Genomic DNA, 256,763 nt, shown 5'->3' with positions numbered 1-256,763 from the left:
TCTGTTTGTACCCCGCCTATCTGGTCAATACGACAATTCATCAGACAATGACGACACTGGGTGTTCCGTTTTGAAAAAGGATGAGAATTTTGCTGTATATTCAGCAGAGACCCCTTTCTATATTCATGTATGTCTGATATTAACGGGTGGGTGTAACTGTTACCGCTATGGCCCTGCCAGCTATGGGTCCCACATGCCCCCATTGGCTACCTTTATGTGATGTCACGGAATGTTAATCTGCCTTCTAATTGCTTAGGATGACAAAGCAACCATAAATTTGATAAGCCAGGCAAATTACTAGGTCTCCTATGAGAGAAGTGCAGCTCATTAATTTATTGATTTCTTTATTACTGGCCGGGGGGGCACACACAGAAGGGGCAGTGAATGGAGTGTGAAGAAGACACTTGCTTTTTGCTGCTAATTTTCAGTGGCAGTGATTTTTAATTGGCTTCTTGGCAGGAGGAAGAGACAGATAAAGTCTTTAAGCCACACATGGATTTCGGGCCTTGCTCATTCCTTCGCTAAGAGATGCAAAGGAACTTTTAAAGTCTGTGTGAAATAATTGGAGTGCGCAGAGAAAGTGCAAACTTTGCCTCTCCTTCATTTTATGTGATTTTCCTGAGATATTACATGTGATCCAGGAATATTCTTCAATAATTGTTCTCCTGAGAGGATTTTCTTGACAGAAATTTGAGTACTCCCTGGCTGTTCAGTTTGAATGAACAAACTCTGTGGCCCTTAAGAAACTTTCCTGATCTCAAGTTGAAGAAGGGGCACTGATGGAAACTTGCAACCATCATCTGCTTAGCCCAGAACAACCTCAGGGGTGGCCAAGATGGAGCCTGTCAGATGCATGTGGCCTTTGGGGCATTTTATGGGACTTGGGGGGACCCTCCAGCTGCCCATTCCTCAGTCAGCCATACCATTCCACATTTTTAATTTGGTCATCAGAAGGGCGGAGGGGGCCTTTTTAACTAAACCATTTTTAAAAACATAGGCTTGTCTCTTTTTTCCCTGAGAGAAAAAGACAGTGTAGCAACCTTTTAAAAAAACGAAAATAAATTAAAAAATGGACCTCTTTAGCCATGCCGATGTGGTTCACATTAAAAAAAATTAAGGTAAATCAAATTTGAAAGTACACAGAAGATGAGGACCTAGGAGTGCCCCCCCATCTGTTTGATCATCATCATCTTTGAACTGCAGAGCTGGACAGGACTGTATGTGAAAACCACAATCCCTGGAAGACTCTGGGGCAGAAAAACGGGTTTTGTCACAGAAAATCCCCAACTTTTCTACTCTTACGCTACTCCCTGGGGTTTTGAGAGGATGCAAAAAGCCAGAGAGGGCAGCAAGGAAGACGCTCACCCCTTCCTCCAAATAAACCATTTTCTGGGCAGCTTTATAATAAAACCAGAAAGCACAGTCAAAACCTATATTCCTTCTCCGGTAAGGAATTAAGCATGTGACCAGCTGAACCAAAGTCCAATTTTATTGATAAACAATACAGTCAGCTGGGGCTTCTCTTAAAAGCAGATAAGACCCCAAAAATACAGTGTACAGATATTTGATGACAGAACAAAGAGCTATAAAGTTCTACAGTTCTATTGGTTAACTTCACCGAAAATCAAAATCTTGTCCCTTGACCACCTTTTGCACAGACTGTCCATATCGAATTCTGCATTATAAGGGCCACCATTACGACAGACTCCCCATGTCAGCTCCTGCATCATAAGGGCCACCATTAGGACAGACTGCCTATGTCAGCTCCTGCATCATAAGGGCCACCATTAGGACAGACTATCAGCTCCTGCATCATAAGGGCCACCATTAGGACAGACTGACTATGTCAGCTCCTGCATCATAAGGGCCACCATTAGGACAGACTATCAGCTCCTGCATCATAAGGGCCACCATTAGGACAGACTGTCCATATCAACTCCTGCATCATAAGGGCCACCTTTAGTACAGACTGTCCATATCAACTCCTGCATCATAAGGGCCACCATTAGGACAGACTCCCCATGTCAGCTCCTGCATCATAAGGGCCACCTTTAGTACAGACTCCCCATGTCAGCTCCTGCATCATAAGGGCCACCATTAGGACAGACTGTCCATATCAACTCCTGCATCATAAGGGCCACCATTAGGACAGACTGTCCATATCAACTCCTGCATCATAAGGGCCACCATTAGGACAGACTCCCCATGTCAGCTCCTGCATCATAAGGGCCACCTTTAGTACAGACTGTCCATATCACCTCCTGCATCATAAGGGCCACCATTAGGACAGACTCCGCATGTCAGCTCCTGCATCATAAGGGCCACCTTTAGTACAGACTGTCCATATCAACTCCTGCATCATAAGGGCCACCATTAGGACAGACTGTCCATATCAGCTCCTGCATCATAAGGGCCACCATTAGGACAGACTCCCCATGTCAGCTCCTGCATCATAAGGGCCACCTTTAGGACAGACTCCCCATGTCAGCTCCTGCATCATAAGGGCCACCTTTAGTACAGACTGTCCATATCAACTCCTGCATCATAAGGGCCACCATTAGGACAGACTCCCCATGTCAGCTCCTGCATCATAAGGGCCACCTTTAGTACAGACTGTCCATATCAACTCCTGCATCATAAGGGCCACCATTAGGACAGACTGTCCATATCAGCTCCTGCATCATAAGGGCCACCATTAGGACAGACTCCCCATGTCAGCTCCTGCATCATAAGGGCCACCATTAGGACAGACTCCCCATGTCAGCTCCTGCATCATAAGGGCCACCATTAGGACAGACTCCCCATGTCAGCTCCTGCATCGTAAGGGCCACCTTTAGGACAGACTCCCCATGTCAGCTCCTGCATCGTAAGGGCCACCTTTAGGACAGACTCCCCATGTCAGCTCCTGCATCATAAGGGCCACCTTTAGGACAGACTCCGCATGTCAGCTCCTGCATCATAAGGGCCACCATTAGGACAGACTCCCCATGTCAGCTCCTGCATCGTAAGGGCCACCTTTAGGACAGACTCCCCATGTCAGCTCCTGCATCCTAAGGGCCACCATTAGGACAGACTCCGCATGTCAGCTCCTGCATCATAAGGGCCACCTTTAGGACAGACTCCGCATGTCAGCTCCTGCATCGTAAGGGCCACCTTTAGGACAGACTCCACATGTCAGCTCCTGCATCATAAGGGCCACCATTAGGACAGACTGTCCATATCAACTCCTGCATCATAAGGGCCACCATTAGGACAGACTGTCCATATCAATTCCTGCATCATAAGGGCCACCATTAGGACAGACTCCCCATGTCAGCTCCTGCATCGTAAGGGCCACCATTAGGACAGACTCCCCATGTCAGCTCCTGCATCATAAGGGCCACCATTAGGACAGACTGTCCATATCAACTCCTGCATCATAAGGGCCACCATTAGGACAGACTGTCCATATCAACTCCTGCATCATAAGGGCCACCATTAGGACAGACTCCCCATGTCAGCTCCTGCATCATAAGGGCCACCATTAGGACAGACTCCACATGTCAGCTCCTGCATCATAAGGGCCACCTTTAGGACAGACTGCCCATGTCAGCTCCTGCATCATAAGGGCCACCATTAGGACAGACTGTCCATATCAACTCCTGCATCATAAGGGCCGCCCTTAGGACAGACTCCCGATGTCAGCTCCTGCATCATAAGGGCCACCTTTAGTACAGACTGCCCATGTCAGCTCCTGCATCATAAGGGCCACCATTAGGACAGACTGCCCATGTGAGCTCCTGCATCATAAGGGCCGCCCTTAGGGCAGACTCCCCATGTCAGCTCCTGCATCATAAGGGCCGCCCTTAGGACAGACTGCCCATGTCAGCTCCTGCATCATAAGGGCCGCCCTTAGGGCAGACTCCCCATGTCAGCTCCTGCATCATAAGGGCCACCATTAGGACAGAATATCAGCTCCTGCATCATAAGGGCTGCCCTTAGGACAGACTGCCCATGTCAGCTCCTGCATCATAAGGGCCACCATTAGGACAGACTGTCGATATCAGCTCCTGCATCATAAGGGCCACCATTAGGACAGACTCCGCATGTCAGCTCCTGCATCATAAGGGCCACCATTAGGACAGACTGTCCATATCAACTCCTGAATCATAAGGGCCACCATTAGGACAGACTCCCCATGTCAGCTCCTGCATCATAAGGGCCACCTTTAGGACAGACTGCCCATGTGAGCTCCTGCATCATAAGGGCCACCTTTAGGACAGACTGCCCATGTCAGCTCCTGCATCATAAGGGCCACCTTTAGGACAGACTCCCCATGTCAGCTCCTGCATCATAAGGGCCACCATTAGGACAGACTCCCCATGTCAGCTCCTGCATCATAAGGCCACCATTAGGAGAGAATGCTATGTCAGCTCCTGCATCATAAGGGCCACCATTAGGACAGACTATCAGCTCCTGCATCATAGGGGCCACCTTTAGGACAGATTGTCCATATCAACTCCTGCATCATAAGGGCCACCATTAGGACAGACTCCCCATGTCAGCTCCTGCATCATAAGGGCCACCATTAGGACAGACTGCCCATATCAACTCCTGCATCATAAGGGCCACCATTAGGACAGACTGCTCATGTGTTGACGAAAGAAATACAAATACAGAAAGGTAGTAGGCAGGGATGTCCACTCTCACCATTACCATTACTAGTTATCTTGACCCTAGAAATATTAACCGAACAAATTTGAGATAAAAAGGAACTAAAAGGACTGAAAGTAAGAGGTCACAGTTATAAACTCCAAGCGTTCGCAGACGATTTGGTCATTATAATGGAAGATCCGCTGGACTCAATAGAAGACCTGATGGAGATATTGAAAAACTTCGGTGTAGTGGCAGGAATGAGAATCAACCAAAAGAAAACAAAAATAATTGTCAAAAAAATGAGAGAACAAGAACAACAGAAGTTAATAGAAAAGACTAACTTTTAAGAGGAAAAAAGAATTACTGTATTTTTCGCTCCATAAGACGCACCAAATTTTTAGGAGAAGAAAACAGGAAAATATAACCTGTTTTCTTCGCTCCATAAGACGCACAGACTTTCCACCCCCCCTGTTTTGTGGGAAAAATTGCGTCTTATGGTGCGAAAAATACGGTAGATATTTAGGGATTCAAATTACAAAGAGGATGAGCACATTATTCAAAGACAGCTATATGAAATAGATTAAAGAGATACAGAGCAACTTGGAGAGATGTGACAAATTACAGCTATTGTTGATTGGAAGAATTGCAAGTATTAAAATGACTGTCTTGCCAAAATTTTTATTTTTATTTCAGACAATCCCTATAATACTAAAACAGTCATTTTTTTCAAGAACTCGAGAAGGTAATTATGAGATTTGTATGGCAAGGTAAAAAACCAAGAATTAAAATTAAAGCAATGCAAGATGCCAAACCGGGGGGGGGGGGGCTTGGTCTTCCAGAATGGGTTCTGTATTATAGATCCTGCGTACTAGACTGGATAAAAGAATGGATAACTTTGGAAAATGATAGATTACTCAACTTGGAAGCACATGATTTGCAGTTCGGTTGGCATGCTTTTCTTTGGTATAAAAAAAGGCAAGAAACAAAAACATTTTAATTCACATATGCTAAGAAGAGCCTTATTAGGAACCTGGACAAAGATTATTCAACAAATCTATCAAAAAATACCAGTATGGGTATCACCTATAGAGGCCTTTACTCAACCTAATCTTATGACAAAAGCGAAGCTCCTAAGATATGAAGATTTATTGAAAAAAGGACTGAGTTAAGACTAAAGAAGAGCTAGAAACACAGAATATATACATAGACTGGTGGTCCAGAGCACAGCTAGAATCCAGATATAGCAAAGACAAAATAGAGGGTTTCTATTTAGAACAACAACATTTGATAAAGCCTTATTAGGCTCAAAAGGTAAAATAATTAAGAAAATGTATAATCATTTGTTAGAAATTAAAATGCAAGATGATATGGTTAAAGAATGTATGATTAACTGGGCACAAAATATAGAACATAACATTGATATTGATCAATGGTTGTAAATATGGCAAAATAATATAAACCTTACAAAATTGGTTAATTTTAAAGAGAACATATATAAGATGTTTTACAAATGGCATATGACTCCAGAAAAATGGTCAAAGATGTATACAGATGTATTAAATGTCTGTTGGAAATGTATATATAGTCACCGCAGCTAGAATTCTTTATGCTAAAAATTGGAAAAGTCAGATGGTACCGAAACAAGAAGAGCTCATGGAGATGATAAAGGAAACGACAGAAATGGACATTTTATCAGAAGTGATGAAGGACTGTCCATTACAAAAGGCAACTAAAATATGGGGACTTATTTTACAAATGGTTAGAGCCATCAGATAGTGCTCGAATAACATAGATCAAAATGTGAATTAAAATACGTAACACAGAAAATAATAGAAAAGCGAATTTTGAATCTGGATATTGCAATATGAATGGATGTTAGTATATTTTTGTTTCTCTCTCCCCCAACCCCAATCTTTTTTCCGTTTTACCTTCTGTATCCCACACCCCATCCCATGTTATCCAAATTAATAACAATAACAATAACAATAACAATAACAATAACAATAACAATAACAATAACAAAACAACAACAACAACAACAACAACAACATTATTATTAATAATAATAATAATAATAATAATATTAATAATAATAATAATATTAATAATAATAATAATAATAATAATAATAATAATAATAATAATAATAATAATAATAATAATAATAATAATAATAATAATAATAATAATAATAATAATAATAATAATAATAGATCTTGTCCCTTATTGGATAATGATGCTGAAAGTTATAAAGTCATTGGTCCCCTATAGATATGAATACGAGATACCCCAACTCCCTTCAAAATCTGAAGGAAAGGGTATTCCATCTTCCTTTATTTTTTGGTATGTTTATGTAGCCTTCCTGAGCCCTAATGTATGGCCTTCAGCTTCCCGCTCGCCTGCTGGTTCTAGGTTTCGAGACTATAATGTCCCTGTTCCTACCATAGGCCTAAGTTTGGTCCATCTGCTAGATCAAAGGTGAGTGGGCAGAGGATGATGTTACAAAAGAAACTCTATACTACCCGTAAATGTCTTCTCTTTGGCTAAATATGTGAGGCCTAGGTACAGTGGGGTCTTGACTTACAAACGGCCCGAGTTACGAACATTTTGACTTACGAACCACTCTCATAGGAAAATATTGACTTGACTTACGTACTTAGATTTGAGTTACGAACTGAAAAAAAAACCACGTGGGAGGCAGGGAAAGTGCAAAATTTGAACTTTCAGTTAACTGTTGGCCAGTGAAAAGGGTGCCTGTCTGCTTCCTCACTCCTCCCAGCGTTTAGAGAGTGGATTGGGAGACAGTCTTCAGACTGCCTGGTACTGCCTGGACTGTATTTTCCCTGCCTTCCCTGAACCTTTCTTGACCTAAGAAAAAAAGAAACAAAATATCCCCCCTCTAGTGGTCAAAGGCGGAATAGCAGCTTCCCATTAGTTTCTATGGACAGAAAAGAGCAGATACGGATCAAATGGTTTTCAATGCATTCCTATGGGAAATGCAGATTTGACCTGCAAACTTTTTGACTTGAGAACCGCCTTCCAATACGGATTAAGTTCTCAAGTCAAGACCCCACTGTAAAGGTAAAGGTTCCCCTTGACAATTTTTGTCCAGTCGTGTTCGACTCTAGGTGCTCATCCCCGTTTCCAAGCCATAGAGCCAGCGTTTGTCCGAAGACAATCTTCCATGGTCACATGGCCAGTGCGACTTAGACACGGAATGCTGTTACCTTCCCACCGAGGTGGTCCCTATTAATCTACTCGCATTTGCATGCTTTCGAACCGCTAGGTTGGCAGGAGCTGGGACAAGCGACGGGAGCTCACTCCGTCGCGTGGATTCGATCTTACGACTGCTTGGTCTTCTGACCCTGCAGCACAAGCTTCTGCAGTTTAGGCCACTGCGCCACCACGTCCCTAGTTCACAGAGCAGAGTAGCTTCACATTCACCAGAGTAGACCCACCCTTTTTCTCATTAACTGGCACTTACTGGCCGCCTAGAGTGGTCAGCCGCCTAGAGTAATCTTAATTGATTAGATAGGCGGGATATTAAATAAATAAATAAATAAATAAATAAATAAATAAATAAATAATGCAAAATCAATAATGGGATAAAATGCACCAATATAACAGAACCCATTGTTGCAGGCGATGCTCCTACAATGGAACTGCTGGATAGCTCAGTGGTTTAGCTCTCTGTCTTTGGAGACAGAGTTGGCAAGTTCGATTCCCCACCTGTACCTCCTGGACATGGGTTGGACTTAATGATCCCCTTGCAGATGATAATAACAATTTTAACTAGAAACTGCTGCAGGAACAGGAAGCAACAGTTAGAACTGGACATGGAACAACTGATTGGTTCTAAATTTGGAAAGGAGTACAACAAGGCTGTATATTCTCTCCCTGTTTATTTAATTTATATGCAGAGTACATACTGTAATGTGAAAGACAGGACTGGATGAATCCCAACATGGAATTAAGATTGCTGGAAATAATAACAACCTGAGATATGCAGACGATACCACTCTGATGGCAGAAAGGGAGGAGGAATTAAAGAACCTTGTGATGAGGGTGAAAGAGAAGAGTGCAAAAAATGTTCTGATGCTAAACATAAAAAACAACTATGATCATAGCCACTGGTCCGATCACCTCCTGGCAAATAGAAGGGGAAGATATGGAAGCAGTGAGAGATTTTACTTTCTTGGGCTCCAGGATCACTGCAGATGGAGACAGCAGCCCTGAAATTAAAAGACTCCTGCTTCTGGGGAGGAAAGCGATGACAAACCTTGACAGCATCTTAAAAAGCAGAGACATCACCTTGCCGACAAAAGTCCGCATAGTCAAAGCTATGGTTTTTCCTGTCATGATGTACGGAAGTGAGAGCTGGACCATAAAGAAAGCTGACCACCAAAGAATTGATGCCTTTGAATTGTGGTGCTGGAGGAGACTCTTGAGAGTCCCCTGGACTGCAAGGAGAACAAACCTATCAATTCTAAAGGAAATCAACCCTGAGTGCTCACTGGAGGGACAGATCCTGAAACTGAGGCTCCAATGCTTTGACCATCTCATGAGAAGACTCCCTGGAAAAGACCCTGATGTTGGGAAGGCAGGAGGAGAAGGGGACGACAGTGGATGAGGTGGCTGGAGAGTGTCTTCATCGAAGCTACCAACGTGACTTTGACCCAACTCCGGAGGGCAGTGGAAGACAGGACGGCCTGGCATGCTCTGGTCCATGGGGCGTCACGAAGAGTCGGACACGACTTGACTAAACGACAACAAAAGAAACTGCTGCAAAGGCACGTGAACTCCTGAGCTTATGCCTATAGTCAGGAGGAAAAACAAGAGGTGGGGTAGAAACTTCCTTCCACTCCTGGTGTTGCCTCGATTAGGCAGGGGTTCCCTGATTGGGCTGGGCTGCGGGAATAGTTACACCCACAGAGTTGCGATTCCTAGAGAGGCCCGGCTTGGAAGGGGTTCCCCTAGGGGGAGGGGAGAAAGAGTAACGGTTCCGCTTCCGGTCGGGGATTCTTCGCCAGCCTTGCTTTCCAGTTGGGAATTCCCCGGAGCGGGTGAGAGGCGAGGGTTGCCCTGCCTGCCCTTTAAGGAGGGCTTCTTGCAGGGAAGGGCGAGGTGGGGGGGGGGGGAGAGGAAAAGCAATCGGGGGGGGGGCGAGCGATGGGCTTGGGGGGTCCCGAGTTCTCCCCCTTCCCCAAAGGGCTGCTTCTGTTCCTTCTTCCAAGCCCTCGTTTTGGCTCCTCGGGGGACCCGATCCACCTTTTCAAGAGCAAACCTACCTGTGCCATCCGTGGACTTGCACGGGCGATGGCGGGTGCAGCAGAAACAGCCCCCTGTGCAGGCTGGGCGGGTTTTTCTTTCCTGGTTGCCAACTGACCGGGGTGGGACAAGTGCCTCTGTCTGTCCCGGTGGCTTGACCAGCCTTTGGCTCCGTTGCCAGCCTGGAAAGGAGCCGGAGAGAAGACGCCTCAGCCGCTAAAGGGTGCAAAGGAAAGGCTTGCCTTGAAAGGCAGAAAGAGCCGAAGTAAACCCTATTATCTTAGATAATCATCATCATCATCATCATCATCCTAGAACTGCAGAGCGGAGGGAGGGACCCTATGGAGTCCAACCCCTTTCAAGGAGGCACACGGTGGGGAATTGAACATGCAACCTCTCCACAGCCAAAGACCTAAACCCACTGAGCTATCCAGCTCTTCATGGAGGCTTATAAAGCTGTATAGTGTTATAGCCTCAACGTGACCTCTTTACCCCTTTCTTCCTCAGTATGCCTTAATCCTTGAACTGCCCCACCATCTATTTTATCAAGGCGAGTGCAATCTCCTATTCTTCAAGTGGGCTGCGTTTAGGACTGTGGTAGTGATGATTCTTCATTCTCAGGCCATCTCACGCCTCTTCAGGAACCAGCTAATTTGTCTACAAGTTAGGGGTGGCGTCCAAGATCAGCCAAATAAGTTATTTTGAAGGCCCATGCTACCTGGTTTTTATTCTTCTGTGACCTTTGAATTTAACATTTCGTTTACATCAGGTTAAAGTGACAGATATTAACAAATAAAATACGTACCTCTATCTTGGTTTTTATTTCAATCCAAATATTTAATCCATCTGTGCCATCATACACTTAGTAAAGACATAGTAACAGGTAGGAGAAATGGTATACAGTATAGGCAACTCAGTTCTGAGATGTGCATCCATGAGGAGCCATAATGGTCTAAATCTGTTTGCTACTACTGTAGTACCAGTTATGAGAAATTATAAAATGTACAGATTGTTACATCCTGATCCTCCACGGCAAAACAAATAGGAAAAGGATAAATATGTATTGATTGAAGAATCTAGGAGGCTGGTTTGTCAACCTTATTCATAAAATATCAATACTGTAATTTATTGTATTTTTATTGTTTTGTACTTGTTTTTTAAATTATTTTTAAATCGCATTGAGTCCCCCTGCTGGAAAAATGTGGGGAATAAAATATAATAATACAGTACTTAATTATTTTATTCTAATTATTTTATTCCCCACCTTAAATGGTGTCCCTTAAACATTTGTGTGTCTTTCCATGGGTAATTGCAACTAATTGATGAGGTGACAGGAAGCATGGGATTTGCATGCCTGGAATTTAGATTTGCCTCGGCATCCTCTCAATTAGCTACAGCAAGCTAAGCAAACCTGACTTGCATACCAAGAGGATTATAGACAATATTTCTGTAACAATTTAAAGTTTTCAAGAATGGTCATGTGTACTTATATTGTGATTGTTCCCCAACCCACTGCAGAGGGAGTGAACAGAGGCTGGGAGCGAGGGGCTTGCTAACACTACTTAGCAAAATCACCAGAGAGGTGAGATTCGAAACCAGAGCTTCTTGATTTATACAGTGGTGCCTCACATAGCGATCACTCTGCATAGCGAATAAATCGCTTTGCGACAATGTTTTTGCGATCGCAAAAGCGATCACTTTGCGATGGTCCCTATGGTGAAATTTCGCTTTGCGATGATCACAGGGAAGCGAACATTGCAAAGCCCCCATTTTCGCACAGCTGATCGGCAGTTTCAAAATGGCCGCCAGGTAAACAAAATGGCCGCCCGCTGAGTTTCCTCGCTTTAGAGGCACCGAAAATGGCCACCCCTATGGAGGATCTTTGCTTAAAGGCTAGTTTTCAGCCCATAAGAACGCGTTAATCGCATTTTAATGCGTTTCTATGGGCTTTTTATTTTCGCTTAGTGATGTTATTGCTTAGCAGCGATTTTTTTCTGCACGGATTAACATCGCTAAGCGAGGCACCACTGTAGTTACTTTCTGTAGCTGTTATGACATGGCAATTCTCACTAGAACATCTGTTGCCTTTGTGCTGGATCTTCTGTTAATTTAAAGCAATTTAGAAGGTAAATTGAGTACCCAGTGTGTGTGTGCAAGGTGTAGCCTGCACCATTAAATTGTAAACCACCCAGAGAGCGTTTTAAGTGCAATGGGGTGGAATATAAGCAACACACTTGATTGTGTTTGATGCTCCCTGCTTTGTTTCATCCCACTTCTCATTTTTTCTATTGCTCTCTTCCCCCCATCCATCTGTTCTTCTAGAGATCTTAGTGAACTGGAACACTGCTGCAAGACATCCGACAGTGGGTCCTTGGTAGAAAATCAAAAGCAGGACTTTTCCCTGGCCTTGAAAGGTGGACTTTGACCCATGGGAAAAAATGGCTACTGAACAGGAAATGCAGCCAGTGTTGGGTTTCAAGTTTCAGACTGCATTCGAACAAAATAGGATAAAAATGGATGAGCGATATCAACCTGGAACTATGTATGGCGAGGAACCTGGAGAAGAACATGTCCCTCATGGCAGCTATGCTGGAAATATCAGGGAATGCCTCTCCAGATGGCCGGAGCAGCAGGTCAAGTCGGAGCCGGGGGAGAGGCTGCTCCGGCAGTGGGAAGACCAGTGGCAGGGCTTCCTGAAGACTGTGGAGTCTCCCTCTTCGTCCGAGTGGGAGAGGCCAGGGCTGCCGGACGCGTCGGCCCCGTGGGGCGATGCCCAGGCCTTCCTGGCCTCCTTCGAGCAAGTGGCCGAGGCCTGCTTGTGGCCCAAGGAGGAGTGGGCGGCCCGACTCCGGCCAGCCCTCCGAGGAGAAGCGGGCCAGGCCTTCGTCCAGCTGGAGGCCAGGGACCGAGAGGACTACGGCAAGGTGAAGGCGGCCCTCCTGCGCAGAGAGGCTCTGCGGAGAGAGAAGACCCGGCAGCACTTCCGGAGCTTCGGCTACCGGGAGGCCGAAGGGCCGCGAGCGGTTCACGGCCGGCTGCGGGAGCTTTGCCGCGGGTGGTTGAAGGTGGAGAAGCACACGAAGGAGCAGATCCTGGAAGAGCTGGTCCTGGAGCAGTTCCTGGCTGTCCTTCCGCCGGAGGTCCAGACCTGGGTCAGGGGACACGGGCCCGAGACTGGCGCCCAGGCGGTGGCCCTGGCCGAGGACTTCCTGGGGAGGCCTTGCAAGTCGGAGAGACTGGAGCAGCACGTAAGGGAATAAATACTCTCAGAACGTAATTCACTTGTCCATAACTCTCATATAATAATAATAATAATAATAATATAATTTATTGTCATTGTAAGTATATACACAGTATATCATACAACGAAATTCACAGACACCCAGAGACCAGACACATGCACACACATAACATTCCCCAAACACTCCCCACCCACTAGAAATCCCCCACTAAAAATACAAACATCTACACCTCAGGCCAAGTAACACAGTCCAACTAATTATTCACTACTGGTGGTCTTTAAGCTCATTATTAATTGCAATTATAGCTCTAGGATAAAAACTATTTAGAAAACGTGTGGTCCGAGTCTTAATTGTTCTATATCTTCTGCTGGACGGTAACAGTTCAAAAAAGTTATAAGCAGGATGGGAAGAGTCTCTCAGGATGCTGTGTGACTTCCTCAGACAGCGGGATGTGAAGATGTCATCCAGGGTTGGTGGCTGGAGCCCGATGATATTCTGGGCAATTTTAATGGTTCTCTGTAGAGCTTTTTTGTCCGCTACAGAGCTACTCCCAAACCATATCACCTCTAAGTCTTCTCTTCTGCTACTTAAACAAACCCAGCCTCCTCAACTACTCTAACAGTAACAGTAACAACAACAACAACAATAATAATTGGGTGTCATCAATGACAATCTTTTCCAGGATTTTCTAGATAGAGAATACTGAGCAGTGGTTTCCCATTCTCTTCAACTGGGGGAATTTCTGGGACTGTGCAGCTGGCCCAAGGCTACACAGGCTGGCTCTTCTCCCAGGAGGCCCAGTGGGGAATTGAACTTCCAACCTCTGGCTCCACAGGCAGTTCCCTAAACCACGGAGCTATCCAGGCAGCTAGAAACAGTTCTATATTCATTATATATATTCATATGAAGAATGTATGGTTTCTTTAGTGCTTTTAATTTTCTGTCTCTCCCTGTGTCGCATAAAGTCTTGGTTTCCATTTCAGGTCCCAGTGGAAGGGTTACATTTCTCTGAGGCAGAACAGGCTTCCTTAGACTGTGAGCAGGATCGGGTTGACTATGAGGCTGGCGAGGGAGTTTCCACCTCTGTGGGTAAGGATTGTCAATATTCCAAATACTTTGATGCTCTGTACAGTGGTGCCTCGACTTACGAACGTCCCATCATATGACCATTTCGAGTTAACGACCAGCTCCAGCTATAAAATTTTGCTCCAGCCATAAAATTTTGAACACAAAAAAAAAGGGTGGGGGGAAGGCGGGAAATTCATATTGCTAACTGTTGGCAGCGAAGAGGTCTGCTTCTTTGTTGCTCTTTCGCCCCAGCAGTGTAATTGGAGGAGGCTTGGAACTGCCTGGTAAGGTAAGGTGCTGATTTCTGCTGTTTAAAAACTGTTGTGGGTGTTTTTGCAGTGTGGTTTTGGGCTGGGGGGATTATGTTTCTGTGTTGTAATGTGTCTTGCGGGGTTTTTTTGAGGGTTTCCCCCCATTTCCGATGGGTCTGTTTGTTTGTTTGCTCCCCCCATTTCTAATGGGACTTGTATGCTTCCCTTGCTTTTTGCTTTTTTTTCTCTTTGCCTTTCTGATGTGCTTGGTTTGTTTTCTTTGCATTTCCGATGTGCCCCCTTTCCTTTCTTTGCATTTCCAATGTGTTCCCTTTGCTTTCTTTGCACTTTCGATGTGCTCCCTTTGCTTTTTCCTTTGTTTTCTTTGTATTTCGAATGGGTATTGCACGCTTGATTGCTTTTCTTTTCTTTTTCCCCCTTCGGCTTGTAGGGATTAATTGTGTTTTCAATGGGTCTTCAAGTGTTGTGGTTTTTTTAAAAACTTTTTTCTTTGGCCAGAACGGATTAATTACATTTCAGCGCATTCCAATGGGAAATGGTGCTTCAACTTACAACCATTTTGAGTTACGACCATCTTCGGGAACCAATTAAGTTCGTAAGTCAAGGCACCACTGCATATTTGTGTGTTTTCGCTCTGAAGTGAGATCTGTTGGTCTGAACTTCCTGCAGGACTCCAGGTACTTTATCTGTCTCTGCTAGGTGTGTGTGTGTGGGGAAGGTAGAGCATACCACTAAAGGACCGGAGGGGACCTTTTCAATGAAATGCTTTTTAAAGACCCATATGTTGGAGATAGGCAGGGTGCAGGAGATTCTAGAAGCCATCAACCCCTGGTTATAGTACAAAATTATATCTTTAGAAATAAGAATTTATTTTATTTTAAATATTTTCCCCCTTTAGAAAAGGACCCAAGGCAGCTTACATCATTAAAAACACATTAAAAGCAAAACGCCAGTAAATTATTCAAATATTTGAAATAAATATTAAAAATATTATTAAATTTACAAATGTTATGAAAAAGCAAGGATTAGAACAAGATTTAAAAGCCACAAAATAGAAACCATCCCGTTTTAAAACCTCTGTAAGTCAGTCAGTCAATCACGAAAGTGAACCCTGTCTGAACAGAAAGGTCTTTGCCTGCTTGCAGAAGGACTGCCAAGATGGGGGCAGCCTGGCTTCCAGTGGGAGGGAGTTCCAAAGTCAGGAGTCCCTCTACGAAATGCACCTATGAAGGTGGCAGAACTCAGAGAAATGCGTCCTCCTCTCATCTTAATATCCAGGCAGGCTCTTATTATTCACACTTCCATCAAGTTAAGAAACTCGCTGGGTGAACGTAAGCCAGTTCCAGGCACTTGAAGGGTCACCTTCATTCCCTTCTTGTCCTTCTCTTTCCACAGGTGAAGACTTGCTGAGTGCAAATGCGAGGGACCAGCCAGAAAGTGCTGATGAAGAAGGAGCAAAGTGGGTAAGGGTGGAGAGCCCAGAAGAGGAGGTCTCCCAATACGGTGACCCAGAAGAACCTTCTCAATATCGGAAGTGTTCTGGTCGACCTCAGAGAAGGTCTCCAGTGGAGAAAGGAGGAAACGCCATTCATGGTGAAGGCAGCGAGCCTCGAACCTCAAGCCCACAGAGAAACCACACGATGAACCGAGAGGTTCTTGAGATGGTGGGTAATGGTAACTTCCCGGACCACTCAGAGATCATTCAGCTTCAGGTGACTCACAATGCAAGCTTGCCGTATAAATGCTTGGACTGTGGAAAGAGCTTCAATTACAGCACCAGTCTCATCCGACACCAGAGGATTCACACAGGAGAGAAACCGTACAAATGTTTGGACTGCGGGAGATGTTTCCGCCAAAGTTCGGGACTCACGATTCATCAGAGGATCCACACAGGGGAGAAAGCCTACCCATGTCTAGACTGTGGAAAAAGCTTCCGGGTGAAATCTCACCTTCTTAGGCACTCCATAGTACACCAGGGAGAGATGGGAACCATGCCCTATACATGTTTGGAGTGTGGGAAGGGCTTCCGCTGGAACGCCAACCTCATTACGCATCGGAAGATCCACATGGGGGCAAAACTCTTTGAGTGCACAGAGTGCGGGAAGAGCTATTATTCCAACATGAGACTAGTTCAGCACCAAAGAGTCCACACTGCCAATAACCCATACACTTGTTCTAGCTGTGGGAAAAGTTTCTGCGACAGCAGCGGGCTGACCAGGCACCAGAAGATCCACACGGGGGAGAAGCCGTACAGCTGTACGGATTGTGGGAAAAGCTTTAACCGGAACTCCAGCCTCATTTCGCATCAGAGAATCCACACGGGAGTGAAGCCATTTCTGTGCATTGACTGTGGGAAAAACTTTAGATCCAGATCGGAACTTCAGAGACATTACATGATCCATGTGGAGGATAAAAGTGATACTGTAAAAGCCTGAGCGGTGGTGATCCCGAGGTTGCTGCCCAAGAGAAAATGGATGGGGAACATCTGTTAGGAAAGAGTAGAGAAAGAGAGAGAAGGGGAAAGCGAGATCAACTCCAGGAATATCATAAAGGCAGGCCTTGTATTGAATTATCTTGGTCTCCCAACTTCGCAGTTGGCAACTGGTGGTCCACTGAGAGGAATTATGGGAATTGTAGTCCTGAAGGATGTGGAAGGCATTCATTGACCACCCTGGTTGACTCAACAATCCTTTGCAAAGGAACAAGAGTACAAAACAAATCAAAACGATGTTGGGGTCTTCTCTTGTCCTCCAGGTGAATTCATGGAGAGTCTTAAGCAGAATTGTAACAATGCTTTTGTTACGTTTGAGACAATCTGCTGTGTGCGTTTCTAAACCTTGCAGGATTTGAAATTTGAACTGAATGTTGTCTCTGTTTTTTTGTTTTTAAGACAGAAATGCTTTTTTTGGCGGTGGACATTTTCTCTTTTAGGCTATTTAATGCCATCCTGCCATCCCCTTCTTGGTTCTGGGCTGTGCCACATCTGAGTGGCGCTTTGCCCGGGATGCTCTTAGTATTTACAAAGTTGTGAAGAATTCGTGGCTGTTCAGATCCTTTTATACTCCAAATTCCTCTAATTTTGCCTGATTGTTTTTCACACTAGCTGAGGCTGAGGGAAACTGGAATGCTCTGTTTAAATCCTGTTGCTTTCTTTTTGAAGTCCTCACTAAGTCAGGAAGCCTTTAGGCCTGAGAGGCTGAAATTTAGTAATCTTATTTAATATCAAAATTTTCCTCCCTCTTTGTTCTGAGAGGGCACACTTTTCTAACAATCTCATCTACCTTTCTTTCAAGATAACCCTTGTCTGCATCCAAAAGATTGTTCATTTTATATTATGCTTTGCATGATGTTCCATAGGTGGAAACTCCCCCCCCCCCCAATACTTTACATATTCTGAATCCATTATTCAATAAAGTTGGTTGAAAATGCACTCTGGTCCATGCGCTTGTAATCTCGAGGTTAGACCACTGTAATGCGCTTTATGTGGGGCTATCTTTTAGACTGATGCGTAAGCTTCAAGTGGTGCAGAATGCAGCAGCCAGGCTCCTTAGTGGGGTGAGGAAATATCAGCATATCTCTCCCATTCTGGCTGCCTTGCCCATTCGTTTCCACATTGATTTCAAAGTTTTAAGGATGACATACAAAGCCCTAAACATTTTAGGACCTCGATACCTAGCGGAACGCCTTCTCCCACCTAGATCTACTCAAGTCACTTGTTATAGCCAGGAAAGACGGCTGAGGAGCCTAACACCGAGAGAGGCCTGGAAAGAAAGAACAAGAAATCAGGACTTCTCGGGGGTGTCCCCTCAACTTTGGAACAGCTTGCCCTCAGAGATCTGCGTTGGCACCCTCACTGGCTATCTTTAAGAGCCAATTAAAGACTTGGCGCTTTAGGCAGACCTTCCTTCCTACCAATACTTGACTTTTACTTTCTGCTTGGCCTCTTGCTTACTTTTCCATCTTGATTAACATTAATATTGTCAATTTAAATTATTGTTTTAACTGTATTTATGGATGGTTTTGGATGTGAGCCGCCAGGAGTAGACGCAGTCTAGAAGGGCGGGATAAAAATCTAATTAAAAAAATGAAATAAATGAATGCCCAGTTACGTGGGCCATTGGCTGGACCAGTGACGGAAATGAGAGATTTGCCTCTGGTCCAGCAGGGCCTGTGCGATGGTCTCAGTTTCCCCGCACAGCGAACCTGCACGGCGTGTGCCAGGAGCATTTTGGCCAGAAAAAGGCTTATGGAAGTTGGAGAAAGAAGCCAGATGAGGATAGCCCAGAGGTGTCTAAAGTACTTTTTATAACTAAAACCTCCCCCAAAGCAGGCCTGGGAGGGCGGAAGCCCCATAACAAGGCCAGCCAAAGCCAGAGAACAGCAATTCTTAGGAAACCACAAGGAAGGCTGGTGCACACCACACCATTTCTGTAGTTCAGCCAGAAGAATCGGGAGACAGCGGGAACCGTGCTCCTCTTTGCCGCCTTCTAGGGCGGAGCGGCCATGTTTGGCCTGCTTTGGGGGGGCTCCCTCTGCACTGCACTATTCAGGAAAACATTCCTAGGGAAGGTTTTGTAATAAAACTGGAACCTCAAGAAGAAAAGTGGTCTGGACCAGATGGGCGGGATACAAATCAAATAAATAAATAAAACAAAAAGTACTAAATTTCCCAGGTCCTGAGGAGCCGAGGTAATATAACCCCATGCGACGCAGACAACTTTCAGAGACACAGAAGGACCAAACATTCTGGAACAAAAAAATCTATTTGAAAAACCATCTCGGAAGCCAGGGAATGACTTGCTCTGGATGGACAAAGAGTTAAACCCACAGAGTTAGGATTCCTAGAGAGGCCCGGCTTGGAAGGGGTTCCTCTAGGGAGGGAGGAGGGAGCAAGAGTAACGGTTCCGCTTCCGGTGGGGACTCCCTCGCCAGCCTTCCTTTCCAGCGGGAATTCCCTTGGAGCGGGTGAGAAACGTGGGTTGCCCTGCCTGCCCTTTAAGGAGGGCTTCTTGCAGGGAGGGAGAGGTGGGAGGGGGGGAAGAGGGAAAGCAATCAAGGGGGCGAGCGATCGGCTTGGAGGGTCCCGAGTTCTCCCCCTTCCCCAAAGGTCTCCTTCTGTTCCTTCTTCCAAGCCCTCGTTTTGGCTGCTCGGGGGGCCCGATCCACCTTTTCAAGAGCAAACCTACCTGTGCCATCCGTGGACTTTTTTGCACGGGCGATGGCGGGGGCAGAAGCAGCAGCCCCCTGTGCAGGCTGGGCGGGCTTTTTTTTCCCTGGTTGCCAACTGACCGGGGTGGGACAAGTGCCTCGGTCTGTCCCGGTGCCTTGACCAGCCTTTGGCTCCGTTGCCAGCCTGGAAAGGAGCCGGAGAGGAGACGCCTCAGCCGCTAAAGGGTGCGAAGGAAAGCCTGCCTTGAAAGGCAGAAAGAGCCGAAGTAAACCCTGTTCAATGGGCTTTATTGCTACAGGATAGCAGTCTCAACTTACTTATTTACATTTTTATTTGAAATATTTTGACGTGGCATTTCTCCCTAAGAAAGACCCAAAGCGTAACGGTTACAAAACAATTTTGAAATCCAAAAAGAGTAAGTATGCAAATACTAAAAGGGATCAAACAGATACCCCACTGAAAGACGATAAACAAAAGCAGTATCAAAAACGCATTCAAAGCAGTGAGGCATAGTCATCCGTTATAAAAATGGCTTAAATAAATTATTTGTAATGGCTATAGTCCTGTTGGAGTTTGCATAAGGTTTGTGATGAAAGTGCAGGGGACCATCTCAGTCCCACGCCTGGTCATCCATGCCTTTATGCAACTAAATTGTGGGCCTAATCAATTACTAGTAATTAGCCACAGCAAGTTAAACAGTTTTACATTTCTCTGAAGAGGATTCCAGCTGACACTATTTTAAAGCAGCCATTCTCAACCTTTTTTGGCCACTGCCATAGATACAACGTGAAAGAACTACAGTTGTGCCTCGACTTAAGGACCTCAATCCATTCCTGAATGATGGTGGCAACTTGAAATGGGCTTAAGTCGAAGCACCATTTCCCATAGGAATGCATTGGAATGTGAATAATCTGTTGCGGCTGAAAAATAAACAAACAGAACACTGCAAACTCCATTGGAACGCATTGGGGCCGAAAAGAAAATCACACACACACAAAACAATGCAAATCCCATCGGAACACGTTGGGGCCGGAAAAACACACACCAAATGACCAAAAAAACATGCAAGCCCCATTGGAAGGCACTGAGGCAAAAAAGAACCTCCACACCAAAAAAAAAAAACAAACAAAACTTCACAGCACAGAAACATAACCCCCCAGCCCAAACCCACCATGCAAAACCCTGTAAATGTACTTACTCAGAAGCACAAAGCCACACCAGCCAGTCCGAAGCCTCCTGTGACACATACTCTCTGTTGGGGTGAAAGAGCTACAAAGAAGCAGCCTCTTCACCAGACAACAGTACATTTGAATTCCCCGCCTTTCTCCCCACCTTTTTTCCTGTCGTAACTCAAAGCTCCGGTAGCAAGTCAAAGCAAAATTTACGGCTGGAGTTTGTCGAAACTCGAAACGGTCATAAGTCGGGACATTCATAAGTCGAGGCACCACTATATAGGCAGAATCAGGACTAAGTCACCTCACAAACCTTATAAGATGATGCGTGTGTGACACCTGTTCCCCGGGTCGTGAGGTGATGTTGGGAGTGCCGTCTCGCCCTAGAGCCTCCGTGGGCACCCAGACAGCACCCAAGCCATTTCCACCCCGGATGCTACACCAGGCAGTGGATACCGTTGATTTAGAACGGGGCATGAAGGGGTTAAGTATAGCTACCCAGACTCCTTTGGTTTGGGCGGGCAAGGGGGCGAGAGATCCTGAGGAGGGGGCAGTTGGGGAGGTCAGTCAACGACGGGCAGGGGAAGAAGGTGGATGGGAATGGGTATCCATCCAGGACCCCTGGTCAGGCAAGTGGGAGCAGGTGTGCTTGACTAAACAAGAAGCGGAAGAGAGAAGGAGGAATGAGGCACGGGTCCGTCCCTCTTATTGGGGAGAAAGAGAGACCCGAGAGTGGTGCAGAAAGTTAGTAGAGGAGAAGAAACGGGTAGAGAGAGAAAGAGAGGAGAAGACCCGATGGCATCTGGAGGAGCTGAGGAGGCTGGGGTATCGTCCGGACCCTGGGAGCACCTCGGGTCAGCAACAGCCTTACCCTGGGGATATACAGGGCTCGAAGAGACGACCCCATTACTAACGATGGAGAAAGAAGACTTCGATCCTGAAGAACCCTCCCAGGTTCAGGCCGGTCCATGGGCGTCGAAGTCCAGTAACCCCTTTGACGAAGATTGGGTGCCCCTGTATGAACCGTTACTTCAACAGGAGAAGTTCATCCCCAACCTGATTGACGTTTCTATTCCGTTACCACAGTTAAATAAAGAAGACAAATGGTTTTGTTCAAATGCGTCTACGGCTTTATTTGGGACGAGGGAGGCGAAGAATAGCGGACCCTCACAGCGTGAAGACTTGTTTCCAGTCTGTGGCCCCCTTCCAATGTTCCATGGACCCCACGTCCTCGGGGTCCTATAGCTGCTGTTGAGAATGGATGCTTTAAAGCAGTGGTTCTTAACCTTGGATTAATCAAGTATTTTTGGACTGCAACTCACAGAAGCCTTCACCACCAGCTGTGGTGGCTAGGATTTCTGGGAGTTGCAGTTCACAAACACCTGAGTAACGCAAGGTTAAGAACCACTGCTTTAAAAGATTTCCGATGCTCTCTGGGGGATTCTCTGCTCAGCAGTGCTTGCCACCCGTCGGGCATGTCACCATTTCTTCTTTATCCCTTTTTCTAGAGATCCCAACGAACAAACTGGAGCGAAGCTGTGAGACACCCAGCAATTGGCGTGGCGTGGCTTCTTTCGGAGCCCTGGAATAGAGGCATTTTCCTGAAAAAAAGGGAGAAGGTCGAGAGGAGGGTTTGGTGAGGTGGACTTTGACCCCAGACAAAATGGCGGCTGAACAGGGGATGCAGCCCCTTGTGGGTTTTCAGTTCCAGGCTGCAGCTGACCCAAACGTGAAGCATGAGATAAAGACAGAGGAGGAAGAGCAGTTTGGTGCTGTGGCTGCCGAGAGCCCTGAAGACGAAGGAAATATCAGGGAATGCCTCTCCAGATGGCCGGAGCAGCAGGTCAAGTCAGAGCCAGGGGAGAGGCTGCTCCGGCAGTGGGAAGACCAGTGGCAGGGCTTCCTGAAGACCGTGGAGTCTCCCTCTTCGTCCGAGTGGGAGAGGCCAGGGCTGCCGGACACGTCGGCCCCGTGGGGCGATGCCCAGGCCTTCCTGGCCTCCTTCGAGCAAGTGGCCGAGGCCTGCTTGTGGCCCAAGGAGGAGTGGGCGGCCCGACTCCGGCCAGCCCTCCGAGGAGAAGCGGGCCAGGCCTTTGTCCGGCTGGAGGCCAGGGACCGAGAGGACTACGGCAAGGTGAAGGCGGCCCTCCTGCGCAGAGAGGCTCTGCGGAGAGAGAAGACCCGGCAGCACTTCCGGAGCTTTGGCTACCGGGAGGCCGAAGGGCCGCGAGCGGTTCACGGCCGGCTGCGGGAGCTTTGCCGCGGGTGGTTGAAGGTGGAGAAGCACACGAAGGAGCAGATCCTGGAAGAGCTGGTCCTGGAGCAGTTCCTGGCCGTCCTTCCGCCGGAGGTCCAGACCTGGGTCAGGGGACACGGGCCCGAGACCGGCGCCCAGGCGGTGGCCCTGGCCGAGGACTTCCTGGGGAGGCCTTGCAAGTCGGAGAGGCTGGAGCAACACGTAAGGGAATAAATACTCTCAGAACGTAATTCACTCTGTGAATCCTTGGAAAGTCCGTCTGTATTCTCAGTAGTTTATTCCCACTAGTGTTACAAAATCCTCTTTCTCTGATGTGTTTTGCTTCTTTCTCAAACCCTAACAAGAGAATGTATGATATATTTGTTATTTCCATTTGTATGCTGTTCTTCTCTACCTAGAGACCCAGAATAGCACACAACACGAAAAAATACATGCTCATTTGTTTACAATATTTATACCCTGCCTTTCTCCTAAAGAGGACCTGAGGCGTCCCACAATATTACTTTACTTTTAATTTTATTGGATTTTTACCCCACCCCCAGACAGAGTCTACTGGAGGCAGGTTACATACATAATAAAAACACAGCAGAAATAACATCCTAAAAACTTCAAGTGTGAAATGCAGCACTATCAGCAACTTCAAGTGTGAAATGCAGCACTATCAGGAAACAAAACAATCTCTTTGTTTTGGGTCCATGTTTCAATGTATAAATATTTGCCATGGAGTCCCACTTTTATGTCTTAATCCATAAAAACTTGAAGGAGATCAAAGATTTTTGTCTTTTTTATCTTTTCTTTTTGCTTGATCTAGAAGACGTACAGTATTTGCTCCATCCCCTGGGTGTCACAGTCCTTTACATATCCCAAAAAGCTCTCATATCACCTCTAAGTCTTCTCTTCTGCTAATTAAACAATCCCAGCCTCCTCAAGTGCTCTTTCTAGGAACAGTAACAACAAGAAGAAGAACAATAATTGCGTGCGATCAATTCAACTCTGACTTATGACAGTCTTTTCCAGGATTTTCTAGATAGAGAATACTGAGCAGTGGTTTCCCATTCTCTTCAACTGGGGGAATTTCTGGGACTGTGCAGCTGGCCCAAGGCTACACAGGCTGGCTCTTCTCCCAGTGGGCCCAGTGGGGAATTGAACTTCTAACCTCTGGCTCCACAGGCAGTTCCCTAAACCACGGAGCTATCCAGGCAGCTAGGAGCAGTTCTATATTCATTATATATATTCGTAGGCAGAACATATGGTTTCTGTAGTGCTCTTAATTTTCTCTCCCTCCCTGTGTCGCATAAAGGCTTGGTTTCCATTTCAGGTCCCGGTGGAAGGGTTAAGTCTCTCTGAGGCAGAACAGGCTTCCTTAGACTGTGAGCAGGATCGTGTTGACTATGAGGCTGGCGAGGGAGTTTCCACCTCTGTGGGTAAGGATTGCCCAATATTCCAAATACTTTTATGCTTTGTATGTTTGTGTGTTTTCCCTCTGAAGTGAGATCTTTTGGTCTGAAAGTCCTGCAGGACTGCAGTTACCATTATCTATCTCTGCTGGGTGTGTGTGTGGAGGGGAGACAGGTTGATCATACCACTAAAGGACCGGAGGGGACTTTGTCAATGAAATCCCTTTTAAAGACCCCTGTTTTGGAGATAGGCAGGGCACAGGAGATTCTAGAAGCCAGAATTACTGTGTTCGATACAAGAATTTATTTCATTTTCCCCCTTTAAAAAAGAACCCAAGGCAGCTTAAATTATAAAAACATAACCTTAAAAGCAAAACACCCGTAAATTTCTCAAATATTTTAAATAAATATTGAAAGTATTATTAAATTTATATATGTTAGATAAAAGCAAGATTTGGAACAGATTTAAAAGCCACAAAATAGAAACCATCCCGTTTTAAAACCTCTCTCAGTCAGTCAGTCAATCACGAAAGTGAACCCTGTCTGAACAGAAAGGTCTTTGCCTGCTTGCGGAAGGACTGCCAAGATGGGGGCAGCCTGGTTTCCAGTGGGAGGGAGTTCCAAAGTCTGGAGTCAGCAACAAAGATGGCCCTCTCCTTTACCCTCTACCAAATGCACGTATGAAGGTGTCAGAACTCAGAGAAATGCCTCCTCCTCTCATCTTAATGTCAGGTTCATATTATTCACACTTCCATCAAGTTAAGAAACTCACTGGGTGAACGTAAGCCACTTCCAGGCACTTGAAAGGGTCACCTTCATTCTCTTCTTGTCCTTCTCTTTCCACAGATGAAGATTTGCTGAGTGCAAATGCGAGGGACCAGCCAGAAAGTGCTGATGAAGGAGCAATGGAGAGCCCAGAAGAGGAGGTCTCCCAATACGGTGACCCAGAAGAACCTTCTCAATATCGGCAGGGATCTGGTCGACCTCAGAGAAGGTCTCCAGTGGAGAAAGGAGGAAACGCCATTCATGGTGAAGGCAGCGAGTCTCTTGGTAGAACCTCAAGCCTACAGGGAATCCACACGATGAACCGAGAGGTTGATGAGAAGGTGGGCAATGATAACTTCCCGAACCACTCGGAGATCATTCAGCTTCAGGCGACTCACAATGCAAGCTTGCCGTATAAATGCCTGGACTGTGGAAAAAGCTTCAATTATAACGCCAGCCTCTTCAAACATCGGATGATCCACACAGGAGAGAAACCGTACAAGTGCTTGGACTGTGGGAAATGTTTCCGTCAAAGTTCAGACCTCATGAGTCATCAGAGGGTCCACACAGGAGAGAAACCATACGAGTGCTTGGAGTGCGGGAGATGTTTCCGCCAAAGTTCGGGCCTCATAAATCATCACAGGATCCACACAGGGGAGAAACCCTACCAGTGTCTGGAGTGTGGAAAAAACTTCCGGGAGAAATCACAACTACGTAGGCACTCCATAGTCCACCAGCTGGAGATAGGAACCAGGCCCTACACGTGTTCGGAGTGTGGGAAGGGCTTCCGCTGGAACTCCAACCTCATTATGCATCAGAAGACCCACATGGGGGCGAAAACTTTTGAGTGCGCAGAGTGTGGGAAGCGCTACTATTCCAACATGAGACTAGTTCAGCACCAAAGAGTCCACACCGCCAGTAACCCGTACACTTGTTCTAGCTGTGGGAAAAGTTTCTGCGACAGCAGCGGGCTGACCAGACACCAGAAGATCCACACGGGGGAGAAGCCGTACAGCTGTACGGATTGTGGGAAAAGTTTTAAGCAGAAATCCAACCTCCGTTCGCATCAGAAAACCCACACGGGAGTGAAGACATTTCTGTGCGTTGACTGTGGGAAAAACTTCAGATCCAGATCGGAACTTCAGAGGCATTATGTGATCCATGTGGAGGATAAAAGTGATAAAAGCCTGGGCGGTGGTGATCCCGAGGTTCCTGCCCAAGAGAAAATGGATGGGGAACAGCCTGTTAGGAAAGAGTAGAGAGAGAGAGAGAAAGGGGAAAGCGAGATCAACTCCAGGAATATCATAAAGGCAGGCCTTGTATTGTTATTCTCCTGGTCCACCAATTTCGTGGTTGGCAACTGGTGGTCCACTTTGGGGGATTATGGGAATTGTAGTCCTGAAGCATGTGGTGGGCATTCATTGCCCACCCTGGTTGACTCAATAATCCTTTGCAAAGGAACAAGAGTACAAAACAAATCAAAACGATGTTGGGGTCTTCTCTTGTCCTCCGGGTGAATTCGTGGAGAATTCGTGGAGAGCCTTAAGCAAAAGTGGTAACAATGCTTTTGTTACGTTTGAGACAATCAGCTGTGTGCGTTTCTAAACCTTGCACGATTTGAAATTCAAATTTAGGATTGTCTCTGTGTGTCAAAAGGTTCATTAAAATCATAGGGGGGTTGGCTGGTAACAGAGGGAAACGGAGTCTTCAAGGGTTCTGGCAACAACAAAGGTTTATTAACATTTAACAGAGGCGTGTCTACAACCACTTCAGTAGGGACTAAGGGGTCCCACTGCGGCTCTATCCTTTCAACAAGTCCTTTTTCATCAACATAATAACTCTGCTTTAGAATGGGGGAGCCGACCCAAAGCGCTCCCGGTCGGTGGGTTTTCTCAATGGGGCGCTCCTCACCGCGCAGATGGTCCCGCAGCAAGGGTGGCGGGCCCAATCCCCTTCGAGAGGTGGTGTGGTGAACGTCGAATCCGGGCGAACCACCCTCGTCCAGTGACCATGTCCTCTGGGGTAAACTACTATGGTCCATTCCAGTGTTTCACGGACCACTACGCCTTCAGGGTGAGGAGGTGGGTCAGGTAGAAGCCCTCCGACCTTCAGGTTTGGAACGTCCTCTAGCGAGGATTTTACCGCATTATTCTCTTCTTTACTGGCTTTCCTTTCCTTTCCTGTCACCAATCTGAATTCCCGCACAAATGTACCCTTCTCTTTATCTTGCTCCCAAACCTCCACCCATTGCTCCGCTCCTTCCTTGTCATCCCACTCTGCAAGGAGAACGTCAGTTTTAACCCCTTTGGGTTCTTCCTTCAGCTCTCTCTCATCCCTTTCCACGACGCGTGTATTCCTGTCAAACGGAGGAGACAGCACACTAGCAGCAGTACCTTCCTCGCACTGTGTTTTTGTTTCAAAGACACGAATGCCTTTTTTTGGCGGGGGACTTTTTTAGGCTTTTCAATGCCATCCCTTTCTTGGTTCTGGGTTCTGGCCTCATCTGAGTGGCGCTTTGCCCAGGATGCTCTTAGTATTTACAAAGCTGTGAAGAATTTATGGTAGTTCAGATCCTTTTATACTCCAGATTCTTCTAATCCCATATTACCTGATCGTTTTTCACACTAGCTGAGGCTGAGGGGAATGCTAGGGCAGAGAGAAATGACCAGTGACACACTTTTAATGCAATATCTCAATCTCATTTTCAAGGGCCTTTAATACACTCAAACCGTTTGAGGGTTGATTCCCAGATAAATATTTTAACTATATAGGAATAATATATGGGTTATACTCTGTTTCTTTCCTTTTGAAGTCCTCACTAAGTCAGGAACCGTTTTGAAGGCCTAAGAAGCTGAAATGTCGTAATCTTGTTTAACATCAAGATTTTCTTCCCTCTTTGTTCTGAGAGGGCACACTTTTCTAACAGTCTTATCTACCTTTCTTTCAAGATAACCCTTGTCTGCATCCAAAAGACTGTTCATTTAATATTATGCTTTGCGTGATGTTCCATAGGTGGAAACTTCTTCCCCCCAATACTTAACATGTTCTGAACCCATTATTCAATAAAGTTGGTTGAAAACCTGTTCTCTGGTGTGGTTCTTCTTACCGTCATCACTTTTGTCCCATTTTTATTGGCACCACTAATATAGGATGACTGATAACATTACATATTTGGAGGATAGTGGAAATTTTGCTCTACATTCAGCAAACCACCCATTCTCTATTGCTGTGTATCTGATGTTAAGGGGTGGGCAAAACTGCTACAGTGATAGGGTTGTCAGCTGTGGGTCCCGCATGCCCCCATTGGCTGCCTTTACGTGATGTCACGGAATGTTTGTGTCCATTCTAACTCCTTAGAGTGACAAGTCAGCCATCAATGTGATAAACCAGACAAATTATTTTCTGCCTTGCAGGGAGGGCGAGGCACAGAACGGTCCGTAAATGGAGTGGTCCTTGTATATCATATGGGAAAAGATAAAAATGAAAATGTAGACAAAAATACCAGGATGGGTCTCACCTATGGAAGCATTTGTTCATCCCAATCTTCTGAACTCTGAATTTTTTTTTATTTATACTGATATCTTAGATATAGAATATGGGACGTGGTGGCGCTGTAGGCTAAACCTCAGAAGCCTGTGCTGCAGGGTCAGAAGACCAGCAGTCGTAAGATCAAATCCACGTGATGGAGTGAGCGCCCATCACTTGTCCCAGCTCCCGCCAACCTAGCGGTTCGAAAGCATGCAAATGCGAGTAGATCAATAGGGACCACCTCGGTGGGAAGGTAACGGCGTTCTGTGTCTACGTCGCACTGGCCATGTGACCATGGAAATATTGTTTTCGGACAAAACGCTGGCTCTATGGCTTGGAAACGGGGATGAGCACCGCCCCCTAGAGTCGAACACGACTGGACAAAAATTGTCAAGGGGAACCTTTACCTTTACCTTAGATATAGACAGGAGATTAAAACCGAAACAAGACCTTATAGACCAGGGATTAGGTGCATCGTGGTTGCCCATAATGAAACACAATCTAGATATGAAAGGGATTTTAAAATGTGTGAATTTTAGAAAGAACAATGCTTGACCAAATAATGTTAACAGCAGATGATAATTAGGAAAAAATATAAATTTCTTTTAAATTGGAAAATGGAGGACGAACAGGTCAAAGAAATGATGGTTCAATGGGCAAATTTTTTTGGATATAATATCGGCATTGAAAAATGGCAAAAGCTGTGGTCCAGAAACTATAAAATGACAATGGCAACGTCTTATAAAGAGAACTTATACAAAATGTTTTATAGATGGCATTTACCATCCGATAGATTAGCCAAAATGTACCCTAATAGATCAAACAAATGCTGGAAATATAAAAAAACTGGAACTTATTATCATCTTTGGTGGACCTGTGATAAAGCAAAAAAGAAATTGGAAAAAATACATATATGGCTTGTTAAAATAATCAAAAAACATGTAGATTTTAAGCCAGAACTCTTTTCACTAGGTATAATGCCAGAAAGTGTTGATAAACAAAATGTATATTTAATACTGCATATTTTAACAGCTGCAAGAATTATATTCGCACAACACTGGAAAAATGAAGAAACACCTATAGATCAAGAAATAATTTAAAAGATATTGGACTGCGCCAAATTGGATACACTGACATTGAACATCAAAGGAAAGGAAGGTTCACAATATTATCAAACACGGAACTTGTTTTGTCAATGGTTAGAAACACGTTGTATAAATTAGGAGCTTGATATGTATTGTAGTTTTATTGGCAAATGATTGTGGGCTGCTGAACCCAGGTGACACGATGCTAAATAAGCATAGATGGAATTTATATATTATAATAATAAAAAGAAAAAAAATTAAAAAATAAATGGACTGGTGAGAAAAACCCCATTTAGGATGTGCTTTTTTGCTTCTGAGCCTCCATGGCAGTTATTTTTAATGTGGCATTTTTTGATCTCTTTTAGTATTTGTATATTTCCCTTTTTTAGTTTTAATGATTGTCTTTTCACAATGCAAGTCCCTTTGGGTCCTTTTTATGGATGGAGGGAGGGCGGGAAGGATAACTTTGACTTCCGAATGTGCCCTGCTGAGAAGGAGCCAGGGGCGAGGGCTTTGGACTCTCATGCCCAGTTATGTGGCATCTTGAAGACCTTGGGCTGGACCAGTGACAGAAATGAGAGATTTGCCTCTGGTCCAGCAGGGCCTGTGCGATGGTCTCAGTTTCCCTGCACAGCGAACGTGCACGGTGTGTGCCAGGAGCATTTTGGCCAGACAAAGGCTTCTGGAAGTTGGAAAAGAAGGGGACAAGATGGGGACAGCCTAGAGGTGTCTAAAGTAGTTGTGGGTTTTTCGAGCTTGGGTGTCTACTTTTTAAAAACAGAACTAAGCAAAACCTCCTCCAAAGGGTTGCCTTCTGTCATAAATGACTCGACAGCACACACTCCTTATTGTTACTATTGGAAAAAAATACCAGGCACAGACAATCAAACATAAAAACATTGACTGGCATCATCATACCAAAAAAATCACCACCTTTTCTAGTTTCATGGTACTCCATTGAATCTTGGAGGGTGCATACATTTCCTATAGGGCAGTGGTCCTCAACCTTGGTTCTCCAGATGTTCTTGGACTTCAATTCCCAGAAATCCTGGCCAGCAGAAGTGGTGGTGAAGGATTCTGGGAGTTGTAGTTCAATAACATCTGGAGGCCCAAGGTTGAGGACCACTGCTATAGGGGGCTCAGGAGAAGAAGCAAGAATCTGGGTTAAGGAGGAAAAGGGGGGGGGAATCCCACTCTTCAGGAAAACATCACTAGGGCTGGCTTTGTAACACAGTAAAACTGGAACCACAACAAGAATTAACACAAAAAGTACTACATTTCCTGGGTCCTGAGGAGCCGAGGTAATATAACCCCATACATCCCATAAAGAGTTCAGATACACACAAACACCCAATTTCTGCAGAAGGACCATAAATTCTGAAACAAAAAATACTGTATATGTGTTTCAAAAACCATCTCGAAAGCCAGGGAATGACTCGCTCTGGATCGACCAAGAGTTAAACGGAGTAAGGTTTCCTAGAGAGGCCCGGCTTGGAAGGGGTTCCCCTGGGGCGAGAAGTGGGAGAAAAAGTAAAGGTTCCGCTTCCGGTCGGGACTCCCTCGCCAGCCTTGCTTTCCAGCGGGAATTCCCCGGAGCGGGTGAGAGGCGAGGGTTGCCCTGCCTGCCCTTTAAGGGGGCTTCTTGCAGGGAAGGCGAGGTTGGGGGGGGGAGAGGGAAAGCAATCAAGGGGGCGAAAGGGGGGCGAGCGATGGGCTTGGAGGGTCCCGGGATCTCCCTCTTTCCCCAAAGGGCTCCTTTTGTTCCTTCTTCCAAGCCCTCATTTTGGCTGCTCGGGGGTCCCGATCCACCTTTTCAAGAGCAAACCTACCTGTGCCATCCGTGGACTTGCACGGGCGATGGCGGGGGCAGAAGCAGCAGCCCCCTGTGCAGGCTGGGCGGGTTTTTCTTTCCTGGTTGCCAACTGACCGGGGTGGGACAAGTGCCTCGGTCTGTCCCGGTGCCTTGACCAGCCTTTGCCTCCGTTGCCAGCCTGGAAAGGAGCCGGAGAGGAGACGCCTCAGCCGCTAAAGGGTGCGAAGGAAAGCCTGCCTTGAAAGGCAGAAAGAGCCCAAGTAAACCCTGTTCAATGGGGCTTCATTGCTAGATAAGCGAGTACAGGATAGCAGTCTCAACTTACTTATTTACATTTTTATTTGAAAAAAATTTTACCTGGCATTTCTCCCTAAGAAGGACCTAAGGTGGCTATGACGGTTAAAAAAAACAATATAATCAAATCCAAAAACAGTAAGTATACAAATACTAAAAAGGATCAAACAGATACCCAACAGAAAGATGGTAAACAAAAGCAGTATCAAAAAACACATTCAAAGACATCTATTATAAAAATGGCTTAAATCAATTAAATGTAATGACTATACTCCTGTTGGGAGTTTAGATAAGCTTTGTGATGAAAGTGCAGGGGACCATTTCAGTCTCATTCCTGGTCATCCATGGCTTTATGCAACTAACTTGTGAACCTCATAAATTACCAGTAAATAGCCACAGCAAGGTAAGCAAAGTTTTACATGCCTCTGAAGAGGATTCCAGCTGATACTATTTTAAAGCAGCCATTCTCAAACTTTTTTGGCCACAGCCATAAACATAATGTGAAAGAACTACAGTGGTGCCTCGACTTGTGACCTTAATCCGTTCTGGAATGATGCTCGTAACTCGAAGTGGTTGTAAATTGAAGCGCAATTTCCCATAAGAATGCATTGAAGTGTGATTAATCCGTTCCACGTGGAAAAAAAATTAAAAACAAAACTTAACACAATACTGCAAGCCTAATATGAATGTGTTGGGGCCGAGGGAAAAAATCACCAATAACACACAAACAAAAAAACCAATGCAAGCCCCATTGGAACGCGTTGTGGCAAAAAACACAAACCTTATAAGATGATGTGTGAAGACTTGTTTCCAGTCTGTGGCCCCCTTCAAATGTGCCATGGACCCCACCTCCTCGGGGCCCTATAGCCACTGATGAGAATGGCTGCTTTCAAGGATTTGCAATGCTCTCTGGGGGATTCTCTGCTCAGCAGTGCTTGCCACCCATCGGGCACGTCACCATTTCTTCTTTATCTCTTTTTCTAGAGATCCCAACAAACTGAAGCAAAGCTGTGAGACACCCAGAAATTGGTGTGGTGTGGCCTCTTTTGGAGCCCTGGAACAGAGGCCTTTTCCTGCAAAAAAGGGACAAGGTCGAGAGGAGGGTTTGGTGAGGTGGACTTTGACCCAAGACAAAATGGCGGCTGAACAGGAGATGCAGCCCCTTGTGAGTTCCCAGTTACCGGCTGCAACTGAACAAAATGTGAAGCATGCGATCAAGACGGAGGAGGAACAGCAGTTTGGTGCTGTGGCTGCCGAGAGCCCTGAAGATGAAGGAAATATCAGGGAATGCCTCTCCAGATGGCCGGGGCAGCCGGTCCAGCCGGAGCCGGGGGAGAGGCTGCTCCGGCAGTGGGAAGACCAGTGGCAGGGCTTCCTGAAGACCGTGGAGTCTCCCTCTTCGTCCGAGTGGGAGAGGCCAGGGCTGCCGGACGCGTCGGCCCCGTGGGGCGATGCCCAGGCCTTCCTGGCCTCCTTCGAGCAAGTGGCCGAGGCCTGCTTGTGGCCCAAGGAGGAGTGGGCGGCCCGACTCCGGCCAGCCCTCCGAGGAGAAGCGGGCCAGGCCTTCGTCCGGCTGGAGGCCAGGGACCGAGAGGACTACGGCAAGGTGAAGGCGGCCCTCCTGCGCAGAGAGGCTCTGCGGAGAGAGAAGACCCGGCAGCACTTCCGGAGCTTCGGCTACCGGGAGGCCGAAGGGCCGCGAGCGGTTCACGGCCGGCTGCGGGAGCTTTGCCGCGGGTGGTTGAAGGTGGAGAAGCACACGAAGGAGCAGATCCTGGAAGAGCTGGTCCTGGAGCAGTTCCTGGCCGTCCTTCCGCCGGAGGTCCAGACCTGGGTCAGGGGACACGGGCCCGAGACCGGCGCCCAGGCGGTGGCCCTGGCCGAGGGCTTCCTGGGGAGGCCTTGCAAGTCGGAGGGGCTGGAGCAGCACGTAAGGGAATAAATACTCTCAGAACGTAATTTTATTTGTTTACAGTATTTATACCCTACCTTTCGCCTAAAAAGGACCCGAGGCGGCCCACAATATTTAAAAAAAATCTGGAGGTCACTGGGTTGGGCAAGGCTGGTCACAGGAACCAGTTGCATTCCCCAGAAGAAATAGTGCCAAGGAAGATGGAATAACAGCTTTCCTTACAGGTGTCTTCTCTTTCCCCACCCTTATTTTTAGTAGTGACTGAGCAACCCTCTGAACCTCCTCAGTGTCAAACACAGAGAGAACCTGTTTATTCAAGATTAAAGAGTTACTCTGAGGGATGTGGTGGCACTGTGGGCTAAACTGCAGAAGCCTGTGCTGCAGGGTCAGAAGAACAGCAGTCGTAAGATCGAATCGACACGACAGAGTGAGCTGCCATCGCTTTGTCCCAGCTCCTCTACAAGCTAGCAGTTCAAAAGCATATAAATGCGAGTAGATAAATAGGTACCATCTCGGTGGGAAGGTACAAAATGGCGCTCCCTAGTCATGTTGGCCACGTGACAGCGGAAACTGTCTTCGGACAAGCTCTGGCTCTACGGCTTGAAGAGCAGGATGAGCACCGCCCCCCTATGGTCGGACACGACTAGACTAAAAAATGTCAAGGGGAACCTTTACCTTTACCAAAGCTTACCGGGTCCATCTCCAAGTCAATCCACAGCTGTAACATTTCTGACATATATGTTTAAAACCAATCTCAATGGACTCAATATTAGCCAACATTTCTTAGGCCATTATCAAATGCAAAACACTGCAGTAACTGTGTTGTACCTGCTGTATTTTTCATCTGTATTTCCTTCCTAGCTAAGTAGAGCCACCTCAAAGGCCCAATTAGAGATCCTCAATACCATGTTGTAATCTTGTTTTCTATAGCTCAAGATTACTTTATTGTTCCATGTATAAGACGTCCCATCTATAAGACACCCCCCCACTTTTCTAATCCAAAATTAAGAAATCTAAGTGGGGCTTAGCAAATGTAGGGCAAAAGAGATCAATGTGCTTCAGGATCGCTTTGATCCCTGCTTTCCCCTGCACTTGTTTTCTCTCCTCACCTTACTTCCATGTATAAGACGACGCACAATTTTGAGTCTAAAGATTTTAGACAAAAGTATAGTCTCATTCTAGGGGATTGGAATGCTAAAGTGGGGATTCAAGAGATAAAAGGAACAACAGGGAAGTTTGGCCTTGGAGTTCAAAACGAAGCGTGGCAAAGGCTAATAGAGTTTTGTCAAGAGAACAAGCTGGTCGTCACAAACACTCTTTTCCAACAACACAAGAGGCGACTCTATACATGGAAATCACCAGATGGGCAATACTGAAATCAGATTGATTATGTTCTCTGCAGCCAAAGATGGAGAAGCTCTATAGGGTCAGCAAAAACAAGACCTGGAGCTGATTGTGGCTCTGATCATCAGCTTCTCATAGCAAAATTCAAGCTTAAACTGTAGAGAGTAGGAAAAACCACTGGGCTCATCAGGTATAATCTAAACCAAGGGTTTTAAACTCAATTTACCTGTGGGCCGCTAGAGGCAGAGTCTGGGTGAGGCTGGGCCGCATTAGATTTTCCACCAAGCGGAGCAAGAGCCTGAGGAAGCTGCCCAGGAGTTTCCTTAGCCGACAGACAGGTGGGCTGGCTGGCAGGCTGCAGTTCCGGATGGAGGGTGCAAGAGGTGCTGTCTTGGGAGAGAGCCGGCGAGCGAGGCAAGGCTTTTTTTTTACTCTTGAGAGCAGAGGATGTGTGGGCGCTTTGTGGCGGGCATGCAAGGTGAGGGCCACAAACTATCATCTGGGGGGCCGCATGTTTGAGACCCCTGATCTAAACCTAATCCCTTATGAATACACAGTGGAAGTGAAGAACAGATTTAAGGAACTGGATTTGGTGGACAGAGTGCCTGAAGAACTTTGGATAGAGGCTCGCAACATTGTACAGACGGCAGCAACAAAAACTTTTCCAAAGAAAAGGAAATGCAAGAAAGCAATGTGGCTGTTCAACAACGCCTTACAAATAGCAGAGAAGAGAAGGGAAACCAAATGCACGGGAGATAGGGAAAGTTACAGAAAATTGAATGCAGACTTCCAAAGAATAGCAAGGAGAGACAAGAGGGCCTTCTTAAATGAACAATGCAAAGAAATAGAGGAAAAGAATAAAAAAGGGAAAACCAGAAATCTGTTCAAGACAATTGGAGATATTAAAGGAACATTTTGTGCAAAGATGAACATGATAGACAAAAATGGGAGAGGCCTCACAGAAGCAGAAGACGTCAAGAAGAGGTGGCAAGAATACACAGAGGACTTATACCAGAAAGATTTGGATATCCAGGACAACCCAGATAGTGTGGTTGCTGACCTTGAGCCAGACATCCTGGAGAGTGAAGTCAAGTGGGCCTTAGAAAGCTTGTCTAACAACAAGGCCAGTGGAGGTGGTGGCATTCCAGTTGAACTATTTAAAATCTTGAAAGATGATGCTGTTAAGTTGCTATATTCAATATGCCAGCAAGTTTGGAAAACTCAGCAGTGGCCAGAGAATTGGAAAAGATCAGTCTGCATCTCAATCCAAAAGAAGGACAGTGCCAAAGAATGCTCCAACTGCCGTACAATTGCTCTCATTTCCCACGCTAGCAAGGTTATGCTCAAAATCCTCCAAGTTAGGCTTCAGCAGTATGTGGACCAAGAACTCCCAGAAGTACAAGCTGGATTTCGAAGGGGCAGAGGAACTAGAGATCAAATTGCTAACATGCGCTGGATTATAGAGAAAGCCAGAGAGTTCCAGAAAAACATCTACTTCTGCTTCATTGAGTATGCAAAAGCCTTTGACTGTGTGGACCACAGCAAACTATGGCAAGTCCTTAAAGAAATGGGAGTGCCTGACCACCTTGTCTATCTCCTGAGAAACCTATACGTGGGCCGGGAAGCAACAGTTAGAACTGGATATGGAAACACTGATCAGTTCAAAATTGGGTAAGGAATACAACAAGGCTGTATATTGTCCCTCTGCTTATTTAACTTATATGCAGAATACATCATGCGAAAGGCCAGACTGGAGGAATCCCAAAGCGGAATTAAGATTGCCGGAAGAAATATCAACAACCTCTGATATGAAGATGATACCACTCTGATGGCAGAAAGTGAGCAGGAATTAAGGAACCCTGTAATGAGGGTGAAAGAGGAGAGTGCAAAAAATGGCCTGAAGCTCAACATCAAAAAAACTAAGATCATGGCCACTGGTCCCATCACCTCCTGGCAAATAGAAGGGGAAGATATGGAGGTAGTGACAGATTTTACTTTCTTGGGCTCCATGATCACTGCAGATGGTGACAGCAGCCACGAAATTAAAAGAAGCCTGCTTCTTGGGAGGAAAGCAATGACAAACATCGACAGCATCTTAAAAAGCAGAGACATCACCTTGCCAACAAAAGTCCGAATAGTCAAAGCTATGTTTTTTCCAATAGCAATGTATGCAAGTGAGAGCTGGACCATAAAGAAAGCTGACCGCCGAAGAACTGATGCTTTTGAATTGTGATGATGGAGGAGGCTCTTGAGAGTCCCCTGGACTGCAAGGAGAAGAAACCTATCCATTCTAAAGGAAATCAAGCCTGAGTGCTCACTGGAAGGACAGATCCTGAAGCTGAGGCTCCACTATTATGTGTTAATCCATAAAAGCTTGAAGTTGTCCCAACATTTTTGTCGTTTTTATCTTTTATTTTTCCTTTCTTTTTGCCTGATAACAGAAGACGTATTTGCTCCATCCCCTGGGTGTCAGAGTCCTTAACATATCCAAAAAGATCTCTCATATCACCTCTAAGTCTTCTCTTCTGCGAATTAAACCCAGCCTCCTCAACTACTTTTTGTAGGAACAGTAAAAAGAACAACAACAACAAGAATTATTTTTTTTCAGGATTTTCTAGATAGAGAATACTGAGAAGTGGATTCCCATTCTCTTCTCCTGGGGGAATTTCTGGGACTGTGCAGCTGGCCCAAGGCTACACAGGCTGGCTCTTCTCCCAGGAGGCCCAGTGGGGAATTGAACTTCTAACCTCTGGCTCCACAGGCAGTTCCCTAAACCACGGAGCTATCCAGGCAGCTAGGAGCAGTTCTATATCCATTACTGTATATATATTCATAGGAAGAACATATGGTATCTTTACTGCTTTTAATTTTCTGTCTCTCCCTGTGTCACATAAAGGCTTGGTTTCCATTTCAGGTCCTGGTGGAAGGGTTACATCTCTCTGAGGCAGAACAGGCTTCCTTAGACTGTGAGCAGGATCGGGTTGACTATGAGGCTGGCGAGGGAGTTTCCACCTCTGTGGGTAAGGATTGACAATATTCCAAATACTTTGATGCTTTGTATGTTTGTGTGTTTTTCCTCTGAAGTGAGATCTGTTGGTCTGAACGTCCTGCAGGACTGCAATTACCTTTATTTATCTTTGCTAGGTGTTGGGAGTGGGAAAGGGAGATCATACCACTAAAGGGCCGGAGGGGACCTTTTCAGTGAAATCCTTTTAAAAGACCCCTATCTTGGAGATAGGCAGCGCGCAGGTGATTCTAGAAGCCACCAACCCCTGGTTATAGTACAGAATTATATCTTTAGAAACAAGAATTTTTTATTTGAAAATTTTCCCCCTTTAAAAAAGGACCTAAGGCAGCTTACATCATTAAAAAATACATTAAAAGCAAAACACCAGTAAATTACTCAAATATTTTAAATAAATATTAAAAATATTATTAAACTTGCGGAAGGACTGCAAAGATGGGGCCAGACTAGCCTCCAGTGGGAGGGAGTTCTAAAGTCTGGAATCGGCAAAAAAGAAGGCCCTCTCCTGTACCCTCTACCAAATGCACCTGTGAAGGTGGCAGAACTCAGAGAAAGGCCTCCTCTGATGATCTTAATATCCAGGCAAGCTCTTATTATTCACACTTCCATCCAGTTAAGAAACTAACTGGGTGAATATAAGCCAGTTCCAGGCACTTGAAAGGGTCACGTTCATTCCCTTCTTCTCCTTCTCTTTCCACAGGTGAAGACTTGCTGAGTGTAAATGCGAGGGACCAGCCAGAAAGTGCTGATGAAGGAGCAGTGGAGAGCCCAGAAGAGGAGGTCTCCCAAAATGGTGACCCAGAAGAACCTTCTCAATATTGGCAGGAATCTGGTCAACCTCAAAGAAGGTCTCCAGTGGAGAAAGGAGGAAACGCCATTCATTGTGAAGGCAGCGAGTCTCTTGGTAGAACCTCAAGCCTACAGGGAATCCACACGATGAACCAAGAGGTTCATGAGAAGGTGGGCAATGATAACTTCCCGAACCACTCGGAGATCATTCAGCTTCAGGCGACTCACAATGCAAGCTTGCCGTATAAATGCTTGGACTGTGGAAAGAGCCTCAGTTGTAGCACCAACCTCACCCGACATCGGAGGATCCACACAGGAGAAAAACCATACAAATGCATAGAGTGTGGGAGATGTTTCCGCCAAAGTTGGGACCTCACAAATCATCAGAGGATCCACACAGGAGACAAACCGTACAAATGCTTTGACTGTGGGAAATGTTTCCGCCAAAGTTGGGGCCTCAGAAATCATCAGAGGATCCACACAGGAGAGAAACCGTACAAATGCTTTGACTGTGGGAAATGTTTCCGCCAAAGTTCAGGCCTCATGAATCATCAGAGGATCCACACAGGAGAGAAACCGTATAAATGCTTGGACTGTGGGAAATGTTTCCATCAAAGTTCGGGCCTCACATATCATCAGAGGATCCACAGAGGAGAGAAACTGTACAAATGCTTGGAGTGTGGGAAATATTTCCACCATAGATTGAGCCTCACAAATCATCAGAGGATCCACACAGAGGAGAAACCCTATCAGTGTCTAGTCTGTGGAAAAAGCTTCCTGGAGAAATCTGAAATACGTAGGCACTCCATAGTCCACCAGCGGGAGATGGGAACCAGGCCCTACACATGTTCAGAGTGTGGGAAGGGCTTCCGCTGGAACTCCAAACTCATTACACATCAGAAGACCCACATGAGGGCAAAACCCTTTGGGTGCGCAGTGTGCGGGAAGAGCTACAATTCCCACATGAGACTAGTTCAGCACCAAAGAGTCCACACCGCCAGTAACCCGTACACATGTTCTAGCTGTGGGAAAAGTTTTTGCGACAGCAGGGGTCTGACCAGACACCAGAAGATCCACACGGGGGGAAAGCCGTACAGCTGTACGGATTGTGGGAAAAGCTTTAAGCAGAAATCCAACCTCCGTTCGCATCAGAAAACCCACACGGGAGTGAAGACATTTCTGTGCGTTGACTGTGGGAAAAACTTCAGATCCAGATCAGAACTTCAGAGGCATTATGTGATCCATGTGGAGGATAAAAGTGATAAAAGCCTGGGCGGTGGTGATCCCGAGGTTCCTGCCCAAGAGAAAATGGATGGGGAACAGCCTGTTAGGAAAGAGTAGAGAAAGAGAGAGAAGGGGAAAGCGAGATCAACTGCAGGAATATCATAAAGGCAGGCCTTGTGTTGTTATTCTCCTGGTCCACCAATTTCGTGGTTGGCAACTGGTGGTCCACTGTGGGGGATTATGGGAATTGTAGTCTTGAAGCATGTGGAGGGCATTCATTGCCCACCCTGATTGACTCAATAATCCTTTGCAAAGGAACAAGAGTACAAAACAAATCAAAACGATGTTGGGGTCTTCTCTTGTCCTCCAGGTGAATTCGTGGAGAGTCTTAAGCAAAAATGGGAACAATGCTTTTGTTATGTTTGAGACAATCAGCTGTGTCCGTTTCTAAACTTTGCACAACTTGAAATTTGAACTGAATGTTGTCTCTGTGTTTTTGTTTTAAGACACGAATGCTTTTTTTGGCGGGGGACATTTTCTCTTTTAGGCTTTTCAATGCCAACCCTTTCTTGGTTCTGGGTTCTGGCCTCATCTGAGTGGCGCTTTGCCCAGGATGCTCTTAGTATTTACAAAGCTGTGAAGAATTTGTGATAGGTCAGATCCTTTTATACTCCGAATTCCTCTAATCCCACTGTGGCGATCCCCTTGGTTGCCCCTTTATTTTTTGGGGCTCCCCAAAGGTAAACACGCCTTTTTCCTTTTTTTCGCTGCCACCAGGTATTTCTCCTAATACCACTACAATTCCCACACATAGGAGCTGCTCATATAACTTAGGAATCAAGAGTTTGATCAAATATTCTTTTATTAATGAATAAAATCATAAGGAGAATTAAATATATAACTGTGTCAGGTATGCATATATTAGATCATGTATTCAATCACTGGTATGTTATGCTTATGTGTTCATTCCTGCTTGTTCAAGATATTTTACTCTTTCAATTTCCTTTCTTAACCCCTTTTTAGCCATTCCTAAACTCAAGCACTCTCTCCCTATCTTCTTGTCCCTAATTCTCCCTATCCCTATCTGATTCCAACTGTCTCTCTGTCTCTTCCAACCCCCCAACTGTCATTCTGACTCCGCCCCTCCTGCTCTGTCCTGTGATTGACATGCAGGAATGACGTCAACTTTTGGGGTCTGCTGCATACCTCCCCCCTTAGCAAGTTTGTTCCATGGAGTAAACCTGTATAGTGGTTTTCTCCATGAACAACATAGAAGCAGTTTAATATTTCCACCAATTTATAATAACATTACACATTTTAAATTCACATTAATTCTTACTCCACATTTTTAACTTCAGTCAATTAACATTTGCAATCAGCACTTTCAATTCCTTTGTTATTACACTTTCCATTGCTTACCAATTTTTCATTTCCTGTACTTTTACACTTGCAGTTACTTATTTATAATTTTACATAACTAAAACAGTTTATTACATTCTACATTTCTTACCATTCTTTCATTTTAAAAGACAATTACTTTTGCAATTACTTATATTAATGTATACATAACTGGAAGTTTATTACATTCTACATTTATTTTCAGTAGTCTGTTTATTCTTTATTAGGTCTTCTTGCCCAAGCTTCAGCAGCTATCTTTTGAGTCTTTCTTTTCTTACGGTATTTAAAGTCCAAACCTTGCAAGTTTCTCTTCCAGTTTGCAAGCTTGTTATTTTTAATGTGGAATTCGTTTGATCTTTTTTAGTATTTGTATACGTTCCCCCCCCCCCCCTTTTAAAAAAAATTAATTGTCTTTTCACGATGCAAGTCCCTTTGGGTGCCTTTTAAGGACGGAGGAAGGGAAGGAAGAAGAACTTTGAGTTCCGAATGTGCCCTGCTAAGAAGGAGCCAGGGGTGAGGGCTTTCGACTCTCATGCCCAGTTACGTGGCATCTTGAAGGCCTTCGGCTGGACCAGTGACGGAAATGAGAGATTTGCCTCTCGGCCTGCAGGACCTGTGCGATGATCTCAGTTTCCCCTCACAGCGAACCTGCATGGCGTGTGCCAGGAGCATTTTGGCCAGACAAAGGCTTCTGGAAGTTGGAAAAAGAAGCCAGACGGGGACAGCCCAGAGGTGTCTAAAATACTTTTTATAACTAAAACCTCCCCAAAGCAGGCCTTGGAGGGCGGGAGCCCCTCAACAAGGCCAGACAAAGCCAGAGAACAGCAATTCTTAGGAAACCACAAGGAAGACTGGTGGACAGCACACCATTTCTGTAGTTCAGCAAGAAGAGTCAGGAGACAGTGGGAACCGTGCCCCTCTATGCCGCCTTCTAGGGCGGAGCGGCCATGTTTGGCTGGCCTTGGGGACTCCATCTGCAATGCACGCAAAGTGGGACGTGTCTCCACAATGAAAAACACAGGGAAATCAAATTAGGACGTACAGTGCTGTCTCAAATTCTGAATGGTTTTTTTCCCCATGTCCAATGGGTCTTGAGGGTTTGGTTGCTTTTTAGGTCCCCCCCCCATTTCCGACGGGTCTTGCTTGCTTCCCTTGCTTTTAATTATGCTTTCTTTGCATTTCCGATGGGTCTTGCATTCTTTGCTTGCTTTTCTTTTTTTTTCTCCTTCTTCACCCGGAAGGCATTAATCATGTTTCCAATGGATCTTGGTTGTGGTGGTGGTGGGTGTGGTGGTGGTGGTGGTGGTGGTGGTTGTTGTTTCCTTCGGTCGGAATGGATTAATTGCATTTCAATGCATTCCTATGGGAAATGGTGCTTCAATTTACGACCATTCCAAGTTATGACCGGAGTTCAAGAACAAATTAGGTTTATAAGTCGAGGCACCAGTGTATATGGGGCGTAGGATGTGGGTGAGAGATTCACCACCACCACCTTTTCAATCTCAAGACAGCTGCTCCTAGACGTAAAACAACAGGGTTTTTAATCATAGATATAGCTGGCTGGATAGCTCAGTGGATTAGGTATCTGCCCAAGGTAGGGCGTTGGATTCCCCCACTGGGCCGCCTGGGAGAAGAGCCAGCCTGGATAGCCTTGGGCAAGCTGCACAGGCCCAGAAATACCCCCAAGAAGGAAGGGAATGGGAAATCACTTCTGAGTACTTTCTATACCTGTTTTTAGCTAAACTTAAATTTATTATGTTTAATCCCATTGTAAATCACCCAGAGTAATGCATTGCACTGAAGGGGAGGTATTGAAATCCAATAAATAAATAAATAAATAAATACGTGGAAAACCAGGCAAGGGTTGCCTTATGTTGGAAATGACTTCACAGCACACACTCATTATTGTTATTATTCAAAACATAGCAGGCACAGTCCATCAAACTTTCAGCGGGAGAAACAAGAATCTGGGTCAAGAAGGAAAAAGGGGGGACCCCATTGTCTTGATGTTTCAGGAAAACATTACTAGGGCTGGCTTTGTAATAAAACTGGAACCTTAACAAGAATTAAATCAAAAAGTACTACATTTCCCAGGTCCAAAGGAGTTAAACCCACAGTGTAGCGTTTCCTAGAGAGGCCCGGCTTGGAAGGGGTTCCTCTGGGGAGGGAAGGGGGGAGCAAGAGTAAGGTTTCCGCTTCCGGTCGGGACTCCCTCGCCAGCCTTGCTGTCCAGTTGGGAATTCCCCGGAGCGGGTGAGAGGCGAGGGTTGCCCTGCCTGCCCTTTAAGGAGGGCTTCTTGCAGGGAAGGGCGAGAGGGGAGGGGGGAGGGGGGGGAAGAGGCCAAGCAATCGGGGGGGGGGGGGGCGAGAAAGGGAGCGAGCGATCGGCTTGGAGCGTCCCGGGATCTCCCTCTTTCCCCAAAGGTCTCCTTTTGTTCCTTCTTCCAAGCCCTCGTTTTGGCTGCTCGGGGGGCCCGATCCACCTTTTCAAGAGCAAACCTACCTGTGCCATCCGTGGATTTGCACGGGCGATGGCGGGGGCAGAAGCAGCAGCCCCCTGTGCAGGCCGGGCGGGTTTTTCTTTCCTGGTTGCCAACTGCCCTGGGTGGGACAAGTGCCTCGGTCTGTCCCGGTGCCTTGACCAGCCTTTGGCTCCGTTGCCAGCCTGGAAAGGAGCCGGAGAGAAGACGCCTCAGCCGCTAAAGGGTGCGAAGGAAAGGCTTGCCTTGAAAGGCAGAAAGAGCCGAAGTAAATCCTGTTCAATGGGGTTTATTGTTAGATAAGCAAGTACAGGATAGCAGTCTCAACTTACTTATTTACATTTTTATTTGAAATATTTCAACCTGGCTTTTCTCCCTAAGAAGGACCTAAGGTGGCTATGACAGTTAAAAAACAATTTTGAAATCCAAAAACAGTAAGTATACAAATACAAAAAAGGATCAAACAGATACCCCACAGAAAGATGGTAAACAAAACAGTATAAAAAAACACATTCAAAGCAGTCAGGCACAGCCATCTATTATAAAAATGTATGAAATAAATTAAATGTAATGGCTATAGTCCTGTTGGAGTTTGCATAAGGTTTGTGATGAAAGTGCAGGGAACCATCTCAGTCCCACACCTGGCCATCCATGGCTTTATGCAGCTAAATTGTGCACCTCCTCAATTACAGTACCAGTAATTAGCCCCAGCAAGTTAAGTAAAGTTTTACATGCCTCTGAAGAGGATTCCAGCTGATACTATTTTAAAGCAGCCATTCTCAATCTTTTTTGGCCATGGCCATAAACAATGTGAAAGAACTACAGAGGTGCCTCGACTTGTGACCTTTATCCGTTCTGGAACGATGCTCATAACTCGAAGTGGTCATAAGTCGAAGCACCATTTCCCATAGGAATGCATTGGAATAAGATTAATCTGTTCTGGCTGGAAAAAAACGGAAACAAAACAACACTGCAAGGTCCTTCAGAACGTGTTGGGGACGAAAATAAAAATCACCAAACACCCAAAAAATCCCCACACTGCTAGCCCCATCGAAACATGTCAGGGCCGGGGGGGAAAATTGCCAAAAACAGAATGCAACCCCCATCGGAACACATCAGGGCTGGGGGAAAAATTACCAAAAGGCACAAATAAATAAATAAATAAATAAATAAATAAATAAATAAATAAATAAATAAATAAATAAATAAATAAATAAATAAATAAATAAATAAAAAATTTGCAAACCCTATTGGAACGTGCTGGGGTCAAATTTTAACTTCTAACCGTTCGGGCAAAAGAGGTACAAAGAAGCAGCTTCTTTGCCGACCAACGGTTAGTACATTTGTATTCCCCCCTTTTCCCCCACCTTTCTTCCTGTCGATCCCGAAGCGCTGGTCAGAAGTTGAAGCAAAATTTTGCGGCTGGAGCTCGTTGTAATTCAAATTGGTCATAAGTTGGGACGGTCGTAAGTCGCACCGCTGTATAAGCAGAATCAGGACTGTATAAGTCAACTCACAAACCTTATAAGATGATGTGTGAAGACTTGTTTCCAGCCTGTGGCCCCCGTCAAAGGTGCCATGGACCCCACCTCCTTAGGGGGTCTATAGCCGCTGTTGAGAATGGCTGCTTTCAAGAATTTACGATGCTCTCTGGGAGATTCTGTGCTCAGCAGTGCTTGCCACACATCAGGCATCTCACCATTTCTTCTTTATCTCTTTTTCTAGAGATCCCACCAAATGAAGCAAAGCTGTGAGACACCCAGCAATTGGTGTGCCGTGGCTTCTTTCAGAGCCCTGGAATAGAGGCCTTTTCCTGCAAAAAAAGGACAAGTTCGAGAGGAGGGTTTGGTGAGGTGGACTTTGACCCAAAACAAAATGGCGGCTGAACAGGGGATGCAGGCCCTTGTGGTTTTCCAGTGCCCAGCTGCAACTGAACGAAACGTGAAGCATGAGGTCAAAATGGAGGAGGAAGAGCAGTTTGGTGCTGTGGATGCCGAGAGCCCTGAAGACGAAGGAAATATCAGGGAATGCCTCTCCAGATGGCCGGGGCAGCAGGTCCAGCCGGAGCCAGGGGAGAGGCTGCTCCGGCAGTGGGAAGACCAGTGGCAGGGCTTCCTGGAGACCGTGGAGTCTCCCTCTTCTTCCCAGGGGGAGAGGCCAGGGCTGCCGGACGCGTCGGCCCCGTGGGGCGATGCCCAGGCCTTCCTGACCTCCTTCGAGCAAGTGGCCGAGGCCTGCTTGTGGCCCAAGGAGGAGTGGGCGGCCCGACTCCGGCCAGCCCTCCGAGGAGAAGCGGGCCAGGCCTTCGTCCGGCTGGAGGCCAGGGACCGAGAGGACTACGGCAAGGTGAAGGCGGCCCTCCTGCGCAGAGAGGCTCTGCGGAGAGAGAAGACCCGGCAGCACTTCCGGAGCTTCGGCTACCGGGAGGCCGAAGGGCCGCGAGCGGTTCACGGCCGGCTGCGGGAGCTTTGCCGCGGGTGGTTGAAGGTGGAGAAGCACACGAAGGAGCAGATCCTGGAAGAGCTGGTCCTGGAGCAGTTCCTGGCCGTCCTTCCGCCGGAGGTCCAGACCTGGGTCAGGGGACACGGGCCCGAGACCGGCGCCCAGGCGGTGGCCCTGGCCGAGGACTTCCTGGGGAGGCCTTGCAAGTCGGAGAGGCTGGAGCAGCACGTAAGGGAATAAATACTCTCAGAACGTAATTTTCTTTGTTTACAGTATTTATATCCTACCTTTCTCCTAAAAAGGACCCGAGGTGGCTCACAATATTAAAAAGAATCTGGAGGCCACTAGGTTGGGCAAGGCTGGTCATGGGAACCAGTTGCATTCACCGGCCGCAGAATTCCACTTCGACTTCCTGCCGGAGAATCGACCTACGGTCCAGAAGGGGGAGGCGGGAAAAGCGCCCAATTCAAATTTGGCGCTTTCCCCACCTCCTCCTTCCAGTCCGTAGGCCATAAGTCATGCCTCCGGATGCTTTGCGGGCTTCTTCACCGCCATGGGAGGCTTCTTGGAGGTGTCCCCCCCCCCCACTGCCGATAGTGCTTTGGAGCCAGTATCGGCGGTGGGGGGGATCTCCGAGATGCCTCCCATGGCGGCAGAGAAGCCCTGCAAGGCATCTGGAGGTCCCCTGCCGCCGCCACTAGGAGCCGAGCTGCGCCGGGCAATCCCAGCCACGCTCGGACCCCTGGACTTCTTTGCCCGGAAGGCATCCGGAGACCCCCACCCCCACCCTGCTGCCGCCGCCACTTTGAGCCTTTGGAGCTCTCAAAGGGCTTCCTCCAATGTCGGGGGGAAAGCCCTTTGAGAGCTCAGAAGGCAAACAGGCAGGGAGAAAAGGCTGGAAATTTGAATTTCCCGCCTTTTCTCCCTGCCTTCTTGCCTTCAGAACTTTCCGCCCGACATCGGAGGAAGGCATTTGAGAGCTCGAAAGGCAAGAAGGCAGAGAGAAAAGGCTGGAAATTCAAATTTCCAGCCTTTTCTCCCTGCCTGTTTGCCTTCCGAGCTCTCAAAGGGCTTTCCCCCCGACATTGGAGGAAGCCCTTTGAGAGCTCCAAAGGCTCCCAGCGGCGGTGGCGGCAGGGTGGGGGAGTCTCTGGATGCCTTCCAGGTAAAGAAGCAATGGAAGGCATCCGGAGACCCCCCCCCCACCTTGCTGCCGCCGCCACTGGGGGCCACGATGCGCCCGGCAACCCTAGCCATGCTCGGACTCCTGGGAGTCCGAGCATGGCCGGGATATCCAGGCGCGGTGCGGCTCCCAGCGGTGGCGGTGGTGCCGCAGGAACTTCCGAAGTCGTTCACCGCCACCATGGGAAGCCTTTTGGATTTCCCCCCTCCCCACGCCGCCGATAGTGCCCCCAAAGCGGCGCTGAAGCCCTCAGATGGCTGCGGTGGGGGAACTCTGAGAGGCCTCCAGCGGCCGCGCCGAAGCCCTCCAACAGCAGCAATGGTGGCGGCGGGGGACTTCTTGAAGACATCGAAAAGGTAAGGTTTTTTTTTGTTTCATGTGTGTGTGAGGGGTGTTTCTTGGGCGGCTAACGGATTAATTGGTTTTCAATTCATTCCTATGGGGAATCCATTTTCGACCTACGGACTCCGTTCCAATACGGATTAATTCCGTAGGTCGAGACCACTATAAATAGGTACCATCTCGGTGGGAAGGTAAAATGGGATTCCTTAGTCACTCTGGCCACATGACAACAGAAACTGTCTTCAGACAGGCGCTGGCTCTGTGGCTTGGAAACGGGGATGAGCACCACCCCCTATGGTCGGACACGATTGGACTAAAAATTGTCAAGGGGAACCTTTACCTTTACCAAAGCTTACCGGGTCCATCTCCAAGTCAATCCACAGCTGTAACATTTCTGACATACATATATGTTTGTGACACCCGTGAACCGGGTAGAGAGGTGATGCTAGGAGTGCCGTCTCGCCCCAAAGCCTCCGTGGGCACGCAGACAGCTCCCAAACCCTTCCCACCCCGGATGTTACACCAGTCCGTGGACACAGGAGATTTAGAGAAGGGAGTGAAGGGGTTAAGTATATCTACCCAGACTCCTCGGGTCTGGGCAGGGAGGGGGACGAAGGACCCTGAGGAGGGAGCAGCAGGGGAAGTCAGTTACCGACCGTTAGGGGAAGAGAGTGGATGGGAGTGGGTATCCATCCAAGACCCCTGGTCAGGTAAATGGGAACAAGTCTGCCTGACGAAACAGGAGGCAGAAGAGAGGAGGAGGAATGAGGCTAGGGTCCGGCCCTCTTATTGGGGAGAAAGAGAGACCCGAGAGTGGCGTAGGAAATTAGTAGAGGAGAAGAAAAGGGTAGAGAGAGAGAAAGAGGAGAAGACCAGATGGCATCTGGAGGAGTTGAAGAGACTGGGTTATCGCCAGGACCTTGGGATCAACCCGGGGCAGAGACCTCCATACCCTGGGGATACGCAGGGTTCGAGGAGACGACCCCTCTACTAACAACCGATAGAGAAGACTTCGATCCCGAAGAACCCTCCCGGGTTCAGGCTGGCCCATGGGCGTCGAAGTCAAGTAACCCGTTCGACGAAGATTGGGTGCCCCTGTATGAACCGTTACTTCAGCAGGAGAAGTTTGTCCCCAAGTTGATTGACGTTTCCATCCCGTTACCCCAGTTAAATAAAGAAGACAAATGGTTCAGTTCAAATGTGTCTACAGCTTTATTTGGGACGGGGGAGGTGAAGAATAACGAACCCTCACATATTGGCGCCCAGCACGCGGGGCCTCCCCCGCAACCTACAGACGCGGAAAAATGGATGCAACGGATAACGGAAGGGCAAGAGGTCCTATTAAAACAGCTAGCCGATCAGCAACGGATGATAATTGAACAGCTGAGACCCCCTCAGTTAAATCAGACCCCAGAGAGCCCGGGACAGAAACAACCCATCGCTACACGACCCCCTATTAAGTTACAGAAAATGGGCCCTCAAGATGATCCTGCAGCGTTCTTACACACATTTGAGAGGATTGCCACCTCAGCGCAGTGGCCGAAGGATCAATGGGCACTCATATTAACCCCGTATCTCACAGGGTTACCTCAAGAAATCGTCGATACCCTGGACCCAGAAGAAGCGGGGGATTACGACATAGTGAGGACGGCCATTTTGAACACTCTCAACTTAAATGAGGAAGCCTACCGGAGAAAGTTTAGAGGGCTAAAGCTGAAACCCGGGTTACACCCCAGAACGCTAGCACAGAAATTAAGGGTCAATGCCACGAGGTGGATTCAACCTAAGGGGAAGACAGCAGAACAGGTCTTAGAAATAGTTGTCATGGAGCAGCTAATCTCCACGCTAAACAGTGGGGCCCGTAACTGGGTCATTAAGAATAAACCTTCTAGCCTAGAGGGCGCTGTAACGCTGTTAGAAGACTACCTAGAGGCGGAGGACACGTGGCAAATGCGAACTGCGTCACAAGGAGACGGAGCTAAACCGCGAGAGAAAATGGCGGAGCCAAGCGGGCAAGCGGACACAAGAGGAGCCGGACAGACGGGAGCCAAAAAGAACAGACCGGACAGGATCGAGTACGCGAATCCAGTGGGAACCCGGGTACCTAGACCAACCGTCACAAGCGACCCAGCAGCCTCAAAACAGGCGGCGACCTGGAACCTGGGTAAAGACAAAATGACCGCTTGTTTTTCCTGTGGCCAGTTCGGCCATATCCGGAAGTACTGCCCAGTGACTGAGTGCGCTTGGGCAGAAGCGTACACCGGCGCCTCCAAGGTGGGTGAAGAGCACCACCCGGGGTGGGTAGTGGAAGCGAAGGTCAATGGCCACGTTAAACAGGCCTTGGTGGATACGGGTTGCAGTAAGACCTTAGTGAAAGAGCTAGAGGGCGAACTGTTACCAGAGATTACCGTCATTCGATGTATTCATGGGGATACCAAAGAATACGCTACCACAAAGGCTGAGGTGGAGGTGGACGGTTTGAAAAGAAACATGGAAGTGGGGATAGTCCCCGGGATGACCCGTGAAATGCTGTTAGGGAGAGACTGGCCGGGACTGAGTACTTTGACTTCAAAGCCTGGGGAAGTTGGCTGGGCACAAGAAGAAAATGAGGCCAGAGAGTTAGAAGTCATGAATTTGTCTAGAGAACAGATAAGAAACCTTCAACAAGACGATGCAGGACTTTCCAGCTGCATGCAACGAGCCCTGGAGGAGGGGACTACCCCAGAGGGGGAAAAAGGATTTGAAATGAGGGGAGGCTTGCTATATCACATTGACAAGGCGTCCAGCGATGATGAGGCTCAACTGGTAATCCCAGAGGGCTTAAGATTCTGGGTGATGCATTGGGCGCACGATTTACCAGTGGCAGGGCATTTGGCTACCCAGAAGACATTGGACAGAGTGAAACAACGCTTCTTTTGGCCGGGGATGGCTCACGATGTGGAGGAGTTTTGCCGGTCCTGTAACAATTGCCAGATGACGCAACCCAAGGCAGGACCGGGGGCAGAATTAGTCCCTATGCCCCTGGTGGACCGGCCCTTTGACAGAATAGCCTTAGATATCGTGGGCCCACTCCATAAGTCGACGGGGGGACACCAATATATATTGGTAGTAATTGATTATGCGACCCGATACCCCGAGGCGGTGGCCCTGAGGTCTACTACGGCTAAAGTGTTGGCAAAAGAGTTGTTAGAGCTATTCTCCAGAGTCGGCTTCCCCAAGGAGGTGCTAACCGATCAAGGCTCCAACTTTATGAGCCTAACCTTTAAACAGATGTGGCAATTATTAGGAGTCAAGCCTTTAAAAACATCTGTCTATCACCCTCAGGCTAATGGCCTGGTAGAAAGGTTTAACCGGACCCTTAAAGGGATGCTCAGGAAATTATCCTTGGAGAAACCCAAATTGTGGCACACTTTTTTAGCTCCCTTGATGTTTGCTATTCGGGAAGCCCCTCAGGCTTCTACGGGGTTTTCCCCGTTTGAGCTGTTATACGGACGGAGACCCCGGGGCATTCTTGATCTAATTAGGGAAAGATGGGAAGAAGGAGAGGATCATTCAAAAGGGGTGCTGCAGCAGATAGCAGAGATGAGGAACCAGCTGCAGGTGGCCTGGGAGATGGCCAAAGAGAATTTGGGCCAAGCACAGGCCAGGCAAAAGGCCTCTTACCACAAAAGAGTAAGGCCTCGAAGTTTTGAACCACAACAAAAGGTGTTGGTGTTATTGCCCACAGACACCTCCAAATTTTTAGCTAAATGGCACGGCCCTTACACAGTGTTAAGAAAGATAAATGAGGTAGACTATGAAGTAGAAACCCCAGACCGAAGGAAGAAGACCCAAGTGTTCCATGTAAACCTATTGAAAGAATGGGTTGACCGTGAGGCATTGTTCGGGTCTGAGGTGGACGACGAATTAGGGCCGGATAGAGAAGAGCTCACCTCAGGAGGTGATGTGGTTATAGGAGACCTGTTGTCAGGGGAACAAAAACATCAGGCTTTACACCTAAAGGAAGATTTTCCCCGGGTCTTCTCCACCACGCCGGGTTGTACACATTTGGTAGAGCATAATATTGAGACCCTCCCAGGGGAGGTAGTAAGGATCAGCGGGAGATCATGGCCCAGACATGTAACAGGAGTCATTAATGACGAAGTAGAAGAAATGCTAAAGTTGGGGGTGATTGAGCCCTCCAATGGGCCTTGGAGGAGCTTCCCCGTAATGGTACCCAAACCTGACGGGTCCTTGAGGTTTTGTATCGATTTTCGTAAAGTTAATGCCATATCTAGGTTCGATGCTTACCCCATGCCTAAGGTGGGAGACCTTTTGGATAGGTTAGGGGGGGCCAAATACCTGAGCTCAATCGACCTAACGAAAGGTTACTGGCAAATTCCGTTACGCCCCCAAGATAAGGAGAAAACGGCGTTCTGTACCCCTAAAGGGTTATTCCAATTTAAAAAGATGCCGTTTGGGCTCCATGGCGCAGCGGCCACCTTTCAACGCTTAATGGACCGGGTTTTAGAACCCCTACAAGATTGTGCCGCTGCCTATATCGACGACATTATTATTTTCAGTAACTCGTGGGAAGAGCATCTAACCCATTTAAGAAGAGTGTTGGAGAGGTTACAGGAAGCAGGGTTGACCGTCAACCCCAAAAAGTGTAAGATTGGGTTACCCAAGGTAGAGTACCTGGGTTACAAAGTAGGACAAGGAGAAATACAACCCCAGGAAGAGAAGGTAACAAAAATTTCTAGGTGGTATAGACCCAGGACAAAGAAAGAGGTCCAGCAGTTTTTAGGCCTAGTAGGATATTACAGGCAGTTCGTGCCTAACTTTGCCTCGATAGCTGCCCCGCTAACTGATTTGACAAGAAAAAGAGCCCCGGTAAAAGTAGTATGGGGTCCTTCCCAAGAAAAAGCATTCCTTACCCTGAAAGAGATCATATGCGAGTTACCAGTTAGGTTTGCACCTAATTTTGATATACCCTTCACCCTCTTCACAGATGCTTCTGACCGAGGTATAGGAGCTGTTCTATCTCAGGTTAAAGAAGGGGTAGAATACCCGGTGTTGTATTTAAGCCGGAAGTTGTCACCCCGGGAACAAAAATACGCTGTCATTGAGAGAGAAGCTCTAGCCATTAAGTGGGCTACTCATAGCCTTAAATACTATTTATTAGGAGCGCCTTTTGACCTGGTCACAGACCATGCCCCGCTACAGTGGTTAGAGAGAATGAAAGAAACCAACCCGCGTCTAACCAGATGGTACCTAGCATTGCAGCCGTTCTCTTTCCGAGTGAAGTACAGAAAAGGCAAAGAGCATACTAATGTCGATTATTTTTCTCGGCAGGGTCCGTGGGCGCGAAGCGCGGAAGAGCGAGCGGCACTCTCGGAGGGGGGGATGTGTGACACCCGTGAACCGGGTAGAGAGGTGATGCTAGGAGTGCCGTCTCGCCCCAAAGCCTCCGTGGGCACGCAGACAGCTCCCAAACCCTTCCCACCCCGGATGTTACACCAGTCCGTGGACACAGGAGATTTAGAGAAGGGAGTGAAGGGGTTAAGTATATCTACCCAGACTCCTCGGGTCTGGGCAGGGAGGGGGACGAAGGACCCTGAGGAGGGAGCAGCAGGGGAAGTCAGTTACCGACCGTTAGGGGAAGAGAGTGGATGGGAGTGGGTATCCATCCAAGACCCCTGGTCAGGTAAATGGGAACAAGTCTGCCTGACGAAACAGGAGGCAGAAGAGAGGAGGAGGAATGAGGCTAGGGTCCGGCCCTCTTATTGGGGAGAAAGAGAGACCCGAGAGTGGCGTAGGAAATTAGTAGAGGAGAAGAAAAGGGTAGAGAGAGAGAAAGAGGAGAAGACCAGATGGCATCTGGAGGAGTTGAAGAGAGTGGGTTATCGCCAGGACCTTGGGATCAACCCGGGGCAGAGACCTCCATACCCTGGGGATACGCAGGGTTCGAGGAGACGACCCCTCTACTAACAACCGATAGAGAAGACTTCGATCCCGAAGAACCCTCCCGGGTTCAGGCTGGCCCATGGGCGTCGAAGTCAAGTAACCCGTTCGACGAAGATTGGGTGCCCCTGTATGAACCGTTACTTCAGCAGGAGAAGTTTGTCCCCAAGTTGATTGACGTTTCCATCCCGTTACCCCAGTTAAATAAAGAAGACAAATGGTTCAGTTCAAATGTGTCTACAGCTTTATTTGGGACGGGGGAGGTGAAGAATAACGAACCCTCACAATGTTTAAAACCAATCTCAGTGGACTCAATATTAGCCAACATTTCTTAGGCTATTATCAAGTGCAAAACACTGCAGTAACTGTGTTGTACCTGCTGTATTTTTCATCTGTATTTCCTTCCTAGCTAAGTAGAGGCACCTCAAAGGCCCAATTAGAGATCCTCAATACCATGTTGTCCTGCTTGTTTTCTGTAGCTCAAGATTACTGTATTGTTCCATGTATAAGATGCCACCATGTATAAGACACACACCCTGACATGGTTGCTGACCTGGAGCCAGACATCCTGGAGAGTGAAGTCAAGTGGGTCTTAGAAAGCTTGTCTAACAACAAGGCCAATGGAGGTGGTGGCATTCCAGCTGAACTATTTAAAATCTCAAAGGATGACACTGTTAAGTTGCTATATTCAATATGCCAGCAAGTTTGGAAAACTTAGCAGTGGCCAGAGGATTGGAAAAGATCAGTCTGCACCTCAATCCCAAAGAAGGGCAGTGCCAAAGAATGCTCCAACTGCCATACAATTGCACTCATTTCCCACGCTAGCAAGGTTATGCTCAAAATCCTCCAGGTTAGGCTTCAGCAGTATGTGGACCAAGAACTCCCAGAAGTACAAGCTGGATTTCGAAGGGGCAGAGGAACCCAAGACAAAATTGCTAACATGGGCTGGATTATTGAGAAAGCCAGAAAGTTCCAGAAAAGCATCTACTTCTGCTTCATTGACTACGCAAAAGCCTTTGACTGTGTGGACCACAGCAAACTATGGCAAATCCTTAAAGAAATGGAAGTGCCTGAGCACCTTATCTATCTCCTGAGAAACCTATATGTGGGACAGGAAGCAACAGTTAGAACTGGATATGGAACAACGGATTGGTTCAAAATTGGGAAAGGGGTACGACAAGGCTGTATATTGTCCCTCTGCTTATTGAACTTATATGCGGAATACATCATGCGGAAGGCCGGACTGGAGGAAACCCAAGCCAGAATTAAGATTGCCGGAAGAAATATCAACAACCTCTGATAGGAAGATGATACCACTCTGATGGCAGAAAGTGAGGAGGAATTAAGGAACCCTGTAATGAGGGTGAAAGAGGAGAGTGCTAAAAACAGTCTGAAGGCAACATAAAACTAAGATCATGGCCACTGGTCCCATAACCTCCTGGCAAATAGAAGGGGAAGATATGGAGGTAGTGACAGATTTTACTTTCTTGGGCTGAGGCTCCAATACTTTGGCCATCTCATGAGAAGAAAGACTCCTTGGAAAAGACTCTGATGTTGGGAAAGTGTGACGGCAAGAGAAGAAGGGGAGGACAGAGGACGAGATGGCTGGACAGTGTCATCGAAGCGAGCAACATGAATTTGACCCAACTCCGGGAGGCAGTGGAAGATAAGAGGGCCTGGCGTGCTCTGGTCCATGGGGTCACGAAGAGTCGGACACGACTAAACAACTAAACAGCAACTATAGTCTTATATACGGAAAAATACAGTAGTTACTAGTTATTGTCATTGTTTATGGAACAGTGCTTCTGGGGAACAGACCTGAATATCAACTGAGATCTTGAAAGATCATTGCCTAGTGTGAAATGCAGCACTATCGGCAGCTTATGCCCAGTAAACAAAACAATCTCTTTGTTTTCGGTCCATGTTTCAATGTCTAAATATTTGCCATGGAGTCCCACTCTTATGTCTTAATCCATAAAAGCATGAAGGTGTCCCAACGTTTTTGTCTTCTTTTATCTTTTATTTTTCTTTTCTTTTTGCCTGATAACAGAAGACGTATTTCCTCCATCCCCTGGTGTCAGAGTCCTTTACATATCCAAAGAGAGCTCTCATATCACCTCTAAGTCTTCTCTTCTGGTAATTAAACAAACCCAGCCTCCTCAACTACTTTTTGTAGGAACCGTAGCAACAACAAGAATTATTCTTTTTCAGGATTTTCTAGACAGAGAATACTGAGCAGTGGATTCCCATTCTCTTCTCCTGGGGGAATTTCTGGGACTGTGCAGCTGGCCCAAGGCTACACAGGCTACACAGGCTGGCTCTTCTCCCAGGAGGCCCAGTGGGGAATTGAACTTCTAACCTCTGGCTCCACAGCCAGTTCCCTAAACCACGGAGCTATCCAGGCAGCTAGAAGCAGTTCTATATTCATTATATATATTGGTAGGAAAAAAGTATGGTTTCTTTAGTGCTTTTCATTTTCCGTCTCTCCCTGTGTCGCATAAAGGCTTGGTTTCCATTTCAGGTCCTGGTGGAAGGGTTACATCTCTCTGAGGCAAAAGAGGCTTCCTTAGACTGTGAGCAGGATCGGGTTGACTATGAGGCTGGCGAGGGAGTTTCCACCTCTGTGGGTAAGGATTGCCAATATTCCAAATACTTTGATGCTTTGTATATTTGTGTGTTTTCCCTCTGAAGTGAGATCTGTTGGTCTGAACGTCCCGCAGGACTGCAGTTATCTTTATTGATCTTTGCTAGGTGTTGGGGGTGAGAAAGGTAGATCATACCACTAAAGTGCTGGAGGGGACTTTTTCAGTGAAATCCTTTTTAAAGACCCCTATCTTGGAGATAGGCGGCGCGCAGGTGATTCTAGAAGCCACCAACCCCTGCTTATAGTACAGAATTATATCTTTCGAAACAAGAATTTAATTTATTTGAAATATTTCCTCCTTTTAAAAAGGACCTAAGGCAGCTTACATCATTAATAAAACATTAAAAGCAAAACACCAGTAAGTTAGTCAAATATTTTAAATAAATATTAAAAATATTATTAAACTTGCGGAAGGAATGCAAAGATGGGGCCACCTTGGCCTCCAGGGGGAGGGAGTTCCAAAGTCTGGAATCAGCAACAAAGAAGGCCTTCTCCTGTACCCTCTACCAAATGCACCTGTGAAGGTGGCAGAACTGAGAGGAAGGCCTCCTCCTCTGATCTTAATATCTGAGCAGGATCATATTATTCACACTTCCATCCAGTTAAGAAACTCACTGGGTGAACATAAGCCACTTCCAGGCACTTGGAAGGGTCACCTTCATTCTCTTCTTGTCCTTCTCTTTCCACAGATGAAGATTTGCTGAGTGCAAATGCGAGGGACCAGCCAGAAAGTGCTGATGAAGGAGCAATGGAGAGCCCAGAAGAGGAGGTCTCCCAAAATGGTGACCCAGAAAAACCTTCTCAATATCGGCAGGGATCTGGTCAACCTCAGAGAAGGTCTCCAGTGGAGAAAGGAGGAAACGACATTCATGGTGAAGGCAGCGAGTCTCTTGGTAAAACCTCAAGCCCACAGGGAATCCACACGATGAACCGAGAGGTTCATGAGAAGGTGGGCAATGATAACTTCCCGAACCACTCGGAGATCATTCAGCCTCAGGCGACTCACAATGCAAGCTTGCCGTATAAATGCTTGGACTGTGGAAAGAGCTTCAATTATAGCACCAGCCTCATCCGACACCAGAGGATCCACACAGGACAGAAACCATACAAATGCTTGGAGTGTGGGAGATGTTTCCGCCAAAGTTGGGGACTCACAAATCATCAGAGGATCCACACAGGAGACAAACCATATAAATGCTTGGACTGTGGGAAATGTTTCCGCCAAAGTTGGAGCCTCACAAATCATCAGAGGATCCATACAGGAGAGAAACCGTACAAATGCTTGGACTGTGGCAAATGTTTCCGTCAAAGTTCGGGCCTCACGAATCATCAGAGAATCCACACAAGGGAGAAACCCTACCAGTGTCTAGACTGTGGAAAAAGCTTCCGGGAGAAATCTCACCTACTTAGGCACTCCATAGTACACCAGCTGGAGATAGGAACCAGGCCCTACACGTGTTCGGAGTGTGGGAAGGGCTTCCGCTGGAACTCCAACCTCATTATGCATCGGAAAACCCACATGGGGGCAAAACCCTGAGTGCGCAGAGTGCGGGAAGCGCTACTATTCCAACATGAGACTAGTTCAGCACGAAAGAGTCCACACTGCCAGTAACCCGTACACTTGTTCTAGCTGTGGGAAAAGTTTCTGCGACAGCAGGGGGCTGACCAGGCACCAGAAGATCCACACGAGGGAGAAGCCGTACAGCTGTACGAATTGTTGGAAAAGCTTTAACCGGAACTCCAGCCTCATTTCGCATCAGAGAATCCACACGGGAGTGAAGCCATTTCTGTGCGTTGACGGTGGGAATAACTTCAGATCCAGATTTGAATTTCAGAGGCATTACATGATCCGTGTGGAGGATAGAAGTGATAAAAGCCTGAGCGGTGGTGATCCCGAGGTTCCTGCCCATGAGAAAATGGATGGGGAGCAGCCTGTTAGGAAAGAGTAGAGAGAGAGAGAGAGAAGGGGAAAGTGAGATCAACTCCAGGAATATCATAAAGGTAGGTCTTATATTGCTATTCTCCTGGTCCACCAACTTCATGGTTGGCTACTGGTGGCCTACATGGCCCTAGGCAGTGTGGCCCACTGTGGGGATTGTAAGCGAATCCGTTTTCCGAAAAGAATTAGATTGCTCGGAATAGAGAGGTTCCAGAGTTAGTGTGCTCCTAAGTGAGATTAAATGAGTCCCTGTTCCATCTCAGGCCGCCCCACTACACTCTTTCGCCAAGTCTATCCCTATTTAAAAATCATTGAGAACCAAAATATAATCCTGAGTCTCAGAGACATTAAGATCTCCCCGTACTCAAGAAAATATTATTATTATTATTATTATTATTATTATTGTTGTTGTTGTTGTTGTTGTTGTTGTTGTCGTCGTCGTCGTCGTCATCATCGTCGTCGTCGTATTTATTGATTGATTGATTGATTGATTGATTGATTGATTGTATTTATACCCTGCCTATCTAGTCATTTCGAGCACTCTGGGCAGCTTACAACATAAATCATAACAAGTTCAAGAAAAATTTATAACAAATTAATTAATTAAATGATTCTGCAAGATGGGAAAAATACAAAATAAATCAAATAAAGAGAAAAAAAAGGAAAGAGGACAGGAATTAATTGGAAGGGAAGGCCTGCGTATACATCCACGTTTTTAGTTGGTTCTTAAAAGTACCCAGCGAAGGTGCAGCGCAAATCTCCGGAGGTAGGTTATTCCAGAGGCGAGGAGCCACCGCCGAGAAGGCCCGGTTTCTAGTTCTTTCTTTCCGGGCCTCCCTCGGCGTCAGGCTCCTCAGTCTCACCTCCTGGTTCACGCGGGTGACACGGGTAGAACTAGTTGGGAGTAAGCGTTCCGCCAAATATCGAGGTCCTAAACCATTTAGGGCTTTATATGTAAGCATTAACACTTTGAAGTCAATGCGGAAACGGATGGGCATCCAGTGCAGCATGGCCAGAGTAGGAGAGATATGTTGGTATTTTCTCACTCCAGCAAGGAGTCTGGCCACCGCATTCTGCATATTGGACTCAAGGTAGCTTAGTTCCGTGGCCTAATAGAACCAAATTAAGTAATGGTAGCAGGTTGTGTCTGTTCAAGACATCAAACACCGGATCTTTGGTATATTTGTTTTATTAGAAAAATAAAGATTTAAAAGAATTCAGTTTATACAAAAGCAAAGCAATCAGGAACATTTCCATAACTAACCAGTTAGAAATTTTAAAAACTCCAGCTAGAAAAATAAAACAACAAAATTACTATCTAAGAGAAAATTAGGAAAGACATAGCTTCCCCTCTAGCTACTTTAAAAACTACATTCTAACGAATTTCGGGAACTCCAAAGTCCATCTAAGAATTCATAGTCCATAAAAACTATACCAGTCCTCTTCGAAATCCAAAAGGCAAAAGTCCATGATGTTAAAGTTTCCAGTAGGAATCCATGATGATAAAAGTCCTTAGTAGAAATCCATGCTGCTAAAGTTCTTTCTCTAAGTCAGCCATTCTCCATTTCTCTCCGTGCTAGAAAACCTTCCTTCTGCTTCTCCCCCGTCGACAGCCAATCAGGAAGAAGAAAAAGTAGTCTCTCTCCCCTCCTCTTTCTCATGGAACCCAGGTGCTATTTACATATTTGTGTTGGAATGTTTAGTCTCTATGCTAGGCCTCCGTCTCCTGGTTACCAGATAAAGATGCTAGCGTTTGTGAAGAAAACTGCATCCGGAAACTTCCAGTATAAGTACAGTGGTGCCTCGCATAGCGAGGTTAATCCGTTCCGGATTAACCTTCGCTATGCTGAAGCATCGCTGAACGGGGCAGCGATTTCCATTGGAACGCATTAAACATCGTTTAATACGTTCCAAATAGGCCAAATACTCACCGTTCAACGAAGCTTCAGGATGGCCGGCAGCCATTTTCGCGCCCTCGCCTCGCTTAACGAGGGTGCGAAAACGCTGCGCGCGGCCATTTTAGGCCATTTCCCGGCTTCCGGCGGCCATTTTGGCCGCCGAACAGCTGATCGGCGGGGGTCGTTTTGCGAAGATCGGTAAGCGAAATGCTTACCGGTCTTCGCAAAGCGAATTGTGCCCCATAAGAAAAACGTTGTGCGATCGCATTAGCGATCCGAAAAAACGGATCGCTATGCGATTTCATCGTTATACGGTGCGCTCGTTAAGCGAGACACCACTGTACACAGACTCAAGATGGATTCTTTCTAGCTAATTCCATGACTACAAATCCCATTTAGAAATTACCTTCTGCCTTATATAACCCATGTTATCACAGGGATTATGGGAATTGTAATCCTGAAGCATGTGGAGGGCATTCATTGCCCACCCTGGTTGACTCAACAATCCTTTGCAAAGGAACAAGAGTACAAAACAAATCAAAACGATGTTGGGGTCTTCTCTTGTCCTCCAGGTGAATTCATGGAGAGTCTTAAGCAAAAGTGGTAACAATGCTTTTTGAGACAATCTGCTGTGTGCGTTTCTAAACCTTGCAGGATTTGAAATTTATTTATTTATTTATTTATTTATTTTATTTCTATCCCGCCTATCTGGTCATACTAGACCAGTAGTAGACTGGAGGGACGGGGAGGGGGAGTAGCCATCCCCTATAAGTCCACCTTGGAGGTAGTTAGGTGCTCCTCGGTGGTAAAGCCGGGTCTTGAGGCTCTCCACGTGTGGATTGGGGCGAGGGACGGTATTGGGATCTTGCTGGGTTACCGTGCTCCCCGCGACCCAGCCATTTCCCTACCGGAGCTGGTGGACTTTGTCTCCGCGGCACTGCTGGGTTCCCCGAGGCTACTAGTCCTGGGGGACTTCAACGTGCATGCGGGGGCAGAAACGTCCGGACCAGCTCTTGAGTTCTTGGAGACCATGGCCTTCTTGAACATGTCCCAGCATGTCAACGGCCCTACAGACGTGGGCGGCCGCACATTAGACCTGGTCTTTTCCACCAATGGGAGTGAGAGTGGTCCGATGGTGACTGACCTCAAGTCGGTCCCCTTGTCATGGTCAGATCACCACCTAATAAAGTGTACCATCAAGATGGCTCTCCCCCCTCGCAGGGAGCAGGGACCTATTGTTATGGTCCGCCCTCGAAGGCTACTGGATCCGATTGGATTCCAGGATGCCATGAGAGGGGTTACGGCTGACCTGGCTGGCGCTCCTGTCGAGGCTCTGCTCGACGCCTGGTTCACAGCCGCGGCTAGTGCCGTAGACACGATCGCGCCTAAACGCCCTCTCAGCCGCAGAGATCGCCCGGCGCCCTAGTTTAACCAGGATCTCCGGACGTCGAAGCGGGTCAGGAGACAGCTAGAGCGCAAATGGAGAAAGGACCCGACGGTTTTTAATCGCATAGCTGTTAAGGTCGCTACTAACCTTTACCAGGCCAAGGTAAAGGCTGCCAGTCGAACATACTTTGCTAACCGGATAAGCGAGGCGTCTAATCAGCAGGCGGAATTATTCCGTATAGTACATGAGCTATCCGGAATTGGCCCGGGTGATAGGCCTCCCCCTAGTTTTACACCGGACCAATTTGCAGCATTTTTAAAATCTAAAGTGGAGGCCATCCGCCGGGACCTCTCCCCTTTTTTGAATACAGTGAGTCGAGCTGAGATGTCCAGCGCTCCGTCTTGTCCAGTGATTTTTGACTCCTTTCAGCCTGTTTCGCCTGACACTGTGGCCAGGACGCTTGATCGCTGCCATGCCTCCACCTCCTCTTTGGACCCTTGCCCGGCCTGGCTAATCAAGGCAGCCAGGCCTTCAACAACGGAATGGGCTACTGTAATAATTAATGGGTCTTTCCTTGAGGGCAGATTTCCCTCTGCCCTCAAGGATACACTCATTAGGCCCATAAGAAAGAAACCTAGTTTGGCGGCGGATGAAATTGGCAATTATAGGCCCGTCGCCAATGTTTCTTTCTTAAGCAAGGTAGTCGAGAGGGTGGTGGCCGATCAGCTTCAGGCATTCCTGGATGACACAGATGCCCTGGATCCATTCCAATCGGGCTTCAGGCCGCGCCATGGAACAGAGACGGCATTGGTCGCCCTGTGTGATGACCTGTTGAGGGAGGCTGACAGAGGCATTTGAACTGAATGTTGTCTCTGTGTTTTTGTTTTTAAGACACAAATGCTTTTTTTGCTATATCTATATGCTTTATTTTTAAATTTTAATTTGAACATATAAATCTACCAACTACAAACAAAATACAATATAAGATTTAAAAAACAGAAAAAGAGATGAGAAAAAGAGAGAGAAAAATCCCCCTCCCCCTTTTGAGGACAGAGATTCAGACCTCATTAAGTCCGAAATTTCCCAAGTTTCCAGAGCGCACTGAAGGAAAAAAACACATAAATCATTTTGCCCCAAACTTTGATCTGTTCCTGGGCCCAAACATATATTAAATTCCAACTTTGTTTTGCATAGTCCCTTGGTTGTTCTCGGAGCGCTTCTGAGAGTGTTTCTAGTTCTATAATATCCAACAGCTTCTTCAGGAACTCCTCCATCGTAGGTATGTCTTCAGTTTTCCATTTTTGGGCCCAGAGTAACCTAGCTACTATAAATATATACAGTGGTGCCCCGCATAGCGACATTAATCCGTTCCGGATTAATCATCGCTATCCAAAAACATATTTAAACGGAATGGAAAACCCCATAGGAATGCATTAAACTTAGTTTAATGCGTTCCTATGGGGCCCTAAACTCACCGTTCAGCGATGTTCCTCCATAGCGCCTCCATTTTCGCGCCCTCGGTAAGCGAGGGTAGGGCGCGAAAATGGTTGCGGCAGGTATTTTGGGCGTCCGGCAGCCTAGCAATGTGAAGATCGGTAAGCGAAACGCTTACCAATCATCGCAATACGATATTTGCCCTATCTAAACATCGCAATTCGATCGCTTTTGCGATCGCAATTGCGACATCGCTATGCGGATTCGCCGTTAAACGGTGCACTCGTTAAGCGAGGCACCACTGTACATCAAACAATATTTGATTTTCTTATCAGTAATTTCTTACATAATACTTAGCAGTGCTATTTCAGGTTTGAAATTTAATTTCTGTTGAGTGACTCCTTTTATTATTTCCCACAGCCGTAACCAATAACCCTTAGCTTTTTCACATGTCCATCACCTATGATAAGTTTCTACTTTTTTTTTACATTTCCAACAAATATTGCTGCTACCCTCTGACATTTTTGCCAGCTTTACAAGGGTATAGTGCCCTCTGTAAAACATTTTGAGGATATTTTCCCTTAAGTTTACCGGCTTAATCATTTTATAACAATCCACATCATTGTCCAATGATCGATATCAGTATTATAACCAAAATTACTTGCCCTTTTCATCATCGTCTCCCTTATTCTCTCATCCTCCAGATCATATTCCAATAAGTATGTATACGTTTTCTTTATTATTTTCTCATCAGTCTAAATCCACAGTTTGTCCACCTGGACTCAACCCTCAAAGAAGCCCATATTTTTATCTTTTTTATACAGTGTCTTGATTCTAGTTTATTCAATGACCACCAATCTGTCGCCACCCCTAGTTCCTCTAATTCTTGCTTATTTTTTATATTTTGTTCTCTATTAAGTAATTCTTTATATGTTAGTAACATTCCTTTCTGATTCAACACTTTCAACGTAAAAGCCTCTATAGGAGCTACCCATATTGGAATTTTCTTGTAGCTTAAGTTTTATTCTTGGTTTCTTAGTCTTCCATACAAATTTTGTTGTCAGGTGATCCAAGTCTTTAAAGTATTTGAAATTTAGTAATATTGGTAGATTTTGAAAGAGGAATAAAAGTTTTGGCAAAATCATTATTTTTATCATTGCAATTCTTCCCATCAGTGACAATTGTAGCTTACTCCATTCTTCCAGGTTTTTCTGAATTTCCTTCGGTATTCTAAGATCTCTTTCATCAAGTTGCTAGGTTTTTTGGTGATGACGACTCCTAAATATTTGATTTTTTGTACTACTTCAAAATTAGTTTCCCTCACCAGCTTTACGACTTCTTCTTTATGTTTTTAATCGTAACTTTAGTTTTTTGTCCATAATCTTCTATGATTCTCAATACAGTGGTGCCTCGCTTAGCGAGCGCACCGTACAACGACGAATCCGTATAGCGATCCCCTTTTTCGGGATCGCTATACGGAGCACCCAATCGCCGCACCTCGCTTTGCGACGATTGGGTGTGCCGCGGCCATTTTGGAGCCGCCGATCAGCTGATCGGCGGCTCCAAAATGGGCGCTGGAGGACCCGAAATGGCCCCGCGCTGTGTTTTCGCGCCCTCGGCAAGCGAGGGGAGGGCGCGAAAACGCCGCGCGGGGCCATTTCGGGTCTGTTTTGAAGCCGCAAAACAGCTGTTTTGCGGCTTCAAAACGGCCACGGACGACCCGAAATGGCCCCGCGCGGCGTTTTCGCGCCCTCCCCTCGCTTGCCAAGGGCGCGAAAACGCTGCGCGGGGCCATTTCGGGTTGCCCGCGGCTGTTTTGAAGCCGCAAAACAGCTGTTTTGCGGCTTCAAAACGGCCGCGGGCGACCCGAAATGGCCCCGCGCGGCGTTTTCGCGCCCTCCCCTCGCTTGCCAAGGGCGCGAAAACGCCGCGCGGGGCCATTTCGGGTCCGTTTTGAAGCCGCAAAACAGCTGTTTTGCGGCTTCAAAACGACCCGAAATGGCCCCCCGCGGCGTTTTCGCGCCCTCGGCAAGCGAGGGGAGGGCGCGAAAATGGCTGCCCAGGGCCAGGAAACTTCTCTAAGTGGGAAGTTTAGGGCCGATTTGGAACGCATTAAATGAAGTTTAATGCGTTCCAATGGCTTTTTACTTCCCGCTTAGCGAAGATTTCGTATAGCGAAGGTTAATCCGGAACGGATTAACCTCGCTATACGGGGCACCACTGTACTTCTAGGTTTTCATGTGGATTTTCAAGTATTATCACCAGATCATCTGCATAGGCTTGTACCTTGAATTCTTCACCTCTGAGTTTTAATCCTTTAACTCTCTCATTAGCTCTTATCTGCCTATTTAAGATTTCCAAAGTTAGTATAAATAAAAGAGGGGATAGCGGACAAGCCTGTCTTGTGCTTTGTTCAATTGATATGCTTTCCGTTAAATTCCCATTCACCTTAATCCTGGCTTCCTGCTTAGAGTATATTGCTTTGATTATTTGTAGAAATTTTCCTTCCATTCCCATTTTTTTTAGTTGTAGCAACATAAATTCCCAGTTGACATTATCGAAGGCTTTCTCTGCATCTAAAAAGATTAGCATCATCTGCTTTTCCGGATGTAGTTCATAATATTCTAAAATGTTTATTATTGTCCTTATGTTTGATGACAATTTCCTTTTAGGAAGAAAACCTTTTTGGTCTTTCTGTATTATTTCTCCCAATATTTCCTTTAATCTTGATGCCCAGATGAATGTAAAGATCTTGTAATCAACATTTAAGAGAGAGATTGGTCCGTAGTTCTTGATTTTATTCTTTTCGGTCCCCTCTTTATGTATTAATGCAATATGTGCCTCTTTCTAAAGACACAAATATGGATTATACTCTGTTTAAATGCTGTTGCGTTTCTTTTGAAGTCCTCACTTATTCAGAAAGCCTTCTGAAAGCCTGAAAGGCGGAAATGTAGTAATCTTGTTTAATTGTTTAAACAAGATTTGTCTAAATTTTTATCAAGATTTTCATCCCTCTTTGTTCTGAGAGGGCACACTCTTCTAACACTCTTATCTACTTTTCTTTCAAGATAACCCTTGTCTGCATCCAAAAGACTGTTCATTTAATATTATGCTTTGCATGATGTTCCATAGGTGGAAACTTCTTCCCCCCAATACTTAACATGTTCTGAATCCATTATTCAATAAAGTTGGTTGAAAACCTATTCTCTGGTGTGGTTCTTCTTAACGTCATCACTTTTGTCCCATTTTTATTGGAACCACTAATATAGGATGACTGATAAGATTACATGTTTTGGAGAGAAACGGAAATTTTGCTCTACGTTCAGCCAACCGCTCATTCTTTATTGCTGTGTATCTGATGTTAGGGGGTGGGGAAAACTCCTACAGTGATAGGCCTGTCAGGTATGGGTTCCGCATGCCCCTATTGGCTGCCTTTACGTGATGTCACGGAATGTTTGTGTCCATTCTAACTCCTTAGAGTGACAAGGCAGCCATCAATGTGATAAACCAGGCAAATTATTTTCTGCCTTGCAGGGAGGGCGAGGCACAGAAGGGTCAGTAAATGGAGTGGTGAGAAAACCCCCATTTAGGATGTGCTTTTTGGCTGCTGAGCCTCCATGGCAGTTATTTTTAATGTGGAATTTGTTTGATCTTTTTTAGTATTTGTATACTTCCCCCCCACACACTTTTTTTTTTAATTGTCTTTTCACGATGCAAGTCTCTATGGGTCCCTTTTAAGGAGGGAGGGAGGGAGGGAAGGAAGAAGAACTTTGAGTTCCGAATGTGCCCTGCTAAGAAAGAGCCAGGGGTGAGGGCTTTCGACTCTCATGGCCAGTTACGTGGCATCTTGAAGGCCTTCGACTGGACCAGTGACGGAAATGAGAGATTTGCCTCTGGTCCAGCAGGGCCTGTGCGATGGTCTCAGTTTCCCCTAAAAGCAAACCTGCACGGCGTGTGCCAGGAGCATTTTGTCCAGACAAAGGCTTCTGGAAGTTGGAAAAAGAAGCCAGATGGGGACAACCCAGAGGTGTCTAAAGTACTTTTTATAACCAAAACCTCCCCAAAGCAGGCCTTGGAGGGCGGGAGCCCCTCAACAAGGCCAGACAAAGCCAGAGAACAGCAATTCTTAGGAAATCACAAGGAAGACTGGTGCACAGCACACCATTTCTTTAGTTCAGCAAGAAGAATCAGGAGACAGTGGGAACCGTGCTCCTCTATGCCGCCTTCTAGGGCGGAGCGGCTTTGGGGAAGGGTTACCTTATGTCAGAAATGACTTGACAGCACACACTCATTGTTATTCAAAACATAGCAGGCACAGTTAATCAAACTTATAAAAACATTGACTGACATTATAATCATCATAATATCCAAAAATCCCCACCTTTTCTAGTCTCATGTTACTCCATCGGGTATTGGGGGGTGCATACATTTCCTATATGGGGCTCAGGGGGAGAAACAAGAATCTGGGTGTGAAGGAGATCAAGAGAGTGTGCCGTCCTCCGTTAAAAAGGATGATGTAGAGGAAGGCGGATGTGTGGAAGGTGTGCTGATAGAGCTGGACCAGACAGAGGTGGTGACTGAGAGGGCCGAAGAGGTGTGTCTTGTGGAAGAAGGAGGGGAGGAGGTGGATCTAATTATGTGGGAGATAAAAGAGGAGAGAGGCGCGCGGGAGTTTAGAACCTGGACGGACTTGAACATTGACAGACCAAGACATAGAGGGGTCCAAACTGAGCCCATTCTCGACCAAAGCCAAACGTCTGAAGCGACGCCGGGATTCCCTAATCTGATGAAAGGAGGGGGACTATTGCCGGATCCGCCCTTTTCGGGAGTCAGAGGCAGAGGTATTGAAACCCTGGAATGGAAGGTGTCGGTTTTCCCTCTGAATTATCCTGGGGGAGGGCGGCGTGTGATCCGGCCCGGGCCAGAGTATCAGAAGAGGCCTTTGGAGGGCGATTGGGCCCGCCACCCGTGCTGCGGCACGGTGTGTGCACTGAGGAGCGCGCCTTTACGTCAAATGACAGACCAGGAGAAATTTGGGCCAGCTCCCTTCTAGGAGATCAAAGCGTGGTTCCTACTGTTAGATCAAAGAAATATCACTTGTTACCTGATAGTTTGTTGCAGGATCCATTTGATCCTCTGGAGTTAGAAGCTGTTTATAATAAAGTACTCGTTAATGAAGCCCGTGATGAGCCTCCGTGTCTTTTTCCCACCTTCACCACAAGTGCCCCCCCCCCCCCCCGCTGGAGAAGGACCTTCTTACACTGGCTCAAGAAGGAAAAAGGGGGGACCTCATTTTCTTGATGTTTCAGGAAAACATTACTAGGGCAGGTTATGTAATAAAAATGGAATAAAAAGTACAGTACTTAATTTGTACTTTGTAATTAAAACTGGTAACTCAAGAATAAAACAAAAAGTACTAAATTTCCCAGGTCCTGAGGAGCCCAGGTAATATAACCCATGCACCCTCCATACAGCTTCAGTCACACACACCCAGGGAATGACTTGCTCTGGATAGACAAAGAGTTAAACCCACAGAGTTAGGATTCCTAGAGGGGCCTGGCTTGGAAGGGCTTCCCCTGGGGCAGGCCGGGGGGGGGGGGAAGAGTAAAGGTTCCGCTTCCGGTCGGGGATTCTTCGCCAGCCTTGCTTTCCAGCGGGGAATTCCCTTGGAGCGGGTGAGAGGCGAGGGTTGCCCTGCCTGCCCTTTAAGGAGGGCTTCTTGCAGGGCGGGAGAGGTGGTGGGGGGGGAAGGAGGGAAAGCAATCAAGGGGGTGGGGGAGAAAAGGGGGGCGAGCGATCGGCTTGGAGGGTCCCGAGTTCTCCCTCTTTCCCCAAAGGGCTGCTTCTCTTCCTTCTTCCAAGCCCTCGTTTTGGCTGCTCGGGGGGCCCGATCCACCTTTTCAAGAGCAAACCTACCTGTGCCATCCGTGGACTTTTTTGCATGGGCGATGGCGGGGGCAGAAGCAGCAGCCCCCTGTGCAGGCTGGGTGGGTTTTTCTTTCCTGGTTGCCAACTGACCGGGGTGGGACAAGTGCCTCGGTCTGCCCCGGTGGCTTGACCAGCCTTTGGCTCCGTTGCCAGCCTGGAAAGGAGCCGGAGAGGAGACGCCTCAGCCGCTAAAGGGTGCGAAGGAAAGCCTGCCTTGAAAGGCAGAAAGAGCCCAAGTAAACCCTGTTCAGTGGGGCTTCATTGCTAGATAAGCGAGTACAGGATAGCAGTCTCAACTTACTTATTTACATTTTTATTTGAAAAAAAATTTACCTGGCTTTTCTCCCTAAGAAGGACCTAAGGTGGCTATGACGGTTAAAAAAAACAATATAATCAAATCCAAAAACAGTAAGTATACAAATACTAAAAAGGATCAAACAGATACCCAACAGAAAGACGGTAAACAAACGCAGTATCAAAAAACACATTCAAAGCCATCCATTGTAAAAATGGATGAAATCAATTAAATGTAATGGCTATAGTCCTGTTGGAGTTGGCATATGGTTTGTGATGAAAGTGCAGGGGACCATCTTAGTCCCACACTTGGCCATCCATGGCTTTATGCAACTAAATTGTGGGCCTAATCAATTACAGTACCAGTAATTAGCCCCAGCAAGTTAAGCAGTTTTACATTTCTCTGAAGAGGATTCCAGCTGACACTATTTCAAAGCAGCCATTCTCAACTTTTTTTGGCCATGGCCATAGATACAATGTGAAAGAACTACAGTGGTGCCTCGACTTGTGACCTTTATCCGTTCTGGAAAGATGCTTGTAACTCAAAGTGGTCATAAGTCAAAACACCATTTCCCTTAGGAATGCATTGGAATGAGATTATTTATTTATTTACAATATTTTTTAGCCGCACCATTGCCAGATTAATCTGTTCTGGCTGGAAAAAAACTTTTTAAAAACGGAAACAACACAACACTGCAAGGCCCATCAGAACGTGTTGGGGACGAAAATAAAAATCACCAATCCCCCCAAAAAAAACACTGCTAGCCCCATCGAAACACGTTAGGGCCAGGGGAGGAATTGCCAAAAACAGAATGCAACCCCCATTGGAACACATCAGGGCTGGGGGAAAAATCACCAAAAGGCATGTATAAATAAACAAACAAACAAACAAACAAATAAATAAAATGCAAACCCCATTGGAACTTGCTGGGGCCAAATTTTAACTTCTAACCGTTCGGGCAAAAGAGCTACAAAGAAGCAGCTTCTTTGCCGACCAACGGTTAGTACATTTGTATTCCCCCCCTTTCCCCCCACCTTTCTTCCTGTCAATCCCGAAGCTCTAGTCAGAAGTTGTAGCAAAATTTTGCGGCTGGAGCTTAGTGTAATTCAAATTGGTCGTAAATTGGGATGGTCATAAGTACAGTGGTGCCCCACATAGCAACGTTAATCCATTCCAGTATTAACATCGCTATCCAGATTTGTCCTCAGTTTAATGAGTTCCTATTGGAGAAAAACTCACGGCTATGCAGGGAATCCTCCACCATTTTCGCTTCCTGGTAAGCGAGGGCAGGCGCGAAAATGCTGCGGGGGGCCATTTTGTGGATGCGGTGGCCATTTTGGAACTGCGATCAGCTGTTTAAAAAACATCGCAATGCGATAATCGGTAAGCGAAACGCATACCAATCATCACAAAGCCATGTTTAGCCACCTAAAACATCGCAATGCGATCGCAAAAACGTGTTGCTATGCAGATTTGTCATTAAACAGTGCACTCGTTAAGCGAGGCACCACTGTATAAGCAGAATCAGGACTGTATGAGTCACCTCACAAACCTTATAAGATGATGTGTGGAGACTTGTTTCCAGTCTGGGCCACCCTTCAAAGGTGGCATGGACCCCATCTCCTTGGGGCCCTATAGCCGCTGTTGAGAATGGCTGCTTTCAAGAATTTACGATGCTCTCTGGGAGATTCTTTGCTCAGCAGTGCTTGCCACCCATCGGGCATCTCACCATTTCTTCTTTATCCCTTTTTCTAGAGATCCCATCAAACTGGAGGAAAGCTGTGAGACACCTAGCAATTGGCGTGGCGTGGCTTCTTTTGGAGCCCTGGAATAGAGGCCTTTTCCTGCAAAAAAAGGACAAGTTCGAGAGGAGGGTTTGGTGAGGTGGACTTTGACCCAAGACAAAATGGCGGCTGAAGAAGGGATGCAGGCCCTCGTGGGTTTTCAGTGCCCGGCTGCAGCTGAACGAAACGTGAAGCATGAGGTCAAAATGGAGGACGAACAGCAGTTTGGTGCTGTGGCTGCCGAGAGCCCTGAAGACGAAGGAAATATCAGGGAATGCCTCTCCAGATGGCCGGGGCAGCAGGTCCAGGTGGAGCCGGGGGAGAGGCTGCTCCGGCAGTGGGAAGACCAGTGGCAGGGCTTCCTGAAGACCGTGGAGTCTCCCTCTTCGTCCGAGTGGGAGAGGCCAGGGCTGCCGGACGCGTCGGCCCCGTGGGGCGATGCCGGGGCCTTCCTGGCCTCCTTCGAGCAAGTGGCCGAGGCCTGCTTGTGGCCCAAGGAGGAGTGGGCGGCCCGACTCCGGCCAGCCCTCCGAGGAGAAGCGGGCCAGGCCTTCATCCGGCTGGAGGCCAGGGACCGAGAGGACTACGACAAGGTGAAGGCGGCCCTCCTGCGCAGGGAGGCTCTGCGGAGAGAGAAGACCCGGCAGCACTTCCGGAGCTTCGGCTACCGGGAGGCCGAAGGGCCGCGAGCGGTTCACGGCCGGCTGCGGGAGCTTTGCCGCGGGTGGTTGAAGGTGGAGAAGCACACGAAGGAGCAGATCCTGGAAGAGCTGGTCCTGGAGCAGTTCCTGGCCGTCCTTCCGCCGGAGGTCCAGACCTGGGTCAGGGGACACGGGCCCGAGACCGGCGCCCAGGCGGTGGCCCTGGCCGAGGACTTCCTGGGGAGGCCTTGCAAGTCGGAGAGGCTGGAGCAGCACGTAAGGGAATAAATACTCTCAGAACATAATTTTATTTGTTTACAGTATTTATATCCTACCTTTCTCTTAAAAAGGACCCGAGGTGGCTCACAATATTAAAAAAAAAATCTGGAGGCCACCAGGTTGGGCAAGACTGGTCATAGGAACTGTTACATACAGCACTGATGGTACCTGTCTGTCATGGGTTTGGAGGGAAAGTTCCATCCTATGGGGAGTGGAAGGCGGGACATCAGGGGGGAGGTGCTGTACTGTACAGTATATATATTTGGAGCCTGTGTGGAGAGTGAGGAGTTGGAGTCTGTGTGTCAGACTGGGTACAACTGTGTGTCAGTTAGTACCTACCTGATAGGTTCAGGTTTCTATATAGGTAGCCAGAACTGATAGGTTCAGGGTCTGTGCTTTACTTTAAAGTGTTCTGTGTGAACCAAACTGTTGGATGTATGATTGAGACTAAGCCACGTTACAGTAACTTATTTACTTGATCTTTTTATTTACCCTGTTTGTTATTTAAATAAACCTTGTTCTTTTGTTTGTTAAAAATCCATTCCTGGTCTGTGTGACTTCTTATAGGGAATGGTTGGTGGCAGCATAATTAGAGTGTGGCATACTCCAATAGGTCTGGGGTTGTCACATTGATTGGTGTCCAGCGTGTGGGATACGACTGGTCCAGTTGTCCAGTGGTCCAGCAAAGCCTTGGCAAGTGTGCCCAGAGCAAGGGGGGTCTAGTCAGGGACAATCTGAGAGCGCGTAGGTAATCTTCTAGGCTTACCTCACGGGGAGGTACGCTAGTGGAAGAACGTGCCAACTCAGATTGGGGAGACTAGATTAGGGAGCTCTGAGGCAACCCGTTTTGGCGGGAAAAGGGCTGAGGCAAAGCTATGTGAAGTAACAGTGATCTCGCCTGTCTGCTGAGAGGCCTAGCAGAGGGGGTGGATTCTGCCTGGCAACAGTTGCAAGTTAGTGCTGAAGGAACAGCAGCAATCTATAGAAGGCTGTTTCTGAGGCAAAAGGAAAAAAGTCGTCGCTTTATTTTGAGGCTTAACTTTTGAAGGCAGCCTGTTCTGGGGGGGGATTATGCCCTTGACTCAAAGCCAAATGGCAGAAATGGGTGAAGTAAGAGACCCACAGGTAGACCAAGGTTCTGAGGAGGAATTTGGCTCAGTGCAGGATGAGAGCACGGGAGAACAGAACCCAGAACTCAGAAAAATGCTCCTAGCCCAACAGCATGAACTGAGGGTGAGGGAAATGGAGGAAAGATTAGAGAGAGAAAGAATGGAGGAAAGGGAGAAACAAAGACAATTTGAGTTAGAGAAAATGGCGTTTGAGCTGAAGAAGCTGGAGATAATGAATAGAAATAGTAATAACAATAATAATGAGGGGAACCCAGGGAATGGGGAAGGCAGCCTGTCTAAAACTGACCTGAAGAAATTCCCTGTGTACCACAAGGGAGATTGCCCTGAGGTGTTCTTTTCCCTCGTGGAAAGAGCGTTTGTGGACTTCTCAGTAAGGGAAACTGAGAAGATGACCATTATGGGATCTTTAATCAGTGGCAGCCTGGCAGAAGTCTATGCAGAGATGCCAGTGGAACTGCTGAGAGACTTCGCGGAGTTTAAAAAACTGGTGTTTGCCAGACATGGGATAACTGCTGAACAGCTGAGACAAAAATTCAGGTCACTCACCAAGAAGCCAGAGCAGACTTTTACCCAAGTGGGGGCCCAACTGGTGAGGCTGCTAGAGAAATGGCTGTCTCAGGAGGGGACAGAGACCTTCCAGCAGCTCAAAGACCTGATAGCGCTGGAACAGTTTTATTCAGTCCTGCATGGGGAACTGAGGTTCCAGGTGAGGGAAAGGAAACCTAAATCTGTGGCAGAGGCGGCAGAGATCGCAGATTTTATTTACCAAATAAGAAAGCCCTTAGGTGCTGAGGGGAAATCTGTAAGTAAACCCAAAGAAACCTACAGCAAGTACTCTCAGGGACCAGGGAAAAACCAGCAAGGGGGAGGGGCCCATGTTGAAGGGAAGCCCTTAGACATGAAACCACAAAGACCTCAGATTTTGGAGGGAAAACCAAAACCAGATGAGAAAGACTCAAAATACAGCAGAAAATATTATTTCTGTCAAGGAAAGGGCCATCTAATCTCAGAGTGTGAGAAATTAAAGCAGCTAAAGGGAAATTTGCCTCATGATTTGAGTGGAACCAAGCCAAAAGCTGTGTTCTGTGTCCAGACAGAGCAAAGCTCCTTGCCACTGAGGGAGCCTGTTACCATAGCTACTCAATCTGGAACAGTTACATCTGCTGATCAGGCTGGGGAAAATGGTCCTCTTGTGGAGGTCAAGCGCTGCTTACTAGTGAGGACAGATTCGCAATTGTTTGAGACCGCAGGGGTGGACGTAGGACTACTTGACCATTAGTATAGGGGGCTAAGGGATACTTGTTCCCAGGTGACCCTGTGCCATCCAGACATTATTCCTATGAAGTATATAATCCCAAATGAGAGCTTGAAGGTGGCAGGGATTGAGGGGCAGGTGATCTCACTGCCAGTAGCTGAGGTACCTGTGAGCTTTCAAGGCTGGAGGGGAGTTTGGCGGCTAGCGATTTCATCGACTCTGCCAGCAGCCGTGCTCGTGGGAAATGACCTGGCTGAACATGTGAAACGGGTGCTAGTGATTACACGCTCACAAGCCACCACGGGGACAGTTCAGGGGGGTACTGAAGGGCCCGAGGCGGAAGCAGATGAGGGTAGTTCCGAAGCTGTGGTGGAAACCTTAACCACAGACAGCAAATTTGGCCAAGAGCAAAAGGCAGACGCCACTCTCCAAAAGTGTGTTGAACAGGTGACAGACACCCAGCTAACACCTGAAACCACAGCGAGATTTCGCGAGAAAAAGGGAATTTTATATAGAGAGACCCTGATGAATATCTCAAAAGGGGGAGATGGGATCAGAAGTCAGCTAGTGGTACCTGAAAAGTATCGCCCCATGATCTTACAAAGGGGGCACTCTGACATGTTTGCTGCGCACTTAGGGGTGAACAAAACCCAGCAGAGAATCACACAAAATTTTTACTGGCCTGAAATAGGGAAGCAGATCAAGGAGTTCTGTAAACAATGTGATGTGTGTCAGAGGCAGGGGAATAACCGTGACAGGACCAAAGCGAAGTTGTGCCCTTTGCCTGTGATTGACACCCCGTTCAAATGTATAGGAGTGGATATTGTGGGACCTTTGCCCAAGGCCACAAAGAGGGGGAACCGGTTCATTCTCACCATTGTGGACCATGCCACGAGGTACCCCGAAGCCATTCCCTTGACTAACATCGAAACTAACACAGTGGCAGATGCCTTGGTGGGGTATATGTCCAGGATGGGATTTGCCTCAGAAATAATCACAGATTTGGGCACATCGTTTACATCAAAGCTCATGAAACGGTTATGGCAAATCTGTGGAATTAAACACAAGGAAACCACTGCCTATCACCCCGAAAGTAATGGGTTAACGGAGAAGTTCAATGGGACTCTGATGCGCATGATTAGGGCTTACTTGGCAGAGAATCCAAACAATTGGGACCAGAAGCTGCAATCCCTTTTGTTTGCTTATCGATCAGTGCCACAAGCCAGTACCGGGTTCAGTCCGTTTGAACTTTTGTTTGGGAGAAGGGTGAAAGGTCCACTTGATTTAATCAAACAAAATTGGGAACAGATCACCCAGGATGACCCACAAGATGTTGTGACATATATAGACTCTTTAATGAATGACCTAAAGAGAAACCTAGAGCTAGCAGCAGAGAACCTGCAAGCTCAGAAGGTTAGACAGAAAACCGGGTATGACCAGAAAGCCAGGGAGAGGCACTTTAACCCAGGGGAGGAAGTGCTTTGGCCTAGGCCCTGCAAAGAGAACAAACTGCAGCTGGGTAGCCCAGAAATAAAATACTTGGGTCACATAGTAGGGGGAGGAGTGATCAAACCCCTGGAGGCCAAAATAGAAGCCGTTCGTGATTGGCCCAGACCCAACACCAAGAAAAAAGTCAAATCATTTCTTGGGTTGGTGGGCTACTACAGAAAGTTCATCCCGAGGTTTAGCGAGATAGCGACTCCGCTGACCGATCTGACGCGGAAGAAGGCTGATGACCACATCCCGTGGACCAGCGACTGTGAGGAGGCGTTCCGGAGGTTGAAGGAGGCGCTCATCAATTATCCAGTGCTGCGTGCTCCAGACTTCGACCGGGAGTTCATCATCTACACCGATGCGTCTAACAGCGGGGTAGGAGCAGTTCTTTGCCAGGAGGATGAAAATGGTGACCAGCATCCAGTGTCCTACCTGAGTAGGAAACTCCAGAAAGGTGAGAGACATTTGGCAACCGTGGAAAAGGAGTGCCTGGCCATAGTATACGCGATCCAGAAGGCCAAGCCTTACATCTGGGGAAGACATTTTGTTCTGTGCACTGACCACTCACCAGTGCAGTGGTTAAAGACAATGAAAACCCACAATAGTAAACTTATGAGGTGGGCTTTAAACCTGCAAGACTTTGACTTTGAAGTGAAGGTGGTCAGAGGGTCAATGAACTGTGTTGCTGACGCCTTGTCAAGAAGACCCGAAGAGTGAAGACGGCGAAGAAACTATGGACTATGTATATATTTTGGTGACCAAAAGTTAAATGTACCTGTTTTTTGTTTTAAACATGCTTGGTTTGTATTAATAAAGGTAACTTAATGTATTGTAAATATGAATGTTTAAATGCATAAGTAATATGTTTAACCTAGAGTGTAAGTATGGGATTGTATGTTATTGTATAACTGTTTTTGTGTTGTGATCCTGGTTGTTTTTTTGGAGAAAAGCACTTTAGCTTTTCCCCTGCAAAACAACTTATAAAGAGGGGAGGTGTTACATACAGCACTGATGGTACCTGTCTGTCATGGGTTTGGAGGGAAAGTTCCATCCTATGGGGAGTGGAAGGCGGGACATCAGGGGGGAGGTGCTGTACTGTACAGTATATATATTTGGAGCCTGTGTGGAGAGTGAGGAGTTGGAGTCTGTGTGTCAGACTGGGTACAACTGTGTGTCAGTTAGTACCTACCTGATAGGTTCAGGTTTCTATATAGGTAGCCAGAACTGATAGGTTCAGGGTCTGTGCTTTACTTTAAAGTGTTCTGTGTGAACCAAACTGTTGGATGTATGATTGAGACTAAGCCACGTTACAGTAACTTATTTACTTGATCTTTTTATTTACCCTGTTTGTTATTTAAATAAACCTTGTTCTTTTGTTTGTTAAAAATCCATTCCTGGTCTGTGTGACTTCTTATAGGGAATGGTTGGTGGCAGCATAATTAGAGTGTGGCATACTCCAGTAGGTCTGGGGTTGTCACAGGAACCAGTTGCATTCACCAGAAGAAATAGTGCCGAGGGAGACGGAATAATAGCTTTCCTTGCAGGTGTCTTCTGTTTCCCCACCCTTATTTTTAGTAGTGACTAGGCTACCCTCTGAGCCTCCTGGGCATCAAACGCAGAGAGAACCTGTTTATTCAAGATTAAAGAGTTCCTCAGACGACATGGTGGCGCTGTGGGCTAAACTGCAGAAGCCTGTGCTGCAGGGTCAGAAGAACAGCAGTCGTAAGATCGAATCGACACGACAGAGTGAGCTGCCATCGCTTTGTCCCAGCTCCTCTACAACCTAGCAGTTCGAAAGCATATAAATGCGAGTAGATAAATAGGTACCATCTCGGTGGGAAGGTACAAAATGGCGCCCCCTAGTCACGCTGACCACGTGACAGCGGAAACTGTCTTCGGACAGGCTCTGGCTCTACGGCTTGAAGAGCAAGATGAGCACCGCCTCCCTAGGGTCGAACATGACTAGACTAAAAAATGTCAAGGGAAACCTTTACCTTTACCAAAGCTTACCGGGTCCTACTCCAAGTCAATCCACAGCTGTAACATTTCTGACATACATATATGTTTAAAACCAATCTCAATGGACTCAATATTAGCCAACATTTCTTAGGCCATTATCAAATGCAAAACACTGCAGTAACTGTGTTGTACCTGCTCTATTTTTCAGCTGTATTTCCTTCCTTGCTAAGTAGAGGCACCTCAAAGGCCCAAGTAGAGATCCTCAATACCATGTTGTCCTGCTTCTTTTCTGTAGCTCAATATTACTGTATTGTTCCATGTATAAGACGCCACCATGTATAAGACGCCGCCCCCCCCCACTTTTCTAATCCAAAATTAAGAAATCTAATTGGGCCTTAGCAAGTGTAGGAGGAAAGAGATCAATGTGCTTCAGGATCGCTTTGATCCCTGCTTTCCCCTGCACTTGTTTTCTCTCCTCACCTTACTTCCATGTATAAGACGACCCACAATTTTGAGTCTAAAGATTTTAGACAAAAGTATAGTCTCATTCTAGGGGATTGGAATGCTAAAGTAGGGATTCAAGAGATAAAAGGAACAACAGGGAAGTTTGGCCTTGGAGTTCAAAACGAAGCAGGGCAAAGGCTAATAGAGTTTTGTCAAGAGAACAAGCTGGTCGTCACCAACACTCTGTTCCAACAACACAAGAGGCGACTCTACACATGGACATCACCAGATGGGCAATACCGTAATGAGATTTATTATATTCTCTGCAGTCAAAGATGGAGAAGCTCTAAACAGCAAAAACAAGACCTGGAGCTGATTGTGGCTCTGATCATCAGCTTCTCATAGCAAAATTGAAGTTTAAACTGTAGAGAGTAGGAAAAACCACTGGGCTAGTCATGTATAATCTAAACCTAATCCCTTATGAATACACAGTGGAAGTGAAGAACAGATTTTAGGAACTAGATTTGGTGGACAGGGTGCCTGAAGAACTTTGGATAGAGGCTCGTAACATTGTACAGGATGCAGCAACAAAAACTATCCCAAAGAAAAGGAAATGCAGGAAAGCAACGTGGCTGTCCAACAAGGCCTTAGAAATAGCAGAGAAGGGAAAAATGCAAGGGAGATAGGGAAAACTACAGAAAATTGGATGCAGACTTCCAAAGAATAGCAAGGAGAGACAACAGGACCATCTTAAATGAAGAATGCAAAGAAATAGAGGAAAATAATAGAAAAGGAAAAACCAGAGATCTGTTCAAGAAAATTGGTGATATTAAAGGAACATTTTGTGCAAAGATGAACATGATAAAGGACAAAAATGAGAGAGACCTCACAGAAGCAGAAGACATCAAGGTGGCAAGAATACACAGAGGACTTATACCAGAAAGATTTGGATATCCCGGACAACCCAGATAGTGTGGTTGCTGACCTTGATCCAGAAATCCTGGAGAGTGAAGTCAAGTGGGCCTTAGAAAGCTTGTCTAACAACAAGGCCAATGGAAGTGGTGGCATTCCAGTTGAACTATTTAAACTCTCAAAAGATGACAGTGTTAAGGTGCTATATTCAATATGCCAGCAAGTTTGGAAAACTCAGCAGTGGCCAGAGGATTGGAAAAGTTCAGTCTACATCCCAATCCCAAAGAAGGGCAGTGTCAAAGAATGCTCCAACTGCCGTACAGTTGCACTAATTTCCCATGCTAGTAACGTTATGCTCAAAATCCTCCAAGTTAGGCTTCTGCAGTATGTGGACCGAGAACTCCCAGAAGTACAAGCTGGATTTCGAAGGGGCAGAGGAACTAGAGACCAAATTGCTAACATGCGCTGGGTTATGGAGAAAGCCAGAAAGTTCCAGAAAAATATCTACTTCTGCTTCGTTGCCTACGCAAAAGCCTTTGACTGCGTGGGCCACAGCAAACTATGGCAAGTCCTTAAAGAAATGGGAGTGCCTGACCACCTTGTCTATCTCCTGAGAAACCTATATGTGGGACAGGAAGCAGCATTTAGAACTGGATATGTAAACACTGATCAGTTCAAAATTGGGAAAGGAATACAACAAGGCTGTATATTGTCCCCTGGCTTATTTAATTTATATGCAGAATACATCATGCGGAAGGCTGGACTGGAGGAATCCCAAACTGGAATTAAGATTGCCGGAAGAAATATCAACAACCTCTGATATGCAGATGATACCACTCTGATGGCAGAAAGTGAGTAGGAATTAAGGAACCCTGTAATGAGAGTGAAAGAGAAGAGTGCAAAAAACGGTCTGAAGCTCAACATCAAAAAAACTAAGATCATGGCCACTGGTCCCTGTGATGAGATGGGTTTTTGAATTAAAATCTTGTAAGGTATATGGGGTTTGTAATTAAGAATGAGCAAGAGAGGTTTCATCTTGTTTCTTTGTATAAAGTATCTATGCTATGCTGACAGGTTGTTTTCTAGGCGAGCAGAGAGAATGTTATTCTGATAGCCTGAGAAAAGGAGTCGGTGTGATTAGATAGATGGAAATTGTTGTGACTCTTTGCTAAACCACGGTACCCAAATAACATCTGGTGTGTATGGGAAAGAAGTCATGTGGTGCAACAGGACTGTTCGTCTAGTAACAAACTCTGATTGGATGACATCGTGGGAGGGTGCGATAAGCCCTTGCCAGTTACTCTTGAAAAAGGAACTTTTTGCCTATGGACATTGTCTTTCAAGACCGACTCTTCAGTCATTCGTGACTCACCCTAATGTCTTTCATGACCAACCCTGAAGTCTATCGTGACCAATCTTTACATGGACTGATCCTTATACTAGACTGGATTACCCTTGGACCTATGGGCTTTTTCCTAAGGACTATGAATTATTTCTCTATGGGCTCTTATTTTTGGAATACTTCAGATGGACTATGCTCTTGTAATTTTCTAAGGACAATGGGACACTTACTGGATTTTTTTTTTTTAGTACAGGATTTTGATTCTACAGAATCACTGAGGACTATAGCCTTTTTATAACATGCTTGGATTATTTTGTTTTTCCTGATGAATTACTGGACTGGAACTGTTGTTATTCTTTTTTAATGGCTTTTTGTATTCTTGTAAGGTTTTTGAACACTTTTCTATTTTTCATGTTTTCTTTGCATCACTACAGAGTTGTAAATAACTAACATAATGCTTATTGACTTGCCTTGGCTTAGTTTGGTTTTGATACCTAGAAACATGCTTATTTTTTTTAATAAAATACTGATTATAACAATCAATTGGTTTCCTGAACAGTAACACTTGTCTTAGGGTCATCTGAGAGTGCTGCCTCGGCCTAGCATACTTCAGGAGTCCTGCCTGTGGTGCAAGTTAAGTCTAAGGACTACAAAGCCCACATGTTTTTCTAACTGTAATATCTGAGAGTACAAGGGTGTTCTTATGTGGGCAGACTTGTAAGAAGGAGGGTTGTAGCACGGCTAGCTAAGCTCCAGGATTCTCTCAGATCATTTTAGCGTGTGCAAACTCCTGATTACTCTCTGTCCAGGCTTTCACGCGTTCTCCAGGGAACCGTGTTTGCTCGCAGTCCCATCACCTCGTGGCAAATAGAAGGGGAAGATATGGAGGTAGTGACAGATTTTCCTTTCTTGGGCTCTGTGATCACTGCCCCCATTTTCACACAGCCGAAATGCTCATGGCAAAAATGCCAGGGAAAAAAAAACACACACACACAAACCACAAACATAACCCCCCAGCCCAAACCCACCCTCCAAAACATACACAGATTTTTTTAAAAAAAGGATTTACCGGTCCGACGCCTCCCGGCGCTCTGCTGGCTCCGCGTGGCCAGGGGCGAGCGGCCAGGGCCCTGGCCTGCTCTAGCCTCCCGGCCCTCCGCTGCCTTTGGAGCTTTCAAGGGGCTTCCTCCAATGTCGGGGAAAGCCCTTTGAAACCTCTGAAGGCACCCATCGCGGCGGCGAGGACCCCCAGGGAGGTCTCCCATGGTGGCGTGCAAGCCCTGAGAGACTTCCCTGGGGGTCCCACACCCGCCCCGAAAATGCTGGCTGGCCGGCGCTTCAGAGCGGCCACGGGAGACCTCACCCGCGGCTGCTCCGACATGCCCGCCGGGGACCTATGGGGAAAAATTGCAAAGCGGTTTTTTCCCCATAGGAAACGAATTGCTATGCAGATTCATCGTTAAACGGGGCGCTCGGTATGCGAAGCACCACTGTATTCTTTTTCAGGATTTTCTAGATAGAGAATACTGAGAAGTGGATTCCCATTCTCTTCTCCTGGGGGAATTTCTGGGACTGTGCAGCTGGCCCAAGGCTACACAGGCTGGCTCTTCTCCCAGGAGGCCCAGTGGGGAATTGAACTTCCAACCTCTGGCTCCACAGCCAGTTCCCTAAACCACGGAGCTATCCAGGTAGCTAGGAGCAGTTCTATATTGATTATATATATTCGTAGGAAAAAAAGTATGGTTTCTTTAGTGCTTTTCATTTTCCGTCTCTCCCTGTGTCGCATAAAGGCTTGGTTTCCATTTCAGGTCCCAGTGGAAGGGTTAAGTCTCTCTGAGGCAAAACAGGCTTCCTTAGACTGTGAGCAGGATCGGGTTGACTATGAGGCCGGCGAGGGAGTTTCCACCTCTGTGGGTAAGGATTGACAATATTCCAAATACTTTGATGCTCTGTATATTTGTGTGTTTTCCCTCTGAAGTGAGATCTCTTGGTATGAACGTCCCACAGGACTGCAATTACCTTTATTTATCTTTGCTAGGTGTTGGGGGTGGGAAAGGGAGATCATACCACTAAAGTGCCGGAGGGGACCTTTTCAATCAAATCCTTTTTAAAGACCCCTATCTTGGAGATAGGCAGTGCTCAGGAGATTCTAGAAGCCACCAACCCCTGATTATAGTACAGAATGATATCTTTAGAAACGAACTTATTTTATTTGAAATATTTTCCTCCTTTAAAAAAGGACCTAAGGCAGCTTACATCATAAAAAAACATTGAAAGCAAAACACCAGTAAATTATTCAAATATTTTAAATAAATATTAAAAATATTATTAATATTTTGGAAGAACTGCAAAGATGGGACCAGCCTGGCTTCCAGTCGGAGGGAGTTCCAAAGTCTGGAATGAGCAACAAAGAAGGCCCACTCCTGTACCCTCTACCAAATGCACCTATGAAGGTGGCAGAACTCAGAGAAAGGCCTCCTCCTCTGATATTTATATCCGGGCAGGCTCATGTTATTCACACATCCATCCAGATAAGAAACTCACTGGGTGAACATAAGCCAATTATACAGACTTGAAAGGGTCACCTTCATTTCCTTCTTGTCCTTCTCTTTCCACAGGTGAAGACATGCTGAGTGCAAGTGCGAGGGACCAGCCAGAACGTGCTGATGAAGGAGCAATGGAGAGCCCGGAAGAGGAGGTCTCCCAATACGTTGACCCAGAAGAACCTTCTCGACATTGGCAGGGATCTGGTCAACCTCAGAGAAGGTCTTCAGTGGAGAAAGGAGAAAAGGGCATTCATTGTGACAGCAGCGAGCCTTTAGGTAGAACCTCAAGCCCACAGAGAAACCACACGATGAACCGAGAGGTTCATGAGAAGGTGGGCAATGATAACTTCCCGAACGACTCAGAGATCATTCAGCTTCAGGCGACTGACACTGCAAGCATGCCGTATAAATGCTTGGACTGTGGAAAGAGCCTCAGTTGTAGCACCAGCCTCATCCGACATCAGAGGATCCACACAGGAGAGAAACCATACAAATGCATAGAGTGTGGGAGATGTTTCCGTCAAAGTTCAGACCTCACGAGTCATCAGAGGATCCACACAGGAGACAAACCATATAAATGCTTGGAGTGTGGGAGATGTTTCCAACAAAGTTGGAGCCTCATGATTCATCAGAGGATCCACACAGGAGAAAAACCATACAAATGCTTGGTGTGTGGGAAATGTTTCCGCCAAAATTCAGACTTCATGATTCATCAGAGGGTCCACACAGGAGAGAAACCGTACAAATGCTTCGACTGTGGGAAATGTTTCCGCGATAGTAAGGGCCTCACGAATCATCACAGGATCCACACAGGGGAGAAACCCTACCAGTGTCTAGAGTGTGGAAAAAACTTCCGGGAGAAATCTCAACTACGTAGGCACGCCATAGTCCACAAGTGGGAGATGGGAACCAGGCCCTACACGTGTTTGGAGTGTGGGAAGGGCTTCCGCTGGAATTCCAACCTCATTACACATCAGAAGACCCACATGGGGGCGAAAACTTTTCAGTGCGCAGAGTGTGGGAAGAGCTACAATTCCCACATGAGACTAGTTCAGCACCAAAGAGTCCACACCGCCAGTAACCCGTACACATGTTCTAACTGTGGGAACAGTTTCCGCGACAGCTGGGGGCTGACCAGACACCAGAAGATCCACACGGGGGAAAAGCCGTACCGCTGTACGGATTGTGGTAAAAGCTTTAAGCAGAAATCCAACCTCTGTTCGCACCAGAAAACCCACACGGGAGTGAAGCCATTTCTATGCGTTGACTGTGGGAAAAACTTCAGATCCAGATCAGAACTTCAGAGGCATTATGTGATCCATATGGAGGATAAAAGTGATAAAAGTCTGGGCGGTGGTGATCCCGAGGATCCTGCCCAAGAGAAAATGGATGGGGAGCAGCCTGTTAGGAAAAAGTAGAGAGAGAGAGAGAAGGGGAAAGCGAGATCAACTGCAGGAATATCATAAAGGCAGGCCTTGTATTGTTATTCTCCCGGTCTCCCAACTTCGCGGTTGGCAACTGGTGGTCTACTGTGAGGAATTATGGGAATTGTAGTCCTGAAGGATGTGGAAGGCATTCATTGACCACCCTGGTTGACTCAACAATCCTTTGCAAAGGAACAAGAGTACAAAACAAATCAAAACTCAGAGTGGTATAGATGTATCAGATGGGCGGGATATAAATCAAATAAATAAATAAATAAATAAATACAAATTGGGGTCTTCTCTTGTCCTCCAGGTGAATTCATGGAGAGTCTTAAGCAGAAGTGGTAACAATGCTTTTGTTACGTTTGAGACAATCTGCTGTGTGCGTTTCTAAACCTTGCAGGATTTGAAATTTGAACTGAATGTTGTCTCTGATTTTTGTTTTTAAGACACAAATGCTTTTTTTTTTTTGGCGTGGGACATTTTTTCTTTTAGGCTGTTTAATGCCACCCCGTTCTTGGTTCTGGGCTGTGCCTCATCTAAGTGGCGCTTTGCCCGGGATGCTTTATTATTTACAATGTTGTGAAGAATTTGTGGTCATTCAGATCCTTTTATACTCCAAATTCCTCTAATCCCATTGTGGCGATCCCACTGGTTGTCCCTTTATTTCTTTGGGCTCCCCAAAGGTAAATACACCTTTTCCCTTCTTTTCGCTGCCACTAGGTATGTCTCCTAATACCACTACAATTCCCACACATAGGAGCTGCTCATATAACTTAGGAATCAAGTGTCTGATCAAATATTCTTTTATTAATGAATAAAATCATAAGGAGAATCAGGTATGCATATATTAGATCATGTATTCAATCACTGGTATTTCTGATGTTATGCTTATGTGTTCATTCCTGCTTGTTCAAGATATTTTACTCTTTCAGTTTCCTTTCTTAACCCCTTTTTAGCCATACCTAAACCTTAGCACTCTCTCCCCATCTTCTTGTCCCTAATTCTCCCTATCCCTATCTGATTCCAACTGTCTCTCTGTCTCTTCCAACCCCCTAACTGTCATTCTGACTCCGCCCCTCCTGCTCTGTCCTCTGATTGACATGCAGGAATGACATCATCTTTTGGGTTCCTCTAATCCAGGGGTCTCAAACATGCGGCCTGGTGGCCATTTGTGGCCCGCCGGATGATAGTTTGTGGCCCCCACCTTGCCTGCCCCCCCCCGAAGCACACACACGTCCTTTGCTGTCAAGAGTCAAAAAAAGCCTTGTCTCGCTCGCCGGCTCTCTCCCAAGACAGTGCCTCTTCCACCCTCCATCCGGAACTGCAGCCTGCCAGCTGGAAGACAGGTGGGCTGGCTGGCAGGCTGCAGGTCCGGATGGAAGGTGCAAGAGGCGCTGTCTTGGGAGAGAACCGGCGAGCGATGCCTGAGAGCGCAGCTCGCTTCTGGCCCGTCCTTGAAGAGCGCCTCCAACAGCGCAGCCAACAGCATCTGCTGCCGCTGCCACCTCTTCCAGGGAGGCGGCTCTCTGGCTCTCTTTCTCTCTTGGCAACCCCAGCACCAGCCCAGCCAGCGGTCGCCTCAGCGCCAGGCGGTGCTTCCTCCTCCTCCTCCTCCTCCTCCTCCTCCTCCTCTTCGTCCTGCTTCAGCCACCTCAGCTCTGGAGGCTGCCTGGGCTCGGCTCGCAAAGTTTGCTCCCCTGTCGTGGTGGGGGTAGCGGCTGCTGCTGAGTGTGCCTTTTTTTGAGGGGAGGCCCTCAGAGGAAGGTTGCCAGACCTGTGTGTGTGTGTGTGTTTGTGTGCGTGCGTGCATACACACGCATGCACCTGTGGAGGGGGCGTCCCGTTCTGTTTAATTTCGCAGGTACTGATGGGGGCTTTTCTCCTTTGGCAAGGCGATTCTGTGAGGGTTTTTTTTAAAAAAAATCTAATGCAGCCCAGCCTCACCCAGACTCTGCCTCCAGCGGCCCCCTGCTCTAATCCCATATTGCCTGATTGTTTTTCACACTAGCTGAGGCTGAGGGGAACCAGAATGCTAAAGAGAGAGAGGACCTGGTGACACACTTTTAATGCAATGTCTCAATCTCATTAAGGTTTTTCAAGGGCCTTTAATACACTCAAACTGTTTGTACGTTGCTTCCCAGATATATATTTTAACCATATACAGGAATGATATATGGGTTATACTCTTGTTTAAATGCTGTTGAGTTCCTTTTTAAGCCCTCACTTAGACAGGAAGCCTTTTGAAGGCCTGAAAGGCTGAAATGTAGTAATCTTGTTTAATTGTTTTGTCTAATCTTGTTTAATATCAAGATTTTTCTCCCTCTTTGTTCTGAGAGGGCACACTTTTCTAACCGTCCTTTCTGCCTTTCTTTCAAGATAACCCTTGTCTGCATCCAAAAGACTGTTCATTTAATATTATGCTTTGCGTGATGTTCCATAGGTGAAAACTTCTTCCACCCAATACTTAACATGTTCTGAATCCATTATTCAATAAAGTTGGTTGAAAACCTGTTCTCTGGTGTGGTTCTTCTTACCGTCATCACTTTCGTTCCATTTTTATTGGCACCACTAATATAGGATGACTGATAAGATTACATGTTTTGGAGAGCAGCGGAAATTTTGCTCTACCTTCAGCCAACCGCTCATTCTTTATTGCTGTGTATCTGATGTTAGGGGGTGGGGAAAACTCCTACAGTGATAGGCCTGTCAGCTATGCGTCCCACATGCCCCCCCCAATTGGCTGCCTTTATGTGATGTCACAGAATGTTTGTGTCCATTCTAACTCCTTAGAGTGACAAGTCAGCCATCAATGTGATAAACCAGGCAAATTATTTTCTGCCTTGCAGGGAGGGCGAGGCACAGAAGGGTCAGTAAATGGAGTGGTGAGAAAACCCCCATTTAGGATGTGCTTTTTGGCTGCTGAGCCTCCATGGCAGTTATTTTTAATGTGGAATTTGTTTGATCTTTTTTAGTATTTGTATACTTCCCCCCCTTTTTTTTTTAAATTGCCTGTTCACGATGCAAGTCTCTATGGGTCCCTTTTAAGGAGGGAGGGAGGGAGGGAAGGAAGAAGAACTTTGAGTTCCGAATGTGCCCTGCTAAGAAGGAGCCAGAGGTGAGGGCTTTCGACTCTCATGGCCAGTTACGTGGCATCTTGAAGGCCTTCGACTGGACCAGTGACGGAAATGAGAGATTTGCCTCTGGTCCAGCAGGGCCTGTGCGATGGTCTCAGTTTCCCCTAAAAGCAAACCTGCACAGCATGTGCCAGCAGCATTTTGTCCAAACAAAGGCTTCTGGAAGTTGGAAAAAGAAGCCAGATGGGGACAGCCCAGAGGTGTCTAAAGTACTTTTAAAAAACAAAACCTCCCCAACACAGGCCTGGGAGGGCGGAAAACCCTTAACAAGTCCAGCCAAAGCCAGAGAAGAACAATTCTTAGGAAATTGCAAGGAAGACTGGTGGACAGCACACCATTTCTGTGGTTCAGCAAGAAGAATCAGGAGACAGCGGGAACCGTGCTCCTCCTTGCCACCTTCTAGGTCAGGGGTGTCCAACCTTTCACCTTCCTTGGGCCACATTAGAAGATGAAAATTTGGTTTGGGCTGCACATACATTTGGTTTGGGCCACATGGGGGGGGCAGCCCTAGCCATCCTCCGCAGCCCCGCTCCAAGCGCGCTTACCGGCAGCTGCGATCTCAGACAGCAGAGGCTGCCAGCTTTGACTCTGGCGGCTTTATGGGGCTGAGGGGGGGTCCACCTCCTGTCCCCTCCCCTCCCACTCCTTCCTTCCTTCCCTCTCTCCCCCTCTACTGTTGTGACATGCCCTGGCCACATTCTGGCCGCAAGCGCCGGCAGTGTAACTTGAAACTTTGGAATTTCTTTTTAAAAAAAATTGCACTGGGCCGCATTATGAGTTGACGGGCCGCATGCGGCCCTCGGGCCGCAGGTTGGACAAGCCTGTTCTAAGTCATAGCAGGCATGTTTGGCTGGCCTTGGGAACTCCGTCTGCATTGCGTGCAGGGTGGCACGTGGCCCCACAATGAAAAACTACAGGTAAATCAAAATAGGAAGTATATGGGGAGTAGGATTGGGGTGATTCACCAACACTCCGAGACAATTGCTCCAACAGGGTTTTTAGTCATAGATACAGCTCGCTGGATAGCTCAGTGGATTAGGTATCTGCCCAAGGTAAGGTGTTCGATTCCCCCACTGGGCCGTCCAGGAGAAGAGCCAGCCTAGATAGCCTTGGGCAAGCTGCACAGGCCCAGAAATACCCCCAAGAAGGAAGGGAATGGGAAATCACTTCTGAGTACTTTCTATACCTGTTTTTAGCTAAACTTAAATTTATTATGTTTAATCCCATTGTAAATCGCTTAGAGTAATGCATTGCACTAAAGGGGAGGTATAGAAATCCAATAAATAAATACATACCTGGAAAATGGGGAAAGGGTTGCCTTATTTCAGAAATGACTTTACACTCCTTATTAGTGTTATTATTCAAAAAATACCAAGCACAGTCAATCATACATAAAAACATTGACAGGCATTATCATCATCCTACAAAAAATCTCCACCTTTTCTAGTCTCATGGTCCTCCATTGGGTCTTGTAGGGTGCATACATTTCCTATGTACTGTATGGGGCTCAGAGGGAGAAGCAGGAATCTGGGTCAAGAAGGAAAAGGGGGGACCCCACTCTTCAGGAAAACATCACTAGGGCAGGCTTTGTAATAAAACGGGGACCCCAACAAGAATTAAAACAAAAAGTACTAAATTTCCCAGGTCTTGCGGGGCCGAGGTAATATAACCCCATGCACCCTCCATACAGCTTTCAGACACACACATACAACCAATTTCTGCAGAATGACCATAAATTCTGAAACAAAAATCTATTTGAAAAACCATCTCGGCAGCCAGGGAATGACTTGCTCTGGATAGACAAAGAGTTAAACCCACAGAGTTAGGATTCCTAGAGGGGCCCGGCTTGGAAGGGGTTCCCCTGGGGCAGGCGCGTGGGGGGGGGGAAAGAGTAAAGGTTCCGCTTCCGGTCGGGGATTCTTCGCCAGCCTTGCTTTCCAGCGGGAATTCCCTCGGAGCGGGTGAGAGGCGAGGGTTGCCCTGCCTGCCCTTTAAGGAGGGCTTCTTGCAGGGAAGGCCAGGTGGGAGGGGGGGGAAGAGGAAAAGCAATCAAGGGGGAGAAAGGGGGCGAGCGATCGGCTTGGGGGTTCCCGAGTTCTCTCTCTTTCCCCAAAGGGCTGCTTCTGTTCCTTCTTCCAAGCCCTCGTTTTGGCTGCTCGGGGGTCCCGATCCACCTTTTCAAGAGCAAACCTACCTGTGCCATCCGTGGACTTGCATGGGCGATGGCGGGGGCAGCAGCAGCAGCCCCCTGTGCAGGCTGGGCGGGTTTTTCTTTCCTGGTTGCCAACTGCCCTGGGTGGGACAAGTGCCTCGGTCTGCCCCGGTGGCTTGACCAGCCTTTGCCTCCGTTGCCAGCCTGGAAAGGAGCCGGAGAGGAGACGCCTCAGCCGCTAAAGGGTGCGAAGGAAAGCCTGCCTTGAAAGGCAGAAAGAGCCGAAGTAAACCCTGTTCAATGGGGCTTCATTGCTAGATAAGCGAGTACAGGATAGCAGTCTCAACTTACTTGTTTACATTTTTATTTGAATTATTTTTACCCGGCTTTTCTCCCTAAGAAGGACCTAAGGTTGCTAAGACAGTTAAAAACCAGTTTTGAAAGCCAAAAACAGTAAATATACTGTTCAGGAAATGATGGTCGTAACTCAAAATGGTCATAAGTCGAAGCACCATTTCCCAGAGGAATGCATTGGAATGAGATTAATCCGTTCTGGCTGGAGAAAAAAAACTTTAAAAAAAGAAAGCAAGCAAAACAACAACACTGCAAGCCCTATCGCAACGCCTCGGGGAAGAAAATAAAAATCGAGAAAAACACAAAAACACGGCCTGGTCCATCAGAACACATCAGGGCTGGGGGGAAAATCACCAAAAGGCAAAAATAAATAAATAAATAAAATGCAAACTCAATTGGAACACGTTGGGAACAAATTTTAATCTCTAACCATTCGGGCAAAAAAGTTACAAACAAGCAGTCTCTTCACCAACCAACAGTTAGAATATTTGAATTCCCCGCCTTTTCCCCCACCTTTTTTCCTGTCGTAACTCGAAGCTCTGGTGGCAAGTCGAAGCAAAATTTTGCTGCCAGAACTGGTTGTAACTGAAATATTGTAGGTTGTAAGTTGGGACAGTCGCAAGTCGAGGCACCACTGTATAGGCAGAATCAGGACGGTATAAGTCACCTCACAAACCTTATAAGATGATGTGTGAAGACTTGTTTCCAGTCTGTGGCCCCCTTTAAATGTGCCATGGACCCCACCTCCTCTGGGCCCTATAGCCACTGTTGAGAATGGGTGCTTTCAAGGATTTACGATGCTCTCTGGGGGATTCTCTGCTCACCAGTGCTTGCCACCCATCGGGCATCTCACCATTTCTTCTTTATCTGTTTTTCTAGAGATCTCAACAAACTGAAGCAAAGCTGTGAGACACCCAGCAATTGGTGTGGCGTGGCTTCTTTTGGAGCCCTGGAATAGAGGCCTTTTCCTGCAGAAAGGGACAAGGTCGAGAGGAGGGTTTGGGGAGGTGGACTTTGACCTAAGACAAAATGGCAGCTGAACAGGGGATGCTGGCCCTTATGGGTTTCCAGTGCCCAGCTGCAGCTGAACCAAACATGAAGCATGAGATAAAGACAGAAGAGGAAGAGCAATTTGGTGCTGTGGCTGCCGAGAGCCCTGAAGACGAAGGAAATATCAGGGAATGCCTCTCCAGATGGCCGGGGCAGCCGGTCCAGCCAGAGCCGGGGGAGAGGCTGCTCCGGCAGTGGGAAGACCAGTGGCAGGGCTTCCTGAAGACCGTGGAGTCTCCCTCTTCGTCCGAGTGGGAGAGGCCAGGGCTGCCGGACACGTCGGCCCCTTGGGGCGATGCCCAGGCCTTCCTGGCCTCCTTCGAGCAAGTGGCCGAGGCCTGCTTGTGGCCCAAGGAGGAGTGGGCGGCCCGACTCCGGCCAGCCCTCCGAGGAGAAGCGGGCCAGGCCTTCGTCCGGCTGGAGGCCAGGGACCGAGAGGACTACGGCAAGGTGAAGGCGGCCCTCCTGCGCAGAGAGGCTCTGCGGAGAGAGAAGACCCGGCAGCACTTCCGGAACTTCGGCTACCGGGAGGCCGAAGGGCCGCGAGCGGTTCACGGCCGGCTGTGGGAGCTTTGCCGCAGGTGGTTGAAGGTGGAGAAGCACACGAAGGAGCAGATCCTGGAAGAGCTGGTCCTGGAGCAGTTCCTGGCCGTCCTTCCGCCGGAGGTCCAGACCTGGGTCAGGGGACACGGGCCTGAGACCGGCGCCCAGGCGGTGGCCCTGGCCGAGGACTTCCTGGGGAGGCCTTGCAAGTCGGAGAGGCTGGAGCAGCACGTAAGGGAATAAATACTCTCAGAACGTAATTCACTCTTTGACTCATAGGAAAGTCCCTCTGTATTCTCAATAGCTTATTCCCTATTGTTACAAAATCCTCTTTCTCCGACGTGTTTCTGCTGCTTTTTCTAACCCTAACAAGAGAATGTCTGATATACTTGTCATTTCCATTTGAATGTTGTTCTTCTCTACCCAGAGACCCAGAATAGCACAAAACACAAAAAATACATGTTCATTTGTTTACAATATTTATACCCTGCCTTTCCCCTGAAAAGGACTCGAGTTGTCCCACAATATAAAAAAAAAAATCTGGAGGCTCCTACGGTGCTGAGGGAGACGGAGCAACAGTTTGTCTTGCAGGTGTTTTCTGTTTCCCCACCCTTTCTTTTTGGTAGTGACTGAGCTACCCTCTGAGCCTCCTGGGTTTTTGAACACAGAGAGAACCTCTTTATTCAAGAGTAAAGAGTTCCTCAAAGCTTACCGGGTCCAACTCCAAGTCAATCCACAACTGTAACATTTTTGACATACATACATGTTTAAAACCAATCTCAATGGACTCAATATTAGCCAATGTTTCTTAGACCATTATCAAATGCAAAACACTGCAGTAACTGTGTTGTACCTGCTGTATTTTTCAGCTGTATTTCCTTCCTAGCTAACTAGAGCCACTGCAAATTCCCAGTTAAAGATCCTCAATACCATGTTGTCCTGCTTGTTTTCTGTAGCTCAAGATTAGTTTAGCCACCAGTCATTGTCATTGTTTATGGAACAGTGTTTCTGGGGAACGGACCTGAATATCAACAGAGATCTTAAAAGATAGTTGCCAAGGGTGAAATGCAGCAGTATTGGCAAGTTGTGCCCAGGAAAGATAACAAAACAAAACGAAGTCGGAGAGGCTGAAGCAGCACGTAAGGGAAAGCAAAGCTTGGAAAAATTGCTGGAAGTAATTCATTACATACTCCTCCTAGTTCATTGGCATTAGAGTCACAGAACACCATTTCGCGGATGCATGTCTGTTGCTTTTTTATTCTAGTGATAACATTTTTTAATAATAGCAATCATGTGCAATCAAGTTGAGTCTGACAACCTCTTTTGAGGATTTTCCAGGGAGAAAATACTCAGAAGCAGTTTTCCCCTTCCCTTCTTGGGGTTTTTCTGGGACTGTGTCGCTTGCCTAAGTCTTACGCCAGCTGGCTCTATGTGCAGGAGGCCCAAGCGGGGAATCGAACTCTCAGCCTCTGTTGAAACCACTCAGCTACGCAGCCAGCTTTATTACCTCTTAGGAATCAGTAAAAAAAAAAAGAAAATGGCATGCAGTTGTTCTATTCAGAGTTCCTGTAATAACGGGCCTAAAGGGTAACCATAAAATCGGTACCCTAGTTTGAAAATCCAGATACACGTCATAGCTATTGCGATACACAGTCTCCCACATGGAGGTGAGTTGGTCATAGGAAAAATGGGGAGCAGGCCTTTTGCAAAATGAATGGCTCATTGTCTGCTGAAGAAGCAACCATGTTCCAGTACTTTGCATGACAACAAGAACAGCTGTTCCCTGGAAAATCCTTCGTTTTGGTTCTCTGGAGTGGAACTAACGTGAAGGGTACGAGTGTGAGGGAGATTCAGTTCTACTTGCTTCACTTTTTGTCAGTGAACTCACAATTTCTGGTATGAGCAAGGAGCTACACCATGAGCGTTGTTTTCCTAGACTCAGAGAGCTGTAGACCTGTGAGCGGCCCTAAAGCGTTTAGGAAGAAGGAGCACAGTTACAGTGGTGCCTCGCTAGACAATGATAATCAGTTCCACTGAGATAGCTGTTTAGCGAAATCATTGTCTAGCGCAGTGGTTCTTAACGTGGGCGATAATGCCCCCCAGGGGGCGATTTCATTTTTCAGGGGGGCGGTAGAACGAAAAGGGGTGGCGTGGGGGCGCTGGAGCAGAAGGGGGGCGGAAGGGGGGCGCTGGAGCCAGCCAAACCTGTGAAGATGGCTGTAGCCTTTTTACAGTGTGCATGAATATATATTTTCCTCCAATTTTAATTTAGTTTCAGACTTTTTGTCTTGAAATTTTTAGTTCCTGCATTTGTTTTTATGCCCTTTTTATATTTCTTTTTGCGTCTTAAAATTCACTTGCAACTAAATCATTAAATGTTACTTTTGGGGGGGCATTTCATTTTCTTGGAATTTAATTTTGTTTTCAGGGGTCATTGGATTTAAGTGTCTTAAATAAATAAACAAACAAACAAACAAACAAACAAATAAGATATCATCACAGCGGGGAGGGGGGAGATGATAACTTCCTCAATGGCTCAAGGGGGCGTTTCTTTCAAAAAGGTTAAGAACCACTGTTCTAGCGAAAAGCATTTCCCCATTGGAATGCACTGAAACCTGTTTAATGCGTTCCAATGGGGAAGAATTGTCGTTGTCTAGTGATGATCGGCCATAGGAAAGCTGCTTTGCGAACCGTCGATCAGCTGTTTAAATAGCTGTCTTGCGAAGCTTAGGTCCCGAAAACACCTGTTTTGTGAGTGCGGAGGGAGCTGTCAAAATCGTTGTCTAGTGAAAATTGGTTTGCGAAGCAGAGACCAAAGATTGTCCAGCGAAATTCCCCCATAGGAATCACTGTCTAACGAAAAAACTGTCATGTGGGGTAACTGTCTAGCGAGGCGCCACTGTAGGTATGGAATCAGGAGTTCAGAAGAAGAGGACTCACAGTAGAGGGAGCCAGAAGAACCATGAGGACATTGGGTGGGATCTAGTGAACCTCAGAGGAGGTCTTCAGTGGAGAAGGGCGGAAACGTTTATTGTGAAGGCAGGGAGCCTCTTGGTAAAACCCCAAGCCCACAGAGAATCCACACAAGGAAGAGAGAAGCTATTGGCGTGGCGGGCGGTTGTAGCTTCCAAGGCAACAAAGAGTTAATTGGATTTGTGGACCTTGTAATGAGGAACTTCTGAGTGCGAAGGAGCTTATTCCTGGGTCTTCGTTGTTGTTGCGTGTCACTATGTCCGATGTACGGTGACCCTATGAATGAGCAATCTCCAAAATGTCCTCTCCTCAACTGCTCCCCCTCAGCTCTTACAAAGTCAAAACTATGGCTTCCTTAGGGATTCGATCCATCTCGTATTGGGCCTTCCTCTTTTCCTGCTGCCTTCCACCTTTCCTACCTTCTCAGGATGTGCCCCCAAATATAACAGCCGCAGTTTCAACATTTTGGCCTCTAGGGATAGTTCAGGCTTGATTTGTTCCAGGACCCACTTGTTTGTCTTTCTGGCATTCCAGGGTTATCCCCCAAAGCTCTCCTCCAGCACCACATTTCAAATGAATCATTTTTTTCCCTGTCAGTTTTTTTTAAACCATCCATCTTTCAAGCCCATACATGGCGATGGAAAGACAAGAGCGTGGATGTTCTTGGTCTCCAGTGACACGTCCTTAACTTGATGACCTTTTCTAGTTCCGGATCGAACCCCCAATTAAGACGGGTGTAAGGAACTTTAGGCCCAAGTGTTCAGTCTGGCCCCCTGGCTTCTGGCTAGATAGGCCTCCTTTCCTGCCTTTGGAGTAAAACAGGGGTGCCCTTTGCACACACACACACACCCTCAAGATCCAGTTCCCTCCACTTCTTTCTAGTGCCACACTTCATTTCTATTCCAGGCACCTGCGAAAGAAGGACCTTTGGATTTCTCTGTGTCAGAGGAGCTGCCATCAGACCGTAAATCCAACCAGGTCTTCCAGGAAGCAGGTGCTGAAGTAGGAAACTCTCTGGGTAAGGATTCCCAGAATTTTAAATATTTTGACAGGGGTGGGGTGGGGTTGGCCTGACCTCTACTGCTGAAATCCCACTATTGCGCTCCGTATCCCCACCCCGTTCACTGCACATCCGGTTTGGATATATATAAAGGGAACTTCTTATTTTCATATAAGATGGATGTAGAGATGGGCACGAGAACACATTTTCTGTGACTCTTGAGAAATTCATCCAGTGCAGTACTTACGTGCATGTAATGTGTGCTCTACAGTGGGTTCAAAAGAAGATACAGTAAATGGCAGAGAGAATCCCATTGAAGTAGCCTGCTTCTGATAAAAGAAACAGCTCCAGTACAGTGGTGCCCTCGTTAAACAACAAATCCGCTTTACGATGGTTTTTTGCAATCGCTATTGCGATCAAAAAATGATGGTTTCAGTAGGGAAAATTCGCTTGACAATGATCGGTTCCCTGCTTCGGGAACCGATTTTTCGCATTACGATGGTTTTCGAACAGCTGATCGGCGGCTGTCAAAATGGCTCCCCGCTGTGCTAGGGACTGATTCCTCGCTAGACAGGCACCAGAATATGGCCGCCCTATGGAGGATTTTTGCATTACGATGAGGTATTTCATCCATTGGAACGCATTGAACGGTTTTCGATGCATTTCAATGGTTTTTTTAATTTCGCTTGACGACAATTTCACTTAACAGCAATTTGAACAGAACGGATTATCGTCAAGCGAGGCACCACTGTATCTTAACATTTTCATTTATTTTCAATTTTACCTATATTTCATATATGTTCATATTTTAAATTGTACAACGCTCTGATATAAAGAAAGAAAAAGGGTTGTTTTTCCGATACCTTGGAGTTCGATGACATCGGAGGAGGTGAAACTCCCGGTCCAAAGCTATGGGATTTGCCTGTGTAATGTCTGGATATCTTGAGGGGCTCATCATTGCTCTAGCTTATGGCAAAATCAGATGGGAACTGTGAATAGAGATGGGCACAAACTTTAGTTCGGAGGTTTGTGCCAGTTTGTTGGACTGGCACCACCAGTGCTGTCGGTTCCCTTCCCCCACTTCCCTGGACGGCTCCTCCACTCACCAGTCATCATGTGCTGTTCTTCTCCTCTTCGGGCATCTGACCAGTCCCGGGAAGGTTGCATGCTTCCCTCCTCTGCCTCCTCCAGCAGCCACCCATTCAAAGGCACACTGCAGGAATCCCTGCCCTGCCTCTTTGTCTAAGTGGGTGGCTGCTGGAGGAGGCAAAGGAGGGAAGCATGTGCTCCCCCTGGGACTAGTTGAACACTTGCTGAAGAGGAGAAGAGCGGCGCACACCAGCTGGTGAATGGAGGATCCATGTAGGGTGAGGAAAGGGATCACATGGTACCTGTGATGCCAGTCCAACTCACTGGTATGAATCTCCAAATCGAGGTTCGCGCCCATCTCTAACTGAAGTCTAAGTTAGGTTTCATTTTCTGCTCCCCTTTTCCTTCCGCAGGTGAAGACCTATGGAGTGCGACTGAGAGAAATCACCAAGTAGCTGGTGAAGAAGCTGCAAATTTGGAGGAAATGGGAAGTCCAGAAGGGGAGGGTTTGCAAAGTGGTGGCCCGGAAGAAGCATCTAGAGCTCGGAAAGGCTCTAAGGAATCTCAGAGACATTCTCCAGGGGAAAAGGTAGAAAAAATTGTTTCTTGTAAAGGCAAGGAGCCGCTTGATGAAACCAGTAACCCACAGAGAATGCCAATGGCGAAGAGTGAGATGAATACAGCTGATGAAAGCAGCTTTCCAGATGACTCAGAGATCGCTGAATTTCCAGTGGCCCACACTGCCGACTTGCCCTATAAATGCTTGGATTGCGGGAAGAGCTTCAATTACAACACCAGCCTCGTCCGGCATCAGAGAAGCCACACAGGAGAGAAACCGTACAAATGCTCGGACTGCGGGAAAAGTTTCTGCCAGAGTTCAGGCCTCACCGTTCATCAGAAAATCCACACCGGGGAGAAAGCCTATCAGTGCCTGGACTGTGGGAAAAGCTTCCGGGTAAAAGGCCACCTAATCCGGCACTCCATCATCCACAAAGGGGAGAAACCTTACAAATGCGCTGAATGCGGAGTCTGTTTCTGTGAAAGGTCAGACCTCACGATCCATCAGAGAACGCACACGGGAGAGAAACCGTACAACTGCACTGACTGTGGGAAAAGCTTTCGCCGGAAGGCAGAGCTGACTCTCCATCAGAGGATCCACACCGGGGAGATGCCCTACACGTGCGTGGAGTGCGGGAAAGGCTTCCGCTGGATTCAGAACGTCATTGCCCATCAGAAAACCCACGCCCGCGTGAAACCTTTCGAGTGTCCTGAATGTGGGAGGAGATACTCTTCCAACGTGGGCCTTGCAAGGCATCAGAAAGTCCACGCAGCAGGTACCCCGTGAATACATATTCGTACTGCAGGAAAAGTTTCCACAACAGCACCAGGCTTATTGGGCAGCGGAATATCCATGCAGGGGAAAACTTGTTGAAAACTTGTAAACTATGGATTTGGGGAGAAGTTTCAACTAGAATTTGGACCTTTAATTCACGTCAGAAAAATCCATACAGGAGTGAAGCCATTCCTGTGTTTTGACTGTGGGTAAAATGTCAGATCTAATTCGGAACTTCACAAGCATTACATAATCTATGTAGGAGAGAAAAGTGATAAAAACCAAGCGTCGGTGATCCGGAGGTTTCTGCCCACGAGAAAGTTGTCAGTGACTGGCCCGTAGGGAAAAAGGAAAGAGAGAAGGGAAAAGCTGGATCAGCTCATGGAATACGAGATGTTGTACAGTGGTGTCTTGCTTAACGACGTTCCAGCAAAATCGCTGTAGAGCGAAAACGTCGTAAAATGAAAATAAAAAACCCATTGAAATGCATTGAAAACCATTCAATGCATTCCAATAGGCTAAAAACTCACCGTCCAGTGAAAATTCTCCATACGGTGGCCTTTTTCGGTGCCTGTATAGCAAGGAATCCGTCCCTAAGCACAGGGGGGAGCCATTTTGAGCACCCGGCGGCCATTTTGAAAACCCGACGATCAGCTGTTTTGATCTTCGTAATGTGAAGAATCGGTTCCCAAAGCAAGGAACCGATCTTCACAAAGCAAAAAACCCCCATTTTAAACATTGTCTTGCGATCGCAAAAACATTGTCGTGAAGCGGATTTGTCGTAATGTGGGATAATCGTTAAGCGTGGCACAACTGTATTGTATTCTGCTGGTCCACGTACTTTGTGTGGGGGACCTAGTTGCCTTTACAACCCTAGCCAGTATACTCAGTTGTGGGGGATTATGGGTGCTGTAGTCCAGAAACCTCTGGAGCATCTTGGGTGCTCACTGTCTATATTTTGCAAACAAACAGAAAAAAATGTCCATAAAAATGGAGTTCTACTTTTCCTAACCCCAGCTGAACTCGTGGGAAAGAGTTTCTTAGTCTTGTATGATTTGAAATATGAACCGTCTCTCTTTGGGTTGCTTTTAAACAAAACAAAAGAAACTGCTTTTTTTAAAAAAAGGCTTTCGAGATTATTTTTCAAACAAGAAAAATAATCTTTCTTGTTTGAGGGATTTTTGCTTTGAGGTAGTTGAATGACATTTGTTTTCAGAGCCTGGATTGTGCCTAGCTTCATTGCTGGTTTGCCTTGATAATGAAACTTGATCTTTACTCATATAGGTGTGGCTGAAGCTGATGGGATTTGGAATCCAAAAGCAACTGGAGACAACAAAAGTAACACACCGTTAGTACACTCCCTTGATCTTATTTCTTTCTTTCAGGTGCCTGTAATACACCAGAAAAATACTGTATGAGGCTTCTTTGCTAGATACAGTATCTTTAAACCGCATATTGGGATGGTATCTGGATAATACTCTGTTTAAATTCCACAGTTTTCTTTTCACGTACTGGCTAATTTTTTAAAATTATTTGATGGCCGTAAAGGCAGAAATGTAACAATATAGCTTAACATTAAGCTTGCCTTCCTCTTTGTTTTTGATAGGACAGCAGCTCCTAACAAATTTCTATAGCTTTCTTTCAAAACCAACGGTGTCTCTCTTTCCAAAAAACAAAGAAGGAATATTCATTTAGGATTCTACGTTGCATTGTACCTCACATTGTACTTAAAATTATGTGCATACAAATTATGCCTCGCCACCTGTATTTATTAGGGACGTGATGGTGCTGTGGGTTAAACCGCAGAAGCCTCTGTGCTGCAAGGTCAGAAGACCTGCAGTTCATAAGATCAAATCCACGCGACGGAGTGACCCCTGTCGCTTGTCCCAGCTCCCACCAACCTAGCGGTTCGAAAGCATGCAAAATGCGAGTAGATAACTAGGTACCACCACAGTGGGAAGGTAATGGCATTCTGTGTCTAGTCACGCTGGCCACGGAAAAATGTCTTCGGACAAACGCTGGCTCTATGGCTTAGAAACGGAGATGAGCACCACCCCCTAGAGTTGGACATGACTGGACAAATTGTCAAGGGGAACCTTTACCTTACCTGTATTTATTATATCTTTATTTGACATTAATACTGCCCATGTAGCTGAAGAAGATCTAGGAAATGGCCAAGATAATGCTATTGAAGTAGCCCACTTCTGGCCAAAAATAGTCTAATGAATATTTTAATTGGTTTTTAATTTAACCTATATTTCATAGTTTTAAATTGCAAGCAATGTTCGGATAACAATAAAGAAAAACTTGAGCACATGAGAAGGGCCACCTCGCTGTCCAAAGGAACTGCATTCAGGGCAGATTTGTAATCAATCTGGAAGCACAAGAACAACACTAAAAAAAAAAATCAGTTGTTCATCCCATTCCTCATTTTAGGTCATGGGGGTCAAACCAATATGAGCCAAAAGTTTTCTGCAAGTTCAGGCACCCTGCCTCTTTTTCTATAGAAGTACAGTATTTATTTAATTATTTATTTATTCATTCATTCATTCATTCATTTGATGAAAAATTGCCTGAGGGCAGGGAATTGAACCCTGCCCAATGAGGACCAAGTGCGATCCAGGATGTTAGAAAACGAGATGAGAGGGTCAATGGGCTGAACTCCTGACCACCAGCATTTCGCACAACCATAGTTCAAATAAGAGTTAGAGGAGAACCCGTGTCTTGTAGTAGGATGTCCAACGAAGACTCGTGAAATGGGAGTCCCAATGTCATTCTCGGCTGTAGAAATTCACAACAGGTTGGACTGGCAATGGTAAACCACTCCTAACTTGTCAATTCTGGCTTACGGTGACCTTTCTCAGGGTTTTCAAAGTAGAGAGTACTCAATCAGTGGTTTGCCCTTCCCTCCTTCTGGGAACACGGAATGGGCAAGGAGGCTCAGTGGGGGAATTGGAACTCGCAACCTCGGGCTCCACAGCCACTGAGCTATCCCACCCAGCTTCATGGTACAGGGCAACAAATAATACAATAATATAGCAGAAATTGAATACGGATTATAAACAAAGACGAATAATAATAACATGAATGATAGAATAATGACACAATTGCAGGAGGTGATTCTCAGGCAACTCGTACAGCAGGGTTGTGTTGTTTCCTGTAGGGGAGAAGCATGAATAGTGGAGGGAGCCGACCCCCTCGTCCCCGCCACGTACTAGCTCTGCCAAGTCCCGCCCTATCTCAACCGCTGTGGCCTCACAAATAGTTAAGCGCACCGAGTTGTTGTTCCTAGAGGGGCCTCCCAAAAAAAGATGAAAGGAGGCGTGCGCTGTGGCGGCAGGGAGAGGAAGTAGCCAGTCCTCCTCTCTCTCTCCCTTTTTTTCCCCCTGTTTGAACTCTTTGCAGGATTACCTCGGGGCAAGAGATGCATGGAGCGGTCGGGTGAGCTACAGGTTGCACGTATAGCTTGGATTTCTGCCTGCGGGGAGGACGAAGAGGGAGGGGCATAATTCACGGGGGGGGGAGACTAAAAAGGGAGAGAGGCACGTGACCTGCAGGTGCCCGTCCGGAGTGTATTCCAGTGGTGCGCACGCGCTTTCGGACCGAGTCCGGGCGGCGCGCGGGGCAGCCGAAGGAGGCAGAGCCGAGCCGCGGCTTCAGCGGGGAGGGGCGTTGTTACTAAGCAACCGAACGAAGTGACGTAGGAGGGCGGGGCGAAGCGGGTTGTTTCAAAAGGAGAGGTCGCGAAGGCTCCAGGAAGAAGAGACGGTAGAAGGGCGAGACAGTAGTCATGTCTCTAAGGATACCGGGTCGGTTTTAGGGCTTTCGCTACTTTGGCATGTTACTAATAACTTGTTGCGTTACTAGTAACGTGCTGACGTTACTAATAACGTGTCGAATTACCATCTAACTTCTAACAGTGATATAACTTGTTGTGTTACTAGTAACGTGGTGAGTTACTAATAACGTGTTGAATTACCATCTTTAACTCATAACAGTAATATAAATTATAGATCCAGGAAAAATCAGGAAAAAACTGCATGGTCCTCCAAACAATAAATGCAGCAAGAAGTGATACCTTTATTGGACCATTAAGAATATAAAAGAAAAAAAACAAAGGGCCAGCTTTCAATGATAATTCATCTTCTTCTGGCTCTGTACTAAGTTCTTGTGGGTCATACCAAAATTAAATGCTTTTCTTAAAAGTCCCAAAATCTCATGGTCGGTATAGGGACCAGGTTTAGCTTCTTAGGTGGAAATGGCTGCAGTCATTTGGTCTTATATTCTCAATGGGCCAATAAAGGTATTGCCCATTCCTGTATTTGCAAGTTACCAATAACAGTTATGAGAAATTGGGAGTTATAAGGGGTCATTCGTTGCAATGGAATTATCGTTGGTCATATCTGCTGATTGATTTTACTGTAATTTCTTTGTTGCTGTGTTTTATTATTTGCTGCAAACCACCCAGAATAGTGCTTTGCATTAATGGGGCAGTATGTAAATCAAATAAATAAGTAAATTAGCACAGGAGGGGGGGAAAAAACCTGTTGGCTGAAGATTCTTGGAGAATTGTTTGTTGACATCATTGATTAATTAACCATGACTTAATACTGCAATTTATTCTATTTTATTGTGTTGTACTTTTTTTCTTATTTAGTCACCTTGGGTCCCTCCTTCTGGGAAGAAGCCAGGGTAAAAATATGAAACATGAATATGAAAGAGATTAAAATAAATTTATACTTAATAACCACAGTCACCGTTGTTCCTGTGACGTTTGTGTAACTAACTTGCTGTGGGTAATTTTAGTAAATTGGTGAAATGCTGGGGAGAATCTAAGATGCATGCTATATAGAATAATATAATAATAATCTTAGAACTGCAAAGCTGGAAGGGACTCTTGTTGAGTTCAGCTCCTGTAGAAGAGGCCCAGTACGGCATCGAACTCCCAGCCTCTGGCTCTGTCACCAGAGGTCTAAACTAGTGGTCCCCAACCTTGCGCCTCCAGATGTTCTTGGACTTCAACTCCCAGAAATCCTGGCCAGCAGAGGTGGTGCTAAAGGCTTCTGGGAGTTGTAGTGCAAGAACATCTGGAGGCCAAAGGTTGGGAACCACTGGTCTACCACTGAGCTACCTTGTTATGTCCCCCTTTATACTACTGAGATCTTTCCTGTTACATCATCAGTTAGCAATTACCCACAATAAGTAAAGCACGCCTTACTTTTTACCAGATTTTGGCCAATATCTGGCAAAAATTTAAAATGTTTCCAGTGCAGTATCTGAGGTTATTTACTGGTAATGCTTACACAAGGACGCTGTCATGTAAATCAGTATAATTTAAAAATGAGATTTTGTGTTTACATGGAAAGAAAAACCAGCCAAGTTCTGGGCGTTGCAGTCCAAACATAAAATAACTCACCCCTAATTATGACTGTTCTCATTCAATTGCAGAGGGAGAGAACAGAGGCTGGCATTGTGTAGCTTGCTAACACCACTTAACAAATTTAACAAACAGGAAAGATTTAAAAAACAGGGTTTCCTTATTAATTTTTCTCTTCTATAGCCATCATGATACACCAGTCCTAACTGGAACATCTGTTGATTTGGTGCTGAGTGGGATAATAAGATAAAAGTAGATTTGTCTGATGGTGCTGTGCTTTTCTCATTCTCTTTTCTTCCTTTCTTCTGTCAAGGAGGAGCGTTTGCCACCCCTCTGGACTGTCTGCATTTCCTCTTTAAAACAATCTGTTTTGCAAGCGATCTCAATAAACCAGAGCACTTTTGTGAAACACCCAAACGTTCCTCTTGAGTGACCAAAGGACCAACAGAGGGCAGAAAAACCAGAATCTGGGCATTTACCTCAAGAAAGTGAGAAGGACAAAAAGAAGGTTTGGTGAGGTGGACTTTGACCCCAGACAAAATGGCGGCTGAACAGGGGATGCAGCCCCTCGTGGGTTTCCAGTGCCCGGCTGCAGCTGATCCAAACGTGAAGCATGAAATCAAAATGGAGGAGGAACAGCAGTTTGGTGCTGTGGATACCGAGAGCCCTGAAGAAGAAGGAAATATCAGGGAATGCCTCTCCAGGTGGCCGGGGCAGCAGGTCCAGCCGGAGCCGGGGGAGAGGCTGCTCCGGCAGTGGGAAGACCAGTGGCAGGGCTTCCTGAAGACCGTGGAGTCTCCCTCTTCGTCCGAGTGGGAGAGGCCAGGGCTGCTGGACGCGTCGGCCCCGTGGGGCGATGCCCAGGCCTTCCTGGCCTCCTTCGAGCAAGTGGCCGAGGCCTGCTTGTGGCCCAAGGAGGAGTGGGCGGCCCGACTCCGGCCAGCCCTCCGAGGAGAAGCGGGCCAGGCCTTCGTCCGGCTGGAGGCCAGGGACCGAGAGGACTACGGCAAGGTGAAGGCGGCCCTCCTGCGCAGAGAGGCTCTGCGGAGAGAGAAGACCCGGCAGCACTTCCGGAGCTTCGGCTACCGGGAGGCCGAAGGGCCGCGAGCGGTTCACGGCCGGCTGCGGGAGCTTTGCCGCCGGTGGCTGAAGGTGGAGAAGCACACGAAGGAGCAGATCCTGGAAGAGCTGGTCCTGGAGCAGTTCCTGGCCGTCCTTCCGCCGGAGGTCCAGACCTGGGTCAGGGGACACGGGCCCGAGACCGGCGCCCAGGCGGTGGCCCTGGCCGAGGACTTCCTGGGGAGGTCTTGCAAGTCAGAGAGGCTGGAGCAGCACGTAAGGGAAAGCAAAGCTTGGAAAAAATACTGTCAGAACGTAATTGTGACTCATTGGAAAGTCTGTCTATTCTCAGTAGCTCATTCTCACTAGTGTTACAAAATCCTCTTTTTCTGATGTGTTTTAGCTTTTTTCCTAACTCTAAGTATTGAGAAGAAAAGGGCATACAATTTGGAAAGTTGCACTCAGAGTGGCTCTAAAAATTGCCTTTAAGGGCTATCCTAAAAGCTACTGGGATGTGGTGGCGCTGCGGGCTAAACCGCAGAAGCCTCTGTGCTGGAAGGGCAGAAGACCTGCAGTTATAAGATCGAATCCACGCGACGGAGTGAGCCCCCGTCGCTTGTCCCAGCTCCCGCCAACCTAGCGGTTCGAAAGCATGCAAAAATGCATGTAGATAAATAGGGACCACCACAGTGGGAAGGTAACGGCATTCCGTGTCTAGTCATGCTGGCCACTTGGCCACGGAAGATTGTCTTTGGACAAACGCTGGCTCTATGGGTTGGAAACGGGGATGAGCACCGCCCCCTAGAGTCGGACGCGATTGGACAAATTGTCAAAGGGAACCTTTACCTAAAAGCAGCTAAATAATCATTTATAAAGTCAGAAGTTGGGCAAAAACTCCCAGAAGCCTTCATCCGCTATTTGGCTGGGATTCCTGGGGTTTGTAGTCCAAGACCACTTGGAGACCCAAGGTTGGGAACCCCTCTTTAGAACTAAGATCAGGGAAACCAAGGCTGGCCTCCCTTCTCAGCCTCAGAGCTTAGTGGATGATCTTGAGCTGCTCCCGTGCTCTCAGGCTAACCTAACCTGAGTTGGCCTAAGGCTGCGGTTCGCAATCTTGGGTGACCCCGGCGTTCTTGGACTGCAATTCCCAGAAGCTTTCACGACCCGCCGAGCTAACCAGAGTTTTTGGATTTGGAATCCAAGAACACCTGAGTGACGCGAGGCTGAGAAGCACTGGCATGAGGGTAAAATGAGGGAGTGAAGTCCACTCTATAGGTCTAGAGTAGTGGTTCTCAACCTGGGGTCCCAATCCAGATGTTCTTGGGCTGCATTTTCCCAGAAGCCTCCATCACCAGCTGTGCTAGCCAGGATTTCTGGGAGTTGCAGTCCAAAAACATCTGGAGACCCAAGTTTGAGAACCACTGGTCTAGAACAGGGGTTCCCAACCTTTTTTGAGCTGTGACCCCCTTTTCTGATAGCCAAGTAACCTGTGACCTCCTCCCCCCTTGCCACATTTGCACAAAAAGGCATTTTTAATGGGGAAAAGTCAGAAAACAAGTTTCTTTCTCCCCCAAAGGGTCTGTTTCTCATGCACGCTAACCTTAATATCCTGCTCTGAAAAGTCGAGGAAGAAATTATTTAAATTATTAAATTTATTTATTTAAGTGAGATTTAGTGTAAATTAAGGAAAACATTCTGTATATTCCCCTCTTGCTCCCTACTGGAGCTTGAATCAGGGATTGAGAGGGCAAAGAGAGATACAGTCATTCTGAAATTTTGGGACGGCCTGGTTGTAGAGACTTGCTTTTGCGGGGAACAGATGGAAGGGACATCCAGCTACAGTCGCTGCACTTTTTGACAGTGAACACATCATTTCTTGTATTAGCCAAAAGTTAAGGCCTGACAAGCTTTATTTTCCTAGAACTGTAGAGTTGGAAGGGATCCTAAAGATCATCTTGTCTGACCCCCTACCTGTGGAGGAGATTGACAGCTAATACGTTTCCAAGGGATGGCTGTCCAAACCACTTTTTAAAAACCTCTAAGTCTGTACCGCTCACCTACCACAGAGAGAATCTGCTCGGAATTTACTCCTAATGTTTAGTCTGAATCACATACATTGAAGCCATGTGTTCAAGTGTTACCCACAGAAGCTACAGAAGACGCTTTTGATCTGGGTAGGACCATTTTTCACCTTGGTGACTGGCGGATCTAAATTTGACCCTATTTCACCCATCCTGGCCTGCCTATATTGGCTGCTGGGCCAAATTCAAGATACTGATGTTAACTTATAAAGCTCATTAGGGTTTAGGACCTCGCTACCTGTCGGGGTGCCTCTCCCTCAGGTCATCCCCCCCCTCGTCCGTCTTGCACTTCCCGGGCCTTAATGCTGCAGGGGGCCACTCCGAAAGAGGCTCAGAAGCCGTCAGCCAGTGGCCGGGCCTTCTCGGTTGTGGCCACCCCACTCTGGAACTCCCTCCCTCCCTGTGGCCCTCACAATCTGGCCTTTAAAAAAAATATATTTATTTATTTATTTTATTTATATGCCGCCCACACTACCCAAAGGTCTCTGGGCGGCTTATAACGATAAAAAATTCAATAAAAAGACAAAACAATTAAATGCAATTAAAATATATACTGTAAAATTGCCATCAAGAAAGTTTGTGAAGAAGAAAGGGGATGAGGCTATTCAGGGAGATATGTTCTGTTATTTATACAATTGTGTTTTTATTACAAACCTCATCCCTTTGTCATCTTAATTTTGTACTGAATTTATGCCAGCCTATAGTTTGCCAAACAAGGTTTTGTTTTCATATGCTCAATTTTTTTAAAAAAATGTTGTAGAATATACTTTTGTTATTTCTGTTATTTCCTGGAAGCTGCCCAGAGTCGTGGCTTGTCCACTAAATGGGCCAGGCACTAGTTTAAACAAAGAAAGAAAGAAATTAGGCGCTGCTGGATAGCTGAGTGGTTTAGGCATCTGGCTGCGGAGCCAGAGATTGGGAGTTTGATTCCTCCACTGGGCCTCCGTGACAGAGGCTAGATTCAATGATCCATAGGGTCCCTTCCGGCTCTGCCATATTAACGATTATTTTCTTGGTGGTTTCTTCCACCTTCCCTAACTCTGAGGTCTTCTTTTCCCTTCCAGGTCCCAGCGGAAGGGCTACGTTTCTCTGGGGCCGAACAAGCTCTCTTGAATAATCAGCAGAATCGGGTTGCCACCTGTTGGGGTAAGGTCGGCCCATGCTCAAAATACTTTCACACCTCGTTATGTTTTCCCTCTGAAGTGAGCTATGAAATAGGTTTCCTTGAAGTGGTTAAACTGTGATACTGCAGTGAAGGCTCAGCTCATCGCCTGAGTTGGATCCCAGTTTGCTCAGGTAGCTGACTTGACTCACCCTTCCATCCTTCCCAGGTCGCAAAAGCGATCGCAGAAACATTAACGTAAAGTGGATTCGTCATAGAGCGGGGTAATCGTCCAGCGGGGCACGACTGAGAATAAAGTTCAGGCTTGATTTGATCTAGGCCCCACTTGTTTGTTTTTCCAGGGTATCCATGCAAAGCTCTCCTCCAGCACCACATTTCACACAAATCAATTTTTTGTAACCTGTCACTGTCTTTCACACTCGTGAGTGGTGATCAAGAAGACAAAGAGTGTGGATGGCCTTGGTCTCCAGTGGCACATCCTTACACTAGATGATCTTTTCCAGTTCCTCCACGGTTGACTTTCCTACTCTCGGTCTTCTTCTGCAGCAAAGGGGATCCAATGAGTCCTTAAAGCAATCCGTAATGGGCCACTGCTTTGTTCCCTTCTTTTCCTACCCCTTTCCACAGGTGAAGACCCAGTGGGCGGAAACGAAAGGCGCCGGCCAGGAAGCACTTATGAAGATGGAGCAAATCACGTACAGTCGGCCTTCAGCCTTGCTGATCCTCGGGAAGAGCGGCCTTCCCTGGGATCGTTGGGCGAGTCAACACACCAGATGTTGCCCCACGAGGCTGCAGAGGAGATGGAGGTCATCTCTGGCCTCCATCTGGAGCGGCCATCGGTGCTCGGACTCTCATCTGCCCTTCGAGACCCCACATTGGTTGAAGAGGCATGGGAACAGGGAGAAAAGAGGAGCCGGATGCCCGGGGAGGAGCCACCGCCTCCTTCTGGCATAAGCCCGTGGCATAACTCCGCTCCCCTGGAGTCCTCAAGGTTGAGGTTTCCAGCACCTCATGCAGAGGTGGGGAGTCCCCCTGCCCCTTCCTACGCGGCCCCTGCCGAACCGCCCAATCTGGACATGCAAATGGGGGGAGGCACCCGGGGCCCCAAGAGATCCTCGGAAATCTGGAGGCACTTCCAGACCTACGAAGAGGACCGCCGTTTTGCCATCTGCAAGCTGTGCAAGGCCCGGGTGAGCCGGGGGAGGGATCTGCGCCACCTGACCAATTCGGGCATGATTTGGCACTACAAGCACACCCATGCCGCCGGGGGGCTGGCGGAGCAGGTGAAGCCGAGCGTCCCCTCGGTGTCGCAAGGGGGCCGCCGGCTGCCACTTTTGTTGGACAGAAAGCCCATCAGAGACATGCTCGCTACGAAGCGGCCCCCGCCGCCCGTTTGCCCCGTAGATCCCCCAGGGCAGACCCGGACCATCTTGGGGTTGTTCTACGGCTCCGTGCAGAGGGCTAGGGGTGGCCAGGCTGAGCAGAGGCAGCCCTCCCAGAGGTGACTGCCATCTGCCGAGACTACGGGAAGCGCTTTCGCCTGGACTCTGGATTCCGTACCCACGGCAACAAAAAAGCAAATAAACAAATATAGTCTTGTGGTACTGTGGCATTCGCCCCTCTTGCCCCTTTCCTGACTCTCCAAACACAGAGTACCTGTATGCAAACTACTACTTCTTTTTTACTCGCTGCCACCAGTTGATCACTGAATCAACATTATTTATGGAAGGATGAAGATGCAGGTCCAAATTTCACTGTCTTTTAAATAAAACTTGTTTATTGGTTACAGATGTTTGATTATTAATCATAGGTAACTTCTACAGGTTTATTTATAATCAGTCTTAACCTTCTATTTGTCATAAAAGTTCTTATTCACTCTTCACTCTAATCACACCTCAGATCTCCCAAATACAGTGGTGCCTCGCTTGACGATGTTAATTTGTTCCAGCGAAATTGCTGTAGAGCGAAAACGTAAAGCAAAATAAAAAAAGCCCATTGAAATGCATTGAAAACCTTTCAATGCGTTCCAATGGGCTGAATAACTCACCGTCCAGCGAAGATCCTCCATAGGGGTGGCCATTTTTGGTGCCTGTAGAGCAAGGAATCCGTCCAAAAACACAGCGGGGTGCCATTTTGAGCAGCCAGCTGCCATTTTGAAAACCTGACGATTAGCTGTTTTGATCGTTGTAATGTGAAGAATCGGGAACCGATCATCGTCAAACAAAAAAAACATTAAAACATTGTTTTGCGATCGCAATTGCAAAAACATTGTCGTGAAGCGGATTTGTCATACGGGGTAATCGTTAAGCGGGGCATGACTGTACCACACTCTTCTCTCTCTCTCCACTCTGACCCCCCTCTCTCTCTTACTCTGACTGACTCACACTCTGACTCTGACTCTTTATTACATATCTCTCAGCTCCGCCTCTTAGCAACCTTAACCTGCAACATGAATATGCATGACTACTTCATAATAAGGGTGAACGCTACAGGTACCTTAATAAGGAATGAAAAAGCTTTATAAGCTTTTATGGTTTGAATAATCATCATCTTAAACCTGCAGGGCTGGAAGGGACCCCATAGATCAATTCTCTGGATATTGCTGGATTCTTCAGGGACCAGCCAGCCAAACACGCCCTTTCCAAAAAGACACACACACACACACACCCTTTTGTGGCAGGGAGCCTGTGGCCCTACAGATATTGAACTACAGTTTCTATCATCCTTTGCTGTTAGCCACACTGACTAGGGCTGATGGGTGATGGGATCCAGCAATACCTGAAGAGATGCCTGTTTCCCATCCCATACTTAAATCTTTGCTGATAATCTACTCTTTAACTCATGGATCTTAGGAAAATTATACTGGTATAGTTTTATAGGTACTGGTATTTTGGTTGGAGTGCTATTTAGCTAACCTTCAGTGTAAACAGTGTCATGTTTCTTTTTCAGGTAGCTGCTAAGCTATTGGAAACATGCACCTAAAAAGCAGAAGTCTCATATTATTAAGCTTCAGACTTTGATTTGATACTTGTTCCAGGTACAGTATAGAGGTTTTTCTGAAGACTGTTCTCAGAAATGTTTGGGAACTGCAATCTATTAAATTTTTGGGGACCTTCTACCCCCATCTATAAATTACATATTTCCAGACCTAATATTTATTAAAAATTCATTGAAGAACAGTTCCCAGCGTGCTCTTTAATTCCTGGGTTATGCCTTGATGTGGTAGAAAGTAAAACAAAGTGAGTGTTCCATTTATATTATAGGCAAAAGAACACCGGGGCAAACCATGGCATACAACTATGTTATGCTTTGTAAGAGAGGGGATTTATCTATCTGTATCTTTTCATAGACAGGAAGGTTCGTGGCATTCATTGGCTGTCACGGAATGTTCATATGCATCCTAACTCTGCTGGGTGTAAGCAGAGGAGTTTTGGAGATGGTGGCAGGAGATTCGGATAGGTCCAGGGTCCTCAAAAATAGCCTTGGGGGACTACATGTGTATCCCCCCTCCCCAGCACTTTGCTCACTCCTGTTGTTATTAATTCTTTTAAAATATTTGAATAATTTACTGTTTGTGGCTTTTCATATTGTGTTTTTATTAATGTAAGTCACCTTGGATCCTTTTTTAAAGGAGAAAAGCAAAGTAAAAATATTTTAACCAAATAAGAGAAGCCTCTGTCAAATATACTTTGCAGCTTGCGAACTTTCCCCCAGGACCAGCATGGAGGTGGCTGGGATTTACATTCCTATGTAGGGCATGCTTGCTACCCATTTCTGGAAGCTCCTCCTGATTCAGCTGCTATTTTCTTGGCTTTTGATGACTGTTTGCCCGATGATGTGTGTGTGACTGATCAAGGTGAGGAGTATGGGCAGGATTCCCTCCCTGGTCCTTGAATGAGTTGTAGCCCCCCAGAAAAATCTTTTCTAACCTCTAATATAAAACCACACAATGATCTATAAAGGCTGGCAGACGTGTACACCCCACAGACGAGTGCCCAAGCGGTGGCCGTGGCTGAGGATTTCCAGGGGAGGCACACTGGAAGTCTGGGAGGCTGGAATAGGACATTAAAACAACAACAATAAATCACTTCATACTCACTCTAAATCAGAGATGTGGAAAGTGGGAGGGGTGTTGTTTGTTAGCCCATTAGAATCACTGTTTTGCAAATCGCTATAGAGATTGCAAAACCTCATCGTCATGCGGATTTGTTGTTTTGCGAGGTCGTCGTCTAGTAAGGTACCACTGTACTGGCTTGATGTGCAGAAATCAGAAAATAAAGCTCTCTGTGGCAGGAAGATAAACAATTTTGGCCAAAACTCTGTAAAACAATGCATTTTGTTAAGTGCACAGGAGCTGGGGCTGGTAATCCAATTGGCAACTTCACCTCCTTGATACTTACTGTTAAAGGTGCAGGATTGGGAGCCTTGAACAAGCTGACAATATTCCACTAAAACAGCTGGTCGAAGCTCAAGAGTGGGATGAGCCCAACTGGCAGCTTCACAGCCAGCGCGCTCTTAAATGGGAGCAGGAACAGGATGTGGAGAGCAAGTTGGCAACCTTCTTGAGAGCAGCCATTTTGAATGCATAGAAGTGGGAGGAGGGGGCCAAAAGCCAGATGGCAATCTCACTATTATACTGTATGCGGTTCTTACCTGGATAAGAGCATTTATTTATTTATTTATTTATTTAAAATACCTTTCTCCTTTTAAAAACAGGACCCATGGCAGCTTATGTCATTAAAAGACAAAATTGAAAGCTGGAAACAGTAAGGATGCAAATACTAAAAAGAATCAAACACAAAGGTTCAAAAACAGTCAATAGAAACCATTCCAAAAACCCAGATAAGGTGTTCATCAAATCTGGTGCCAGCAGAGGGTAGCTCACATCTCAGAAGATGTGGACCAAGATTCAAAAGGATCTTGATCCTAGGATCGGAGAACTGGACCAGAACAGAAGAAACAGAGAAAAATGTCAAGTTCTGCATTTAGGCAGGTAAAATCAGATGTTGGAGGAATAAAAGACAGGTGTGACACGGCTTCCATGTCGAAAAGGATCTGGTGGTTTTGAAGGACCGCAGGCCAAACATAAGGCGAAAGGGTGAGGTGGCCACCAAAGGAGTCCAAATGGCAATAAAAAAGGATTAGTGTCCAGATCAAGGAGAATAACAGTATCATACTATTCTGGATTAAATCCCACACTTAAAAAAAAACTGCAAAGCCAGTGACCATACTGGTAAACAGACCAGCCTGCAGTTCTGAAGTGCTGGGTTTTTACTGCTCGTACCATGGGGTGGATTTAGATTATTTTCTTAAGGTTTTAGCAAAATGCTGGTTTTCTTTCTTTCATAAACTTTTGTAAGCTGCCTTGAGTGCAATCTTTTACTAGAAAGGCGGGCTGTGAATGCGATGAATAAGTAAATAATAAGCAAATAAATTAAGTGCACAGGAGCGGAGAGTGAGGAGCAAGTTGGCAGCCTTCCTATCTTGAAGTGGACCAGCTCACATTAAAATACAGTCTTTCAGGTGCCACATAATATATATCTCATATATAACCCTCATATAAAGAGATATATGTGAGAGTTATATAGATGAGATATGTATATCTCTGTTCCCTCCCCCCCTTGGCTTTAGCCTGATCTCTCCGCCCTCCATCACTCATCAGATGCACAAGAGGAGAAAATGGCCTCTATCTAGATGCGCTTTTGCCTGTGAGGGCCGTTCGGTGCCGACCAGTTTGCTGCAGGCACTGAAGGGTTAAACATCAGAGTTTGGATTCCTAGAGAAGCACAGAAATTGGAGAGACCAGGGATTTGGGGGGGGGGGGAGTTCCTTCCTGACCAGCCATCCTGGGTTTGGGGGGGGTGCAACCCTCTTTTTTTTCCCTCCTCCCAACATTGCCCTAAAGCAAAAATTGCACAATGTGGCTTGCGAAAGGCCTGTGAAGCGGAATTGCATCCCATTGCATTGCTGAAAGGTAGCTTATATTGCATTTCTTCTGTTCTCCCCTTTCTCTCTCTTCATTTTCCAGAATTATAAAGCTAACCAACGTCATCCTTTCTGGGTTTCTCCAAAATCAGGGTCCCTATTGTGTTCAGGGGTGAAGCTTAGGACCCTAAAAGCTCGCATTGGAGTTGCTGCCTAGAAATCTTTGGACAGGGCATTGCTGAGATCTCAAGGACCAGCTGGCAATTAAAAAAAAAGATTAGCTATGCTTTGGGGGAAAAAAAGCATTATTTAATTTTATATCATCCATTGCTGGCTTGCTGCATGCCTTCAAATACTAATATTGTCTCTGGCTGATGTCCAGCCCTTTGAATTACTTGTTTCAACTTATTTAGCTCTGTTGGAAGTGAGCTTGAGAATCAGTAAAAAAAAACACAACTCAATCTCCTGAACGAGTTACTTTTTTAGGGGCCTGAAGAAATTGATTGGTTCTTAAGAGAGCAAAATGATGCTTTTCAGAGAGGTATCCCTATCAGTCTGTCTCACAATGGGGATATGTATGTATGTATATGTATGTATGTATGTATGTATGTATTCATTCATTCATTCATTCATTCATTCATTCATTCATTCATTCATTCATTCCCCACCTTTCTGCTTGAAAGGACCCAAGGCGGACCAGTAGAGACAGGACCCATAGAGAATTTTATAATACTCAATATTCCCCCCCCCCCATTATATGAGCTTTTACAGCTCTAAATCCACTCCTTCTGACCTAAAGGCTGGAAAATAAACGTCCTGTATATATATATATACAGATATATTTATACCTGTCCCGTGAGCAGGTGAGGTTACCGCTTATAGACCATGTGACAATGGATCGCACTGACACAGGAATGAGATGATCAAGCTCTTAATTAGCATGAACAAGCTAGGATGATGATCTAGCTGTCACAGGAATGCGAAGAATTACCTGTTTATCAGAGAGGGTCTTGGAAGAGAGTTATTTTATAGCGGAAAGTTGGATATTAATAAATGCAGTCTGATAAAAAGCCATGATCTCTGCTGCAACTCATGGGGAAACACAAGAACTGGTTTATGTAGCTGCCTTCACTGCTTTCCTTTCCGATCTCCCTTTATAATGCCTCTCTCTCTCTCTCTCTCTCTCTCTCTCTCTCTCTCTCTCTCTCTCTCTCCCTCTCTCCTTTCAGTAGCCACTGCAATGGAGTGTCCTGGAGGCTGAATTTTTCTTGAATTCTTCTGAAACTACTTTTTCTGTGTCGCGGGTTCCTAATGTCAGATTTATGCCCCTTCATATTTTTGTGTGTGCAGAAAACAGACAAGCACTCCTGGCCCAAACTCATTCACAGGGCGGGCAACAGCTTATGTTTTGCAGCCGTAAACAAACAGGGGCTACTTTTGTGGAAATCGATTTATCTGCTCTCTTATTTTGCAATTCTCTTGTATTCCTAGAAGCTGTTAACAACCTTTTGTCTTTGATTTTGAAATGCTGGTTGTTGGTTTTGAAAGTATTTCAATCTACGTTTGTGTGTGTGTGGTTTTAATTTAACTGTTGGAAAAAAGCGGATTTCAAATTATTTACCACAGGCACATGGGACCTGCTGTGAGCAGAGAGCATGGCTGTTTTGTGCCATGGTCTGACTTATGGTGAACTTAATAGGATTTTCAAGGTATGTAAGATGTTCAGGGAGTGGTTTTACCATTAGCCTTGTTTTGGTTTATGTTTGATCACAAGGAAGTAAACACAGACTTAATTTTCAAGGAATAGCATATTTCTTTTTGAGGGGGGCAGTGGACTGGCTTATTCTTCACAAATGTGTACGGTTCCCTCCAAACACTGCTTATGATGACAACCATTGCCACATCATGTGGCAGTGAATTCCGCAGTTTAACAACAATTGCTTCTGTTACCCATCTGCAGTCCCACACCGCTCATCTCCAAGAGATGACCCCGGTGGCTTCTTCTGCCTCTGCCCAGTGTGTTCGGAGTTTCATTGTGTTTCCCACCAACCAACCCACGCTGTTGTTCTACTTTTCTCTTCAGCCTTAACTTTGAGAGAACTCACTGGCTGCTCCCCGTGGTGTGCATTTTAATATCTGATATGTTTTCAAAAGGTTTGGCAGTAGTGGCTTTAGTATGGAGATGTCTAATCACAATTTAATAATGGCCAGGATCCAATTTACACCATGCAAGTGTAACTGCGTAAATGACAGTCGTGGATTGCCCATTATTAACGAGTCATGGCTTGCATTTACAGTCATGTGACAGTTGCAAAAATTATGTAATTGCCTTAAACCGATGTAAATGCACAGCTCAGATTGGCCAATACCTGTGGGTATGCAGACTTTTCAGCTGTGTTGTCTTTTTAATCACAACCACTAGATGGGCAGATTAAAACCAAAAATAAAAAAAAAACACTTGATGGGCAGGATAAAAATTACAAAAATTTTGTAAGCCGCCTTGATCTCTTATTTTGAAGGACAGTCTGCCTATTTGAGGGAGAAATTAGAGATAGAGAGATAGGAAATAAATAAAGATAGAAATAATTGTGCTCCATCTCATTGAATATCAAAATCTGAACGTTTCAGGATCGTTGGTTGAACTTTTCATATCGTGCATTTTCAAATTATGGAAATGTGACTTTTCACTTCATCACAATTTCATGCTTTTGATTTGTCAGCAGGATAAAATGGCTGCTGAGCAGAGAGAGAGAGACGCTCAAGCTGCCCTGTTCCAGTCAGGAGGTATACAGTGTTGTGTGAAAGAGGAACCGGACGAGGGATTGTCCCAATGCTGGGATTCTGAAGACTTCCTGAGGGTAGTTCGTGTTCCTGACACGCAGCTTGGATATTCCCAAACCTTGTGGGATGATACAAAGGCACCTCTCGAGGGATATCTTGAGGGTAGTCAACCAGCCATTAGGAAGCAACAGATGGTGGGACTCGAGGAGACACCCAATGGAGACATCAAACTTACGTCTGGCAGTGCAGATGTTGACGGCGTCACCCTGAGAGCTTACAAAAACCCCAGCCACAGTGGAGAATACAAGACCATCAAGGAAGAGATCCTTCACGACGTTGCGCTCGAGACGGAAGCCCAACGGCAGCATTTCCGGATGTTCCGCTACCCAGAAGCTGAAGAGCCAAGGGAGGTGTGCCAGAGACTCTGGGAACTCTGCCGCCAGTGGTTGCGACCGGAGAGGAACACCAAGGAGCAGATCCTGGAGCTGGTGGTCCTGGAGCAGTTCCTGGCCATCCTCCCGCCAGCGCTCCAGAGCTGGGTGATGGAAGGTGGCCCGCAGACCTGCTCTCAAGCAGTGGCCCTGGCCGAGGATTTCCTGCTGAAGCAACAAGAAGCTAAGGAGAGACCAGAAAATCAGGTGAGGAGAACTTGTTGCCTTATACAGAGGTGGGAGAAACAAGGGGGGGGACCTGTGGTATAGTGTTACCAAAATATTTGTCTGGGTTCCAGGGACTCATAGACATCCGTGCCAAAGTTCCCTGGTTTGCCCCCCCCCCAATTTTGGCAGCATTTTGGTCAGGGGGGTGTTTTGGATGGGCCTCATGCGACTTGTTGCAACCTCTGTAAGTCCCCTAAAATATATATACAGTCAAACAGACAACAGGGCTAGAGTCAAATCAAGAGATGCATGTTTAAGAAACAATCTAGGACCCCTTTATCCACGGGATTCATATCTGCTGATTATTAGTCGTGGTCTAAAAATATTAAAGGAAAAAACCTAGGAATAATTATTTATAAAGATGAAGTTACCAGAACCGGCCACTAGATGGTGCCATAGACTATGCTATGCATAGGGTTCTCTCTACAATGTTGTTACCGGAACTGGTCACTAGATGGAGCCAGAGACTGCTGTGATCTGTGTTTTTCAGGATGGGGGGGGCTACTTGGAACTGATCCCCTGCAGATCCAAGGATCTTAGTATACATCCGATTGAGGTCCATTATCCAGCATTGGTCAGGTCACGACTACTGTTGGGATCCTCCCATCTCTTTCAGGTGTTGATCCACCAGGTCACCGCAAGTACCCCCGAAGCTGAACAGGATTTGTCCACTATTGAACCAGAACAGCTTTACCGAGAGCCAAAGCAGGAGGACTCTGAAGAGGCCAGGCTTATGGGTGAGGATCCCTTTACGTGGTTTATATTTTTATAGACATATTTTATAGACTTTTATAGACTTCAAGTGCCTAGAGATCTAGAAGGTAAGGTGGGTGGAAGGGGGGTGCATTAGGAAGGTGAATATTATTCTCCTTCCCCTTCCCCCTCCCAATTTTTTTCTCTTTTTTAGTGATTTCTCGAGCCAAGATTTCTCAATTTTTTGCAAATACGAAACACTTCTTTTGTTCTTTCTCTTTTCTGTTTTATTTTTAATTTTTCGCTGGCTGAATGCTGTGCACCTAGCTGTCCTGTTATCCGTTAATTTCCATCAAGACCACCACTGTACCTTTTTATTGGTTTCTTTCCTATTTCAGTTTAAATATATCACTCCCATTAGTGGTTCACAATCAAATGCACAATCAAGGTAGTAAATATAATAAAAAAAATGTAGTACAGAAATCATGTGCTCGTTTATGTCCTAGGTTTTTTTTTAGGGGAGATACACAGTATCAACAAAGGAACTAGAGGCATCATTTTAGGGTTGTTTATCATTGGGGTGTATTTTCATGGGGGGAAATCTGGTTTTGTACAGAAATTGTAATAAGTGCACTGGTGGGTGTTATAACCACCAAACTATCTTATCACATGAGATTTCTAAAAAAATAAAATAAATAACACTTCACATAGAGACATCTCTACAAGAAAAAATCAAAGAATTTTTTTTCTGTTGGTTGCTGCCTCTGATATGTCCACCAGGGATGGGATTTTCAGATTGTCTTCACGGCAGATGCCTTAATTCTTCATTCTGGGACTTCTGCCTAATTTGTAGACACGTTTCAGACACATCAATGTGAAGACAGGCCTAAATTATAAGACTTTGAGGCTTAGCTAGGCCTAGTTCTGCCCCAGCTTCCTGTTCCTGTCCCAAGGCCTTCTGGGAGCATTTTTTTCTGAACAGGGTTGGGTGGAGTTGGGCCTAAATAAACCTCAAAGATTTCTAGGTACATCACATCGAAGAATTAGAATAGAGAATTAGAATATTTGTAGACCAGGAAACCTGAAATCTCAACCCTGCTCTCCAAACCTTCTCCATTCTCAAGAGCAGTTTCCCCACTCAGTCTGTCTTTTGATAGGTATGTGTAAATCTAACTCTATGGCTTATTGCTGGCACAGGAAGTCAGGTATGATTAAACCATGGTTTGCCGTGACAACTGAACCAGCAACTGTGGCTTGTCCCTGGCTTGTTTCCCCTGCTGCCTCCCCTGAAACAGGTGCTGATAACAGATAAACAAACCAGAAATGGGAGAAAGAAGCCATGGTTAATTTAGCTGGCTGCCCCACAATTTGTGACTTAAGCAACAAATCATCATTAGTACAAGCCATGATTCAGCTTGATATGTGAGCATGTGCAGTGGCTGATCCCTCATTTTTCAGAACTTAGAATCCAACATTTACTCAGATTTAGCGAAGGAACAAAGGCTCTTTGCTGTGGCTTTTTAATGCTTGCATATGAATGTGGGCTTTTTTTTTTTTTTTGCTGTAATATTGCTCTAGTTTAAGTCCATGCTGTTAGCATAATGTTTTATGGGGATGGGATTTTTTTTTAAATTTCTGGAACTTCGAATCCCATAATTCCCCATTCTGAGAGTTCTACCTGGCTTACAGACACTTTACACTATGGCTCACCTGGGAGAAAAGGCCTAAACAGGAAGTCTTTGAGGCCAAGTTAGGCCTAGCTCTCTGTTCAGAAAGAAAGCTCCCCGCTAGCATTGGGGCAGGAACAGGAAGCTTGGATGGAACTAGGCCTAGCTAAGCCTCAAAACCTTCTGATATAGGCCTTTTCTTCCAGGCGAGCTACATTTAAATGTCTGTTAGGTATGTGTAAATCGGGTAGAATTCTCAAAATGGAGAATTATGGGATATGTAGTGCAAGAAATCCAAAAGTCCCTTCCCTCTTTTTCTAAATCATGTTAGGTTTGCTTTCCCCTCCTCCCCTTTCCAGCAGGGACTGAATGGCCTCATGGAAGTCGGGAAGATGAGGAGGAAGAAAAACCACATTTGGAAATGGTGGATCAAGTGGAACCCCAGCGATCACTGACAGAAAAAAATTCTTGGGGTTGGGGAAAGGGAGAGATTTCGGCCAAACCGCCTGAAACGGAACCACAAAGCCATCCCGAAAATCAAGAGAGGACCTCCGTTTCTTCTGTGGAAGGCGGTGAGGGCCTTAGTGACACCGAAGAGGAGGGTGTCAACAGCCAGGACCAAAACGCCAGCGATGCAGACGAGAAGAACCTCAGTCAGACGGCGGGTCGTACGTCCCACCCGAGGATCTCTCCAGGACCGAAGCTCCACAAATGTCTGGTTTGTGCGAAGGCCTTCCCATTGAGATCTAGCTTGGTGGTGCACGAGAGGACGCATGTGGGAGGGAAACTGTACTGCTGTTTGCAGTGCGGGAAAAGCTTCATTGCCAGTTCGGACTTTGCTCAGCATTTAAGGACCCACACCGGGGAGAAAATATACAAATGCTCGGAGTGCGGGAAGTGCTTCCGCCACACCTCCTCCTTCACCAGCCACCTGAGGAGCCACATGGGCGAAAAGCCATTCCAGTGCCTGGAATGTGAGAAAAGCTTCGTGGCCCGTTCAGACCTCATTCGGCACGAGAGGTCCCACACAGGCGAGAAGCCTTACCGATGCTCCGACTGCGGGAGGGGTTTCTGCCAGAACTCTCAGCTGGCCGCTCACCAGAGAATCCACATGGGAGAGAAGCCTTTTGAATGCTTGGAGTGCGGGAAGATCTTCAGCCGAAGTTCCCACCTACATGGGCATCAGCGGATCCACTCCATCGAGAAGCCGTACAAATGCTCCGACTGCGGGAAGACCTTCAGCGGGAAGTCTCACCTCAATCGCCACCAGAGGATCCACACGGGCGAGAAGCTGTTCAAGTGCTTGGTGTGTGGGAAAAGCTTCTGCATGAACTCCGACCTCATCGCTCATGAGAGGATCCACACAGGCCACAAGCCGTACAAGTGCCTGGACTGCGGGAAAAGCTTCAGCCAGAAGCAGCACCTGACGAGCCACGAGAGGACCCACACGGGAGAAAAACCCTACGTTTGCTCCCACTGCGGCAAAGGGTTCAGCGTGAGCTCCAACCTCAACACCCACGAGCGCACCCACACGGGCGTCAGGCCCTTCACGTGTTCCGACTGCGGGAAAAGCTTCAGTCAGAAATCCCACCTCATCGGCCACCAGAGAATCCACACAGGGGAAAAGCCTTACCTGTGCATGGAGTGTGGGAAAAGTTTTGGGTCCAGCTCAAATCTGATGGCCCACATGAGGATCCACAGCGGAGAGAAAGCATAGGCGAGTTTGCAGGACAGCTGAAAGAAATCTGAAGCGGGGGGGAGAACACCTCCCATCCTTTCCCACCAATATCCTTTGTATTTACAGTGGTGCCTCGCATAGCGAGCGCTTCGCTATGCGATGAAACCGCACAACGAGGGGTCCCTGGCCATCGCTGGAGCGCTCGCTCAGCTATGGCCCCTATGGGCTTTTTTCGCTATGCGATGATCGCGCGGACGCGATCAAAGCATAGCGAACAGCTGATCGGCGGTTCCAAAATGGCCACCGCTAAAACAAAATGGCGACCGCTGTTTTGCCTCGCTAACGAGGCATCCAAACTGGCCACCGCAATGGAAGAAACTCGCAGAACGGTGAGTTTTAAGCCCATAGGAATGTATTAAATCAGTTTTAATACGTTCCTATGGGCTTTTTTATTTCACTTAACGATGGATTCGCTGAGCAAGGGTTAATCCGGAACGGATTAACCTCACTAAGCGAGGTACCACTGTATTTGCAAACGTTTCCAATGTAGATGCTACAGATTTAGGGGGTTTTAGGAGATAAGTGACAACAGTAATACTGTAATCACGTGCCAGCAAGTCCATTCTGACTTATGGCGAGCCTTTTCTGGGTTTTCTAGGTAGAAAGTACTCGGAAGTGGTTTGACCCTTCCCTTCTTCCGGGGGTATTTCTGAGACTGTGTGCAGCTGGCCCGAGGCTACCCAGGCTGGCTTTCTTCTTAAGAGGCCCAGTGGGGGAATTGAACTCCCCGATACCTAAACCACTGAGCTATCCAGCCAGCTAAGAGGCAGACAGAAAAGTTATAAAAGTCTTTTTCCGGACTGACCCAAAGACGTTTTGCTGCTGGAGATCAAGTATAAGGCAGTTGGCCCTTATTCCATGAGGAAAAGCTGAGTAGATGATCAGCTGATTCTTAGATAGCAGAGATGGAAAGGAGATCCCCCATCATAAATGAGAAGGGTAAAGTGGGGGGGGGAGTCATCACTGCCCTAATCAGCGGCCATAGGAGGCTCTTGCTTCACTCCGCCTAACAGATGGGACTGCTGTGAGCGTTGTATTTAACATAGTCACACTGAAATTGTTGCTGATGGATGCTAAGGCAATAAAGGTTATCACTGAAAGATAAGATGGTCTTCCTTTCCACCCATGCGTTATCTAAAACAGCAACCTAGTGGGCCTTCTCCTTCAGTGGCCCCACAGATGGAGAGGTTTTTGATCGTGGTCCACATACACAGCCCTCAGGATTTTTACTGACTGGCACACTCAACAGGAGTAACCCTGTCTTTGCTATCAGTTTCCAATATCTTGACTACGGATGTCCCATTTGATATCTTTTGAACTCGGCTCCCAGAATTTTCTAAGAACTCCCCAGGCAGTTCTAGACTACAGACTCACACCTACAGAAACCCCCTCTGCCGCTCGCCTGGAGAAAGGCCTGCTTCTAAGGCCTTGCTTCCAGTTGTTAAAGCAAGAGAAAGGAAGTTGCTGCAGTGCTCCCTAGGAGTCGTAGTTCTCCAGAAGGTGCTCTCTATAGACAGTGAGGCTATGACTCCCAGAAAATGCAATGGCAGCTTCCTTCTTTGTACATTACCAACATAAGCGAGGCCCGAGACAGTCATGATATCTCAGAGATAGGCCCTGGTCCAGGCGAGTGAAGTGTAGATATCCGTAGGTGTGCGTCTGTGTGCTAGAACTCCCAGAAGTCTGCTTGGAGAATACTTATTCTGAGAATGGGAGTTCCCCTCCCTTGCAAAATTGGTACAGTTCTAAGCCAGAGTTGTGGGTGGGTGGGAGCTTTTATGGACTACAAAACCCAGAATGCTGCATGTCACAACTATGTGATTCTAGGCATTGAAGTAAAAAAAAAAAGTAACTTTTCCAAATTCTTTTCTCAAGCTACTAAACCTCTAAGCAGAAAGGTGCTGCTTTGGTAGTGAGAGAAATCTTCACTGCTAGATGTTGGGAGCTGCATTTAAAAATAACAAACAGAGCAGTGGAGTCTTGTTGCTAGGCCACATGGGACACTGCCTGAATTCAGACTTTGATCATCCTCAGCCAGAACCCCTCCTGCCACCCTCCATAGAAGAGTTAGTAGGGCAAAACTAAGCTTGGATGCTCCTCTTACTGCATGTATGAATGTTGTTTGCCAAAGAAACATGGGACACATCACAAATGTGTGGGTCCTCCTGGGACTGGCTAGCATTCCTTGCATTGTTCCACATGTCCCGCACTGTGCTACTCCTGTCCTCTGAAGATGCCCTCAGATCATCTTTGTTGCCCTCCTCTGAACTTGTCCTAATTTGTCAGCATCCTTCTTAAAGTGTGGTGTCCAGAACTGGACACAGTTCTCTAGATGAGGCTTAACCAGTGCCAAATAGAAGGAAACTATGAGTACCTCATGGGATTTGGAGACTAGACTTCTGTTAATGCAGTCTAAAATAGCATGTGCCTTTTTTTGTAGCCACATCACAGGGATGGCCAACATGTGATCTAGGATGACTCCAGGATCCTTCTCGCTAGTAGTCTTGCTGAGCCAGGTATCCACCCATCTTGTCACTGTGTGTTTGATTTCTTTTTCCCACGTGCAGAACTTTGCACTATCCCTGTCAAACTTCATTTTATTGTTTTTGGCCCAATGCTCCAGCCTATCCAGATCATGTCGAATTTTGTTCAAAAATCTTCCCCATTCGATGCAGCCACCTCAGGCCTAGGCGATCCTCAGCTCATCATCATTTCCGTAACCAGCCCCAGCTAAAGAGAGTCTCCAAACTGTAGGCCGCTGAATTGGTCCATATCAACAAATGAGCATCGGGTCTTTTATAAAGGTAATGGCTCTTCATGACTCATTGACGACCCAACCACCCTTAAATATTTTGCAGAGTGATGGGAAAATCCATTTCTTACCTAAATACTATGAAGCTTTCTGTTAAGCTTACGGGGAATACGAAAGCCTGAGAAGAGCTGATGATGTTATAGTTCCTGCTACTCGAAAGGTTTCAGGACCTGCTAAGCCCAACTCTACTACCTCAACTGGCTGGAGGAACAGGGATTGTGTCCTTATGAGTTAATAGCCGGAATCCTATTCGTTACCTACACCAGTATAACTGTAAACAACAGAAATTAGGTGCTGCTTGTTAACCACTCTCCACTTGTTGTCCCAGTGTCAAACTAAGGAATACGTGGTGATATGGAGGGAGTTTTGGATTCGCTGGACTACAGCTCCCATCTCCATTTCGGGAGTTGTACGAGAAAACTACCTAAATGCAGCTCGCCTGGAAAAAAAAGGCCTCAACTGGAAGGCTTTGAAGGTGAGCTCGGCCTTAGCTCAGCCCAAGCTTCCTGTTCCTGTGCTAGCTGGGAGCTTTCCTTCTGAAACAGGAAGCTAGGCCTAGCCCAGCCTCAAAACCTTCCAGTTTGGGCCTTTTTTTTCTAGGTGAACTGCCTTTAGGGGCATATAAGGTATCTGTCTGTTAGGTAGAACTGGAGTGAAGGATGATGGGATCTGTAGTCCAATAAATCTAAAAATCCCACCCTTAGTTACATGTTAACTAACAGGCATTCACACCTATGCCACAAGATTTACACTGGTGTAAATAACCAACAGCATGGTGCCCACTGACCTTTATAACACAGGGACGACAGCCCAAGCAAGCCTGATTCTAGAAAATAAAAAAGGTAACAAAGCTCAAAGTGACCCAAAACCGTTCCTTCTGACCAGGAAAACTATTCCCCTTGCTCCTGAATAAAGACAGGCTTACAGCACGTTTTGAATCGTATTCTCTGCCGTATCCCAGACTTTGAGTCATGGGATGAAATAACTGATTCTGGAACTCAGCTACCATTGAGAGCTAAGGTCAAGCCACCAAGGTTTGTGGTACAGTGGTGCCTCGCTAGACAGTTACCCCGCATGACAGTTTTTTCGCTAGACATTGACTTTTTGCGACCGCTATAGCGATCTGCAAAACAGTGATTCCTATGGGAGAATTCCGCTGGACAATGTTTGGTCCCTGCTTCGCAAACCGATTTTCGCTAGACGACGGTTTTGACAGCTCCCTCCAAGCTCGCAAAACAGGTGTTTTCGGGACCTAAGCTTTACAAAACAGCGATTTAAACAGCTGATTGGTGGTTCGCAAACCAGCTTTCCCATGGCCGATCTTCGCTAGACAACGACGATTCCTCCCTATTGGAACGCATTAAACAGGTTTCAATGCATTCCAATGGGGAAATGCTTTTCGCTACACAATGATTTCGCTAAACAACGATTTCAGTGGAACAGATTATCATTGTCTAGCGAGGCACCACTGTATATGTGTGCACGTGTGCTGTAAGTAAATTCTGACTTACTGCAACCCTTTTAGGGTTTTCCAGGTAGAGAGTACTCAGAAGTGGTTTATGCTTCTTCTGGAAGGTCGCTCTGGGACTGTGCAGTTCATCCAAGGCTACACAGGCTGGCTTTTCTCCCTGGAAGCAAAGTGGGGGAATCGAACGTCCAACATCTGGCTCCATGGCAAGAGCCCTAAAACCACTGAGCTATCCAACCAGCTGTTCGTAGTATAACTGCTTCAAAAAGGAGAGCCACAGCAACAACAGCCACCCCCAGCCTGCAATGCGAGGCCACAATGAGTTTATTATTACAGTATTTAAAAATAAAATAAAAAGGAGGATTTCCTGCTGATTATTTGCAAGTCTGAAAACAAGCCACTGAGAAAGCTCTACATTAAACCTTTGGCATTTTATTCGAAGACTGATATCACCATCTCTTCTTCCTGAACGCAGCGGTCTCCTTGAAGCCCCCCCCCCGGCAAAGTTACAAGTGAGCCAGAACTTCAAAATGACAATTCCTCAAAAACCACAAGCTAGCAATGCACCAGCCAGTGGGTCAAGGGCTGTAGTTTTGAGGTCTCCTTCTGTTTCGGACCCTGGGTGCCAACGGCCTCCGAGAGACGGCCAGCCGAGAGGAAGAAATGGCTGTAGGCCGGTGGTTTGATGGCCCAGTCCGTGGAGGCCACCCATGCCGTGAGGACGCCTGAAGCACGGCCACCGGGGCTGAGGTCTGCTGCCGGACGAGCACCTCCAGCAGTTCTGTTTGGCGCTGCATGATGGCAATGATCTGCTCGGTGCTCAGGCGGTCTTTCTCCCGGTCTTCGAGGTCCGCTTTGGCGTAATCGTCCAGGGCCGAAAGGATCCGGTCGGTGGCCTCCTGCATGCGCCGGTCGGCCGCCCTCGCCAATTCGACTGCCAGATCCGTCCGGGTCTTTTTATGCCGGTTGCGGAGATTGGCGAGGCGTTCGGCAGCCGAGAGGCCCGTTGGTCCCAGCAACGGACTCTGGGAAGGGGTGACGTGGGCCTCTGAGCGCAAATTGTTTGGTGATAAAGAGAGAAAAAAAGGAGGAAAAACTAAGAAAACACGTTGAGACTACACAGGATCCTGTACAGTGGTACCTCGTTTAATGATGCTAATTCGTTCCAGCGAAATCGCTGTAGAGTGAAAACATTGTAAAGCAAAATAAAAAAGCCAATTGAAAGGCATTGAAAACCTTTTAATGCGTTCCAATGGGCTGAAAACTCACTGTCCAGCGAAAATCATCCATAGAGGCGGCCATTTTCCATGCCTGTGCAGCAAGGAATCTGTCCCTAAGCACAGCAGGGGACCATTTTCTTCAGCTGGCGGCCATTTAGAAATCCGACGATCAGCTGTTATTGATCGTCGTAAAGCAAAAATCGGTTCCTGAAGCAGGGAACCGATCATCACAAAGCGGTTTTTGCCCATTGGAATCATTGTTTTGTGATCGCAAAAACCTCACCATCAAGTGGATTCATCGTTAAACAGTGTAATCATAAAGCGGGGCACAACTGTACTAGAAACATCCTGTACCAGGATAGGCTGGAAAGTCTACAAGGAGAGACAATCTAGCGTTTATTGAATGTATTTATTTAAAATATTTTTACCCAGGCTTTCTCCTTCCCAAGTTGGCCAGAATGGCCCAGACTCACCAACCCTCTCTGGTGAAACCAAAAGTTCTACCACGAGACCTCAGGCCAAATGAAAGCCATTTAGACAGTTTAAAACATTTCAGATTTTCTGGGGGTGGAAGCATTTAAAATGTGTAAAACCCTCTGAGAAATTTAAAACTGATTAAAACTGTAAGCCTTCCAAAGAAGGCCAAGATCCTTAAATTTCCCCCCATAAGTTCATATACAGTGGTGCCTCGCATAGCGAGGTTAATCCGTTCCGGATTAACCTTCGCTATGTGAAAACTTCGCTAAACGGAACGGGGAAGCCCAAATGGGCCCAAAGATCACCGTTTAGCGAAGTCTTCAGGGTCCGGCAGCCATTTTGGAGCCGCCGAACAGCTGATCCGCGGCGTCGCAAAGCGAAGATCGGTAAGCGAAACGCTTACCGATCTTCGCTATGCGAGTTTCGCCCATAGGAATGATCGGTATGCCTCCGCAATAGCGATCCCGGAAAAGGGATCGCTATGCGGATTCTTCGTTATACGGTGCACTCGTTAAGCGAGGCACCACTGTATGGTATGAGCAAGACTGCTGTGGAATGCTATCCTTTTGAGACTCTCTCTCTCTCTCTCTCTCTCTCTCTCTCTCTCTCTCCCCTTTCCTCTGGTTCTCTTCCAAAGAATTAAATGTGGTCCACAAGAGCTGCTCCCTTACAGTCATATCTGGAAGGCTCCCAGGTGCCCCCCAGCCTTGTCGCGTAGAGATCGTCTGATCTCCAATTTCCCCAGGTTTGTGAACTCAAAAGAGGAACAAAACCTGCAAATCAAAATTTCTTGAGTCAATATTTCATGAGGAGTTGAATTCGATCCTTACCTGCGGTGGAGCCCGTGGTGGTGGTGGGGCTTCCAGGGGTACTCGGGGGGGCAAGGAGCAGGGGGTTCGGCAGAAGATCGGCTTCTAGAAATCAAGAGACGGGCATTTATCGATACCACAAAAGGGAGGGCCTTCCCAACATCACGCCCAGGTGAGAATTGATCTCCCTTCCCAATCAACTGGCATGGCTTGAGGCCATCAGGAGGAGGCAGAGCAGCCACCATGATGCTTAAATCCAGCTGTTTAGCGTCCTGGGGCTTATGACCTGCTGAAGTCGGTAACCAAGAACTGAAGGTCAGGTTCTGTCTTTTTTCTCCCTCCTCCTCCCCTTTCCTTTTATGTCGTGTCCTTTAGAGTGTACACCCTGCAGCAGAGCACAATAGGGTCCACTGGCTATATTTGGCCACGGAGGAGACTCTCTATGAAAAGTCTCTTCCCTCCATCCTTCCCAGGATTAATACAGGTCACTCACAGCCTGAAGTGGGCACCCAAAAAAAGCTTTTTTCAAATGGGCAGAGTGTGTAGAAGATCAGATCCTGGCACCATTAGTGTCTGGAAGGTAGGTGGGTGGGTGGGGAAGGAATCCTCTCTGGGTTTGGCTTGGAACTTTAAAGGCCCTTTCCAAGCGGCTGCATTCCCTTCTTCTGGGATGGGATTCATCCCCTTGGGGTGTTTGTGTACTGTTTGGGCCACAACCCAAAACTGATGCCCTGTACAACTGACCCAGAAGCCACAAACCTCCGTTGGGAAGGACCGCCCCCCTAGTCCAGGTGGGCAGGCGAGAGCATCCTGCCTCTTGCTTCTGATCTTTGCAAGTTGCTTCAGAGGCCCACTGGGCTTCAAAGCAAAACAATCGTGTGTTTTAAATCCCACAAACTCGCGACTTTCCTCACCTAGGTTGACCAATCTTAGTAGGAATCATCCTTCAGTCTCGAGAGACTATGGTAACGTGCTCTGAACAGAGATTTTTGAACAGTGTCTAATGTGTCTGAGGAGGCCAATTCGAGAGTGACAATCCCTTCCACACTGCAGACAAATACAATCTGTCCCCTGTCCAGCTCCCTGATTTTGCTGCTTTTGTGACTTCCTCTTTGCCTCGGCCTGCTGGACAAGGGTCTCTTCAAATTGGGAGAGGCCGTGATGCACCGCCTGCCTCCAGGCTGAACGCTCAGATGTCAGGGTTTCCCATCTGTTGAAGTCCATTCCTAAGGCCTTCAGATCCCACTTGCAGATATCCTTGTATCTCAGCTGTGGTCTCCCTCTGGGGCGATTTCCCTGCACTAATTCTCCACATAGGAGCTCTTTTGGAATCTGACCACCAGCCATTCTTAAACCTCTGCCATCTGAGAAAATTAAGTCCAAAGCCAGGTTATCTAACCCGTAGCCATCAAGTCCCGGACATCTGGGTCTACCCTACAAAAGGTCCAACCACATCCCTCCACTCTACATTCCCCAGATTCCTTCCCTGGCCTCTGCCCACCCCCAGTTTCAGGGTCTCGTCCTCAGAGGCATCAGAAAATTCACTTATTTATTTGTAATTTATAGGATACCTTTCTCCCGATAAGCAAACTCAAAGCAGCTCACAGTGTTTAAAAAAGAGAGAATTAAAAACACAATTAAGTTGTGCATTAAAACAATTAAACTACATCCATGGGGGCGAGTGTGCCCGGAACCGGTCTCCCATGGATACGGACGTCCTGCTGCACCAGGAAGCTGTTCCGCTGTTGATGTTCAAGGCACAGCCCGAAACTGGAGTCCAGAAAAGCTCCATTCCAAAATCAGGAGGTCTCAATTTTGGGAGCCACAGAAAGGGGTTACCTACCCACCGTCAGCAAAGGGGTCCCTCGTGGTTCGCCTACGGCATTCTCCAGTTTGCAGGCCACGGCCGTGGGGTCCCCTAAATCAACTGAAAGGTCAAAGAGGTCCCGGGTCTCCCTAGAACCCCCGGACCCATCCTGGGGGCCGCTTTCCTTGGGTCCCCGCACAGGAGCATCCTCGTTTCCTCCAGACTCGTCCTTTTGAATCCCCCCAGCGGACTCCAAAATCCGCTCCAGCTGGTCGTAAAAGGGGCAGGCGCTCTGCCCTCGCCCGGCCGCGTGGCTCTCCTTGACTTTCTTGTAGTCCCGCCGGAGCGTTTTGGTCTTGGTCCGGCACTCCTGGGCGGTCCGCTCGTGACCCCGCTTGGCCATCTCGTTGGCGATGACTTGGAAGGTGTCCATGTTCCGGTGGCTGCTTTGAAGGACCTGCTGGATTCGTTGCTCCCCCCAAATATCGAGGAGGTCCAGGACTTCGCCGTAGGACCAGTTGGTCCCCCGGCGGCTTGTTTTGGTGAAGCTGGGGATCGGGGTGATCGAAGGCGTCCTCCCTGAGGGGAACGACATGGGAAGCTTGCTTTAAAGCTCATCTAACATGGCTGCTCACGAACCTTTCAGTTTCTGTTGGGAGTATTTGCAGTCTCGCAGGCTGCCTTTAGTAGGTTTGGGCAGGAGGTACCTTTCTGGTCTCGAGGGACTGTCAATCTCTTTACCACTAACCAATCATTCCCTCCTGGCTCTGAATTCAAAGAGAGCCCCGCCTCTCTCGTCTGCCTTTCCCCTCTTCTCTCTAGTGAGTCTGTGAGAGCCTGTTGCTGAAAGCAGTCACGTTTATCACTTTCCTGTTTGATCTGTTCAATCATAAGTAATGAAACTTATTCTTTCTCCAGCTAATGTCTCCAGAGTGAGGTCCTGACGTGATAAGTGCCAGTTAATGAGAAAAGGGGTGGACTGCTATTCTGCTCTTTCCATTCCTGCACTTCTGCTACACAGCTAAAGGAATTTAATCAAAACTCTTCAAGTTTCAAATTCTTTTTTTTACTTTTGAGACACCCCTCTTTACCTCTCCTCTTCTGTCACCTAACGCCTTTCTACCAAAAATTCCATCTGCGTGTTAAAATTTCTTTAAAAGTGCAACCGCCTAATAAAAAAATATTTCAAATGAAAAATACACAGAAATCCTTGACACAGAAAAGTGACCTTAAGAAAGGGCAAAAACAAAGCAAACTTGGTATTAAAAAGGCTCCTGCATCTCACAACCTTGAAATTTCTTCCCCTTGTCCTAGTCTGGATCCCAGTGATTATTGCTGCCCCGGAAGGCATCAAAAGGTATTGGGCCGTGGAGCAAATCAACGTTCTACAAGGCATCTGAAACATGGGAATACCTCAAACAAAATATTGTAACTTTTAACCTGGATGTTGGATCAGAACTACATTTAGCACAGATGAGGCAGGCAGCCTGCTCTTCCTCTGTGCCAGATTTGGGGAAGTGCAGATCAAGAGTTTATGAGTTAGGGTTAAGGGAAAGGTGGAGGTTCCCCTTGACATTTAGTCCAGTCGTGTCCGACTCTAGGGCCCGGTCTCCAAGCCGTAGAGCCAGCATTTGTCCGAAGACAGTTTCCGTGGTCACGTGGCCAGCACGACTAGACACAGAACGCCATTACCTTCCCACCAAGGTGTTGCCTATTTCTTTACTCTCATTTTTGCCTGCTTTTGAACTGCTAGGTTGGCAGGAGCTGGGGCAAGCGACGGGAGCACACTCCATCGTGCGGATTCGATCTTACGACCACTGGTCTTCTGACCCCGCAGCACAGAGGCTTCTGCGGTTTAACCCGCAGCGCCACCGCGTCCCTACTAGGGTTAGTTAAATATAAAACTGTTTTACACCACTATCACCATGGCATGCAAAAAACAACAGCCCACCAGCCTCTGGAAAGTGCCAAATTCCCCCGTCGGGAGATGTTTGGAAAGCACAAATGTGCACTTTTCACAGCCGTGTGCTGGGAATGCCCCCCCCTTTGCCACCACCCTGGAGAAGAGAAGGACCCCTTACCGAGGGAACGCTCCAGCCTCTGTTTAGCCTCTCGGTGGAGGTGCCGCCGCCTACCCACGAGGACCGGCTCCGACTCCGGGGAATTCACATCCATCTCTTCAAACAGAACCGGCCCCTGGGAATGGCGACAAAGGGCTGATTCACACACGCCGTGTATTCTTTTATGACCCGGACTCTGTGACTCTTAGCTGCAGTGCCTGACGCGGCTAGTCAAGGAAGGCTGCCGTTTGCCTTAAGCCAGTGGTTTCCAGCCTTGGGTCTCCCCCTAAGATGTTCCTGGACCACAACTCCCAGAAGGCTTCACCACTCGCTGTGCTTAGCCAAGATCTCTGGGAGTCGTAGTCCAAGAACATTTGTGGACCCAAGGTTGGGAACCACTGGCTTAAGCAGTAAAATGTCCTTGGTGGAATACAGCCACCTCCACACCTCACAACTTTAAAAAAATTAATTTTTTTTTCATTTATTTTTAACCAAAACCCTCAACCAAAACCCTCACAAAGCCCTACTCTGCCGTCCCATGAAGGCCACCTTGTGCTCCCAAAGGCGATGCTGGTGCAGAGCATGAAAAAGTTACTTTAGTCAGCCACTCCCAGGTTCCATACGCGGGATGGTAGCTGAGGGAGAGTCCCACCTGATCCCTCCCCTCTGTCCGATGGCTTCCCCCTAAGCCTCAGTTCCAGTTCCTCCACACAGAGACAACCGCGGCGTTTTAAACCTCCCTCTACACACGCTGGCTGAAATGCAGAAGTAAGTGAGTTGGCCCAATGAATCAACAGAACTTGCAGACTACAGTGGTGCCTCGCTTAACGGCGATAATCCGTTCCAGGAAAATCGCTGCTAAGCGAAAACATCATAAAGCAAAAATATAAAGCCCATTGAAACACACTGAAAACCGTTCAATGCGTTCCAATGGGCTAAAAACTCACAGTCCAGCGAAGACCCTCCATACGGCGGCCATTTTTGGTGCCTGTATAGCGAGGAATCCATCCCTAAACACAGCGGGGAGCCATTTTAATCACCTGGTGGCCATTTTGAAAACCCAACATCAGCTGTAAAGATCGTCGTAATGCGAAGGATCGGTTTCCGAAGCAGGGAATCGATCATCGCAAAGCGAAATTCCCCCATTTAGACCATCATTTTTCGATCGCAAAAACGTCGTCGTGAAGTGGATTCGTCGTAATGCGGGATAATCGTATTACTGTACAGTACAGTGGTGCCCCACATAGCAAGGTTAATCTGTTCCGGACTGACCGTCGCTATGGGGAAACATTGCTATACGGAACTGAAAATGCCACAGAAACTAAGTTTAATGCGTTCCTATAGCTCCAAAACTCACCGTTATGCGATGTTTCCCCATCCGGCCGCCATTTTCGTGCCCTCGGTAAGCGAGGGCAGGGCGAGAAAACGCTGCGCGCGGCCATTTTGGGCATCCGGCGGCCATTTTGGAACCGCCGAACAGCTGATTTAAAAAATCGCTATGTAAAAATCAGTAAGCGAAACACCGATAGTCGCAAAGCGAGTTTTTGCCTATCTAGACATCGGTATACGATCGCATTAGCGATCCCAAAAAACGGATCGCTATGCGAATTCGTTGTTAAACGGTGCGCTCGTTATGCGAGGCACCACTGTATTTGATTCACCAAATCCCCAGTGATTCAATTAGATGGCTTTAATGGTGACTTACTACTGGATTTCAGCTATTACCCCTACATACTTCCAGCTATGCCTGATCTGCAGTTCGGGTCTCAGTTAAAGCATCTGACATGCAGATGCCGTTTCTCCTTCTAGGAATTATTATTTCTAGCCCGCTGGTGCCCTTGGTCACGCCATCGTCTCCACTCTTACCTGCTGCTCCCGTCTCCTGATTCCTCGGTGCCTCGTCCTGAGTCCTCCCGTCTCTTGGGGGGTCCCCCACCCCAAAGGCAGTGACTGGAGCAGCACCGGGTGCTCTTGGCTCTGCTCTTCCCAGCCCTGGGGCCCAGACTCTCCTGGTTCCTGCTCTGGTCCCGCCCAGCCCAAAATGTCCCTGAGCCTTCCAGCCTGGACGACGCAAGGCCCTTTCACCCCTCGGCTCTCCTCTTCATCGTCTTCCTCCTCTGTTTTGATCTGCAACGGCAGCCCCAGATCTTCCACAGTTTGGAAGGGGAGGTCCCTCTGGGCCACCGTCGCTTGTTCAGCAGACATTTTGACTCTTCCAGACGGACACGGCCAGGGCGGGGGGATCTTATGGATTGCAGACCTCCCTCTTTCGATGCAACCACAGAGGAAGCATGAGGTTTGCGCCCTGAGCTATGAGCATTTTTTCATTGATCCTATAGCGCTTTCTGGGTGTTTGGACAAAGAGGAATCGATTGACATGTCATCTATGCTATGGCTCCTGTGTACGAGAGAGTGAGAGAGAGAGAGAGACAAAATGGAGGAGTGACACAGAGACAGAGTAAATAAATTTGCTTGATTTACATCCCACCTTTTCTGCAGTATACAGTACAGATCTATACAGAAGAGATAAAAGGATGACAGACTCCTTTGAAGAAGAATCCAAGGACGAAGAACCTGCAGTTCCAGAAAGTGAAATGAAAGCTGCCCTGAAACCACTAGGAAGAAATAAATCACCAGGGTTTGATGGGATACCAATTGAGCTATTTCACACTACAGAGACTGAATCAGCTGAGAGCAGGACCATGTTTTACTATTGCCTGCTCTAACTGGGAAGGTATCTGCTTCACGTTTTGTAGAAATAAAGCTTATTCCCTGACTTTGTCATTCATAAGAGTTCCTTTGATACAGATTAGAAAAGAAATATGGCTAGTTTGTTTGTTTTTGCCAATTTCCTCTGGCTGGGGAATATTTGCAGTCCAAAAATGTAGTGCTGTAACTATTAATTGCCTAAAACAAAGGAATTTTTTAAAAAATCCATTTATTAGGGTTGCCATAACTCAGGTGGAACGCAACATTAAACAGCAATGCAGTCAAGAAGGGGGTCCCTCCTCAAAGGACCGATCCCAGGACTGCACGGGAAGGAATCCATGAAGACACGAACCACGTTTTGAATACAGTGGTGCCTTGCAAGACGATGTTAATTCATTCCGCGAAAATCGCTGTCTTACGAAAACATCGTCTTGTGAAACGAAAAAGCCAATTTAAATGCATTGAAACCGGTTCAATGCGTTCCAATGGGCTGAAAACTCACCATCCAGCGAAGATCCTCTATAGGGACGGCCATTTTCGCTGCCTGTAAAGCGGGGAATCTGTCCTGAAAACACAGTGGGGAGCCATTTTGCACAGCAGGTGGCCATTTAGAACCGCTGATCAGCTGTTTCTAAATCGTCATTTAGTAAAAAAATCGGTTCCCAAAGCAGGGGGCTGATCATCGTTAAGCGAATTTTACCCATAGGAACATCGTTTTGTGATCGCAAAAACTTCATCGTCAAGCAGTTTCGTTGTTTAACAAGGCAATCGTTAAGCGAGGCACCACTGTATTCAATGTGTCCTATCAGACAAGCCTAGCATAAAGTTCCTTCCTATGCAGTCCTAGGGCCGGTCATTTGATGAAGAACCCCTTCTTGACTGCATTGCTGTTTGCTTAACGTTGTGTTCCACCTGACTTATGGCAACCCCATCTAGAAAAGAACAGGATGGGTAGATTAGGCTTTTGCAGAAATCCCTGCAGAAGCCAGAAACTGCACCGCGACTCCCACACACTCAAGCTAACCCCAAATTCAGAATCTTTGCAGGCCTCTGAGCTTCTAAAAATAAACATTGCTTTTTTAAAATCTCTTTTCTCTTTGCTTTCAGAGGTGACCACTGGCCTGATTTAGCCTTTGCTAGAGGACATGAAGTGGCATTAGGCTCTCCTATGGGGTTGGTGGGGGGGGGAGAGAGATGGGGAGAATGAGCCGGGTTCTCGAGATCAAGCTGACGAAAACTAAAGGGACGACCCCCATCCTATAGAGAGAGTGGGTTGGGGGCATATGGGACCATGTACTGCTGTTTACACAAAGACCACCCCACTCAACACACCACCCCATAAAAGCCACATGGGCTTGCCGCTTCCCCAGAGCTTGCAATAAACAGGAGGGGAAAGTGGTTTTAAAAAAGTTTTTAAAATAATCCCCAGACAGGAAGGGGAGGGGGGGAGAAGAGGGATGGAGATCTTCGTTCTAACCTAGAAATAAATAAAATTCAATAAATACAAATAAATAAAAATTAAAAAAAAGAAAGGGGGGAGTGATTGCTGTGGGATAGCTCAGGGGGTGGAGGTACCCTGGCTGCAGAGCCAGCAGTTCGAATCCCCCACTGAGGCTCAGAGCCAACCTGGTTAGCCTTGGGCAAGCTACACACTCCCAGAAAGACCCCCCCCCAGGGAGAAAAAAAAGGCAATGGTCAACCACTTCTGAATACTGTCTACCTGGGGGGGGGGGGGAAGCCCTGGAAAGGGCCGCCATAATTCAGAACTGACTTGGCGGGACATGATGATGATGATGGTTGATCGCCAAAAAATCAACCTTAAAAAATGGGGACGGGCTCAATCTCAGAGGCCAATATTCAGTGTTTTAATTTTTTCTCCACTACAGCTATATACCTCCCCCCCCCACCGCATCATGAACTGTATATATATATGCAACCCTGATGAAAAACTCACCCCTTCCTGCATTTGCACCGGGAGGCAGAGAGATTTCCTGCTGCTGTTGCTGCTTACAATTTTTTTTTAAAAAAAAATCAATTTCCTCTCCTGCCCCCTCCTTGCTTGCACTTAGCTAGGCTCTCTAGGCCAGCAGCGCTCCGTGGGTTTAACCCTGCCGATCTCTTCCCCCAAACGGGGCAGAAACCGAAGGGCTTAGGAGTCGATCCAGCTTTTTTTTTAAGAGCAATCTTAGAAGGGCAGGGCTGGAAGTGGGGGGGGGGGATCCTGCGGGTCACCGAATCCGGCCCCTTGTCAACGAGGCGCAAGCGGGGAATCGAACTCGCGACCTCCGGCTCCGCAAAAATAACAGCTCCCTCCCTCCTCGTGTAAAAACTTCAAAGGGAAGCCCATGTTGCGCTTGCAGGGGGGTCATCCATTCATCCATCCATTCCCTGGCTAATTTACACATCATTGCTGCTGCTGCTACGAGCCTCCTATATTTTAATTGTATTTTAATCATTTTATCTTTTATTGTATTTTAATTGTTGTAAGCCACCCAGAGATCTTTGGGTAGAGTGGGTGGCATGTAAGTTAATAAAAAAATGAATGAATGAATGAATGAATGATCATTAGCAGCTGTAAATGGCCAGTCTCCTCTGTATAATTAGCATTAGACTAATTACTACTATGTTAAATTACCATTGACAAGAGAGATTCTTACAGCACAAGGCTCAAAAGATTATACCTGTAATAGCTCAAAAGATACTTGTATATCAAAGAGTCTATCTTCACACACACAGTTAAATATCATTTGACTTTTCTTACGAGCCAACAATATTTTGAAGCCATTTATAAATATCTGCCATGTTATCTCTCTCTATTTCTGAAGAAGTGGACTTGTCCAGGAAAGCTCATATTGAAATAAAACTGTCCGTCTTGAAGGTGCCACCACGTTTTTGTCTTTTTTTAATTTGTTCTTGTATTTTAAATTTGGTTCTTACCTATCCTGCTCCCCCTTCTTCCCGGCTCATTTTTCACGGCTGCAACCCTAGACTGAATTCACAACTGCAGGCACCTCCTAGATGTTGAAGGGCAGGATGGTCGTCGAGTCAATTGCTTTTAATTAAGTTGCTCATGTTTTTCTGCTTTCTAGAATTTTTCTCTTTATAGTGTCAGACCGTGGATAAGTGAATCAGCAGATACCGAGCTCGCAGATATGAAGGTCCTCTTATACGTACATGTAAAATTATATATATAACACACACACTTGGTGTATATACACCGCAGGACGACAACCAGGTTAGCGTGTGCCAGCTTGTGAGTGGGTTAGCTGGCTGGGGGGGCGGGGGGGACACATGACATCCATGGTGCCACGTGTATGAATTTAGATGAACTGGGCCAAACTGATTCATGCTCATTTGTAATACACATTTTTATATAGTATCACTGATTCATGCTCATTTGCAATACACATTTTCATATAGTATCATTGAATGGTGCTGTTGGAAGGGGCCTATAAAGTCAACCCACTATTCAGTGCAAGACAATTATATAACGTATAATTTTGGATATTCATTTTATATTTATATCAAAGAAATAAATTAAAACCAAAGATCTTAAGAGATCATTGTCTAATTCTGTCTTGAATGCCTCCAGCATCGGAGTGCTCACTCTCTCCCAATGTCACTGTTTCCGTTGTCGTACTGCTCTTAACAGTTAGGTTTTCCCTGCTATTCAACCGAAATCTATGCATGTTTATGTAATTTATGAGATTTATACATTTGCTTTTCTACTTTCAAAACAGGACACAAGAGAGAACTAACCCGCACTTCGGTCAAGGTTGTTGTGGATCCGGATGATGGGATGCAGCTAATTAATGAAATTGATGTAATAGTAAACAAAGTACTGCTTAGGGCAAATGTTAACATCTGTAGGGATGATGTGCAGGATTAAAGCTCTATAGGCACAAGCAGCAACTCTATTGAACCAAGTGGCTAAGCCTTATCGGAGACCAAAGTTGCAGGCAGGTAACCAATCTGAGGGTGTCTTTGAATAGAAGCAAATGGTTACTTCATTTCCAATAATAATACAGTGGTGCCTCGCATTACGATCGCTTTGTTTAACGATGAAATCGCATTACGATGAACTTTTTGCGATTGCAAAACGATGTTTCCTATGGGGGAATTTCACTTTGCGGTGATCGGTTCCCTGCTTCGGGAACCGATTCTTCGCAAAACAACGATTCTCCAACAGCTGATCGGCGGTTTCAAAATGGCCACCAGGTAAATAAAATGGTTCCCTGCTGTGTTTAGGGACAGATTCCTCGCAAGACAGGCAGCGAAAATGGCTGCCCTATGGAGGATCTTCACTGGACGGTGAATTTTAAGCCCTTCTGTGGGCTAAACCGCAGAAGCCTGTGCTGCAGGGTCAGAAAATCCGGCAGTCATAAGATCGAATCCACGCAACGGAATGAGCACCCGTCGCTTGTCCCAGCTCCCGCCAACCTAGCGGTTCGAAAGGATGCAAATGCGAGTAGATCAATAGGGACCACCTCGGTGGGAAGGTAAACAGCGTTCCATGTCTAAATCACACTGGCCATGTGACCACGGAAAGATTGTCTTCGGACAAAACGCTGGCTCTATGGCTTGAAGAGTGGGATGAGCGCCGCCCCCTAGAGTCGGACACGACTGGACAAAAATTGTCAAGGGGAACCTTTACCTTTACCTTACGGGCTTTTAAAGTTCACTTTACGATTTTTTCGTTCTACAGAGATTTCGCTGGAATGATGTGAGGCACCTCTGTAATAATATGTGCCTTAAAGTCCATTCTGACTTACGACATCCCTTTCAAGGCTTTTCCAGGCAGAGAATACTCGGAAGGGGTTCTTCATCCCCTTCTTCTGAGGGTACTTCTGGGACAGTGCAGCTGGCCCAAGGCTACCCAGGCTGGCTCTACTCACAAAAGGCACAAGGTGGAATCAAACCCACAACCTCAACCACTGAGCTATATTCATGTCTAATGACAAATGGTGGGAATGCCTCTATATCCAAACACGGTCCGTGCTGAATTAAGATTGCCCGCACTCTTCCTCCTTTCTGTTCAGAAAGAGACAGGCGCTGTTTGATCCATGGCATTGGTATTCCTGAAGAATTTAGATCCTTTCAGATTGTTTCTAAAGAATTTACCTTAACAGAATTCAAATCCGAAAAAAGCTGAAACCATTTCTAGGAACCAAGAAAAATGTCTTTCATTAATTTTATTTATAACAAATGATGACGTGTAAGGAACTCCTGATATTTGAAGGGGTCTAAAGCAACCTCCAACATTATTTCCCCCTTTTTATATCCTCTTTTAAATCACATTTCCAAGGCAGTCGATTTTTGTTAAAAATGGCACATACATTCAAACATTGCCTTTATATACGTACTTCAGCACATATGCCTAGGCATGTTAATTTAGGCAAATACACAAGATTTCTAAAGATTCATACAGGACTTTGAGCCAAGTATGCTCTGAGTCTCAGAAGAATCCAGCCAATGTCCCAGAAACATGGACAAATACAAGTCAGAAGTATTTAAATTTTTTTCCAGCAATGATTTTCAGTCTTTTTCAGAGGTACTCAAAGAGGATGCAGTATTCCAACATGGATGGATGCAACATACTAGTTACTAGGGATCAGGCAGAATTAAGGCTTTATATTCCAGTGGTTCATTTTTTTACAGTCACACAACCCACTTTATTAAAGCCAAGTAACCTCGTTGCCATGTTTGCATACATAGGCATTTTTGAGGGGGGGGAGTAATCCCTTCTCAGAAAACAAAGGCTTCTTTCTCTCTTAAATGGCTCATTTCTCATACATACACCTACACGCCAACTTTTAATATCCCACTACAAAGTCATGGCATTCAGTGTCATCACGCTGGCCACGAAAACTGTCTTTGGACAAACGCTGGCTCTACGTGTATTCGCAAAGGCTTTCACGGCCGGGATCTAATGGCTGTCGTGGGTTTTTCGGGCTTCCTGGCCGTGTTCTGGCTCTACGGCTTGGAGACGGGGACGAGCACCGCACCCTGGAGTCGGACACGACTGGACTAAATGTCAAGGGGAACCTTTGCCTTACAAAAAGAATTTATTCATCAAGGCTTACATCGTTTGTAAGATGACTTGTGACCCACCTAGAAAATGTGTTGATTGGGGGTTACGACCCACAATTTGGAAAACATTGCGATAGACAGCACTTTCTTGAGTGTGATGCTATCTTGTTATGTACCACCAAGTCAATCCTATGAAGGAGCGATCTCCAAAATATCATGTCCTCAACCACTCTGGCTCAGCTCTTACAAACTCGAGCCTGCGGCTTCTTTTAGGAAGCCAGTCCACCTTGTATTGGGTCTTCCATTTTTCCTGTTACCTCCCACTTTTCCCAGCATTACTGTCTTTTTCAGGGACTCCTGCCTTCTCACGATGGGTCAAAAGCAGGACACCCCATTTAGTAGCTTCCTCTTCATTTTTGACAGCAAGTCAACTCCTGAGAGACTGCCAGCTGTAAAAAATAAAATGTACCTTGGACATATGTCTGTCAAACTCATTTTCCTTGAAATCAATGCTACTGAAGAAAAAGCGAAAGCAGGTATTTATTAAGTGTTCATCTAGTGCATTTCCACACTGCCCTTTAGAGCCAACATGAGTTTCCCAGAGGGGCTTGCAGGATAGGCCATAATCCCTGCCCTCAGGCTTACAATCTGCAAGGCGAGGTACATCATGTGGGGACATGAACTAAGGAATGCAACAGGATCAGAGGAAAATAATAATACAAGGACAAGCAAGTTACATAGATTCACAAAAAGTGAAGTAATTGCATCACCCTAAAACAAGTGCCTTTCAAGTGTTTGACATAAACTACAGCTGCTGAATGAGAAGATTGCTCTACGTATTTCTGAGCTGCGAGGCTGTATGACGGAGGAACTGCCTATGTAGCCCTAAGGTCAAGGGGCACTGCAAACCATTTAGGGCAGTAGTTCCCAACTTTTTGGGGATCATGGACGGGTGTGGGGACATCCCCACGCAGGGGTGCATGTCACACATGCGTGCCACACGCCCCCGTATGAGACATCTACCGGGCAGGCAGGAAGGCGGAGATCCACCTCTCTGGCCCAGTTCCAGCAAGCCCACGGACCAGCACCAGGCCACGGACCGGGGACCCCCGATTTAGGGCATTTTAGCATCCACCCTCCTAGAATATTACAGTGGCATAAATGCTCTGTACGCATGCTACAGCTGGCACATGTAGCCCTTTCTGAAGGCATGCGAGGCACAGGTCGCCAGATCACTACTCCCCCCCCCAAACCTCAGGAGGCAGCTGCACCGCTGGCGCTTTGGCAGGCAGATCTGGAGCAACTGGTGGCACCTCCATGTGAGGATTCGCCCTTCTGCCACCACTTCCAGGTCCTCCAGGTCTGCCACCAGGATTCCCCCTTCCAATGCCAATTTCACACTTCTGGATCTGCTGCTGCCCCCCCCCCCAGTATGGCCATGAGAGTCCAAAAAGGTTCGCCACCACTGGCCTAGAGGGCCATCCAGCCACTTCCTGCTCCATCATAGTCCAACCTTGCCGCTCAGGAACAGAGGACTCTGCGGGACACTTATTTTTAATTCCATCCAACTTCATGACAGCTCACTACTCTGGGCGGTGAACATTGAGAAAATTAAACTGGCAATAATTGACCTTTTCCTTTCAACAGCAACATAAAATGACATTGAAAAAAGAACACGGCACAACAACATTTGACCGAGAGTCACAAGCTCAAAAGAAAAAAAATTAAAACTCCAAAAGAAGCAAGACATTGCTATTTCAGCAGCAGCAAGATTTTTTTAAAGGCCTCTTTAGAGTGTTCCACATTCACCAATGTTCTAAAGATATGGAGGAACTGGGCCTGGCGTATAGATCTAGGGCAGAGGGATCTCCAAACATTCCAGATGGAGGGCCAGATCATATATGATCCACATTTTCAAGGGCCAAAGGAACACACGCACACGTCCACATGCCCACCTGAGCCTGTGACATTCACCAAGCATGGATAAAAAGACCCCTGGTCTAGTGGAAGGGAGTCTCACCTACAAGAAGGCCCGGTTGCACTTTGACATTTTTCTGGCCTCTCTCAGTGTGGCTGCACCGAGAAGCCAGGCACAGGAAGATGTGACACAGTAGTGGGTGCAAAGGTTTTAAGCATCCTTCAGTCTTGAGAGACTAGGATGCAAATGTTATATATATCACACACATACATTAGGAATTCTAACAGCACCACAGTTTTTCCTCCGTGGCCTGGGAAAAAGTGCTTCAGTCAGACCTAGAGATGGGCACAAACTGTGGTTGGGTGGATCAGGCTCACGGGTGTTATGTGGGTGTCCCTGCCCCACCTCATCCTGTGGGCGCCCGCTCAGTCACCGCCTTCCCTGCCACATCTTTTGAGTGGGCGCCTGCAGGGGGCGGTGGGGTTGGGCATCCAGGGCCCTTGCACAACAGTTGTGGGCCTGATCCACTGAACTCTGGCTCATACCCATCTCCAGTTAAGATAGAGAGGAATTGGGCCTGGCGTATAGATCTAGGGCAGGGGGATCTCCAAACTTTCCAGATGGAGGGCCAGATCATATATGATCCACATTTTCAAGGGCCGAAGAAACACACACACATGCGTACGTCCACATGCCCACCTGAGCCTGTGACATTCACCAAGCATGGATAAAAAGACCCCTGGTCTAGTGGAAGGGAGTCCCACCTACAAGGCCCGGTTGCACTTTGACATTTTTCTGGCCTCTCTCAGTGTGGCTGCACAGAGTCAGGCCCAGGAAGATGTGACACAGTAGTGGGTGCAAAGGCATCCAGGGCCCTTGCACAACGCTTGTGGGCCTGATCCGGCTCAAAAGAAAAAAAATTAAAACTCCAAAAGAAGCAATACATTGCTATTCCAGCAACAGCAAGATGTTTTTTAAAGGCCTCTTCATAGAGTTCCACATTCACCAATTTTCTAAAGATAGGGAGGAATTGGGCCTGGTGTATAGATCTAGGGCAGGGGGATCTCCAAACTTTCCAGATGGAGGGCCAGCTCATATATGCACCACATTTTCAAGGGCCGAAGGAACACACGCGCATGCGTACGTCCACATGCCCACCTGAACCTGTGACATTCACCAAGCTGGATAAAAAGACCCCTGGTCCAGTGGAAAGGAGTCCCACCTACAAAGATGTGACACAGTAGCGGGTGGGCCTGATCCGGTGAACTGTGGGTCATTCCCGTCCCCAGTTAGAAGGCAACACTGCGTCAATACTGAAGGATTCCCACAGGAGAGGAATCCAATCAATGCATGGAGTCCAGAAAGCACTTCAGTTGGAGAAGAGACCATCAAAGGATTCATACAGGAGTGAAAGCCTATAAATGCTGAGTGGGAGAAAGCCCTAGATCGAATGTTTTTTTAAAAATTGCTTCCTAGGTTTGAATTTTTTTTCCAAGTTGAGATCTTTTCATGCATCTATTTACACTGCTTTGCCCTGACGCTTGCCATTTATTTAATTAATTTCTACACCATCCATCTAGTGGCAAGACACGACTCCTGGGCAGATTACGAAATGTAAAAACACCTGAAACTCCCCGGTGAAAAAGAACTTTTTGTACACAACAGGGGCTTACACAGTTGGATTCTTTGAGGAGGAAACTTCCTACTGAGGAAAGCTGTCCCGATTTTTTTAACATTGCAATAATTTCTCATTTGGCTTTATACTTTCTTTAAACAATGTGAGCCACCTTGGACCCTTCTGATGGCATTTAAACATTTTAACTAAATCAACAATCGAAATGATTGCTCTCCAGGATGAAAATTTTGTAAAAATTGTAGTCTAATTCCCTCTGCTTTAAACCTCACATTTAAAAACTGAACATGAGAAAATTAAATTGGCAATAACCATTTCCTTTCAACAGCAGCATAAAATGACATTAAAAAGGACAACATGGCACAACAATATTTGACCGAGAGTCACAAGCTCAAAAGAAAAAATTAAAACTCCAAAAGAAGCAATACATTGCTATTTCAGCAGCAAGCTGTTTTTCAAAGGCCTCTTCATAGAGTTCCACATTCACCAATTTTTCTAAAGATAGGGAGGAATTAGGTCTGGCGTATAGATCTAGGGCAGGGGGATCTCCAAACTTTCTAGCTAGTGGGCCAGATCATATATGCACCACATTTTCAAGGGCCGAAGGAACACATGCGCACGTCCACATGCCCGCCTGAGCCTGTGACATTCACCAAGCCGGATTAAAAGACCCCTGGTCTAGTGGAAGGGAGTCCCACCTACAAGAAGGCCCGGTTGCACTTTGACATTTTTCTGGCCTCTCCGAGTGTGGCCGCTGCGAGAAGCCAGGCACAGGAAGATGTGACACAGTAGTGGGTGCAAAGGTTTCAGGCATTTGCACAACGCTCGCGGGCCTGATCCGCTGAATTGTGGGTCATTCCCGTCTCCAGTTAGAAGGCAACACTGTGTCAATACTGAAGGATTCCCACAGGAGAGGAATCCAATCAATGCATGGAGTGCAGAAAGCACTTCAGTTGGAGAAGAGACCATCAAAGGATTCATACAGGAGTGAAAGCCTATAAATGCTGATTGGGAGAAGACCTTGCTGGAAGTTGGATCAATTGTTTAAAAATTGCTTCTTAGGTTTGAATTTTTTTTCCAAGTTGAGATCTTTTCATATATCTATTTACACTGCTTTGCCCTGAGGTTTGTCATTTATTTAATTAATTTATACACCGTCCATCTAGTGGCAAGACACTACTCCTGGGCAGAATGCAAAACGTATAAACACCTGAAACTCCCTGCTGAAACAGAACTTTTTGTACACAACAGGTGTTTACATGGTTGGATTCTTTGAGGAGGAAACTTTCTACTGAGGAAGCTGTCCCAAGTTTTTTTAAACATTGCAATAACTTCTCATTTGGCTTTATACTTTCTTTAAACAATGTAAGACACCTTGGACCCTTCTGATGGCATTTAAACATTTTAACTAAATCAACAATCGTTAGGACTGCTTTCCATTGATGAAAACTTTGGCACTTCGTAAAAATGTTTCGTCTATTTTCTTTTCCTTTATGACTCACTTTTTAAAACTGCTGTTACCTAATTTAAAAATACACATCATACATACCTATTGTACCTTGCTTTAGGGGAGGAGCACTGAATAGAAAAATAATTAATAAACATCTACAATAACAAAGGACGTGGTGGCGCTGCGGGTTAAGCTGCAAAAAGCCTCTGGGCTTCAAGGTCGAAAGATCAGCAGTTCGAATCCACGTGAGGGAATGAGCTCCTGTTGCTTGTCCCAGCTCTTGCTAACCTAGCACTTTGAAAACATGTAAAAATGTGAGTACATAAATAAGTACCGTACCACTATGGTGGAAAGGTAACTGTGTTCTGTATCTAGTTGCGCTGGCCACAAAAACTACAGCAATGATCCCCAACCTTTTCCAAACAGCAGACTAGTGGGGGGGGGAGACACATGCTCATGTATATGGCACCTCCCACGGGGGGGGGCGCTTCTGGGGTGGGCAGGAGATCTGTGTCTGCAGTCCAGTCCTGCCTAAGCCACAGACCACTGCCAGTTCACAGACTGGGGATTGAGGTTTGTCTGGTCTACAAACACTGGCTCTATGGCTTAAAAACAGGCATGACCACCACCCCCTAGAGCCAGACACAACTGGGCAAATTGTCAACAGAAACCTTTACCTTTTTGCAATAACATTAAATAACAAAATCATCCTTTAAAAATAAGATCCGTTGCTTCCAGAGTCCTGTAAACCTGGGGCCAGCCCTACCAATCTTGCTGTTTTCACCTCAGCAGCTGAATGCTGTTATCCTGGCTCTTCAAGAAGTAACACTTTGCCAGTTCCTTGAGTTGCTTTGCATGGATAAAAAGGAATCATCATCCTTTTTTTAAAAAACTCAGGCAGCAAAATGTCTTGAGGGCCAGCCCCACAGGAGTCCTACTATTATGGGAACTATTCAAGAAGCAGGAAATCTTTTTGATGGGCTTCCTTCTCCTGTTGCAGTCCTTCTGGAACCCAGATCTTGTGTCTTCCCATCTGATGAGGTACATCTCAAAAGGTCTTCATCTCCTCTGTCTCAAATCCAGGCTCCAACCATATTGCTGGTCCTTTGCTCGTCAAAGAGCCTTCATCAGGAAGGCGGGGGGATCCAAAGCTGCAACAGAAAACACACACACACCCCGATTAAAATGATAACTAAAGCCAACCCCTTCAAAGTATACATCTGGAATCTCACCCTTGCAAAGAACCACCCGCACACCCATTGTTTTCAATTATGTCTAGCATTGTATTTTTATTTTAATTGTTTGCATTTCTTATATTTCTATTGAATTCAAATTGTTGAAAGCCACCCAGAGACCTTTGGGTCGTGTGGGCAGCATGCATTGGTGGGGGGGGGCACATGCACGTGTTTATGTATAAACAAACAAGCCACAGCCCACCAACAGTTTTCTATATTAAAACTAACCTCCTTCTCCCGATTATTTCTATCAGGCAGAAAGCAAATAAAAAAAAATTAAAGCAATACAGCCAAAAACGTTGTGGCACCTTAAAGACTATGTAACACTATATAATATTAAAAGATGCCATAACATTTTTGTCTTTTTTTCCCGCTTTATTTTTATTTTAAGGTTTTGCCTTAATGACAAATACAGCCACATCTTCTAAAATCCACTACTTATTAAACGTTACCCTCCAGTCCCCCTCCCCCAATTCAGAGCCTAAAACAACCGGCCACAAAACACGCTCCAAAAGAACACTTACAAACCACCGCCCAGAGTCAAACCCTTGCCAACCAAACCACCTGCACGCTTCCAAATGAGGAATACGCCAACACGTGCTGCTTTTAAAAGCGGTGCCGCCCCGCCCCTCTTCATTCTATTGGCTGATGCCTTCTTCCCTACATATTATTGGTCAGAGGAATCCTCTTGACTATGGAATCACGACTCCCGGGTGGAGGAGGAGGCTGTCTCATCTTGTAGTGAAAGCCAATGAAATACAAATTCCCAAAATTTGACACACACCCCTCAGCAGGAAGTTTATTGGTCCATACTTGCGTGGGCTGACATCACGCGGTTCCCCCGCCTGTTGCGGATTGGCTGCTGCGACTGCTTCTCGCTAGCCGTTCTTTTTTCGAGCTGAGGCGGAACCGCCGGAAATAAGCAGGCCTGCGAACTTCCTGCCAGTTTCTCTGGCAATCTCCATTGGGCGCTCTCTATTGCTGTAACCCTTACGTGGTCGAACTGGAATAGTGACCATCACACTATATTCACACACCCTGAACGCCCCCCCCAATTTGCGTTGGCCCTGTCCCATTAATGAAAGAACTCGATGCAGAAGAAAAGTCCAACAGGGAAAGCTGGTGGAGTGATGGGGAAAAGGCTTTCCCAGTTGGATTTCTGCCTGGAAAACAAGTTTTTCCAAGATCCAGAAATTCAACAGGTTAAGCTTTTGCCTGGACAGAGGCCTCCACCTGTTGAATTATTGCTGGGCAAATCCAGAGATTGAGATGAATAAATGAAGCCCCAAGAGGTATTCCAATCTGAGAAAATGGGGATTTTTCTCTCTATTTTTTGTTTTAAATTGCACCCTTCCTCCAAAGCAGGGGTCTCAAACATGCGGCCCGGGGGCCATTTGCGGCCCCCCAGATGACAGTTTGTGGCCCTTGCCTTGCCTGTCCCCCCCAAAGCACCCACATATCCTCTGCTGTCAAGAGTAAAAAAAAAAGCCTTGCCTCGCTCGCCAGCTCTCTCCCAAGACAGCACCTCTTGCACCCTCCATCCAGAACTGCAGCCTGCCAGCCAGCCCACCTGTCTGTCGGCTAAGGAAACTCCTGGGCGGCTTTCTCGGGCTCTTGCTCCACTTGGCGGAAAATCTGATGCGGCCCAGCCTCACCCAGACTCTGCCTCTAGCGGCCCCCAGGTAAATGGAGTTTAAAACCCCTGCTCCAAAGGATTTAGGGTAGTGTCTGCTGTATCATTTGTGAACTAGAGTAAAGTTCAGAGAGTTTGACAGGCCCCAACTTGTGGTCATTGGTAATAAAGGATTTACTGCTGTCACCAGAAATCAAATCAAGCCTGAACTCTCTCTGGAAAGAAAAAATGGAAGAAACTGAGGCTGTCCTAATTTTTGGGCACATACTGAGAAGGCAGGATTCCCTGAAAACGCCCACAATGCCGGGAAAGGTGGAAAGCAGTAGGAAAAGAGGAAGGCCAAATACGAGATGGACTGACTCTCTAAGGAAACCACAGGCTTGAGTTTCAAAAGATGAGCAGGGTTGTTGAGGCAGGACATTTCAGAGACCGCACATTCATAGGATCACCATATGTTAGAAGTGACTAGATGGCATGTAACAGCAACACCTATCCAGTGGAACATTCTTCTCTCTAACATTTGAAATATATGATGCAACCATTTTTCATTAAGTACCCTTTTAAACAGTATTATTTTTTAAAGAAACACAGAATTTTACCTGTGAGATTTCCTGCATAGCCCAACCTGCCACTGGCTTCAAAGACAAAGTCAATAATCTGTTTTTGTGTACTCATTTCGTGTGCAGTCTATCATTATTCCAATACCATTTGAAATCTTCAGATTTCTAATTATTTCAGATTTCTAAATCTCGGGTTTATAAAGATCAATAAATATATAAAACAATAGTCATCTGAAACGCCATCTCTCTGCCTTAAGAGAGATTAAACAGTCCAGGATTTTAACTAACTTTCCATTTTGTCTTTCTATTTCTCTCCAGCTAAATTTTTACACTTGTTCTCGTGGGTCTTGCTGGCTGAGAATATCCACTTTTTTTTTTCTTTTCCTCTCCTGCCCACCCTCCCGTTCGCATATTTTGGAAAAGATCTTCCTCCATCTCTAGAAGGATGTCAACGAACAGGAGCAGGTCCACAGGAGGAGAACAAGGATGATCAGGGGGCTGGAAACCAAGCCCTGTGAAGAAAGATTGAAAGAACTGCCATGATAGCACTTTTTAAATACCTGAAAATGTAGTCATACAGAGAAAGGGAAGCATCCGTTTTCAGTCTTCCCAGAAGGCAGGACACATAATAATGGGCTCAAGCTGCAGGCCAGACTTTAGGCTGAATATCAGGGAAAACTTCTTAACTGTTAGAGCAGTACGACAAGGGAACCCATGACCTCAAGAGGTAATGTGCACTCCAACGCTTAGGCATTCAAATCGGACAATCATCTGTTGGATCTGTTTTGACTTAGATTCCTGCAATGAGCAGGGGGTTGACTAGATGGCCTTAGAGGCCCCTTCCAACTCAAGTAATTCTATGATTCTATAATTCTAGTCTGCAATACTTGGTTTTGTACAGATATAGGCATTTATTTATTATCATTTTCATACTTACAAGAAATGTGTGAAGACATGACCTTTTTTTTAAATTTTGCAAACAGAAGTTAGTTGCCCTTTTTCTCAAGAGGAACGAAAAAGGCAGCCTTTTAAATCTATTGTTATTTCTCTATCTACGTATATATACAATCCCCTTTTTCATCCTTTTTGACATGGTGACATAAACGGGTCCTTTTTAAAAACAACTCAGGTCTCACCATTTCTGAAGCAGTTCCAAGGTACTTCACTCTGCCACCCACGTTCACCAGTCATATTATCGGAAGTGACTGCTGTATCCTAAAAAGTTGATTTCACAGATTTCCTTTCAATCCAGGATGATTTGGGGGGGGAGGAGTCAAAATCGAGCATGAGATCAGCAGAGAAAATATTTCGCTTCTAGGTAGGATTTCCTTTGTTACATTTCTTTTATACTTTCCCAGCATTTCCAAGGAAATCTTGCGCCTTTCCGTGCCAAAATCCTCGTTTTGTTTCAAGATCTAGATTTGACTCTCTCTTTTTGTCGTTCAATATGCCACTGATGCGACATTTCACAATAACGGACAATACAGTGGTGCCTCGCATGACGACTTTAATTCGTTCCGCGAAAATCGCTGTTGAATGAAAACGTCGTCATGCGATATTAAAAAAAACATAGAAATGCATTAAAACCCAATTAATGCATTCCTATGGGCTTAAAACTCACCGTCCAGTGACGATCCTCCATAGCGCGGCCATTTTCGCTGCCTGTGCAGCGAGGAATCCGTCCCAGAAAACAGCAGGCGGCCATTTTGTTTACCCGGCGGCCATTTTGAAACCACCAATCAGCTGTGCGAAAATCATCATTTTGCAATTGCAAAAACTTCGTTGTGATGCGATTTCGTCGTGAAACGGAGCGCCGGTCTTGCGGGGCACCACTGTAGTGGAATAGTTTACGTCGGATGTTTGGCTTCCCAGATAACGACTAGTCATATTCTAAGTAAGGGCTGGGCAACATGTATCTACTTGGAGTCCCTAATGCACCCCCAAAATTATAAAACATTTGATAAAATTAGTTCAACAAGTCCCCTTGTACCCTCCATGGAGGCATGAGTGTGTCCTATTTTGAAAGGGGGGCATTTTGACAGGGGTAGGGGTTGCAAAGATGGGCACATCCAGGCCTATACCTCTGCAGGCTTGCCAACGCCTGGTTTAAATATCTCCGAAGCAGATTTTCTGATCGTTTTAAAAAAGAAAAGTAACTGAAACAACTTTTTCTTTTAAACAAAAATTCTGCATACCACGGATTTCAGCTGTGATGGGAGGACTTCCTCTTACCACTGGTATCGTGGAAAGGTAGGAACGTATGACAGAAGAGATACTGGGCCAGATCCTCCTTCTTAATTATGCCGGCGTAGCTCAAATGGTGTAATTTTGAGAAGCAAATTGTCCCATGTTAAGAAATCACTGTAGACATTACTAGTTGCACACCGAGTTGGATGACTCAGCGTGCAACAATGTGGAGCAATTCACCTCCCCAGGTTACGCCACTTGCGTAGCTAGTCAAGAGGATTTTGGCCAACATGTATTGTCAGAACAGAGAGTAGCAGTCTAGATGGAACAATTTTTGCTAGTCAAAAAATTTGACGTGCTACATTTCCCAAAGTTTGCAAAAGTTACTTTGTGGAGAGGGTTGTATCCTGTTTCCAGGGAACACTCAGTTCTTCCCTAGCCACTGCTCACACAAGCTCTGGAGCTTCCATTACTACAAGCTGGCGTCAGTAGAGATCGAGCATGGTGCTCTGCCCACACAGATGATATACTCTCAGAAAAGGAATAGGATCTTAGCATTGGACAATGAAGCCCTGAGCAGGCCATGGTGGCTGAAGAATTTTTCTGGATGGATGGTCCAAAAATTCATCCTTCTTTTTTCTAAGATACAGTACGGCCAACCATTGCAGGAATTTGGGGTCTTGTCAAACTGGCAACATACTGGGATGTGGTGGTGCTGCGGGCTAAACCGCAGAAGCCTGTGCTGCAGGGTCAGAAGACCAGCAGTCGTAAGATCGAATCCACGCGACAGAGTGAGCTCCCGTTGCTTGTCCCAGCTCCCGCCAACCTAGCAGTTCAAAAGCATGCAAATGCAAGTAGATAAATAGGGACCACTTTGGTGGGAAGGTAACAGCGTTCCGTGTCTAAGTCGCACTGGCCATGTGACCACGGAAGATTGTCTTCAGACAAAACGCTGGCTCTATGGCTTGGAAACAGGGATGAGCACCGCCCCCTAGAGTCGAACACGATTGGACAAAAATTGTCAAGGGGAACCTTTACCTTTACCAAACTGGCAAAAAAGGGACATGAGTCAGGAGTAGCAACTGGATGAAAAGAGTCTGTTGCAAGGAGATGAGGCAGTGGCCCAAATCCTCTTGCGTAGTTACGCAAAAAGTGTAAACTTGGAGGTGAATTGCCCCAAGTTTAAGAAATCACTGTAGGCATTGTAAGTTGCACACCGAGTCATACACCTCAGTAGGCAACTGATAATGTCTGTAGTAATTTCTTAACTTAGAGCAGTGGTTTCCAACCTTGCATCCCAAGATGTTCTTGGACCGCCACTCCCAGAAGCCTTCACCATTAGCTATGCTAGTCAGGATTTCTGGGAGTTGTAGTCCAAGAATGTCTGAAGACCACCTCCCAGGGTGGGAACCACTGGCTGAGAGCAATTTGCCTGCAGATGTTGCACTGTTTGCGCTGTGACACAGTAACCAGGTAAAGAGACGTGGACTACTGTGTGAAACTTGGAAGCTTTTACAGAGGTCATAAGTCCCTGACCACAGCCCGACCCATTCTGGTCTGCTGTTGTTAAGAGGAGTCTTTAACGGCGGTTTAGCGGACTTCGTTAAAGTTCCCACAGTTGACCAAAGCTCCGTGGAGAGAAACACCTCCTTACGTTCAAGGTGCTACGAGTCTAAGCTTGTCTGTGGATATTTACACACACAGAAGAACCTGCACTCCAGTGGAAGATTCTCCTCAGGTCTATCCATCTACCTCTGCTGCGTTGCGTCCTCTGTGGAGTTCAGTAAATAGCAAAGTCCCGAACCACGACAGAATCTCTTCTAGCACGAATGCAATGTTTTCTGCAATGTATCATTCCTTCTTCCTTTCGAAAAACAAAAGACAATTTAATACTTCTAAAGCGTTAAGCGTGCAAGCGAGTCCATTTACGTGTGGATTCTCTGGTGCTTAATAAGATTCTCAGCTGAACAAAAGCTCTTCCCGCAGTTCAAACATTTGTAAGGATTCTCCCCTGAATGCGTCCGCTGATGCCGGATAAGGTTCGAGCTCTGGCTGAACCCCTTCCCACAATCCAGGCATTTATACGGCCTCTCGCCTGTGTGGCTTCTCTGATGGATCACCAGCTGCGACTTGGCCACGAAGGATTTCCCGCAGTAGGAGCACAGAAATGGGTTCCCCTTTGTGTGGGTCCTCTGATGCTTCAGGAGTTTGACGTGGGAACTGAAACCTTCCCCACAGTCAGAACAGCGCACCGCGTCCCCTTCCTGGTGGGTTCGCTGGTGGACCGTGAGGTGGGAACTTTGGCTGAAGGACTTCCCACACGCTGTACATTTGTAGGGTCTCTCTCCCGTATGGATCCTTTGATGAATAATAAGGTAATATTTAGATATGAAGGTTTTCCCACAGTCCAAGCATTTATTACTTTGCGGCTTGCTTTCGACGTGCATTTTCTTATGGGCCATAAGCTGAGAGCCCACTCGGAAGCTTTTCCCGCATTCGGGGCACTGGAACGGCTTCTTTCTGACGTGCGTCTTTTTGTGGACATTAAGGTGTGAACTCTGGCTAAAGCTTTTGCCACAGGCCAGGCATTTGTACGGTTTCTCTCCTGTGTGCATCCTCTCATGTATGACGAGATACGATTTGAAAATGAAGGCCTTGTTGCAATAGGAACACTTGTGGGGTTTCTTGTCTTCGTGAATTCTTTTGTGGGCCATGAGGTGAGACGAGAGCTTGAAGCTTTTCCCACAGTCTGGGCACTGCAACGGCTTTTTCCCCGCGTGGGTTCGTTCGTGAACGGTCAGGTGGGAGCTCTGGGTGAAGCTTTTCCCACAAGCCAGGCATCGGTAGGGCCTCTCTCCCGTGTGAATCCTCTGGTGGATGATGAGATTCGATTTGGCAATAAAGGACTTGCCACATAACAGACACTTGTGGAGTTTCTTCATCGCGTGGATCCTCTTGTGCGCGATCAGGTGAGAATGCACTCTGAAGCTTTTCCCACAATCAGTACAGATATACGAATTCTCTTCCTCCGGCATCTTTTCTTGCTTAATAAGGTCTGGGCCAGAACGGAAACGCTGTCTGCCATTGGACCGCGGAAATGGCTTCACCCCCAAGTGTCTTTGTATGTGGACGTTCAGGTGTGAAGTCTGGCTGAAGCCTTTCCCGCAGGTCATGCATTTATACGGCCTCTCTCCGGTGTGGATCCTCTGGTGAATGATAAGGTAGGACTTGGACAAGAAGGATTTTCCACAGTAGGAGCATCCGTGCTTCTTGGTTGAGTGAGTCCCCTGATGTGCAATGAGGTGGGATTCCATCTGGAAGGTTTTCCCACACTCTGCGCATTTATAGGGCTTCTCTCCGGTGTGGGTTCTTTGATGCTGGATGAGGCTCATCCTGGAACGGAAGCTTTCTTTACAGCTGGAACACGTGAACAATTTTATTCTTTTGTGGGTCTCTTTGTGGACCGTCAGGTGAGCACTCTGTCTGAAGGCTTTCCCGCATTCCAAGCATTTATAGGGTCTCTCTCCCGTGTGGACTCGCCGATGAATCATGAGGTGCGATGTGTCCAAGAAAGTTTTCCCACAGTCTTGACATTTATGGGATTTTCTCCTTGTGTGGATTGCTTTGTGGGCGAGGAAGTGAGAACGGATCTGAAAACTTTTCCCACAAACGAGGCACTTATACGGGCTCTCTTTCATATGGATCCTCTGGTGTTTTCTAAGGCCGGTGGTGGAACGGAAACTTTGCCCACAGTCAGAACATCGGAATCGCTTCGATCCCAAATGGACCTTTTGATGGACGGTGAGGTTCGAACGCTGGGCAAAAGTCTTCCCACAGGTCAGGCATTTATAGGGCTTCTCTCCGGTATGGATTCTCTGATGTATAATCAGGTGGGCTTTGGCGATAAAGGATTTCCCACACTCTGTGCATTTGTGGGCCTTCTTTGCTCTGAGATGTTCTTTACGGGAAATACAGTGAGAGATAAGCTTGAAGCCTTTTCCGCCATCAGAGCATTTGTACGTATCGCGTCGGATAAGTCCTGATCTTTGCCTGAAACTCCATCTTCCTACCTTGAACACAGCTTTGCTCTTTACTTTCTTGATGCCCTGAGGCCCTCGGGCTCCGCCAAGCTGTTCCTCGCCTTCCCACAAGACTGAGGTTTCCGCTTTCTCTTGTGGGCTGTTATCGTTCTTTTTCTCCTCTCCGCACCAACCCTCAAGGCCATCTTCTTCAGGCTGAGGAGGGAGGGAAACCTTGCTTTCTGGCCTCCCCACCTTTGGGGAGTGGTTGAGGTGTCCTTGGTCTGAATCTTCTAAGCGGGATGTCTCCTCTTCGCTGCTACTCATCCACTCTTCACCTGCCAGAATGAAAAGAAGACTTTAGGCACAGAACCAGGACATAAAGAATATCCTAGATAGGTGTACATTCTAAAACATGCATCCTAATACACACATCAATCAACCAGATGTCTTTGGGGAAAGCCACTAGCTGAACGTGAAGGCAATAACTGTGGTGGCCCAGGCATCGGTTCACCCCGCTGAGAGAGCACAGAAGGGGACATCGCCAGCAGTAAGTGACTAAGTTACACATAGATGTGTTAAACCAGAAATCCAAGACCAAATGGTGCAGAAAGGGAAGGGAGCAATTCACACGGACAGTTCAATGGATTTAAATGGGGAAAACAAAAAATCACCAAAAATTAACAAAGACTCAGAACAGAGCCAAATTAAGTTTGAATAGGTTTCACAAGGTGCACTACCAAATCCAAGCATTTAAAACAGGTTTCAAACATTTTAAGACACTTAAAAATGAGCGAAAACGGAGATCAGAAAGCCATTCGAAAGCACTGCAGCCGGCTTCAGTGCTTTTGAATGGCTTTCCCTTGGGGGAAACATTGTTTCACTTAGCGATGTTTCCTATGGGGATTTTCGCTTAAGGACAGCAATCCGTTCCCATTGGAACGGATTAACCGGTTTTCAATGCATTCCTATGGGAAATGGTGTTTCGCTTAACGATGTTTTCCCATAGCGATGGTTCTTTTGGAACCAATTAACATCGTTAAACGAGGCACCACTGTACCTCCGGGGCAAATGAGCCCAAGTACTCAGTTCTTCTTTATTTTTTATTTTATTTTATTAGATTTACCGTACTTGCCGGCGTATAAGGCGACTGGGCGTATAAGATGACCCCCCCCAACATTTCCACTCAAAATGTAGATTTTGTTATATACTGGCCATATAAGGCTACCGCCTCTTCCGCATGTGTGATTCTGCTTTGGCTGCATCATGGGGAGAGTTCGTTTTGCCGCTTTTAGTTCCTTTCACTGGGAGAGAGCGAGGGTTTGCTGGAAGGACAGCATCAGCGCCGAACAGCTGACTGTCAGGAACCAGCAGAGAGGTGGCAGCCATTTTGGAGAGGCGGCAGCCATTTTGATAGGCAGCAGCCATGTGGTTGCATCTCAAAATGGCTGCCTCCTCTCTGCTGGTTCCCAACAGGCAGCTGTTCAGCGCTAGAGTCAGGTGGTTCCCAGGCTACCAAGGAGGAGTGGGGCTCTACTCAGTCTTACTACCAGGTAAGTGACTTCGCTGGGAGAGAGGGAGGGTTTGCTGGACGTGCACCCGGCGTACAAGACGACCCCCCCACTTGGAGGCATGATTTTCAGGGCCAAAAAGTCATCTTGTATGCCGGCAAATACGGTATACCCCGCCCATCTAGACAAATAGTCTACTCTGGGCAGCATTACAAAATTTAAAAACAATAGAACCAATGAACATGCAAAAATCCAAGATGTAAAATTATAAATATTAAAATACAGCAGGAGGGAAAGCCTGCCTAAATAGCCATGTCTTAAGTTTACTTCTAAAGACACCCAGAGAGGGAGCCAGACAGATCTCCACTGGCAAGTTGTTCCAGAGGCAAGGGGCCACCGCCGAGAAGGCCCGGTTCCTCGTTCTTTCCTTCCGGGCCTCCTTCGGCGTTAGGCCGCTCAATCTGCCCGGCCTGGCTAGAACGAGTGTCTCTGGCAGAACTGGGTGGGAGAAGGCGCTCTGCCAGATATCGAGGTCCTAAACCGTTCTTCTGAAGTACCTTTTGGCCAAGATTCCCAGGAAATACACGAACTAAGCTGGGAGCATAAATAGAGCTCCCAAGTCAAACAAAGAAGGTTTTTCCCCAGAAGATCAAGAGACGGAGCTGTAGGAGGGAGAAGAACATGGAACTTGGAGTATGTTGAGGGCCATTGCTGAAATAGCCGCACTTCTTAATCCCTAATGCCTGTTGCTCAAAGTTATGCTTGCCTGAAAACCCTTCAATTGCGTCTTTGCAACCTGTAAGTCCTTCCCGCCTTTTACTAGTGTTTTGCCTTTTTTTCTCTCTAAATAAAGCCATTTCCTTGATCCAGAAAGCTAAATGGCTCATTCCGCAAGACCAGAGTAAACTGATTTCATACAACATGTGCAGAGTACAAAGGGTATCACACTTAAGACTCTAGCCTGTTTCAGGTGAAACAAGTCTTAAGAGAAGGCTGGTGGCAGAAAATACAGTGGTACCTCGACTTACGAACTTAATCCATTTTGGAATGACGTTCTTACGTCGAAAAGTTCGTAAGCCAAAGTACCATTTCCCACTGAAATGCATGGGAACGGAATTAATCCATTCCAGCATTTCAAAAGGCAAAAAGGCAGGGAGAAAGGGCTGGAAATTCAAATTTCCTGCCCTTTCTCCCTGCCTTTTTGGCTTTGGAGCTCTCAAAGGGCTTCCCTCCGCCCCGCCGACGTCGAAGGAACAAACGGCTGCGTTGGCAAAAAATGGCATTGACTTGCTAACGGAGCCTCGACCTCGTTCGTAGGTTGAGGCTCTGTTCGCAAGTCGATGCCAATTTTTGCCAGTGGAGCCGTTCGTAAATTGAAAAGTTCGTATATAGGGACGTTCCTAAGTCGAGGGTTGACTGTAGGAGGAAATTTGGCTCTGGGGTAGAAAAAAGCTGCTGGGCTTGCCTTCTCCTCAGCTGCAAAATGGCCCAGCTCCCAGACCCAAATCCTTGACAATACCTACCTCCCATGTTTCTTTCTAGCGTCCAGTAATCAGTGGCACATACATCATGGAGATGTTATTCAGGATGGTATTTTTGGATGTCTTGGACTACACGTCCCATAATTCTCCATTCTGGGAGTTCTACCTGACTGTTTATAAACCACCAAATCAGTGCTTAAGGCACTCCCTGGGCAGTTTGCAATTTAATTATGCAGGCTACACCTTGGCGCCCCCCCCCCAGCAAACTGAGTACAGTCGTGCCCCGCTGAAGGATTACCCTGCTCTACGATGAATCCGCATTACGTTGACGTTTTTGCGATTGCAAAAGCAATCGCAAAACAATGGCTTAAATGGGGGAATTTCGCTTAGCGATGATCGGTTCCCTGCTTTGGGAACCGATTTTTTGCTTTACGACAATCAGCAAACAGCTGATCGTCTGGTTTCAAAATGGCTGCCGGCTTTCAAAATGGCCCCCCGCTCTTTTCTAGGACTGTTTCCTCACTTTACAGGCACCGAAAATGGTCACCATATGGAGGATCTTTGCTGGACGGTGAGTTTTTCAGCCCACTGGAACGCATTGAATGGGTTTTCAATGTGTTTCAATGGGATTTTTTTTGTTTCGTTTGACAATGTTTTCGCTCTACAATGATTTTGCTGGCACGAATTAACATCGTCAAGTGAGGCACGACTGTGCTCAATTTACTGACTCTGGAAGGATGGAAGGCCGAGTGAGCCTCAAACCAGTTACTTGGGATTAAACCCAGGTTATGAGCAGAGTTTTGACTGCAATCCTGCAGTTTAACCACAAGGATTTACACGCACCTGACTTTGGCATCCCTGGGAGAAAAGGCCTAAACAAGTATTCCGTTGCAACTAGAGTAGACCCACCAAAAATACAGAGGAGTTGACTCAATGGGCCTCTTCTAGTTGCGATTCATTGACTAAATTTCAGCCCATATGGTGATACAGCCAGCAAGGCCACAAACTCATTCAGATTGTACAAAATGCACATTTCGAAGAGAGTGAAGTTCACTTCTAATGTGGGCCAGGAAAGCTGAACGACAGCTCCCACAGAAATTCGAGAGTTAAGTTTTTTTGAAGAGAAATGGGACACGTCTTTAAATACCACACAGAGACCCGTAAAAGGTGGAGCGAAATCAAACGTAGTGGCCTTTACCGATGGAGGTGGCGTCTCCGGCCTCACTCGCTTGAGAGGCTTCCCTGGGACTGTGTTTCCGCTCGCCATTCCACTGGCCCTCTTCCTCTTCGGAGAAGTACAAAGCGACCTCCTCAATGGGTCCCAGATCCTAAAGGAAAAAAAGGGAAAACTCTCCTTTAAGACCAGCTTGGGATGAGGCAAAGCCGGCCTCGGACATTTTGTTGCTGGAGGTGGAACAGCAAGGATCATCCACCCACTTGCCCACCCAAGTTTAGCTGCAAAGAATATCTGAAGCCAGCCAAGGTGGGGTTTTATTTTGCCACCTGAGGCAAAATAAAATAAAATAAAACCCAAAAGCACTCCTGTCCCTTCAGGAGAGGTCACTGGCTGCAGAGCCAGAGGCTGGGAGTTCAATTCCCCCACTGGGCCTCCTTGGACTCAGAAGTCCTTTCCAGCTCTGCAGCTCTAAGATGATGATGATGATGATGATGATGATGATGGGTAACAAATCATTGACTGATCTTTGTTAACAACCGAAAAACCCTCACGGTCAGACCAGCTTCATCTTCCAGGAGAGAAGTGAGGGAGAAAGAAAGAGAAGGAGAATGACAGAACTAATAATAATAATAATAATAATAATAATAATAATAATAATAATAATAATAATAATAATAATAATAATAATAATAATAATAATAATAATAATAATAATAATAATAATAATAATAAAAGAATATTAGCCATCTTTCTTTAAAAATAAAAGAACCCAAGAAGGAACAAGCTGGATCAGACTGAGGCTTCATTAGTCCCATATTCTAGTCACACTGAGGCTCTCGTACTTTGGGCATGTAGTGGGAAGACAAGTTCCCTCGGTGGGAAAAACAATCCTGGAGAGAACAGAAAGGAACAGTAGAGGAAGCCCAAATGTGAGACGGATTGACACCCTAAAGGAAGCCATGGCTGCTCAGGCTGCAAAAGCTGAGCAGGGCTGTTGAGGACGGGTTGTTTCGAAGGTCACTCACTCATAGATCTCTTGGGAATGCCACAAAACTAGAACACGTGTGTGATGACACCTTCTCTCATACATTCCTCCAGTACAGTGGTGCCTTGCATAACGAGTGCACCGTTTAACGACGAATCCGCATAGCGATCTGTTTTTTGCGATCGCTAATGCAATCAAATTGTGATGTTTAGGTAGGATAAACATTGCATTGCGATGATCGGTAAGCGTTTCACTTACCAATCTTCGCATTGCGATGTTTTTAGAACAGCTGTTCAGCGGTTCCAAAATGGTCGCCAGGTACACAAAATGGCCACTGCAAGCATTTTCGCGCGGTTTCCTTGCTTACCAAGGCGGCGAAAAGGGTGGTGCTATGGAGGATCTTCGCTCAACGGTGAGTTTGGGCCCCATAGGAACGCATTAAACTCTGTTTAATGCGTTCCTATGGGGTTTTCCTATCCGTATAGCAATGTTTCTGGATAGCGACGATTAATCCGGAACGGATTAACGTCGCTATGCGGGGCACCACTGTATAACGTCTCTGAGATTGTCTTAGATAATCTCATGCCCTGTCCATTCATCCTATCTCCCCTCTTCAGGCTCTTGCTAGGTTGCAGCCAGAGACGCCCCCCCCCTTTCTCACCTGTTCTTCCCGATTCTCGGCGGGTTGCCTCTGTAGGAAATCCTCGGCCAGGGCCACCGCTTGAGGGCAGGTCTCGGGACCCTGCTCCCAGACCCAGCTCTGCATCTCCAGGGGCAGGATGGCTAGGAACTGCTCCAGGATCAGAAACTCCAGGATCTGCTCCTTGGTGTGCCTCTCAGGCTTCAGCCACCGGTGGCAGAGCTCTTGCAACTGGCTGCTGACCTCCCGGGGTCCCTGGTCCTCTTGGTAGCAGAAGCGCCGGAAGTTCTGGCGCTGCCTTTCCCGGGCGAGAGCGTCCCCTCGCAGGATGGCTGCCTTCACCTTGTCGTAGTTGACCCGTTCTCGAGGGTCCAGGTTGCTGAAGATCTGCTCGGCTTCTCCGCTGAGGGCCGGCAAGAGGTGGGCCATCCAGTCCTCCCGAGGCCACTGGCACGCTTCGGCCACTTGCTCGAAAGAGGCCAGGAAGGCCTTGGTGTTGTCCCACGGCGTGGGTTCCTCCAAGAACCGGGGCGTCTCCCACTCCGGTGGAGGGTACTCCAGGGTCTTCAGGAACTCCTGCCACTGGGATTCCCAGCGCTGAAGCAAGCCTTCGCCCGCTTCCTGCTCCCCAGGCAGCCTCAGGAACAAATCCTGAGCACTCGCTGCCTGCATGGTTGGAGAAGCTCCCTCTAAGGCACCACCTGATGTGGAATCGGACGGATCCTCTTCCTCCTTTTTAATCCAGCGACGCATCCCTTGCTCATGCTCAGTGTGAAACCGCAGGCCGAAACCCGACTGCGTTCCCTCCCTGGCGCCGGCCATTTTGCCCTGGGCCCAGGTCGGCCTCATCCACCATCAACCCAACCTTCGCTTGGAGACCTTTTTGGCTCTTCTGAGTTTCTCACCTATCCAGATAGAGTTTCTGGAGTCACGGGAAATCAGCCGGCCACTTTAGCCGGGGACGGACTTTTCTCGCTGGAATGGAAAGAAAAAAAAAAGCATTAAAGTGTAGTAGTTAGAGCAGAACCTTGGAAAACCCAGGTTCAGGACGCCAGGGAGGTTTAACCTGGCCTACCTCACAGCATCGTGGCTGTGGGGGTAAGCAAGGAAATATAGAAATAAAAATAAATCGCGTCCCCTGAACTGGAGGAAAGGCACAAATGGAAGCGGGAAATGATGAATCTGTTCGAAAGGTATCACAAAAGCAAACCTATGAATGCGCATTTTCTCATTTCAAGCGTGAGCCAAAAAAAATCTGATAATTTCTCTGAACACATGGGCACTCACCGGAGTGCATGCGCGCGCATGTGTGTGTCCTTCATTAACTTTTTTCATTGTTTTCCCTGTGATAGCAAAAAAGAAAAAGGAAAAAAAAAAGCTATAAACATATACAGTGGTGCCCCACATGTCGACGATAATCTGTCCCTTTGAAATCGCTGCTTAGCGAAATCATTGTCATGCGAAATCTGTTTCCCCATTGGAACGCATTAAACCCGTTTAATGCGTTCCAATGGGGAAAATACCTTGTCGTCCAGCGAAGATCGCCCATAGGGAAGCCATTTTGCGAGCGCCAATCAGCTGTAAAAATGGCTGTCCTGTGAAGCATGGGTCCAGAAAACACAGGGCAGCCATTTTGCGAAGCCGACGGTCAGCTGTAAAAACCGTCATCTTGTGAACAAACGGTTTGCAAAGCACGGACCAAATCATAATCAAGCGAAAATCGCCCATTGGAATGACTGTTTTGCGAATCGCTATAATGATCGCAAAAAGTCATCGTTATGCAGATTTGTCGTTCAGCGGGGTCGTCGTCTTGCGAGGTACCACTGTAAACTAGTATATAATAAAGCCAAGGGCAGTTAGTACCATTTCAGGATCCAGTCTGCATTTCGGCTACAATGTGTGGAAATTAGAGCATTACAGCAATGGTTGTGTAGTTCTAGAAAATCCTGCAAAGGGTTGTAATAAATCAGAACTGATTTGATGGCACAGGATGATGATTAGGGTGTAATATCAGAATTGGCCACTAGAGAGAACCAGTTTTCTGCACTTTTGTCCTGCGATAGAGTCAAGGTAAATGAATGCAGCTTATTACCTCTCCAGTCACAGCAATGACTGTCTAGCTGCAGGTCAGTGCTTCTAAAACATGATGTTCTGAGCTTTGCCACTGATCAGCTGAATAGTTTTGTAATCATTTAGCACAATCCTGAACTTATTTCCTCAAAACCCGTCTGCCCTTGTGTGAGTAATCCAAAGTCCCAAAGTAAGTCTGTGAAGAGGCCTGGAGTTCAAATTTCACCCCCATGTCCTAGCCAACAAAGGAAAAAAGACATCCAAGATTTTTCCTGCCATGCCCCAGACATGGGGGCAGACTGGATGATGATTTTGATGATTAACCTGGCAATCCTCATAGCCAGAAGCTGAAAGAAACATCAAAAGGGCAGCTACTCATGTTGATCTGTTTGTATTGGTTCATGTAATTAATAGCTCAAGACGACCCACTGAGTTTCGTGGCTGACAAGGGATTCGAACTCGCCTCTCATGAGCTCTCTGAGCACTACATTCACTGGCTCGCTTTAATTTTTTTGTCTTTTTATTTTAACAAAAATGTAATATCTTATGGACATTATTTATCATGATTTACTTCATGGCAGCCATCACATATCAAAGGAAGTTAAAGTTGTAATATAGTAATAGTACAATAATAATAAAAATTCATTCTCCTAAAATATTACATGCCAGCAATCAAATTATTTCCCATAGCACACTTTTCCTTTCTTGACTTAGTTACCTGTGTTAATAAATGTTGCCAGGTTTTCATAAATTTATCATGTTTCATTTCCCCTTCTATACTGTATATTCTGATCTAATTGGTCATTTTTTCCATCAGAACCATTTGCCAGATTGTGTACTGAGAGATCTTCGGCATTTCTCCAATGCTGTGCAATTTCCCATCTGGCTGCACCAGTAAGATTTGCGATCAGATCTTTATTAGCCAGTTTCTCATTTCCTCCAGTGAAGAGTGAGAATAATAGTAAGGTTTCATTTACATTTGAAATTCGAAAAGCAAACTTAAAAGAGGAAAAAAAAACACCAAACACCAAACAGGCAAACATAACTGACTTTCAGCAACAGACTTCCAGCTTCCAAAGAAACGGAAAGAACACAGAGCAGAGAGGCGGGCCTCTCTTTGAATTCAGAGACAGAGACTGAATGATTGGTTAGTGCTGGATAGATTGACAGTCACCCCAGCTGGAAGATCCCTCCCAGCAAAACATATTAAATGCATCATGCAAGTTTGCAAAAACTCCAAATACCTAATAGTTTTTTCCCAGTGGGATCCCAGAAAGGACATTTCAAAGAGAGCGTACAGACAGCCTGACAGGCTCAAGATACTGTACTGTGGAAAGGGCACTACAATACAGTGGTGCCTCGCATTACGATGTTAATTCGTTCCAGCGAAATCACTGTAGAATGAAAACGTCGTAATGCGAAAATAAAAAGCCTATTGAAACACATTGAAACCCTTTCAATGTGTTCCAATGGGCTGGAAACGCACCTCCATAGAGCGGCCATTTTCAGTGTCTGTGCAGTAAGGAATCCGTCCCAGAAAACAGTGGGGAGCCATTTTATTTACCCGGCTGCCATTTTGAAACCGCCAATCAGCTGTCCGAAAATAGCCATTTTGCGAAGAATCGGTTCCCGAAGCAGGGAACCGATCATCGCAAAGCGAAAAACCCCTAATCAGACCATCGTTTTGCAATCACAATTGTGATTGCAAAAAGATCGTCGTAATGCAGTTTCATCGTAATGCGGTTTCGTCGTAATGCGGGGCAATCGTAAAGTAAATATATATGTAAATATGCCCAAATGAAGGAGAGAAAGCTGTGCTATAACACACCCAGGAAATAAGCTTCATGTGTGACTAGGAAGGAAGCTCTTTGGATCTGAATGGGCTCTCAAAGGATAAAGGGTCAGATCAAAAGCGGAGCCATGCCAGAAGTCAGGTCTAACAGATTAACCCACCAAAGGTAATTCTGAAGTTAAAGATAGAAAAGTGGGGGGTTAGACATTACATAATGTCTTATATTTCCAATCACCATGTATGGGTGTGAAAGCTGGTTGGTTAAGAAAGCTTGTAAAAAAACTGATTTGTTTGAAATGTGGTGCTGGAGGAGAGCTTTGTGAATGAATACCCTGGACAGCCAGAAAGACAAACAAGTGGATCCTAGATCAATTCAAGCCTTAACTATCTCCGAAAGCAAAAATATTGAGACTGAGGCTGTCCTACTCTGGGCACATCATCAGATGGCAGGATTCTCTGGAAAAGACAAGAATGCTGGGAAAAGTGGAAGGCAGCAGGAAAGGAGGACGACCGAATATAAGATGGACTGAGTCCCTAAAGTAAGCCACAGGCATGAATTTGCAAGAGCTGGGCTGAGCAGTTGACGACAGGACCTTTTGCAGATTGCTCGTGCCTGAGTCAGAGGTGACTTGACAGTACAGAAGAAGGGGAATTTATTAACAAACAATGTGAGGTAAGCCAGTGCAGGGAAAACACTGAAAGTGCTGGCCTTTCCCTGACAACAGGTTAAGTTTTCTCTGTTTTAATGGGTGCATTCTTCATGCAATGTCCAAAGGCCGCTTTCCTGTTTTCGTAACAGTTCCTCGATTTTTCCTGGCATTCCATCTTGTTTTATCTTTTAATTTCTTTCTGCTCTCTTTTTAAAATTCCTTTTTAATAAACCTTTAAAAAGGCCTTTGGTTTCAGAGCCGTGGTTCCCCGTCTGGGGTCCCCAGATGTACGTGGACTAGAACTCCCAGAAGCTTTCACCACCAGTTGTGTTGGTCAGGATTGCTGGGAGTTGTAGTCCAGGAATCTCTGCAGTGATTATCTTTGGGCTTACAGAAAATTTGGACTTCAACTCCCAGAAATCCCTGCCAGTATGGACTTTTAAAGCATAAAAGTCCATACATGATTTAATGTAGTGCCTTCTTCTTTTAGAATTGTCTGTTTTCGTTGTTTTATATTATTTTTATGGTTGTTAGCCGCCTAGAGTGGTCCGTTTGGACCAGATAGGCGGGGTATAAATCAAATAAATAAATAAATAAATAAATAAATAAATAAATAAATAAATAAATAAATAAATAAATAAATAAAATTCTCAGAAATAGTCTACCTGTCATCCTGGTGGCATTCTAAAACCACTGGGTAGCTTGCCTAAAATAAAAGGCAATATGAAGTAAATACATAATTCAAAATGTCTCAGTAAAAGACAAAAGAGCCATAGTGGGATGATAGATAGGATGACAGAGTAGGACTCAGGAGAGCTGAGTTCAAATTGTTACTTGGCCATGGAAATGCACTGGAGATGAGAACAGGAACTGCAAACCACTCCCTGAACATCTATAATAATAATAATAATAATAATAATAATAATAATAATAATAATAATAATAATAATAATAATAATGATGATGATGATGATGATGATGATGATGATGATGATGAATACTACTACTACTACTACTACTACTACTACTACTACTACTACTACTAATAATAATAATAATAATAATAATAATAATAATAATAATAATAATAATAATAATAATAATAATAATAATAATAATAATATAATGTGCAGTCAATTCAATTCTGACTTCAGGTGACCTTTTTCAGAGTTTTCTAGGTATAGAAGGGGTTTCTCCTTCCTTTCTTCTGGAGATGCCCAGAGATTGTGCAGCTGGCCCAAGGCTACCCAGGCGGGCTCTTCTCTCAGGAGGCCCAGTGGGGGAATCGAACTCCCAAACAATGGCCAGGTACCTAACTCACTAAGCTATCCAGCCAGCTCTGAACATCTTATATCCCACAAAAACCTGATCTGGGCGACCCTACGTCAGAATCAACTTAAATAAAAACATTTTTGCCGGTCGGAAGAAGAGAACAAAACAAAGATCCCTCAGCTGGGAGTACCAGAGTTTAGGAATGATGACTGATGAGCCCGTGGTTCTTAACATGACCAGCCAGGAAAGAATGCTGCTCCTATACAGGGAGGTTCCATCTACAGTGATGCCTCGCTAGACGATGTTCATCCATTCCACTGAAATTGCTGTTTAGCGAAAAGCATTTCCCCACTGGAATGCATTGAAACCTGTTTAAGGTGTTCCAATGGGGAAGAATCATCATTGTCTAGCGAAGATCGGCCATAGGAAAGCCCCTTTGCGAACCGTTGATCAGCTGTCTTGCGAAGCTTAGGTACCGAAAAACACCCGTTTTGCAAGCACGGAGGGAGCTGTCAAAATTGTTGTCTAGCAAAAATCGGTTTGCGAAGCAGGGACCAAACACTGTCCAGCGAAATTCCCCCATAGGAATCACTGTTTCGCGAATCGCTATAGCGATCGCAAAAAGTCAATGTCTAGCGAAAAAACTGTCATGTGGGGTGACTGTCTAGCGAGGCACCACTGTATACTCTTTCAAAGCAGCCATGCACAATGGGTGCCTCTATCCCCATGTTGGCACTAGCGCCAAAAGGCCCACCTACCTAGAAATTTTTTGGGGGGGACAGATGAATGGGAGTTGTAGTTCAACAACATTAATGTCACAGTCTTATTCCCGACAGGACCAATCTCAACTGAGTTCAGATGTTTAGCAGGATTAGGCCTTGTTAATCCTTAAAACGGGAAAGAAACATGAATTAGCAGACTCTGTATTGGAGAGCCAAGGTGGGAGCAGGCATGGCATTGTCATCCAGCGCATAATTTGCACATCATCCATCTCCAACCAGTTTCTAGGTAATCCATTGCTGCCAGCCCAAGTGGACAAAACTGGGCTAAACGGACCCATATTCTTGTTCAGCCGAAGGCTGCTCATCCTTGCTTTAAATCGTTTCAACCCGTTACAGCCATCTTCAACTCAAGACTGTATTCAAATCTGGCTTTTTAAGTCCTCTTTCGCCTTTGTTTAATTTTAAGAAAACTGCCTGGTAATCTATGTCTTTATTTATTTAATTCTTATTTCTCCACTTCCCAAGGCACCTTACCAGGATATATTTTTCCCCCCAATCCACAAATAATCTAAAAATATGCATTTAAAAAAAATCTGAATCTACAATATTGATTTTTAAAAAAACCTTTATATACAAACTATACAAGGGATTTTAAAAGCCCCATGAAACCTCAAAATCACCTACCAGGGATGGACAGGTTTTTGCTTTTTTATTTATTTATTTTTATTTGCACCTGGACAATGACTGCCAGAAAATTCCAGGCACTATCTTTAGTTTAAAAAAAGGGGGGGGGGAGAGACAGATCTGCAGATCTCTGCTACCTCCCTCCCTCTCTCTACCTGCCTTCTTGATTCCCTGGCAGGATTCCTGCGTGTAAAGGTGAATGCAATCCATCAGGGAAAGCTTTTCCCAGCCCTTGCCTCTATTGCTGGGGAAGCTGCCCCTGTTGAATTTCTGTTCAATTTCTGTTGAATTTCTGCAATTCCAAGGAGGAGGAGGAGGAGGAGATTGGCCATAATCTGATGTTTTCCTTTCTGATGCATTACTTACCACTTTTGCTGGGTTGCAAGATGCCTCTCCCCACCTCCTTCCTCCATTCATCGTATTTGATGAGACTTCAAACAGGAAGGAACTTTGAGGCTTTTTTCTTTCTTTCTTTCTTTTTTCTTCCTTACAGACATTTTTCTTTTCACCCCCCCCCCTTTCATCCGGTTGGGTCTCTCTCTCTCTCACGCTTCCTGGCAAATGGCGCTCTTTCGTTTTAACCCCTGGAGAACCTAGCTCAAGCCATGTTATTTTTAATTTTTATTTTTGCTCCTGGAAGGGACGGGAACCGTCCACAGGGTGGCCAGAGAGAGTTCATCCGTAATTAAAAAAAAAAAAAGACGAAAAAAGAAACCATGATGCTACCCTTAGAGAAGAAAACATACAGGGGGAAAGACTGTAAAAAAAAAAGAAAAACCCACAACTGCCTTTCTTTAATTATTTTGTCATTTTATATTTTGCCTCTGTTTTGCTTCGTTTCCTTCCTGATGTACTTGCAGAGACCCACACCATATTTTAAAGAGCTTTGTTTCAAATGTGAGCTTTTGTATCGGATCCAAATCTTCTCCCTGGCAAGTTTACCCTGAGATACTAAATGTAAACCAGTGAGGAAAGGTGGAAGGAACTGGGGCAGGTTTGTGGAAAGAAGGCTGAGGGGAGATAGGATGGCCCTTCTCAAATACTTGGAAGAAGGATGATCGGAAATGCTGGATCCCTCAGTGGTTGAGGCACACAGAAATGTGGCAAACCCCATCAGAAAAGTTGTGATAAAAAGAGAGTCTAGGTGGGCCAACTGCAGCCAAATTAAACATATGACTTCCTGGTTGGAGAGGTAGGAATGGAAGAGCAACTATTATTATTATTATTATTATTATTATTATTATTATTATTATTATTATTATTATTATTATTATTATTATTATTATTATTATTATTATTATTATTATTATTATTATTATTATTATTATTATTATTATTATTATTTTTATTTATTTATTTATTTATTTATTTATTTATTTATTTATTTATTTATTTATTTATTTATTTATTTAATTTATACCCCGCCTATCTGGTCGGTGAGGGCCACTCTAGGCGGCTAACAACAAAAACAATACAATAAAAATACTGTATTATGGGTGTCTCCATCTCTCCTAAAGATCCTTGCTTCCTACCTCTGCTCTATCTTGCGTTTTCTCAATAAAATAATAATAATAATAATAATAATAATAATAATAATAATAATAATAATAATAATAATAATAATAATAATAATAATAATAATAATAATAATAATAATAATAATGCAGTGTCCATTCAAGTCAATTCTGATTTATGGCGATCCTTTTCAGGGATGGAATGCACAGAAGTGGGTTCGCCTTCCCTTCTTCTGGGGGGGGGGTATTTCTGGGACTGGACAGCTTGCCCAAGGCTACCCAGGCTGGCTCTACTTGCAGGAGGCCCAGTCAGGAATCGAACTCCCAACCTCTGGCTCTGCAGCTAGAGACCTCAACCACAGACAGCTTTTACTGCCAAAATGCTCTGACATCAAAGGTAAAATTCAAGGCCAGAATCAGAAAACGCACAAATCATTCAGATGCACTATAGCCCTCCTCATGTAAAACCAAAATACAGTATCAGGGTTCCAGACCTCATTAAAAAAAAAGCCTACAACTCCCAGAATCCCCCAGGCACCAGCCGGCAGGTTCTGGGATTTATAGTCCACAAAGTCTCTGTTCCAGACCTTAATTTTTTAAAAAACCTCCAACTCCCAGAATCCCCCAGGGCAGTAGCTGGCAGATTCTGGGACTTATGGTCCAAATTGCCACTGTTCCACTGCTTGGCTGAACACCCCCCCCCCAAAAAATCACTCCAACTCCCAGAATCCCCCCCGGCACTCACTCTCTGGGGGATTCTGGGACTTGCAGTACAAAACATCACTGCTCCAGAGTTTGTTCTTTCTTTTTTAAAAAAAACACGCTCCCAGAATCCCCCAGGCACAAGGTAGGGGATTATGGGACTCAAAGTCACTGTCTGAAGTTGCATTTCCTTCCAGCACAGCTAGGATGGAGTGAAGCCTTTAGAAACCGGTGGGGTGAAATGAGGCTTGGAAAGGCTCTGAAAGAGTTAAGTTCATAGAGGTGTGGGGGGGTGTTCTGTGAGTGCCAGAAAGGACTCAACTTTTTGGTGGGGCGGTGATCATGCCGCGGGTCTCGCTTCCTTCCCTGATTGATGGCTGCAAAATCTAGAATAGCAGCAACCATTGCGCCGGGATGGGTGACCTTTTTGTTTGTTTGTTTGTTTGCATGGCTGCGATAAAAAAAAAACAGAGGTGAGAGTTGTTGCGGGGGAGATTTAAAATACACAGAAATATAAATACTGTATAATATCAAACAGGAGAGGCAGAAAACAGGCGGGAGGGAAAGGAAGGCAGGAAGCAAGAAAGAACGGAGCATGTCAGAAAGGCTTTAAAGAGTTTTTTTTAAGTGCATGCAATCTTCCTTCTTTTTTCCCAAATTTAATCGCAACCAATCTAAGGCGCTAGACCCTTTGAACCCTCTAGATTAGAAGGCAGATCTTAGAAGCATTTCACCCTCCCAGCCATGATCTTTCCTGCATAAGGTTCCTCTTTTTATTTTTCTAATTCCAGTAAACAAATGTTTTTTAAAAAACGTGGCAGAGCAGAAAGAAGAAAACAAATGAGGTATATAGGTTGGGCTTGTTAAATTTCCTTTTATTGAGCTCTTGTGTACATGCACAACTTCTCCTGTCGACCTAAGACACCTTGCTGCCTGAAGCAAAAAAAAATTAAACGGCTCCCCCTCCCACTTCAGATGCAGAAGCATACAGGAGTGGCTGCTCCATCTTGTCAGATTGCACATGATGGGGGAATTAAATTAATTTTTACTTTTTTTAATTAGACCAACTCCCTGAATTTCTCAGCTAGGGAAATTATAGCCCGAAAAAGTAACTTTTCCATGCTATGGTGTGATGGACTAGCTTTGTAGTTTAGGACAGCCAAGAATGTTTTATAATCTAAAAATGTGCTGTTCTATAACAGAGGGAAAGGAATGAGGTGGTCAAGAGATGCAATGGCCAAGTATTTACAGCTGCCCACCCCAAAAAATCTGCCACCTGAGCCATTGTTGCCTTATTTATTTATTTCCATTTCTATGCCACCCCATTAGTGTTGTAACTTTTCAAATGGTTCAATTAAACCATGATGTACTCGTGGTAGGACCGCTCTGTGAAGTCAACAGGCACAATTCGCCTGAAACAAATCCCATTTTCAGTTTCTTGAATTTCAGCGAATGTCTTCAGTAGGTGCTTAAATCACATCTCTCCCCCTCTTCCTCCATCAGTCAGTGTGATTTAATAGTATTCTGCATTGCAATGGACTGTACAGTGGTGCCTCGCTTAAGGATTGCCTCGTTAAATGACGAAACTGCTTCATGATGACATTTTTGCAATTGCTTTTGGGATCGTAAAACGATGGTCTAAATAGGGCTTTTTCACTTTGCGATGATCGGTTCCCTGCTTTGAGAACAGATTCTTCTTCGCAAAACAATGGTTTTTTAACAGCTGATCAGCGGTTTCAAAATGGCCAACAGGTAATTAAAATGGCTCCCCGCTGTGTATAGGGACGGATTCTCCGCTTTACAGGCAGCGAAAATGGCTGCCCTATGGAGGATCTTCGCTGGACGGTGAGTTTTCAGCCCATTGAAATGCATTTAACCGGTTTCAATGGGCTTTTTCGTTTCACAAGACAGTTTTCGTAAGACAGCGATTTTCGCGGAATGAATTAACATCGTCTTGCGAGGCACCACTGTATCCTAGAAATACTGGCTCAAGAAACAAACTTGGTTAAAATATTCTTAATCTTTTGTTTAAAAAGGGTGGTGTCAATTTCGGTGACATGAAAATATTGTCATGTGAGGAGTACTGTTTAAGACATTTGTGTATTAAAAGCAACAACAAATTTTGTGAAGCCTTAAAAGCTAACACATTTCTTCCAGTTCTTGAAAGAAATCCTTGAAATTTCAACATCAGTTTAATCTTTTCAAACTTTGCACCCAGGTTTGGGAGGCAGGCAGGATTTCACTCTGGTTCTTAATTCTTATCAGTGCTTTCTTCTACTCTTCCTCTCTTAGGGAGAGATGCTCCTTGTTCACCCGTAAAGCCACAGACTTTTGCAAAGGGCTTCCAGCAAGCTTGATGAGATGAGTTTGAAGCTCTTCCCTTCCTTTGTTTTATTGGGATGATGCAGCGAGAAATGCTTTCTCATGACTTGCAGTGACAGCCAGGAAGCCAAGAGGCCTGCGCTGGAGCAGGCTTGCATGAGACTAGGCCTAGACCGACCCGGCCTGCCTTGGAACAGGCCTCAACTAGACCTGCATCGAAGTAGGCCCAGCATTGGATCAGGCCTCTGCACTTCTACATTGGGTTAGCCCCGGACTTGAGTAGGCCTGGGCGAGTCCTGCACTGGTGTAAGCCAAGACTCGACCTGCCTCGGAGAAGATCTAGACCGAAACAGGCTTGGACCAGAATAGGCCTGGACCAAACCCGTCCTGGAGAAGGCCTAGACCAGAACTATATTGGAGTTGATTTGGACCAGAACTGTATTGGAGTAGGTTTGGACTGGAGAGATTCTGTAGGCCTGGGCAAGTCCTGCGCTGGAGTAGATTTTGACCGTTCCTGCAGTGGAGTAGGCCCATATTAAAGCAGGCCTTGGCCTACATTGGATTAGGCCGGGCTGGAGTAGGCATAGACCAAAGTCCTACACTGGTGTAGGCCAAGGCCCAACCGGTATTAGAGCAGCCTGGACCAGACCTGCACTGGAGGAGACCCATACTGGAGGAGGCTTAGACCAGTCTTGCATTGGAGTAGGCCTAGCCCAGTCCTTCATTAGATTAGTCCTGTACTGGAGCAAGCTTGGATGGAATAAGCTTGCACCAACTCTGCGTTGGACTAGGCCTTTATTGAAGTTGTCCATAGTCGAGTACAAGACATACAGTCGAGCAGCTTGTAAATTGGAGTGAACCAGATTTGCAGAGTGGATAAAATGGATTAAAAAAATTAAAATCGTTAAAAAAAGTGATTTTTAAAATTTAAATCATGATTTAAATCAAATCCACGCTGCTTGCACTTCCCCATAGGAACCTCAGGCTCAGCCTGCCTTTCCACTGATCTGCCTTGGGATCAAGCCTGGTATGCAAAGAGTGGGCAAGAGGTGAACAGAGAAGACAACGTTTGTCGTTCTTTGGTGGTGGAGCGAGACGGAGAACAAGAATGGCCACCGAGCAGGGCGTATCCACAGCCCTCGGTCTCCGATTCCAGTCTGTGATGGAAGACGTGGTTCCACCTCCGCTAGGAAGACAGGAGCCCGGTCTGGAACGACTGGAAGGACCTTATAAAACCCACCCGGGCGACAACCCGGAGGAAGAGGAGGGCCTGCCCAGGTGTAACGGCGACCTCTTGATGAGATCCCCAGCCTTAAACTCCTCGTGGGGCCATCCGCCACTATTGACGCCGGCCCCGTGGGACAAGACCTCAGTAGTGCTCACGGCGTCCTCGGAGAGGATGATGTCTCCCGGCAGAAAGCCAGCGAACCAGCTTGTGCCGGGCCGTAGCGGGAAACCAGCCGAACCCCTCTATCGCCGCTTGGACTCTGAGGGAAGCGACACAAACGTCAGGGATGCCGCTGCGGCCATGGAGACACAGCGCCTGCACTTCCGGCAGTTCTCCTACCAGGAGACGTCAAAACCCGGCGAAGTTTGCAGCCAGCTCTGGTACTTCTGCCACCGGTGGCTGAAACCCGAGAGGCACTCCAAGGAGCAGATCCTGGAGCTGCTGATCCTGGAGCAGTTTTTGGCTATCCTACCCCCGGAGATGCAGAGCTGGGTCAAGAAGAACTATCCACGGAGCTGTGCCCAGGCGGTGGCTTTCGCCGAGGACTTCCTACGGAGGCAAAAGGAATCTGAAAAATGGGGGGACCAGGTGAGACCGAATTTGCCCCGGCCAGAGGCAGGAAATGTTTGTGTTCGTACAGATAGGTGGAGTGGTTAGCCGTGTTGTCTGGGGGGATTCTGGGAGCTGTAGTCCAACACAGTGACTTTCTCAGAAGCCCCGAGTATCGTGTGCCCAACTTTGTAATCATCGAACAACTTTTCGGGACAGCATTTGGGTGATCAGATACGCCATGCGAGTGGAGGAGGGAGGGACTGGTTTTTGCTAACCAGCTGAGCAACTAGGACATTTTTTCATCTGCTCTCGGAGATTTGTGGACCCTGCAAAAGGAGAGGTTCAGGCTTTTGCCACAGTTCCCTGCATCCTCTTGTTGGTGAGTCTTGTTGTTATGTGTTGTCAAGTTGCCTCTGACTTGTGGTGAGCCTATAAATGAGCAATCTCCAAAATGACGTCCACAAAAGCCCTGCTCAGCTCTTGCAGACTCAAGCCTGCGGCTTCCCTTTGGGAAGTCAATCTATAGCACAGTCCATCTCGGATTTGGCCTTCCTCTTTTCCTGCTGCCGTCCACCTTTCCCACCATTTTTTTCCAAGAGAACCCTGCCTTCTCATGATGTGCTTGAAATAGAGAGCCTTGGTAGTGTAACCTTAGCTCAGAAAACAGGGGAACTACAATAGGAGAACTTTGCAGATATCTTGGACTATCAGAAAGACAAACCCACAAACAGTTGTCTGGTTCAGGCTTAATTTGATCTACGACCTCCTTGTTGTCCATCTGTAAAGTTCTATTGTACAGTGGTGCCTTGCTTGACGACGATAATCCATTCCAGCAAAATCGCTGTAGAATGAAATCGTCCTCAAGCGAAAGTAAAAAGCCCATTGAAATGCACTGAAAACTGCTCAGTGCGTTCCAGTGGGCGAAATACCTCAACATCCAGCGAAGATCCTCCATAGGGTGGCCATTTTCCGGTGGCTGTAAAGCGAAAAATCCGCCCTAAACACAGCAGGGAGCCATTTTGAAAACCTGACAATCAGCTGTTTTGATCGCCGTAAAGCGAAAAAAACGGTTCCCGAAGCAGGGAACCGATCATCGTCAAGCGGATTTTCCCTATTGTGATCGCAAAAACCTCATTGTTAAGCACTTTTGTCGTGGAGCAGGGTAATCGTTAAGCGGGGCACCACTGTAGTTCCCCTGTTTTCTGAGCTAAGGTTATGCTCTTTTGCAAATTCTTCCATTAATTTCTCAGTGGGGTTGGTTAACTTTACATTTCTTTGTCCCTTTGAATAAAATCCATTTGGTTTTCAGGTGGTTTATGAAGAGACGCCCGAGAATCGCCTTGAACGGACACCTTCAGAGCCTGAGCGGAAGGAAACTCTCATGGAGGTCAAGCAAGAGGCCAAAGGAGTAGCCGACTGTATTGGTAGGTTTTCCTCACTTCCTGATGCTTTGACATGCCATCCAGTGAACATATATAATATCCGGTAGAACAGAAGATGCTCTCATTTCAACTCTGGCTGCTTGTCACCTTTATTTTTCAAATACTGTAGATGTGAAAGCTTTCAGGGATGGTGGAGTTTCATCCTGCATACAGATTCTGCTTTGAAAACAGAATCAGACTGTTGTTGTTTGTTGTTTAGTCATTTAGTCGTGTCCGACTCTTCGTGACACGACTACCATGCTAAATAAGCTGGACCCAAACCTTGTAGGGGTTTACAGTGGTGCCGCGCTTAACGAGCACACCGTTTAACGACAAATCCGCATAGCGATCTAATTTTTTAGAATTCACTGGTTCTTAACCTTTGTTACTCAGATGTTTTTGGACTGCAACTCCCAGAAGCCTTCACCATCAGCTCTGCTGGCTGGGGTTTCTGGGAGTTGCAGTTCAAAAACACCTGAGTAACAAAGGTTAAGAACCACTGTTTTAGATCGCTAATGCGATCGCATTGCAATGTTTTAATGAGTAAAACATCGCATTGCGATGATCGGTAAGCATTTCGCTTACCGATCTTCACATTGCGATGTTTTTTTAAACAGCTGATTGGCGGTTCCAAAATGGCCGCCAGGTGCCCAAAATGGCCACTGTAACCATTTTCGCGCCCTGCCCTATGGAGGAACTTCACTGAACGGTGAGTTTGGGCCCCATAGGAACGCATTAAACGAAGTTTAATGCGTTCCTATGGTTTTTTCAATCCGTTTAGCAATGTTTTTGCATAGCGACGATTAATCCGGAACAGATTAACGTCGCTATGCGGGGCACCACTGTATTTGTCCCAGAAACGGACTGGGGGCCATTCGGCAGTGGCAGAGAACGGTGGGACAATCAGGAGTATCTTAAGAAATTAAGCTGACAGCGTGTTTCAGCCCCATGGTGCTGTTTGGAGCATCTCTGTTAGGGGAACAAGGATTTAAAAAGGTCCCAAGAGCTTATGTTAGGAAGCAGCAGACTATGGGGCTATAGGGCCAAAAATTAAACACCTTGTAGTGTAATTTTCTGTTTGCTTCCACAGATGATGGGCAGTCCAGAGAGACAGAAGAGTCGTACCTCGAAAGTTCAGACCTGGTGGAGATCTGCAGGAAGGAAATAGGAAGCCACTCCCTCCCAGGAGTAGAGGAGGGAGAAGAAGAGCTGCCTCCAGATCAGGCTGGGTCGGAAATGAACCTGGGAGAGGACACAGAAGAGAGGCTTGCCAGCCACGAAGACCCAAACGCCCTCGGTGAATCCTTACGGCCGCAGAATGTTCTCAAAGGCAAACAAGAGACAACGTGTCGCGTGTGTGGGAAAAGCTTCAGCCGGCGGACGGGCCTCCTGGCCCACGAGAGAGTCCACACGGGGGAGAAACCCTATAAATGCTCTCACTGCGGGAGAAGCTTCCGTTCTAAGTCCACCCTCGTCGTCCACCAGAGGACCCACACGGGCGAGAAGCCCTACCAGTGCCAGGAGTGCGGGAAGAGTTTCCCGGTGACCACCCAGCTTATTGAACACGAGAGGACCCACTCAGGGGAGAAGCCCTACAAGTGCGCCGAATGTGGGCAGACCTTCCGCCAGAGATCCCACCTCAAGAACCATCAGAAGATCCACACGGGGGTCAAGCCGTTCAAGTGCTCCTACTGTGGGAAAGGCTTCAGCATCAGCTCCGACCTCATAAGACACGAGAGGGCCCACACAGGAGAAAAACCCTTCCAGTGCCCGGATTGTGGCAAACGGTTCTGTAATAGTTCGCAAGTTATCACGCACCGGAGGGTGCACACAGGAGAGAAACCCTACAAATGCCTGGAATGTGGGAAAGGGTTCACTGTCAGCCAGCAGCTCATCCGCCATCAGACCGTCCACACGGGAGAGAAACCCTACCAGTGCCTGGAATGTGGGAAGACTTTTAGCGTCAGCACTCTCCTCGCCGGACACTTGAGAATCCACACAGGGGAGAAGCCATACGAGTGCTCGGAGTGCGGGAAATGCTTCCGACTTCGCTCGACGCTCATCACGCATTTGAAAACCCATCCGGCAAGAAAAACATAGAAACGACAGTCGTTTTCAAAAGAGTAGCCATATTAGTCTCTGCATGCTTATCAAACAAAACCAAATTGAAACAAAACAAGATGCCAAAACATTGTGGCACCTTAAAGACTGTGAGCTTTCATAAATCCAGACCACTTCCTCAGACATAAGAGTGAAACTAGAATATATGACTATCCTATTTATACATGGCCCCATGACCAGGTGGGGATAGCGGTAACGGACAAAATAACGATGGTTCGGTTAGCAAAGGAATACGTTGTCTCACCAGACATTCTTTGAATTACTTGAAAATCACCCCATTAAGGGTGGAAACCAAACAAAGGCTTGAAAGAGAGACAGCTAATAATAATAATGTCTGAGGAAGTGGTCTCGATCGACTAAAAGCTCAATGAGCAATTCATCTTTAAGGTGTCACGACCTTTCTGTCTCTTATTTCTTGTCTTTGTTCTGTTTTGTTTTGTTTTGTCTGATAGAAAGAACTGGACGGCAGAAAACCCTGGGAGTGACGCAAGAAGGAACTCTTTTAATCTCATTCAAAATCAGGCAGGGCAACTTCAAAAGTAGTACAGTGGTGCCTCGCTGGACGACAATAATCCATTCCAGCAAAATCGCTGTAATAACGAAATCATCGTCAAGCGAAAGTAAAAAACGCATTAGAATGCATAAAAAACCGGTTAATGCATTCTAATGGGCGAAATACCTCATCGTCCAGTGAAGATCCTCCATAGGGCAGCCATTTTCTGGTGCCTGTTAAGCGAGGAATCCATCCTAAACACAGCGGGGAGCCATTTTGAAACCTGACGATAAGCTGTTTTTAGATCGTCGTAATGCGAAGAATCGGTTCCCGAAGTAGGGAACTGATTGTCGTGAAGTGAAAATCGCCCTTTGGAACATTGTTTTGCGATCACAAAAGCGATTGCAAAAACCTCATCATAAAGCGGATTCGTCATGGAGCGGGGTAATCATCAAGCGGGGCACCACTATTTATATATCACGTTGAAATGCTGAAAATAGTTATTTTAAGTTATCTTCCAACCCAAAATGACAACCTTGCAATGTAGTTCACGCCTCCTGTTAGAGATGAGGCAGGATGCTTGAGGCAAGAGAGAGATTAAATGTGTCCATTTCTCTTCGCATGATGAGTTTTCTGGCTGGGAAGTCGTCCTGCCTCTCTGGTTGGTTCTGAATGTTTGGTTGGTTATGGTCAGTTCTGAACTGGGAATGGGCCAAGGGTGCACCAGTAATAGGATCCCCTCTCTAGATATCATTGGGCTGCAGTTCCCAGGATCGCTTATCTTTAGCTGCCTTGGTGAGGGCAGATAAGAGTTGTACTCTCAGAACACTCAAACAGATAGAGGTTGACAGAACCGCCACGTTACTTGTTATTTGAAGAATCATGCTGTGAGGACAAGAAGAACACTGGAATACAGCAGAAATGGAATTTAAAAATAAAATAAAATTCCTGTAGTTGATTAAAATAGCGAAATTAAAAAAATTAAGACACAACAAAGCAGACAGAGGATAGCAGAAGAATATTACAATTGATGTGTTTCAGTAAGTAGATTTATGGGCCATACGAGGATTTTACAAACTTCCGGTTTATCTTAATTTTCCTTTGAAGGAATTCTTCATGTTTAACATTTGGCCCTCGTTGAAGTCAAAGCTTGAAAAAAAGTACTCCTTGGTGTGTGTCACCTAACATGTGTTTGGAGAGCTATCATTCTCAAACCCACTCACCCCCTTTCTCAAGGCTTGTAATACATTACCTGCTTGAAAAGCTACCCAAACTGGAGTCTAAAAGCAGCTTGTGGCAATGAGCAGCCTTAGCCAAAATCCGTCCTAAGAGGGACTGTGAGCTCCCCTCTTTTGTCCAAATAAATATGCTTTGTGCCTCATGAGTCTTGTCGCGTTCCTGTCTTAAGATGATTTTGTATGATGAGAATGGTGGCCTTTGTGGGGCTGAGGGCCATTCCCCTGCCCCAGATTTGTTAACACCTTGAGGGCCATAGGGCGACGTGGTGGCGCTGTGGGTTAAATCGCAGAAGCCTCTGTGCTGCAAGGTCAGAAGACCAGCCGTTGTAAGATCAAATCCACGCAACGGAGTGAGCTCCCGTCGCTTGTCCCAGCTCCTGCCAACCTAGCAGTTTGAAAGCATGTAAAAATATGAGTAGATAAATAGGTTCCACCACGGTGGGAAGGTAACAGTGTTCCGAGTCTAGTCTCACTGGCCACGTGATCACAGAAACTATTCGGTCAAACGCTGGCTCTATGGCTTGGAAACGGGGATGAGCACCACACCATGACTGGACTAAATGTCAAAGGTAACCTTTACCTTGAGGGCCATAGTTCCTATTTTACATATCTAATTTGTAATTTAGGACCCCCTTATCCGCAGGATCAGTATCCGCGGTCAGAAGATATTAAAAGAAAAATCTTCCCAACAATAATTTTTCACGATAAAGATACCAGAACTGGACACTGTAGGGAGCCAGGCACCATGTTCGTGATACTATTCGTGAGAGAAAAAACGATTGCCATGATGTCATTACCAGAACTGGCCAATAGCATTCGCTACTATAATAGCGTTCAGCGTTTTTCAGCATCCGGGAGTGGGGGGCAGGGCTTGGAGCCCATCCCCTGCAGATACAGGGGTTCCTTCTATATTTGTAAATTTTGCTACAGTGGGGTTTTGTTCATTGAGAAAAGGGCTTAGTTTTTTTATTGTGTTTTTTTTTTTTTAATTAGGCAGTTTGGCTGGCTGGGTGTGCATGCATGCACACCGGGTCCTGTAAAACATTGCAAAAATGTCCTTCATTCACACTCCTTAGAGCAGGGATCAGGGAACATTTTTACCTTTTACCCCACCACCACCACCAAAATTTATATACGCCGACATTACCCCCTTGATTTGAAAGGAAATCATACATTATTTGAATTCAAAATCTTATTGAATCTATTCAAAATTACTTTGAAAGGTTCAACTTGGTACTTGAAAACGTCAGATTTTGGAGAAATGATGTTGCTTCATCTTGGATATGAGAGCATCAATATTGGGGCTCTGCTCATCCTCATTACCCCAGGATTTTCATTGTTACCCCATTTGGGGTAATTTACCCCTGTTCCCTGACCACTGCCTTAGAGGGCACATTATTTAGCAATTCCTCCCTAAAAAAAATCTTTACACATTTGGGGGCGTGTATGGGACCAGGGTGCCCAATGGTGCTTGGGAAAGTCAGAAAGGACTGTAGCTCAGCTGTAGCGTGTCTGCTTTGCCCCTCCCATCCTTGATGTTTCCCAATAGGGAATGGAAGAAAATCCTGCCCCGAAACATGGTTTTTAAAAGCTAATTTTGCTAACCCTTGGGCTCTATGGTTCAAATCTCTGAAATGCTACGGGGCAACTTCTTATTTGCCATTAAATCCAAAGTAGTCAAGGATTCCATATGGGGATATATCCAAGCTCTGCATTACAGAGAAGGGTCAGGTAACACTTGGTATACTTTTCTCACACTTTGCCTCCCTGGAAGGTACCCATGTCTGCCAAATGTGGATTTCTATAATATGATTTTAACTTTAGTCTCAGTGCTACAGCAGCGAGGTGTTTAACTGCATGGGTGGAAGAATCGGAATCGAGAATGTTTTCCCCTGCAAACCCCATTCACCCTTATTTGCAATTCTTGTTAAGAACCGCATGGCACTGTGGTTAAACAGTGCTTTAAGGACTTCAGGGATGTATAAAAGCAGTGCACTTAATCCTAAATATTATTATCTCAACTCAAAGGAGAGTTTGTTCCACACCCTTGAACATATTGAGTGCCCATTTGGCCCCAAACTATTGGCAATCTAAAACTGCTGCAATATGGGTGATTTTCAATTCCTTCATTACTGATCTCCAACACAGATTTCCCAAGACTGAAAGATTCTTTTGGAGGTCCTAAATCTATCTTAAATATTTAGTCACCTTAAATCATGTCTTCAACATGTTGAACCATCATCCCCACTGCTCAAGCTTAACTGCGGATCCTGTACGAACAAGCTGAAAAAATACCAGTCCCACACAAGATAACTGGAAGGCCAGACACTGATTATGTCTCCACATTTTTATAACCATCTATTTACTGGTTGTTGTCATGTGCTGTTAAGTTGCATCTGATGGATGATGACCTGAATATAGTTCTCAAGGTAGGTGAGATGTTCAAGAGCAGTTTACCATTGATGCCAAAGAGGATTTGAACTCGGGTGTCCTTAGTCCCAGTCTAACAATCTAGCTGCTCTGTTCTCTATGATTGTTAACTTTGCACCTGAAAAGAGAAAGGAGATTTACTTGGATTTTTAAAAGATCTTTGAAATGCTATCAAATTTTTTTTGTCAACACTCTTTAATTTTTTAAAATTTGAAATTAAAGAATTTCAAGATCCCACTAAATATCTCTGCTTTTTACAGTGATACTTCTGAGTCAGGTAAGCAATCATAGGGTCTTTTTTTTTTTTTTTGGTATCTTGACTGTTGCACTATTTTAAATGATGAATATATATGAAATATATGTAAAAGTTTTTTAAAAATTAAAATGTTAAGATAATGAGAACAGACTGTGTGGACTTCAAGTCCCAGAAATTCTAGATATCCTGATCAACGACAAGGGATGATTTATTTGATTGATTGATTGATTGATTGATTGATTGATTGATTGATTGATTGATTCATTCATTCATTCATTCATTCATTCATTCATTCATTCATTCATTCATTCTATTTATACCCCGCCTATCTGGTCATTGTGACCACTCTAGGCGGCTTACAACATAAAAAACAACAAATATAAGAAAAAATAAAAAATATTACACAATTAAATAATTCTGCAAGATGGGAAGTTGGGAGTTGTAGTGAAAAACATCTGGAGGATGAAGAATTCCCCAATGCCAAAATAAGCAATACTACTTGGGTAGAAGACAAGTGGTCTGAAGTTCCCATTTATAAAGTTTAAATTCCACTGTGTCTTTTTCTCCCTTCCTCCCCCCCCAAAAAAAATCTATACAATCCCTGAATGGGTTAAATTGATAGAGGCCTTGTTTCTAGAGAGACACTGAAATAGTGTTACAGCTAATGCTGTCCCTTTCCCTTTTCCAATCCCGGAAGCTGCTAAATTTTATATCTTGCTGGGGAAAAAGGTTAGGGAGAAGTGAGTTGAAGTTGCAAAAAAAAGAAAAGGAAGGAAGAAAAGGTGGAAATGCAAATCCAGAAAGCTTGTGTGGGAGATCCTGAGAAAAAGTGCAGAGCAAGGAGAAGATGCAGGGGAAGAAGAGGGGTGGAAAGGAGAATATGTAAGCATGTGGTTTAAGAGCAGAAAAAAAGAGCATAAACACATTTCTAAGAGATGAGGTTTTGCCCCGAGGCCACTTTGATCCACCCTGGGGAGCATCTCACCAGTTGGAAGAGAATTTTCTACTGGCCTGATTCCCTAAGTACTGTACAACAGAGCATGCCTACAAGGGGATCAGGTTAGTTTGCAACCTTCAAAAAATAGTATTTGTCTATTGGCTCCAGCACAGCAATGTTCCTGGCCGACTATAAAGGGGCGAAATAGATTCCATTTTCTGACCATTTACGGAGCTGTCCGGTGTGATCCCGTCTCCCGGTGATCACACGGTGTCTGGGGGGGATTGTGCTCTAGCTCAACCCAGATCTGTGCTCAAATTGGACTTTTCTGGCCCAGATGTAGGGCTACAACTTTTGGGAGTCAGAGCTGGAGCGATTCCCCAACAGAAGGAAATCAAACCTGAGTGCTCACTGGAAGGACAGATCCTGAAGCTGAGGCTCCAATACTTTGGCCATCTCATGAGAAGAGAAAACTCCCTGGAAAAGACCCTGATGTTGGGAAAGATTGAAGGCAAGAGGAGAAGGGGACGACAGAGGATGAGATGGTTGGACAGTGTCATCGAAGCAACAAACATGAATTCGACCCAACTCTGGGAGGCAGTGGAAGACAGGAGGGCCTGGCGTGCTCTGGTCCATGGGGTCACGAAGAGACGGACACGACTAAACAACGAACAGAGATCACTCCCTGCCAAGGGACTCCTTTTGATAGGATCAGATGCATGACTTTTCAACTGTCTGATTGCAACGTAACACACCCCTCGCTTCACAGTGAGGTGGGACTGGTGCCGACTTTCTCCCATGATAGCTTAAAGAGAGCATAGCAAACCTAAGGAGATGGTATTTGTGGTGGGGAAGCATGATTAAATAAATTTGTGATGCTGTTACTGGAGGGACTGTAGCTGAAGTGAAAAAAGCCATGATTTGTGTGAGGAAGAGCTGAGGTTTAACCTGTCCTAGTACATCTAGTTCAGATAGCAGAGAAGGGGGGGGAGAATACCTCCACCCGAGACTTGCAATGCAACTTGGAAAGCTGCTTTCAAAAGTAATTGGTTTTCTAACTTTTACTGTAAGAACAACTTTTTACTGTTGGCGTCAGAAAGAAAGGTAACTAATGTTGAAAAAGAAAGGTGTCGCAACTTCCTACATCGTTTGTTATGTAACTTATCACTTTTTTGTTTCTTTTAAAGTTCCTACGGGGGGGGCATATCAAATTTTGGGAGGGGGAAGGTCCCTCAAAAGGCCCCAAGAACATTTTTTTTGGTCCCCCAAAAGAAATGAGAAAAAGGGAACTTGTGAATGTTGCTGGCTATATTTGTTAGTAGAGATGCTTAAACCCAACTTTCTAAACTCTGACTCTATAGATCAGCATGACAAATCTGAGACATTTGTTTAATACAAAGAAAGCAGATATTCAAATAATTTTTAAAAATCTAAATGCAGATTGAAGAGGCCACGTCAATAATCCGTGTCTTTCCTCCAGGAAAAATGGTTGTTCCTTGTCTGTAGGGTCCAGGACAGATTCGGGACTTGATCCTCACCAGATCAGAGCCGTCCTCTGTCCTGGGAAACTGAACCTCTGATCTGAGGTACAAAATGGAGGCGGAGGTTTAGGAGCAGAGCTGGAACAAGCCACATTTTGTGTGGCCTGCCAAGAAGGAGGAAATGGACCACAGTGAAAGAAGGCCTTTGGGTCCACAGATCTGGGTTCTGTGGAAACAAGGGGATGAGCCCGGAATGCAATCAAAAGGACAGGAAGATGTGGGACAAAAGATCTGTAGGAATCTGGGAATACGTAATTTCACTTGAGAGGAAAAACAAAACAAAACCATGCCATTTCTGGCAAATCTTGATGCCAGGAAGCAGAACTGATGTATACTGGTTGCCCGTATGTACAGTGGTGCCTCGCTTAACGATTGCCTTACTTAACAAGGAAATCGCTGTACGATTAGGTTTTTGCGATCGCAAAACGATGGCTTAAATGGGGTTTTTCGTTTAATGATGATGAGTTCCCTGCTTCGGGAACCGATTCTTTGCATTACGACGATCTAAAAACAGCTTTTCAAAATGGCCACTGGCTGAAGAAAATGGCCCCCCGCTGTTTTCTAGGACGGATTCCTCACTTTACAGGCACCGAAAATGGCCGCCATACTGTATGGAGGATCTTCGCTGGACGAGCAGGTATTCAATGCGTTTCAGTGGGTTTTTTAATTTCATTTGACGATGTTTTCGCTCTACAGCGATTTCGCTGGAACGAATTAACATCGTCAAGCAAGGCACCACTGTATCTAGGGAGTGGGGGATTAGGGTTCTCAGTAGGTTCAGGAAATGCAAGAAGTGTACTTTAAACTCTTCCGTAACCCTAACACATTGCTGAATCTACTGGCAGCAGACAGGTGAATTCTGATGGCATTAGAAAGTATCACAGAACTCATTGCAAGGTTTTTTAAAAAATCCTAATCATCATCATCATCATGTGCTATGCAGTCAGTTCTGACTGATGGCAACCTCTTTTGGGGTTTTCCAGGTAGAGAGCACACAGAAGTGGTTAGCCCTTCCCTTCTGTGGATGCTCGGGGACTGTACAGCTTGCCCAAGGCTACACAAGCTGGCTCTGTTCTCAGGAGGCACCGTGGGGAATTGAACACTCAGCCTTTGACTCTGCACCCAGAAGCCTAAACCACTGAGCTATTCCGCTGGCTTGTTGTTTTTTTCAGTCTTAGTATGTGACAGTTAAAGCAGATTTCTAGAAGAATTAGCAACCTCCACAGGTTCTGGGAAATACAACATCAGTTCGAGATGCCTTCCAACTCTAGAACGTTCTGCACCAACCATTGAAAACCAGCTCATTAGAAGTCTTTTTTTCCTTCTGGATGGTAGCTGGCTGAACATATCGGAAAGGAGTCCAAAGGAAGTGGAACTGTGCAAAACTGAAGGATGTTTGTGCGTCCAGATAAGAAAACTATTTTGCCGCTTTCGTCAGAGATAAAAAAGGGAAGCCGACCAGAAGAAGCGAATGTGAATAAACCCAAGGAAATCTCCAGCAGTGTAAGTGAAAACAAAAGCCAACAAGTCTCTCTCAAAGGCAGGGAGCTAAGAATTTGCCATGTCTGTGGGAAGAGTTTCAGTCGGAGCACCGGTCTGATTGCACACCAGAGAATCCACACAGGAGAGAAACCGTACGTGTGGTCCCGCTGTGGAAAATCCTTCACCCTGTGGTCCAACCTGATTGTGCACAAAAGGACTCACAATGAGGAGAAACCCTATCCCTGTCACCAGTGCAGAAAAAGGTTCGGTGTCATCTCACAGCTTATTTGACACAGGAGGACTCCCTCGGGAGGGGGAACCCTACCCATGCATGGAGTGCGGGCAGACTTTCTGCCAAAGCTCCCACCTTAAAAACCACCAGAGGATTCACACAGGCAATAGGCCGTTTAAGTGTTCCGACTGAGGGAAAAGCTTTGGCGTGCGCTCAGACTTGATCAGGCCTGAAATAGCACACACCGGGGATAAGCCGTATCAATGCGCTTCTGTAACAGTTCAAAGATCATTACGCATCGGAAGATCCACACAGGAGAAAAGCCTTATAAATGTTTGGAGTGTGGGGAAAGTGTCACAGTGTGTCAGCAACTCAGCAGGCACCAGAGAGTTCACACGTGGGTGGGAGGACTACCCTACAAGTGCCCCGAATGTGGGAAAACTTTTGGTGTCAGGACACTCCTTATGGGCCATCTGAGAATCCACACAGGAGAAAAACCATACGAGTGTTCAAAATGTGGGGAAAGCTTCCAGCTCCCCTCAAACCTGGTTGCACATCAGAAAATCCACATGGAATTTTTTTCCCCACTGGAGGGAATTTGAATTCAGCCATATATATATATCTGTTCATATATTTATAATACAAGATAGCTCAAACCTTACCATCCGTCTAAAACATAATGGCTAAAATCCAGTCAGTGAGTCACAACCGGAATAAGTCCATTGAATTACTGTAGTAGAATTTATGGAGCATTTAATTCATAAAATCTCCACTGATTCAATGGGTAAATTCATCAAATCCCCACTGATTCAAGTAGTAAGTTGCAGCTTATTACTGGATTACAGCCCGTGTCATAATTTAAGAACTGAACAGTAGTTTATTGTCAGTACAATCTCATGCATTAAGATATAGTTCGCCATTTTTTTTTAATAGTGTTCATTTGATTTTTCTTGTTATATAAGAACCGAGGGAAGAGGCGTACAAAACACAACACAACGGAGATGATAATGAATAAGAAGTGTGCAGATGGGTGCCTAATTCATTACAGTTGAGGCCCTGTCGCCCTGCTTGAAGGAAGATTCTCCCGCTAGTCCTTTTGACTTCTGCAGGGTGGCATGGGAAAAGGTCCTGTTGTCCTCAGGCGGCAAAAGGTCTTTGGCTCGCCCCAGTCCCCTACGCTAGTGGGGCATGTTTGGGGCAATCTTGAAGACTGCAAAAGTACAAAAGAAAGTAAGGAGGAGAAAGCCTAGGCTGGGGTGGGGGAACCCCGATAATAACTCCATGGGGACTGAGTGTGTTCAGTTGTCACAGAATGCTAAGTGACTGGTAGAACAGCTGAAGGAGAAAACTAAGTGGGAAATTGAATGGAGTACCATAGTGAGGATGCGACTGCCTGATGCAGTGGAGAAGCCTCCAGGAGCACACTGTGCTGCAACTTTCTGTTGCAGATCCTACCCAGAATAAGCAATTACAGTGGTGCCTTGCAAGACGATGTTAATTCGTTCCATGAAAAATGCTGTCTTGCAAAAACATCGTCTTGCGAAATGCGGTTCCCCATTGGAATGCATTGAAATCTATTTAATGCGTTCCAATAGGGAAAAATCGTCGTCGTCTTGTGAAAATTGTCCATACAAAACATCGTCTTGCGAAGTGCAACAGCTATCGCAAAAAACAATAGTCTTGCGGATTAATTGTCCTGCGAGGCAATCGTCTTGCGAGGCACCACTGTATATTCTTCTAACTTGACAGAGGGAGTGAATGAGAAAGCTGAACTCCAGTATCCTATTTCCTGGGCGTCAGCCCCATTGAACTGACATTTATTTCTCAATAAGCAGAATACAGAATGCTGGCTGGATAGCTTAGGAGTTTAGGTACCTGACTGCAGAGCCAGAGGTTGGGAGTTCGATTCCCCCACTCTGCTTCTCTGAAGAGCCAGCCTGGGTGGCATTGGGCAAGCTGCACTGTCCCAGATAACCCCCCCCCCCAGAAGAAGGGAAGAGGAAATGCTCACTTCTGAGTATTCTCTGCCTGGAAAACTGTGAAAAGGGGGACAATAAGTCAGAACTGATTATTAAGCATGTACAGAGTTTCTACAGTGCATTGGTGCCCATGAAGACCACAGTAAGGACGCTAAAGAAAGGTTGGATTGGGTGGGAAACCTTCACCCAGCATCGCCAACTCTATTCCTCTCCTCCCCTGTTCTGACATCAGGCCTGCAACAATCGCTCAACAGGCAGACATTTATCACATTTCTCTGGTACCACAGAGATGCCAAAAATTAAATTTCAGATGCCAGATTTCTACCTGTAAACCACCCACTGCACACACAAAAAATGTGGAGGACAAAAATAGCTTTCCCCCCCCTTTTTCCCCACTAGCAGTCCTGACAGAAATTGGTAGCAGGCTGAAATTCAGCAGGAAAAAATTCAATGAACAAAATAAATGCTACCTGCTGAATTTCTTTTTTTAAAAATGACCTGCTGAATTTCTGCCTGTTGAGCTGCCATTGAAATATAAAGAAGACTCAGCAAAGAGAAGAAAGTAATCTTCTGGGTGCGTCCCCCCCCACATCCCTTTCACTGTATTCATCCGCTATTTTGATGCAAGGCGGCCATTTGCTGCCTGAAAATGAAGGGAAGTACTTTATATTTATTTTGAAAGCCCTTTGGGCTATGTTTGTACAATTCTTGTTGTGCCTTTTGGCAGATTTAAAAAATCAGATTTTTGCCATGTTAATTGCAATATTGGTCTCTAGTGGAGGAAGCCCTATATAGAACCAAGAGAGCGATACAGGTATTATCTGTGAGCCCTGATTCTTTTATACATTGGTTGGTTATACAAAGTTGGTTTAACTTTGAAATTAAACATAACAAACAGAGAAAGGGAAGGATTTAAAAAGGAAAAGTAACTGAATGGGGGACTTCTAAAGATGTACATATCTGTAAGCTGTCTTAAGTGCAGGTTCAGTGCAAGTAGAAGGCTGAGATCCTAGGGTGGACTGATCTCCCCCCTTCATCTTATTCAGTAATTTGTAAATACAAAGCCCCCACCCCATAAAAATCTTTTGCAGCCATAGGAACGGGGAGGGAGCATGCCAGTCTTACACCAAGCATTGCAAGAAAGCCATGCCAGCATTCCTTGCCCACGGGGTCCAAACGTGCATCTCTTGAGGGGGGGGGGAACTAGATCAGACGTGGGCAACTTTGGGGGAGCAGTTCTCTGGCCCCGGGACCCTCTGGGTGCTGCCCAATGCCAAAAAATACCCCCCACAAAGAAATCCCAGGGGAAAAAAATAAAACGAGAAGTGGCTAGAAGTCAACTTCCAGTTTGAGAGGGGGGAAAGGGCATATTTTGGAGGTCTTAAAATGTTTTGGTGCATTCCAGAAAACTATTTAAAAGGTCAATGGCCGATCCTGGAGGCTTCCATAGACTGGAATTTACCATATTTATTTATTTATTTATTTATTTATTTATTTATTTATTTATTTATTTATTTATTTATTTATTTATTTATTTATTTACTTACTTACTTACTTACTTACTTACTTACTTACCTATCTATCTATCTATCTATCTATCTATCTATCTATCCATCTATCTATCTATCTATCTATTTATTTATTTATTTATTTATTTGCTGGAAAATAAACAGGTTAGAGAAGGGCTGAGGGACAAGTTTTGCCCATCCTTAGAGTAGACTTTTAAGTCCCAATGTTTGCTCAGGATGACAGTCTTAAAGATGTAATCTTAGCATCTTGAGAGTGTTCGCTCATGGGTAAATCCTGCTAAACAGTGCTACTCCATCAATTTAACGTTCTTAGGACAAGTTAAGTATTCTTGGCCTTTGGTAGCAAATAGGAGAGGGGGCAATTAGAGCTATGCTGTTGGTAAGTTGTGTCCGACTCTTCGTGACCCCATGGACCAGAGCACGCCAGGCCCTCCTGTCTTCCACTGCCTCCCAGAGTTTGGTCAAATTCATGTTGGTCGCTTCGATGACACTGTCCACCCATCTCATCCTCGGCCGTCCCCTTCTCCTCTTGCCTTCACACTTTCCCAACATCAGGGTCTTTTCCAGGGAGTCTTCTCTTCTCATGAGATGGCCAAAGTATTGGCCAAAGATGGCCAAAGCCAGGCTGAGAGAGGGTACCCCGGTCTGAAATAACACAGTGGATTTAGTGGTTCCATGCAGACTGAATCTACTGCATCTACTGAGTCCCTGACCAGAAGTCTACCCACTACATCACACTGTCAAGAAGAACGGAGAAGCTGTGGTAAAACATGGAGTGAATGTCAGCGAAGGAAAGCATTCGTTCCATGTCAGACCAGAGCTTCCTTAGATACAAACAGTAAAGGCCAGCCTCCTTTCCATGTCAAGATCCACTGCCAGGCTGAGTTATTTAGGGATATGAAGCCCTTCAAGGACCTCAACCCATCCATACCTGATGGTTCTTAACTTTTTTTGACACTCCAGATCAGTGGCCTGAGGGCAGCTGCCTCAATCTGCCTAATAGCAGGGCCAACCATATTTTATTTTTTTAACAGATTGTTATGCATTCCTGCTTTGATTGGATTGTTAGTACTACTTGTGTTTTCAATTTTCTTTTGTCTTTTCCATTTCTCAAGAGTGGCATTTTTTTTAAAAAAGTGTACAGTATGCTTATTGATCTTTGCTTTCCTATTGCCTGTTGATGGTGTAAGACAGTGGTCTTCAACCTTGGGCCTCCAGATGTTCTTGGACTTCAACTCCCAGAATTCCTGGCCAGCAGAGGTGGTAGTGTAGGCTTCTGGGAGTTGTAGTCCAAGAACATCTGGAGGCCCAAGGTTGGAGACCACTGGTGTAAGATGCCTCTTATTGTTTGTAAGTTATTGTCTTTCAATTATGTTAACCACCATTGTATACTCAAAAGTTTTCAACTTTAAATATCGTCTGTCATTGTTGTAAGCTGCCCTGGGTCCTTTTCAAAGAGAAAGGGGGGAAAAAGATATTTTAAATGAATAAATATTTCATAATCTTCTCCCTCAAGACTGCAGGTTACAGTGGAAAATCAGGGAAGAAAAAACTTAAAATAAAGGCAACACAATCTTTGATGTCAGTGGCCTCTCAGATGCCTCTTTTTTAACATCCTATTGACAAAACATTAAATATGATGGCCTCTTAAAGACTAACAAGGTTTGTTTCACCATTGAGTTTCACGGATCAAAATCCACATCCTCAAACCCAAGTTTGCAAATGATGGTTTGTTTGTTTGTTTGTTTACAGCCTCTGGCTCATGCCTGCCTTGTCCTGCTTCTGCCTTTGCCCAGGCAAAAACACAGGTCACCCAAGCAGGCAGAAATTCAACGGGGGTGGTTTTTCTCTCCCAAACCAGGAAGGGGAGGAAAACCTAGCTGCCTATAAAAAGCTATTTTTTTAAAAAAAAAAAGAGATAATTTTGCAGCCCTGAACTCCGAAAAAGATGTTTCTTGATTCTCCTGCAAGGACTACTCCCCCCCCCACCGCCGTCCCTAAGGACCACCTGCTTCTTTTGTTCTCCCAACGTGGGATCAAGGATCAGTGTCAAGATTTTCACTCTCCTGGATCTGGTGCTTCTTTTCTTTTAATTTTAGATTTTTTAAACTTCTGTACATGTGCTTTTCCCTCCCACTCTTTTTTTTTCCCCCACAACCAGCTTGGCGGGAGAGGAAGCATGTTTTGAAATCTCCCTGCATCGCCTCCCACCCACCCTCCATTGAAAAAGGTATTGTCTGCCTTGTTAAAGCCCTCCCTTAAACCTCTCTCTCCTTCCGCCTTGGACTCTCTCTTTTTTTAAAAAAAAAAAATTAAATAAATATAGATAGATAGATGGATGGATGGAGACTTGGGTCCGGCCTCTTGCCTGTTAACTCTCTCCTATCCCCATCCCTCCCCCGGGTTCTTTTTAAACTCAAAACAATCGCAAACCAGAACAAATCAGCCACTGAATCTGGATGATGATGATTTTGCAATTGCAAACCAGATCGTAGAAATACGTAAGTTATTGTTGTTCTCTTATTACGCGCACCTCTTGCCATTTGGTCTATATAAAGGCATACATATATTTTATAAGAATATATTTTATAAATAGTATATACTATGTTGCATGGGGTATACATTCCGTTTTATGTGGATTCCCTCTCTTTCTCTCTCTTTTTTTTTGCATCCATAGGCTGTAATGATCTATTCTATTCTTTTATTAGGAGGCTTAAGGCGCTGAACGGGTTAAACCGATAGAGCGCTGGTTTTCCCAGAGAGGACGAGAAACTTGAGCTGGAGGAGGCTCTTAATACCCAAGGCCCTCCCCCCCCCCCACTTTGGAGAGGAGAGAAAGAGATCGAGGAAGATCGAGAGTTTTAATTTTAATTTTTTTTTTAATTTAACTTGATTTTTTTGGCCAACCCAAGCTGCAAAGATCCCGAAGCGTGCAATGCCCAGGAGGATGCATGGTGGGTAAAGCAAGGGGGGGGGGTTTATTGGTGTGTGGATGTGCAAAAACAGGGAAGTTCAGCTCTCTTTTTTTTTGCAGATCAAAGTGAGAAGGTGGGGAGAGGGAGAGAAAGTGGGGGGGGGAGGAAGAAGCCTAATCTTCCCTCCCTCCCTCCTTTCTCCACTCACCCCCCCCCCAAGCCAGCCAGTGTGAGAGCTGCTTGATCCCTTTTAAGCATGGCCTCTGCCTGGACAATGGCAGAAAAGTGCTCCTGATCGTGGAACCAAGGACGAGGAGGAAGAAAAAAAAAGAGAGTTTTTTTAAATCCAGTTTTTTTTTCCTCCTCCTTTCCTTGATTTGCTTCCCTTTGGGTTCTTCTTGCCTTATTGAGTCGCCACCCAGAAAGAAGGATCCTTGCAGGTTTTTTGTGCCTTAGAAAATAAGAGGAAAGCAATTGGGTAGGAAAGAAAGAAAAAACTTTGCAGGAATTAGCTGTACAAAGGCACCCATCCGTTTTCTCTGTGTGTACATTTCCAAAGGGCTTTTGTTTTTTTTTTGTGCCCGCAGGTATGCAAAATGCATCTTAAATGAGTGGAACTGGGCAGTGGGTGTCTCCTCGGAAGTCAGCCCTGTTGGATTGAGGGGTGCTGACGCCTAGATACAGGGTGCCTCCTTCTTGCAGCGTAGAAGAGCCCAAAAAAGGAGCTAAATCTTCCTTTTGGGGGAGTACAGTATTAGGGTGTCAATCTATACCAGTTTACCTAAAGGTCAAACCCTAATGAACCCAGCGGAACTTACTTCTGACTAGGAAGAAGGATATGATTGAAACGTTGGTTTTTTGTTTGAAAATTGGGCTGGGAGAATTAGGAACCTCATAAGAGCCCTGCTGGATCAGGTCGAGGACCCATCTGGTCCAGCTTCCTGGATCTTATGGGGGGGCCACAAGATGCCTCTGGGAGTACACGAGACAACTGGATACCTGTCTCCCCGCTCCCCTGCATCTGGCATTTGGTGGTCCCTTCTTTTTAAGCCTGGAGATTGTACATCCCCATCATCATGGCTTGTCACCTGTGATGGACTTTTTCTCCAGGAATTTGCCCAGTCCCCTTTTGAAGGCATCTGGGCCATATGCTGTCACCACATCCTGTGGCAAGGAGTCCCACAGACTAACAAACCACTGGGTCAAGAACTATTTTCTATGTTCTCACTCTCCCAACGCTCCATTGGAGTGGATGTCCCCTGGTTCTGGTATTGCGTGAGAGAGAAAAAGAGCTTCCCTCTATCCACTTGATCCATCCTCTGCATAATTTTATACTTATCAATTGTGCCCCCCCCCAGGTGCCTTTTCTCCTGGGCCCCAAACGCTGTAGACTTTCCTCATCAGGGAGGTGCCCCAGCCCAGTCACCCTTTTGAGTCGCTCTCTTCTGCACCTTTTCCAGTTCCACAATATCTTTTTTGAGGTGCAGCAACCAGAACTGTATGCAATACTCCAGGTGTGGCCTTATCAGCATTTTGTACAATGCCGTTATCATGTTGGCTGTTTTATTTTCTGTCCCCTTTTTAATGATCCCTAGCATGGAATTGGCCTTCTTTGCTGCTGCCGCACACTGGGTTGACTCTTTAATCGAGCTGCCCACCAGCCCACCAAGGTGTCTTTCCTGATCCATCACAGACAGCTCAGAACCCATCAGCTGATAAATAAAGTTTTGATTTTTTTTTGCCACAGTTAGAAGATTTTAAGCATGTCTCTTAATGCATTAAGAAAACCTTTAACTTTTAACAACATACAGAAAGACAGAGGAATGTTGAATAAGTTACCTGGGCTCTTATTTTCTTTCTTGTAAAGAAAAATTAACAGGAAGAGCAATCAGTATTCAAAATGGCAGGTATAGTGTTCAACGTTGGCTGTGGATTGTGGTCCAAAATATTTTCCCAGAGCTCTTGAATACAAATCCCATCACCCTTGACTACTAGCCATGCTGGCTGAGCTTGAACAGAAGTCCAGCAACATCTGAAGAGTCACTGTTTCCATTGCTTCATCGAGTGCCAGGCCCTCCTCCACTCTGCTATCACCCAGCAATGAGAAAGAAAGACGGATTAGGAAAGATTAATAAGTGTAAAAGTACATGCAGCTGGGGGAACGTGGCTTTTCTTGACATTCCAGAAAGCTGGTATGGGTTAACATAGAAGGTACTGAGTCAGATGGACTAGTTAGTCTGTCTTTTGCAACTTTTCAAGTTTCTAGTCCTTAGGAAAGGAGCTATAGAATCATGACATTAGAAGGGGCCTATAAGGCCACTGAATCCAATCCCTTGCGCAGTGCAGGAACCCAAATCAAAGCAGAACTGAGAGGATAGTTGTCTTAATTTCTCTTGAATGCCTCCAGTGTTGGACCACTTATCACCTCCTGATGTTGTTGGTTCCATTGTTGTACCGCTCTAACAGTTAGGAAGTTTTTCCTGATATTGAACCGAAATCTAGCTCCCTGTAACTTGAGCCCATTGTTGCAGGTCCTGCACTCTGGGATGATCGAGAGCAGATTCTGCCCCTCCTCTGTATCACAGCCTTTCAAGTATTTGAAAAATGCTATCCTATCACCCCTCTGTCTTCTTTTCTCAAGGCTAAACGTGCCCAATTCTTTCACTCTTTCCTCATAGGGCTTGTTTTCCAGCCCGCTGATCATCCTTTTTATCTGATCAAAACATGAGCTCATTAGTAAAATATATACAGTGAGAAGGCCGAAGTCCTGTTCCCACTGTCTATATTTTTGCTGGCATCCTGTATAAAGTGATGGAATAGGACTTTGGGTTACCATGGAAACTCTTGAGGGGCAGTGGAACTGGTGAAACCCCTTGGTAAGTATCTCACTGGGAAAGCCCTTTTCAACTTCATATAGACCAGTTCTGACTCAATGGCATTTAACACATATTTTAGCTCTGTCGTTCCTCATGTTTTTTCTCTCTCTTGTTCTGTATATTTCAAGAAAAAACTTTGGCTTAACTACAGAGGATCTCAGTGAATGAATGGGTCAGCAGATCACTTAAAAACAACAAACCCCAGCTTTGAGACACTGCCATTTCTAAATATATTTGTACTACCCTCTTTCACCAAAAATAAGAACTAACCTGAAAGTAAGCTCTATTATGGTTTTTCAGGATCCTCGTAATATAAGCCCTACCCCAAAAGTAATCCCCAGTTCAGTGAAACCCCACCCTCCACCATTGTGCAGCAACCCGAAGAAGAGGACATGACTGTATTTGAATAAATGTAGATGGTTGTACATGAAAAAAACCAAAACATCCCCTGAAAATAAGCCCTATTTGGAGCAAACGTTAATATAAGGCCCTGTCTTATTTTCGGGGAAACACGGTATGCCATTTCTAAAAATTTCAAGGAGCAAACCTTACTTTAATAATACTAATAGTTTAAGTTCTGTCAAGTCCATTCTGACTTATGGTTATCTTTTTCAGGATTTTTCAGGTAGAGAATACTCAGAAGTGGTTCCCTATTCCTTTTTATTTTTGGCACTATTTCTGGGACTGGGCAGCTTGCCCAAGGCTCCCCAGGTTGGCTCTTCTTCCAGTGGGGGAATCGAACTCCTGACCTTGGGCTCAGCAGCTAGATACGGTGCCTCATCTTAGAGACGACATTCCCTCCTTCGAAAGAAGGAAGATCTTCTCCACTGACCAGTGGGGACTGTAACAAAATGTTGCAGTGGCAAGTGTGCCCGAATGTTCTAGCCAGGAGGATATCATCTCATTCCCAATCCTGGGCAATTTTCAGGGTTCCGCATCCACTAGGCATGTTCAACTGTTCCTTCCCTCACATAAGAGTTTTTTCTAGAAGTTTTTTTTATCTTTTTGCAGGCCATGAAAGGAATCCCCCTCCCTAGACTGTAGTGAGCAGTGGGAAGCCCAGCTATGATGAAGGGCCCTCAAAAACATGTTGGAACTGGCCCCTCTACACACACTCCTGAGAGTACCCGGGGACCCATTCTAGAACCAAGGAAGTTTTATATACCGTATTTTTCTGTGTATAAGACTATACTTTTGTCTAAAATCTTTAGACTAAAAATTGAGGGTTCTTATACACGGAAGTAAGTTAAGGAGAGAACAAAAACAAGTGGAGGGGAAAGCAGGGATCAAAGCGATCCTGCAGCACTTTGATAACTTTCCCCCTACACTTGCTGGGCCCCGCTTTGAGTTCCTAATTTTGGATAGAAAAGTGGGGGGGGTCTTATACATGGAAAAATATGGTATTTTTGCAGGAGTTGGAGGGTCATATTGGTGTGCTTGAAGAGACACATGGAGTCTGCAGAATTGACGTTGTATACACCAACTGTAGATTGTTCTTTGTGGTGCATCTCTATCATGTCCGGCCCACTGTTGAGAGATACATTTTGGGTTGATTCTTCGTAGACATCCACCAAGAGAGAAATTAATTGGCATCCTTAACAGAGGATAATTCCCCTTTAAAAACAGAAACACACACAAAAAACATATGTTTATTTCATTGAGCTGTCTGGGCAGGTCAGTGCTTTAGGAATCTGGCTGTGGACCCAGAGGTTGGGTGTTCGATTCCCCTCACTGAGCCTCCTGAGAGAAGAGCCAGCCTGGGTAGCCTTGGGCAAGCTGCTCAGTCCCAGAATTATCCCCAAAAGAAGGGAAGGGGGAAACCACTTCTGTGTATTCTGTACCTGAAAACGGTCACCATAAGTCAGAATTGACTTGATGATGATGATGATGATTTCATGATTTCATTGATAATCCTGACTTCTCTCAAAGAAACCCAAGGTGGCATACATGGGCCTCTTCCTGTTTTTATCCTCACAAAAACCTCTGCAAGGTGGATTGCACAGAGAGCCAGCCTCCCTCAGTTAGTGACGTATTCATTTCCTGCCTTTCCTCTGGTGAGGTCAAGATGGTGCAGGTGGCTTTTTTCCTCCCCACTTGATTCTCACAACCACCCTGTAAGGTAGAGCAGGCCTAAGGCTGCTCCACTTCACTGCAAAATAGGGATTTGAACCTTTTAAAATCACTATTATCAGTGGGGGGGGGGCAGGCTCCAGAAATCCAGGGGAGGGCACTTTTCAACACCAAGGAGCGCCTGGGGACTGATCGACTAGTCTCTGAACTAGCAGAAGACCACTTTCAGTTTTGCAAAACACTTTTAAATTTTTTTCTAGGAAGCAAAATAAAATTCAGGGTGGTCGCTCATTAAAAATGACTTCTGAGTCATTTTGAAATCATTTTTTTCTCCTGGGGAAGGTCTGAGGACACAGAAGTGGCATAATAATAATAATATTAATAAAAATTAATAATCATTTTATCTTTTATTGTATTTTAATTGTTGTAAGCCGCCCAGAGACCTTTGGGTAGAGTGGGTGGCATATAAGTTAAATAAATAAATAAAATAAAATTTTTAATTAATTAATTTTTTTAATTGAAAAACACCAGGATGTCCATGGCCATACCAGCTATCCACTGAATGTTTGTCTTTTCTTTTGTTCCCATTGTTTAGATAGAAGGCTGAGCTATCAACTACGGATCGTGTTCGTTCGTAGATGCTCTGCATGTTTCTGAGGCAAAGACCCACCCTCCGGTCCTTCTCTTGAGGCAAAGACCCTTCGGCTTCCATTCCGAGACTGTTCAGGTTTGATCGCAACCATTTGTGCAGCTTCAGACGGACTGAATCCAGAACCAAACAGCTTTTCTATAAGGCCTCTTCCCTGTTTTTGCAGAAAACGGGGACCGAAGTCAGGAATCAAAAAAAAAAAATTTTTTTTAAAGAAACGGCAGGGTGGGGGTGGGGGGAAGAAGGCAGCGAGGTGATCCCAAAATGACTGCCAAGCGAGGGTCAACTCCCAGTCTCCAGTTCCAGGGTGCATTAGAACAGGTCGCTCGGAGGGGCACGAAAATGGAAGACGACGAGGAGGAAGCTGAAAACCCAGAGCCGGAAGAAAGATGGAGGGGGAAAGGGGGAGCCTCGCGGGGTCCCCGAGAAAAAGAGGACCGGTTGCCGAGGGGCCGGCTATCCCAGCAGAAGCACCTCCACAATGCCAGTCGTTCTGCCCGCTCGGGATGGAGGAACCCCCCAGTGACACGGAAGGCCGAGTGGGAAGAGAGGCAGGCGTTTCCGTCCTCCGGCGAGGGACCGGCGGTCGCCCGCCAGTGGCCGAGGGGCGGACGAACTGCCCGGCACCCCCCGAGCCTCGGCGGAGATGGCCCCGAAGCGCACAGCATTTTGGATTCCGGAGAGATCAACGAGTCTGGAATGGTGAAGGTGAAGGAGGAGGTGGTGGGCGATGATTCGACCAGCATGGAGATGAAGCGCCAGCGCTTCCGGCAGTTCAGATACCAGGAAGCTGAAGGCCCCCGCGAGGTGTGCAGCCAGCTGTGGTACCTCTGCCACCGGTGGCTGAAGCCGGAGAGGCACACCAAGGAGCAGATCCTCGAACTGCTGATCCTGGAGCAGTTCTTGGCCATCTTGCCCCCGGAGATCCAGAGTTGGGTGAGGGAACACGAGCCGGAGACGTGCTCTCAGGCGGCTTCCCTGGCCGAGGACTTCCTGCAGATGCAACAAGAAGCTGAGAGAAGGGAACAGCAGGTACGGAAATGTCGTGTGGTGCCGTCAAACTGCGATCCGTCCTCTGGAAAGTTTTGCCATTGAGATCTTGCGGACTCAAAGCTGTATGTTCCTTTCTTGAGTCCGTCCATCTCGTGTTTGGTTTTCCTCTTTTCCTGGAAAAGTAGCATCCTGATCGTCTTTGGGCAAGTGGTAAACATTCAAGGCTTGGGAAAGTTACTCTCTTTTTTTGGGGGGGATTGCGAATCCTGGAATACTCTATTCCGCAGGGCCATTGCCTTTGGGACGATTCTGGAGGCTGTAATCCAAAACAGTCGCTTTTTCCAAGTCTGGCTACTTTGAATAATAATAATGAATTTCATAAGGCGCTCCTAACGATGATCTCCCACTGCCCCAGGAAGAGCCCCAAAACACAGGTCTCTCTGATACCCTGTCTCAATAAAGCAGCCCAAAGAGTATTCTTGTCCGCCAAGAGCACAGGGCTTTTGTAAGACTAATGGCTCTAAACTCCCCACTCAAGAAATGGCACTGCAGAATCAAACTGATGGATAGATCCATGGTTTAGGCATTTGGCTATGGAGCCAAAGGTTGGGAGTTTGATTCCCCGCTTATGCCTCCTTGACAGCGACTGGACTCGATAATCCACAGGGGTCCCTTCGGATGCTGCCGTTCTAAGATTAAGAACCTGTGTTTTACAACCAGTGAATCCCAAAGCAGTTGCAGGGTTTCTGAGAAAAGAGGCCAGCCAAGAATTACCTGGCTTCTCCTGTGTGACCTTGGGCAGGTTGTGCAATCCCAGATTGTGCCTCTAATTCGCAACCTAGAAAAGCATGGGAGGATTGTCCTAAATTGGAAACAACTTCCCAGTGTATAAGTATTAGCTGTGAATGCAACAATAACACACTCTTCTTATTTAATACTGTATTGTCTTTTGAGCTCAACTCTTTTTGCATCCTTGAGGTTAAACCCAGCATCTGCCTGTTGTTTGTAGGTAATGCACATCATCATCTTAGAACTACAGTCCTATGGATCATCAAGTCCAGCCCCCATCAAGGAAGCACATTGGGGTTTTGAGCTCCCAACCTCTGGCTCCACTGCCAGATGCGTAAACCACTGAACTAGCCAGGAGTTCGTGTATTACCGTATTTTTTCAGTGTATAAGACCCCCCACTTTTCTAACCCAAAATTAAGAAATCTAAGTGGGGCTTAGCAAGTGTAGGGGGAAAGGGATCAAAGCCCTACAGGATCACTTTGATTCCTGCTTTCCCCTCCACTTATTTTTTTCTCTTCTCATCTTACTTCTGTGTATAAGACGACCCTCAATTTTTGTCTAAAAATTTTAGTCAAAAGTATAGTTTTATGCATGGAAACATACGGTAAGTTCTGCCTGATGCAGACAGCTGCTTTGGTGACCTGTCCGTCACATGAGCGATTTAGGAGCCGTTATACCAGCATTGATACTTAACAAAACACCCTCTAAAGGGGGTGTGTGCAGTCGTATTCGACCAGATTTTGGCCTATTTATTTATTTATTGGATTTCTATCCCACTCATCGAAACCAAAGGTCATTTTTATCAAGTCATTTCCAACTTGCCCACTACACTGGATTTCCTAGTCATCTACACCCTTTCCTTTAGCTCGTATGTTTCCCAACCTTTGAGTCCCCCAAAGTTCTTGGACTACAAGGTCCAGAAATCCTGGCCCTCACAGCGAGGCCCCTTGTGTAGAAGCAAACCTTGAGCAAGGAGCTGGAATCGACCGCCTTGTGGGCCCCTTCCAACTCTGTGGTTCTATGATCGGGTAGGAGAAGAGTGGGGTCCACAACTCCCAGTATCAATATTCAGCATCCTTGTTGGCAGCCAAAGGAGACACCTACAGAGCTGACCCAGGGGAGCCCCTGACCTTCCTGGGTCTGGCTTGTTGAGAGTCCATCTCTCATCTGCTTTATTAGCCGACGATGCTAGCCAAGATGGCACAGGCTGGTGGGAAATGAAGTCAGAGAACCTCGCTGGAAGGCCACAGGTTTCTTGTTTCTGCTTAAGATTTTGAAGGCAGATGGGGCCCGGCCTTGGGTCGCATCTGGGCTATCTCTAACCCCACCATTAGTGGTGTTCAAAACAGGGTTTTTGGGTGTTCTTAACAGGTGTTAGGCCTGTTCGAGATGGACAACGCCGATTCCCCCGAGGCCGAGGTAGAGCAGCCTCCTTCAGAGGCCGTGGCGAAGCCCCTCTTCAGAGAAGCCAAGCAAGAGACCGACGAAGAAGTAAGCCATTTGGGTAAGTCTTTGACGGAAGTAGGTCTCTTTTTGCTCCTTGATTCATGGAACTGTTTTTGGGTCTTGGGGGGGACGATTCATGGGGGCTGAGAGCTTAAGGTAGGAGAGCCCTCACGCTCTTCAGCCAGCAGTTCCCAGCCTCGGGTGCCCCAGATGTTCGTGGACTGCAACTTCCAGAAATCCTGGCCAACCCAGCCGGTGGTGAAGGCTTCTGGGAGTTTTAGTCCGAAAAAATCTCTAGGGACCCAAGGTTGGGAACCACGGCTCTAAGCCCAACATAGGTACAAGAGTGAAGAGTGTTGAAGCCTGTTGAGCAAACCTAGCTTGGGGGCCAATTCTCAAGGTCTTCCCAAAGATAGTTTGGCTGCCAAGTCTTCTTCAAAACCTTGTCCTTCCCCATGATACACAGCCTTTTCCTGCTTTGTGTGGTTGATCAATGGGCTACATATACAGTTCAGTGGTGCCCCGCATAGTGACGTTAATCCGTTCCAGGAAAAACGTCGCTATCCGAAAATGTCGCTATGCCGGGGGGGGGAACCCCATAGGAACGCATTAAACTCCGTTTAATATGTTCCTATGGGGACAAAATTCACCGCTATGTGAAGATTCCCCATCCGCCGCCATTTTCGCCGCCTCGGTAAGCGAGGGCAGGGTGTGAAAACAGAGCGGGCGGCCATTTTCTTCTTCTGGGGGCCATTTAGGAACTGCCAATCAGCTGTTCTGCAAACATCGCAATGCGAAGATTGGTAAGCGAAATGCTTACCGATCATCGCAATGCGATGTTTTGCCACCTAAAACATCGCAATGCGATCGCATTAGCGATTGCAAAAAACGCATTGCTATGCAGATTCGTCGTTAAATGGTGCGCTCGTTAAGCGAGGCACCACTGTACCTCCCTTCACTCAGGCTCTTAATAAAGAGATTATAAACAGCCCTGGTGTCTACTAAGTGGTACAAAGTTCCTCTCAGCTCCATCCTTGGCATCTGTCAGTACAGGTTGAATTTCTTTTTCTGCTTCGGTGAAATCCACTTTTAGAGATAACACTTGGAAAACCCTACTGAAATTACAAAAAAAAAAACACCATTGTTTTATGGATAGGGGTATGATGTGCCCCATAAGCTTCTAAAGGCCTCGGAATCTACAGAAACTGATGGAAAGTGGGTCGCCTACTAAAGCCTACATTGTTATCACGATTTAATTTGCTCATTCAGGATCATTGGCGCATTTAGTTCGTGAATTAACGTGATAAATCACTGACCCTTCAAAGTGTTGTGCAGACTTCTGAAAATCCCCGTATTAAATTGATGGGACAAGAAACATTAAGATAGAGCCTTCATGTTATAATATTAAAATTATTACAATTTTAACTAATAGCTATGTTATGATCCATTTAGCTGGCTCGACAGCTCAGGGGCTGAGGTCTCTGGCTACGGGACCAGAAGTTGGGAGTTCAAATTCCCCTTCCTGGGCCTTCCTGGGAGAAGAGCTAGCCTGGGCGGCCTTGGGCCAGTGGCACAGCCCCAGAAAGACCCCCCCCCCCGAAGAAGGGAACAGCAAACGACTTTAGAGTATTCTCTCCCTGGAAAACCCTGAAAAGTCAGGATTGACTTGATGGCTCATAAAGATGATTATTTATGATCAATTCCTTATTAAAATTTGAATGGATTGGAATAATGAATAAATTTGTAACAAGTTCTTTCCAAACTCTGGGCCAAGCCCCTGATGAATGAAACTTATGTGAGGGGGGAGGATGAATATTTTTAGACCACATGAAACTGCCTTTTGAGGGGATGGTCTCTCAGAACTGGAGAGAGAAGGGAATACGGTTTACAAAGCCTTCCCTAAATGGTGAAAAATGGTATCCGCTTAAGTTCCTTCTGATTTAAGGTTGGGAGTTTGAGAGGTTGGGAGTTCGAATCCTCCCTTGAGAGAGGCTGGACTCGATTATCCCATTAGGTCTCTTCCCCTTCTACCGTCCTAAGAGGAGGAGGCTCTTGAGTGCCTTACGGCCAAAGAGGAAGGCTGATCTTTTTTTAAAGACCGTTCCCCAATTCTGAACGTAACCTGGATCTCCCCCCACCTTCCCCCTTACAGGGACCCTAGGGCCGGTGGAACCCCGGGCGGGCGGCCCCCTTCCCCTCTACCCGGAGGAAGGCAGCTCCGACGACGAGGGCCTATTGGACCTGGTCTATGCCGCCAACCTGGAGATCCACAGCCGGCGGCCGCCCCGACGGACCCGCCTCATCCGCATGCGCACGCACGAGCTCCAGGTGTCGGACGAGGAGTGCCTGACCCGCTTCCGGCTGGACCGCCAGGCCGTCCAGGACCTGTGCACGCTGCTGGCGCCCTACCTGGACGGAGCCTCGGCCAGCCGCCGGCACATCCCGACCTTGCAGAAGGTGCTGATCGCCCTGCAGGTCCTGGGCACCGGCTCCTTCCAGCGGATGACGGGCGACAACCTCCGGGTGTCCCAGTCCTCCGTCAGCCGCTGCCTGGATGCGTTCCTGGAGGCCATGCTCCGCCATGTCCACGAGCACATCACGTTCCCCACCACCGACTCGGAGCTCCGCCGCACGAGGGACGCCTTCTTTGACATCGCCGGCTTCCCGAACGTCATTGGGATTGTGGACTGCACGCACGTGCCCATCATCGCCCCGGCCGACATGCCGGCCCTCTACCGCAACTGCCACAACTTCCACAGCCTGAACGTGCAGGCCACCTGCGACGCCTCAGGATGCTTCACCCACGTCTTGGCCAAGTTCCCTGGGAGCGTCCATGACGCCCGGATATTCCAGCTGTCCCAGCTGCAGAGGCTGCTGGAGTCCTGGCCTGAAGGGAAGGGGTGGCTTTTAGGTGAGCGTTTTGGATGGAGGGGGTGAGAATCTCCCTTCAAAGGGGGCGGGGGAGACACTTAGGAGGCTGCTCCTCAGTTCAGTCTGGGCCCGACAGAACAAAATGACTTTACGTCTCCCCTTAGTCGACCACCCCTTATTTGGTAGGTTTACTTCAATGGGCACTTAACTGTCTCCATCTTTCACTCTGTCTCTCTGGTAAGAGAAAAAAATATAATGTTCCATTTTACTTACAGCTTTTCATATACAGACACAAACATCATATTGTGTAGAAATATTAAATGATTGCATCAGTAGAGATTAACTACTTCATACTGACTACATAACAGACAGAACACATCGCTCTGTCTACAGTCTATCAACTGAAGCCTGGCTTACTCCCAACTGGGGGGGAAAAGCAGGAAAAGAATCTGAGGTAGAGAGGTGGCTCTCGAAAGGCATCATACGTAGGTTGCAATATTTCCAACCTTACTGGGATGTTTTCTGTGCTCATGACGCAACTCTTCCCCACAGGTGACTGCAGCTACCCCTTGCGTCCTTTCCTGATGACGCCCCATCCTGAGGATGGCCCGGAGCCCGTGGCACGTTACAATGCCACTCACGAGACGACGCGGATGGTGGTGGAGAGGGCCTTTGGGCAACTCAAGATGAGGTTCCGGTGCCTCCACTCCACTGGAGGCCGGCTCATGCTGCGCCCGGAGAAGGTGGCCAAGGTGTTTGTAGTGTGCGCCATGTTGCACAACATGGCCCTGCGGCGTCAGTTGCCCATCCTCAATGGCGGACAAGGGGTGGATACTGAGGTTCCCGTACCCCCGTATCTGGAAACGGATGGCGTTGTAGAGCAAGATCCTCGTGGGGTGGAGGTTCGAGATCAAATCATTAGCACTTATTTCTCTCAATAAATCCAACTTTCAGTAGATAGATGGTGTGTCGTGTCTTTTGGTGCCAGAGTCCCGGGCAAGTATAGGAGAAGAGGGCACATGCCCAGTGCATGCTCGAGTTGTCCCAAGCCCTCCTTCTCTGCCAGGAGGTGATTTTGGGGTGTGGGTTACATTTCCCCCGAATACTTCTAGTTGGGATAATGGAAGGCCTACAAGATTGGATTGTTTCAAGGAAGGGGTGATCTGGTCAACTAGCGCAGGGCTATGGGCGATGCATCCCAGCCCTGTCCCCAGATTTCCTCGGGGGGTGCAAGGACGAAAAACCCACGTACTTCTTTTGTCTGGTTTACAGATAGAATTATGCTTACGGGAACAATTCAGGATAGGTGTTCCACCCCTTCTATTTCCCAGGAGGTGATGGGACCAGTGGCCATTATCTTAGTTTTTTTTATGTTGAGCTTCAGACCGTTTTTTGCGCTCTCCTCTTTCACACTCATTGCATGGTTCTTTAATTCCTCCTCACTTTCTGCCATCAGAGTGGTATCATCTGCATATCGGAGGTTGTTGATATTTCTTCCAGCAATCTTAATTCCGGTTTGGGATTCCTCCAGTACAGCCTTCCCCATGATGTATTCTGCATACAAGTTAAATAAGCTGGGGGACAGTATACAGCCTTGTCGTACTCCTTTCCCAATTTATTTATTTAGATGTATGCAAAAAGTCCTGATTCAAACTAGTCTCTTGAAAAAAATACTCGGCAGCCAAAATGGGGCTCCCAATTAAATATCAAGGAACTCACACGGGAGAAAAGCCATTAAAATAAACACTAAAAGAACAAGGTACAGTGGGGTCTTGACTTGAGAACTTAATCCGTATTGGAAGGCGGTTCTCAAGTCAAAAAGTTCTCAGGTCAAATCTGCATTTCCCATAGGAATGCATTGAAAACCATTTGATCCGTATCTGCTCTTTTCCGTCCATAGAAACTAATGGGAAGCTGCTATTCTGCCTTCGACCACTAGAGGGGAATATTTTGTTTCTTTTTTTCTTAGGTCAAGAAAGGTTCAGGGAAGGCAGGGAAGATACAGTCCAGGCAGTACAGTACCAGGCAGTCCGAAGACTGTCTCCCAATCCACTCTCTAAACGCTGGGAGGAGTGAGGAAGCAGACAGGCACCCTTTTCACTGGCCAACAGTTAACTGAAAGTTCACATTTTGCACTTTCCCTGCCTCCCACGTGGGTTTTTTTCGGTTCTTAACTCAAATCTAAGTATGTAAGTCAATTCAATATTTTCCTATGAGAGTGGTTCTTAAGTCAAAATGTTCTTAACTCGAGCCGTTCTTAAGTCAAGACCCCACTGTATGTTTAGATTCATGAAAAGAAGACTGAGGAAGCAGTCTTCCAATATCTGAAGGGTTGCCACAGGGAAAGAGGGCATCAGTTTGTTCTCCATTACGCCTGAGAGTAGGACAAGAACCAATAGGTGGAAAACTCATCCGAGGGAGATCCCGCCTGGAAAGAAGGAGGAATTTTCTGATGGTGAGAACCCAATGTTGTGGCTGCCCCATCGCTGGAGGTCTCCAAGAAGCCATCTGTCCAGGGGGGTATGAGGTCTTCTGCCTTGGGAAGGGGGTTCGACTAGAACAGTGGTTCTTAACCTTTTTGAAAGAAACGCCCCCTTCAGCCATTGAGGAAGTTATCATTGCCCCCCTCCCCGCAGTGATGATGTATTTATTTATTTATTTATTTATTTATTTATTTATTTATTTATTTATTTATTTATTTATTTATTTAAGACACTTAAATCCAATGACCCCTGAAAACAAAATTAAATTCCAAGAAAATGAAATGTCCCCAAAAAAGTAACATTTAATGATTTAGTTGCAAGTGAATTTTAGGACACAAAAAGAAATATAAAAGGGGCATAAAAATAAATGCAGGAACTAAAAATTTCAAGACAAAAAGTCTGAAACTGAATTAAGATTGGAGGAAAATATATATTCATGCACACTGTAAAAAGGCTGCAGCCGTCTTCACAGGTTTGGCTTGCTCCAACGCCCCCCTACCGCCCCCTTCTGCTCCAGCGCCCCCACACCGCCCCTTTTCATTCCACCGCCCCCCTGAAAAATGAAATCGCCCCCCTGGGGGGCATTATCGCCCACGTTAAGAACCACTGGACTAGAAGACCTCCAAGGTCCCTTCCAGCCCTAGGACAATTCTGTGATTCACAATTCTATGTTTATTCTGTGACTGTGCGTGAGGGGCTCCCTGCGCAAAGCACAGGTTATTGGAGAACAACATTCCACGCATCTCACAAACCAAAAACACCCCACAGATAATATGTGTTTTTGGGGCTCTTTAATCTAGAGAAAAGGCGCCTGGGTGGAAACATGATTGAGAGGTAAAAATTCTGCAGGGGATGGATCAAGTGGATAGAGGGAAGCTCTTTCTCTCACGTAATACCAGAGCCAGGGGACATCCACTCCAATTAAGCGTTGGGAGAGTGAGAACAGACCAAAGAAAAGATTTCTTGACCCAGCGGGTGGTTAGTCTGTGGGACTCCTTGCCACAGAATGTGGTGACTTCGTCTGGCTTAGATGCTTTTAAAAGGAGATCGGACAGATTCCTGGAGGAAAAGTCCATTGCAGGTATCATGCTGATGGCAGATAGTGAGGAGGAGTTAAAAACCTTTTAATGAGGATAAAAGAGGAGAGCGCCAAAAATGGTCTGAAGCTCAGCATCAAAAAAACTAAGATGGCCACTGGTCCCATCACCTCCTGGCAAATAGAAGGGAAAGATATGGAGGCAGTGACAGATTTTACTTTCTTGGGCTCTGTGATTACTGCAGATGAAGACAGCAGCCACAAAATTAAAAGACGCCTGCTTCTTGGGTAGAAAGGGATGACAAACTTTGACAGCATCCTAAAAAGCAGAGACATCACCTTGCCAACAAAAGCTATGGTTTTTCCAGTAGCGATGTATGGAAGCGAGAGCTGGACCATAAAGAGGCTGACCGCCGAAGAACTGATGCTTTTGAATTGTGGTGCTGGAGGAGGCTCTTGAGAGTCCCCTGGACTGCAAGGAAAACAGAGCTATCCATTTTGCAGGAAATCAAACCTGAGTTCTCACTGGAAGGACCGATCCTGAAGCTGAGGCTCCAGTACTTTGGCCATCTCATGAGAAGAGAAGACTCCCTGGAAAAGCCCCTGATGTTGGGAAAGTGTGAAGGCAAGAGGAGAAGGGGACGGCCGAGGATGAGATGGGTGGACAGTGTCATCGAAGCGACCCACATGAATTTGACCAAACTCTGGGAGGCAGTGGAAGACAGGAGGGCCTGGCGTGCTCTGGTCCATGGAGTCATGAAGAGTCGGACACGACTTAAGAACAAGTTTGAAGGGTTAAAGCCATAGAGTGCCGCTGCTTCTGTTCCTAGAAGGGCCTATGGAGGTCGGTTGTACAAGGAGGAGGCGGCAGTACTGTACAGTAGATGCAAACCCCTGGAGGTTGTTTTTTTTCCTGGGGTTTTTTTTTTGGGGGGGGTGATGGGGCGACGAGTTTGCTTTTGAATTTCCTTGCAGCAAAAAGGTAGAAGAGGAAGAGGAGACTTTCCTGAATGCGGTGAAACAAGGTGAGCTGCAAAGAGAAGGGATCTGTATTTCTTAAAGAAGTTACTGTACTTTTTTGGTGGGGGGGGGGTTAGCATAAGGAGAGCTAGTAAGTTGGATGCAGGAGACCAGCCCGTGTTGCCACCCAGAGGCCCTGCTTGGATCAGGAGGTGCCCAGATCTTGGCAGCATTGCTCCTGGTAGTAACCTGCCCTAGATAAGGGGCATCAAGAGCCACCACCAGCTGTATTAATATACTGTTCTGTACACCCAAACAAAACAGGGCTTGCCAGGCTGGGGGGGGGGGGAGGGAATTGTTTTTAAAAATTACTTTTTACCATTTTTAATACACTTGTTTCATTTTTTTAAAAAAAACAATTGTGCCCTTTCTGTTTTTAGCTTTTAAATACAGTATTGTCCTTCTCATGATAAAAGCCGCCTCGGGTCCTTTCTATTTATTTATTTATTTATTTATTTATTTATTTATTTATTTATTTGATTTATATCCCGCCTATCTGGTCTGGTCGACCACTCTTTCAAGGAGAAGGTGGTGTAAAAAATATTTCAAATAAATATTAAAATTTTTAAAATATATATATATTTATAGATTGTCTTCTGAGACGGGACAGGTAGAGGTGGGAATATGGCCAGTAAAAGGCAGAGTCTAAACTGGCCCATATGCTGATTTTAAGTTAGTTGGGTGGTGGACCTCCCAGTTGCATCTGGTTTATGGCGATCGTTGCCACCCTCCAGCTCCTCTGTGTGTTTTCCTTAACTTCCAGATTTGTCTTTGGGTGCTACTTGCAATTTTCCCCTTTTATACGCTGCCACAAGAGGATTTTCCTCAATCTACCAAATTTTAATAATGAGTCACAGCTCTCCACATTAACAAGGTTTATTTATAGGATAACAGTTCAATCATACATGGAAATCAAAGATGGTCTCATTTTATTCGTTCAGTATATGTTCTTTTGATTTGAGATATGCTTGTGTAGTTAGATTTTCTTTAACTGTATATTCATACAGTTTCTTTTATTATAATCACTTTTAATTCATTCAATTCTTAATCACACCAAAACTTGTCTAGACTAGTCTTATTCCTATCTCTTTCAGTCTCTTTCACTATCTCTCTGTTACTCTTCTCTCTAAGACAACTGCCTAAACTGTCAATAACTGTCTTTCTTTCTCCTTATTTCCCTAGTTCCGCCCCTCCTGTCATGTCATAGGCTCCCACATCAGAGCTCTGACTTGACTGACAGGAGTGTTCTGAGAGCGGTCCATCACAGTGATCCTATGGACTAGCGGGCTGGCAAGTGAATTTTGACTTATTTTGACCTTTTCGAGGATTTTCTAAGTATAGAGTACAGTACAGTGGTGCCTCGGTAGACGCTTACCCTGCATGACGTCGAAATCGCTTGACGATGACATTTTTCCAATCGCAAAACGATGGTTCCAATGGGGAAAATCCGTGTTACGTTGATTAGGAGCCTGCTTTGCGAACCGTTTGTTCGCTATACAATGATTTTTCCTGCTCCTCAAAATGGCTTCCCTCCCTTCTCAAAAGGTTTGAGGGCTTCCCGGGATGTGTAGTCATGCTGCCCATTAGGCCCTATAGAAGGAACTACACAACCCAGGAAACCCTAGAACTGCCAGGTAACAATGGGGCACCGTCCTTTAACTGAAAGCTAGGCCGTGGAGCTTTCGAGCTAGGCCCTTTTCCAGGTGAGCGAAATACATGTGTGTGTATGTTTATGGCATGTTTGTGGTGTGGAGCTATGGGTTATGGAGCTGGACCTCCCAGAATTCAGCCCAGGGAATTATTGGAGAATTCTGGAAGATGGTTTCCAGAAACTCCAAAAAGCACATCCCCACAACATTCTCCCATGTTGGTACATGAGTGGTGCCATTTTGGCTGTATGACTGTTGTCACCTCTTGCCTATACATCCAAAACAGAAGGAGGGGGGGATGCTGAAAGCCCCTTAGTTCTGCTCATGGCCTGTCTTCATTCTCTTCCATTCCTCTTCATTCTGGAGCTGTAGAATTGGAAGGCACCTCAAAGGTAATCTTTGAGTCCCAGAGTAAGGCCTCTCTGACAGATGACCATTCAAGTCTGTTTTAGAAACCTGCAGTGAAGGAAAATCCACCTCCTTCCAAGAGAATCCGTCCCATTGTGAAACAGTTTGTACTCTCAAGACATTCTTACCTTATGTTTCTTGAGAAGCTCTTTGCTCGCCCCTTGAATTCATTGCTTCTGGTCCTACCCTCTGGAGCAGCAGAAAACATGCTGGTTCCATCTTTCCCCTAGTAGCGCCTCTGTTATATAGTGCTGCCTCGCTTAACGGCGATACAGTGGTGCCCTGCATAGCGAGCGCCCCGTTTAACGACGAATCCGCATAGCGATGCGGATTTTGCTATCGTAAAAGTGATCGCATTGCGATGTTCTAAATGGGCGAAAATCTCATTGCAGTGATCGGTAAGCATTTCGCTTACCGATCCTCATATTGCGATGTTTAAAAAAAACAGCTGATCGGCAGTTCCAAAATGGCCACCTGCAGCATTTTCGCTCGGTTTCCTTGCTTACTGGGCAGCGAAAATGGTGGCCGTAGGGAGGATTTCCGCATAGCGGTGAGTTTTTCCCCCATAGGAATGCATTAAATGTGTTTTAATGTGTTCCTATGGGTTTTTTTTGCCCCGCATAGCGAGGAATCCGGATAGCGACGTTTTTCTTGGAACGAATTAACGTCGCTGTGCAGGGCACCACTGTAATCCGTTCCAGGAAAATCACCATTAAATAAAGCAAAAATAAAAAGCCCATTGAAATGCATTGAAAACCTTTCAATACGTTCCAGTGGGCTTAAAACTCACCGTCCAGTAAAGATCCTCCATACGGTGGCCATTTTCGCTGCTTGAATAGCGAGGAATTGCGATTGCAAAAAGATCATCGTAAAGCGGATTTGTCATAATGCAGGGCAATCGTAAAGCGAGGCACCACTGTATTCCTTTTTTCTTCCTCAAGGAGAACCTCGCGGTGCCCATTGAGAACATTGCTCCTTCCTAGGAATTCCTTTTCTTTTTTCTTTCCAGGGGTTTCTGTACCCGAGTGATTCCTGGTGGCCGAATCGGGCCGAGATGGAAATGCAGGACCAAGGCCCCGAAGAAGGATCGTTGGGTGTCCGGAAAGCTCCTCAGATCCTCCAGGCTGTGACTGTTGGAGAGGACCTTCAGAGAATACCCGTTGCACAGATTAAACAGGAACCGGGCGAAGGGCCGCTTCAGCAGTGGGAAGCCCAGTGGCAGGAGTTTCTGAAGACCGTGGAGGCTCCTCTGGCACACTGGACCATGGGACCATGTTTGGAGGAACCCCCAGAAGTCCCATGGGATGATGTCAAGGCATTCCTGGCTTCCTTCGAGCAAGTGGCCGCAGCCTGCCGGTGGCCCCGGGAAGAGTGGGCGGCCCGACTTCAGCCGGCCCTCCGAGGGGAGCCCGAGCGGGCTTTTCGCGCCTTGGAGAGTCAGGACAGAGAGAATTATGGGAAAGTGAAGGCCGCCATCCTGCAAAGAGATGCCCTGAACCGGGAGAAGCACCGCCAGCACTTTCGGCGCTTCTGCTACCAGGAAGCCGAGGGGCCGAGAGGGGCTTACGGCCGGCTGCGGGAACTCTGCCAGGGGTGGCTGAAGGTGGAGAGGCTCACCAAGGAGCAGATCCTGGAGCTGCTGATCCTGGAGCAGTTCCTGGCCGTCCTTCCCCCAGAGATCCAGCACTGGGTACGGGAAGGTGGGCCCGAAACCTGCACCCAGGCGGTGTCCCTGGCGGAAGATTTCCTGTTGAGGCAGCAGGAGTCCGACCAATGGGAGCAACAGGTAAGAAACTTTCATTCTGAAAATCCTGAAAGGTCCCAGGTTGGTGCTAGGATTTTTTTAAGTAACTAAAAAACAACTTGTTCCATTATGTTTTCAGAGAATAATAAAGAATTACTTTCCGTTGCAACAGATAGAAAAGTAGAAAAAATTGAATAAAAATATTTCTTAAAAAATTTCTTTCTAAAAATAATACCTATGAGCTTAACTCAGTACAGTGGTGCCTCGCTTAACGACATTATTTCGTTCCAGCGAAACTGCTGTAGAGTGAAAACGTAGAGCAAAATAAAAAAGCCCACTGAAACTCATTGAAAACTGTTCAATGCATTCCAATGGGCTGAAAAACTCATCGTCCAGCAAAGATCCTCCATAGGGGCAGCCATTTTCGGTGCCTGTAGAGCGAGGAATCCGTCCAAAAACACAGCGGGGAGCCATTTTGAGCACCCGGCGACCATTTTGAAAACCCGACAATCAGCTGTTTTGATTGTGGTAATGCGAAGAATCGGTTCCCTGCTTTGGGAACCGATCTTCGCCAAGCGAAAAAAACCCATTTAAAACATTGTTGTGAAACGGATTTGTTGTTATACAGGGTAATCATTAAGCGGGGCACGACTGTATTTGGGGGAGTTGCAATTGTTACTCATTGTTTTTATGAAGAAACTAACTAAGCATTTGTACTGGATGCATCAATTTTGTGTCCTAAATTAACACGGTCTCAGTAGGATAATGTTTATTCAGTCTCAAAGTTTAGAAAACTTCCTTCCGTGGCCTACATTTCCTAGAATCCCTGTGGACACACTGGCTGGGGGATTCTGTGGGGGGGGGAGGGAACACAGAAAAACAAAACTACGGAAGGAACTGTTTTCCAAACTCTGCTTCTTTTTGCACTCGCACCCCTCAGTGTTCTTGTCCTTCTGAAAAAAAAAAGATATTTACTGCTTTTTTAGACAGCGATCAAGTTTGCCAAAGCAGCCACCGGCTCCATGAAGGCAGAGCTAGCTCCGTCCTCTCCCAGAGAGAGCCATCTGCACAGGGAGGCCGAAGCAAAACAAAACCACGTGGTTGGGTTGCTGGGTAAGTCGAACTGCCCCAGAGGCGTTGCTGTTCATGTTAAAAATATGAAATAAGAGAACTCCACTGAGATCTGCAACAGAATGTTGCAGCACGAAGTACTTCTGTTCAGGACTCCAGTCACTTTGCTTCATTTTTCCCTTCTCCCTTACAGTACTTCCTTTACACACACACACACACACGGCCTTCCTCCCAATCCGATAAGTCCATTTACATTTTGTGTCCACCAAGCATGCTGCGTTATCATCGGACTGTTCTATAACATTCTCCTCTACAGATATATTGTACTTCTGGAAATTTTGCGGTTTCTGTAAGCTTTCCTGTCTGTCTGTCTGTCTGTCTGTCTGTCTGTCTGTCTGTCTGTCTGTCTGTCTGTCTGTCTGTCTGTCTGTCTGTCTGTCTGTCTGTCTGTCTGTCTGTCTGTTTATTAGGCTGCCTTTCTCCCAATAAGGAACCCAAGGCGGCTCACAATATGAAAAAGAGTAGAATTAGCAATATAATAAATTAAACATTTAAGAGCAATTAATCAAAATACAGTTGAGTAATTAAAAGCAAGTAAACGTTCAAAAGTATCTTAACTTTTAAAAGACATCCAGGTACTTTCTTGTGCTTCGGTGATACTATCCTAGTTATATAAGCAGCAACACTCAAGAGAGTCACATATGTAACTCTGTAAATAAAGGAAACTCCAGAAAATATGCAGCATTAAAGGTGTGTCATTCAGTTGTTGATATTTTTTCACTCCAGTTCCCAGATTTCTCCAAGATTTCTCCAGCCCACAGACCCGCACCTACAGGCTCATGCAGGCACCTACATTTCGCTCGCCTGGACCATGGCCTATCTCTGAGCCTGGTTGGCTGACTCAGGCCTTGTTGCTTATCGTTAAGGTTTTGTTGTTGTTGTTTTTAAATAAGTCATCATGGTGCTTCTTGGAAGTCTTAGTGCTTTGGGGGGTGACCTCTTATAGAGCCGAAAAGGCAGCGAGACTACAACTGCCAGGAAGCACTACAACAGCTGCCTTTTCACCCGTACATTAGCAACAGGAAGTAAGGCTTTTTGCTAGGCCGTGCAGCCCTGGTAACAGGCGAAACGTAGGTGCCTGCAGGTGTGTTCAAACTCCACAAATTCTGCCTGGACAATTCTTGGAAGGTTCTGGGAGTTGGAGTCCAGAAGATCAGCAACAACAAATGGCACATTCCTACATAGAGCTTTAATCGGTCGTAATGGCTGTGGGATTGTGGGAGGAGTTGTCCACAAAAGTGAGTCCTTCCATAGCAAGGTCTATGAGAATACACATAAACAAATACATTTCATAAGTAAATTCGCAGAAGTATTAGAGTATGGAAGAAGCTTTGGTCCCACGAACCTCCTTGTAGGCCTCATGTGGCATCTTCAGACTTTTGACTGGTCACTGCCTGTTTTTCAATAAAAGACCGTTTCCTGGACTGAAAAAAGGCCCAGGAATATGGAATTACATTCAGAGGACAAGTTGAGTTCCTCCTGAATTTATAATCTAATAATTTGAGAACTCCAAAGCTGGAAGAGAGCCACATTGAGTCCAACCTGCCCTCAAGGAGGACCAGTGGGGAATCAAACTCCTAAACTTGGGCTCCCCAGCCAGAGATCTAAGCCACTTTGAGCTATACAGCAGCTCATTTTGGAGGACACAATTTGTTATTTAGGAAACTCCCGATTCTTCCCCCCCTTTATGTTCAGAATTGGAGCGGAGGCCTCCAAAGGAAGAAAAATGTCTCACAAAAGTCCAGACCAGGGTGGAAGCAGCACCTGGGGCTTCGGAATTTGCTCACCCCGATATATAAAACGGTAAAGACCAGTAAACAAAAAGCATGCCACGATTCTTATTTCTCCCTTTTTCATTCCTGAAGGCAACACACAGAAAGGTACGACCCAGTCCGAGCTGGATGAGAGCGGGGAGAAAATTCCGGAATATTCCGGGCTGAAGAAGGATAGAGAGAACGTTCTGGAATACTCCACGCTGGCTAAATCAGCTGTGGTGCCTCAAAAGAGAGCAAGGGAGACTGTTTCCCAGCTCCGAGAGGAGGGATTAAACTCGGCGGAGCAACACAGCCCCAAGAGACAACAAAACAGCTGCCCAAAGAATGGGACCAGAAAACCCCTCCCCAGGGTGGTGACCAAGACCCTCGGTGAATGCCTCGTAGGGCTCAACCTTCAGGAGTCGGGCACCCTACGCAAGGAGAGCATAAGGGAGGACTCGAGGCTTTCTGAAGGATCTGAGTATGGAAGAAGCTCCAGTCCCAAAGACCGCCTCGTAAAGCAGCCACGAATCCACACTCTGGAAAAAAATCACAAATGCACCTACTGTGGGAAATCCGGCTGCCAGGTTTTCCACGGGGGATCCCACGCCGGGAAGAAACCCTTCCAGTGCTCAGCCTGCGGGAAATGCTTCAGCCGCAACTCGCTCCTCCATAAGCACGAACGGACCCACGGAGGGGGGAAGCCCTACACATGCCCCACCTGCAGGAAAAGCTTTGTTTACAGCTGGAACCTCATCAAGCACAAGAAGAAGCACACGGGGGAGAGACCCCACCAGTGTTCGGCCTGCGGGAAGGCGTTCTTCGAGCGCTCGGACCTGATCCGACACGAAAGGATCCACACGGGAGAGAAACCGTACCGGTGCTCGCACTGTTGGAGACGATTCAGCCAGAAGTGGCTCCTTCTGAAACATGAGATAACTCACATGGGGTAGAGACCCCGCCGGTCTATCAAGGATGGGCAGGCAGAAATCTTTACATCCAAGTCTTGTTTGCCATAATAAAATAGACAGATGAGAGCATCTACTTTTAAGGGGTGGCCTGTTCAGGGTTAAATGCTGGCCAGGGAGCCGGCTGAAGCCAATGGTGTAGGAGGCCACAACCACACCAGGCCGTATGCACCCTTTTCTCTCACCCTCTTTTCCTGCCCTCCAGTTTTGTCTCTGAACTGTTCAGTGGTTGAGGTCCCTGGCCTGCAGAACCAGAGGTTATGAGTTCGATTCCCCCCACTGGGCCTCTCACGAGAAGAGCCAGCCTGGGTGGCCTTGGGCCAGCTGTGCCCAGTCCCAGCAGTGTCCCCCAAAGAAGGGAATAGGAAACCCCTTCTGAGTACAGTATTCTGTTTCTAGAAAATCCTAGAAAAGGTCACCACAAGACATAATTGACTCGAGGGCATGCAATTATTTTTTTTTCTTTCTGACTTTTTCCCCTGCTGCACACACTGTTCCATTTCACGAAGGCTTTCACGGCCGGGATCTAATGGTTGTTGTGGGTTTTTCGACCTCTTTGGCCATGTTCTGAAGGTTGTCCTTCCTAAAGTTTCACCAGTCTCTGGCTGGCATCTTCAGAGGACAGCTCCAGAGCACAGAGTGCTGTCCTCTGAAGATGCCCATGGCCACAGAGACTGGCGAAACGTTAGGAAGAACAACCTTCAGAACATGGCCAAAGACCCCCGAAAACCCACAACAACCACTGTTCCATTTCTCTTTTTTTTTCTGCCACACTTTTCAATGCCTCCCTGTTTCTCTCTGCCAATCTCCTTTTCACCTCCTTTTCTTTCACGCTGTTCTCTGTTTCTATGTCTTTTCTGCCTCTGCCTTATTGTTCTTGTCTCCCATCCGGTTGCCTGGAAAGGCATCGATCACACCAGACCATTTGCTGGGAGACCAGAAAAAAAAGATTCGGGCCACTTGTTGGGAGACCGAAATCTGAACCAGTTCTCTAGCTGAAGCCTTTCCACCCCAAGTCCAAGCCCCTTTTTCTCTCCACTCTGGTTAAAACGCTTCGAGAGAGAGAGCGACTACATTCACAGGTTGTTTATCTAGTTTTCATCAGAAACAAAGGAAGAGAAATGGCAGGCCTCCTATAAAATGACTCAGGGAAAAAAAATCGTTTCTGGGAACCTGCTTAAGGAGAAAACATGCCCAGAATCGTCCTGAGATCTTACGCTGGAGTAAGGGAGAGTGCATAAACTGGAGCAGTGAATTGCAGCTAATTGGCAGTGTGCCTGCTTGCAAACATAGTCCCGTGACTGGCAGTCCGTCAGCACTCTGTGAATTAGCTTCGCTTTGCGGCCACAGTATCCTTTACTCTGGAGTAAAATCCCACTGGGATTCTGGCCCATGTCTTCAAACCGGCCTCGATGAAAAACCTTTTGATACGAAATGGGATGAATGAACAGTGGAATTCGTGGTGATGCGATACAAATACATCTTCTGCTGGTGCATTCACCTGGTTGGTTTGTCCAGCTTTACACTTGACCAGGGATAGGCTCAAGGAATAGGGTGACGCTTTGAACCAGGGATATTCCATTAAAAATATAATTTGAAGATTGTCTCTTAGGAAGTAGAAACTGGGAGGCAAATCCCTACCTGTCACCAGGGATTCTCATGCCCCTGGGGGGGGGGGCTCGTCTCAAACATCCTAAACCGCTCTTGAATGTGACACTTTTGTGTGTGGGGGGGTGTATTCCTTTCAGGTGCTTGCAGAGATCTTCTACAGCTGGAAAGGAACCACAGAATTACAGAGCTGAAAGGGCTCCTTAAAGGTCATCAAGACCAACCCCCATCAATCCAGAACATTCTTGACTTGACTGATGGCCATCAAACAAACATGCTCAAAAAAACTCTGATGTATATGAGTCCACCAACATCCATTGTTTGCAACAAGTGTGAAGCCACTAAGTTTTTGGTTTGAAATGAGGGTGTTCATCCTTCCCTCCTTCTTTTTCTGAAAGTTTTGTTTTAGGAACTTCTGTCTCTCCAGAGGGCTTTTAATCAATCCTGCAAAGACAACCTGCGGGTCTTGCACTCACCTGCTGTACCCTGTTGATGCTGAAGTAAATTAAAAAGCCATTTATGAAGACCTCCTCAGGCCCTGGGCTATCTTTTTATTTCTGTGACTGGCAGCCATTCTTTGGGGTTTGTGGGAGAAATCAGGTTTTCCACGCAAGTCGCCTACCTCCTGAAATTGTTTTAAAATGGAAACCACCAGGAACTGTGGGGGCTTTCTATAGGCTGTCCTGGTTTGTCGTCGTGGGAACAAATGCTGGACTTTGTTGTGATCTGGCAAAACTCGTCTAGGGCTTAAGTGTAGGAATAGAACTTTTGATTATTTTTTTTTTTTTTGAGACTCCGTATCTTCAAAGCTCAAGAATTCTCCAGGCAGAATTCTGGGAGGTGCCACCCAGAAACACAGGTCCACAGGACAGGCGTATTTACCTCCGTCAGTGCCTTCTTTGGACTGTTGCTTCCTTCAAGAACATAGAGGCTGTCCCAGTGCTGTCTAGGGGACACGGGTCTTCCTGAGAGTGGTAGTTCTTTGGGAGGTGTCCTTGACAGAGCCTAATGGACAGCAAAGCTACCACTCCCAGAAGGGACCTATGTTTCCCAGATAGTGGGACTCGTTCAGCCCTTGAAGGCAGCCCATCTAGGAGAAGGAAAACTCGGATTTCAAACCCCCACTGAGGCACCGCCATCGCCGTTCATGCCATGAGGGAAAAGGCCGGGTAGGTGGGACTCGTTCAGCTCTGGAAGGCAGCCCATCTAGGAAAACTCCGATTTCAAACCTCCACTGCCTTGTGGCTATATCCACTGTCTATGTTTGTCATCGCTTTCCTCCCAAGAAGCAGGTGTCTTTTAATTTCGTGGCTGCTGAACCTCCCCCCCTCCCTCGGCTGAAAAATGAGGATTAGAGCAAATACTATTACAATAATAAACACTATGGTCTCTGGCTCCCTCTAGTGGCCAGTTCTGATAACTCCATCATATATTTCTGGGAATTAGTCTTTTAACATTTTCAGACTTCGCATCAGTGGATACCGATCCCATGGATACGGGGGCCCTCCTGTACACAACAGCAGTCTAGAAAAAGACAGTCTAAAGAACCAACCATCAGTACATGGCTACATAGGCAATGCACAAAGGGCCATAAAATTAGCACTTTAAATTGGTATTCCTTCGAAGCTCTTTCCTAAAGGAAAACATTCCTTTGAGGCATCCTTCTGTCGTGTTAAGGGATACATTTCAGAAAAGTCAGGAAACGGTCTAAGTTTATTTTTATTTTTTATTGTTTGATGATACTAGAGAGGCATAGGATGGGAAGGTATGTGTCTCAAGGCTTCTCAAACCATGGCTATTTTCCCACGGTTCATTGAGGGACCCTGTAGATACATGTTTTGCTATACATACTGTGTTTCCCCGAAAATAAAACATGGTCTTATATTAATTTTTGCTCAAAAAAAAAACCACAAACTCATTAGGGCTTATTTTCAGGGGATGCTTAATTTTTTTACATGTACAATCTATGTTTATTCAAATGCAGTCCTGTCATCATCATCTGGTTGCTGCACAAGGGTGGAGGGTGGGTTTTCATTTAACTAGGGCTTATTTTTGGGGTAGGGTTTATATTACGAGCATCCTGAAAAATCATACTAGGGCTTATTTTCAAGTTAGGTCTTATTTTCATGGAAACAGGGTATGAAAACACATTGGCTATATATATATAATAGCTATATATTATATAATAGTTAGATTCTATATATATAAAAGTTAGATCCTAAGGTACTGTATATGGTCACAGTAAGGGGGAATCTCCTCATGGCACACCGAGTCTCCCAGACTCAGTGCACCACAGATATACGGCCTTCAGAAATTTTAAGGTGAGGCAATTTTCCCTCCAGATGTGGCACTGCTGCAGGATTGCATCCTGTACCCATTTGAAAAACTCATGTACCTTCTCAGTGTTGTACTGACAAAATGTACACTGTGAGGAAAATTAGGGAAAACAATTTCTCAAAGGATATGTACTTGATCACATTCTAACAGGACTATCTATTACCCTTTTTTCCTGATCAATGTCACTTGAAGGCCAAAGATACTTCTCTGTATTACAGCTCATCATTTTTCCCCTTCATTATTTAAATGTGGGTTGATTTGGGAAGGAAGAAAACCGACTTGTTTGTATACAGCATCGTTCTTATGTTCCCAAGAATCGGTAGATGATTAACCCGCAACTTACAAAACACAGCTTGGCGGTTACCAGGCTTGAAAGGATGGGGGTGTTGTAAATTCCAGGTGTGTTATGGAATGAATTTCAAAAATTAGGCATATTAAACAGATTTTAACCCAGCAACAGCTGCGTTATTCTTATTAAGGGTTGTTTACAGCACTGACATCTCTCACTAACTCACTCTGAGACATTAGTTGTAGAAAGAAAGATTTTATTATGTACGTGCCCACTCGTGTCCGTCCCACAACCTCACCATGATCTGCTCGATTATATTTTGACCCTGAAATATCAGGGAATGGGAAGATACTGTCGCTAGCTTTACAAGAAGATCCTTTGAAACTATTATTTTCTTCAAATTGTGGGGGGAATGCGTGAAATACCAGATGACTGGAAGAGAGCTAGCACTGTCTCAATCTACAAAAAGGAGGAACCTGGGAACTGCAGAGTGATCAGACTGACATCGATCACAGGGAAAATTCTGGAGCATATTATAAAGCACTCACTCTGTAAAGACCTTGAAAACAATGCAATACTAACTAGAAGCCACCAGGGACTTGTTCAAGAACAAATCCTGCCAGACTAACTTTATCTCATTTTTTAAAATCGGGTAATCTCTCTGGTAGATGGTGGGAATGCTGTAGATGTAATATGCCTTGACCACATCCTTGCGGCACCCCAGGGGACCCCAGCAGCTTTTCTTAGAACAGAGACAGGCATGGTGTCCATCAAAGCAAGGGCAACTCTAGCTATACTCTCTTACTATAAGAGGGTGATGGATATGTCTGACCATCGTCTACCTAAACGTATGGTAGAGCAATGGAAGAGTGGCGGCTGGGCAACTTCAGTTCAAACCCTACTAAAATCTGCTCTACTACAGGAGGAAAGCCCACAGACAAAGGTGGTCAGGTTCCTTTTGGATTGTGACCCATATATTACATACAGAACAGCGCTGTTTGCAGAAGCGGCCAGAAACATTCGTGCTAATTTCCTGAGAGCCATTGTGATCAATTGTGCAGGAGACTCCCAGATATGAAGGGTCTCTTATTATTCTATTAGGTCTGTGATTTTATCATGATTTTATTTGATTATATTTGTATTTTAAACAATTGTGACAGCTTTTAGCTAATACAATAAGTTCCAGAAGGCTTTTAATTGAAATAATATCAGCTGTAGATCCGATGGCAATTTTTAGAGTACAGTATATATTTTAATTATTTTGTCTTTTTATTGTGTTTTAAATGTTGTAAGCTGCCCAGAGACCTTTGGGTAGTGTGGGCAGCATATAAGTTAAATAAACAAACTAACGAACTAATATGTCTTGACTAGCAGAGCCTTTAACAAAGTGCCCCACAACATTCTGATTAGCAACATAACTAGGTGTGGGATGGCTAGAACGACTCTCAGGGGGATATACAGTTGGCTACAGAATCTTACTCAGAGGGCGGTTATCAACGGCTTCTCAGACTGGGAGAAGCTGAGAAGTGGGGGTACCCCTAGGCTCAGTCCTGGGCCCAGTGAACTTCTACATTTTTATTAATGGCTTGGATCAAGGGGTGCAGGGAATACGTATCAAATTTGCAGATGACACAAAACTGGAATAGCTAATGCTTTGGAAGACGGGAACAATATTAAACAAGCTCTCAATAGGGTTGAGCACCCTACCAAGATGTGTGCCCTACAAACTTAGAATAAAAGAGATGACAAGAACAGCCCTTTTTACATCGCCAACTGTCCTTTATTCTGAAACAGAACTCGCAAGGCGTAGTTTGGGATTGTGGGGTGGTGGTGAAACAAAGGGTGCCCCTTCCCCTGATCCCTCTCCCCATTTTCACAGCCGGCACCTCCTTGTCTCTCTCGTTAGAGGTCACAATGCCTAATTTTACCCGGGAGGAATTTTTGCTCAACCAGCGCCTTCCCCACCACCCAAACATTCACAGTTTTCTCTCCAAGTCCTTTGACCGAATGAGAAAGCATGAGCTTTCCTGCAGCCTCTCTCACGTCGTCTTATCGCAGGGGTGGGTCCTCTGGTGTCGGACCAAGTTGGACCTTTGGCAGAAGCCCTGCCCGCAGCCTGCGCACCGGTGCGGCTTCTCTCCCGTGTGGATCCTCTGGTGCGTGATGAGGTGCGCCCTCTGGCTGAAGCCCTGCCCGCACTCCAAGCATTGATGGGGTTTCTCCCCCGTGTGGATCCTCTGGTGAACCACCAGGTGCGTTCTCTGGGTAAAACTCTGGCCACAGTCGGAGCACTTGTAGGGCTTCTCCCCCGTGTGGATCCTCTGGTGCCGGATGAGATTGGACCTCTGGGTGAAGCTCTGCCCGCACTCGGCGCATTTATGAGGCTTCTCGCCCGTGTGGATTCTCTGGTGGATGATGAGGTGCGCCTCCCAGGTGAAGCTCTGTCCACAAGCGGTACATTGGAAAGGCTTCTCCCTCATATGGCTCCTCTGATGGGCAATGAGGTTCTTCCTCCGAATGAATTTTTCCCCACAGTGGGCGCATGTGTGAGGCTCCTCCCCGCCATGGGTCTTCTGATGCCTGATGAAGTTTGACTGCCAGTTAAAGACTTTCCCACATTTAAGGCATTCATAGGGATGCCCTCCCGCAGAGGTCCTCTCACGCCGACCACAATCTGAATCCGGATCGGTACTTCCCCCGTCATCGAAACGTCTACGGGATGTCCTCTCTTCCGTGTGGACTTTCTGATGTTTAAGAAGATGCGGGCTCTGCCGAAAGTTCTTCCCACAGTCGGCGCACTGGAAAGGCTTCTCGCCTGTGTGAATCCTCCGATGGCTGAGGAGGTTCGTTCTCTGGCTGAACCTTTTCCCACAGTCAGGACATTGGTGGGGCTTCTCTCTGGTGTGGATGCTCTGATGCCTAAGCAGGTTCCCTCTCCGGGAAAATATTTTCCCACACCTGAAACACTGATACGGATTCTCTCCCAGGGGGATTCTCTCAAGCCCTGCCTGCTTTGCTCTCCGATTAAGGGTGTTTCCCGCCGCGTGGATCCTCTGATGTTTGATGAGGTTGGACTTCTGACCAAAGCTTTTCTCACAGTCAGAGCATTTATACGGCTTCTCGCCCGTGTGAATCCGGTGGTGCCTCAAGAGGTTGGATCTCTGGGTGAAGCTCTGGCCACAGTTGGCGCACTGGTGCGGTTTCTCTCCCATGTGTAACCTCTTGTGGATGATGAGGTGTGCCCTCCACCGGAAGGTCTTCCCACAGTCTGGACAGCAGTACGGCTTCTCTCCGGTGTGGATTCTCTGATGAGCATTCAGATTCGTCCTCTGATTGAACCGTTTCCCACACTCCGGGCATTTATATGGTTTATCTTTGGTGTGGATACTCTGATGCCTCTGGAGGTTCCCTCTCCGGGAAAAGACCTTCCCGCACTTGAAGCATTTACATGGGTCTTCTCTGCGGAGTCGAGCACCACGAGGCCTCTGGGCGAGTCTTTTCCCGCCAGCCGAGCGCCTGCAGGGCTTGCCACTCGAATGGATGCTTTGGTGTTTGATAAGGTTTGATTTCTGGGTGAAGCTCTTCTCACACTCCGGGCACTTGTAAGGTTTTTCTCCCGTATGGACTCGGTGGTGCCTCATGAGGTTGGAGATCTGACTAAAGCTCTTCCCGCAATCTAAGCACCGATGGGGTTTTTCCCCCGTGTGAGTCCTCTGATGGATGATCAGGTTGGCGCTCCGACTAAAGCTTTTTCCACAGTCCACGCACGGGTAAGGCTTCTCCCCAGTATGGAATCTCTGGTGTCTCATAAAGCTCGTTTCCCAGTTAAAGCTCTTCCCACATTTAAAGCAGTGAAACTTTTTTTTTCCTGTGTGTGTCCTCTGGTGTCTGTTTAGGTTGGATTTTTGAGTAAACGCTTTCCCACAAATACTGCACGCATGACTTCTCTTTCCGGCATACGCTCTTTGGCAGATGCCAGTTTCCGCAGGGTCACCGTTTAGGCAAAAGAATTGTATATTTGTTCTCTGGTCTGCTGGCCTGCTTTGCTCCCACCTTGGGCCCTCTTGATCCTGTAAATTTTCTTGAGATGTGCTTCCTTCTAAAGGTACCTCAAATGACGCTCCTTCATCCTCGCTTTCCCACCCAGCACCTGATGGAATAAAAAAGGACTTTGTGAGGGGGGGGGAACCCACACACTAGCATATAAGAGAAACACCCCCCAAAAAATACGTGCAGAGGGGCCCACTGAAATCAATAGGGCCAAAGTTAATGTCTAACCTGTTTCCCGTGGATTTCAGTGCTTCTGCTCTTAGTATAACTAGATTTGCCTCAACACAGGAGGGAAAAAGAGCACCACAGTTGGTAGGTGGGGAGTGTGAGAGAAAACAAACCCCTCCTGGCTTATTCAGTGAATAAGGATGAAGATGGAGCATCTGGCTGAGCAGGACAATGACAGCAACAGGTTCAGAGTGGTCTATGGTGGATCTAAATCATACAAATCGGGTGGTTCTGAGAGTAATTTAAATATATATATTCTGGAATTCTCACTTGTTCAGTTAATTTTTTTATATATAATATATATAATTAAGTGGACAAGTGAGAATTCCAGAATATATATATTTAAATTACCCTAAGAATCACCCAACTTATTTGGGCATTTGTGGTGTTTGTGGGGCAGGCAGTCTGAAGGCAAAAAGCCACCAAAGCAACCGTTTTCTTTCGGATTGTCACCAGGCACTCTTCACACAAGGTGGGAATCCAGACAAAGCGTTCAGATGATGAACGGGGGCATCCTAAAACTGAATGGAGCTGGTTGGATAGATCAGAGAGTGAGGGAACTGGCTCTGGAGCCAGAGGTTGGGAGTTCGAGTCCCCCATGGGGCCTCCTGAGGAAAGAGCCAGCCTGGGTGGCCTTGGGCCAGCGGCGCAATCCAGATGGTTCCCTCAGAAGAAGAGAAGGGTCAACCACTTGTGAATATTCTCTATCTGGAAAACCCTGAAAAGGGCTGCCAGAAGTCTGAACTCACTTGATGGCAGGCTATTATTGCTGCTGTTATTTTTATTATCATTACTAAACGGACAGACTGGAGGCAACCCAACAGAGATTTCCTGTGTTTCAACACAGTCCGGGTATGATATCTAAGCTCAGTCCTTGTCCAGTTGCTAGCCACAGTACGTTAAACTACCCATCACTACACACTTGGTATCCCAATTTTATTTACTAGTATACTGAAATTTTGTAATCTGTTCTGATTTTCCTCCAGAGCTAATCAAGATGTTATTATTACAAATCTAGTAGGGGGCTGAGTATCCCAAGAAAGAAGGAAAAGGGAACAGCCCGCCCAAGTGTTATAACTTAGAGCAGTAGTTCTCAAACCTTGGGGTCTCCAATGTTTTTGGACTATGACTCCCAGAAGCCTTCACCACGAGCGATGCTAGCCAGGATTTCTGGGAGTTGCAGTCCAAGAACATCTGGGGACTCAAGGTGGTTGGGAACCACTGGTTTACAGGGTTTCCTTTATCCAGAACACAACTGAAGCACTTGATAACTCTTCCCAGCTCTGCATTTTGTGTGATCTCCGTTAACCTTCTCCTTCCATGTTTATGCTAAGCACCCAGACAGTATGCTATGGCCTTACCCAGCAAACTGAGACCCTCTTGCTTGATCACCCTAGGAGATGGCTTCTCTCCAGCATCATCTTCTCTGGAGAAGCTCATAGCCACTTCTTCAAATTCCCCCAGCACCTGAAATGCAAGAAAGAAGTAGAGAAATGGACAACTGGAAACTGCTGTGGTGCAGTGTTGTGGTTTAGGATTTAGAGCAGACAGCAAACCCCATTTCTGGGAGTTGTAGTCCAAGAACATCTGGGACGCAAGATTGGGAACCACTGCTTTAATCCAAATTTCCTGGTTCCCCCATTAGGCAGCAGTCTGTGGGCACTAAAGCGGCAAAAACCCAGCTCCTAGCTTGCTAAGAAGTATTTAGTCTGGCAAGTTTTGGTTGCCCATTCTGTATGTGCAGAGAACAGGATTAGCAGGAATATCACTGGGCAGGGTCCTCAAAACTAATCTGGATTAACACCCTCTTTTTCTTACTTGGACTACAATTCCCATGGTCCCTCACCATTTGCACAGCTGACTACAGTGGGGTCTCTACTTAAGAACGTCCCTACTTAAGAACAATCCAATTTAAGAACAGCTCCATTTGGTAAATTTTGCTTCTACTTGAGAACAGAAATCCAAGATAAGAACAGGAAAAAAACCCTTTCCTGCTCTTTTTTTAACCTTAGGTCATCTTAGGTTAAAAAAAAAATCTCCCCCTAGTGGTAGAGTACGTACTAACCAGCTTTGCATTAGTTCCTATGGGAACTAATGCTTCAATGTACGAACGCACCTCTACATAACAAAAAAACAGCCAGAACGGATTAATTGGTTTTCAGTCCATTCCTATGGGAAATTTTGCTTCATTTTAAGAATGTTTCAACTTAAGAACACCATTCCAAAATGGATTAAGTTCTTAAGTAGAGGTTCCATTGTAGTTTCTATGGACGTAAAAGAGCAGATACGGATTAAATGGTTTTCAATGCATTCCTATGGGAAATGCAGATTCAACATAAGAACTTTTCAACTTGAGAACCACCTTCCAATACGGATTAAGTTCTTAAGTAGAGACCCCACTGTAGTATAATCTGAAAGGCCACAAACTATCCAACCATGCAAGAGAGGAGAGGACCAAAGCAGACTTTGCAAAAGTTACTTTTTGGGGGCTAACAAAACAATGAATTCTCTTCTGCTAGCCAGCAGATTCTGGGAGTTGTGATCCACAGAACCAATTTTCCTCCAAATCTGGGCCACCTGCCATCAACTGCCAACTTGATACTACTTTAGATTACAAATTGAAAAAGCACCAAAAGCGTGAAATGTTAAACAGTGGGATCCCCTTCTCCATGGGATCAGTAGCTGCTGATTCACTTCTACACAGTCTGAAATATTAAAAATATTAAAATTAAAATCCTAGAAATATATATTTCTAAAGGTGAAGTTACCAGAACTGGCCCAGTTTAGAGTTTGTTAAGGAAATATATTTCTACAGTGGCATTATCAGAATTGGCCACTAGAGGAGGCTCAAGACCATGCTATGTACAGTCATGCCTCGCTTAACAAGGAAATCGCTATACGATTAGGTTTTTGCGATCGCTTTTGCGATCACAAAATGATGTTTTAAATGGGAGTTTTTCATTTAACAATGATTGGTTCCCTGATCGTCGGGTTTCAAAATCCCCCCGGCTGAAGAAAATGCCCCCCTGCTGTTTTCTAGGACAGATTCCTCGCTTTACAGGCACCGAAAATGGCTGCCATATAGAGGATCTTCGCTGGATGAGCAGGTATTCAGCCCATTGGAACGTATTGAATGGTTTTCAATGCATTTCTATGGTTTTTTTAAATTTTGTTTGATGATGTTTTCGCTCTACAGCGATTTTGCTGGAAAGAATTAACATCGCCAAGCGAGGTACCACTGTATAACATTTGTTCTTAACATAGTGTTTGCTATAATCAGCATTTAAGGGGGAGGGGGCTTGGAATAGATACCCTGTGGATACAGAGGTCCTACTGTCTTTTGTAGATAGCAATTTCTATAAAACCCCAAATTCATGTTGGGAGCCACAGCCCCAAAAACCCAAATTGTTCTGTTTTCCAGGAAATGTCCTCACCTCCTGCTTCCACCCCTCGGCCTCTTGCTGCCTCTGGAGAAATTCTTCCACCAGGGCCACTGCCTCAGCACATGTCTTTGGTCCTCCTTCGCCAACCCAGCTCTGGATTTCCTCCGGCAAGATGGCCAAGAACTGCTCCAGGACAATCAGCTCCACCATGCACTCCTTGGGGTTGGTCTCCGGCTTCAGCCATTGGAGGCAGAGCTCCCGGAGCTGAGCGCAAATTTCCCGGGGCCCCTCCGACTCTTGGTAGGGGAACAACCGGAAGCGCCGGCGCCGCATTTCCTCACAGAGGGTCTCCTCGGGCGGGATCTCCCCCGTGACATCTCCAGAGTCCTCTCCTCCTTGGGGTTCTGGGCTCAGAGGAGCTTTGAACGGCCCTAACAGGACCCCGCCGGCCACATCTGGTGTGAGCCCTTGAGGAAGATTGGCTGATGTTTCAGAGGGAGCCAGCATGGTGGTTCCAGGGAGCTGCGGGTGGCTCCACCCAGAATATGAAGGCTGCACCATCTTCAGGAAGTCTTGCCACTGGGCTTCCCAGCATTGCGACAACAACCCACGATCCACCTCGCGCTCGGCTTGTTTTGCCACCACTCGGCTTAGGCACACTTCAAGGGTTCCCGGCTGGGAGAGGTGCGGAGTCTTCCTTGATCTTCTTGGCCCCTCCAACCCCAAGGGGCTTCCTAGGTCCGGCTCCTCTATTTTCACTCCCTTCTCCATGACCGCCTCGTACGGGAGGTGACCCACCAAGGCGGCGGCCTGTCGCTCAGCGGCCATTTTGTCCCAGGCTCGATTCATCCACCTCCTTGTCCTTTCACCATCCGTGTCTGTGTCAACACCTGGGGCAAAAAAAAAGTTCAAATATACCAAGCTTTGGGTCAGTGTTAGAAAGTTGATGCCGGAGGCAAATAGTGAGGTTTTAGAGCCTGCTAGAGAGAAGCTGGCCGCGCTCCTTTCTTTGCAAACCTGGTGCCCTTTGAGGAGAAACAGAGACAAGTAGGAAGGACTTTAAAAACTCTCACAAAGTTGGAGCTCTCTCTGTCTTCTCTGTATCTAATTCAATCTGTTAAGGTGACCAGAGCATGGCAAAAGCCTATTGCTCAGTTAGTGCCTGCCGAAGGCACCTCTCCCTACTAGGCTCAGTGAATTAGGGAATTTCCACAGCTGAGGTTCTCCTTGCTATCAATCCCCCTTTGGGGTTTCTGCCTTTCTTTTCCCCTTCCTCCTCCTTCCAAGCCATTCTTCCTGGTCCCCACTGGCTTTCCTTCCCCTTCTCCTCCAAACATAACCTCCAGGCCCCCAGTATTTTTTGCACCCCCTTTCCCACCCCGCACCCCCAAAACGCGGCTCCCGCTGCTCCCACCGCCAACCTGTCCACGTCCCTCCCTACAGAAACGAGCAAAAAAACCTCCTTCACACCTGAGACCAAAACAGGAAGCGGAAGTCGTGCGTTCCCTTTAATAGGTCCCCCCCTACGCGTCGTGCGTTCCCTTTAATAGGTTCCCCTTCGCTCTTTTATTTTTTGCCCTGCCGCTCTAGGCAGCATGGCTCTCTGGTTTTAACTCGTGGGCGCTCCTGCTCCCTTTGCGCCTGTAGCGCGAATGCGGGACCGGACCACAGGGGTTTCGCTGCCTGAGGCAGAAGAAGCAAATGGCGCCCTTTTGTCTGTTTTCTGCCTATTGTGCCACCCATAAATGAAACTGATGGCAGAAAGTGAGGAATTAAAGAACCTCTTAGTGAAGATGAGAGAGGAGAGCACAAAAATGGTCTGAAGCTCAACATCCAAAAAAACTAAGATCATAGCCACTAGTCCCATCGTCTTTTAGTGGAGGCCGGTTAGCAGTTTTAAAATGGACACAGCAGTGGACTGTTGTTTCATTTGTGTGTTGTTGTTCAGTCGTTAAGTCGTGTCCGACTCTTCGTCACCCCAGGGACCAGAGCATGCCAGGCCCTCCTGTCTTCCACTGCCTCCCGGAGCTGGGCCAAATTCATGTTGGTCACTTCGATGACACTGTCCAGCCATCTCGTCCTCGGTCGTCCCCTTCTCCTCTTGCCTTCACACTTTCCCAACATCAAGGTCTTTTCCAAGGAGTCTTCTCTTCTCATGAGATGGCCAGAGTACTGGAGCCTCAGCTTCAGGACCTGTCCTTCCAGTGAGAACTCAGGGTTGATTTCCTTTAGAACGGATAGGTTTGTTCTCCTTGCAGTCCAGGGGACTCTCAAGAGCCTCCTCCAGCACCACAATTCAAAAGCATCAATTCTTCGGCGGTCAGCCTTCTTTATGGTCCAGCTCTCACTTCCGTACATCACGAGTGGAAAAACCATAGCTTTGTCTATTCTGACTTTTGTCGGGAAGGTGATGTCTCTGCCTTTTAAGATGCTGTTTAGGTTTCTCATCACTTTCCTCCCAAGAAGCAGGTGCCTTTTAATTTCGTGGCTGCTGTCACCATCTGCAGTGATTATGGAGCCCAAGAAAGTAAAATCTGTCACTGTCTCCATATCTTCCCCTTCTATTTGCCAGGAGGTGATGGGACCAGTGGCCACGATCTTAATTTTTTTAATGTTGAACTCCAGACCTTTTTTTGCGCTCTTTTTCACCCTCATTATGAAGTTCTTTAATTCCTCCTCACTTTCTGCCATCAGAATGGTATCATCTGTATATCGGAGGTAGTTGATATTTCTTCCAGCAATCTTAATTCTGGTTTGGGTTTCATCCAGTTCTGCCTTTCACATGATATATTCTGCATATAAATTAAATAATCAGGGAGATATTATACAGCCTTGTCGTACTCCTTTTCAAAAATTTCCCAATTTTGAGCCAATCAGTTGTTCCATATCCAGTTCTAACTGTTGCTCACATATAGGTGGCAATGGCAAACCACAGTTGAAATTTCTTTACCCTGAAACCCCTATGATGGGACTGTCCAAAATGAAACAAGAGATAGTGCTGGAAGATGAGACTCTCGCAGTGGGAGCTCCACATTTTCTGGGATGACACCTCCCAGAAGGCTTGGCCGGCCTAGCCCATGGTCCATAGGCATCCTTCAGTCTCGAGAGACTATGGTAACATGCTCTGAATTGAGGAGTGTCCTCTCCAGAGCATGAAGCCTGGGTAAAGTAATATGGAGGATAGGCTGTTACCCAAGCAGCAAATCCCCCCTCTCCATGTTGCTAAAATGGTCCAGTGGAAAGGCAAGAGCCAATACAACTAGTTCCAGCAACGTTGCTGCGATTCTTGAAGTTGTCACTTAACAATTTCCTGATGGGGATGAACATGATAGAAATCCCCGAGGGAGATTTTTTTAAAAAAATGCATGCTTTAACACCAGGTATCAGTGTAGGAGGGCACGCCCTGTTGTTTTCTACTTCGTGTCACAAATTTGATTGGTAAAGGTTTTTTTTCTGTCTTTGTGGGTCAGACCGTTTTTCCTGTTCGTTTTCTGGCTCTTTTGCTTCCTTTGATTGGAGAAGCAAGCAAGGAATCTTCCTCCTGGCTAGAAATTCTAATTTCCCCTTTTCCTTCTGATTGTAACAACAGCTGATACACTGTGAGTCAACTTATACTTGTCTCTTCTTAAGATGCATAGATAAAACTTCCTTTCCGCTACAAAAAGGGCTTAGACGTCTCCAGAGGAAGGGTTGGTGCAACTGCGCTAAATCTTCCTTTCAGTGTCTCGTCGTCGTCGTCATCATCGTCGTCGTCATCATCTTAGAACTGCACAGTGTAATAATAATAATAATAATAATAATAATAATAATAATAATAATAATAATAATAAAGCTTTGTTTTTCTGCTTTGCACTCGGCTAACATGGGGCATAACTAAACTCCTAAAAGAAAACTTTTTTTAAAAAAACGGAAAGATCCCTGATAGAATTTTTTTTTTAAAATATTCGGGCTTTGAAGCTGAATCATATTTTTCTGTCTCTCTCTAAAGTTGATCCAGTGAGGGGGTGGGTGGGAGAAGAGTGAAATTCCGGACAAGGAAAGGTTAAACTCGCAGAGGTTAGCTTGCTTCCTAGAGAGGCGCGCGCGCCCCCGCGTGTAGGGTGGGTTGTGTGAGCGAGTGTGCGCGTGTCCGTGTGAAAGAGGCAGAAACTGGGGAAGGGAGGGGGGGGGAAAGAAATCTCGTCTTCACCCCTTGCATTCAAGCCCTTCCTGTCCCACAGGATCTGGATATTGTGTTTTGTTTTGTTTTGTTTTTAATTTTCTTAGCAGCGGGATTGGATCCATGTCCAAACCAGTGAGTTTTGAAAGACTTCCTTTTGCATGATGCTTGTTGTGCTTTGAGGGTCCTAAGAAAGAAAGCAAAAAAAGAAAAACGGGAGGGGGAAAAAAAGCATGATATTGGGGAGGTGAATAGGAAGGGGTTGATGGGGGGGTTATGGGATTTTCTTGCCCTCCCAAGACACCCCAAGAAAACCAGAACCCATCAGAATCTCCTCTTGGCTTTGGGTGGGTCGGTTTGCACAAATCAGGTTGTGTTGTTGACCTGTCCCAGCAGAAAGAACACAACCCACTGGGCTTTGGGGTCGCCTTCCCACAACTCCCCCCCCCCCCGTTGACAGATCCCTCTGTCTCTCTCTATCAGGGGGTGGGTTTTGGTCTTATGGGTGCTCTTCAGAAAGGGTCTGGAAACTTTAGTGGGTCCAAAAGGCAGCAATCCTATGAGGATGAGGATGATTCCAAAATACCAGACACCGTCGTTCAAAATTATAAAAACATTGACTGGTATAACAGATAGAAGTGTGAACCAACCCCCCCCCCCAAGTATCTGTTAAATATCAACATAATATTGTTATTCCTAATATTGCCTCTCTCTTTTTTTAAAGCTAGGATGATGTTATTTCTGAAATCTACAACTGCTTCTAAGACTGTGTGAAATGTCTTGATCTTGGGCCCCAAGCCCCGATGACACAATAATCATCCCCATTGCCAGTAATATTATTAATTTGTTTCATAGGCGGCTTTTCTCCCTGTAAGGGGAGCCGAGGCAGCCCGCAATGTTAAAAAGGAATGGAATTAAAAAACATCAGGAGTTTAATGTTAAAAAACAATGAAGCGGTATGCTTATGAAATTTGCAACTGAATAATTAAAAGCAAGGAAACAGTAAAAAAAAAACGGTGTTCACTGTAAAAAAGCATTCAGCGACTCCATCGTGATGGTTACAAGCAGCTCCATCAGCTGCTGATCTGTTTCTAGGCACAATTCAAGTGCTGGTTTTCACCTGTACTGTAAATATTTGAGTCCAGGCTATTTCAAAGACTGCATTTCTTTTTTTGTGTGAGCCTGCTCAAGTGTTAAGATCATCAGGAGAAGCCTTTCTCTCTATCCTGCCACCTTCATAGGTGCATCTGGTGGGGAGACGGGAGAGGACCGTCTCTGTCGCTGCTCCAAGAGACTTGGGAACTCCCTCCCACTGGAAGCCAGCCTGGCCCCCTCTTTGCTGTTCTTTTGCAAGCAGGCCAAGATCTTCTTCTTCAGGTTGGGTCTCCCCTGACTGAAAGAGGTTTTTTAAATGGATGTGCCTTGTTGCTTGCATATGTTTTTGGCGTTGCTTTTGTTTAACATTTTAGTCTGGTTCTTTTTTTTTTAATATTTGTGTATTGTCTGTTTCTAGCTTTAAATGGGGTAAAAATGTTTTAGAAAAATAAATAAGATCTTATTGGTCATAGCCCCGTTTGCTTTTCAAATGGTTTTTTTTTTCTCTCCCTCCTGAACCAGAATAGGAAACAAAGCAAGAATTGAAAACACTGTACAAAATTAAAAAGCAGCAGCCAAAAATGGCAATCAGTTCTTAAAACATTCAAATATAGGTTCAAGCCTGCCTGGTGCATGATTTGAAGAAACAACGAAACACCTTGATCGAGAAAGGCTGTAATACATGGACACTGTATTCTAAACTGTTACTACTGTCATCATAATATTTTAATTTTATTAGTTGTATTAACTCCTGCTTTTCCTCCATGGAGCTTAAATGGTTTCTCTCCTCTCCACTTTATCTTCACAACAACGATCCTGTGAGGTAGATCAGGCTGAGGGGAAATGCCCAGCCTAAGAGGGCTCTGTGAGTTCCAAGGGGAAAGCTCACTGAGGACTAGAAGCTTGAAATGTCCAGGTTCCAGGACAGTGTTTCCAGAAGTGTAGAATCATAAAATAATTGGATCGGAAGGGGCCTGTAAGGCTGTCAAGTCCAACCCAGTGCCATAGAGCCATACCTGATGTGTACATATTGTTACTGCTCTGTGTGGAGTAAGGACTTCCCCCCAATAAATATCACGTTACACCACACTGAAGTACTTCTTTCTTTTTTATATATATGTTGTTGTGAGCTGCCCTGAGGCCCAGCTTTGGGAGAAAATCATAGCAGAATCAAAAAAAACCAAATTAAATTTAAAAATACCTTCATCTCCATTTTCGGCTTTGTTCCCCAGCCACCAGTCACGTTGAATCGCAAGGATCATCGTCCAAGGATGAAGATGAAAGAGGCGATCCCGGCAGCCGAGGAGGGGGCTTTAGAAGGATCCGGAAACAACCTCCATGTTGTCCAGGTTGGGACGGACGGAGAAAGTCCCCTGCGGGTTAAATCGGAGCCCGAGGAAGGGCAGTTCCAGGTCTGGGAGACTCAGTGGCAAGATTTCGTGAAGGAAGACGAGTTCTCTCGCCCCGTATGGGGACGCACGCCACCGTCTGAGGCCAAATCCTGTCTGGTTCCCCCAGCGGCCCATCTAGGACCCCCTGGTAGGAACTGGGTGGAGGGGCTCCAACCCGCTCTTCCAGAGGGGAGGCGGTTGACGTTAAAAACCCTGAAAGCTGGGGTTCCACGGGGGAAGGAAGACTTGGCGAGCAACGGGACCATCCACGCCGAAGTCCAGCGCCAACATTTCCGGGGATTCTGCTACCCGGATGCTGAGGGGCCCCGCCGGGCTTTCCAGCATCTCCAGGAGCTCTGCCGTGGGTGGCTGAAACCGGAGAGGAACACCAAGGACCAGATGGTGGACCTGGTGGTCCTGGAGCAGTTCTTGGCCATCCTGCCGACCGAGATGCGAAACTGGGTCCGGGAGCACGGGACGGAGACCGGCTCCCAGGCGGTGGCCCTGGCTGAGGAGTTCCTGGCGAGGCAGGAGGAGGCGGAGAAATGGGAAGGAGGCCAGGTGAGTCACGGACCTGCCCTATGTCCTTTGGGGGGGGAATCTGTAGGTCACTGAGGAGTTGGGCATTCACATCAAGTGGGGTGCTTGCTGGCGGGGGCCACCCCATTGTCGACACATAACCCCATCCACGCACACGCACGGGGAGGTTTACACATTCATGGACTTTGCACATGCCCCTTCTCTGCATGAAGCCCTCAGACTTCTTATCTCCAATCAGCAACGGATTGGAGATAAGAGCTTTCCTCCCTTTCTCCATCACTGTGTTGCTTCTAGGCTTTTGATGAATTTCAACCTGGAGGCTTCATCTACCAGGGATGGGGACTCCTGAGTCACACCAGCGACTAGACTTGGACTCCCCTTGGGGCTTATTGAGGGGCGTTCTCGGGCTAGTCGCGTGACCCCAAACCATTTTTCTGAGTCGCCTTTCGAATCCCTAAAGGGCGGACTTCCCTGCCTGCCACCACTGCTGCCATCCTCCTCAGAATTTATTTACAGTCGTGCCCCGCTTTACGATTACCCCATTTAACGACAAATCCGCTTGACGGTGAGGTTTTTGCAATCGCAAAACAATTATTCCAATGGTTTTTTCTTCGTTTAATGATGATCGGTTCCCTGCTTTGGGAACCAATTTTCGCTTTACGATGAGCAAAAACAGATGGTCATCGGGTTTCAAAATGGCCGCCGGCTGAAAAAAATGGCCCCCCGTTGTGCTTAGGGATGGATTCATCGCTACACAGGCATGGAAAATGGCCGCCCCTATGGAGGATCTTTGCTGAACGGTGAGTTTTCAGCCCATTGGAACGCATTGAACGGTTTTCAATGCATTTCAGTGGGCTTTTTTATTTTGCTTTACGACGTTTTCGCTCTACAACAATTTCGCTGGAACGAATTAACATCGTTAAGCGAGGCACCACTGTATTTGATTTATAGACTGCCCATCGGGCAGCCAAGGCCACTTTGGGCAGGTTTACAACACGAAGCAAGGCCCAGGTTCCCGTCCAGGAATTCGGCGCGCCGCCTCCACCCACGCGCCTGCCGCCCCCCAGCCGACAGGCCAGCGCATACGCAGAGGCAGGGGCCAGCTCCGGGAAGGGAAGTCGGCCTGGTGTCTCTGTGCATGCGCCAGCCTATTCGTTGGGCAGCGCATGCTCAGTCAAAGTCTTTGGGCCCCAGCCCTGAGTCTCGAGCCTCAGGGGGTGCAGGGCAAGCCACTCAAGACTCGAACCCGAAGCTTGGGACCTTGATCCTGGCAGGGTGTGAAGATTTGAACTCGAGGCTTCAGCTTCATGCCCAAAATACTTGGACATGGACTTGGGATTCAGGCCCAAATACTTGCCAGCATCCCTGAAATCTTCATTACAGAGGAAAGGGAGAGTTTGTGTTCCATTTTTTCGTTAAGTCATGTCTGACTCTTCGTGACCCCCCATGGACCAGAGCATGCCAGGCCCTCCTGTCTTCCACTGCCTCCCATAGTTGTGTCAATTTCATGTTGGTTGCTTCGCAGACACTGTCCAACCATCTCATCCTCTGTCGTCCCCTTCTCCTCTTGCCTTCACACTTTCCCAACATCAGAGTCTTTTCCAGGGAGTCTTCTCTTCTCATGAGATGGCCAAAGTACTGGAGCCTCAGCTTCAGGATCTGTCCTTCCAGTGAACCTTGTGTTCCATAATGAAGTGGAAAGGAGGGTTAGCATCTCACGCCTCAGCGGTGACCTTTGAAAAGGTCATAAGCTGCCGGTGACACAAGCGTTCCTTGAAGACCACGGTGTCATAGAGTGAGAAAGAAGCCAGGGAAATCTCTTATCTCCATTCCACTCCCCATGGAAGATAAGAAATTTGGGTCCTAGGAATGTGGAGATGGCCCTCTGGAGGAAAACTGGTGGGCTGTATTACCTCCCGAGGGGTCTGTGGGCCACCGCTTTCTGGTCTTTGATGTCTAGGGAACTTGTGGGGCACTTAATGGCCTCTGTTCCGTGCACTCTCCAGAGGTCACGGGACTTGGTTCTCTCTCATGTGCCTTCCTCTCCCACCCCTAGCAAAATTGCCCACCCCGAACTAATGGGATCTCCTCTATTCATGGGTCCAGGTGTTGTGCCCATCTGACGGAGAGGCCGCGGATGTCTCTGAAGAAGACCCGATGCTGCTGGAAGCCGACAACACAGAGCCGTATGGACGCATCAAGCAGGAGAGCGCGGGAGACGCCATGTATCTGGGTAAGAATCAGAGCCGGCCGGCTCTACTCTAAGGCAGAGCGAGGTGGCCGCTCCGAGAAGCAATGTTGGAGAGAGAGAGGAAACTTTCCAAGGTTTTCTTGTGGGAACCGATGGCCCTCCAGATCGTGTTCGAATCCAATTCCCTTCCCCTCCAGCAAGGGTCGTGTCTGGTTGGGATTGTTGTTTCAACCAGATCTCGAATACCGAACGTTCCTGCTGTGGAATGGCCTGCCTGGGCAGACAGGGTGGATTTTGAGTGAAATCAAATCGCTTTAAATCAAAATTGATTTAATTTTCTTTTAAATCAACATGTTGGGTTTTTCAATTTTAAATTGCGTTTTTAAAAAATTTACTATTGATTTAAATTGTGACATTTCCCAATGTAATTTAGCCGCACCACTAGGTCTTCCCGGGCAATGCTCCTCCAGGTGGCCATTCTAAAGGAGGTGAGAGAATCTCATTTATCAGACCCAGGGCCTTCTCCGTCGTGGCACCAACAACCAATTCCAAGCGCAGCTGTGCCTAATGTTTAAATATTTTTTTCCGCAAAGCCTTTCTAGGTTACCCAGCCTGGTCTTTGCAATGTGGCTCATGTCCTGCATATTAGTTGTCGTTCATGCTTCTTCTTTTGTGTACAGTGGTGCCTCGCAAAGCAACGATAATCGGTGCAGCAAAAATCGCTGCAAAGCGATTTCGTCGCTATGCGATTTTTAAAAGCCCATAGGAATGGATTGAAATCCCTTCAATGCGTTCCTATGGACTTAAAACTCACCTTAAAGTGAAAATTCACCATATGGCCGCCATTTTTGCTGCCCGGTAAGCGAGGAATCGGCGCGAAAACACAGCGGGCGGCCATTTTGTTTACCCGGCGGCCATTTTGGATCAGCTGTTAAAAAATCATCGCTTTGCGATGATCGGTAAGCGAAACAGGGTACCGATCGTCGCAAAGCGATTTTTCCCCATAGGGAACATCGCAATGCGATCGCAAAAGTGATTGCATTATTTTCATTTGATTGACTGTTTTATTGTTGTAAACTTCTCAGAAGTCTGCACTGCACTAATGAAGCGGTATATACATTTAAGAAACAAACAAACAATATGTTTAAATTGTGAATTAAATCTATTGGATTTAAATCAGATTCAGCCTGTTACAAAAAAAATGTCTTGTGGCACCTTGAAGGCGAAACGTTTTTGTAATGTGGCATGTAATTCCAGGAACTGTTTCTCATTTCATCCGATGGAGATCCATGAAAATGGACGCCGGGTGAACCTGGTAGTCTTTGAGGTGACACAAAATTCTTGGTTTTACTGCATGGGTTTAACACAGCTAATAATAGTAATAATTCTGTCAATTCTGACTGATAGTCAGATCCCTCTCAGGGTTTTCCAGGCAAAGAATACTCAGAAGTCATTTAACCACTCCCTTTTTCTGGGCATATATTTCGAAGTGTACAGCTGGCCCAAGGCTACACAGGCTGGCTCTTCTTCTAGGAGGCCCAGTGGGGAATTGAACTCTGCAGCCAGATACTTAAACCCCTTTGAAAACATGGCTGATTCTGGATTATACGCACCTTATTTTTCATTTAGAGAATTTCCGAAAAGTGAGTTTAAAAGTAATTGTAATACGGAGTGTCTTTTTCATGGAAAGATGGAGTGTAAATAAAATATTTTTTAAAAAATAATATGCCTATTTGACAGCCAGCTGGCTGAATAGATCAGTGAGTTACATATCTGGCTGCGGAGCCAGAGGTTGGGAGTTTGATTCCCCACTGGGGCTCTTGGGAGAAGAGCCAGCCTGGGTAGCCTTGGGCCAGCTGCAACCAGTGGAGCTGCTGTAACAGGTGAGTTATATGTTCCCTGTAACCAGCCCTAGTTAACAATCTGGCTGTGGTGTTCTGGACCTGCTGAAGTTTCTGAGCACATTCAAGAGGCAGCCCCACATAGATTGCATTACAGTAATACAGCCAGGAGGTAACTAAATTATTTGTTATGGGGTCCAGATCCAACCTCTCTAGTGGTGGAAAATTCAGTCCCCCACCCTCTCTGATGAATGTATGGGTTGAAAGCTAGCATTTTTAAAGTTTTTTTTAGTGATCTCATAATGTGATCACCTAGCAATGCCTTTGACTTAAAAAAATACAACAATCAACAACCTGTTCTCTATTCCAGATGATGATGATGATGATAACGATGATGATGATAGACTGGTGGACGAGTTTGATAAGGAATCGCAAGGGGTGCCATTTGAGAAGCTGGAGTACGTGGCGGAAGACGAAGCCTCTGATCATCAAGCAGAACCTGGGGATCAGTCGGAAAATGAACCACAGGAGTGGAAGCAAAAACCGAAATGGGAGCTGGTGGATGGTGAAATTTGCAGGGTCACTGTCCCCGGCGTGTTATCCAAGGGGCTACTAAAGCACGCGTGCCCAATTTGTGGGAAAGCTTTCACCCGAAAGTCAAGCCTGAACAGACATCTAATAATCCATGCAGGGGAGAAGCCCTACAAGTGTTCCCACTGTGGGAAAGGCTTCAACCGGAAGACGTACCTCCTGGCCCACGAGGTTGGCCACGGGGAGGAGGCGTCGTACCAGTGCTCGGATTGCGGGAAAAGCTTCAAGCTGAAATGGGGCGTTACTGACTGCCAGATCGACCCCTCTGGTGTGACAGTGTACAAATGCTCGGCTTGCAAGAAGGGCTTCCATGGGGAAGAGGAATCGTATCAGTGTTCGGACTGCGGGAAAAACTTCAAGCTGAAGTGGGGCATCACGACCTACCAGGTGGATCCTTCTGGAACAAAAGTGTATAAATGTTCATCCTGCAGGAAGAGCTTCCGGCGGAGAGCGAGCATGGCGAAGGGAAAGTCGCCGAATGAGGAAGAAAAGGAAGCGTGGCAAATGCCCCGGGAAATATTCAAGGCAGAAGATCTCTTGAGCAACCAAGAGGAGCCGGAGAAGGCGGCAAGAAACGAGAGCAGAGAAATAAATTATCAGTCCATTATAGGTCCAACGGGGGAACTCTGTCAAGTGAAATCCCAGTCTGAGTTCAACAAAATTAAAAGAAGGTGCCCCTGTCCAGTGTGCGGGAAAATATTTGCCACCCAGTCGAGCGTCAACAGGCACCAGAGGATCCACACGGGAGAGAAGCCGTTCGAGTGCTCCGACTGCGGGAAAAGCTTCAACCAGAAGACAACCTTGTTGAAACATGCGGTGGTCCACACGGAGCAGAAGCCGTACCAGTGCTCCGACTGCGGGAAAAGCTTCCGGCATTCCTCAGCTCTTCTGGTGCACAAGAGGATGCACACAGGCGAAAGGCCTTACAAATGTTTGGTCTGTCAGAGGAACTTCACCCAGAGCGCCCACGTGATCAAGCACATTGTGAGGAAGCACACGCGGGAGAAGCCGCCGACGGGGCTGTGTTTCTCAAAATCCTGAGAGCTGAGGCAGGATTTTTTCTCCCTTTGAACTAAAAGATGACCAAAGCTGAGAAGCTAGCATATATCGTTCACAAAGATAACTTCTCATCTTGGTTTCTGCAGAAATCTACTTTTCCTTTCAAGCAAGCTTTTCCTCCTCCGACAAGTATGCAATACAGTAGGATCCCTGTATCCATAAAGGATCGGTTCCAAGCCCCGCCCCCCGTGGAGGCTGAAAAACGCAGATTGTAGCGAACTCTGTTTTAATAGCAAACGCTATACATAGCATGATCTCTAGCCCCTTCTAGTGGCCAGTTTTAGTAATGACATTGTGGAAATACATATTTCTAGGATTTTTCTTTTAATAATTTTAATATTTTCAGACTGTAGATAGGTGAATCAGGGGATCCTGATCCTGCAGATAAGGGGGTCCTACTGTACTTAATTTGTATTTTTATTCTTGTTTTTAACTATTTAAGTTTTATTGCTGGCTCTTATCATCTTGCTATTTTTAATGTTTTGATACTGTTTCAGCTGGTTTGTATTTGTCCTGATATTTTTTGTTTTATATTTGTATATAAATATCTTGAGTAAATAAATAAAAATGTTAGGGTTATACTGGTGTTCAGCTTTTTGGGTTCTGGAGGGAAGTGGATAGACAAAGAGGAAAAATAGATAATAATGACAGAGTCTATGTTTAGATGATGACGTTGTGTGGTGTAGTGGATGGAGTGACAGATTAGGACTCCGGACTAGGACCAGGGTTCAAATCCTCGCTCAGCCATTGAAACTCATTGAGGGAACTGAACTCGTAAAACCACTTATTAAATCTCTCACTTACTTTGAAATCCCTAATTCAGGTCGCTGTGGGTCGATTCCAATTTGACAGCACACAACAAACAACAACAAACATTTTGTCACATTTTTGAAGATGGACAGTGAGAAAACACTGCACTAATTCACTTGAGGAGTCATAAGAGAGAGAGGCTGCCTAATAGGGCCTTTGGAATTATATTTAGCAGGTGAATATGTCTCTGTTCACCTGCTGGGGGACTACAAATCCCATCAGCTCGGCCTGATGAATGAATGAAAAAAACAGCTAGCTCAACCAATGGGAAGGGATTTATTTCTTTATTTCAGTTATTTGCGTGCAGCCCAATTTAGTGCAAAGCTGTGGTTTAACTGCAGTACTACAGGGAGGACTCCGCTCACGATCTGAGTTCGATCCCCACAGGCTCAGGTAGCCAGCTCAAGGTTCACTCTGCCTTCCGTCCGTCTGAGGTCAGTAACTTGAGTACAGTGGTACCTCGACTTACGAAAACCATTTAATCCGTTCAGGCTGTTTTTCATTCGCATGTCGAGGCGCTGTTCGTAGGTAGAGGCATTAGTTCCCATAGGAACTAATGCAAAGCTGGTTAATCCGTCCTCTACCACTAGGGAGCAAATTTTTTATTTTTCTTCTTCTTTTGACCTAAGGTGAACTTAGGTAAAAAAAAAAAAAGGGGGCAGGAAAGGGTTTCTTTCTCTTTTTTTGGCTCGTAAGTCGAGGCTTCATTCTTAAGTTGAAGCAACCTTTTGCGAACTGAGCTGTTCGTAACTCGAATTGTTTGCAAGTAGGGACGGTCGTAAGTCGGGGTACCACTGTACTCCGCTCATTTAGAATGGAAGCAATGTGTAGCCTGTAAGAGACCAGCCTGAGTCGGATCAGGGGGCATGAGCCGATCTTCTTTGGGGGAGGCACACTAACAGATAACAGGGTCCCAAATCATTGAGGGATGTATATGTTAATACCAACACCTTGATCCTGGCTTGGGAAAGGCACAGGAAGCCAATGCAGCTGATACAGCACTGGGAATATATGATCGAAGTGATTCATCTGGCCACCGTATTCTATATCTGTTGCCGTCTTTGAGTCATCTTCAAGGCGAGCCCCGCATAGACAGCATTGCAGTAGTCCATCTTTAAGATCACTTGCCTGTGGACTAATATCACCAAGGACACATCAAGTTAGGGGCATAACTGGGCAATCAGACGGAGCTGGTTGAAGGTTGACCCCTACCAATTCAGAGGGGAAATCCACCCAAACCCTAAAATGTAATTTCAGATTTTTACAAATGTGAGGTACTGATCGTAAGTTTTTTTTCCCAGCCAGAATTTACTTATAGACAATCTGTCACTAAATGCCAAGCTGTCAAATGGATTGAATACAGATCAGTATTATCCCAGAATAATAAGAATTGAAATAGTTAAGGCCTTACTCCATCATGAGTACGAAATCGGACTAGATGCATTGAGTCAGTGGAATGTACAGAAGTGTTGATTTTCCACTTTCCTGTTGATTCAATAACTGGCTGGCTGGCTCAGGGATTCAGGTCTCTGGCTGTGGAACCAGAAGTTGAGAGTTTGATTCTCCCCACTGGGCCTTCTATGAGTAGAGCTAGCCTGTGTTGTTGTCATTAAGTCGTGTCCGATTCTTCGCGACCCCATGGACCAGAGAACGCCAGGCCCTCCTGTCCTCCACTGCCTCCCAGAGTTTTGACTATGCAGACCTTTGTCGGCAAAGTGATGTCTCTGCTTTTTAAGATGCTGTCTAGGTTTGTCATCACGACTCTCCCAAGAAGCAGGCGTCTTTTAATTTCGTGGCTGCTGTCACCATTTGCAGTGACCATGGAGCCCAAGAAAGTAAAATCTGTCACTGCCTCCATATCTTCCCCTTCTGTTTGCCAGGAGGTGATGGGACCAGTAGCCATGATCTTAGGGGTTTTTTGTTTTGTTTTTTGATGTCGAGCTTCAGACTGTTTTTTGCACTCTCCTCTTTCACCCTCAAAAACACGTTCTTTAATTCCTGCTCACTTTCTGCCATCAGAGTGGTATCATCTGCATATCGGAGGTTGTTGATATGGCAAATAGTTGACTGTTAAGGAGCCCCTGCTTGCATTCTGGGTCATCTGCCAAGCCACTCCACTGGTGTGCCATGAGGAATCCAAGCGAGGCCCAAGTAGCTATTTGATGCTGTGAGTTACGTCATTTCCCATACACTGGGGTATTTATGTAAAAGAATTTGGGCCAAAGTGCCTTTATCAGATTTGTAAAAGAACAAGAGTGGGGACTGATCCTGACTCTCGAGCACAAGGGATGTATATAATAAAGTCCCTTGTTGTGTGCCCATCAAGCATCTGTATTCCAGCGATGGCCATCTCTTCTGGAGATCTCTGTGTCCTATCCTGACAACTGTTTTGGGGAGAAAAATTAGTTTCTGTGCAAAACACGAAATAATCAGGATTAGGATGTGTGGCCTTGTTTCCTGTTTAGGCAGGAATGAAATGAATGGAACAACTCTATTGTTAGTCCAGTAAGAAACACTGTATCCAATTCAGGTTTAGGCATCAGGGACTCGATCAATTGCACATTTTGGCCATTTTCTCCTTGACTTTCATTCCGACTGATGTTTGCGTCAGCCAGCAAACATGGGCAAAATTCACATACCACCCTCCGAAAAGCTATACAAATCTCTCTCTCTCTCTCTCTCTCTCTCTCTGTGTGTGTGTGTGTGTGTGTGTGTGTGTTCTCTGACCTATAATCATTTTCCTAACATACTTTCCCCATTGAGTACACTTCCTTGGAAGGGTGATCAGGGACTCGATCAATTTCACATTTCGTCCATTTTCTCCTTGACTTTAATTCCGACTGGTATTTGCGTCAGCCAGCAAACATGGGCAAAATTCATAGGTCATTTTCCTAACATACTTTCCCCATTGTGTACACTTCCTTGGAAGGGTGACCCATCCATCCACCCAGCATGACGTATTTTAAATGCAATTTATCCTAAGGTGTGAATTTCTGAACATGGAGCAAATTTGTAGCAGTGCGGTCCACAGTCCGTGGAATTAGGTTCCATTGATTCAAATGGACCTCCTCTAACTCACTGACTTATTTCAACCTAGAAAGGCACAGTGAGAGGAAGCCCTTTGGAGCCAGAGATTGGGAGTTCGATTCCCCGTCTGTGCCTCCTTGGCAAGGGCTGGACTCAACAATCCAGAGGGTCCCTTCCAACTCTGCATTTCTAAGAATCCATGGAACCTATGGAGGAGAAGACTCACCCCATCCCCATGGAATCAATGGGCCTCCTCTAAATGTGATTTACTCTGCTAAGCAACTGGATTTCGGTTGATATAATAAAACAGAACAAAGCAAAGCAAAATAAAATTTTAAAAAATCATCCTTCATCATTTCAAGCGTCGTTCTTTTTTCAATGTGGAACATGGCTTAAATTTTTTTTCCGGGGTCCGAGCTCCCTTTCGGGCCCCGAAGAGTTAAAGGCGTCGAGCCTCGTTTCCTAGAAGGGCCCTGGATGCGGGGAGTCCCTCCCCCGAAGCCAGACGGTCCTCCAGTGATGCACACACTCCATAAAGGCTCCTCCCCCTTTCCCCAGAAAACTGGATTTTGAATCTCTGAATGCTGGCACGTGGGAATCAGTAAGTTTAACATGGGAGGAGGAGATTAAGGAGGTCAGGGAGGGGGAGATAAAAAGGCAAGGGGGGAGCAAGATGGGTGGAACTGGGGAGAAGAAATCGATGCATCTGTTTCTTCTCCTCCCAAGGCTCCCCCTCCCCAAAAAATAGAGAGAGTGTAGAACAAAAAAACAGGTGGGGGAAATTAGATGGGATTTATCATTCCCTCCCCTCCGTGCTGGGCTTGATTTATTTACGCATCCCTTCCCTTTTTTGCAATTTTTTCCCTCGCAATTTCCAAATAGCCTGTTGTTGTTTGCTTTGGGGAGTTTGTTGTTCTGGCTGCAGTCTCTTGTGAGGCGTAGTGGTTAGAGTATGGGTTTGGGACCAGCGAGGTCAAGCTTCTAGTCCTCACTGAGCCAGCAAACTCACTGGGAAGGTTGGGGTAATCTCATGCGGAGACTGAGCCACCTTATCTAGCGGTGGCCAGATTCCTAGCAGCGATTTACACGCAGGGAGCAAAATCATGTAAGTCCTAGGGGTGAACTGCTATTAACTTAGGAGATGCTGGTGGTGTTCCTGGTTGGATGATCAGGAATGCAACGGCAGCATTATTGATTAGTGGCAATTAGCCACCATGATTTCTACAGTTTTGTGTTGTTGTTTTTTTAAACTGCGCTGTCAAGTTGGAACCCACATACAGTGATCCTAATAAGGCATTTAAGGTAAGTGAGGGTGCAACATGGCCATTTGTCCCTTTGTGTGGTCCACTCTTAGATGGGCTGGTTCGCTCCCTTTTCCCACACGACATAATTTAGCAGTCTGTGCCCATTTCTAAATGTAACTAATAAATATTGTTATATGATTGGCAGAAATCATTATCCAGAGTTTCTGGCATGATTTTTTCCAAGCTTTAGGTGGTCCTCCTTGGCATTTCCATACATGTGCTATCCAGGCCTGACCCTGCTTAGCTTCTGAAAGCCGAAAAGAGTGGGAGTACTCAGGATACTGTGGTGGAGAAGGTGAATTGTCTGTTTTTATCTTCAGGTTTACAGGAAGAAACTACTTTTTGTTAATCGGCGAAAGAGGAGTCGTCCGTTACAAGCCCCAGTGTTGGAGATTTTGTGAGTTAAGCTTCTTCTTCCAAAGATAAGCTATTCCCATGGTGATTGGCTGCCTGAAATGAGTTAATCCTCATCCAAAAGTTGGAGGTTTTCCTTCGCTGCTCGTCTGCGGAAAGCGACCCTCAGCATGTGGCCAGAAATGGCTTAAGCTTGCCCGCAACAGGAAAGAGATGGAAGCCGATCCAGAGACGCCGGCTTGTATGGTTCTCTGTTTTGAGGCTGCAGCAGACGAAGGGCACAGAAATGGAGAAAGGACTCTGTGCCTTGCCCAGGTTGGGGCGGCTGGCGAGTTTGTAACTTGGGCTGCCACGCCGGGGCAAGTGTGCTCAGAGGCTGAGGAGGGATTGGCCCAGAACTGGGAGGTCCAGTGGCAGGATTTCCTGAAGGCGGTCCACACCCCTCACTGGGTGAACCCAGAGTTGCCGAAAACCATGCGGTGGGAAGTGACCAAATCAGCCTTGGTCCCTTCCAAAATGGTGGCAGATTTGGGTGGCGGGCCTCCTCGAGAGGAGGTCGGAGTCGGACTGTTACCCAGCCTCAAAGAAGGTGTTCTGGAGACCTGTCATGACCTGGAATCTGAGGAGATGGTAGATGGTAGAGATGCAAATAAACAGATCCCCAGTGAGAGTGTCATTGATTTGGAGGCACGACGCCAGCTCTTCCGGCTGTTCCGCTACCAGGAGGCCGAGGGGCCTCGCCAGGTTTGCAGCCGACTCTATGAGCTTTGCCACCAGTGGCTGATGCCGGAAAAATGTACCAAGGAGCAGATCCTGGAGGCGCTGATCCTGGAGCAGTTTCTGGCTGTCCTGCCACCGGAGATGCAGAGCTGGGTCAGGGAAGGAAGGCCGGAATCCTGCTACCAGGCTGTGGTCCTCGCTGAGGACTTCCTGATGAGACAGGAAGAAGCTGCAGAATGGGAAAAACAGGTGAGGAAAGAGTTTTTTTTTTCCTGAACCATCCTGAGGAGATGCCAAGTTGGGAATAAAGGCAGGGGAGAAAACCTTAAAATGGTCACAGTAGATCACGTGGTAGGGAACCTTTGTTCCTCCCGTTATTTTGGGCTACAAATTTTTAATCACACACCTTCACCTTTTCCAGGATTGTAGAACTGGAAAAGGTGCATATCTAGGGGAAGACTTGCCCCAGATCTCCGACTGTGTGTGTGTGTGTGTGTCACAAAACGGAACATAGAGTGAATCTTAGTTTAATCAAGTTTAACAGTAAACTTGATCACTTTCAACAGGAGGAAAATTGCAAACACAGAGAGAGAGAGAGAGAGAGAGAGAGAGAGAGAGAGAGAGAGAGAGAGAGAGAATATGTGTAAAGTGATCCATGCTATATAACCAAACTGTTTCTCTTTTATAACTCTACGTGGAATTTTCCAAAGTAGTACAAACCAAGCAGAAAGCAAGGAATGTATAATTACAAAAAGCCACAACAATAAAGGCAATTTTCTCTGTTCAGGAACAGTTTTTATCATAGAGCCCTTGTTTGACCTGACCCAGGGAATACAAACTTTCCGGAACCACTCTCATGTTGAAAAATGGATACTTCTGTACTCACTCTCTTCCTGCACGTGCAAGTGGGAAATAAAAAAATGGTCAAGAAATGCAAAGATTTCCTTGATGAGGGGCATGTTTGCCACGTTTGCGATTGTTTGGCTTGGAAAAGTGGCAAGAAAAGGGCAATAGGGTAGAAATGTTTTAAACTACACACAGCCAGGGTGGGAGAAACAGAGAGAGGAAAGTGAAAGAGGGAGGACTGGGAACAGATAAATATTTTGCATAGTTTTCAGAGTTAGCAACAGAGAAGGCCCTCTCCTATGATCCCACCAAACACACCTGTGAAGGTGGTGGGATCAAGAGAAAGGCTTGTCCAGGTGATGTTAAATAGGTTAGAGGAACTAATACTTTGAATTCTGCCCGGAAATAGATCGGCAACCTGTTGAGCTGCAATAATTGAGTCCATTTCAGGAGAAAAGTAGAGCTAAATATTTTGAATGAATCAATGAATGAATGAATGGGACTTCTGATCCAAAATGTTGTTCTAGAACATAATCTTTCTCATTGTCCCTGTTCCTACCTTCTTGTCCTCTTACAGGTGGTAGGAATGTCTACAGAAATGTTTGTGAACTTCTATGACGAAGCTTCTTCCGATCTCTACAGGGCAGAGAAAGAGGAGAGGAGCAAGGACATAGAATTGCTAGGTATGGAACAGTCATCCCTGGGGGTGTTCACAGATGATGGGCCAATCCTGATATCGTGAAAGTATCAGCCGGGCAATCAGATACCTTGAGGTTAATAGAAATACAAATAGTCTTTAATGGGGACATGAAATCCCCTGAAAAACACCCAATGGGGAATGAATGGGGTTATTGCCTACACCAGTACTTCCCAATCGTGAGTCCCTAAATGTTCTTGGACTACAACTCCCATAAGTGTGTCTGTTCAGCTGGCACCATGCTTGTGTATACATTATTATTTGTACTTATGTTTTAAATGGGTGGAAGTTAGATGAGCAAAGTGGTCCAAACAATAAAGACCTCAAAGACTACAACTCCCAGAAATCCTGGCCAGCACCGTGTGTGATGAAGTCTTCTGGGACTTTTAGTTGAAGAACATCTGGAGACCCAAGGTTGAGAACCACTGGCCTACTCAGTCCTGTTCTGAACAGATCAGCATTAAACTAAAGAAATGGGCAACTGAATAAAGAGAGAGAAAGGGAGCATTCAGCAGAGAGGTGGCGCTCTCTTTGAATTGAGAGGCGGGAGGGAAGGGTTGGTTAGTGCTGGATAGATGGAGGGTCACCCCAGCCCCAAAAATTGTCTGTCCAAGTCAATCAAACCACAGGCGCCATGCGAGGTTGTAGAAACTCCAACAGGCAATAGAGCAGGCGCAGCCCTTGAGAAAATAAGACTATGGGGATATAGAATAGCATTTTTCAAATGCTTGAAAGATGGCCATACAGAAGATGGGCAGGATCGGTTCTCAGTCATCCCAGAGTGCCAAACAAATAATATAGTGGTGCCTCGCATAGCGACGATAATCCGTTCCGGACAAATCGTCGCTATCCGGAAATGTCGCTATGCGGGGGGAAAAACCCATAGGAACGCATTAAACTCTGTTTTATGCGTTCCTATGGGGGATAAACTCATCGCTAAGTGGGAATCCTCCACAGGGCCGCCATTTTCGCCACCTCGGTAAGCGAGGGCAGGGCGCGAAAACGGAGCGGGCGGCCATTTTTTCTTCTTCCGGCGGCCATTTTGGAACTGCCGATCAGCTGTTTTTAGAACATCGCAATGCAAAGATCGGTAAGCGAAACGCTTACCGATCATCGCAATGCGAGTTTTTGCCTATGTAAACATCGTAATGCAATCGCTTTTGCGATCGCAAAAGCGACATCGCTATGCTGATTAGTCGTTAAACGGTGCGCTCGTTATGCGAGGCACCACTGTAATAGGCCCTCGCTACAGGAAAAAAAACTTCTTAACTATTAGAGCAGTATGACAGTGGAACCCATGACCTTGGGAACTGGTGAGGGCTCCAGCACTGGAGGCATTGAAGAGAACGTTAGACAACCCTGTGTCAGATCGAGGGACGTGGTGGCACTGCAGGTTAAACTGCAGAAGCCTCTGTGCTGTATGGTCTGTAGCTCTTCAGCTGTAAGATCGAATCCATGCAACGGAGTGAGCGTCCGTCACTTGTCCCAGCTCCTGCCAACCTAGCGGTTCGAAAGAATGCCACATGCGAGTACATAAATAGGGACCACCTCGGTGGGAAGGTAACAGCGTTCCGTGTCTAAGTCGCACTGACCATGTGACCACGGAGGATTGTCTTCGGACAAAACGCTGGCTCTATGGCTTGGAAACGGGGATGAGCACCGCCCCCTAGAGTCGGACACGTCCAGACAAAAATTGTCAAGAAGAACCTTTACCTTTACTGTCAGATCTGCTTTGATTTAGATTCCTGCATTGAGCAGGAGATTGAATTCAATGGACTTGTGGGACCCTTCCAGTTCCATTGTTTTATGATTCTGTGATTCCGTGTCTGCCCTCTCTTCTAAACATTAATACTTTTTCAGCACTTGCAGTAGAGTACAGTAAAGCCCCATCTCGATGCAGCCTTCAGGCAGTTTTCTGTCTTTCCAATGTTTCCTTTCTCTCTGCTGTGCTCCGTCTCTTTTCCAGCAGGACAGGATCCGATCCCTGAGTCTGATGCATCCCAAGCAGTGCTGGGAATCGGCTTTGTTGCTTCAGGAGAAACAGAGGGGCAGGCGGGAGGTTGCCAAGCTGAAAACTGGGGGAGCGAACCCTCGTGCGGTAAAGTCCCTGAGAGGCCCAGCCTGCGCCTGGGGACGAGGAAAAAGAATAGCGGCGCTTTCCCCAGGAAAAGCCAGGACCAGAAACGGGACTTCAAGCGGTATCAGAGGATCCATGCTGGCTTTAAGCTGCACATCTGTACTGAATGCGGGCAGAGTTTCACACGGAAAGCGAACCTCTTTCGGCACCAACAGCTCCACACTGGACAAAAGTTGCATTTCTGTACCATCTGTAGGCGAAGCTTCACACGGAGGGAAAACCTTGTAAGGCATCAGAGAATCCACACTGGTAAGCAGTGGCAGGGAAAGAAAGATGGATCTTTCTTTCTTTCTTTCTTTCTTTCTTTCTTTCTTTCTTTCTTTCTTTCTTTCTTTCCTTCCTTCCTTCCTTCCTTCCTTCCTTCCTTCCTTCCTTCCTTACTTACTTACTTACTTACTTACTTACTTACTTACTTGATTGATTAATTGATTAATTGATTAATTGATTAATTGATTTATACCCCGCCCCTCTAGACAGAGTCTACTTGGGGCAGGTTACAAAGAAGAATAAAACATTATAAAATACAATCAAATGAAAACCATCAGTATATATAAATCAATGACATAATTATATCAACAAATTAGAAGATCAAGATGGAAAAAAAATAAAGAAAAAGAATCAGGTGTTTCTCTCTTTTTCTCCCTCCCTCCCTCCCTCCCTCCCTTTCTCTCTCTCTCTCTCTCTCTCTCTCTCTCTCTGTCTTTCTTTTAAAAGAAGTGTACTTTTTTATTGGGTAATTCAAGGCAATGCTGTTTAAATACAGTTTTTAAGGGCATCTCTGGAGTCGCAGCCTATCTGAGTCATTGTTGTTCGTTTTTATTGGGCTACGTTTGTTTTTTTTCTTTTTCTTTTTCTCTTGTTCTACTTATACTACTTATTGTTTGGATCCTTCCTCCCTCCCTCCCTCCCTCCCTCTCTCTCTTTGTAAACCACTTTGATTTGGATTCCTGTACTGAGCAGGGGGTTGGACTCGGGGAGGGGCGATAGGCCCCTTCCAACTCCATGATGCTATGATTCTCTGTGATTTAATTTAGCAGGTCGTGGATGGAGGATCGAGAAAGAGGGGGAACTTCTCCAGGTGACCCTAGAAGGAACCGAAGCCTCGGAGGGAGACGCCCAAGGTGGACCAAAGAGGGAGGAGAAACCACCAACCGAGGATGGGTGGACTAAATGTATGGAGCATCCAGAGGGTGCCTACTTTGAATTCACCATCCCACCTACGGGATCCCAAGGGACGAGGAAGTGCACCTGTCCCGTTTGTGGGAAAAGCTTCACCCGCAGAGCGACCCTTAATAGACATCGGAGAATGACCCACCCGGGAGAGAACCAGGATAAAGGCACCGATTGTGGGAAAAGCTTCAGCCAGGGGACCCGCTCAGGGAGGACACCGTACCAGGGAGCGAAATGGGAGGGGAAAACTCCTCTGGATGCGGGCTTTAATAGTCGTAAAAGAAACTCAAAAGGTCGGACGTGGTTCCGGTGCCTGGAATGCGACCGAAGCTTCGGCTGCCACTCCCACCTCCTGAGACACCAGAGGATCCACACCGGGGAGAAGCCGTATTCGTGCGCGGACTGTGGGAAGAGCTTCCGCCAGACGGCGCACCTCGTGAAGCATCAGAGGACCCACCGAGATCAGAAGGAAGGTGTCTGTTGAAAAGGGAGGAGAAATGTTATCCTCCCTGACTCTGCATCCTCTCTTGAGGGGGGGGGGCAAAGAAGGCACACCCCTAGACACAAACACACACACACAAACACCACGTTCACATTTTTGGTATAGGGGGAAAAGGGAAGATGGAGATGCATTTTTGTATGTAAATAAAATAGGAGGGCCTGTCGCTTCGGGCGCTTGTGGCCCGTGCAGAAGGCCTGGGGTTCAGGCCCTGGGGGCGGGGGGAGTTCTCTGACAAAAAGGACTTGTCTTGATTTGGAGACAGCTTTGTGTTTTCAGGATCCCACGGCACATTAAACACGAGCAACTCTGTGATGTGTGCGTACGTGTGTGTTTGGTAGGCAGAAGATTTCGCTGTTGAGAGCCCGTCATCGTAGGCATCGTGTTTCTTAGCACCGATGAGAAACGCAAACCAAGGGGTGCTTGCAATTAAAAGATGTGACCGAAGATTATTTGGGGCAGCTCGCCTATGGCGAGGAAGAAATAAACTATCCCAGGGATGAGCAGAGACGGCTTTGAAATGCACACCTGTGTCAAATTATATTCTGTCCAATGTTTTAGGACTGGCTATGTCCTGGAAAAATCAGTGGTGGCACTGCGGGTTAAGCCGCAGAAGCCTCTGTGCTGCAAGGTCGGAAGACCAGCAGTCGTAAGATCGAATCCACGCGACGGAGTGAGCTCCTGTCGCTTTGTCCCAGCTCCTGCCAACCTAGCCATTTGAAAGCATGTGAAAAATGAGAGTAGATAAATAGGTACCACCTCAGTGGGAAGGTAATGGCGTTTGGTGTCTAATCGTGCTGGCCACGTGACCACGAAAACTATTTTCGGACAAACGCTGGCTCTATGGCTTGGAAATGGGAGATGAGCACCGCACCCTAGAGTCGGACACGACTGGACTAAATGTCAAGGGGAACCTTTACCTTTATGTCCTGGAAATGCCCAACTAGGTAAATGAAAAAAAAGTTTGCCTCTCATCACAGCTTTGAAAAGATTTCTCTCGAAATGCAGTACAGTTGGCCACATCTGGCATCTGCAAGGAGACATGGCAGCGTGGAGTACTTCTGTTAAGATTCCGGCCAGTTTGCTCTTTTCCCCCTCCTGGATTTTCTGTTTCCACCCACCCATCTGCCTGTTGGAGTTTTTGACACCTTGCATGAGATCTCTGCTATGTGTGGCTGGGAGGAACCTTTCTGGGCTGGGATGACTGTCAATCACAGCACTAGCCAATAATAGTCCTTTCCCTGCCTCTGATTCAAAGACAGCCCCGCCTCTCTGCTCTCTTCTTTTTCCCTCTGTTACTCTCTTGTATCTGTTGAAGCAATGAGTCTGTTGTAGAAGCAGCAGCCGTGTTTTGTCAGATTGCTGTAGATCCGTTCAACTGTAAGTAAAGAAACATGCTTTATTCTTCCTATGACTCCTGTTTCAGAGTGCCTTATTGAGACTGTAAGTGCCAGTTGAGAAAGAAAAAGAGGGGGTGGATTACTCTGTGGAAGCTAATTCTGCTCTGTAAATCTCTGTACTTCTGCTGCACAGCTAGAAGAATTTAACCAGAAACCAGTGCTTTTTTGGGAACGGATTGTGGTGTACGGAAAGAAATTGCTCTTTCCTATGAAAATGGTTGCTTTTTTTGATTGCATGGAAATGGCTTTGGGACTCACCATTTCTAGTTTAATAACCTGCTCTTATAGCCTGTGAAACAGATAATTAAATATTGTAATGGGACTACCGATGACACATTCCATTCCTCATGTTGTCTTCTTCTGCGGAGCTCTCAAAATTTTGCTCTTAAAATAACCACTCCTGGTTATTTTCCCAAACCAAGTAGTAGACACCCTTCAGTCTTGAGAGAATATGGTAGCGTGCTCTGAATAGAGGACTTGGAACAGTGTCTAATGTGGCTGTGCAGGCCAATTCGAGAGGGACGATCCCTTCCACACTGAAGACAAATACAATCTGTCCCCTGTCCAGCTCCTTGATTTTGCTGCTTCCGGGACTGCCTCTTCGCTTCAGCCTGCTGGACAAGGGTCTCTTTAAATTGGGAGAGGCCGTGATGCACCGCCTGCCTCCAGGCTGAACGCTCAGATGTCAAGGTTTCCCATCTGTTGAGGTCCATTCCTAAGGCCTTCAGATCCTGCTTGCAGATGTATCACAGCTGTGGCCTCCCTGTGGGGCGATTTCCCTGCACTAATTCTCCATACAGGAGATCCTTTGGAATCCGACCATCAGCCATTCTCGCAACATACCGAGCCAACATAGACGTCGCTTTTTCAGTAATGTATACACGCAAAAAATTCCAGCTCGTTCTAGGACTACTCTGTTTAGAACTTTGTCCTGCCAGGTGATACCAAAAATGCTTTAACCCACATGATAGAAAACCTGTGCCCTCCAGCTGCTCTAATACATGGGGTCACTTTATAACCTTACTGAAACAGCTTGCTTCTGGCAAAAGAAAAGTCTCATTATCTTAAAATTTACCTACATTTATATAGTCCAACATTTTGAATTGCGTAATGCTCTGATTCATTAGGGAGGCCTGATCAACAGATAAGAGAAAGGAACTTCCTTGTTTATGCATATTTTTAACCAGAATAGAAATCACGGCAGCAGAGTGGAAAAGAAAAGACGGTTTATGCAGAGAATGGGAAGGGAAGATCCAGTGGCCATCTTTATGGGTGTGGGAGATTGAGAGAGAAAGGAGAGAGAGACTTGAAGGGAGAGTAAGGGAGATGAAGAGGAGTTACAGGGAGGATCCCAGGAGAGCCGAGACCCTGATGGACGGATGCTGTGGGATGATGACCTGGACAACGAGACCGTGCCCCCTGTTGGAAAGCCCGATGGGATAGACCAGGAGAGACTGGGTCCCCACAGATCTACCGGGACCATGGAACAATAGTGATGGAAACCTCTTCCTGTTTGAAGATTGGAAGCCCCTTCCAGACCTATAGGCAGAAGGAGAAGAGACTCGCAGTCATGTCCCAGACACTTGTTTACTGTTAAATGCACTAATAAATCTTTCACCTCTTTGGAAGCAACAAAAAAATCGACTGATTTGCTTTGAACCGAACATGGAGCCAAAAGTCAAACCCTGATAGAGTTGTGGATTTTTAACAATAGGATTAACACCCAGAA

General features: G+C 46.3%; 14 protein-coding genes across 30 annotated transcripts; 11 read left to right on the top strand and 3 right to left on the bottom strand.

Moving 5' to 3' along the window:
- Nucleotides 1-8,193: 8,193 nt before the first annotated feature.
- On the top strand, nucleotides 8,194-28,329 carry LOC110091515 (uncharacterized). 2 transcript variants are annotated; one of them, XM_078388129.1, is made up of 5 exons: nucleotides 8,194-9,698; nucleotides 12,226-13,151; nucleotides 14,129-14,234; nucleotides 15,881-16,937; nucleotides 26,455-28,329. In XM_078388129.1, the coding sequence occupies exons 2-4, from the start codon at nucleotides 12,342-12,344 to the stop codon at nucleotides 16,918-16,920; spliced, it is 1,956 nt and encodes a 651-aa protein (XP_078244255.1). In that variant the 5' UTR covers nucleotides 8,194-9,698; nucleotides 12,226-12,341; the 3' UTR covers nucleotides 16,921-16,937; nucleotides 26,455-28,329. The 2 variants fall into 2 exon arrangements, with proteins under 2 accessions (XP_078244255.1, XP_078244254.1); XM_078388128.1 differs by lacking the exon at nucleotides 26,455-28,329 and having other exon boundaries at nucleotides 15,881-17,915.
- On the top strand, nucleotides 19,376-41,161 carry LOC110071339 (uncharacterized). Of its 5 annotated transcripts, XM_078388100.1 has the most exons (5): nucleotides 19,383-19,450; nucleotides 22,336-23,285; nucleotides 24,403-24,508; nucleotides 25,328-26,471; nucleotides 40,360-41,161. In XM_078388100.1, exons 2-5 carry the CDS (start codon nucleotides 22,491-22,493, stop codon nucleotides 40,511-40,513), a joined length of 2,199 nt encoding a protein of 732 aa, XP_078244226.1. In that variant the 5' UTR covers nucleotides 19,383-19,450; nucleotides 22,336-22,490; the 3' UTR covers nucleotides 40,514-41,161. The 5 variants fall into 5 exon arrangements, with proteins under 5 accessions (XP_078244223.1, XP_078244226.1, XP_078244227.1 ...); XM_078388097.1 differs by lacking the exons at nucleotides 22,336-23,285; nucleotides 24,403-24,508; nucleotides 25,328-26,471 and adding exons at nucleotides 32,951-33,896; nucleotides 38,137-38,242 and having other exon boundaries at nucleotides 19,376-19,450; nucleotides 38,948-41,161; XM_078388101.1 differs by lacking the exon at nucleotides 40,360-41,161 and having other exon boundaries at nucleotides 25,328-28,329.
- Nucleotides 41,162-42,054: 893 nt separating this feature from the next.
- Nucleotides 42,055-64,221, top strand: LOC144587454 (uncharacterized). The gene is given in 5 exon segments (XM_078388118.1): nucleotides 42,055-43,911; nucleotides 45,864-46,808; nucleotides 56,570-56,675; nucleotides 57,382-58,225; nucleotides 58,227-64,221. Coding segments are annotated over 4 exon segments (2,160 nt in total). The 5' UTR covers nucleotides 42,055-43,911; nucleotides 45,864-46,013; the 3' UTR covers nucleotides 58,642-64,221.
- Nucleotides 64,222-68,939: 4,718 nt separating this feature from the next.
- LOC110071506 (uncharacterized) lies at nucleotides 68,940-87,297 on the top strand. 2 transcript variants are annotated; one of them, XM_078388109.1, is made up of 4 exons: nucleotides 68,940-69,025; nucleotides 71,329-72,274; nucleotides 82,622-82,727; nucleotides 83,432-87,297. In XM_078388109.1, the coding sequence occupies exons 2-4, from the start codon at nucleotides 71,480-71,482 to the stop codon at nucleotides 84,775-84,777; spliced, it is 2,247 nt and encodes a 748-aa protein (XP_078244235.1). In that variant the 5' UTR covers nucleotides 68,940-69,025; nucleotides 71,329-71,479; the 3' UTR covers nucleotides 84,778-87,297. The 2 variants fall into 2 exon arrangements, with proteins under 2 accessions (XP_078244235.1, XP_078244236.1); XM_078388110.1 differs by lacking the exon at nucleotides 82,622-82,727.
- Nucleotides 87,298-88,913: 1,616 nt separating this feature from the next.
- LOC110091514 (uncharacterized) lies at nucleotides 88,914-122,622 on the top strand. The gene is made up of 8 exons (XM_078386811.1): nucleotides 88,914-89,881; nucleotides 91,306-92,250; nucleotides 95,899-96,010; nucleotides 97,495-98,422; nucleotides 112,463-112,607; nucleotides 116,556-117,398; nucleotides 118,036-118,156; nucleotides 120,139-122,622. Exons 2-8 carry the CDS (start codon nucleotides 91,456-91,458, stop codon nucleotides 121,494-121,496), a joined length of 4,302 nt encoding a protein of 1,433 aa, XP_078242937.1. The 5' UTR covers nucleotides 88,914-89,881; nucleotides 91,306-91,455; the 3' UTR covers nucleotides 121,497-122,622.
- On the top strand, nucleotides 101,700-109,840 carry LOC144587456 (uncharacterized). Its single transcript, XM_078388151.1, has 4 exons — nucleotides 101,700-101,855; nucleotides 104,105-105,126; nucleotides 107,996-108,077; nucleotides 108,682-109,840. The coding sequence occupies exons 2-4, from the start codon at nucleotides 104,332-104,334 to the stop codon at nucleotides 109,557-109,559; spliced, it is 1,755 nt and encodes a 584-aa protein (XP_078244277.1). The 5' UTR covers nucleotides 101,700-101,855; nucleotides 104,105-104,331; the 3' UTR covers nucleotides 109,560-109,840.
- Nucleotides 122,623-126,087: 3,465 nt separating the features above from the next.
- On the bottom strand, nucleotides 126,088-137,004 carry LOC110091520 (uncharacterized). The gene is made up of 6 exons (XM_072988385.2): nucleotides 136,834-137,004; nucleotides 134,037-134,568; nucleotides 132,192-132,306; nucleotides 130,147-130,689; nucleotides 128,325-128,408; nucleotides 126,088-126,845 (listed from the first exon to the last, which is right to left on the bottom strand). Exons 2-6 carry the CDS (start codon nucleotides 134,373-134,375, stop codon nucleotides 126,376-126,378), a joined length of 1,551 nt encoding a protein of 516 aa, XP_072844486.2. The 5' UTR covers nucleotides 134,376-134,568; nucleotides 136,834-137,004; the 3' UTR covers nucleotides 126,088-126,375.
- A 4,427-nt stretch (nucleotides 137,005-141,431) lies between these two features.
- Nucleotides 141,432-169,674, bottom strand: LOC110071474 (uncharacterized). Of its 3 annotated transcripts, XM_078388021.1 has the most exons (7): nucleotides 168,895-169,674; nucleotides 161,360-162,313; nucleotides 159,735-159,864; nucleotides 147,670-155,882; nucleotides 146,588-147,061; nucleotides 144,081-146,198; nucleotides 141,432-143,722 (listed from the first exon to the last, which is right to left on the bottom strand). In XM_078388021.1, the coding sequence occupies exons 2-4, from the start codon at nucleotides 162,185-162,187 to the stop codon at nucleotides 153,451-153,453; spliced, it is 3,390 nt and encodes a 1,129-aa protein (XP_078244147.1). In that variant the 5' UTR covers nucleotides 162,188-162,313; nucleotides 168,895-169,674; the 3' UTR covers nucleotides 141,432-143,722; nucleotides 144,081-146,198; nucleotides 146,588-147,061; nucleotides 147,670-153,450. The 3 variants fall into 3 exon arrangements, with proteins under 3 accessions (XP_078244147.1, XP_072844350.2, XP_072844351.2); XM_072988249.2 differs by having other exon boundaries at nucleotides 141,432-146,198; XM_072988250.2 differs by having other exon boundaries at nucleotides 141,432-146,198; nucleotides 146,695-147,061.
- A 552-nt stretch (nucleotides 169,675-170,226) lies between these two features.
- LOC110091509 (uncharacterized) lies at nucleotides 170,227-180,265 on the top strand. Its single transcript, XM_072988366.2, has 4 exons — nucleotides 170,227-171,217; nucleotides 173,037-174,882; nucleotides 176,156-176,270; nucleotides 177,358-180,265. The coding sequence occupies exons 2-4, from the start codon at nucleotides 174,175-174,177 to the stop codon at nucleotides 178,365-178,367; spliced, it is 1,833 nt and encodes a 610-aa protein (XP_072844467.2). The 5' UTR covers nucleotides 170,227-171,217; nucleotides 173,037-174,174; the 3' UTR covers nucleotides 178,368-180,265.
- Nucleotides 180,266-192,819: 12,554 nt separating this feature from the next.
- Nucleotides 192,820-206,071, top strand: LOC110091519 (uncharacterized). Of its 4 annotated transcripts, none has more exons than XM_072988324.2 (5): nucleotides 192,820-193,006; nucleotides 198,962-200,047; nucleotides 202,170-202,302; nucleotides 204,397-205,155; nucleotides 205,668-206,071. In XM_072988324.2, the coding sequence occupies exons 2-5, from the start codon at nucleotides 199,280-199,282 to the stop codon at nucleotides 206,054-206,056; spliced, it is 2,049 nt and encodes a 682-aa protein (XP_072844425.2). In that variant the 5' UTR covers nucleotides 192,820-193,006; nucleotides 198,962-199,279; the 3' UTR covers nucleotides 206,057-206,071. The 4 variants fall into 4 exon arrangements, with proteins under 4 accessions (XP_072844425.2, XP_078244248.1, XP_072844426.2 ...); XM_078388122.1 differs by having other exon boundaries at nucleotides 192,822-193,006; nucleotides 198,966-200,047; XM_072988325.2 differs by lacking the exon at nucleotides 192,820-193,006 and adding an exon at nucleotides 193,169-193,459 and having other exon boundaries at nucleotides 198,966-200,047.
- Nucleotides 206,072-206,172: 101 nt separating this feature from the next.
- LOC110091516 (uncharacterized) lies at nucleotides 206,173-219,443 on the top strand. Its single transcript, XM_078388162.1, has 4 exons — nucleotides 206,173-209,659; nucleotides 212,721-213,497; nucleotides 214,442-214,568; nucleotides 216,452-219,443. The coding sequence occupies exons 2-4, from the start codon at nucleotides 212,766-212,768 to the stop codon at nucleotides 217,291-217,293; spliced, it is 1,701 nt and encodes a 566-aa protein (XP_078244288.1). The 5' UTR covers nucleotides 206,173-209,659; nucleotides 212,721-212,765; the 3' UTR covers nucleotides 217,294-219,443.
- A 3,857-nt stretch (nucleotides 219,444-223,300) lies between these two features.
- LOC110091510 (uncharacterized) lies at nucleotides 223,301-230,817 on the bottom strand. Of its 3 annotated transcripts, none has more exons than XM_078388071.1 (4): nucleotides 230,674-230,817; nucleotides 229,255-230,093; nucleotides 227,182-227,287; nucleotides 223,301-225,692 (listed from the first exon to the last, which is right to left on the bottom strand). In XM_078388071.1, exons 2-4 carry the CDS (start codon nucleotides 230,050-230,052, stop codon nucleotides 223,582-223,584), a joined length of 3,015 nt encoding a protein of 1,004 aa, XP_078244197.1. In that variant the 5' UTR covers nucleotides 230,053-230,093; nucleotides 230,674-230,817; the 3' UTR covers nucleotides 223,301-223,581. The 3 variants fall into 3 exon arrangements, with proteins under 3 accessions (XP_078244197.1, XP_078244196.1, XP_072844352.2); XM_078388070.1 differs by having other exon boundaries at nucleotides 230,625-230,718; XM_072988251.2 differs by lacking the exon at nucleotides 230,674-230,817 and adding an exon at nucleotides 230,277-230,575.
- Nucleotides 230,818-233,266: 2,449 nt separating this feature from the next.
- On the top strand, nucleotides 233,267-242,649 carry LOC110091512 (uncharacterized). Its single transcript, XM_072988317.2, has 4 exons — nucleotides 233,267-233,497; nucleotides 235,690-236,409; nucleotides 238,495-238,621; nucleotides 240,791-242,649. Exons 1-4 carry the CDS (start codon nucleotides 233,486-233,488, stop codon nucleotides 242,050-242,052), a joined length of 2,121 nt encoding a protein of 706 aa, XP_072844418.2. The 5' UTR covers nucleotides 233,267-233,485; the 3' UTR covers nucleotides 242,053-242,649.
- Nucleotides 242,650-246,406: 3,757 nt separating this feature from the next.
- On the top strand, nucleotides 246,407-255,368 carry LOC140703989 (uncharacterized). Of its 4 annotated transcripts, XM_078388136.1 has the most exons (6): nucleotides 246,491-246,508; nucleotides 247,171-247,209; nucleotides 247,532-248,534; nucleotides 249,709-249,814; nucleotides 251,798-252,214; nucleotides 253,000-255,368. In XM_078388136.1, the coding sequence occupies exons 3-6, from the start codon at nucleotides 247,779-247,781 to the stop codon at nucleotides 253,617-253,619; spliced, it is 1,899 nt and encodes a 632-aa protein (XP_078244262.1). In that variant the 5' UTR covers nucleotides 246,491-246,508; nucleotides 247,171-247,209; nucleotides 247,532-247,778; the 3' UTR covers nucleotides 253,620-255,368. The 4 variants fall into 4 exon arrangements, with proteins under 4 accessions (XP_078244263.1, XP_072844455.2, XP_078244262.1 ...); XM_078388137.1 differs by lacking the exon at nucleotides 247,171-247,209 and having other exon boundaries at nucleotides 246,407-246,508; nucleotides 253,003-255,368; XM_072988354.2 differs by lacking the exon at nucleotides 247,171-247,209 and having other exon boundaries at nucleotides 246,407-246,508.
- The last annotated feature ends 1,395 nt before the right edge of the window (nucleotides 255,369-256,763 follow it).

This window comes from Pogona vitticeps, chromosome 2, assembly GCF_051106095.1.
Source record: "Pogona vitticeps strain Pit_001003342236 chromosome 2, PviZW2.1, whole genome shotgun sequence".
NCBI lineage: Eukaryota > Metazoa > Chordata > Lepidosauria > Squamata > Agamidae > Pogona > Pogona vitticeps.
The sequence above is the reverse complement of the archived record's forward strand: the minus strand, read 5'-3'. Positions and strand labels throughout refer to the sequence as shown.

What these genes read in the sequence shown, in the direction of transcription:
- LOC140703989 (XM_072988354.2), top strand. Translation starts at nt 247,779, where the DNA reads ATGGAAGCCGATCCAGAGACGCCGGCTTGTATGGTTCTCTGTTTTGAG. An exon ending in CTGCAGAATGGGAAAAACAG is followed by an intron (nt 248,535 to 249,708) that starts GTGAGGAAAGAG and finishes GTCCTCTTACAG; the next exon opens with GTGGTAGGAATGTCTACAGA. An exon ending in GCATCAGAGAATCCACACTG is followed by an intron (nt 252,215 to 252,999) that starts GTAAGCAGTGGC and finishes GATTTAATTTAG; the next exon opens with CAGGTCGTGGATGGAGGATC.
- LOC110071506 (XM_078388109.1), top strand. Translation starts at nt 71,480, where the DNA reads ATGGCGGCTGAAGAAGGGATGCAGGCCCTCGTGGGTTTTCAGTGCCCG. An exon ending in CGGAGAGGCTGGAGCAGCAC is followed by an intron (nt 72,275 to 82,621) that starts GTAAGGGAATAA and finishes TTTCCATTTCAG; the next exon opens with GTCCCAGTGGAAGGGTTAAG. An exon ending in GGGAGTTTCCACCTCTGTGG is followed by an intron (nt 82,728 to 83,431) that starts GTAAGGATTGAC and finishes CTCTTTCCACAG; the next exon opens with GTGAAGACATGCTGAGTGCA.
- LOC144587456 (XM_078388151.1), top strand. Translation starts at nt 104,332, where the DNA reads ATGGCGGCTGAACAGGGGATGCAGCCCCTCGTGGGTTTCCAGTGCCCG. An exon ending in CAGAGAGGCTGGAGCAGCAC is followed by an intron (nt 105,127 to 107,995) that starts GTAAGGGAAAGC and finishes TTTCCCTTCCAG; the next exon opens with GTCCCAGCGGAAGGGCTACG. An exon ending in TCGGGTTGCCACCTGTTGGG is followed by an intron (nt 108,078 to 108,681) that starts GTAAGGTCGGCC and finishes CCCTTTCCACAG; the next exon opens with GTGAAGACCCAGTGGGCGGA.
- LOC110091515 (XM_078388129.1), top strand. Translation starts at nt 12,342, where the DNA reads ATGGCTACTGAACAGGAAATGCAGCCAGTGTTGGGTTTCAAGTTTCAG. An exon ending in CGGAGAGACTGGAGCAGCAC is followed by an intron (nt 13,152 to 14,128) that starts GTAAGGGAATAA and finishes TTTCCATTTCAG; the next exon opens with GTCCCAGTGGAAGGGTTACA. An exon ending in GGGAGTTTCCACCTCTGTGG is followed by an intron (nt 14,235 to 15,880) that starts GTAAGGATTGTC and finishes CTCTTTCCACAG; the next exon opens with GTGAAGACTTGCTGAGTGCA.
- LOC110091512 (XM_072988317.2), top strand. An exon ending in AGAAATGGGAAGGAGGCCAG is followed by an intron (nt 236,410 to 238,494) that starts GTGAGTCACGGA and finishes TCATGGGTCCAG; the next exon opens with GTGTTGTGCCCATCTGACGG. An exon ending in GGGAGACGCCATGTATCTGG is followed by an intron (nt 238,622 to 240,790) that starts GTAAGAATCAGA and finishes TCTCTATTCCAG; the next exon opens with ATGATGATGATGATGATAAC.
- LOC110091509 (XM_072988366.2), top strand. Translation starts at nt 174,175, where the DNA reads ATGGCCACCGAGCAGGGCGTATCCACAGCCCTCGGTCTCCGATTCCAG. An exon ending in CTGAAAAATGGGGGGACCAG is followed by an intron (nt 174,883 to 176,155) that starts GTGAGACCGAAT and finishes TTTGGTTTTCAG; the next exon opens with GTGGTTTATGAAGAGACGCC. An exon ending in AGGAGTAGCCGACTGTATTG is followed by an intron (nt 176,271 to 177,357) that starts GTAGGTTTTCCT and finishes TTGCTTCCACAG; the next exon opens with ATGATGGGCAGTCCAGAGAG.
- LOC110091519 (XM_072988324.2), top strand. Translation starts at nt 199,280, where the DNA reads ATGACTGCCAAGCGAGGGTCAACTCCCAGTCTCCAGTTCCAGGGTGCA. An exon ending in CGAAGAAGTAAGCCATTTGG is followed by an intron (nt 202,303 to 204,396) that starts GTAAGTCTTTGA and finishes TCCCCCTTACAG; the next exon opens with GGACCCTAGGGCCGGTGGAA. An exon ending in AGGGAAGGGGTGGCTTTTAG is followed by an intron (nt 205,156 to 205,667) that starts GTGAGCGTTTTG and finishes TCTTCCCCACAG; the next exon opens with GTGACTGCAGCTACCCCTTG.
- LOC110091520 (XM_072988385.2), bottom strand. Translation starts at nt 134,375, where the DNA reads ATGTCTGCTGAACAAGCGACGGTGGCCCAGAGGGACCTCCCCTTCCAA. An exon ending in TCAGGAGACGGGAGCAGCAG is followed by an intron (nt 132,307 to 134,036) that starts GTAAGAGTGGAG and finishes CGCCATTCCCAG; the next exon opens with GGGCCGGTTCTGTTTGAAGA. An exon ending in GACCCCTTTGCTGACGGTGG is followed by an intron (nt 128,409 to 130,146) that starts GTAGGTAACCCC and finishes CTTGATTTCTAG; the next exon opens with AAGCCGATCTTCTGCCGAAC.
- LOC110071474 (XM_072988249.2), bottom strand. Translation starts at nt 162,187, where the DNA reads ATGAGGCCGACCTGGGCCCAGGGCAAAATGGCCGGCGCCAGGGAGGGA. An exon ending in CCGAGAATCGGGAAGAACAG is followed by an intron (nt 159,865 to 161,359) that starts GTGAGAAAGGGG and finishes TTTTTCCTTTAG; the next exon opens with GATCTGGGACCCATTGAGGA. An exon ending in CGGAGACGCCACCTCCATCG is followed by an intron (nt 155,883 to 159,734) that starts GTAAAGGCCACT and finishes TCATTCTGGCAG; the next exon opens with GTGAAGAGTGGATGAGTAGC.
- LOC110091510 (XM_078388071.1), bottom strand. Translation starts at nt 230,052, where the DNA reads ATGAATCGAGCCTGGGACAAAATGGCCGCTGAGCGACAGGCCGCCGCC. An exon ending in CCGAGGGGTGGAAGCAGGAG is followed by an intron (nt 227,288 to 229,254) that starts GTGAGGACATTT and finishes CTTGCATTTCAG; the next exon opens with GTGCTGGGGGAATTTGAAGA. An exon ending in AGAGGGTCTCAGTTTGCTGG is followed by an intron (nt 225,693 to 227,181) that starts GTAAGGCCATAG and finishes TTATTCCATCAG; the next exon opens with GTGCTGGGTGGGAAAGCGAG.
- LOC110071339 (XM_078388097.1), top strand. Translation starts at nt 33,102, where the DNA reads ATGGCGGCTGAACAGGAGATGCAGCCCCTTGTGAGTTCCCAGTTACCG. An exon ending in CGGAGGGGCTGGAGCAGCAC is followed by an intron (nt 33,897 to 38,136) that starts GTAAGGGAATAA and finishes TTTCCATTTCAG; the next exon opens with GTCCTGGTGGAAGGGTTACA. An exon ending in GGGAGTTTCCACCTCTGTGG is followed by an intron (nt 38,243 to 38,947) that starts GTAAGGATTGAC and finishes CTCTTTCCACAG; the next exon opens with GTGAAGACTTGCTGAGTGTA.
- LOC110091516 (XM_078388162.1), top strand. Translation starts at nt 212,766, where the DNA reads ATGGAAATGCAGGACCAAGGCCCCGAAGAAGGATCGTTGGGTGTCCGG. An exon ending in CCGACCAATGGGAGCAACAG is followed by an intron (nt 213,498 to 214,441) that starts GTAAGAAACTTT and finishes CTGCTTTTTTAG; the next exon opens with ACAGCGATCAAGTTTGCCAA. An exon ending in CCACGTGGTTGGGTTGCTGG is followed by an intron (nt 214,569 to 216,451) that starts GTAAGTCGAACT and finishes TCATTCCTGAAG; the next exon opens with GCAACACACAGAAAGGTACG.
- LOC110091514 (XM_078386811.1), top strand. Translation starts at nt 91,456, where the DNA reads ATGGCAGCTGAACAGGGGATGCTGGCCCTTATGGGTTTCCAGTGCCCA. An exon ending in CGGAGAGGCTGGAGCAGCAC is followed by an intron (nt 92,251 to 95,898) that starts GTAAGGGAATAA and finishes TTTCTATTCCAG; the next exon opens with GCACCTGCGAAAGAAGGACC. An exon ending in AGGAGAGACCAGAAAATCAG is followed by an intron (nt 117,399 to 118,035) that starts GTGAGGAGAACT and finishes CATCTCTTTCAG; the next exon opens with GTGTTGATCCACCAGGTCAC.